The 239,590-nt window shown below is 43.3% G+C and overlaps 3 protein-coding genes across 5 annotated transcripts; 2 read left to right on the top strand and 1 right to left on the bottom strand.

Annotated features, from left to right (window-relative positions):
• The first annotated feature begins 11,148 nt into the window (after positions 1–11,148).
• Positions 11,149–73,492, top strand: ITK (IL2 inducible T cell kinase). Its single transcript, XM_027545826.1, has 17 exons — positions 11,149–11,414; positions 30,032–30,136; positions 31,563–31,644; positions 33,942–34,070; positions 38,720–38,760; positions 42,715–42,866; positions 46,774–46,839; positions 50,649–50,703; positions 59,698–59,780; positions 61,721–61,854; positions 62,901–62,975; positions 64,586–64,757; positions 65,124–65,340; positions 66,262–66,326; positions 66,417–66,535; positions 69,458–69,615; positions 70,925–73,492. Exons 1-17 carry the CDS (start codon positions 11,277–11,279, stop codon positions 70,994–70,996), a joined length of 1,863 nt encoding a protein of 620 aa, XP_027401627.1. The 5' UTR covers positions 11,149–11,276; the 3' UTR covers positions 70,997–73,492.
• Positions 73,493–82,630: 9,138 nt separating this feature from the next.
• Positions 82,631–216,731, top strand: CYFIP2 (cytoplasmic FMR1 interacting protein 2). Of its 3 annotated transcripts, XM_027545823.1 has the most exons (33): positions 82,646–82,741; positions 89,804–89,943; positions 103,750–103,889; positions 105,671–105,760; positions 112,327–112,404; positions 113,917–114,018; positions 116,269–116,450; positions 118,248–118,344; positions 119,325–119,453; positions 121,735–121,839; positions 124,400–124,491; positions 126,278–126,395; positions 129,582–129,701; positions 130,200–130,325; positions 136,006–136,172; positions 137,229–137,376; positions 139,578–139,652; positions 140,554–140,707; positions 142,145–142,301; positions 142,823–142,919; positions 145,978–146,054; positions 149,398–149,506; positions 151,565–151,684; positions 157,602–157,801; positions 159,054–159,141; positions 175,782–175,925; positions 177,654–177,744; positions 178,581–178,711; positions 201,665–201,737; positions 202,415–202,509; positions 209,050–209,288; positions 210,987–211,134; positions 213,584–216,731. In XM_027545823.1, exons 3-33 carry the CDS (start codon positions 103,773–103,775, stop codon positions 213,749–213,751), a joined length of 3,837 nt encoding a protein of 1,278 aa, XP_027401624.1. In that variant the 5' UTR covers positions 82,646–82,741; positions 89,804–89,943; positions 103,750–103,772; the 3' UTR covers positions 213,752–216,731. The 3 variants fall into 3 exon arrangements, with proteins under 3 accessions (XP_027401625.1, XP_027401623.1, XP_027401624.1); XM_027545822.1 differs by lacking the exon at positions 89,804–89,943 and having other exon boundaries at positions 82,639–82,741; XM_027545824.1 differs by lacking the exons at positions 89,804–89,943; positions 139,578–139,652 and having other exon boundaries at positions 82,631–82,741; positions 213,584–215,998.
• FNDC9 (fibronectin type III domain containing 9) lies at positions 159,274–165,434 on the bottom strand. The gene is made up of 2 exons (XM_027545825.1): positions 163,878–165,434; positions 159,274–161,843 (listed from the first exon to the last, which is right to left on the bottom strand). The coding sequence occupies exon 2, from the start codon at positions 161,834–161,836 to the stop codon at positions 161,153–161,155; it is 684 nt and encodes a 227-aa protein (XP_027401626.1). The 5' UTR covers positions 161,837–161,843; positions 163,878–165,434; the 3' UTR covers positions 159,274–161,152.
• Positions 216,732–239,590: the final 22,859 nt, after the last annotated feature.

The raw sequence follows: 239,590 nt of genomic DNA, 5'->3' as shown, positions 1-239,590 counted from the left end.
GAAGAACTATACAAAAAAGATCTGAATGTCCCAGATAACCACAATGGTGTGATCACTCACCTAAAGTTAGACATCCTGGAATGTGAAGTCAAATGGGCCTTAAGAAATATCACTATGAACAAAGCTAGTGGAGGTGATGGAATTTCAGCTTAGCTATTTCAAATCCTAAAAGATAATACTGTTACAGTGCTGCACTCCATATGCCAGCAAATTTGGAAAACTCAGCAATGGCCACAGGACTAGAGAATGTCAGTTTTTATTCTAATCCTAAAAAAGTTCAGTTCAGTTTAGTTGCTCAGTCGCACGTCAGGCTTCCCTGTCTATCACCAACTCCTGGAGCTTGCTCAAACTCATGTCCATTGAGTTGGTTGCCATCCAACCATCTGATCTGCTGTCACCTCATCTCCTCCTGCCTTCAATCTCCCCCAACATGAGAGTCTTTTCTAATTAGTCAGTTCTTCGTATCAGGTGATCAAAGTATTGGAGCTTCAGCTTCAGCATCAGTTCTTCCAAAGGATATTCAGGGTTGATTTCCATTAGGATTGACTGATTTGAACTCCTTGTAGTCTAAGGGATTCTAAAGAGTCTTCTCCAACACCACAGTTCAAGAGCCTCAATTCTGCTGCTCATCAATTTGGTGCTCAGCTTTCATTATGATCCAACTCTCACATCCATAACTACTAGAAAAAACATAGCTTTGACTAGACGGACCTTTATTGGTAATGTCTCATATTTAATATGCTGTCTAAGTTGGTCATAGCTTTTCTTCCAAGGAACAAGCATCTTTTAATTTCATAGCCATAGTCACAATCTGCAGTGATTTTGAAGCCCAAGAAAATAAAGCCTGTCCGTTTCCAGTATTTCCCCATCTATTTGCCATGAAGTGATGCAACCAGATGCCATAATCTTCATTTTTTGAATGTTGAGTTGTAAGCTAGCTTTTTCACTCTCCTATTTCACTTTTATCAAGAGACTTTTTCATTCCTCTTCACATTCAGCCATAAGGGTGGTGTCAACTGCATATCTGAGGTTATTGATATTTCTCCCAGCAATCTTGATTCCAGCTTAAGGTTTGTAAAGCCTGGCATTTCTGATGATGTACTCTGCATATAAGTTAAATAAACAAGTGACAATATACAGCCTTGACATACTCCTTTCCTGATTTGGAACCAGTCTGTTGTTCCATGTCCAGTTCCCAAAGAAGGACAATGCCAAAGAATGTTCAAACTACTTCACAATTGTACCCATTTCACATGCTAGGAAAGTAATGCTCAAAATCCTTCAACCTAGGCTTCAATAGCATGTAAACTGAGAATTTCCATATGTACAAGACGGATTTAGAAAAGGCAAAGGAACAAGAGATCAAATTGCAAACATCCATTGCATTTTGGATGTTTGCATCCAACAAACATAGATCATAGAAAATGCATGATCACAGAAAATGATCATAGAAATGCAACAGAATTCCAGAATCTGTTGATCTGGAATAGAAAATGCAACAGAATTCCAGAAAAACATCTACTTCTGCTTCATTGGCTACACTAGGACTGTGTGGATCACAACAAACTTTTCAAGAGAAAATTCTTCAAGAGATGGCAATACCAAACCACCTTACCTGGTTCCTGAGAAATCTGCATGCAGGTCAAGAAGCAACAGTAAGAACTGGACATGGAACAGCAGACTGGTTCCAAATAGGGAAGGAGTACGTGAAGGCTGTATATTGTCACCCTGCTTATTTAACTTATATGCAGAGTACATCATGAGAAATGCCAGGCTGGAAAAGCACAAGCTGGAATCAAGATTGATGGGATAGATATCAATAACCTCAGATATGCAGATGACACCTTCCTAATGGCAGAAAGCAAAGAGGAATTAAAGAGCCTCTTGATGAAGGTGAAAGAGAAGAGTGAAAAAGCTGGCTTAAAACTCAGCATTCAAAAAATGAAGATCATGGCATCTGGTCCCGTCACTTCATGGCAAATAGATGGGGCAACAATGGAAGCAGAGACAGGCTTTATTTTCTTCGGCTCCAAAATCACTGCAGATTGTAACTAAAGCCATGAAATTAAGACACTTAGTTCTTGGAAGAAAAGCTATGACCAACATAGATAGCATATTAAAAAGCAGGAACATTCCTTTGCCAACAAAGGTCCATCTAGTCAAAGCTATGGTTTTTCCAGTAGTGTATGGATGTGAGATTTGGACCATGAAGAAGGCTGAGCACCAAAGAATTGATGCCTTTGAACTGTAGTGTTGGAGAAGACTCTTGAGAGTCCCTTGGACAGCAAGAGATCCAACCAGTCAATACTAAAGGAAATCAACACTGACCATCCATTGGAAGGACTGATGCTGATGCTGAAGCTCCAATACTTTGCCCTGATGTGAAGAAGAGTTGACTAATTTGAAAAGACCCTGATGCTGGAAAAGATTGAAGGCAGGAAGACAAGGGGACAACAGAGGACGAGATGGTTGGATGGCATTACTGACTCAATGAACATGAATTTGAGCAAAGTCCAAGAGATTGTGGGGGACAAGGAAGCCTAGTGTGCTGCAGTCCATGGGGTCACAAACAGTCCAACACAACTGAGTGACTGAACAGCAACAACCACCAAAAATATAAATATTTAAATATAATTAAATATATATTTATATATATACACATATATATATTTCAAAATTTGTCTAAGCTCCACAGTTTAACTGTTCCCTATCTTCTATGAATCAAACCAATTATTTCTGATGAGGACATTTTTTTTTTTCAAGCTAACAATTTTATTATTATTTTTTTTTTTACTTTACAATATTGTATTGGTTTTGCCATACATTGACATGAATCAGCCATGGGTGTACATGTGTTCCCCATCCTGAACCCCCCTCCTTCCCCATACCATCCCTCTGGTCATCCCAGTGCAGCAGCCCCAAGCACCCTGTATCATGCATTGAACCTGGACTGGTGATCCGTTTCACATATGATAATATACATGTTTCAGTGCCATTCTTCCTAACCATCCCACCCTCACCCTCTGCCACAGAGTCCAAAAGATTGTTCTATACATCTGTGTCTCTTTTGCTGTCTCGCATATAGGGTTATTGTTACCATCTTTCTAAATTCCATATATATTCATTAGTATACTATATTGGTGTTTTTCTTTCTGGCTTACTTCACTCTGTATAATAGGCTCCAGTTTCATCCATCTCATTAGAACTGATTCAAATGTATTCTTTTTAATGGCTGAATAATATTCCATTGTATATATGTACCACAGCTTTCTTTTCCATTTGTCTGCTGATGGACATCTAGGTTGCTTCCATGTCCTGGCTATTATAAACAGTGCTGCAATGAATATTGGGGTTAAATTGGAAAGTAAAGGCAGAGTGAGCAAAAGAGGAATAAATGAAATTAGAGTAAAAGAAATAAATAAATTATAAATTAAAAAATTCTCCCACAATATTTTCTGTTTTAATTATAAATGAAAATCAAAATTCCAATTCCTTGCTAGATGTTTGATATGGAAGCTTTCTGACACTGCCCTAAACATAGACATATGTATTAATATAGACACAAAATACTTTTATGTAAAAATGGGATCATGCCATACATATTAGTCTGTACCTTTTCTATCTTAACAATGTATCTTGTGCTTTTTTCAGAGTGATAGCTTATATAAATTCTTCATCCATTTTCATGATCTCGTAGTGTTGCTTTGAATGGAGGCACCATAAATTAATCAGTTTCTCACTGATGCATATATAGATAGTTTCCATTATAGACACAAATACAGTGAATATTTAGTAGAAATGTTCTAAATGTGCTAATGTTATTTGTTTTCTCTAGGATTAATAGTTCTAGAAGGAATATTTTTTTCCAGAAGAAAGAGGTTATATAATTACTGAAATATTCTGGTAGTACTCTTAAATAGATACAAATAAATAAACCTGATCAAGTTTGGATGAGAATCACAGGGAAAATAAAGGCCATGGAAGCCACCCCCTAAAGCACAGTTGAAGGATCTCTTTGTCTTGGACACACGAGGGCTCTAGAGTTATGCAAGAAGCATCTTCCACACATCTAAAAGGCCATTCCCAGGAGCAGGGAAGAAAATTGGAATTTCAGGGCCTCAAGTGATACGACAATGAAGATGGGCTTTAGGTCAGGGTAAAGGTGAGATCACTAGTGATGAACTGACATCCATTCCACTTTCTCTAGTGGCAACACTCTGGTGTTTCTTTGGAGGAAAACCACTCTCTACTCTCGGCCCATGTGGTGGATAAGGCAGACTCTATCCCATCCTCAAATCCAGGAGAGGGTGCAGACCTGAAATAGACAACAGAATATTCTATTGCTTGGCTGTAATAACTGAGCTACATATTAGCACGTCATCCAAACCAGGGCAATGATTCACAGTTCTGAGACTTTTGCTGGAACTATTAGGAAAAAAGAGTCCAGTTCCAGGGATAAAATGTCAGTCTTTTCTTCCACAGAGGAAAGCCTGCCAAAGTGTGAAGCTGACATAAAACTAAGAAATGAAAATCAAAATTTCTAATGTCATTGACTAAGTAGCTAGATCCATAGTGCCAGGCTGAATTGGTTTTTTCTGTTAGAGAATGATAAACTTTTCCAATTCAGTTTCAGTTGAGGCCTCAAAGGCCTAAAATAATACAATTAAAGGAATCAAGTTCCTTTCTCTCCTAAAATAGAGTACTTCATCACCCATGCCTGATATTCTAGGAGGCAACACAAGTTCTGCCAGTAATAGTTTTGGCCACCTCCAGTCTTTAGAAAACAAAAGCTTGAAAGACAGTTTTTACTGCACTGTGCATTTCCTCTCACAGCCCACCCAGGGGTGTGGGCGGGGAGAGGAGGCAGGTGTTTGCATCCACCAGAAACCAAGTGACAGGACCTTTGAAGGGCTACTCACTAGCTTGACAGAATTCTCAAGGGTTTGTGAAGACTGTTGTCTAAATCCCATTTGGAGAAAGGTAATGGTGAAAGCCTGTGGAAGAGCTGCTTGTTGGGTGTCACGGGGAGAAGAGACTACACTTGGGGCAAATGGTCCATCCATTGGTGGATACCTGAGTCTTCCACTAGAACCATGGAGGGAATAGGTGGCATGTAGTTCATTTGCAAGGAACACTTGCCCAACAGGACAACCAAATGAGCAAGGGGATCCCAACAGAGTTGGGAACAGTAGGAGGCATGCTGAAGGTGGGCCAGCAGAAGTCTGCGAGCTGAAGGTTGGGCTCACTGGGAGTCAGACAGGCATCTCCAACACCGAGAGAACTGCTGTCAGAGCCTTCTGAGAATAATAACAACAAACATGACAAATCTTTGCACGAAAGAAAAAGCAACAAATGTGTATCCCCCACATTCAGAGCGCATCAAATCCCAGATTACACCTGTGACCTTGTTGAATTCAGTGCCTGTTTCCCTTCCTGTCCCCGAGCCTGAGCCTGAAGGCGAGAGTCAGACACAAGGCTATTATACAAGGAAGGAGGAGGAGTTAGGATGCAGCAGAAAAGGCAACATGCTTCAAACCCTGTACCAGACTTCTGCTTCAGTTGAAGAAAAGCATTAAATGGAATATATATTTGGAGTTTTGGTTATTAGACTGAACTGAAAAGGCCTTTTTCTTAACATTTTAATATGAAAAAATTCAATATATATAGCAATGTTAAGCAAATAAAACATTACCAACCTACCCATCACCCAGCTTCAATTATCAGCTCAGCCAAACATTTGTCATCTCTTGCCCTACCTATTTCTCCCCCTCCACTGGATTATAACAAAGCAAATCTTATCTTATCAATAATTATTTCAGTATGCTTCTGTGCAAAATAAAACTTTTATGATCACAATCATGCCATTATCACATGTTAAAATTAAAAATAATTAGTTATCAAATATGCAATCACTATTCTGATTTCCCAGTTGTCTCATAATGTCTTTAAACAATTGATTTGTTTGAATTTAAATCCAAACAAAATCAGCACATGCTTGATATGGCTCTTAAAGTCTCTTTTAATCTATGGGTTCTTCCTCTAACTTACTTGTTACAGACACGGGGTCATTCATCTTTAATGATTTGGGTACAGTGGTCCCAAGGTGTCCATGGTGGATAAGTTCCAGTTCAGTTCAGTTCAATTCAGTCTCTCAGTCATGTCCAATTCTTTGTGACCCCATGAATCGCCGCACGTCAGGCCTCCCTGTCCATCACCAACTCCCAGAGTTCACTCAGACTCAAATCCATCGAGTCAGTGATGCCATCCAGTCATCTCGTCCTCTGTCGTCCCCTTCTCCTCCTGTCCCCAATCCCTCCCAGCATCAGGGTCTTTTCCAATGAGTCAGCTCTTCGCATGAGGTGCCCAAAGTATTGGAGTTTCAGCTTTAGCATCATTCCTTCCAAAGAACACCCAGGGCTGATCCCCTTTAGAATGGACTGGTTGGATCTCCTTGCAGTCCAAGGGACTCTCAAGAGTCTTCTCCAACACCACAGTTCAAAAGCATCAATTCTTCAGTGCTCAGCTTTCTTCACAGTCCAACTCTCACATCCATACATGGCCACAGGAAAAACCATAGCCTTGACTAGATGGACGTTTGTTGGCAAAGTAATATCTCTGCTTTTTAATATGCTATCTAGGTTGGTCCTAACTTTCCTTCCAAGGAGTAAGCATCTTTTAATTTCATGGCTTCAATCACCATCTGCAGTGATTTTGGAGCCCAAAAAAAATCCAGGACCCCTTAAATACAAAAGATCCAAGGTGCTCAAGTCCCTAAATAAAATGGCATAGTATTTGCATATAATCTACACATTTCTCCTGTATACTTTAAATCATCTCTAGATTTCTCATGATACCTAATATAATATAAACGCTATATCAACTGAACTGAGCTGAACTGAGTTGTAAATATATTGTAATGCTATGTAAATAGTTGTTTATACACAGTAAATTCAAATTTACTTCTTGGAACTTTCTGGAATTTTTCTGGCCCACAGTTGGTTGAATCCACAAATTCAAAACATGCAGATATAGAGGGTCTGTTTTCTGAACCGGTCCAACTGCATCTCTATGCTTTTTTCACACAGCTTTATCTCTGTATTTCCTGCAAACTTGAATTTAGATCTAGAGGTTTGATGAGATTAGTGTTTGATTTTCTTTTTTAGCAAGACTTCTGTGTAAGTGGTTTTGTGTACTTCCTATTGCATCACATAAGGAAATACATAACGTCTAGTTGACTCTTTTCCTGCTGTTAAGATTGATCAGTGTGTTACAGTGTTATCAGTCTATAGACTTCATGTGATTTTAGCAGCCTTCGATGATCAATACATAGGTCCATTTTGTCATTAGGATTGCAAAATAATGCTATTTTATCACTCTTTAATTTATTCATTGTAATTCTTCTATAAAGAAGGACTTTTCCTTATTAAATATTTGACTACTAAACTGAAATACAGTTCTTCAAGAGAAACAGGAAATACATTTCATTTTTTCCCTTTGTTTTCCAGTTTACAGGATAATAAATTTGCCCTCCAGCACCCTCCAAAAGTGACTGATGGGTTGGAAGTTTTTTCAAGTATTTTATGAACTCATGATTTGGACATTTTGACTGTTCTTCAATTCATCATAAAAGACGAATTTGATTCCCAAATTGTTCCGTCTTTGGCAAGTGGGAGTTTCTTGAATTTGGGTCCTGAGAATTGGATTTTTCAAATCAAACAAAGGGATTATTTTTAGGTATGTTTTCCTGAGAATAATGGGGGAAATACTGAGCTTCTTAAGGTTATGTTTAGGTGAAGACAAAGACCAATCCCAGCAAGTGCCATTGAAGGTGCTATGGGAAAGAGGATAAAATTACTTATCATTACACTCCATGGAACCTAGGCAAAGGAAAAACTACAATTACAACAGCTATTGATGACATTTTGCTTTCCCACATGGCAATACTTTGTGAAGTCTGTAAATCTTTCAACCCAAACAAACTAGGTATAAATCTACCCTTCTCAAAGGACTTTGCAGTCTAGTTCAGAATTTGCTCTATATTAGTTAAAATTAGGTTTTAATGTTTAATTAATTAATTTTAATTTTAATTGTGACAATTAATAACTTTAATTGTGACAGAACCTCAAACTGACAAAGGCTTAGAAAACAACTTTTTTTTTTCTTTTTATGTTAAAAAAAAATTGCTCCCATGCTGCAAGGAGGACCCAAGATCATCAGGAACCCAGAATCTTTCTATTTTACATTCCACTGACCTCCTGGTGGCTAAGCAATTAAGAATTCACCTGCCAATGCAAGAGACTCGGGTTTGATTTCTGGGTCAGGAAAATCACCTGGAGAAGGGAATGGCGACCCACTCCAGTATTTTTGCCTGGAAAACCCCATAGACAAAGGAGCCTGGTGACTATAGTCCATGGGGTTGCAAAGAGTCAAACACGGCCTAGCTACTAAACAATAACAACAAAAAAATGACCTCAACATGCAATTTCTACTTCATGGTCTAAGATAGCTGCTACAGCTCCAACCATCACATTCACATTCTAGTTAGGGGGAAGGAAGAGAAAGAATGAAAAGGGTATGATGATTGCCATTAAGGACGTTTCCTTGAAGTTGTGCTCATAATTTCTGCTCTATTCAGTTAGCTATAAAACAGTTAACATAACTGAAAAATATAATCTTTATTGTGGTTGACTAGATGCCCAGATAATCTTCAGGGAGTCAGTTAGCTGGAAAATAGGGGAGAATAGATACTTGGAGAAAATAGCGATCCTTGTATGAAGCCCATATTCAGGAGAGAAAAGAAATGCTACTTCTTTTGGACAATGTATTTCCACATATATGTCTTAAAACCTCAGAACAAAGGAGTAGAAACCATTTAAAGTATCCCCTTTCCCAAATCTTATCTTGATTATGCTGGGGCAGTTCACAGGTTCTCAAAGAGTTGGACACAACCAAGCAATTAAACAACAACAAATCCAGTTATATGAGACAAAATTAAGCTGTAGTATGGTAATCTACATGGAAAATAATTCTTAGATCATTGCACTCCTCTATAGTAATAATGGTTGTTCTGTTTCATTATTCATTATTATTTGTCTGGTATATGCCATCTCTGCTTGCACTGAGATTTCTTGGTTATTTACAACTTGCTAGAAGTAGGAATCACTCGTAATACCTTATATCCTAATTCCAAACCCAGATACATGACTGGCACCCACCACTTACAGAATTTATGGGATTCAGTTCTCAAAGGGACCATCACAAAGAGACTAAAGATCAGTGAGGATAAGCCGATTTCCCAAAGAGAAACAGTTTAGTAAGTGACAGAGCTGGGATTTCAGCATAATTCTGTCTTTCTCCAGAGCCTGTGTATGCTTTGTTTAGTATGCCATTCTGGAGGATTTACTTATTTTCAGCATTTCCACTAAATTTTGCAGTGGAAAAGCAATCATTTCATTGTAGCATAGATAAACCACTATAAGCCTTCATTTAAATTTAACAAATTAATAAACTTTAATATTTCTCTTAAGTGTTTTATGCCCATTGTCTCTCATAATTGTCCAACGCAGTTTGCTGATTACTCATTCACCATTTTTCTAAACATCCTTTTAATATGCCAGGCACCACAATAGTTGCTAAATATATAATGGTGAGCAAAACCACACACCATCCTTACCATTAGGGAGCTTCTAGACTGATATTGAAGCTGGAACTCCAATACTTTGGCCACCTGATGCAAAGAGCTGACTCATTGGAAAAGACCCTGATGCTGGGAAACATTGGGGGCAGGAGGAGAAGGGGGCTACAGAGGATGAAATGGTTGGATGGCATCACCGATTCAATGGACATGAGCTTGGGTAAACTCTGGGAGCTGGTGATGGACAGGGAGGCCTGGCGTGCTGCAGTCCATGGGGTTGCAAACAGTTGGACACAACTGAGCGACTGAACTGAACTGACCTGAGACTAGTGGGGAAGACAAACACTAATCCAAAAATCACCCTCCAAAAAGTACAATGACAGCTGTCATAAAGGATATGTCATAAGGTGTCTTATGCATATAATTGGTGGAAATGACTTAGTAAAGCCAGGAAGGCTTCCCTGAGGAAGTGACAGGAAGTGTAGGCTGAAACTAGTAGTATAACTTAAAGCAGGCAAAACAGGGGAGAGGAGATGTTCTCAGGCAACGGGAGCAGATATTCAAAGCAGCCTGAGAAGCATGCATAAGGGCCAAAGTGAAAATATGTGAGCAAGGTATGAGATGAGACTGGCAAGGAAGCCAGAGAGCAGCCCCACATGTAGGAGCACCATTACTCCCCTTCACAGGTAAAAAAAAACTGAGGCTCAGAACCCTCAAGTAATTGCCTGTAGTCTCACAGTTAGTAAGCTGGTGGAGCCAGAAGTCAACCTCTGATAGGTAAAGATATCCCTAGAACCTGTGCCTATGTTAGTTTATATGACAAAGGGGGAATTAAGGTGCAATGTGGGATTAAGGTTACTAATAAACAGATCTTAAAATTGGGAGATTATTTTAGATTATCCACACAAACGCAATGTAATCTTAAAGATCCTTAAATATGCAAGAGGAAGGTAGAAGAAGAGGTTACAATTGTATGAAATTAGAGCAACTGACTGTTGTTATAGGCTTTGAAGATGGAGGAAGAGGGTAAAGGAATGTGGGTGGTTCTAAAGCTGGGAAAGGCAAGGAAACAGATTCTACCTGAGATCTTCCAGACAGGATCACACCCTGCTGACATCTTGATTTTAGCTCAGTGAGACCCATTTTGCATTTATGACCCACAGAACAATAAATTCACGAACCACTAAACTTGTTGTAATTTTAAAAGCCAACAGAAAACTAATATACAACCCATGTTCCTCGACTCCAAAGCACATGTTCCTACCCCTTGTGCTATGGAGCTTAACTGTTAGATGAGCTAAACCAGAAACTATAAAGATTCAACTCTAATCAGTCATATCATTTTGAGTCTAAGGTTTTTCAAACATTTTTAAACCATACAGCAAAAGGTATGCATAATTTTTACATATGCCTCATAGTTTTGTGAATTTCGAAAGGATGTGGTTATGGGCTTTGACATCAGAAGAGAAGCTCCGCAATGTTGACTGAACGTTGATAGAGAGATAATATTGGAGGCAAGTTGCCTTTGAACAGCTCTCTGAAGATCAACTGCCTCCCCATCGCATTCCTTGCCCTGAAGCTGTTTCCTCTGGTTGTGCTGAGGGGTGATGCGCAAGGTGCATCACTTTTCAAGAATTGGATCATGAACAACTTTATCCTCCTGGAAGAGCAGCTCATCAAGAAATCCCAACAAAAGAGAAGAACTTCTCCTTCAAACTTTAAAGTCCGATTCTTTGTTTTAACCAAAACCAGCCTGGCATACTTTGAAGATCGTCATGGGGTATGTGATCAGTCTATTTGTCTATTTTTAAAATAACATTTTATAGTTAGATTGGGCTGAATCATGAAGATATACATAGAATAAAATAAGAACATGGAAAATACAGATGTGCTTATTATAACAACCTAAAAAATATAGTAAGAGTAACTGGGAGAGAATGTGGAGAGTAGTCAAGAAAGGGTAATTATATTAGGTGATTTCAGTAAAAGAATAAGTTTATTGCTCATTAGCTTGTCTTTCCTCTATAAGGTTAAGTTTAACTTTTAAATTTTATTTTATTTGGCAAATGAAATGGTTAAGTGATGGGTCCCGTTCAACATTTTTATGGATTCAATTTTATTTGTCTCAATGTCATCACTCACCTAACATTTGGAATAATAGTCTCTGGGCATTTAATTGTCTAAAATTTACAAAGCCCAGTGGTAAACCTCTTCATCCCTTGGAGAACTTCCCAGGAGACTAGGGTTATCACACACAAAATATAATGCGGTACAGACCAGCAGTTCTTACCAGAAGATTACAGCTGCTTAGCTAAGTCAGTCTTTATATTTCTAAAGATATTCTTATATATCATAACATCAGTAATAATAAGAGCAACACAAATAACCATAACAATGCAGTTTGGTACAAAAAGCACTGGAAGAGGCATCAGGGGACCAAACTCCACTTTTCTCTAGGTGAGTTAGCCTCAGCAAATGTCTCTGCGTCAAGTTCTTTCTTGATAAAATGAAAGGACTGGAAACACCACCTACAACATTCCTTTCTTCTTTAAAATCCTTTGTTTCTATGAAGTAGCACTTGTACAGCCCACCTCAGCAATTTTTTGAAGCATGTTTGCCTTCTTGCTATATCACTGTATTATTTTTCTGTTATCAGGGAGGTAGCAAAAACAACATTAGGTGCTTGACGGTCACTTAGAGACAAAGGCACTCTGATTCTTGGCAGGACCGAACTTAGTAGGTGTAGGCATGAGTTTGGGTCTTTTGAGAGCCGGGATTTGAAGTGTTCAATGATATGGGGTCTTGAAAGAAGCCAGGCCAGGTATGGAGCCTACAAATGCCTTAACTTCTAAGCTGCTGGCGAAATAATACTGCCTGTTTTTTAGAAGTGAAAAGACATGCATGTCTTAAGTAGATTCTTACTGATAATAATCCACCAGTCAGGAAGAATATGGAATTACTTATGTGCAAGGCCTCTTTAGTAGGTATTCAATAGGTATTCTTTGACTAAATTAACAGAGGGCCAACAGCCAGGTTTTCAACCTGGAGGATTCATCATTTAGAGCTGATTAATCATATGACCTCGGTCAATTTTTTTCCAATTGTGAATGGGATATTGGAAGCTCTTGTTTCATGTTTAAAGAGTTTTCATTTACATTTAAATAGTTTTTCAAAGTTCATTTTGTAGTTTTTACCAATTTGTTTCCCCGATTCAACATTCAACACAGTATCATCTCATGTAGTTACTACTGATTGTTTCTGAGCATAATTATTGCTTGTGAACTGTTTGGTTGTGAGTTCTGTACAATGGTATTTGCAGTTAGTCCTACAAAAAATAATCTTGATTCAGAATTTTGTTGGTTAAAATTTGCATGTAGACAAGGTTGTAAAAATAACTCAGTCTCTTCATTTGAGCATTATGAAAATTCTAGGACAATTAATTCATCCTGGGGAGCCCTGAGCTATAGTTTTTAACATTTCCATGTAGGATACAGCAGATATATGTTTCACAAAGATCAAATTTCTTATTTTCTAATGCTTATGCTTTATATTCATAAATAACATTTTAAAAAGCATTTCTTTAAATATTATAGGAATTTACTAATTATAAAATTTTTCAAAGTTACTGAAAAAGACAAGATATATTAGTTATTATTATTTTTTCTCTATGTGACATTCCATTGCTTAGAGCCATCAATTTGCACACAGGAGTGCATTGTTCATTGCCCATAAATGATAATAGTATTACACCTGTGGGAAGAAATGGTTTTAAGCATTTTTTTAATTTATTTTTTAAAATGAAAACTCAGTTCTGCCATTTGTAAAATGGGTGTTATAATAATATTCACTTCATGGGGGGAAAATGGTAAAAATTAAGAGAGGATGTATTTAAATAGACCTATCTGAAAATTACCATTTTGGTAGATCCAAGAAAAAGGTCATATATTGGCAATTTCATATAGTTCAACTTAATATATAAAGAACTGAGCATAAGTCCTGTCACCTAGTAAACACTTAATAAAATTTAGCTACTATTTGTATCATCATTATATCTGTGAAGGAGAATGAAGGGTGGCATAACATAATCATTTCAAATCAAGGGAAGTATTAAGGATTCTTCAAAGTCAGGCTAATATCAGGGTTCTGGGTTTCCTCTCTTCCATGACTAAATACATGTGTGGGGCAAGATATACATGCATCATGAGATATATGATTTGGGGCCAACATTTCCCCTCTCTGGGTCTCAGCTTCTTTTTCTTTTTTCTTATTTATAAAATTCTGTTCACTGCAGCTCTAAAATTCTGTGGATTTATGACATATGAAAACAATTCTTCCACATATTCAGGAATGAATACTGTAGTTCTGCAAAATAAATATATTTTTTCCTAACTTCAAATTGCCATCCCATGGTCATTATACTACAGCCTGATTGAGCATTTTGTTTTAACATGGATTTAGATCTTTTATCATCTGCCTGTTTACCATATTGAGATGTGCAAGTGTTTTCAGTGGGGCCAGGAAGCCCCTTCGTCATGCTGGAGTAGGGGGCCAAAAAGAAGCAGAGAGTTGGCAGGTGGTGGCTTGCTGGCAGCCGTGATTTCAGACACTCCCCTGTGCCTGCCAATGTCTTAGCAAAGTGGTCCCTGTTGTTGGACACTCTTTAACAGAGGACAAGGAAAAATGAGGGTCCACCTGCTAAATGCCAAACATTCATTGTAATGGCAGCGGCAGTAGAGAATATGGGAGAGACTTTGTTTGTAGTGTTTGCCAATTTCTGTAGTGTAAATACTCCCATCAAGATCAATTTCAAACTACTAATGTAAAGTCTACCAGCTCACAGAATTCCTGAAAATTTAGCATTCGGCTCTCATAGGCCAACACAAGCAGGCTCCAGCACATCACAGGCAGGCTAAAATAAAAATAAACTCCTGGGAGGTAGCTACCTGAACAATGTGCTTAGTTGCACAGGGCTGATATCAGATCCTTTTTAAGGGTAAAAGAGAGAAATGGTGGGCTTCAGGCACTCTGAGTAAGCACAGGATAGGAGGGGTAACACAGATAGGAGACAAGTGTCACAGAATGGTGAGGCTAGAATAGTCAGCTAGTCGTGGGTTCAAATGGTGCTTCTTTCACTTTCTATATGTGGGATCTCAGGCAACACATTTAACCTCTTTAAGTCTCTGTTTCTTATTTATAAAGTAATGACCCCGGCACTACCTACTTCAACCAGTGTTGAGTATTTCATGAGAAAAGTATGCTGTAAGCTTGGTACAAATAGGACCATCTTGATATTCTGAAAGGCCCTTGGGAGGAAAGGAAAGGTTTCCCTATTTCAGTGACTCACTGTACCTTAGGAATCAAGTTTGCCGTGGTTACCGTGGCACAGGAGCCATTACCATTTACATAAGACAGGAAAAATAGTCAAAATCCCCATTCTAGTCAGTGTGTGGATAGGCTGACTACTCCTCAAGGATACTTCCCTTTAGCCTACTGATCTAGTGGCAAAAACATCTTTGTAACATGCATCCTTCCTAAATTAAAGATGGCAGGTGGGGAGAGTGTCCACTTTCCTTGCTTCTGGCAGCAGTATTGCACAGTGGTCAAAATCACGGCTCCTGGTGTCAGATTTGGGTCAAAGAGCAGCTTTACCACTTAAGAGCTGCGTGGCTTTGCAAAGGTTGCTTAATGCTGTGTGACCCCCTTTAATATTATTTACCTGTTATAAAATGATCACTCCTGAATTTTTTTAAGTGAGATGAGTCTCATAATTATTTTAATAATAACAGCAACTAATACTTACTATTTACTATTGTCAGTCACTATGCTAAATGAATTATTTAACCTAATCCTTATACCTACTTTGTAAGTTAGGAACTACCATTACCCCAATTAACAGAGCATATAACTGAGGCAAAGAGAATTTAAATAACTCCCTTATGTCTCCAGAGGCAACACAGCTTCCTGATGAACAGTTCTTATCACTATGAACAGTTGTTGCTCTTAGGCAATTGGGGTCACCACTGGGTTATTACAAAGTATGTAATGCCTTCTTGCTCTAGAGTCCTCCATGTAAAGGCAGTCTTGAAAATCAGCAACCATACCACGTACATCTTCTGCAATGAAATATGTGATGAGCTCTATCATTTCCACATTCAGTCCAGGAAAAATCTTTGTCTTCTTCCACTTCTGGGAGCTTCTACCATGTGTCCAAACTTTGGTGCTGAAAGTTCCTCTAGGATCTGTCCATTTCTTTCCATTTTCTAGAGTCACCTTCTTTATGGAAGCTGCCAGCATCTCTCACCTGGGATTGTTGCCACCTCCTAATGGTCTCCATGCACCCACTATACCTTCTCTCTGCACCCCTGTTCCCTATCCCTGAACCCATTATACCCTCCCCACCATCACTCCATTCCCCACAAGGAAGCTAGGGTAAGCTTTTCATGTGGTGACTGTGGACTGTGATCATGTCCTGATGATCCTCATCAGAAGATGGCATGTCCCTTCAGTGGTTCTCCCTTTACCCTGAGAGTGGACACGAGAATCTATCACACTGTCTCCTCCATCCCAGTTCAGGCTCCTTTGATCCTCTCTCACTGAGTGCCAACCACGTGAAATTTTCTTCAACTTTAAGACCTCCATTTTCAATGTCGCTTGCTTGAAGAAGCCTTCCTTCATTTCCCCAGCCTAGGTCATCTCTTCTTATGTTTTGCCACAACATCAAACACCTTTCTTTCAGTGCCAAAATTATACTTACCTATTTATTATTGTGATTATTGTGCTAATGTCATGTCCCTACCCTACCCTCCATTAGACTATAAGCTTTACAAGGGCTGGTGCCCAATTTGCTAAAGATGACATCACCAGTGTCTACCACAGTGCCTAGTACATATTATTCACTTGTTCAAAATTTGTGAAATAAAGAAAGGAAGGTGGGAACCAAGGAGGAAGGAAGGGTATGAGGTATAGACACAGTTGCAGAGGTTAAAGTTATACACACGGTCCCTTAACAGAACAAGGCTCAGCACCAAAAGAGTTGAGAACAAAACTAGCGATTCAAGATTTCAAACAGGTAATTCCTGGGTGCAGGGGTAAATAAACAGAACTCCCTGAAGGTAGCAGTTCATGACCTAGCCTTGAAAGATGAAGAGGAGGATTCAGGAGATTGGAGTTTTAAGATTTGGGTCAGAGACACAAGTAAAAACCAACAGGTGGGCCAGTAACCCCTCCCACCTCCTTTTAGGAAAATCAAGCAACACTGCTCTCTTTCAGCCTCCACCCTGTCTTACCCTTCCATCCTTCCCTTTTACAGCTAAACCTTTTGTAGATAATATTCTCAGAGCTACCCTATGATTTTTGCTTGAGACATTCACCACTCATGGTCTCTCTTCACTTCATTCCTATGTGACTGAGTTGCCTTCTGGCTCGGCTCCCACTGACACTCAAGACTCTGTACTATCCACACACCTAGAATAGACTTTTAAAATGAGAAATCAGGTACTGTGCCCTGCTTTAAATCCCGCTGTGACTGTTTAGATTATTTAAATTAATTCTCAACCATGGCCTACAAGACTCTTCATCCATGGCCCCTACCAGCCTCTGAGATTCATTTCTTCTGGTCCCTTCATCCGTCATGCTTCTATCATATCTGCCATCTTTCTACACCTTGAGCACCCAAGCCATGCCTCCTGATAGGGCCTTTGTACTGAGGCAGGACTAGGGTGAGATACACTCAAGGGGGTGCTCACTTTTAGGTCCTGAGGAGAGTGAAAAAGTTGGCTTAAAGCTCAACATTCAGAAAGCAAAGATCATGGCATCTGGTCCCATCACTCCATGCCAAATAGATGGGGAAACAGTGCAAACAGTGTCAGACTTTATCTTTTTGGGCTCCAAAATTACTGCAGATGGTGATTGCAGCCATGAAATTGAAAGATGCTTACTCCTTTGAAGGAAAGTTAGGACCAACCTAGATAGCATATTCAAAAGCAGAGACATTACTTTGCCAACAAAGGTCCATCTAGTCAAGGCTATGGTTTTTCCAGTCGTCATGTATGGATGTGAGAGTTGGACTGTGAAAAAAGCTGAGTGCTGAAGAATTGATGCTTTTGAACTGTGGTGTTGGAGAAGACTCTTGAGAGTCGCTTAGACTGCAAGGAGATCCAACCAGTCCATTCTAAAGGAGATCAGTCCTGGGTATTCATTGGAAGGAATGATGCTAAAGCTGAAACTCCAGTACTTTGGCCACGTCATCCGAAGAGTTGATTCATTGGAAAAGACTCTGATGCTGGGAGGGCTTGGGGGCAGGAGGAGAAGGGGATGACAGAGGATGAGATGGCTAGATGGCATCATCGACTCAATGGACATGAGTTTGGGTAAACTCCGGGAGTTGGTGATGAACAGGGAGGCCTGGCGTGCTGCAATTCATGGGGTGGCAAAGAGTCGGACACGACTGAGCAACTGAACTGAACTGAACTGAGGGCAGGGTCATTGCACTAGCTACTCTCACTGTCTGGAACACTCAAGATTTTTGTAGGATTGGTTCTTTATTATTTTTCATCTCTTCAAATATTTTCCCAGAATCTTGTTTCTTTTTTTCTTTTCTTTTACAATCCATGGATACTTTAATACCTCAGTATCTATACTTTTGATTGGGTTTATTGATGTGCTGTCTTGTTTATTTTCTGTCTCTACATCCACTGGAAGGTCACTTTCATGACTGACTGCCTCACTCATCCCTGTATCACCAGCATCTAGCAATGTGCTGAGCATGTAGTAGGTGCTCAATAAATATCCAGGGAATGAATGAAGGTCACATAACACAGTGATTTCAGAAGAGCATCTGGGAGCTAGAAATGTGGGCCTGGCCAAGTCAGGCAAAGAAAAGTTAAAATCCAAAGCAAAGTACTTTGCAATTCAGGCCACTCAAAGCGAAGGATGTGAGGTTTTGATGTATGCATTAACAGGGTTTCTTTGAGAATTGATTTTTGTGTGTGATGGGATGTTGATGTCTTATGGAGATAGCCACTGGATAGAGAATTCTTGTTTTAGAGGCAGATACTCACAGGTTAAAATAAAATTCTATTCTGACTGTTCAGAGACTGGTGCATCCATTAATCAGTTTCTGCAGTAAAAATAGGGCACAGGGCAAGACTGTACATGTGAGGGCTTTGTTCCTGACTCAGTCTGGAAGAAAGGTTTAGCTGGAAAGCCCAAGAGTTCTGTTTCCATGTAGTTATAATGCATGAAAATATTTATTCTTCCATTTTCTTCTTTTTCTATTATGCTTTTTAGATACATTTCCATTCGTGGACTCCAAAGTAATAATTTTTCTCAAATATGTGTTGTTTTTTTTTAATAATCAAGTTGTTCATGTCAGAGATATACTTATCTATTTTCTGTACTGAACACATTGACAAACTTATCTTTCATCTGCTATGTGACTTTCAGGTTGTTCTCAGATGCAGTAAAAATGCTTAAAAATAATAGTATACCTAATATAGAACAGTCTGATTTTTAAAATGCCTCCTTACAATAGAGCTATATGGGATGTATCACAGGATAGCTTTTTCTGATCTCTACCATTCATTGTTACATAATCTTCCAAAGAGACTGAAGCAATGCTTGGGACCACCAATCGTTACCAGTACCACTTGAGAAGATTATGTTTCTAAGAAGAAACTAATAAAAACCAAAGAATCCCACTGTTGTGATGATCTTCAAATATACTATTTTTATAGGTTTTGAATGTTATAGTGAGAGAGAGGGGGAAATATAATATTCTATGCATGGGTAACTTTATTTGATTTAAAGTAAGTCCATATGTAGATGAACCCACTCCCTACATAGTAGGAAGGAAGGAGTGGCCAAAACCTCCTACTGTGCAAGATATTAGTCTCCCTAGATGATGATCTTAGGGCGTCTGAAAGGTTTACATGAATGAGCTCTCGGTTAGATCATCAAGCGTCTATATTAAGAAGCAAATGATATACAGGGGCGTTTCACATAAGCCATTTTTGACTGCTCTGTAGAGGTCAACTCTAATTTTAGATAGGGCCTCAGGAACTGAAACTCTCAAGCAGACCATAATTCTGGAATTCTAGAAAAGTGGAATGAGGTAAGAAAGCAACAACACAGCAGCTTACTGGGGATCCGGTTCTGATTAACCTGGGTTACTTTGTTCAAGTGCTTCTTCTATCTGGGATTTGGTTACCTTGCCCATAGTGCCAAGGGATTGGACTAGATCAAAGTTTTAAAACTTTTCTAAGCATGGAGCCCCCTTTTAGTACAGAATTATATGTGCTATTCCCATTCATGTACATGAAGCAGAAGAGAAAGTATTCTAGTTGAAGCAAGAACAAGGTAGGCTGTCCCTACCCTCTTGGCCTTACCCTTGACCAGAAAATATCACCTAGGTGCTTCCAATTCTATGATTTCAGTCTCCTAAGGCTGTAAATTGAATAGTAGAAATGAAAAGATAAAAGCTAGTTGAGAAAGTCATTTCACCTTGAAGCCTCATCTCTAACATACAAAATTGGACTGAATGATCTCTAAAGACTCTTCCAGCTCAAAATAAGTGGAAACCATGTGATTGTATCTCACTGCCAGTGATATTAGGAATTCACAAATAGACATGGAGATTAGTTAAATATGGAAATCTTTCCAGGAAGTAATACATCTAAGAGATGATTAATAACTGTATGACTGATAAAAAGGCTTGTTATCAAAATCCAAACATGAACCCAAGAATGCATCCTAAAAAAGAAGGCCATCATTTTAAATGTAACCAATGTAAAATTCAGAACAATATGAGCCAATATTTAATGAGTCCTTGCTGAGTTGCCAGGGCACCAAATTAAGTGCTTTAAATGTATCATATTAGAAATATTCACAATAACCATGTGCAGTAGGTCCAATTTTTATCCCCATTGTATTGAAGATGAAACAAAGGCTTGAAGAAGCTAAGTATCTTTTCTTAGGTCAGACATCTGCGACAAATATTAAAATTAGATTAAGAGTTCCACAATGGGTATTCTTAGATGTAGACTTGTTTGGGTCTGAGAAGTCGTGTAATAGAAGCTATGGTGGCTGAGAAGGGAGAGTTGGGACAAGGACTCACTGGTGAGTTTCCAGCACTGTTTAATGGAGTTCCTGAGCAGGGACCAGTAGGACTGCTCCTGTTAGCCTGGCAGACCTGCATGAATGACACACAACAGCAGCAGCAACAGCAGCAGCCTGCAACAATAACCACAAGGAGAGGACTGAACTTGCTCCTCTGGATTTTTCTAGTTTATCTTCACAATTCTTTGAAGGAGATAAAAGCCAAGTTCTGTTTTAGAGAGGAAGCAATCAAGACACAGGGAAGTGAAGCCATTTGCCCAAGGTCACAATAGTGGCCATGAGAACAAAAGCAACAACTTCCCTTGGGATCAGTGATTTCTAGTAGTTTGATCCCACACTGCTTTCTTGCCTGAAAACAACCATCAGAATCAACTTATCAGTTCTTCCAATGATACTTTACTTTTGGCTGCACTGGGTCTTTATTGCTTTGTATGGGCTTTCTCTAGTTGTGGCGAGCAGTAGTTGCTCTCTAGATGCAGTGCACAGATTTCTCATTGAGGTGGCTTCTTGTGGGGGAGTCCAGGCTCTGGAGTGCAGGTTCCAGTAGAGTGGCGTGTGGTCTCCAGTAGTGTGGTGTGTGGGATTAGGTGGTCCACGGCATATGGAATCTTCCTGGACCAAGGATTGAACCCATGTCCCCTACGCTGGGAGGCAGATTCTTATCCACTGTGCCACCAGGGAAGTCCTACAATGATACTTTATGTATACATATGTAAATACAAATAAACTTTCTTTCCTCCCCCCCCACTTCTTATACAATGGTAGCATATTCTACCTGGACTTCCCTGGTGGCTCAGATGATAAAGAATTTGCCTGCAATGCAGGAGACCCAGATTTGATCCCTGGGTTGGGAAGATTCTCTGGAGAAGGGAATGGCTACCCAATTCAGTATTCTTGCCTGGAGAATTCCATGGACAGAGGAGCCTGGTGGGCTCTACATATGCCTCCTAGCTTTTCTTTTGGTTGATTAGCAATACTTCTTAAAGATCAATCTATACTATATGCAAGGGGCTTCTTTGTTCTTTTTTTCCCTTTGATTGCATAATATTTTTCTGTACAGATAAAAAAATCATCTTGATGGACTTTTAGTCCCTTTCCATTTGTTTTGTCATTACAAACAGTGAGGAATGAATAACCTCATAGGTATCTCACTCTCAACATGTATAAGTATGTCTACATAGGGGTTCTTAACCAGGGGCGATTTTGCCCATCATTGGCAATGTCTGGATAAAGTTTTGGTTGTCATACCTGGGGAAGGAAGTGCCACTGCTGGCTTTGGTGAGTGGAGCTAGGGATGCTAAGTATCCTACAAGACACAGAACAAACTCACAGAAAGAATAATCCAGCCCAAAATGTTATTAAATGATAATGCCAAGATTGAGTAGCCCTGGTCTATAGAAAACATTTATAAAAATGGGATTGCTGTGTCAAAAGATATTTGCATCTCTTATTTTGCTGAACATAACCAAATTAATCTCCAAGGAAGTTGTACTAGTCAACATTCTTCAGGGTCATGTGTGAAATGCTTGTTTTCTCAAAAACCTCACCAACAGTGTTATCATATATTTTGATCTTTGCAAGTCTTAAAAATGGTGTCTCAGTAAAATTTATTTGTACTTACATTACTGTAGTGAATGAGCATCTTTTCATATATTTAAGAGTAATTTATATCCCTTTTACCCATCTTTCTATAATTTTTTAGTGTCTTCCATAATAATTTGGAGGAGCTCTTTATTAGCTAAAACCTTTGGGCAGACTAGTTTTCACTTTCCTTTTCATTGTCAAGAAATTGTTATCCACTTGCCAATCATTCTAGATAACGTATTCAAATCATTTCTGTTAAGAGTTTGTCATAGGGTCCACAAATATTACTTTCTGCTGCACATTTAGTCTTACCTTCTGTTCCCTCCATCAACCAAGTAACAAATGTTAATTGAATATCACCTTTATAGATTTCCTAAAATCTAATGACATTGTTATCCATCTATATGCTTTTGTTACTAACTCTCCAGTGCTTGAAAAAGATATAGAAATATATTCGTTAAAGCTCTTTAAAAAGCTGACATACCCTATTCTGGAAAGAAAGAAGGCTTTGAAAGAGCATTCAAAGACCAGAGGTGCTGACAAACAAAATGTGCAGGACATCTTCAGGATCTACTCTGTACCACTAAGTTCTTGCTCTTAATTTCTACATTAAGTCCTTTTCTCTCTATCCACTTGTTTCAGGAAATTTAAACAAACCTGGTTTTTAAGGCTAACATCACTGCTATCATTGCTGAGAAGAATGAGGTTTAGGATTATTCTTGAATTATTCTAGAATTCTAGAATTCTCAAAGACAGATATCCCATATAAAAGCACACAGAGCTGCCTTATTAATTTATGAAGAAAGTGGCTATCACTCAAGAAGAACATGAGAGGAAATTTCATGATCTTGAACCTCTATAGATACAAATGAGCATGTGGCAGGTGCTGCCTGGATGCCGCTGACTGTTAATGGGGGCGTGAAGAGCTTCATCATTTTGCACACCCAGCATGTGATATGTATCTCTTGGCCTTCTCCTATAGTCATCTGCCAAAACTGTATTACAGTGTAGTGTTTGTAAAATCTGTGACTGCTTTAAAATAGTACTTTTATTTTCCTGCTTAATAAATTTATACACTCACTGCAAAAACTTGAAATATAGTAATATATAACTTATACTGCAAAAATCTGCCATGATGTCATCCACAAAGGAGAACCAGGATAGCAGCATTCTTACCTGTACTATTTTTTTGATTATTGGACATATTATTATATATTTTATTATCTCTTTTCCTAAAAATGAGATGCTGCTTCCATCTATTGCTCTAAACCAGCTTTTTACATTTTAATATATATATATATTCCCTTCTGTATAGACTAACTTTACTCTTTGTTGATGGCTACAGACTGGTCACAAGATAGACGAACCATGACTAACGTGACCATTTGTCTATTGTAGATATTTAGGTTTCTCTAGACTTTTCAGTGTGATAAATAATGCCACGAGGAACATCCTTTTTCCTGTGTCTTTATGTATCTTGAATAAATGTTTCCTTAGGATAGATCCTATAAGGCAAATGTATTCCTTTATTTTAGATAACTGCTTTAAAATACAATAAAAGAAATACATGTTTATGGTAAAACAGCGAAACTGTATAGAAGGACAAGAGGTGAAAAGAAAGGCTCTCTTTCTACTTTCTACTCTCAAACCCCAGAACCCCTCCCAGGAGTATCTGCTTTTAATAGTTTCTTGTGAGAAAATGCATTCATAATTTTAATAGAGGGTCTCAAAATGCATCTGGAAACTGTACGAGAGTGTAGTCCTGTTTCCTTTTTTTTTCTTTTTCTTCTTCTTTTTTTTAAATGGGGGGAGTGGGGGATGGGTAGGTAAAATCCTTTTATTTTCAGGTAGTCAGGGTGCTACTGCTAACCAGATGGAAGACTGTAAGGGAAGCTTGAGAATTTTCCCCACAGCAAAACCAGCCTCATCATAAACCACAGTGTGAAAAGCCGAGTTGAGGAAAGCCACGACTAAAAGGTCTTGTGGAAAAAAGGAAAGACAAGAGGGCAGGTGTGGGATGGATCATAGTTTCCTTTAAGTCAGTCCAGAAGCCTCAAAATCTGCTACCTAGCTCCAGACCCTCCCAGAACTTTGAAGGTTAGTGGGAGTAAAGAGGTAGGTCCAAGGGAAGATAAACTGGGCGAGAAGAACCAGCAGCAGCTAGTTATAAATTACACTGGTATTCTAGAAGATGCTGCTGTATACCTGAGTTGCAATTGTCAGCATCTCCGTGACTACCCGAGAACTAAATGATTAACAAGACCTAAGAGAACTAAGCCCAGAGAACTGAGACAACTTGCCCAATATTACTTGTTCTTACAGGGATTCAAACCATGACTTTTCCAAGTTCTGAATCTCTTCTTTTCTTTCCTGCAATGTGAGGGTTCCCTTTGTTGTAAAAGACCAAAAGCTGCATTGGGAGACTGGGAGTGAACGCATGGGTTACCTCCAGCGTGCTTTGCAGAGATGAAACTAGAATCCAGGAAAGCCCCTAAAACCAATCTTAGAACTGATAGCCTGCATTCTGGTTGGGGTAGGGGACAGCAACCCCCAAGTTTCACCTCACATGACATAAGTTTCCATTTCAATTGCATCATTGTGCCATTTCAGATAGAGGCAATGGTTGTACCACACCCCAGAAGAAGCAATGAGTGAAAATTTAAAGTGCCTGATTAACATCATCATCAGAAAGACTTCCTCATTTCAAAGTGTGTTAGTCGCTCAGTCTTGTCCAACTTTTTGTGACCCCATGGACTCTTGCGCGCCAGGCTCTTCTGTCCATAGAATTCTCCAGGCAAGAATACTGGAGTGGATTGCTATTTCCTTCTCCGAGGTCATTTCAAGGAAGTTCTAATAAAGGTAGCATGTGGCTTCTTTTACAGTGTGATCCAAGAAAGTCTTAACCATCCCTCCCCTTTGAAAAACAGTTGGTTCCTTTTGAACAACACTTTCTCAGATGATGCCTGAAATATGATTGTCAAAATCTCCCTCTGGGCTTAAGTCTCTAATATCTGTCCTAATCCAAATTTCTGTGAAACAAGCCACGTCTTAAACTATCAGGAAGTTAAAGATTAGGTGAATGACTATCTGGGGAAGGTTTTGACAGCCCAGGGAAAGGGTAAGAAGAGAACTAATGTCATCACATTTGCTAACACGTGAGCAAATGGGACACAGTGGGGAGGACCAAGCAACAGGCCCCTTTTAAAGTTTTGTCCCGATTTTACAAATAATTGGCAAACAAATAACTCCAGAATGTCAAAATCACCAGGATCATCAGTTAAATATTAATGTCATTCTCCCAAATGGTGGTTCCCATTATATATTTGCCTGAAAGAAAATCCCCAAAGAAAAGGTGAACACATAGCGAGAAGAGGGTGAAATCTTGTTCTATGGGCACCATTTGGGGAAGGAAAGGATAGAAAGTAACACTTTAGTGGTTGATTTATCTTTTGAATGTAGGCTTACGTAGTTCTTTCAAATCCTCTAGTTTAACCCAATGATTCAAGGACTGTTATTATTACCACTTAAAAAAAAAAAGAAAGGCAACCAAAAAATTGAGACACTTGCCTGAGGGTTGCACAGATAATCTGGCAGAAAGGGTCTGCCTGATGTGAAAGTTCTGTTTCTGTCCCACTCAGCCTCATCAGAGGAGAAAGTTGAAGTTCTGCTGTTTTCAGAAGGGTAGAGATATCCTTTCATGGATAATAGATACATAGCTTCTTACTGATGTATCTGCTGGACTAGCTGAGCAGCTAAGGAGCCAATATTACACCAGCAAAGAGGGAGTTCTGTGCTCCCACTTTGAAACCCAACATAAGCACTACACAACCAAACAGGGCAGAAACAAATCTGCTGGGTCACAGCTTGGAGGAATCAACCACACAACTGATTGTTCAGCATTAGGTTCAGGGAATAAAAGTCTCCTACATTAAATCAGGGCAGGTACAACGCCATGAAGCAGTCATTAAGCACTCAGGTTCTTCAGTCATAGAATTGAGTTTGTATGCTCACTTATAAAAAGACTTGGCCCCTCTGAACCTCAATGTCCTCACCTAAAAAATGGGGAAATAATATTTCATAGGATCATGACCAAATAAGATGCCCTTTGAGTGCCTGAAGTATAGGAAATGCTCCCAAAATCTTTTGTTTTTCCTCCCTCTCTTTGAAAGAAAGTCACAATCCAAAATTCCATTTCATATATTAATATAAAAAAGAAAGGAGATATCAAAGACATTTGCACCAGCTCGACTTTGTACAACTATGTGGGCATCAAGCATCTTCTTGGATAGTGTTTGATACATGTCAGATGTCTGGGGTGAAACTCTGGAATAGGAGGACAACTTTGAATGTGGCCAGGAAAAGAGACAAGGTCAAGTGAAGTTCTGTGATCTTTCAACCAGAGGGGTGCCTGTTTTACTTGGTGTCTCTCTTTCTCTGGTGGCTTTTGTGTGGTTTCCTTGGAAGGTTTTAGGCTGGCATTTTTCAGAAATAGCACAGTTGTTTCAGATGATTACAGGCCATCACCATTTCCCAGAGATGAAGTCGTGTTTAGCTTGCTGACTGGCTGTCCCCTGTGCCCGGCTCAGGGAAGGCACAGATTACCCTGCTGTTTACAACTTAACAGATCTGAAGAGGCCTCAGGAATTGGAGAGACTGACCAAGCAGGAGAGACTGTGAGGGGGGAGCCTGATCATTCCTTTGAGAATGAGACTGAGCTTTGATGATGGAACATGACATCCATTTCAACAGAAGGCTCACCTGACAGTCTCTAAATATCTATGTTGGAACTCAAACATTAAGAAGTCAAAGGAGATCATCTGAGTTTGGAGAAATCTTCCTTGGAAATCTTGAAGCCACACTGCCCAATAAGGTAGCTTCCAGGCATGTGTGGCAACTGATCGCTTGTTGTGTGGAGAAGCCAAATTGAAATGTCTTGTGAAATATATGATTTCAAAGACTTAGTCCTTAAATGTAATAGGTCTCAATTTTTTATGTCAATGATGTGTAGAAATGATAATACTTAGAAACACGGGGTTAAACAAAGTACTGTGTTCTTAAAATTAATTATACTTTTTCTTTTTGCTATTTTTAGAGTGGCTAATAGAAAATTTTAAGTTCCCTATGTAGCTCTCACTATGTTTCTGTGGGTTAATGCTGCTTTAGAACTTCACATAGAATTTGGATCCCAATTTATCACTTCAGTTACTATTTATGTCTACTTGATGCCTTGACTATGATGATCCCAGGCTATTAACAACTCAAACTTATCCAGAAGGTTTCTACCCCAGGGCTTTTTGCTCTTGCTGTTTATTCTACTTTGTGCTCAGTCTCCTATATCTTCTCACATCTGGCCCCTTTTTCGATTTTCTGGTCTCTTTTCAAATGCCCTCTTTCCGGTAAGGCCTGTGTGACTACCAACTGATCATATCAACCTATCCTATTCTCCATAGAGCACTTTATATTGTCTACCTTTCTGACTAGAGCTCCATGAGAAAGTCTACTCTTTTCGTCTCTCTGCTTCCTGCACTAAGAATAGCCCTGGTTCAGAGCTGGCAAGAAATATTCCTGAATAGCTAAATGCACGAGCCTTAAGTCTGACTGAGACTATTTAAGCTGGGTTCCAACATGGCGCCCTTTGTTCATATCATCCTAATTGTGCACCTGTTGTGGACTAGCCACTGTGACAGACTTGAGGGACACTGTAACTGATGTCTTGGTCTCTGCCCTCAGAAATGCAGGACTCGGTAGGTTCCAGGGAGCAAAATGTCTGTAGACAGAGTTGTCATGTTACGGCCACGAGCCTTCTGTTGCATTTCGCTATGTACACTACTAAGGAAATAACCCAAAAGGGGTTAAAAACCAAGATAACCTCAAAGCTCAGACTCCCTGTTTACCACCTGTAGCTGCAGATGGTTGTTGAAAAGGCAGCTTTCTTGTGCTCTTCTGCTTTTGAAAACAGATTAACCATTCTGAAGACTATAATTATGGGCAGGATCAGGACATGTATTTAGCTGTGGAAGACTCTAAAGTTTGGGAGTTTGAGAAGATAGCTTGGCTCCAAAGGGCATATGTTTTAAGAGGTTTTTAAGGGAAGACTGATCTCTTAATACATCCTGAGATTACTAAAGCACGTTGAAGACCACTATGTAGAGGAGATGTCATTTTTGTTTATTTATATTCCATAAGTATCTGTGGGAAAGACATATACATTCCAAATGGTTAACCTTGGCTACCTCAGAGCTGTGGAGAAGGGTAGAATGCTAAGATACTAGAAATAATTTTATCACATGCCTCCATATTGCTTTATTTGTTACAATGAACATGGGTAGATTTTCTACTTTCAAAACTAAAGTTTCCAGAAAGAAAAATTTTTAGAAAGAAATTCCATAAAACTTCCCTGTATTTGATAGGGGGTACTTCTCACACCTTGACTTTTTTCATCTCAGTTCTGGGTCTCAGCTACTAAAGCAAAGGCCAGTCACCAAGCTTGGTACCAAAAAGTGGTAAGTAAAGTCTGAGCTCATTTCTGGAGAATCTAATGGTATCTTAGTTCCCCAAATACCCAGCAAGTGCCCTCATATATCACTGCTCTTTTGCCATAGTTAGGACTTCTTTAGCCTCTTTCCCTGGGAGGGTATCCTTTATTGAGAGCATCCATCATAAGCCAGGTAATTAGTTTACCTGTTCCTATTTTAGTCTGCAATCATTACTTCTAGGGTAGGTATAATTATCTTCACTTCTCAGATGTGGAAACTGAAGTTCAGGAAAGTTTGATGTATGTCCCAAGGTCACAGAGATGGTTGGAGGCAGAGCCTAACTTTGTCCCTAGCCCTTTCCAATCTTGTGCCCAATTAACCACCATTTGTGCTACCTCTTAAGCTATAATGAAGTGTTTTGCAACTTGTTCCATAACTGAACTAAACTCTATTCTCAACAGAAGCCTAATTCCAGGCACCTGTGAAGGGCTCCTGCTCTCCAGGAGCTTTCCCCTGACTAGCCTTCCATGGAGCCTGCTGGTCTACCAATCTAACATCTCCTGGGATCCAAGGACAAGGACCTTTAGAAATCGGTAACATGTAACATCGTTACAAGCCACAAAGACCATTATATGAATTAGTTATCAAGGAATACCTCCAGTAAGCTTCCAAGGAGATGAAACCTGGGGCCAGTATAACTGGATGAGATAGTAACAGAGCAGAGTCAGGAATATCCTACAGGGGTGCCATTGTGGGACCGTGGATAACCAAGGGACACAGAGAAGGCAGATGTAGAAAAGAAAGGTGCCACTAAAAGTATTTGTCACCAAGCAGGTAAGGCCTGAGCTCACTTGCTATGCTAGTAAGGCCAGGGATAGGCACAAAACAGAAAAAACTGGCACGTGTGGGGTCTGCACTACCCATTCTAGCCAAAAGTTCTGCAAATGCTGCTATTTGTCACAAGTTCACTGAGATATAAGACCCAGCAGCTCAATGAACGGAGGTCCGTCACTTCGTCAAGAAGATAATTCAAATAACATGTTCTCCCAGGAGTCTGCTTCAGAGTGTCCTTCTAAGGCACCAAGGGCCAAGAAGGAGCTTCTGGATATTTGCAGGGTTGGTTTACGATGGATCTTATCTAGTAATGGATTTCTAGAAGCCACCTGGACAAAAATATTGTCTTCCTTCTTCCTCAAATGGAATATGTTTTTCCTCCCCACAGAAAAAGCGCACTTTGAAGGGCTCCATCGAACTCTCCCGAATCAAATGTGTCGAGATTGTGAAAAGTGACATTATCATCCCATGTCACTATAAATATCCATTTCAGGTAAGTCCATCAGGCCAGGGGTCTAGTTCTTCATTCCTTGGATGGTGGTTGAAATGCTCAGTCACTGAATGAGAAGGTGGCACAGAGATGACTTAGACCACGCCCAGAAGAAATCTGCTGTGTTCTTTCAATGACACATTCATTCAACAAAGATTAATTACAAAATTTTGAAAAAGTTGTCATCCCTCATTTCCCTTTCCCTCATGTCTTCCCTACCTCAAAGAAAGTCCTAATTACTCTATTCCTAGGGGAAGGAAAAAAAATAATCAAGAGCCCCAAGCCTAACATTCTGTAAGCACAGTTTACTTAGAATTTCGGACAATAGATTACACTCCTTGGTTATAAATTGATTGGAAGTTATAGAATAAAAAGACTCAGATTTTATAATCTGAGAATTATCTGGAGTTGTGCTGTCCAATACAGTAGCCACTAGCCACATGTGAATGCTTACATTTAAATGTAAATTAATTCAAATTGCACAACATTAATCAGCTCTGAGTCACACTAAACCACAGTGAATGAGTAAACATTTCACATCTTCAATAGCCACGGGCTAGTGGCTAATTTATTGGACAGCCAAGATTTTAAATTTCCATCACTGCAGAAAGTTCTATTGAGCAGAGCTGATGGAGAGTATCTTTAGTCTTTAGGTCATGACATTGTCTAAATCTTGTTACCACTCTTGATATTTATGGTTCTGAAAGAGTGGGTATCTTCTTACGCATCCTGGGGTTACCATTCATGTTTGTCAATCTGAGGAGTTAATATTTCATTTTCAATATGGCATAGGAACAAACTTTTTTCCTACTAGAAAAGTGACCTCCACAAGTTGGAATTTTTAGTACTGAAAGTAAAAGGAGTAACACGTATTTTTCCAATCATTGAAACTCCAATTACTAATGCATGCATGAAAAAACCACCTGGTGAAATCCAAAGATCTGTTATATAGTTAATAGTACTGCACCAATGTCAATTTCCTGGTTTTAAAGACGTATTTTGTTATGAAGATACTGTCATTGAAGAAATGTGGGTGAAAAGTATATAGGAACTCTGTACTATCTTTGGAAATTCCTGAATCACTTATTTCAAAATAAGTTAAAAAAGAAATCTAAGTTATATATTTATCATCTAATATCTTACTCTTTCATATGCCAGAATTTCTTAATCATTGAAAAATTAATGTGAGAAATACGCTGCCTAGTTAAGTGGGGAACTCTTTTCTCCAGCTGTTTTAATGTAGTGATGGTTTATCTGCACAGCATTCAAACATCTAGATAAAAAGGGCACTAGTCCCCAGATCACCCAGATGTTTGGCTTTTTGACAACAGCCTGAGACCCCACTCTCAGCCCAGTAACCCAGAGGGGCCTCTGTCAGTCATCCACCTCCGACTTCACTGCTCACCCTGAACTCTCTGTGCATCTCCAGGTTGTTCACGACAACTACCTCCTGTATGTGTTTGCTCCAGACCGGGAGAGCCGGCAGCGCTGGGTGCTGGCCCTCAAAGAAGGTAACTGACCTCCTGTGCGACTGAATCTCTGAGACCTCTAGATCCTCAAGAATGCTTGAGTTCTATGATCAAATAAAGAGCAGCTGATGGTCAAATATTTCTTCCTTTTGGTGTTGGTGGGGACTCCAAAAGTTTCAACTTGGGCAATAACCAGCACAGTGCAGGATCAGGCAAATCCTGCTAGGCACCTGTTTTTGTAAGGCTCTTAGATAAGGATGTTTTTAATATTTTTTAGCGGTTCTATTTTAAAGGGTTATGTAAGTACCTCCACAATGTATCCGTTGTGTCTCCTGGTAAGCAAAACCAAACTATTTACTATTAGGCCCTTTAAGAAAATGTCTACTGACTCCTTGTGTTGAATGAAGAAAAAGAGCATAGGCCCTCAAGCTAGAGGACCTGGGCTTGAATCCCGGCTCTGCCACTCACTAGCCATGTGTGTTCAAGCAACTCAACTGCTCTGTGCTTCAGTTTCCCCATCTATTTTTAACAAGGAGAGGAGGAGGGAATAATAATAATAGTATCTCCTTCCCTGTATTATGCAAAGTAAAATAAGTCAGACAGAGAAAGGAAAATCCTGTATGTTCTCATTTGCATGAGTAATCTAAAACATAAAACAAATGAATATCACAAAACAGAAACAGACTCACAGACACAGAGAGCAAACTAGCAGTTTCCAGAGGAGAGAGGGGTGGGAGGAGGGGCAAAATAGACCAAGGGGATGAAAAGGTACAAAATATCAGTCATAAAATAAGTCACAGGAATGTAATGTACAGCACAAGGAATACAGTCACTATTTTATAATAAGTTTGTATGTATGTAATCTGTACATACATGAGTCTGTACGATTCATAAAAATATTGAATCACTGTGTTGTGTATCTGAAACTAATATTGTAAGTCAGCTATGCTTTAATAAATATTTTTTTTAAAAAGTACCTGCCTCCAGAGCTGCTAAGAGTAAGTCTCTTGGAACTGACCAGGTCCATAGTCAGCATCCAACAAATATCAACTGGTCTTAAAGGTTTTCGGATCATTGTAAGTGTACTTCTTAGGGCTCACCTTCTCAACAGCATAATCAGAACCAGCACAATATTTACATACATGAGATGTGGAACCAGGCTGCTAAGGAAAAAGCTCTAGCTCTGCCAATAATTAGTGTGACCTTGGACAAATTCCTTGACTTTTCAGTATCTCCATTTCCTTACTTGACTAGCAACAGATAGTCATAGGGTTATTGTGAGAATTAAAAGAGTTTGTTGTTGTTGTCCAGTTGCTAAATTGTCTCCAACTCTTTGCAATCCCATGAACTGCACCTCGCCAGCTTCCTCTGTCCTCCACTATCTCCTGGAGTTTGCTCAAATTCATGTCCATTGAGTCAGTGATGCTAGGACATGGCAGACACTTGGAATCATACCCAAAGAGAGCATTTAGTCTGTATTACTATCACTGTCATTTAGCCTGAAGGCCCAGCTTTGCAGGAAAAATAGATTCAAATATTAATCTAAGCAGCTACAGAGACTGATGGTAGGCAAGCCATCTGAAATCATGGGACCCAAGATGCCCTTATCTGAAAAATGAGAATAAATATACAAGTCTTATCTTCTTTCAAGATTGTTGTGAGTCTCAAATGGAAAGTGACAGATAAACTGAGAAGTCCTCTCAAGTTTAACATTCACAGGCACAGAACAAACACTAACATACAAAGTAATCAAAAGGGCCCCAACTACTCTCACTGGCCGCTCTCCCTCAGTGAAGGGATTTTACTCACAGGATGTTAGAGCTGAAACAGGCATTTGAGATAACCTGTCAGTTTTTTATACTTTTTTTTCCCACCAGGAAAGCCTCTCTTCTCCTGTACCAAAATTTGACTTTACAGCCACAAATCTAGAAAGGATAAAAGCAAAGTTGCTATGGGTAGAGATGGGAGAGATGGAGTGATGAGAATCACACCCACTCAGTCTTCCCTGAGTTCCCTAAGGCATTTTCGTGGGGCCCAGAGACCCCATCTAACAATCCCATGGCACAGTGGGAACTGGGAATCAAATGAGGATTTTGCTCAACCCAAAGACACACAACTAACCAAAGGCACAGCTGGATAAGAATCCAGATCTGCTGATGCCTAAATTCAATATACATGCTTCTATGTGCCCAGGAAAAAAGGCCATTTTTTTCTGGCTACTCTAGGTAATACTCATGCAAGTTCACACAGCAGGGTCCAATCTCAAGGAATTGTAAAGTTGGTGGCTCTTGAGTGACTGACCTGGAAATAACTCTTCCGCTGGTGCCAACTCCTTTCAGAAACCAGGAATAACAACAGTTTGGTGCCCAAGTATCACCCTAATTTCTGGTTGGATGGGAGATGGCGGTGCTGTGCTCAGATGGAGAAGCTTGCAGTGGGCTGTGCCCAGTACGATCCCACCAAAAATGGTAAGTGATTATGAATTCCCTTTCTTCTTTGTATAATGACTGACCGCTTTGCTAGTAAGAAGTAAAGGTTCTTTGCTTCCCATCACCAGGGGTGTCCAGGATTGAATGCAAAATTGCACATTTTCAAAACTTACAGAAGATAGTCATCTGCCTTTAACACCAGTCTGTTGGTGTTTTTTCATCTCCAATGTGTGTGTATGTGTGTGTGTGCACTCAGACATGTCCAACTCTTCACAACCCCAAGAACTATAGCCCATCAGGCTCCTCTGTCCATGGGAATTTTCAGGCAAGAATACTGGAAGGGGTTGCCATTTCCTTTTCCAGGGGATCTTCCTGACCCAGGGATCAAACCTGTGTCTCCTACTAACCTGCATTGGCAGGCAGATATTTTATCACTGAGCCACTGGGGAAGCCTACATCTTGAGGCTGATGTCTTTATAACTCCTTGTTACTCAAAGTGTGGTTCTTAGACCAGCGGCATCATCAGCACCTGGAAGCTGGTTAGAGTGCAAATCTAGGGCCCTTCGTAGGTCTGTTGGATCAGAATTTGTATTTTAACAATATCTGGATGCACGATTAAGTTTGAGAAGCATTGCTATACCCTCAAGTTAGGAAATTTGAAAGGCATAGTCTATTAAATCTGAAGTTGTAGAGACAGACTTATAGATATATAGAGATACACAATATTATCTATTAGCGTGGCATCGTATCACACGTGTTTATAACACAAGTTGAATTCTACACACTTGGAGGGATAAGAAAGTAAAACCAAAAATCTGCTTATTTTACAATGTGGTTTCTTCCCACCTCTACTTATTTGCCCTTGAACTCCACAGTCTCAGAGAGAAAGAGGCCTCAGCCTAAATGCAAAGTGGAAACAAAAGATGCTGTTCTTTGGCCTTTGAAGTCAAAGACCTAGGTCCTAGGGATTGGCGTTTGAATCATTTTTAATTTATGTATTGAATTTGGAAGGGGCGCATCCCAGATAGCTCAGTGGTAAAGAATCTGCTTGCCAATGCAGGAGATGCGGGTTCAGTCCCTGGGTCGGGAAGATCCCATGAAGATGGGAATAGCAACCCACTCCAGTATTCCTGCCTAGAAGATCCCACGGATAGAGGAGCCTGGCGGGTCACAAAGAGCTGGACATGACTGAGTGACTAAGCATGCATGCACGATGACTTTGGGCCCAGAATCCCTGATGAAGGGCAACTCCACTCTGATGCACACTTACATACAAAACACTCCCACTTATCACCACCATCTAGGGTAGATGGTGTGATGTAGAAGAAAGAGGAGGCTTGAGCACTCCAGTACCCTCGAGGTTACACAGTGAGGAAGCGTGCTGCAGAGACATGGTTGACTAGGAACGACGGATCATATGGATTGTTTTCTTCCATCGCCCTTTCCTCTCAGCCTCTCTTACCCTACTTAACTTTTCTCATCTGTCAGTTTCTTTTTTGCACTAAAACCCAGTACCTCAGATTGACAGCCCAAGGCGGATGTGCTAAATGTAACACGTGGCTGGGTTTTCTGCGGCTTCCTGAGTTGTAGCCCCTCTTAGTGCCACTTTAAAAACCACTACTTCTCACCCTCCACCTTGGGAGAGAAAGTTCAGAGTTACCAGTCCCTTGGCCCAGAAAAGCATTTGCCTAGTTTTAGAAGTCAATGATTCCCTACATTAGCTCTATGGACCATACAAAAGCCAATATCTAATGAAAAAGAAATAGGTTTTATGTGGGTGGAATCAACCACAAGGACAGGATGGCATGGGCTTGCCAGTGACTGAAAGCTCTTTCCAAAGTCAAAGTTGTCTCCAAATTCCTGCCAGAACCTTGCTGTAGGCCCTTGGATGGGTCACTTGGCTAACAAGGACCGTGATGTCCTCATCACTAAAATGGAATGGGAAATTTTAGGGGTCTTAAGGTGAAATATTCTCTAAACCCCTTTCCAATTCTGAAATCCTTTGAATCTGTTTCCATTTTGCAATTTTCTCCATGCGTGTAGTGGCTATTCCTAGGGACACAGTATTCCCCTCCACTGCGTGGTACACACACGATAGAGGTGCACGGAACATCGGAATGGCTCACCAGGACAGGGTTGGTCATGCTGAGCTCCTCCCCAAATGAAGCCAGGGTCTAACCGCTGCACAGTCACTCTGCTGATGGTCCTGCTTTTGCAGGACCTCCTGCCATCTCCTCATCTGAGTCTGTTCTTATTCTCCCTTCTTCTGGTTTGGTTTAAGTAATCTCATGCACCATAGTTTTGACAGACTTAAGAGCAGTTTTCAAAAAGCAAGGCTTGTAGAATTCCCAGTGTTGGGCACAAATACAATGAGGGTCTAAGAGGACAGGGCTTTGGGATGAAAGAAAAAAAAAAAAAACATCTGGTGTGAGTTCCAGCCCCTCAGTATCCTTGCTCTGTGACTTCATATTTGTTACTTAACTTTCTGAGTCTCTTAGCCAGTTTTCTCATCTGTAAAGTGGGAATGATGATAATAAATAGTTACTTTCTGGAGTTGTTGGGAGGTTCAGTGGGGTTGGAAAAAGTTCTTAGCACAGCTGCTGGCACTTCGTGGGCTCTCTGTAAATGGTAACCGTGTCTGCTAGTCATTCTTTTTGTGGAAAGAAGAATCTGAAGCTGAGATAGTATGCGTGTGTCTGACTGGGAAGTAACAGAGGTCACTGCATTTAAAATAGGCTCTGTTATATCAAACCTCAGGCTTCCCAGGTGGCTCAGTGGGTAAAGAATCTGCCTGCAATGAAAGAGATGAAAGAGATGCAGGTTTGATTGCTGGGTCAGGAAAATCCCCTGGAGGAGGGAATGGCTACTCAGTCCAGTATTCTTCTGGAGAATCCCATGGACAGAGGGGCCTGGCGGGCTATAGTCCATGGGGTCACAACAGAGTAAGACATGATCGAAGTGACTTAGCAAATATTCGACCAACAGCAGCACCCACGTATGCAGCCAGAACTAACCCCACATACAAGTTTTACCACATACAAACTTCACACAGAGGGGAAGGAAGAAAGGTAAGAGCAAGGCCAGAGGAAGAAGAGATCAGGCACCGAACACTCAGGGCTGGAAAGTGCCCAAGACCACCCAGCTTGTATGTGGTGGAGTTGAGGTTAAGGTAACTGGCTCTTGGCACCAAGTTGAGTGCTGTAATGGAACCATGTTTCCCACTATGTATGTATGTTTCCTTTGTCTAAGTTAATTGCACACCTAATACCCCAGTCTGCCCTTGATTATGGAGAAGGCAATGGCAACCCACTCCAGTACTCTTGCCTGGTGAATCCCATGGATGGAGGAACCTGGTAGGCTGCAGTCCACGGGGTCGCTAAGGGTTGGACACGACTGGGCGATTTCACTTTCACTTTTCACTTTCATGCATTGGAGAAGGAAATGGCAACCCACTCCAGTGTTCTTGCCTGGAGAATCCCAGGGACGGGGGAGCCTGGTGGGCTGCCGTCTATGGGGTCGCACAGAGTCGGACACAACTGAAGCAACTTAGCAGCAGCAGCAGCAGCAGCCCTTGATTAAGGTGTCAGCACAGGGTCTGGGCTCCAGTGTCAATGTATGAATCTCTTCTCACCACATCCCAGACACAGCTGCCCAGTTCCAAGTCAACCCCCTGCAGAGATACAGTGCTCACCACCTGTTGATGCCACCCACCCCCTGCTTTTCTGTAAGTGTTCAAGAAGTCTTTGAACCGAGCAGAAGCCTAGGCACTGCATCCCCGTACCACACAGACACACAGCTTCAGTCCACTGATTCCACACTGGGCCTTTTTAGTGCCTTAAACCAGGAGTTCCTAACCTCTGAGATCTAATGCCTGATGATCTGAGGTGGAGCTGATGTAATAATAATAGAAATACAATGCAAAATAAATATAATGCACTTGAATCATCTGCAAGCCACCCCTTCCCCCACCCCACCCCCTGGATTCCTGGAAAAATTGTCTTCCACGAAACGAATCTCTGGTGCCAAAAAGGCTGGGGACTTCTGCCTTAAAGGAGAAATCCTAAAAGACACAGATGAAGAGATAAAGGAAAGAGAGAGGGAAAGGGAGAGAAAGAAAAAAGGAGAAAGGAGGAAAGAAGGAAGAGACTGCAGAGAAAGCGAGACATGGAGACACAAAGACATAAACACAGAGAGGTGTTGGGGTGTTGTCTGGAGGAATCGGCAAGAACAAATACTCAGAGCCTTAAGATAACAGCCTTCTCACAAAGCAACACGATGACCTCTCACCTCATCCACCCTCTCTCCAAGCCCACAGGGGCATCAGGAAGCCAGTGAGTCACGGTCCCCCTGAGTTACCAATTCCAGGTCCTGGTTCAGCAGGTGGAAGTGCCTTTGTGGAGGCTCCATGCCTCTGGGGAAGGACATACACTGAGACCCGGGGAACCCCTCTGCACTAGGCTTTTCCTGGGGTACAGGAAGAGGGGCTTCTGGAAGTCTCTGGTGTCTCCTGGAAAACTAAATCAGGAACACGCAGGCTGAAAGAGATAAAACCCAGGCCCTGTGTCTCATCCTTTCCTCCTGCTGTTCTCTTTGGGGTCTCTTTTCTCTGAAAAGCCCCCAGCCGTTCATCTCCAGCTGGGCACATTCGGTTTCATGCTCATTTTCTTTTTCTGTTTTTCTTGTTTCAGCTTCAAAGAAGCCTCTTCCTCCTACTCCTGAAGACAATAGGGTGAGTGAAAGCACAGGTCTGGGCGCGGGGAGGCGGGGGCCCAGGGCACCTCGAGCTGCTGCTCTGGTGTCGTCCCGCTTGGGTTTCCCATCTGCTCAGGTTTCTCAACCGTGACCTCGTTGTGATGCAGCTGAACTCAACACTGTGGGTTTCCTGGGCCCAGCTTGTCTCCTGGGTGGGTCCAAGTAAAATGACCACTCAGCTGCCAAAATCTTCACTCCACCGCCTTCACTCAACAAACACTTCTCGGTATCATACTGTGCATCCAAGTACCTTGACTAGGCTGGGGCCTAATAACAGCTCACAGCCACATAAAATGATGTATTTACTCCACCCTTTGACAGACAAGCATTTTGGAAGCATACACCTGAGAACACCTCAAATTCTTCAAAGCAGGTCCACACTTTTACTAGTTATTTCAAAACTCACCCTCTGTTCTGGCCACTTCAGAGGGTTATAGTTTTATTCTCATGTGAAAGCTTGGGAAAGCAAGTCCCACGAGAAGTTATCCCAAGGCCATTCGGTAACTTAGTAGTCAAGTTAGTAGGCTAGAGGGTTCCTGGTGTGGTGGTCTTTAACTCGAGTGGTCGTTCCCAAAAGTGTGGTCCCTGGACCAGCAGCATCAGCATCACTGGGGAGCTGGTTAGAAATGCAGATTCTCAGAACTCCTTCCCCCCCACCCCAAACCTCATCACCCCATCAGACCTTTGACACGCAAAACTTTAGGGAAAGGGACCAGTAATCTGCACTTTAATAAACCTCAAGGTGATTCTAAGGCATGCTGGAGTTTGAGAAACACTGGTCTAATATACTGACTTGCAAGATTTAAGTGATATCAAGTCAATTCTCGGGAAGCTATTTAGTCAAAAAGACAAAACAAAACAAACCAAAAAATAGGAGAAAAAGCAATCTTAGCCCTCACTTTATGGTAATACCAATAACAATATCCACATTTGAGTAACTGGTCTTTATTCTAGAATATACTGATTCTACTCCCTCATGCTTCTTCCTGAAGGGTGAGCCCTGCTTTTTTTCCAGCCAATATGGTAACATTTCAAACACTGGCAGCTTCCCCATAAGAGAAGTTTTACATCGCTCAAAACTGGGATGACTTTTAGATTTGTTGTCAGCCCTCTCTCACACAACAAGAAAGAAGTGTATTTAAATTGCAGCAGAAAATGGGCTCTTTTCCATTTTACTTCATTCATCTCCTAAAGACCATTTCACCATCACCCTTGAAAATATGGTTTGGAATCCCACTGCCCTGGCTTGTGGGTGGTTCCAATAGTCCCACCTAAACCCACATCTCTGCACCTTAGGCTGGCTTGCTCCTTCTGGTTTTTCACTATTAGTGAAGGTGAAAGTCAGAAAATAGGGCCTATCCACCGCCCCTTGGACACCACCACTTGGCTTCTCAGACTTCTTGGAGGAGCAGCTTTAGGACACCAACCACAGGGCTATTGGAATCACGGTTGCAGTTTCAATCACACATCTAAATCCACAGCAACATTTATCTTGAATTACTTGAAATCACTTCTCCCATCACCTTCATGTTCTGTTCTAGACTAAGTGATGGCATCTTGAGTTGGCATCTATAGAGGCTATACTTTTAATCTGATCTGAGCAACAGGCCTGATGCTTAGTGTGAGAGAGACTATGGACTGGGGACAGTTCTCGAGGGTGGAGGGTGGCTATTATTGGTCAGGATAGAAACCATCCATGATCAGAGTAGAGAACTCCAGGCCTCTCTAGCCTGTGGGTGCAAATGAGGTTATGTTTCACTCTTGGTCTCCCCACGTACACAAGAACTCAGCCCTTCTTCGAGGCCCATCCCCATCAACCCAGAAGGACTTCCTGAGGGGCCACCCAGGCACATGTCTGCCTATGCCCTGGCTTCCTTGTTAAGTCACACTACCCGTGCCACTCCCACCTGGGAGGGCCCAGTCTCAGCTGGGTGGAGCTCTCCCCAGCTGGGGTCAGGAGCTCTCAGAAGTCAGGACCATTCTGAGACCAGCAGTGGAGTGGCCAGGAGACAGGACCATTCTCCCATTCCATGACTCACCTCATCTCCTGGGCTCCCAAATAGCCCTTCTGGAGCCCAGAGTCTCAGTTTCTCCAAATGCCATCCCTTCATTTTCTCAGTATAATCTCATGGTTCTCAATCCTATCAGACCCAGTACTCCCTTTTTCTGACAAATATTTTATAAAGCCCCCTTTATTATAACAAAAAGAAAGTAAATAGGTAATACCACTTATGTAAACACATACTTTCTAAAAGAACCAATAAATGTTCTAACCATAATGTTTAAAAAAGAAAATGAAATAACTTATACAAACCCATACATATTTCTATATATAAATATTGGGCATGACTATACTGGACAACATAATAAAACACACCTGTATTTGAATCCTGTTAAATTTGGCAGCTCAAATGCAACTGTTCTAGTAATGTAGTATCAGTGACTCAAAGACAGTACTACCATCTGTGATACACTTTCCAAAAGAGCAAACAACTCTTGGTCAAGTTCTGAACTAAACAAAGTGTAATCCACCCTCCACGTAAAGGGTGGCTGCCTCCTAGGAAACTAAGTGCTTTATATAAGGTGGAGGTAGGATCTAGGTCAGAGTGTTATTGTACATTATTACTGCAAGCGGCCTTCTCTGGAATATCGAACAGGACGTTCAAAAGTTGTGGGATGCTGCATGTGGGATGCTGCAGGGTGTTTTGCATCCTTGACCCTCTCCCATTCAATGCTAGTAGCCACCTCAACCTTTGCGACATTCAAAACACCGCCACAGATGTCCAAAGTACTCCCTATGGAAAGGTTTCACATTGTTTGAGAAACCTGCTCTGATCTTTGTCTTAAAAATAATTAATCAACCAGTTGGATCTATAATGAGATGAATACCTTACTATATTTTTCCTTTATCCTCCTGCCCTTGAACACAATTCCTTCCTCCATTAGCTGTTAGGATGACAGCCTCAAGCTCAACAACTCTTATCTGTAGTACTCAGTATATCATCTCACAAGCTCCACAAATAATCTAGGCTTCAAATCCAAACTGTATCAGTATGACAAAAATTTTTTAATCCCCGATATTTTTATGCCACCAAATACTTCAGTGCACTCAGAGAACTTCTGATTTCCCATCACTGACTCTCACTCTAGCCAGTGATCTCAGTCTCTTCCCACATTTGCTATCTCACAAAGCCTGCTAACCTCTAGCAGGTGTGCCCACCCTGAACACTTGTGACTCCTTTACATGAGGACCTCTTCAGTCTTTAATATCTCATCCTAAGAAAGATACTGAAAAACAGTGATACAAGCAAGAGAGCCCACCAGAGGAACAAGAGATCCCATGGGATATAGTAGAGAAAGCAAAAGAATAATTCAATTGCTAAACTTGTCCCATCTGGGCCTCAGTTTCCCTATTCTAAAAAAAAGAGTGGACTAAATGATCTCTCAGAGGCATTCCAGCTCCAACAGTCTGTAATTCTATGGATCTGGACAAACCCAAAAATAAAACTAGGAAAGCAGGAACTAAATGATATAGTGTTGACTTCATCACCTTTGCCAAGAATGTGATGCTTCTAGCAGAGAGTCTGTGAATTATGACATGGCTTAAGTAGAGAAACAAGCAGATTTCTGTGACGAGCATGGCTGCCTGGAGCTCACTGAGAGTCCGAGTTTACCACTTGGAATGGGAGAGGCAGCGAATTCCAGGTATTGCGTGTCTTTGTGTCCTATTCCGTATCGTGAGCCTGACAATGAGAAACCCAACTAGAGGAAGGTGAATGGACTCAGTGAGTATCCCCAGTGGATCTGAGGAACCGGTGTCTGACTGGCATAGGTCCAAGAGCAAGTTACAGCTCAGGGACTTGCTGACCTTGTTCCCCAGGTTACCTCCTTTCTCACATCTTTGCTTGATTTTGTCGTCTCGCTCCTCCAGCGGTCACTTCGGGAACTTGAAGAAACTGTGGTCATTGCCCTGTATGACTACCAAACGAATGATCCACAGGAACTCATGCTACAGCGCAATGAGGAGTACTACCTGCTCGACAGCTCTGAGATTCACTGGTGGAGGGTTCAGGACAGGAACGGGTAAGGCGCCTGGGTGGCTGCTGTCCCAGCTTTCAAGGGGAGGTGGGAACAAAGACAGTCCTGCCTCTCTCAGAGCGACCATGGCACTGAGTTAGGAGAGGAGAGCAGAGACAGAGGAGGAGAAGGAAGAAGTTGCTGAAAAGGGTCTTCCCCTTCTCAGAAGAGCCTGGGAGGCAGTCACTCACCATACTTACTCCCTGGACCTTATCAAGCCCTCCCAACCTCCAAACTCATCTAAAAATCTTCTGGGTTTTTCCACTGATATCCACAGTTTGGGAGAACAGCAACTTGTTCCACAAAGCACCATTGTTTTTGAGTGCTTAAATGAGGCTGAAGGTGTATATGCCATTGTGAGGGTCTTATTGTTGGTGGAAGCAAAAGGCATGTACAGATGGTGCAGACTGGTGGTTACATTAAGAATAATCAGGGAAAAAATACTAAAGATTTAGTTAAGCCAAGAGCTGTGAACTAGCCATCCATATGATTCACAGAGAAAATAAAGTTGTACAAATACAATTTACCCTCAATGGGACTTTTGAATGAAAAAAAATCTTATGACCCCTTATCTGAACTGAACTATAAGAAATTACTGTTACTGACCTTTAGAATGCTCTGGGATGTATATGAGTTTCATACCAGTGGTTAGTTTAAAGTTATCAGATTTACACTGCTTAATAAGGCTGTATATTTTCCTTTAAAGATCAGAGATATTTACCTATGTCCCAGAATATTCTCCAGAAGATGATTTCAATAACTGCATAAATCCAACATAAAAATGTACCATAATTTAGCAAATTTCCTTCTTGGGTGCTTAGGCTGTTTCTAATAATTTGAAAATATTAACAATGCTACAATAAACATCTTTATATATTAAGGGTTTAAACATTTTCAAAGTATAAGATTATTATTAATTTTAACATAGTTTTTAAAAGATAATGAAAACACTCCATTAGTGCAATATCTGGATAGCCAATGTCGATGTTTTATATTACAAAAACTAACAACGAGAGAAATATACATAAAAAGAAGCCACCCTCCATTTGTCTGCACATCAGTTCTAAAAGTATTCATTGTTAAGTTACTTGTGCATCCTAGGCAAAAGAGTTATACATATAGAAATGCATCCTAATTTTCATTTGCATTAAGGTGATTCATTTTGATCTTCACCTTGCTTTTAACTTTTAATGATATATCTTAAAGATATTTTCATATCAGTGCATACAAATCTACCTTATTTTTTAGGTAAACATATAGTTCTAGAATGTATGATTGTATTATAAATATTTAAATAATATTTTATAGTGGGACATTTAGTTTCCAGGTTGCTTTCTTTGTTGTTTCACACAAGGCTGCAATGAAGATCTTGCATTGTGCATGCTCATGTAACTTAGAAATCTTTTGAAATACATATACTTTTGAAAACATATTTTTTCTTTGAGAAAAAATACATAACTCACATTTCTAACTATGGAACTGGTGAGTCAGACTATGTGACATCTTAATTTTAGAAGATAAATCCCTCAAAAAACTTGCCAAATTTTACATTCCCCACCAACAGGGTATTGGAGTGCCAACACCGAAGTGAAAGTGTTAGTTGCTCAATTGTGTCCAACTCTTTGTGACCCCATGGACTGTAGCCCACCAGGCTTCTCTGTCCATAGAATTCTTGAGGCAAGAATACTGGATGGGGTAGCCATTGCCTTCTCCAGGGGATCTTCTGGATCCAGGGATCAAACCTGGGTCTCCTGCATTGCAGGCGGATTCTTTTCCATCTAAACCACCAGCGAAGCCCAACATTGGGTATCATTAAACTTTAAAAAGAGGGGCCAACCTGATGAGTAGAAAAAGCAGTACAAACATTTTTAGGGTAAAGACTTTACTTTTTACATATATCATAACTTACATTCTCAAGGCACCTTCTCTTTAAGTACCCTTATCAATTCCATTGCAAGGGAAGTAAAGGAGGGTTAGATCAAAAACTGTGGTCTCAGAGGCAGTGTCACTTGCTTGCTGAGAACAGACCCAAAAGCCCCCTCACCTGGAACCTCCCTGTCTAGTTAACTTGGGGAAACAAACAAGACCAGTCACATCACCTTTTCTTTGCCTATTATGGGGAGGCTCATTTCAGAAACAGGTTCAAGATTGCCTGGCTCCACAAACACCAGAGGAACTTACTAAGAAATTCATCCCTTCAACCAACTGACATTTCTTTAGTACACCTTATGTGCCAGGAAATTTCTTCTCCTAGGTTTCACTTCCCCAAATGACAGTTTACACTTTGTTCAATGGCCCGCAGAAAGGCTCAGCTCTGTACTTCAAAGGGCATCGCAGAAGACACCCCAGAGGCCAATCAGGGTGTCTGGGAATTTCCCTAGTGTGCTTTGTAATAGTGTGGTACAGCGGAAAGTACACAAGATGCAGAGACAGAAGACTCGGACTTGAATATCAGCTGCTTTTGTTATACAGGACCTTTGGAAAAGTCACTTAACTTTTCTGAATCTATTTCCTTACCTGTAAAATGCAGATGATAATATCAGCTTTCCATCTCAGAGTGTTGAGAAAATCACTGAGATAAAGAAAGTGAAAGGGATTTGTAAATTCTATATCCACACACAAGAGAATTATCATCATTTTGTAGATAATCCAGTTTTGGTTGGGATATTAAAACTGTTATTTTATATGAAAGCAAAATAGTATTTGACCTAGTAATATAATTGTAAACATATGGTGTGGCAAAAACAGACATAATTAAAAGGAAATCCAAAAGAAAGACATAAAAGACAGCATATCTGAGAACAAGTTGACTCCTATCAGTTGGAATTGACTACCTTGAGTGCTGGCTTAAGAAGGATTCTGAGGCTGGATGTTCAGTTCTCCAAAGAAAGCATAATACCATGACTGACTAACTGTGGGTATAAGATACAAGATATCAGGTATTTGGTATTACCATTCTTCATTTCTTCACTCCTCCAAACAATTCTGTGAAATAGATTACACATTTCCCATTAAACAGAAATCACTAGATTGAAAAAAATTCAAACACTTAATGGAGTAAAGAGCAAGAAGTTAGGAGACATCTTTTCACAGAATGCACAGTCTGGGGGGATTTTATGTGTAAACTAGTTTAGGTCCTTCATTTTACAAGTACAGAATCAGAGGCCTAGAAAGTGGAGGAGACACTGCTCTCACCTTGTAGTATTAAATGTGACAGTGAATGTGATAGTGTTTTGAAAAATATCTACACAAGTGTAAAGTATTTTGATGTTCTTACCAGTCTCTTGATCCATATGTCTTTGTTTATACACAATTTATTCCTGCTCAAAAGAAACTCCTAAACCCAAATCCAACATAGTTTTATTTTGTTTTTATCATGTTTTATCATTTATGTTTGAAGGAGCACAAATAACAAAAAACATTAGGGAGGCCTTGAATTAAAAGTTTACATGGTTGACTGACAGTATCTTTTGTGACCTGTGGTTGGAAATAATTCTTTATATTTTAATTATTTTGGTTTCCTAACTATAAAATGCTAGCACTAAAGTGGAAAAATACTGATTATAACACACACACAGAGATGTTTCCTATTAGAAAATAAAGACTTAACATTGATATTTTTTCCAATAGAGGAAATTTTCACAATGAAGAGATTAGCAAGCAAAGCTAATAAAGTAAAGTGACTATTTCTTATTTATTATGGCTCAAATTTTAGTAATAAGATCTATATAGCCTTTAACAATAGCAGGTTGTTATTTTTAGTAATTTTTATTTGAAAATTTTAAAATGTCTTATCCTGAAAGCTAAACAAGAATTCTTCATCTTTAAATGACATTTAGTTGATTAAATCTATGAAATGGAGATGTAAAAATTAGCTTTGTATTAATATAAACACTCATTTCCCTCTAAACAGGCATGAAGGATATGTTCCAAGCAGTTATCTGGTGGAAAAGTCTCCAAATAACCTGGAAACCTATGAGTAAGATTTTTTTTTTTTTTTTTCAAAAATTGGTGCTAATTGGTCTTCTTAGATTAGGAGTGTCATTGGTTAATTATTAAAATACCAGTCATTTTCTTGACTTGCTTCCATACTCAGAACCCTAAATAAACAGCTGGGGGTCACTTTAAATAGGAGAAGGGGAAGGATATGTGTTCTCATCTCCCCTTTTACCAAACTAATGTTTTCAGATGCCTGCACACGTTGTAGTCAAAGAAAAAGTTTCTCCTGGAAATTCCAGGAATATTGATCTTACACTATGAACATTGGATCTAATATAGACTGATTTAAAACATGGTTTAATGCAATACTTCCAATACCAGCAGACAAACAGATAGGTATTAAATATCTGCTTAGTTTGTGTCATTTGTTTCAGACTGTTATTTAAAAGGAGAGTTCACAAGCAGTTTTAGTGGAATTATTCAATGTTTAATAAAATCCAAATGTGGAGAACAACATACTTACCATGCGCATGTATTTACCAGCTCAGTTGCTAGAAGGCCCAGAAGCAATAATACTAGAGTTGCAACATGCACACTCAGGTTCTGGTTTTTAAATAACACTTCCCACTAGAAACAACTGGGACTTCCTGGAGAAATGGCTTGGAGACTCGGAGTCAGGGCAAGGAAAGAACAAAGATGAAATTGGAACATTTTGATGCACCAAAATATTAAAGAAGTACCCTCTAATTTTTTGTTGTTAAGTAAAGTGAACACATTGAGTGAGCACAGAAGTCAGATTAAAAATGCCTCTTCTGACAAAATCTGGATAATCTGAGTATCAAAATAAATAATGACAGTAATGAACTACAATCACTGGGTAAAACAAGAATCTATCATAAATAAATACTTTGATAACTAAATAAATAACGGGACAAGAAGAAAAAAACTCCTTCTCACCGTGAAATGCCAAGGAATGAACGCAGAAGGAGTTTTAAAGTGAAAAACCATCTTTTTATAACTTGAAGTACCAACTGCTTTGGGCAAGAATCATCAATAAAAGTTACAAGTAGGTGGTAAAAGTTTGATATTCACATAGTTTCAAATTATCTTCCTACAAATCACTTATTAAAAAAAGGAAATACCTGGCAGACCCCATCTTAACTAAACAATCCAAGTTCACATCAATAAGGGGGCAAGCAGACATCGTGCAACTCCTGACATGATACACTGAGAAGGACACAGCATCACTTCAGTGATATTCCCACCCAAACATGCGTAACCTGAATTAGTCATGAGGAAACAACAGACAAATCCAAACTGAGGCCAACGTCTACAAAATAACTGCCCTGGGCTCTTCAGAAATGTTAATATCATGAAAGACATGAAAGACTAAGAAACTGGTTCACATTAAAGGAAACAGAAGAGATGTAGTAGCTAAATGCTCCAGTAATCCTGGGTCAATCTTGAACCATAAAAAAGCAAACCAAAAAAATAATGATATAAAGCATATTATTGGGACAACCAATGAAATCTGAATAAAGTCTAAAATTAGGTAACAGCATTGTGTCAGTGTTAAATTTCATGATTTTGGTAATTGTACTATGGTTATATAAGTGTATATTTTATTTCTTAGAAATACATGCTGAAGTACCTATTAAAATAATGTTCCAGTTTGGACACACTGCAGTTTGAAGAACTCTATTTTAGAAGATACAGGGAGTGAAAGTAGTTAAAGAATATTAATTATTTTGGTCCATTTCATTTCTCCTTCAAACTTATACATATTTCATTTTTTATATTAAAACATAGATAAGGAAAGAAGGAGCCATGTGAGAACATGCACATGACAAATAATGCCATGATTATGTTCCTTAGGAGTTAACAGATTGTAAGAACTGTATCTGGCAGGTGTAACTCCTGAAAGATGTGAAGTCGGGGGCTACAGCATAGCAAGCTAGGCTTTTCTCGGGGGAGACAGGGAGCCTTTAATGCTTTTCCTTAAGTCCTTGGTACATGACAGTTACAGGCTCTATATGGTGGTGATAAGAGCATGGGTTCTGGAGCCCCACTGCCTGGGTTCACATGCTGGCTACTCCAGACCAGCTTACTGACCTTGGGCAAGTCTCATAACCTGCTGATAACACTTCCTGACACTGATAGATGAGCTCTACATTAGCTAATTATTCTTTGCAGTCCTGAAGTTCTCACTAGGATATGGCTGGAGCTTTCCCCTAGCAAACTTTGATGGAGTCCACTCCAACTCGATTGGACATGAGTTTGAGCAAGCTCCAAGAGCTGGTGATGGACAGGGAGACCTGGCGTGCTGCAGTCCATGGGGTTGCAAACAGTCAGACACGACTGAGCAGCTGAACTGAACTGAACTGAACTAGTCAGAGATGTGATTGCAGCCTAGTTAACAGCCAATGCAAAAGAGAGTAATCAGGGCATACCCAGGAAGCCAACGTTCATACTGAGGCTGTTTTAAGGGAAACTTTATAAAAACTCAGTTAGTGTCCTTTTATAAACCTGCATAATACTAGCTTAGAGTCATCAGTCATGAAACTTCCAAAGATGATACCACATTGCATTTATCTGTTACATGTTATCTGTTGTTGCTTGCTTGAGTATAATGTTTCACACGTCCAAATTACTGGCCAGCCAGGCACAGAGCTGGGCTACTAGTTTCAAATGCTCTGAGATGTTTGAAGATGAGCTTTTAGCGCTATGTATGTTGATGAACCCAAACTATAAAAATGACATTGAATCCATAATATACTTAGATTTGCTTTTCCCCACTATCCAAATCATTTCATCACAGTGCATTGGTTCCTAAAACTGTCTGACATGAATTGTTTCATGGTAAGATCTATTCTTTGGTAGCAATAAATCTAGAAGTTATCTTTCTTTTCTTTTTTTTTTCCCATTTATATATTTAATCTATTATTCAAATTGCTCATAGAAAATTTGATTTTAAAACTTCTTCAGAGAAGAGATGAGCCACTTACCCTGAGAAAATTAGCCTGAAATCTTAAGAAATTAAAACAGTTGTGTGATAAAATCAGAAACACAAAATTAAACAATATTGTGTTATAACATGAACCCCGTGACACATTTTCCTTTTAAACTAAATTTGAAGTTCAATCTCAGGTCAGTTCACTTTGTAAAAGTAGAAAATATGTGAATATTTACCTTATTTTTAGCAGTATACATCCATTAAAAATTTTTAGTTTATTCAACAAATAAATTTGGCACTCATTTCACAAGGAATGTAGCAATACCTAAGGTTTTTCTACATTTGCAATTTTTACAAAGATAAACTAGCCTTATGGGACACTGTCAATGTTATTTGTACAGGAGCTTTTCTGCAGCTGGGAAAAATATAATTATTTTGCAGAAGATCTTGAAAACCAGTTTTACAGAAGAAAATGCTGCAATCATTTTAAAAGGGTATTTGCTACACTTTCAAATTTATATTCAACTTTTATAGCTGTCCTAGCGCCATTCTACTTATAACCATCCACTGACTTACAAAGCAGAGCAGAAGATAAATGTTTTCAAAATTTTGAATAAGGAAAATTTCCAACATGCACAGAAGTGGAGAGAAAAATATAATGAACCTCAAAGCCCCCCCAGCTTCAACAATTATCAACATTTTACCACTTCTGATTCATTTGTTCCCTTCCAATTAAACATTGTATTACCTGGAAATGGTTTGTACTTTTGCTTTTGAGTTTGAAAGTATTGGTAGAAACAGAAAGAACAAAAAATTCTCTAGTATTAATTATCTTTCATGAGTAAATAATACAATTTTTTAAATCTCATTTTTCTATGACTTTTTCCTGCTTTCAGGTGGTACAATAAGAACATCAGCCGAGACAAAGCTGAAAAACTTCTTTTGGACACAGTAAGTCTCTTTAACCTATCTTTTGGCTTCAAATAAAATGAATTGTGCTACTCTTTTTCAGCCAGGCGGTGGTTTGCGCTAACGCAGTGAGTTGATGTGTTGGATTAAAGTGATGTTCATGTCTGGTACTAGTATAAAAGTATTTTGGGGTTTACAGGCTTAGCATACATCAGTCCTGGAGAGGAAACCTGGAGAGGATCAAAGGTCTTGGTATTAACATATGAACATGGCCACCGCTTCAGTGAGTAGTCTTTCCCGCCATGATGGCTGGCCCTGGAGAGCTTGGGGCTGGTCTTCCCTGCCTGCCTCTCTGGTTAGGTCAGGGGTGGCTGTGATTCAGATTCCTCCTGGCTGAGCTGTGTGTGGAACTAGAGGAAACACATCACTTGTTTTTAACTTAATTTTCAAACAACTGTTCTTCTCCAGAGCCATATAGTATGAGGACCAGGACTGATCTTACCCAGGGGTGTCAGGATTGAGGGAGAGAGGGAAGTGAAGAAAGAAGGCATGGTGTGGTGGGGAATGTCTTGGCCCCCGCTCTGGCTCCAACTCAGTGTGTTGACTTTGGGGACATCTCTTCTTCCTTCTGGACCTCAGTTTCTCAACGAGTTCAAGGGAGGCATTGGACTAAATCAGAGAAGACAACTACCTAGGCTCATACTGCCACTCTCTAGTCTTGGTTCTGTGGCCGACCCCGTTGATCAGAGTTCATGGCTTTGGGGTCCTTCTCAAAACAGCACTCAAGGAAGCTGCCATCAATTGACTGGCATGCAAGGGAACCCCTCTCTTCCTGGATCATTAGGTCATTTGTTACTCTAAAGCTGTGCCTCTCAAAGTATCTGAGTAATGGATTACTTTCTGTGGTTGGTTTTTAATTTCCATTTGTTACAGACTTAAGTAAATTCAATAAAAAATGAATTAATAGGGAAAAAAAAGAAAAAATAAGAAGCAAAGACATAAAAAATAATGCAAGTCTAATTTTTTATTAGTATTAGGTTGCTATAAAAAGATTCTAAATGATTCCTCTCAATTTCTTTTTTTGTCTGGTGGTGGAGCAGTAACAGTTTGCCAACTGGCACCCATCCACAGACCACACTTAAAGTAGCCCTGAAAATTGCACGTTGGGGCTCTTGCAGAGAAACCAAATGCATGGAGGTACTGAGAGAAAGCTTTCTATAGAGAAATCAATTTATCAGTGTATTTGCTTAGAGCAGTGGTTCACAAGCCTGTCTGCACATTAAAATCACCTGGGAAACATTTTAGAAATACCAATGACAAGGTCCCACCTCAGACTCATTAAATCATAATCTCTAGTGGATAGGGTACAGGTATTAGTAGTTCAGAGAAAAATATCTGAGTGAGTCTAAATTCAGATGATGTTAATAACCCAGGCTCAACACAGCCTCACCAGTGAGACCAGTAAACAGTAGGCATGGGCTGACGGAGGGATTAGTCTCCCTATGCTGAAATGTCAAACGTGTTCCTGACATTTCACCGTATATTATTTTCCAGTTACAGTTTGAAGGTATTTCATATCTTTAAGAATCTTAAACTGCAAACCTCTCTTGGATGGAATGAAGCTGGAGTGACCAATGTATCCTGGTTTGCTTGGAACAGTTCGTTTTAAAACTGAGAGTCCGATGGTCCCAGAACAACCCCCACCACCAACCTCAGTCCTGGACAAACCAGGACAGTTGATCACCCCAACAGGCAACCATTACCGGTTTGGACAGTGACTAGGGGTGAGCTTAGAGAAGGGGACCTGGGAAGATTTCAGGTAGAGAATGAAGGGCTGTGATGAGAAGGTGGAAGGATGATGAATACCGTCCAAAAATAATCTAAAGGTATAGAGTTGATTATTAATGTACTATTTACTTTTGCACAAGGGAAACTTTAAAGTGATAATAAATTCATTCTATCAAAGGTAAAAATAAAATTTCTATATGAGGAAATTGGGAAGGGAGGAGTCATATTTTGAAGTCATATTTTGAAGCAGTGAACTTCTCCCTTGATTAAGTTGCCAGTAAGCAGGCAAAGAGGACAAGTTCAGTTGTTTGTGTGTTTACCAGTGACAGGTATATAATAGGCAGTCTGTATGATGGTGGCCGTCTCAATTAGCACCTGTCATGATTATGACATGTCTGCGCCACTTCCTTTATTAGGATTTCCCAGTATAAACTCACATACCTTACCATTTTGCTGAGCACAGAACTAAGCACATAAAGATACTTGAGATAGGATCTTTGACCTCAATAGGGACTCTCATAGACACTATCAGGAAACAAGAAAAACTCTGAAGAAAGAGAGAAGAATCTAAGATAAACTGAGCATATACAGGAGGCTTTCAGTACTCTCAGAATTTTGAGAAGATTCTAGAAGGAATTAGAAAGAGTTCATGGAGTAAGAGGAATTAAGGTGAGTCACTACTAGACTCTGGTTTCCCCTTGGTTCCACCCTAACTCAGCACTTAATTATTCCTTGTAGTTCCCAATAGAGTACACATTAGAATCACTAGGGAATTTTTAAAAATAAAGATTCCCAGGCCCTGGCCCAGACCTACAGAATCAGACTCTCCAGGGTTAGCTTCTGGAAACCTGTATTTTTTCAAGTCACCTTGTGATATATATGCGGCCTACTCAGCACGTATGTTGTTGGATAATATAATAAATTGTTAAATTAACCAATAAGATCCTATAATAAGAGTTATACTGAATTTAAACAAGTACAGTTTTGTTATTTTTAATCACACACTGGTTAATGAAGTATGCCCATGGGGCACCTAAAAAAGCTCATAGTAATGATTAGCAAAAGATGATTTCTATTTTACAGCAGTTCTTTGGAGGCACTTAAATACATTCTGCTTGCTAGAGCAGTTGAAACATTCTTCCGTATTAATATTCTAAACTACTTCACCAAATCCTCTTAGCTTCCTTAGGTCATATACAGGCAAACTTCAGTGGGTCCCTGTATTGTATGATGTTTAAAATATCAACAGAACTTTTTCGGGGGTGTATTTAGTGTCTCCTTTTCTAACAATTATAGGACCCTTAAAAGATGGATTGGTTCACTTTTATTGACCAAAATTGGATTTATTTCATTTTTATTAACTAAATATCTCAAGGTACTCTCCCAAACATATTTCACCATTAGAATATAAATGCTTTATCTTGTTCCTGCTTTACACAGGACCCCAGAACTGTACCTATGACATAGTAGTTGCTTATTGAATATTTGTTGAGTGAATGAATACAGCAAATGCTTAAGAAATGTTTTTGAAATTAACAACTATATTTTGGGAGAAGCTGGCCAGTCATGAGCATTGTTTGGAGCTTTTAAAAAAATACAAATTCTAGGATGTCAGCCTTCACCAGTCAAAACCTTGGAAATTGGTACGCAGGTGATTCTGGGACTTAGCCAAATTTCAGAACCACAGAAAACAACTCTTAGCATGTATTATCAGTTCAGATAACACCTCCTCTAAGAACATCCTCAAGCTTTCCCTCTCACAAACTGTGGAATGTGGTTTTTCCCCACCTTTGAACTCTCATGTTGCAATGTCATGACATCTCCAGTAGCTCTCTTTTCACTCAGCCATGGACCTCAAAGTCTGTCTTCTGTGTAACCCGTTTAGGTAGAGGGTGAATTCCTTGCAAGCAGGTACTTGATACCTTATAGCATGGCACATATTGAGTGACCTGAATTTGGGGCAGGAGCCTTTTCTAAGACATTGTTAATGATATTTCCATGATTCTAAGGTGTTACTAGTTAAAGATGCAATCGATATTGAGTCCACAGAAGAATTGTTTTAAGGGAAGAAACGAACCACCTCCAAAACGAAAAGTAGTTATATGTCAGAGACACTCAAATTCTAATGCAGCAAAACAAAGATACAAGTTATCAGTCAATATTTTTCATAATAACCTACCCTGTGTGTCAAGATTATCTTCTGTAAGGTCCCCTTCAAATCATATGGACAGAAAGAAAGAAGGACGTTCCTAACACAGTCAACATATCTCAGAAGAAAGCAGACAATGGTATTAATACTTCTAATGGATGGCATACCATGGCATGTGATAATAATGGCTGATGATAGTCCTAATAGTCCTTGTTCTGGTATTATACTCCAGGAACTGTTCTATGCACTTTAACTCTCCCAACCATCTTGCAAAAGTCATTTTACAACTGAGAAAACTGAAGCTCATACATTGAATCTGGAAACATCTGTAATTCACAGAATTATAAATTGTTAGAGCTAAAATTCTTTTTAAAGAATATCTGATCCATCCCCTTTGTGCTACAGGGGAGTAAACGGGGCCAAATTTAGACAGTAAATTAGTGTCAGTCTGGACTAGGGCAGGGACGCTTCTTCATACACACATACACACACACACACACACATATACACACATACACACACATAGTTAATAAGGGAATATATGAGTTAAGGTCTATTTTCCCATCTGCACATTTCCCACCCTTGGCACATTTTTTTCTATTGTTGCATCTTTATTTTTCTAGATAAAATAGTAAAAGATGACCTGAGACCTTGACTATATCCCATAGGAACAAGCCCACTCCCCAACCCAATCTGGCTACACTGCACAGGCATGGCAGTGATAGGAGCAAAGACCCTTTAGACTTCCCTGTTCTTGGTGGTTGTAACTTCCTCTGAGCCCCTTACAGGAAGTAGGTGATAATGTACATACCGGATGCCTCATTTTCCCCACACCCTGGACTGCCTCAGCCCCAAACCAGAGTTTCCTGTTACCAGTGCTGAATGCCACCTAGAGCAACTACTATGGAGGAAGAGCTCTGCCCACCTTCTGTCCTCAGCAGAGCTGACTGCAAACCTTACTTCTCTTTTGTCTGATGTCTATGGATCAGTTTACTCTTAACAGTTAAACCCCTCTCTCATCACAAATTTATAAAAAATAATAATGGTTTCTTTTAAAGAATAACAATAACGAAAAAAATTCTTAATTAAATAGAAGAGATATTCCCACTCCTTTCTTCACAGATAGCTGATAAACTTCAGGCCTTTTTGGTCTTTGTTTCTTCCCTTAAAATACATTACAAATGCAGATAATGTCTGCTTTGGCTAAAGCTTGATTTCTTCCTGCCCTGAATTTAATCCATCACATTTCAATGAGGCAAGAGCAAAAGCTTCAGTATTTAGTGAAAGGGGAAAACTTTTGAAGACAAGTGACACTATATAATATATGGATGGATATCATAAACATGACGTTGAGTTGGAGAAGGAAATGGCAACCCACTTCAGTATTCTTGCCTGGAGAATCCTGTGGACAGAGAAGCCTGGTGGGCTGCTGTCCATGGGGTCGCACAGAGTCGGACACAACTGAAGTGACTTAGCACCCATGCATGCATTGGAGAAGGACATGGCAACCTACTCCAGTGTTCTTGCCTGGAGAATCCCAGGGATGGAGGAGCCTGGTGGGCTGCCATCTATGAGGTCGCACAGAGTTGGACACAACTGAAGCGACGCAGCAGCAGCAGCAGCAGCAGAAGCCAGACACAGATTCACTATTCACAATATCAAAGGTTAAAATAACCAAAATGCTCAGAAACTGATGCACAGATAAACAAAATGTGTTATCCATGCTAAGTTGCTTCAGTCGTGTCCGACTCTGTGCAACCCCATAGACGGCAGCCCACCAGGCTCCTCCGTCCCTGGGATTCTCCAGGCAACAACACTGGAGTGGGTTGCCATGTCCTTCTCCAATGCATGAAAGTGAAAAGTGAAAGGGAAGTCATTCAGTCGTGTCCGACTCTTCGCGACCCCATGGAGTGCAGCCCACCAGGCTCCTCCGTCCATGGGATTTGCCAAGCAAGAGTACCAGAGTGGGGTGCCATTGCCTTCTCCAGGTGTTATCCATACAAAAGAATATTGCTGCCGCTGATGCTAAGTAGCTTCAGTCATGTCCAACTCTGTGCGACCCCATGGACTGCAGCCTACCAGGCTCCTCCATCCATGCGATTTTCCAGGCAAGAGTACTGGAGTGGGTTGCCATTGCCTTCTCCGATGTTACAAGTTGATGAACCTTATAAACAGTATGCTAAGAGTAAGAATCCAGTCAAAAGAGACCACATATACAATTTCATTTATATGGAATTTCTAAACTAGGCAAATCTATAAAGAAGGCAAATTAAAGTGCAGGGGTGCAAATGATACTGAGGTGTCTTTTGGGAGAGATTAAAATATTCTAAAATTAGATCATGGTGATGGTCACATAACTCTTTGATTTTGATAAAAATCATTGAATTGTACACTTAAACAAGGATCATTTCATGGTATGTAAATTAGGCTTCAAAAACTATTTTAAAATCTAATGAACTAATCTGGGATTTTGTGTGTGTGTGTGTGTGTCATATAGCTCAGCTTTACTTCAGAAATTGAATTCACTACTGATCCCAATGCGGGGGAAATCAAGTTTTTTAAAAGAATAATTTGCAAGCAAGTTATAAGGGTCTTTCTTATTGCACTGGATAAACAGTTTACATTCATATCTGAGAAAAAGAAACTAAGAATCTGTTAGTTCTCCTCTGGCCTAACCATATCCAAGGTCACGCACACAGCACATTGCGGACGATGTGGAAGGCTACAAGGGGCGCATAAGGTTACTCTATTGGTCCAGAAAGATTTGCAACTCATTTTCTTACATCTTAAAAAAATTCATGAAGTACAGAATCATTAAAGTAAATTCTGTGTGTACAAAGAATACTAGTACTGTCCTCGAATACTATGACATCTCATAAGAAGAAATGTAGTAGCCTTCTATATTTTCATCAATTCTTCCCCTGCTTTTAGGTAACAGCTAGGGCAGCCCTACCTCACAACCTTGAGAAAGTAAGGTCAAGGGTAAAACAGAGACCTGAAGAGTCAGGTGTCAGCTTCAAATTTCTTTCTTTTTCTAGTTTTAGTGAGATAATAATTGACAAATGACATAAGTTGAAGGTATACAACTTAATGATCTGATTTATGTATATATTGCAAAATGATTAGTACAATAAGTGTAGTTAACATTAATCTCCACACATAGCTACATTTTTTTCTTGTGGTGAGAACGTTTAAGCTCTTAAACAACTTTAAAATATACAATGCAGTATTGTTAACTACATTCACCATATTGTACATGATGTCCCCCAAATTTCTATTATAACTAGAAGTTTGTAACTTTTGACCACTTTCATCCAACTCCCCTACCCTCCACCCCCCTCAAATTTCAAAATAGACTCTTGAAACTCCCAGCAGAGAGAAGAGTTTGGGGAAACTCAGAGAATTTATGGGGTAAAACTCTAGGTTTGAAGAATGCACAATGCTGTAAGGGCCAACTGTCCCCTACACATGCGCCTTTGCAGGTTTAGGGCCAAGTCAATGGAAGTAGGTTACATTTCTGTGTGAGGATGAGCTTTCCAACTATAAGTGCTCTTTCAAAAGACAGAGACGACTCATCAGGATGGTTAAAGTAAGAAATGCATATTTGGTTGAGTCAGTAGAAGACCAAATCTGAATGTCCATAAGCCTTTTAAAAGTTCAAGCCCCAGAGTCTCAGCCCTGGAGATTCCAAGTGTGCAGGTATCAAGGGGAGCATGGTCAACTGCTTTGTGGTCATTGTTTTTCTTGGTCTTGTTTTGTGCTTTAGATTCTTCACTTGATTTTGTGATCATCAGTAACGTTTGGGGCACACGGGGTTAGGCCAGATCAGTGATATTCAACCAAGGGTGACTTTGTCCCCAAGGGAACATGTGACAATGTCTGGCATCCAGTTGATAGAGGCCAGGGATGCTGCTAAACATCCTATAATGCACAGGATAGTCCCCTCAACAAAGAAATACTAGGTCCCAAATGTCCATAATACTGAGGTTGGGATAATTCTGGGGTAGAAAACCTTTCTGGGATCTTCTCTAACCCTGAGATTATAGGATTCAAATGATTAGTATAACCACCTATGTGTATTATGTTTATGTATAGATGACCCACCTTTGGGATTAGGGCCTTATGTTGATCTAAATTGTACATACTTCGCTCCATATATCTCAAGCGTACGCCTGCCTCACAAGGCTTCTGTCTCTCTCTGGCCTTCACTTACGGCCCTCACTACATCTAAGTTAAGTGAACCACAGAAATAAGTTTTGCAAATGTCACCAGCACAGATTTACAGCTGGATAGGAACAGAGCATCAGATGCAAAGTACTCAAAATCAGAGTTAAGATTTTTAAAGGTCCTACCAGGAATGAATAAACTGGTGTCTCCATTTGTTGGTACTTATTTCATCAGCACTGGCAAAATTGTCAGTGGGGTAGAGGGTATATTTTGGAGAATTCCCCCTTCTCTGCACTTCCCTCTTGCAACCAGCAGTTTCATGTTCTTTCTCCTTTTGCCCTGCAGCAAAATCAGCACTTGAAAAAGGGTCTACAGTATATATTCCCATTAAGGAACTGATGAATCTTCCTAGACAGAAATTTTGTGCCCTTGTGGGGAATGAACAAGTGGCTTCTAACATTTGTTGAATGGAGGCACCATGGACGAGTAGAATGAGCAAGGGTTTTGCTCACCTACCACATTCAAGGTTCAAACTCCAGGTCTGTCCTCTACATTTGTAGGTCATGAGAAAATCACTTCAGCTCTGCAGCACTCAGCATCTTCATCAGGAAATTGAGGATAACAACATCTAATTTGCAATGTTGTGGTCAGGGTTAGATAATATCTATAATGAGCCCCAGGAAGGCAGAATTTGTGTCTGTTTGCCTCTGTTTACTGTTTATGTCATCACTAGAATAGTCGGACCCACAGTAGGAGCTCAAAAAAATGTCTCTTGAATGAATGTGTGAAATGGTAGCCATTACTGCTGAGAGGCTGCTTTGTGCCAAGCTGGCCTATGGTATCTCCTCCTTTCAAGGGCAAGAAAGTGGAGCTAGATACATGAGCCTGATTTCCTGGGATCACTGATTTTTCATCCTTGTTAACCATTCCAGGGCAAAGAAGGAGCCTTTATGGTGCGAGATTCCAGGACTCCAGGGACATACACAGTGTCCGTTTTCACCAAGGCCATCGTAAGGTATGGTGCTAACTCAGCAAAGTGGGGAGAGATGGTACTGAGCTGGGTGATCAACAAGCCACACACAGCAATGTCAGACAGTGGATGAGGTAGAGGGGTCCTTAGAAATAGTGCATCGTCCCTGATCCCTCTGAGAAAACCAAGGCCAGGGAGATTAGCAACATAGCTGAACTCACCTAACTGGAAAATGACAGAGCTGGGCCTGGATGCCAGGTTCTTGCCCCAGTTAGCAACCTTGAGTGCAGCGCTCTAATGAAATAAAATATCTAGTCCTGTATTTAATATGTTTATAATTTAATCCAAAGAATAACAAAAACAATACTTTGAAAGCAAGAAAAAATGAATTCTAGTTCTGGCTCTGCTAATAAAACTACCCCCCATTTATTGAGTCCTTACTATGTGCAAGAACCTTATAGGTCATTTCCAACCATAATAAGCCCCAAAGGCAGGTACTACTATGCTCCTTTCACACATAGAGCTGATGGCCCCTTCTGAGGCAACACCAGAGGTAAATCTGCCCTCATGTTCCAGCTGGCTGACTGCAAGACCCTCACCGCTGGTCTATGCTCCTCAGACGCAGTCTCCTCTGTAAAACTGTCTAGAAGCTTAGCCAGGTCACAAATTCTTTTCTATCTAGAAAGTCAGTAAGAACTAAGCAGTGTGGCAATGACCAAAGTCCAGTAAGAGAAAAGTAATTTTTAAGGTGTCCTCAGGGAACAAACACTTTAGAGAAGGAAATGGCAATCCACTCCAATATTCTTGCCTGGGAAATCCTACCGACAGAGGAGCCTGCAGGCTATAGACCATGGGGTCGCAAAGAGTAGGACATGATTGAGCATCACGCATAGTGCAGGGAATACTTGCTGGAGGATGAAGGACTGCAGCAAGACTTGAAGCAAGAGCAGGGTGTAGCCAGGTGGTGAAGAGGAAGGGTCTGTCCAAGGTTGAGAAAGAAGGCAATGCCCATCTCCAAGGGGCCATGCCTCTGCCATAGCTGGGGGACCAGGGACTCCAAAAGGATGATGGGAAAAGAATGAGAAATAAAGTCTGTGTTGGGAGTCCCTCAGCCCAGCCCAGATTCAGCGGTTCATTAGGAAGGCTCAGGACTCAGGATATGATGGTACTCAAGGCTAAGACTTTTTACAGTGAAAGTATATAAAGCAAAAGCAGCACAAGGGAAAGGCACGTGGGGCAAAACCCAAAGAAAGCCAAATGCACGCTTCCAAGAGTCCTCTCCTAGTAGACCACACAGGATGTGCTTAATTCCTCCAGCAACAAGTGCCATAACAGGGTGAAATGGTGTCACCAGGGAAGCTCACGAGACACTCAGCACCCAAAGTTTTCACTGGTGGCTGGTCATGTAGGTACCCTCTGCGTGGCATGTAGCAAAATTCCAGACTCCCAGAAGAAAAGCAAACGCTGAGCATAAACCTCATTGTTTATGTTTAGGCACATCCTTACCAGTTAGAGAATGGTGGAAGCCCTTTTGAAACCCAAGTTCTCGGAAGCCAACCAAGTGGCAACCTGGCAAGCAGATCTTTTATGAATGGCTTAACTCTGCTATGCAAAGTCAAATACGTACAAATGGGCTGAGATGCTTTCTGAACGTATGCTGATGATTAGTTAAATCCACACAGCGGAGAAGGCAAACATACCCTCCCATGGGGGATGGATACAAGACCTTCCCCCATTTTGTGGCTTGGGGAGAAACATCACCAGTCCATCATGGGACCAATCATAACTGGGTCCAGGCGCACCCTCAGAATCTTCCTTCATACACCACTCAGGGCCAACCTGTCAAGACTGACATAAAAGTTAAAATATATCTGCCATGCTTGTGAGAGGGTAAAAAGCAAAGCTTCTAGGATACTGCTACCAGTAGATACTTCTGTGTCCAAACATTGCTTCTTAGTAATCACTGCATGTCTCATTTGTTTAAGTGAGAACAACCCCTGTATAAAGCATTATCACATCAAAGAAACAAATGACAACCCCAAGCGATATTACGTGGCTGAAAAGTATGTGTTTGATTCCATCCCTCTCCTCATCAATTATCACCAGCACAACGGAGGAGGTGAGTTCTCAGGACAAGGCCAGAGGGGGGCCCTTGCAGGGGTACATGGAGAAAAGTGACAAACACCCATCATTCCAGACAAACCAACTATAAAGAGTAATGATTTATACCAATACCAAAGGATGCCAAATATTTGTGCTGTTTTTTTAATTTTATTTTTTAACTTTACAATATTGTATTGGTTTTGCCATATATCAACATGAATCCACCACAGGTATACATGTGTTCCCCATCCTGAACCCTCCTCCCTCCTCCCTCCCCATACCATCCCTCTGGGTCATCCCAGTGCACCAGCCCCAAGCATCCAGTATCGTGCATCGAACCTGGACTGGCGACTTGTTTCATACATGATATTATACATGTTTCAATGCCATTCTCCCAAATCATCCCACCCTCTCCCTCTCCCACAGAGTCCAAAAGACTGTTCTATATATCAGTGTCTCTTTTGCTGTCTCGTATACAGGGTTTTTGTTACCATCTTTCTAAATTCCATATATATGCGTTAGTATTCTGTATTGGTGTTTTTCTTTCTGGCTTACTTCACTCTGTATAATAGGCTCCAGTTTCATCCACCTCATTAGAACTGATTGAAATGTATTCTTTTTAATGGCTGAGTAATACTCCATTGTGTATATGTACCACAGCTTTCTTATCCATTCATCTGCTGATGGACATATAGGTTGCTTCCATGTCCTGGCTATTATAAACAGTGCTGCGATGAACACTGGGGCACACGTGTCTCTTTCAATTCTGGTTTCCTCAGTGTGTATGCCCAGCAGTAGGATTGCTGGGTCATAAGGCAGTATACTTTCCATTAGCAAATTTTGCTGCTGGAACCATGAGATTTCACCAACCACCTACCCACTTGAGATATTACAGGTCCTCTCAGGGAAGGTGTAATATCAGTGATTGTGGCTTTGGAATTTGTTTTCCAGAATAAAAATAGCTCTTGCATTGAATTACACTTTTTTCTTCCTGGTGATTTGACTCAGATGGTTGCTTCAGTAAAGCTCTAACAACTGCCTTTCACTTTTTAATCAACCCAGGCCTGGTCACTAGACTCCGGTATCCAGTTTGCTCCTGGAGGCAGAAAGCCCCCGTCACCGCAGGGCTGAGATACGGTAAGAGTGCATTTGGGAATGGTATTCATTTGCACTAACTCACATAAAGGTCTGGGGCAAATTGTGAATGGACTTCCCCAGACTTAAAATGATCATTAAACAAGTATATCTGGAGATGTATCTCGAGATGGTATACACAAATGAACATTTACAATGTGTGTAAAATAAATAGATAGATAGACAGATGCACTTTTATCTAGGTCATATCAATGAAGTGTTTGCTGGCCACCTACTCTGTACAGAGCATTCCACTAATGCCGTGAGAAACCAATGGTATACCACTGTGTTCTGGCCTATCTTCTAGAACTTCTGTATCATCTAGTTTATTGGCTATCAGTCCATTGCAGGTGCTATAAGCTAGCAGCATCCAGAAGTGTGTGTCCGCATAGCAGTGTTAAAAATTTTTGAATGCTTTTAGGCAGGGTATACATCTCCAGGGCCATGGGCCTTACTTTTCCTTCCTTCCCTATGAAACCACTTCACCTCCTTGTACTTTCTGCCTGGAATCTGAAGGCATTTGGGGATGCCAACATACCCTGATCCAAACCGTGCTGGCTGAGGAGAAGGCTGATGTAACTTTCATGTTGTATCTTTTATGTTGCTGGTCCTCAAACTTCGGTGGGCATTCAAGTTACCTAGGATGCTTATGAAAAGTATTGACTCCCGGCCCCAACCCAGCACTTACCAAAACACAATCCCTGACAGTTGGGTCCTGGAGTTGCATTTTCAGCAAGTCCCCTGGGTGATTCTGACACCAGGGGCTAGAGGGTGATACTTTGAGAAATGTCGCCATGGGCTCCTCATCTGTAACCAGCACCATGTCTGCACACTGTGGGTGCTTGGTACTGTTTCCTGTTGAGTCTCTGCCTCAAAAAGGTAGAAAGTGAACTGTTTATGGTACTAGACCAAACGTCAGGAGAGGATAGTGTTCCTCAGCCTCCTGACAAAAATAAAGTAACTCTAATACCTGTAGAATCCTAATGTGTTCATGCTGGGTGGAAGCCCAGGGAGTATTTTATGAACCCATTCATTTCTGTCAGCATGGAAGTTGAGATTCAGATTCCTCTTATTCATTTATTGAGCATTTGTTGAGAGCCTACCTCGTGCTAGACCATGTGCTGGCCTGCACCTCTGTACCACTCCTCCTGGAATCTACTACCTTACCTCTGCCAAGGCCTAACAAGTGCTGTCCACAAAATGGATGCTCTTGATGGATAAATGAATGAATGAATGACCAATTCAAATAAAACTTGCTCTACATGAAAAATGACAATAACAATTTTCAATCGGGTACAGGAAATGATGGGGACCTTAGAACCCTTTCATTGACTTTAATATCTCGACGAATGCCATCCTCCTTCCTCTTTCCATGTAATCGTCCCCACACACATTTTTTCATGGTTTTCAGTGCATATTCTATGTTATTATTTGGGAAAGAAGACAATTTTACCTATCTATAGTTCTAAGTATGAGGGCTTATACCATTTGCCATCTTTGAGCTACATTAACAATAGTCTAACATTCTATATAGAGCAGTATAGTTCCCTGGTGGTCCTATACCTCGTATCTACTGCTTGCCAACTCTGGAAAACCCTCTCTTTCTCTTCCAGGGAAATGGGTGATTGATCCCTCGGAGCTCACTTTTGTGCAGGAGATTGGCAGTGGGCAGTTTGGGTTGGTGCACCTTGGCTACTGGCTCAACAAGGACAAGGTGGCCATCAAAACCATTCAAGAAGGGGCTATGTCAGAAGAGGACTTCATTGAGGAGGCTGAAGTCATGATGTGAGTGGCCAAAACAAGAGTACACAGAGAGCACTGTGATCTTTAAATGCCATTCTAATGTCGTCTTATGCCACCTCCCTGCCCAAGTCCAGCGATGGCTTCCTATGGCATGGAGAATAACACCAAGCTCCTCATTGTGGTCTAGAAGGCCTGCCATGGTCTGGCCCTGCCCACTCCTTAATTTCATCTCCTACCCATCTCTCCTCTGGTTCCATGCATGCCAGTCACACTGACCTTTGTTGTCCTCACACACACCAGCTGAGTCCGTGCCATTCTTCAGCTCAATGAGACATTTTTGTTTGAGGGAGGGAGTGTATTTTGGGAAACTGAATTTAGACCATCTCGACTCTTGCCATTTTTCTCCAGGAAACTCTCTCACCCCAAACTAGTCCAGCTCTATGGAGTATGCCTGGAACAGGCCCCCATCTGCCTGGTGTTTGAATTCATGGAACACGGCTGCCTGTCAGATTACCTGCGTAGCCAGAGGGGGCTCTTTGCTGCGGAGACCCTGCTGGGCATGTGTCTGGACGTATGTGAGGGCATGGCCTACCTGGAAGAGGCGTGTGTCATCCACAGAGACTTGGTAAGAGGATGCAGGGCAAAACCTTATAAGTTCAGGGTGAAGGGGCATGTGCCAATGAAATGCAGAACTACCAACACTGGGAACGCAAGAATCAATAAAAAGGCACAAGCTTTCTTCCTTCCCGTTGCAACTTCTTCTTTCCTCCACCCACTGTGGGAGGTCCTCATGGGACTCAGTTCTGGGCTCTATTCCCAGCCCCACCTCTAACTTTCACTCTCTGAGTTGGAGTTTACATTCTTCCAAAATGAAGCTAACAGCGGCTCCTTCTTAACCTCTCTATGCCTCCACATCCTCTTGGTAAAATGAGAGAAGCTGACAAGTACATGCTTTCTTAAAATGTTATCCAAGCATCTATCAGAATCACATTGGAGTGATCCTAGAACCAACCTCAGAATTTCTGGTGGTTGAGGCTCAGGAATATTCATTTTAACATGTCCACTCCATGGAATTTGCAGGCACATTAGAATTTAAGACTCACTGGATCTTTTATCAGTAAGGGATCTTCAAATCCAACACTCTGTGATGTGAATTAGGGACCATGTCATCTCCCTATTGAGGAATAGTTTTAAGAGAATTAGCAACCTCAATACATTCTCACTTTAGTCAAATGGATGACAGCTTCTTCATACCATCCCTAAGGTTAACATTGGGTTGCACTGGAGCTTATAATTGGTTACACAACACCATGGATTTCTTTTTGATTAGGATCCCAGGAATGAAGATGAAAGATGAGATTTACTCACCCAGATAAAAAGACCTTACGCATTCAGTTTCCATCATGCACTAGTGATGCTTAATTAACATTTGTGAAGCTCCTTATTGCTCCCATATAAGCAAAGCACTGTGATTATAGGAGACTCCATAATTACTGATTACTCACCAAGTTTTCTTTTTCCTTTTGTTTGCCTGTCTCTGCTCCAGGCTGCCCGGAATTGTTTAGTTGGGGAAAACCAAGTTATCAAGGTGTCCGACTTTGGGATGACAAGGTAATTTAGGGATATGGTAGCAGCAAAGTCTCAGGAATGGGACGCAGGCCCCCAGGACACTCGGACCATCTCTCTCCTCTCTCTTCCCAGGTTCGTCCTTGATGACCAATACACCAGTTCCACAGGCACCAAATTCCCAGTGAAGTGGGCATCTCCGGAAGTCTTCTCCTTCAGTCGCTACAGCAGCAAGTCAGATGTGTGGTCATTTGGTAAGTATCATTCTGGCCCCACACCCATATAACCTGGGACTGTATGCCAGCTGTTTTATTTGTCCAATTGCTGGGATGGTAAGGGCATCCCAGTGAGAGTCTACAGACTCATTATTGTATTTATTCTTGGTTATTTTTGAAATGGGGGTAAAAATTAAAAAACAGGATACTGATGACAGCTGCTGTGAGATCAAGAGATGGAGGAGTCAGAAGATTAGAATATGAGTTCCTGGAGGGCAGGGAGCATGTTTTTTTCCCAACATTATATTTATTCCCACATTTAACCCTCAGTAAGTATATTACCCATTCATTCAACAATGATTTTTTTGAGCATCTACTACATGCCAGGGGCTAATCTGGGTACTCACAAAGTATTGTTACATAGGATAGAAAAGACTCCGGGAGCCAAATTTTAAGGAGAGATAACAGTCATGTAAACAAGCTATGTGTGTAAAGTCAAGTCAGGGAGTAGTAAGCAAGTGCTATGAATAAAACAAAGCAGTAATGGGGCAAAGAGAGACTATAATGGAGGGAGGGTCTGTATTAAATAGCAGGATCCATCCAGGAAAGCCTCTTCAGAGAGGACTCTCAGTGACTGTTGAGCAGAGAGCTCAATGATGAGAGGAAGATGTCTCCATTTGAAGATCCAGGAAACAGGCTCTCTAACAAAGGCAGCAACAAGTGCCAAAGTTTGGTGTGTCCAAAGAAAAGGGAGTACTGACTTAGCAGGAGAAACATAGGCAATGAAATTGGCTGGCCATGGTAGGAATTCAATTTCTCATAAGTGCAAATGGGCATGAATGAAAGAATGAATGATGCCCGTGTGACAAAGAGCACTAAATGTTCTTGCTGGAAGTGTCATATCTTTGTAAATCATAGCCTGTGCATATTAAAGTGTGCACAAAACTATCCTGGACAACGTCTTTGATCTGGAGTGTAAGAAGGACTCTACTTTGGACAGGAATGGTTTGGAGTTTGATGTTGCCATTCTATATGAAGGGAAGATTTGCCAAGTATATTGACTAGTAGTAGAAACCAGGGAGAAGACTAATTAAATCCCTTAGGAAAAGAACTAATTAGTCTTCTTCAGTACTTTAGAATGTCCATTTCCAACAGCCAAGTGGTATGTTTATTTTGAGTCCTTCTAAATTGTTCCTTGGACTTCTCAAGTGGCTCAGTGGTAAAGAATACATCTGTCAATGCAGAAGACGGAGGTTTGAGCCCTGGGTCAGTAAGATCTCCTGGAGAAGGGAATGGCAACCCACTACAGTATTCTTGCCTGGGAAATCCCATGGACAGAGGAGCCTGGCAGGCTATAGTCCACAGGGTCACAAAAGAGACAGATACGACTTAGCTACTAAACCACAACAACAACAAAAATTGTTCCTTAAAGCAGTTCCTCTGTTCAACAGGCCTAGTTATGACTTTGATAATCAAACGAAGGTACAGAATGAACTCAGAAGAAATAAAACTGCACTAGAGCAACCTCAGATCCTCTTTTCCCAGTGCATACAACTAGGAAGGGTGTGGCCACTCCCCATGGGTACAGCTGGTCACGTTGCACCAAGCCAGCTGTTCCATAAAGAAACGTTTGCAGCCGTGGTCATTTCGTCACATTCACCCCCTGACTCGGAATGCTGTTTATCCTGCCACAGGTTGTCAGCCTAGGACTTTGCTGCTGCATCTTATAATTAGAGGACTGAGCTTAAAGTCTGTCCCTTCCTAGGATGTGTCATCTGAAGTGTCCAAAGATGAGACTAACTGATGGAAGCAGAATAGGAAGGGGGAGAAAACTAGGGTGACAGCCCTGAGAAACAGAAATGTGGATGGAGAAGAGCTCGCTGCCTGCCTCAAGGCCATTGGGCTTTGTCTTGCATTTTAAGGTTTTTGCCCTAATGAACTACTCTATTTTAAACAAGTCAACAAACCTCTTCGGGGCCTTACTCACTTCCTCACTGCATCACAAGGTTTGCATAAAAGCAATTGTTTTCCAGCCAGCTTTGAGCAGCAAACCCCCATTTTCCAAAGAAATCTCACTAGAAATCCTGGCATCTTGGGGTGTTAAATAGGCTTATTTACTGAATTTTCCCAAACTCCTGAGGCACCTCTGAGGCTCCCTCAGAAATTCTCTTCCAGTTGTCTGGACTGGGCCCCAGGATCTGCCATTGGAACAAATTTCTGAGATGATTTTTCAAGACTTCAGACGCTTGAGGGATCATATTTTGCAAAATTCTTCCCTTAAGTTCTCTGGATTCTGTTTTGAAAACTACTGGATTAGGTGACCTGCAAGCTCTGTTCCCACTCTGACATCCAATGACCAGATATAAAGTTGGGTGTAACATTCCTACTGAGGGCAGAAAAGAAAAAGTTATTAAATCAGAGGTCAAAAATAGACAACCTGAAGAGTTTTGCTCGGTTAACACAGTATTTTTTAATCAAATTGAGTTTATATTTTAAAACTACCAATTTATGATTTATCTTTTAAAATAAATCAGAAAAATGTGGCAATCCTGAGCCCTCATTCCCAACTGCCTTATTCTTGTTGGAGCTAAATCACAGCTGTCCCTTTGGGGACAGAACTTTGACTTCTGGTTTTCCACAGTCCTCACTAGTCCCTGTTACACAAACTTCATTTACTCCATCCACCTACATCATATGTAGACATTTGAGTTTACATCCCCTGAAACTTTAGTTGAAGCATTTGAGTTAGATATTACAAAGGGCTGAGCTTGAACTTTCTTTCTTCAGTTGGGAAATCTCAGAAATAGTACAGGCCTAATAAGCCTTAGGTGGTTTGACATTATACTTTCTGGTGGTAGAGACTTGAATTTTAACGTCAAAGAGTCTGTGATTTCTAGATGTGAGTTTGTTTGTTATTTATGAACTTTATCACTACCTGTTTTGATTCACTATTTCTCATAGGTGTGCTGATGTGGGAAGTCTTCAGTGAAGGCAAAATCCCATACGAAAACCGAAGCAACTCAGAGGTGGTAGAAGACATCACCACTGGATTTCGGTTATACAAGCCCCGACTGGCCTCCCAGCATATCTACCAGATCATGAATCATTGCTGGAAAGAGGTCAGTAAAGGAAGTGGTTCCCCCTTCTCCCTCCCCCACATTATAATCTGTAACTTCAGGGTCTGGCCCCATCCCCAAAGAAAGGAACCCTCTCAGAGGATGAGGCAGTAGAGATGACAAAACAGATTAGCAAGAAAATGACGTTGAGCACCTATTAACTGAAGGAGTTCCCTATCTCTAGAAGAGCTGGCAGAGATCTTAAATATTATTTGATTTGCAATGTAATGGTACAAGCCATCAACATACTGTCAGAGAGGAAGAGGCGGTAGATTTGATTACATTTATGTGGGCTTATTTCTGGGATCCTAACTATACTCCATTTATCTGTCTATTCTTTCACCAACATCACAGCCTCTTGATTACTAAAGCTTTATGGTGAGTCTTAAAGTCAAGGAGTGTCAGTCCTTTAACTTTGTTCATCTTGCTAGTATTGTGTTCACTATTTTGAGTCTTTTACCTTTCCATATAAACCTTAGGGGCTTCCCTGGTGGCTCAGACAGTAAAGAATCCACTTGCAATGCGGGAGACCTGGATTCAATCCCTGGCTTGGGAAGATCCTCTGGAGGAGGGCATGGCAACCCACTCCAGTATTCTTACCTGGAGAATCCCCATGGACAGAGGAGCCTAGTGGGCTACAGTCCATGGGGTCCCAAAGAATTGGACATGACTGAGTAACTAAGCACAGCACATAAACCTTAGAGTCATTTTGTCAGTATCTACAAAATAAGTTGCTCAGTTCTTACTGTGATTGTGTTGAATCTATAGATCAAGTTGAAAACAAATGTAATCTTAACAATATAAAGTCTTCCTATACACGAACATGGAATATTTCTCCATTTACTTAGATCTTCTTTGATATCTTGTTTTAGAATTTTATATTTTTCCTACTATAGATCCTGTACACATTTTACGAGATTTATACCCAAATATTTACTTTTTTGATGTTATTTAGCACTTATTTATGTTACATTTTATATATGACTTTATTTCATTCTCACAACAATCTTATGAGATAGATAACATTATTATTCTCATTTTACAGATAAAAAACTGAGGTTCAGAGACGTTAAGTAACCTGTTTTAGGTCACACAGCTAAGTAGAAAAGCTGAAATTCAAAAGCAGGCCATATTTTGATTCCAAAATGCCTGCTGTTAACAACTAAGACACAATGCCCTCAAATACAATCTATACTGAAGCATATTTAAAAATCAGTAAAAAGTATTGCAGTTTAATTCTGGTTTGCTTTAGAATTACCTATGACACACAAGTACAAGGAAATCACAGAGTAACCTTTCTTTCTCTTCCTAGAAACCAGAAGACCGGCCACCTTTCTCCAGACTCTTGAGTCAACTGGCTGAAATTGCAGAATTGGGGCTTTAAAAGAGACTCAGTGCTAGGCCATGGGCTACAGATCCTAAGTGGGGGAAGGAGGTCTTCCCTTCACAGAGCATTAAAAGCTGCCACCAGCCCAGGACTCCCCAGAGGCAACTGGCCTTTCGCACCAGTCCCTAAGCTGCCACGGAGGCAACAGCCTGCTAGAGGCTGGCACCAGGCCACAGGCAGAAGGCTCAGCCACTGCACTGGGAGCCGGGCCAAAGCAGCAGTGATGTCCCTACCCTTCCTCCAGCCTCTTCTGCGTAATGCACAAACCTCAATCAACAGCTTTAAGGCAACACTTCTTGCACTTCTTAGAGAAGGGAGAGATGGTGTAGGACCCTGGATTATTACCTTCATTATTATTTTAAACATGGACCTAAAGTTCATGGTCAAGGGATTCTTTATTTGACCCAGCAATACAGAATCCCAGAATATGGGGCAAGATGATCAAGGAGCATGAAAATTTCTCAAGGAGAACTAGTGAGTTAATTAAAGTCACAAAGAGTAAGCTCTGCCTCTGTGATGCTGTCAGCCACAGCTTCCTGCCTCAGAAGATGATGGAACAACTGCTTACCTCAGAGACCGGATATGCTGAGAAGTAGCTTTGTGAGGTTTTACTCATAGAGTACACTGCCACCTCTTGAGGAGAGCATGATGGACTGGGGTGAACAATTCTGATCCCACTGCTGGAGCATTGGGTATCTGGCGTCTGGGCAGAAAGAGGATGTCAGATGATGGAACCACCTGGTACAAGGAAAGGCCTTAGGTTGTTACCACTTGGATGCTCATCTTTAGTACCAAGTCAAGCAGGTGACTCTGCCTCCCCTTCCATGCTGAATGCTTCCGCAGGCATCCTGGGTTGGGGGGGGGGTGGGAACCATGGCTTCTGTAAACAATCAGACCCCTCTCTGCATTCTTCCATCCTCATCAACAGAGTACAGACTTGTCCCAAGCACTGTGGCCTGGCAGAGAAACTGAAGCTTGTTTCAGCCCTAGAGATTTGCAACTTCAAGGTTGAGACTTCAAGTCTCTCTAAATTCTAAGGGACGAACAAGAGGTCTGTGTTTGCTCAAACCATCTGTATGAAAACTGAGTCAGGTACTGAGTCGGGGGCTTCCAAGATGCACAAGGATGCCTTTTGTTATTGAGCACCTGAATATGCAAAGTGAAAATGTACAGAGCTAAGGACTTATCTGCAGAATCTCAGTTCACCCTGAGTTTACACCAACACTGTGAGGTATTGTTATAATTCCCATTTTACAGATAATGGAACGTTGGCTTTGAAAAGCTTGGACACCTGCCTGAAGTGACAGAGCTAGGAAGTATTAATATAGAGCCCACCTCTGTCTGACTCCAATGCAGTTTCTCTATTTTTATTCAATACTGCCTCCTACTGAGGGTCAAAGAGATTGCAGAAGAGATAAGTACAGCAGAGGGGAAGAACCAATAAAGCCCACACAGCACCATCAGCAAGTAAAGTTGATCCTGTATAGAGCAGTGTGGTTGTCGATGTAGCCCTCCAGCTTGGAATAGGATCTTTATTTCCTCATCTATATCCTCACCTTCATTAGAGTTAATGACTTTGGAGTTATTAAAGGAGTAATTAACCCTTTGATTCACTCAAACCACCAGAGTAATACTGCAAGAAGCTGTTTATAGATGGGCTTCAAAGTGGCTTTAAAAGATTCTCCTGCAGAAGTATAAATACTTCCTTTAATTATCACTTCAACTTTGAACTGGCTGCGGTCTTCTTGGACACTTTCTGGGAAAGGGTATTCCCTGATGTGAGAGAGATTTAATTTTCCTACCATGTTCAGATAAAACTCTCAGAGTGATTACTGGATGGTGTTGAAGTCAACTCTTTCTAAATCATGTGATATTTTGACTGCCTGGTGATGCAGATGCACAACTTTTAACTACAACTATTGTGACACTGGTAGCTTCGAAATAAAACTATCATTCAGAAGATGACATTCTTCAAACTTATCCAAAACCATCCCTGTTTACTTTTTTGGCATTTTGTACATTCTTTTTTGGAACCTTTAATTAGAGATGATTTCTGGAACATCAAGCCTAGAAGGAAAACATCAGAACTGACTGATTTTCTGTGGTATGGTTTAGAATGATTCTCCCCTGCATGGTATTATCTTGTTCAAGCTCAGATTCATTGAGGCTTTAACTCAACACGTGTCAAGAGTTTACCTCTCAGTGTTCTGAAAAATGGACTTCCTGCCTGTTTGGACTTTTTTCCCCTCTCACATTTTGAAAATGGTGCCGTGTGTTTACAGGGAATTACCCTATGCAAAGTTTTGGTTCTAGACGCATTTGATAGATTCTGCATTGTGTCCTTTTGAGACTATATATTTATATTTTACTAGAGTGAATATTTATTACTGTACAGTCATTCACAATTAAAATGTTACAAATATCTCCTATGCTTTGTAAAGCACACCAAGTTAAAGGCTGGGTCTAGCAAATAAAGTTGTGCATTTTAGTGAATATGGTATCTATAGCCTGGGTCCAGATTTAGCCAAATGTCAGACAACCAAAAGTTTTCCTTAAATAATAATGGTTACATAGTTTCACATTAAACAGACAAGTAAAGACTATATATCACTTAACATTTTTTTCATCAAGTAAGTATCAAATGCTTCCTATGTTCCTTTGATTGTTCCTTCCTATGTTTTGTCTTTGCAGAAACAAAATTGAGAAAGACACAGTCTTTACATTCCAGGTATGGTTGAGAAGGCAGACATATACACAGGCAAAATTATAATATGGGAATTAGAGCAACAACAGGAATAAGGTCAAAGTAGAAAAGAGCTCATAAAAAGTAATGGAATCTCTCAAAGGGCAATGTCAGTAGAAACTTTCTAGAATCTTGCTACTCAAATTGTGGTCCCCGGACCAGCAACAGCAGTATTACTAGCCTGTGAGAAACCCAAATTCTCTGCCTCCGCCCTGAGATACACTGAATGAGAATCTACATTTTAACATGATCTGATCATATGTACATTAAAATTTTGGAAGCACTACCACAGAAGACATCACATCTAACTCAGTTTTGAAGATGAATTACGGGAGTTTTAGGCAAGCCAATGGGCAGAAATAAGACAAGTATTTTCCAGGTAGAAGGATAGAGGAAACAAAACATATTGAGAAGCTATTATCTGTTTATCATTGCTGGAACATAAGGAGAGAGAGAGAGAGAGAGAGAGAGTGTGTGTGTGTGTGTGTGTGTGTGTTTGTCGTCTCAGCAAAGGTGAGGATAATAAAAAGAGTAGACAAATTGAAATTAAGGCTATAAATCTACAGACAAGGACCTAGATTTTAAAACACACACACACACCCAAAAAAAATACTGGAACTCTAGTTGTAGAGAAAAAAAAAGGTCTTTGAATAAGGACAGAAGGTCAAATTTGCACTTAAAAATATATTCTGGCACCAGTGTGGTGAGTGGATTTGAGAGAGGCAAAGCTGGTGCAAGAGAAACCAATCTGGAGAAGATGTCTGCCTTGTTCCTAGTACCAGATTATTGTTCATACTCATTCACTGTCATCTTCTGTGTGGGTGAAATGTGGAAATGTAATTTGGAGTCTTTAAGCCACAGTTCAACAGCAAGGCACATCTATTCTCCTTCTTAAAATCCCAGTGGAATAAAAGCTGGGTTATTATAATTCTGGTATATTGAGCTCTCCCTGTACCTTTCATTTCACCAAATGCCCACATCTACAGCAGGAACCAGCTTGTGCACCAGAGGACCATTAAGGACCAATGAGAAAGCCTTTGGCTTCCACACTGTCCTTTGTGGAATTCACCTCTGGGCTTGACTCCCACTGGCAAATGACCCAGAGAGGAAACTTATAGAGCAGGTTGGATGAGCAGATCTGCTTCTCAGAGAACATTTATCCTGCAGACTCTACTCTGCCTGGGATCTCCCAACACACAAGACCACCACACTCAGGAAAAGGCAGAATATATGCCATTCAGCAAGAGGGGCAGGGTGTGTGTGTGAGTGCAGAAGGAGCCGCAGATTTTTTTGAGGGGCTCAGAAAGGTGCTCTGATCAGGAAGAGGGGGATAGAGTTGAAGCTGCATTCAAACAGAGAGCACATATTTTCACTTAGAGTAGATATTTATTTGCAGTGACTTTGAGGAAAGTGCTAGAAATTTGGTGCACCAAACTCACTGCCCAGAACCACCCCTTGGTGGCAATACTGTGTGTGAGGGAGTGGGGGTGGTATCTTCTATGACTGTGATTCTTCTCAAGTTACCATGAGCAACTGGCTTCTGGGATAACAGAATCATACAGATACTGTTAGAAGGAGTTTTAGAGATCCTTTGTTACCATTCACCTGCTATTTCTTGGCACTATGTCAGGCATATATGATGAATAAGATACCTTATCAGTTGAGGACCAAACACACCGCAGTCAAATTAAGATAACTCAAGGAGGGCCTATTACAAAAGAACTACTTAACACAGTGTGGGTTTAGATGAACCGCAGGAAGTAGCAAGAAGGAAAAGAGCTGCCAAGGAGCAGTTACTATCCCCAGGCCCCCAAAAGATGAGGAACTGGAGCAGTCATTTGACTGCGGAAGCAGAGTCACCTGGAGAAAGTTGCCTTGAGAGGACAGGACCTTTAGTGAGGGACAGAGGAAGCCCAAGGCAACATCACAAGGAGGAAACTGCAGAATAAATATGCTGGCCCCACTCTCTTCCTTCCCCTATCAACTGCTGTGGCTGATTGTTGGCCAATCCCTCTGTCCTCTGGAAGTCAGAGGACAAGGAAATTCTAGTGCAGTTGTCTACAGGCCAGTCTCCAGGCAAGAAGGCATGGTGAGAAGAGTGAGAAATAGGATTAGAGGAGCAAGAGAAGATATCCAGTACAGAGGCCAACCTTCCTGTAAGAAGCCTCAGCTAGTAAAAGGAAAAAACGCATAAATAAATGCAGTTGATCCTCCTTATTTGCAGAGTCTATACTTACAAACTGCCTACTCACTAAGATTTATTTGTAACCCCAAATCAATTCTTGCAGCCTTTCCACACACGTCATTCATGACATGCCCATGCTCAGAATCATGAAAAATTTGAGTCACTCTACAAGCACATTCCCAGCTGAGGTTGAACAAGGCAAGGCCTCTGCCTTCTCATTTCAGCTCATACCATAAATTAGGGTCTTTTCTGAGGTCTGTTTAGTGTCACACTTTTTGCACTTGTGTACACTGTATTGGTCATTTTGCTGTTTAAAATGACCCTTAAGCATAGAACTGAGGTACTACCTCACGTAAGTAAAAGAACACTGTGATGTCTGTTACAAGGTAAACGTGGGTTAGGTGAATTTCACTCGGCATGATTTATGATGCTGTTGACTGTGAATTCAATGTTAATACATCCACAATACATACTAAACAAGGCATTTTTGAACAGAAATATGCATAAAACAAGATTATGTGTAAATCAGGTGACTTTATAAAACATAAACACAAAATAATGAAAATCAACTGTGATTGCAAAGGGCTGCTGGAGGTCATATGATGAAACAGAGGTCACAGTACAGTGAGTACAGAGAAAGAGTGAAAACATGCAAGGGACCAGGCAGGGCTTCACAGAGGAAGTGATATTTGAGCTGTGTCCTAAAGGGTGAATGGGAGTTCCTAAGAGAGGGAGGACCTAGAAGAACATGTCAGACCAGAGAAACTAACGTACATAAAAACACATCTTATTCCACCTTCTTCCCCAGCATTATTTCTATGTTAGCACTGGGAACCTTGGGGCCCAAAGCCAGCAGGTGCTGGAGAATCAGTTAAAGGAACTTAGTGGATTCTGGTTCCTCACCACCCAGATTCACATCTACTCATTCCCCTCTCCACCCATCTAGAGCTACCAAGGAGTTCCTGGTCCCTTTTCATTTTCTCAGGTTCACTTTGAGTACAAACGTCTATAAGCTGAGACAAGCTACACATTTATTTGCTTTTCTGGTGTGTATATCTCAAAGCACTTTCCCATCTAAGATGATGTTTGATCTCTCCAGCAGCATTGAGATGGAAGAGTGGGTGAAGAGGGGGTCTCACTTGATAGAAAAGGGAAGTGACACACAGCATGCGTGATGTTGTAGAGCTACTCAACACAAGCAAGATTAGAACTCAGATCTTATTCCAAATCACACATTCTTCCTAGAGATCATGTCAAAATTTGAACCATGATGATAATTAAAAAAACAAAAAAACAAAAGCTCCCATTTTTGAGCACATATGATGGCTCTGCTGAGTGTGACACTGATTGTTTCATTTAACCTTCCAAGAACCTAAGGGAGAGAAACAATTATGATCATCTCAATTTTATAGATGCAGAGTACGGGGCTCCCTGGTGGCTCAGACAGTAAAGACTCCACCTGCAATGTGGGAGACCTGGGTTCCATCCCTGGCTTGGGAAGATGCCCTGGAGGAAGCATGGCAACCCTCTCCATTCTTGCCTGGAGAATCCCCATGGGCAGAGGAGCCTGGTGGGCTTCAGCCCATGGGGTCACAAAGAGTCAGACACGACCAAGCAACCAAACACAGCACATGGGGCTCAGTAAACTAGGAAAACCATTCATGGTCCCCTAATTAGTAAGAGGCAGAATGCAGGCCTGAAGCCAGACCTGTCTGTTCCCAAATTCCATGCTCTCAACCATTTGGTGGGGTTGATTATAGGGCCACGATGCCAGCCCCTGAGAATACAGTGGCACCAAACTCACTGTACCTCAGCTACACTGTTGCATTCCAAATCTGGAATACACTTGAGGTCTCCTTATCAGTTCTTATCCAAAATTACGACTTAGCAGCAGCAGCAGCAGCAGTATTTGTTTAAATAACGATGAAAGTTTCTTTGCTGTCAAGTTATACATAAAATACGTGACCTTCAGGGGAGACCAGTTCTCTAGAAGTTGTGAGATGTGAGCAGTGAGAAAAAGAAAGCAAAGAAGAGAGGGGATGCCCCCAATATTTCACCTATAAATCAACAGGATTCTGAAGATTTTGTGAGGATAAAATTTGCCCATCCATACACAGTACTTGGCATAGAGACTGATTCCAAAAAAACATCCAATAACTGTTTAAAAAATCTGCTTTAACAAATTATTTCAGATTCAAAAATGGAAATAGGCAACCCAGTTTCCTATGAAAAGCCCTGGGTCTGGGTCCAGCTGACCTTGGGCAACCCTCCCCTCTCTGGGCCCCCATTCTTTCATGTGTAAAATGAGGCAATTTTAACCAAGTGGTCAGGCTTTATCTAATGGACAATGTAAATTGAGCAACTGACCATCAAGATTCTCTTTTCCTGCTAACTACATGAATGTTTGACTACATGAATCAAATCTGTAGCAAGCTCATTGCACATGGAGATATTTTTTTTGTATTTATTCACATTTTTTCTCCATCTCATATCCTTTTTCCTTTGTTAAAAACATTATTACTGATTTAGAAACATTTTAATACCATATGTCACTAAAACTTGTATTAAATATGTTTTTTGAATAAGATGACACAGTAATGAATACAAGGATTCTGTTTGGGAGGAGGGAAATAAGACTATATATAATTTGGTTAAAAGTTAAAAGCATGAGCTTTGGTCTCACTTTCTTGAGCAAGTTATCTAGCCTGCCTTAGTTACCTCAATTATAATATGGGACTAATGGTTACACTTTCCTCACAGGATAATTTTAAACATTAAATGAGAAAATGCACTTGATAAATGTTAGCCATTATTAACATTTATGTTTCCTCTCTTCAGAACCAATTCTGTTGTTGTTGTTGCTGGAATGTGTCTTTTTTATTTAAACTTTTTATTTTATACTGGAGTATAGTCAATCAGCAATGCTGTGATAATTTCAGGTGCACAAAAGAGCGACTCAGCCACCTATTTATGTGTATCCATTCTCTCCCAAACGCCCCTCCCACCCAGGCTGCCACATGACATTGGGCTCAGTTTCCTGTGCTATACAGTAGGTCTTTGTTGGTTTAGCCGCTGTAAATCTCACAATGTGTACATGTCTATCCCAAACTCCCTAACTATCCTTTCATGCCATTCTTTCCCCACCGGTAACCACAACCCAATTCTCTAGGTCTATGGGTCTGTCCTGTTTTCGTAACTAATTCTTATGCCCACTCCAGATGCTCCACTATTGGTTTCCATGAAGCAAGGTCTGCCAATGGATTTTAAACGGAGACCTAGGTGTCCTAATTGACTTAGGGCTTTTCTAAAAACAAGGCAACGTTGCCACACACAGAACCACAATACGTGGCCTATAGCTTTGCAAGCGGCAAAGCAATTCTCGCCTCATAGCTGTGGTCCTCTCACTGCTGATGGTGCAGCCTGGGTTGAATGCGAAGGATATCTGTCTGAAGGCAATAGAGAGAGAGCTACAAGTTTCAAGCAAGATGTAAGCTAAGATTTCCCTTTCAATTATTTATTCAATCCACTTTTACTATTATTTCTATTATTTTACGTAATAGAACACCTGTTATGTACTAGGCCCTGAAGATTCAATAGAGAGTAAGATACCATCTCTGCTCTCTTAGATTTTATGTTCAAATGGTGGTATACAGGCAAGTATATCAATAATTACAACACAGCATAATAAGTAGTAAGGTAGAGGAAGCCCAGGGAGTATGAACGCTGACCCTAATCCAATTCAAACAGGGAGGGGTCATGGAGGAAGTGACAGCTGAGCAGATATCAGAAGGATGACTTGAAGTTAGCCAGCATTGTGGGGGAAAGTATAGAAAGTGCAGGAAATAGAGAGATTGTGCCAAGCAAAAAAGCCCAGACTGTGCAAAGCCTAAATGCAAGAGAGAATACAGCAAATTTGGGAAGTGTAAAGATTCCTCTTAGCTGAAACAAAGCAAGCTTTTTCACAGCAGAAGAGACTGGAGAGGTATGGAGACAGACCATGCAGACACTTGCGGGCCCTGGGAAGGAGTTCTGGCTCCATCCTGAGAGCAGTGAGAGCTAGTGTACTTTAAGCCTGGCCTGGGCATGTCCTTTGTTTTAACTCACGCAGTATCCCACAAGCAGCGGGACCTTGGAGTACATCTAACCTACTTCATTGTGCAGATGAGGAGATAGGTGAAGTGACTTATCTCAGGTAAATTAGTTGCAAAATCAGGACCAAACGGCAAGCCTCCGTATTTCCAAAGCAGTGGTTTCAATAAGATCATGTTGCTTCTCCTCTTAAGCAAACAGAATTCAGGGGTCAGGAAATTATTTTTGCCCAAGATCTAACCAAATATAGACATAATCATCTTTTTTTGTTTGTTTTTAAGCAATGTGTTCCTGCAAGGTGAAAAGACAGGGAAGGAACCACAGGGAGAAATATGTTTTCCAGAAATTTACAGCATCTAAAATAATATGCCATTTAGAATGAAAATCGAGTCTCTCACTGTTACATATTTGTAATAACTGACACCCAAAATCCCAAGGATCACAGTAGGAAATTAAAAATTAAAAAAAAAGAAAAGGAAACTTCACTTCTGGTTTTCAAAGCCATCCTCCACAAACACCCCCACAGCCTTCTCACATGGCACCAGTGAGAATATATATTAATATATATGACATATATGTATATATATATATATGTCATCCTTTCTGAAATAGCAATCTAAATTAGAATGAGTGATGTAACATCAAACCACAAAGGATTATGAATGCTGTGTGCTAGGGAAATGATGTGAGATCAGTGAGGGCAAAGACTTTCACAAGTTCTTTGCTGAATGTTGAATAATGGGGCTCCTCTATAAATAGCCCTGATAGGAATAGCCGAGTGATTAACTAGAAATTTGTGAGCCCTTCAGAAATATTTCAGAAAGTTTCCCCTGTAGCAAAACTTTACCCCTTAACTTTAAAATGTCTCAAGTGTTTTCAAATTATTTACCTTGTGAAGTAGGAAAAGCAATTCATCTTCCCACATTGTAGACAGGGTGGCATCTGAGGCACAGAGTGGTGAAGTGACTTGTTCAGGGATCCCAAGGTTGGAATTCAGTGCTGCCTGACCTCCCCTGGCTTGAGGGCCCACTAGGAAGCTTAAAGAGACCTGTTTCTGTGGAGAGCACTAAATGAGGTAAGTCTTGAAGAGAAAGGTGCCTGTCTTCTCAGTTCTTTCTCAGGTTTTGCCAGAAAATACTTCCTGTTACTGTGTATTTGCCTTTCTGTCCGTTAGGCAATTAATTCTTCCTGAATGAACTAAAAGCCTCTTGATGAAAGTGAAAGAGGAGAGTGAAAAAGTTGGCTTAAAACTCAAAATTCAGAAAACTAAGATCATGGCATCCGATCCCATCACTTCATGGCAAATAGATGGGGAAACAATGGAAACAGTGACAGACTTTATTTTCTTGGGCTCCAAAATCACTGCAAATGGTGACTGCAGCAGTGAAATTAAAAGAAGCTTGCTCCTCAGAAGAAAAGCTATGACCAACCTAGACAACATATTAAAAAGCAGAGACATTACTTTTCCACCAAAGGTCTGTGTAGTAAAAGCTATGGTTTTTCCAGTAGTCATGTATGGATGTGAGTTGGGCTATAAAGAAAGCTGAGTGCCAAAGAATTGATGCTTTTAAACTGTGGTGTTGGAGAAGACTCTTGAGAGTCCCTTGGACTGCAAGGAGATCCAACTAGTCCATCCTAAAGGAAATCAGTCCTGAATATTCATTGGAAGGATTGATGCTGAAGCTGAAACTCCAATACTTTGGCCACCTAATGTGAAGAACTGACTCACTGGAAAAGATCCTGATGCTGGGAAAGATTGAAGGTGGGAGGAAAAGGGGATGACAGAGGATGAGATGGTTGGATGGCATCACTGACTTGATGGACATGAGTTTGCATAAGCTCCAGGAGCTGATGATGGACAGGGAAACCTCATGTGCTGCAGTCCATGGGTCCACAAAGAGTCGGACACGATTGAGGGACTGAACTGAACTGAATGAAGTTGAGGGAGGTCCCTGCTTAAGAGATGGCAGCTTTGGGGCGTTGCCCCCAAGGAAGTGAAAGGGAGGGTGAGAATGTATTTCTGAACAAGTGGAGCAGTATTTGGGATCAGATTCTGTTGGTGGAAACCCCTTCTCCCCAACCCTCAGGTTTATTTTCTGTCCCTTCACTCTGTTCTTTTTCTTCACAGAATGTCTCTCAGTCGAAACTGGACATTTGCTAGGTAAATTTATCTGGTCTCTCCTAAATAGACGATAAGCTCCAAAAGGACAGGGAGTCTGTCTTTTGTACACCAGTGCCTACTCTGCTCCTGGCACGGTACTTGGAGCAAAACAGGTGCTCGATAAATATTAGGGAGATAAATGAGCACTTGGAAATACTGCGAGGTCTATGAGATACCAAAGAAGCCCAAAGCTTCAGTCCTCCCACAGCTGCAGGTGTGGCTTCCAGGCCTGGGAGCTCCTGGGGAACAAGTCCACCCTAAGCGGCGCTGTTGGCTCTCCTTGCTGGGGTGAGTCCGAGATGCAGGCCAGGATGCACGGGCCGGCCTAAGGGGCGCACTTGGAGCCCCTGGCCGCAGCCATTTCCGGCTCTTTGTGTGACAGCCGCGGCGGCAAAGGGGCGGGATCTCGGGGACAGAGGCGGAGCCGCGGTGGGTGGAGGGGCGGGGCCGAGGGCGGGGCCCAGCGCGGCGGCCGCCAAGCGGAGCCGGGCAGAGCATCCTGCGCCCCGGCGCGGGGCCCCGCGGTAGCCTCCGGCCGCTCTCCTAGACCTGCCCCAGACCCAGGTAAGACCCAGGCTCGCAGGCCTTGGGGCCGGCGTGGGGACCGGGATGCTGCTGGGCATGGCGACGCGGCCGCAAGGATGCGCGAGGGGTCTACACCCCTTCTCCGAGCCCCGCGAGGGTGCTCGGCTCGGCGGCTGGACTAGCGCGGCCTGGGAACACCGAAACCCTCCGAAGGCTGGGCCTCAGGTCCGGAACAGCCCCGTACCCTCTCCGGCCCACTCTGGGCCCCGAAGTGCGTACCTCCTGCGGGGAGGCGCCGACGCACGGCGGAGCTGGGGCGCGGCGGTGGTGGCAGCAGCAGCAGGTGCGCGGCCTGGGCCGGAGCCACCGGCCCGGGAGGACGCGGCGCTCATCCCGAGCACCGGAGACACCTGCAGCGGCCGTGAGCCCGGCGGCGGCGGTGGTCTCCCCGCACCCAGGTACTGCAGAGCGCCGGCCGCCGCCTCTGCGGCCGCAGCCACCATCACCTCCTCCAGGGCCAGCGAGGGCCTCCTGGGCCCGCCTGGCAGCCTCCTTGGGCTCACAGCGCCCTGCAGTGAACGTGAGATGGGTGGGGCGAGGGGCGAAGAGGCGATGTTTAGGGGTGCGGGCTTTAATGAGAGAGGAGACACGCCTGACCCGCTTTGAAGCCTTCCGGCCTAGCATCGCTCTCCCTGCCGGCTGTCTGGGGGCGGGAGAGGAGGTGGGAGAAGCGGGGGATTGGGCTGACTCCTGGGGTAAAGGTTGGGTTTTCCTGAGCTCTGAAGACTCGGGAAGATGCCTACCTGTCTGTAGCGGCATCTGCTTTTCAGGACAGCCCTCCCCCTCCAAGGGTACACCGTGTGAAAAGGAAGAGAAGGGCATGCTCTTCGTGTGCAGTGGGGGCGGGGGTGGGAAGCATGGTCCGACAGGAGTATGGTTCTCTGTATGGAGAACCTGGCAGAGCAGGACCCTAGGACTGCCCAGGTGCCCTCCCCAGCCCAGGGAATTTGACTTTGACCTCTGCTTGCCTGGTTTCCGCAGCACAGCAGAAAGACTCGCCAAGGGTTGATAGGCCCTTACAGCCAGGCCAAGAAGAGGACAAGGATTTTTTCCTGCCGGCTGGCTTGTGCCTTCATGGCTAGACCGGGAGCATGGGGCAGTCCTGCCGGCTTGCGGAGAAAATCAGGAGAGTGCTGGTTCCCACACTCCCCCTTTCCACCTTCTGCCTGTGTCCCCAGCGCAGTGGGTGTCTTACCTTACTCCTGGGCACAGGCCCTGTTGCAAGCCGTGCTGGCAGGCATGGAGATCACAAATGCTGGAGAGCAAAACATCTTAGGTTTATCTTGCTGGCAGGATGGTGAAGGACCTAAAAGTTGTTTCCTCCACCATCAGACCCCTAAGACCGCCCACCTCCAGTTCCAGATACTGCCCTGCGGAACCACCATCCCCACTGGCTATTTGCCTATGTCAAAAATTGTTTTCAAGAAAGGAGCCAGTGAACACATTAATCCTCAAGAGCTAAATACACAAGAATCTCCCATTAGACACAGAGCAGGTGCTTCAGAAGTCATTTGACCAGAAAGGAAACAGAAACTTGGAGGTATTTTAATGGAAAATAAAGCTTTAAGTAAATAATATTTGATATCTCTAGTGGTGGAATTTCAGGCAGTGGGCTGGAGGTGGGGGTGGGGAACTGGGTAGCAGTTTGGGGGAACAGCTTGCTGAAATGACAACAGCTAGCAGCTGTCAGCTCTGTTTGCTTGCTGCAAGGGCAACTTTGGCCCTGAGGACAAAAATACCATAAGAGTTGTGTGTGTGTATATATTTGTGTGTAACTGGTCAGGGTTACTGTCACTCGAGGCTATTATTGAGCACCCAGTGACCACTTGGAGGAGGTGAGACTTTCCCATAGAGAGTTACTTGTTGGCACTGGCTGCCATCTGCCAGGGCAGCTCCGAGGCCACAAGGAGAGTGTGTTATTGCTCACAAAGCCAGTTCCTCTGGCTAGTTCTGCAGACTGAGCCTCTGGCTGGGGGCATTAGAGCTCTGCTCACTAAGCTGCTTTATTATATTTTCTGGCCAGTTCTGACTGGTTCCGTAAGCATCCAAGCCTACTTTGTTCAGTCCCTGCTGGAAATGGAAAGGGAAAAAGTCATTTTACACATTAGACCGGGAGGAGGGTGTAAAATCCACCAGGATCAGAGAGTTTTACTCCAATCAAATCAGAGGCTGGCCCACAGAAGACAGTAGACAAGAAAATTTAAAAAGTGGAAAAAGGTCTTGAGGGGATAGTGCATGTCCCCTCTGATATATTACGCCCTCTTGGGCATTCAGAGGGCCTCGGCTGCTGTCATTGACCAGAAAGCTGAATTAGGTGATGAATAAGCAACAAGCTGATTAACATTGGGAACAGCATTCCTGGAAAACAGTGCTGAGCTCCTCCAGCCTCCACATTTGATGATCAGCCTACCCTCTCAAAGAGGTTTCTTTTGGCTGCTGTTGGCCCCAGGGTTCCACCAAGGGCTGCACAAAATGGCCTTTTATAGCCTCCATGTGGCTACCATAACAATGAGTCTATTTCTTTACTGGCAAGTATTAATTATTCACTTGAAGTTGACGAAACCAGACATCAGTCATCTCATTGGAGCTTTTGTAAAAGGCCTTTGGTCTTATTGTTCTGAGGAGCATAGCTGAGTCTAGGGTCTAGAGGATGGACCCTGCATTAGTAGTGGAGGTGGGGCAAGAGGGTGGAGGATGCTGCCGCCCCTGGCAGTGACACAGTGTGCCAGCTGTGGTGGGCAAAGAGCTGGTACTTCATTGGATGCTCTCATTAGACAAGGGCTGCATGAAAATGCTATGTAAACTGTCTAACACATAGTAAATACTATTTTATGTGTGTGTCTATTGTTGTAATGTATTAATGACATAATCATTAAGAATGTGACTCATGCTACATTATATATTGTGTCAATTTAAGATGACAAATTTTTTTATTGTTGTCATGGTTGATTCTGCTAAAGAATTCCATGGCTTTAGAGGGCCTCCCACCAGGAAGGTTCCACCCTGGTCACCCAACGGACACTACATTGCTGGTGGCCATGTCCAAGAACAGCCCTTCTGTGAGTTGATCAGTTAAGTCTTCACTGCGTGGGGATGAGGAGCGACAGGAATTCCTTGACGTGCTAAGAGGAGTCCAGTTTGGGAGAAGGAGGTGTCGTCCACACAGAGTTCTTATCAACCCTTGTACCTCCAGAACGTTCCTGGATTTTGCTTTTCCCAGGGCAGTTGGTCTCTGTGACCATGAAACCCAGTCCCAGGTTGAGCTTCTAAAGGTAGCCAAAGGAAAGCCTGATAAGCAGGGATGTCAGTAAGGGCTTCAGCTGGGACACGTTCCTGAGTAACGCACTGAAGGTAGATGTAGCTGGAGTAGGCAGACAGAAGGGGGAAGGAATTTACTGAGCAGACACCCAGAGGTAGTTCTCACATTTCAACACATAGATCAGGAAGGACCTCTTCCTCTGTGTACATTCAGCATTTTGCAACCCCACCAAAAATGTTAAGGGCATGCAGGCAGAGAGAGAGCAGTATACTGTGGTCTTCAGACGCAGGATTTATCCCTGCCTTGCTGTGTGCCTTTCAATCAGCCACTACCTCTCTGACTTTGAAAACTGGGGAACTGAAAGCAGCCTGCCCAGCTCATTACCTACCTTTTGCCACGGGAGCCCACGGATGAGATAATGTCTGTAAACCCCAGTCTGAGAAGAAGAAAAGGCCCTGGAAACAGAGGAGAGAAGGAAGTTCCTGAGTGTGTGGCCCTTTTAGATGGCTGCCCTCCATTCCTAAAGGGACAATTTATTAATTATATATTGTGTGTCAATTGAAGAAGACAAATCTGTGGTCTCTCTGTACCCCTGAGCCAACTGAAAGGGAAACTGAAAGGCACTTTGTGATTCACGGATTCTATCAAGGCCCCTGGAAGGCCTTGTCTGTACAAAGACACTTCAGAATGTGGTCAGTGGCTGTGGGACGCCTCCCAGAATGCAAAGAGGTTGGGTACCGGCTACCGCGCCCTGGCCACTATGCTGAGGACTGTGTGCGATGTGCCTCAGAGGACCACCAATCAGGTCATACTTCTTGCACCCTGGCAGCAGAGGTGGAAACAATGTGGGCGCCAATTCTTGAAAGAAAGTGTTTTGAAAAGGCAGAGCTTGGGTTCAGGCAGAATTTCTTGCAGGGATCATTCTGGCTAAGTGGCATTTTGATAGACTTGCGGCAACTCAGCAACAGTATAAGGAGAGGAGAGAGTAAACATGACCTGGAGAGCTGCCCAAGAAAGACTCAATGATGACATCATCAATAGGTCTTTTGATTTCGTGTTTGCATCATCCTTAGGCCATTGTAGAGCAGTGGTTATCGGGCATTTATCTCTTTATGGAATAGGGAGATATTTAGTGTGTCCATGGTGTGTGGTCTCTGTCTTCTAAATAATGCAGGAGATGAGGTCCTCTGCAGAAAGTAAAGGTAGTGGACTGGTAAGGAGAGTGCGGGAGGTGTCCGGAGGTTTGGAACAGCTGCCTTTGTGGGTGGAATAAGAAATCAGATGGGAATGAATGAGAGCATTGTCTAACTGTACCAAAGGCCCAGTTGAGATCAAAGAGACTCTGCAGGGCTGACCCTCATAGAAGACACTCAGTAGCTCAGTGTTAAGTGAAGGGATACCTGAGAATGATATTCTGTTTGTGTTTTTCAGTTGTGGTGCTTTAAGACCACTTCAGGCAAGATATGAACGATGAGATAAGAATCCAAAACTCAGGGTCAGCCATCAACCTCCAAGAATGCTATACATTCATAGGGGAAAGAGAAATGAAGTTCTGCTTTTTATTTTTTTGAGGTGGAAACAATGACAGAAGAAACTTCTAAATATATCCCCTTACATTCTTATTACAATAAGACTGACTTAGATATGGTGCCTTAGGGGCCCATAATGATTTAAATTTTGTGGGTTTTTTTTTTTTTTAAAGAAGACTTTGATTGTTGACCATTGGCTCTTGCATTCAGCAAATTGTTCATGAAGTGTTAGTTAAGCAAGTAATACCTAGGATGTGCCCAGCTCTGTGCTAGTTGTTATGGGTCAGCCCCCGAAAAGATGACAGTTAATCCTTGTCTTGTCATTTTTGGTGATTCAAAGAATTAGTAAAATATAAAGCAGTTTATAATGCAATAGGAAATTATGGACTCCAGATTGTGAGGGCTTTGGAAATCCAAGAAGTGAAGCTTGTGATGGTTCAGTTGGTCAGACCTTCATGGAGGAGTCTGTCTTGAATTGGGTCTTGACACTGATCAAGGGTAGGATATGAGAAGGAGAGAAGACAGTTCACTAGGGAGTAGAGAGAGCTTGACAAAGGCATGAGGCAAGAATGTTCATGGGCCGGTTTATGGCACCCTGCATACTCAGACCACAGAGGATAGGCCCTGTTGGGAAGCGTGGTCTTGAAGGACTCCCTTTGGATGGAGTGTCCTATTTATAGTCACGGTCATTTGCTTTTGAGTTGGAATGACCCTGAGAGAGGTTCTGGTTCAGTGATTCCTATCTAGTTGTTTTGGGATTTGCTTTCATTTTTTCCTCAGTGCATTTGATGAACAGTGTCAACATACAGCACGTCACACCCAGCAGCCAGTCCCCCTCCCAGCTCTAGCACTATTTTCTTCCACTCAAGAAAAAAGATGAACATTTAAGCAATGATTCCGTGAGAGGACTTTGACCCCTCCCTTACATATCATAAAAAGCAGCTTGTTTGCCAGCCTCATTTCTTAAACTGTTATTAGGACAAGTTGCCGCAATAACCTTCACAACAGAGGTTTTGCCATCGTGGTTGAGAACCACTACAAGACCAACCTCCATATTTTACGGGCGGGGAAATTGCCCTTTTAGAGTGAGGCAAAGGTTCAGGGGCCGATGTCAGTCTTCAGGCTGAGCCACATTCAAGTTGCAACTTCACATCCACGAAACAGGTTTCCGTGCTCCAAGCCAGTGACTGAACAAAAGTCTCGCTCTTTGTTTCCACAGCAGATGTGGTGGCTTCCCTTTCTGCGTTTTAGCAGGTGCTTCTGAGAGGCAGCTCCCCTCTCCTCCGATACAAGTCACACTGGTGCCCCGCCTGCCCCCGCCATGGTGTCCTGTCCCAGCAGGAGCAAATCAGCAAGCTGCCTTTGGTGGCAAGACTGCCCCTCCCAAGAGGGTGAGATCTGCCTGGGTAGGTTGTCAACAGAAAGGCCTCCTCACCCCTGGCAACACAGGAAGAAGCTGAGTGAAACGGCAAATACAGCGATAAGCCCTGTAGCCTCACCAGCATGTTTTCCTTTGCTGTAAACAGAGAAGCGGGTAGGCCTTCTCCAGAGACCCAAGTCGGGGCTGACCTGGACTTCTCTGCTCTGAGCTCAGGTCCCCTGTGTGAGAGAAGCTGCAGGGGATGGGGCTTCTGAGCCCCGAAGTCCACAGGGAGGGACTTGCTTAGCAGAGGCTGCCTGAGACAGCGCTGTGGACTGGGCCAGCTGTCTGATTGCCAGCAAGGAAGCCTTGGGTTGTTGTCTTTTAAATAAATTTTTAAATTTTGATCAAAGCCATACATAGACATGCTTGAAAGAATCAAATAGTATTGAAAGACTCAGTGAAAAACAAGCATCCAGTGCCCATCTCCTGTAGAGGGCTGCTGCCTTTAACTCACCGTTTCTTCCAGTACTTGCCTCCAGATCTCTAAATGATATGCTTCTGCTGCCGTTTCTTAATTTATCTGTGCTATGCACCGTCTCTTCACTTCCTGCTGTGATGGATGAAGAGTTCACTTTCTGACACCATCCTCCTCCCTCTTCTGCCCGCATCTTACAATATAGTAAGAGCTCTGTTTTAACCTAAATTATGTTTAAAGCATCTGCATTATGAAGACTTGTAAATGATGACCCCTAGAGAGCCACGGTATGTCCTTTGATTGTATTTCCTTTCTTACATAGAGTTTTCTTTTATTGCAGAATTAGAATTCTTCCTCCCTGGTTCTCTCCCTCCCTTCCTTCCTTCTGTCTAATATTCCTCTTTTTCATTTATAGCACTGTCACATCAGGTTCCCCTCAGTCTCCCAGGAAGTTGCAACGTTGGCCCAGCTCAACCCCTAACTACACAAGGGACCCTGCCCAAGTCCTCTCATCTCTTGACCTCAGTGTCCTCATAGTAGAAAGAGAGAGCTCAGGTAGGAGACTTGTCCTCATTCTAAATCTCAAAGCCTGTCACCCCACCCACAGATTTTTGTGTCTGAGGAATCTCTCCTTGGCAGGACAGTCCCAGGCCCTGGCCACAGAAACAGGCAGAGGAGGGCCCGGTTTGGGCCCTGCCTCATGGTATTCTGCTCACCCCACAGTCCAGGGGCTCCCTCTGGGTCGGTGTGGCTGTGTCTCTTGCTGTCCTTTTCTCTCATGTTCATTTTCATTCATGCATGTAAGGTCAGCATACTCCCCAGACTCCCCAGGCTCCCACTCCTGCTCTCTTTGTCCCGCTCCTGCTTGTATTATATATACCCTAAGGTCTCCAAAAGTGGTCATACAAATTCTAACATTTTTTGGTAACAGCTTTATTGAGTTATGGTTCACATACTGTATAATTCACTCATTTAGAGCATACAGTTCAGTGGTTTTAGTAAATTCACAAAGTTGTGCAACCTTCGTCAGGATGAATTTTTATAACATTTTTATCACCCCAGAAAGAAACATCATACCCTTTTAGCAATGCCACCTATTTTCCCCAATATCTACCCCAAATCTAGGCAATTACTAATCTACCTTATTTCTCTGTGGATTTACCTATTCTGGATATTTCCTTTAAAAAGCATATTGCGCTTCTTTCAGTATAATATTTTCAAAGTTCATCTATGATGTAGCATGTATCCACAATTCATTACTTTTTGTGGCTGAATAATATTCCATAGTATGAATGTTCCATATTCTATTTATTCATTCATCATTTGATGGACATTTGAGTTGTTTCTACTTTTAAGCTATTATGAATAATGCTACTATGAACATTCATGTACAAGTTTTTTTGTGAGTATATATTTCCATTTCTTTTAGGAATATACCTAGAAGTGCAGCTGCTGGGTCTTATGGTAACTCTGCGTTTTAAACTGTGAGGAACTGCCTCACAGTTTTCCAAAGGGGCTGCACTCTTTTGCATTCCTACCAGCAATGACTGGGGGCTCCAATCTCACACCTTCACCAACACTTGTACTTACCAGTCTTTTTTATTATAGCTATTCTAATGGATATGAAGTGATATCTCATTATGATTTTGATTTGCATATCCCTGAGGACTAAGAATAATAATTATCTTTTTATGTGATTATTGCCCATTTGTATATCTTCTTTGGAGAAAAGTCTGTTCAGATCTTTTGCCCATTTAAAAATTGGATTGTCTTTTTATTTATTGAATTTTAAGAGTTCTTTATATATTCTACATGCCTAGAAGATATATGATTTCCAATTTTCTCCCATTCTGTGGATTGTCTTTTTACTTTCTTGATAATGTGATAATGTCCTCTGAAGTACAAGTTTTAATTTAATTTTGATGATGCATAGTTTTGCCTACTTTCTATTTCATTGCTTATGCTTTTGGTGTCATTACATATTTCATGGTTCCAAAGGTTTACTTCTTTTTTTCTGTAAGAGTTTTAGCTGTCACGTTCATGTCTTTGATCCATTTTGAATTAATCTGTTATATGGTGTGAGATAGAGGTTAAACTTCATTCTTTTGAATGTGGTGTCCAGCCATCCCAGAACCATTTGGTGAAAACAGAATATTTTCCCCATTGCATTACCTTGGAACCCTTGTCAAAAATCAATTGAATATAAATGTGATACTTTATCTTTGGATTCTCATTTCTTTCCATTGATCTATATGTCTGTCCTTATTCCCCACTGTTTGATTACTGTAGCTTTGTAGTAAGTTTTTAAATCAAGAAGTGTATATCCTCTAATTCTGTTCTCTTTTGAGATTGTTTTGGCTATTCTAAACAGTCCCTTGAATTTCCATGTGAATTTTAAGAACAACTTGTCAATTTCTGCACAGCAGCCAGCTGGGATTTCGGTAGAGATCGTGTTAGATCTGTATCAGTTTGGGAAGTATTGCCACTTTAACAGTAAGTCTTCCAGCCTATGAAAATGCACCTCATGTATGCGTGCGTGTGCCTTGTGCTCAGTCGTGTCTGACTCTTCGTGACCCCTGGACTGTAGCCCTCCAGGCCCCTCTGTCCATGGCATTCTCCAGGCAAGAATACTGGAGTGGGCTGCCATTTTCCTGCTCCAGGGATCCTCCCAAACCAGGGATTGAACCCATGTCTCTTGCATCTTCTGCACTGGCAGGCAGATTCTTTACACTGTGCCACATGGGAAGCCCCTCATTTATGTGACCTTTCTTTTGTTTTCCCACAGTGTTTTATAGTTTTCAGAGTATAGATTTTACAATTCTTTTTACTAAATTTATTCCTAAATGTCTTATTACTTTTGATACTATTGTAAATAGAGCTGTTTTCCTAATTTCATTTTTACATTGAGCATTGCTAATGTATAGAGATACAATTGATTTCCATACGTTAATCTCATATCCTGAAATCTTGCTGGACATGTTTATTCATTCTAGTAATTTTCTAGTGGGCTTTTAAAGGATTTTCTGCATACACAACCATGTCATAGAGATAGTTTTATGTCTTCCTTTCTAATGTGGATATCACTTATTTCATTGTCTTTCTTAATGGTTCTAATATCCAGGCTAGAACCTCCAGCACAATGTTGAATAGAAATGGAGAAAGCAAATCTCTTTGCCTTCTTTCTAATCCTAGGGAGAAAGCATTTAGTCTTTCACCATTAAGTCTGATGTTGGCTGTGGGTGTTTCTGTAGCTGCCCTTTATATGGCTGAAAAATTTCTCTTCTGTTTGTAGTTGGTTGAGTGTTTTTATCATGAAGCAGTGTGAATTTTGTGAAATGCTTTTTCTGCCTGTTGTTGACATGATCCTGTGGGATTTATCCTTTATTCCGTGGGGATAGCTTATCACATTCATTGATTTTTGGATGTTAATGGCAAACCAATCTTAGATTCTGCAGTAAATTTCATTTGGTTTTAGTGTATAATCCTTTTTATATGTTGCTAGATTTGGTTTTGTTGGGGGACTAACTTTTATGGTACACTTCCTACCTACCGAGCTGTTCGCATGGATTAACTTATTTAGTTTTCAAAGTATATGAAATAGGAACTACTCATATTATTCCTCATATCAAAAATGAGGCAAGTGAGGCTCAGAACGATTATGCCATTTTCCTAAGGCCACACAGTCAGGGAGTGATAGAGTCACGACTCTGGTTCACCACCACACTAAACCACCTCTAGTGATCATATCAACGGGGGTTCAGTTCAGTTCGTCACTCAGTCTTGTCTGACTCTTTGTGACCCAATGGACTAAAGCATGCCAGGCCTCCCTGTCCATCACCAACTCAAACTCAAACTCATGTCCATCAAGTCAGTGATGCCATCCAACCACCTCATCCTCTGTCGTCCGCTTCTCCTCCCGCCTTCAATCTTTCCCAGCATCAGGGTCTTTTCCAATGAGTAGGTTCTTCACATCAGGTGGCCAAAGTATTGAAGTTTCAGGTTCAACATCAGTCCTTCCAATGAATATTCAGGACTGATTTCCTTTAGGACAGAGTGGTTGGATCTCCTTGCTGTCCAAGGGACTCTCAAGACTCTTCTCCAACACCACAGTTTAAAAGCATCAATTCTTTGGCACTCAGCTTTCTTTGTAGTCCCGGTCTCACATCCATACATGACTACTGGAAAAACCATAGCTTTCAATACATGGACCTTTGTCAGGAATGTCTCTGCTTTTAAATATGCTGTCTAGGTTGGTCATAACTTTTCTTCCAAGAAACGTCTTTTAATGTCATGGCTGCAGTCACCATTTGCAATAATTTTGGAGCCCAGGAAAATAAAGTCTGTCATTGTATCCATTGTTTCCCCATCTATTTGCCATAAAGTGATGGGACCGGATACCATTACCTTAGTTTTGCTAATGTTGAATTTTAAGCCAATTTTTTCACTGTCCTCTTTCACTTTGATCAAGAGGCTCTTTAGTTCTCCACTTTCTGCCATAAGGGTGGTGTTATCTGCATATCTGAGGTGATTGATATTTCTCCCGGCAATCTTGATTCCAGCTTGTGCTTCTTCCAGCCCAGCGTTTCTCATGATGTACTCTGCATATAAGTTAAATAAGCAGGGTGACAATATACAGCCTTGATGTACTCCTTTCCCAATTTGGAACCAGTCTGTTGTTCCATGTCCGGTCTAACTGTTGCTTCTTGACCTGCATACAGACTTTTCAGGATGCAGGTCAGATGGTCTGGTATTCCCATCTCGTTAAGAGTTTTCCAGAGTTTGTTATGATCCACACAGTCAAAGACTTTGGCGTAGTCAATAAAGCAGAAATAGATGTTTTTTCTGGAACTCTCTTGTTTTTTCGATGATCCAGCGGATGTTGGCAATTTGATCTCTGGTTCCTCTGCCTTTTCTAAATCCAGCTTGAACATCTGAAGTTCACAGTTCACATACTGTTGAAGCCTGACTTGGAGAATTTTGAGCATTACTTTACTAGCGTGTGCTGCTGCTGCTGCTGCTAAGTCACTTCAGTCGTGTCCAACTCTGTGTGACCCCATAGATGGCAGCCCACCAGGGTCCCCCATCCCTGGAATTATCCAGGCAAGAACACTGGAGTCAGTTGCCATTTCCTTCTCCAGTGCATGAAAGTGAAAGGTGAAAGTGAAGTCACTCAGTTGTGTCGGACCCTCAGCGACCCCATGGACTGCAGCCTTCCAGGCTCCTCTGTCCATGGGATTTTCCAGGCAAGAGTACTGGAGTCGGGTGCCATTGCTTTCTCTGTACTAGTGTGTGCTGCTGCTGCTGCTAAGTCGCTTCAGTCGTGTCCGACTCTGTGCGACCCCATAGACGGCAGCCCACCAGGCTCCCCCATCCCTGGGATTCTCCAGGCAAGAACACTGGAGTGGGTTGCCGTTTCCTTCTCCAGTGCGTGAAAAGTGAAAGTGAAGTCGCTCAGTCGTGTCTGACTCTTAGCGACCCCATGAGCTGCAGCGCACCAGGCTCCTCCATCCATATGAGTGCAATTGTGCGGTAGTTTGAGCATTCTTTGGCATTGCCTTTTTTTGGGATTGGAATGAAAACTCTTCCAGTCCTATGGCCACTGCTGAGTTTTCCAAATTTGCTGGCATATGGAGTGCAGCACTTTCACAGCATCATCTTTCAGGATTTAAAATAGCTCAACTGGAATTCCATCGCCTCCACTAGCTTTGTTCATAGTGATGCTTCCTAAGGCCCATTTGACTTTGCATTCCAGGATGTCTGGCTCTAAGTGAGTGATCACACCATTATGATTATCTGGGTCGTGAAGATCTTTTTTATATAGTTCTTCTGTGTATTCTTGCCACCTCTTCCTAATATCTTCTGCTCTGTTAGGTCCATACCATTTCTGTCCTTTATTGTGCCCGTCTTTGCATGAAATATCCCCTTGGTATCTCAAATTTTCTTGAAGAGATCTCTAGTCTTTCCCATTCTGTTGTTTTCCTCTATTTCTTTGCATTGATCACTGAGGAAGCCTTTCTTATCTCTCCTAGCTATGTTGGAACTCTGCATTCAAATGGGTGTATCAATGGTGGGTGTGAGATGATTTTCATGTGATACTCAGACCTGTGTTTGTTTTCAGTGTTCTTTATTTTCTATTTTAATTTTGTTTGTTTTAAAATTTATTTAGTTTTAATTGGAGGATAATTACTTTACAATATTGTATTGTTTTCTGCAATACATCAACAGGAATCAGCCATAGGTATACATATGTCCCCTCCCTCTGTTTATGGCAGGTGATAGTAGTTCTCTATTAGTGATCATGATATAAAGTTTCCTTCTAAAATATAATTATAAAATTGAAACAAAAAGCCTATTTAGAAAAAAACTACTAAGCAAATAGGATATGATTGCATATTCCATGTTGATGTAAATTATGTTATTAATAGTGAAGGAGAAGGGACGGGAAAGCTAGAAATAAAGACAGGCTAAGCCACCACATTCCTCTTGTGTTGTTGGGGAATTCAGACGTGTTCATGCCTTCTTTCATCCAGTATGTCCTCTGTGCCTCCTATCCCCTTGCCATCCTGCTAAGGTCTCTGAGATTTTCAGTGATATGTGAGAAATGGTCTGTGGCCTCAGGGAGCTTGAACATGCAAGCGTCATTCTGCTCTGGGGTGGAGGGCACACGTGTTTTACTTCACAGACAAACTCAGATTGAGTGCTAGTTGTCACTTGGAGGTTTGTCTTTCATGAAAAGTATATGGAGGCTTCCTGTGAACTCATTGAGAAATAGAGCTGTAGTCAATGAGCAACATTTGCCCTGGCGTGGGAAGAGGAAGTACTAGTACTCGGAAACCTTCTGAGGCAGAAAGTGTGGGAAGAGAGGTAGGTACTGCTAATATACTTACCACTGGGTCATACGGTCACTCTGTATTTTAAAATTCCAGGAACTGCCAAAATGTATTCCAAGATGGCTGCACTATTTTATATTCCTACCAGCTATGTATGAGGGTTCCTTCCGATTTCATATCCTCCCCAACTTTGTGCTGATAAGCTTTGGGAGTTCCAGGGAAAAAGCAATCACGTCATAGAGGCGAGAGATCTTGAAGGATAAGTAAAATCAGAACCTGCGGTTATAGAGGAAGGAGATTTCAGTTCATAGATAACTGTTCACAGAATATTGCAAGTTATCACTTTACTTGCTCAGGTATTAAATATGTGAATAATTTCAATGACGTTCTTTTTGAAATATAAAGGACTTTCTTACTACTTATATTCCTTGTCACCTGCCCGGCTTTTAAAAACCTGGTATCTTGGACATCGTAATGCCTCTGTTGATGTTTTGGGACATCCATTCATTGAAAAAAATCTTGATTTCTAGCTGCATTTGTGTGCATGGCATTGTGCTAGTTCGTGGGTGTGAGACACAGCTCCTGTCCTCAAGGAGAACAGGATCATTTAGGGCAGGAGAGAACACATGGTAAGTTGTGAAATAGAACTTTAAATAAGGAGCACACTGGGACTTCCCTGGTGGTCCAGTGGCTAAGACTGTGTGCTCCCGATACAGGGTGCCCATGTTCGATCCCTGGTCAGGGAACTAGATCCCACATGCCACAACTAAAGAACCTGCATGCCGCAGCGAAGATTGACGATCCCACATGACGTAACTAAGACCCAGTACAGGCAAATAAATAAATAGATTTTTAATAATATCTTTTTTAATTTTAAAAAAATATAGAAGGAACACACTGGAGTCTGTAAGGACCACGAGAGAAAGTAGATTCAGGTAGCGTGGCCGGGGAGTCAGAAATTCTTCTTAAGGAGGTACCCATTTCCTTAGGTCTCTTCTAGCTCTAGGCTCATTCTGGCAGTGTGTAAGGTATTTGTTGAGTACTCTCGGGTACCGTGATATTGGTGGTACTCTTGCAGGCTGCTGAAATGTGTGGAGTTTTTCCCCTTACACTCCATGGCCCGGACCCCTGTGCCTGTGTGGTTCCTCTGTCCCCCCTGTATAGCTCCGTCTCTCCTCTCTACCCTCCACTGTGTGGCTGGCTCCTTACCTGTGGCTGCATGTTGTGGATTGGTTCAAGTCATGCTCTAAAGGTAGCACCGAGTGACATCTGTGGGGTTTGGAGCCACAAGCTCTGACCAATAAGTGGAGTGTTCCTGTAAAACTCTTCATTTCCAGTCCTCTCAGAATCAGCCCCCTGGTCCATGTGGGCACACCCGATGGAAGTCCTGTAAGATGTGCCCAAGTTACGTGTCCCTGCATGGTACCCACACCTGAAAAGAAGCTGCCTTTAATGTGTGAGAGGGTGTCAGCTGCTGGGAGAACCCTGTGACCTGTGCAGCCACGTCCTGTCACAGCAAATGTGCGTCCCTCACAATCTCCAGACATACTAGCACATACACATGATGGAAAAGCAGGTCACCTTCTGAATTACTTCTTTTGATTTTTTTTCCTTGATCAATCAATTGCTACTCAGCCTCAGCCTGCCTTTTATTTATTTTTATATGTTTATTTATGTATTTTTTATTTGCATAAAAAATATACATATGGATTTATTTTTTAACTTTTTTTTAATTTGTTTATTTTAGTTGCTTTCTAGCTGGGGAGATTTACACATAGAGAAAATATTTCTTGGCCTGTCATGAAACCCAAAAGTGACAGTTACCTAATCTTTCTAGTTTGGCAGAGTCTTGTTCTTCTTGAAGAAGGAAAAGGCAGTCAGATTAAAAAAAATAATAATAAAGTGCTTAGTACCTTTCAAAAAAAATTCAAAAGTAGGAGTGGTCTAGAAGAAAGGGCATAGAACAGGGGGCCAAGATATGCTGTTTCTGCCCTGACTCGGCCACTAGTGACCATGTGACCATGAATGAATGTTTTTACTTCTCAGCGACATTGTGTCCTCCCTAGAAAAACAGCAGAAATAACACCTGTCCCCTGGAACCTGCAGAGGAGTTGTGCCTGAGGAAGTCAACATGGAAGATCTAAGGAGTTGAGAATTAGTGATAATTATAATGCCTTTTTTTTTTTTTTGTAGGAGTGTTTTTGCAGTGCTTAATTCATCCATTTGCTCTCTTAAAAAGAAGCCATTCAACTAGCTAACATTTCTCCAGTGCTTGCTGTGTGCCTGCTGTTGGGCTGAGCATTCCACATGCTGTGATGTTATATAATGCTCACAATAAGTCACTGAGGACCAGGACTATTATTAATCATCACCTTTTTTCAGATAAGGAAAGGGAGGTTCGGAGAGGTTATGTAACATACTTAATGGTTATGCAGCTAGGAAGTGACAGATGACAGATTTTGAATCCAGAGCTTGAGCTTACCCACCATACTTAGCCTAGTTTTCCAGGTCATTAAAAATTATGACTTTTTTCCTTTTCCTTCTAGAAAGTCAGACGGAAAATGACAATGCAGATCTTTTGTTTAGAATGCATCAACCTGCAGTCCCAAAGCCAGGCTCTCCTAGTACCCATCCTGCATCTGTGGGGTGCGCCCCTTTTTGCTCAGAATCTATCAGTCATCTTGGCAACATGGGGGTGGGGGGCTGTAAACCCTTCTCAGAACCAGATTGCCTGGGAGTCCAATGTTATTACTTCTCAGTGAAACCAGGCTGCTGAGTTTAAGTTTATTATGAAGACACTGAATTTCAATCTGCCATGAATGCCCCACATTGCAGCTTGCAGCTGTGTCTGGTAAATGTTGCTCCCAGAACAGTGTTAATTTTTCAAAGTTTTATTAATTTCTTTTCCAAAGTGACAAAATGGCCACGTGGTCATGGACTGAATATTAAGAATTCTTCTCCTTTGGAAGATTGTGTAAAAGGTAGGACACTTGGGCTGGAAAAGAAGTACTTATATGTATACCTCAGTTAAAATTTCCACAATGTTTTTTCTTTCTGATTGATGTAGAGTTGGCAGTGACCTCCAGCACTTGGGTTAGAAATATCTGATTTCCTTCTCCCTTAGGCAGTGAATGATCTACAAACAAACAGAGAAATGCATTAGAGAAGCTGAATTTATGACGGAAATAAAGATTCCTAATTTACTGGCTCTGTAGGCCGTTCACTTATTGATTCTCTTTCAAGGGACGGATGGGCATTTTATTGTGTTAAAGGGGAAAATCTTAAGGGTTATTCTTGTAAATGAGTATTCTGGAATCTCAAAGCCTAGAAGAAACCCAGTTTATAGGAAGAAGAAGGCAGAGATCATGGCAAATAGGAGTCAGGGAAGATGCAGTAAGGGAAGATAGATCAGAACTGGGAGTGTATACACTGAGCTGGGAGTTTTAATGGAAATTTTCTAATGTATTTAAAATTGAATAGAAAAATTATCATAAATCCCTTTCTGTTAGCATCACACAGCATTGACAGTTAACTCATAGCTGTGTTTGTTTTATCTATTTCACTCATTCCCCATCTAGTATTATTTGGAAGCAAACCCCTGTATCCTTTTATCCATATTTTAGTAGGTACTTGTTAAAGACAAGGACTCTTTTAAAACATAGCTTCAATATTACTGTCATATCAAAAAATTAATAGCACTATTTCCTTAATATTGTCAAATAATCAAGTCAGTGACTACGAGAGAAATTTTCCCATTTTTGAATTTATGTTACAGTTTCATCTTTATGAAGGTTTGTTTGAAATAAGAACCAAATAAGGTAAACACATGTGATAGTCTAAGTCTTTTATCATCTGTAACGTCCACCTCCATCTTTTTTTCCCCTTGTACTTTTATTTGTTAAAGGTACTGAGTTATGTGTCCAGCAGACTTTCTCATAGATTGTCTTTTACTAATTGCATCGCTGTGGTGTTTTAACATGTTCTGTCCTCTGTATTTCCTGTCTGATGATATCCAAAGCTTGATTAGATTCAAGTGTTTTGGATTCAGCACTCTCCCTGAGGTGATAGTGTGTTTCTCCATCAGGAGACACAGAACGCCCGGTTGTCACTCATGTAGTGACGTAAGCAGTGGTTGATGATCAGAGCCTATGTCCATTTGTTCATTAGGTGTTGAAAACTAGAGATATTTTAATTCTGTGAATCTTTATGGGGAAAAAAGAAATACCTTTATAAATAGAGAAGCAGCCATCTCTTCTACAATTTAGTGATCCAGTGATGCAGTTGGTACAGGAAAGAATGGCTCAGTGTTTGCAAACTCTTTCCTTTTATTCATTGATTTTCAACATGAAAGTTCATTCACAGGCATCGTCCAACAGTAACAGAGGCACAAAACCAAGTTTTTATTATGTGTCTTTACAATCTTATGGATTCACATCTATTTGTATTGTTTCAAGTCCGTTGAGTTGTGCAAATTGGTCCTCAGATTGCCCCCTCTTTGGCCAGTGGAAGCTGCCTCAAGTTGGTCCTTTGACACAGCCTTGGCAGTCATAGATAAATAGCTGCTTCTAGGCCTTTCTTTGGGGTCACAGACAGTGGGACACAACTGAGCAACTGCACTGAACTGAACTGAGGCCTCTCTCTTTTTTTTTTAATTGAGATATGGTTGCTTTACAAATGTTGTGTTAGTTTCTGCTGTACAACGAAGCGAATCAGACATATATTTACATGTATCTTCTCCCTCTTCAACCTCCCTCTCACAACCCCCCATCCCACCCATCTAGGCTTTTCTTATGTAAGACAAACCTAGGTTCCAAGCCCAGCTCCACCACTTGTCAGCACTTGACCTTTTAATATTATCTAAATTCTGAGCTTCTGTTTGCTCATCCGTAAAATGGGAATAATCATAGTATTATACTTGCATTAACCCTTTATAGGGTTGATACAAGATTAAAATAGTCAAGTGCTTGGCAGAGTGACACAGAGAAGGGCTTAAAATGTTAGCTTTATTATTATTTGAATTAATGAAGAGAATTATTGGGGCTTTGAAGCTTATAGATCATTGCATGCTAAGCCGCTTCAGTTGTGTCTGACTCTTTGCGACCCTATGGACTGCAGCCTGCAAGGGATTCTCCAGGCAAGAATACTGGAGTGGGTTGCCATGTCCTCCTCCAGGGGAATCTTCTCAACCCAGAGATGAAACCCGCATCTCTTAAATCTCCTACATTGGGCAGGCGGGTTCTTTACCACTAGTGCTACCTGGGAAGATCATATAGATAAGAAGTCATATAGATCATTACGCCCTGAAAAATTCTGCAAAATGAACATCACATTAATGTAAGAAAGAACACAGTCTTTTCTGTGGACTGGCAGATGGTTGGTTTGGCTGTAGAACTGAAGACCGCAGTTAGAATTCAGGGCAGAGAGAGAGTGGAGGAAGAAGCATAGGTGTGGAGAGGGCCTGAGACCTCCCGCCCCCGTGAGGCCAGGCACCTGCTGAGGGCAGAGGGGAAGTCACTTCTGAGCTCCCTGCGCCCTCATTGGGTGGGGCCTTCGCTGTTGCCGGAGCGCGTGACAGGGAGGTGAGTTGAGAGCTCAGTGAGGCGTGAAGCGGTACTCAGCAGCTCAACCCCACCTGCCCTCCCGACCAGGCCTTAGGAAGACGCTGGGGCAGCCTGCGTGGGTGCACTGTGCAGCTGTGTCAGCCGGTCACAGCCTGGCCCAGCTCTGCTGTTGCTGGTCCTGTCCCGCCCTGGTCTCTCATTTCCTAATGAGCAAGGCGGATCCTCTGACACTGAGACTCCAGCCCTGATGCGGGTCTCAGGCTTCTCTGGGCTTGGGGATTGGGGGGGGGGGGGCACTCTCAGGAGCACAGTCTGCCTTCCCAGAATTTCTTTATTCAGATGTACTAAGGGATTGGAAATGACAACCCACTCCAGCACTCTTGCCTGGAGAATCCCATGGACAGAGGAGCCTGGCGGGCTACAATCCATGGGGGTTGCAAAGAGTCAGGACTGAAGTGACTTAGCTCACAAAGGATTAGCAGCAGCGGCTTCTTCATCATCTTTTTATAAAACTCAGTTTTTCGATTTTTGTTCACCTAGTCTACTGTTGCTTTTGTTTTCTTTGTTTTTTGCTTCATATAGTTCTGCTTTTGTAGTTAGTAATCCCTGCATTCTCATTTCTTCGAGTTGATTTTTATCCATTTTTAGGTTTTTGAGCAGAAAATTCACTTCATGCAATTCTGCTTTCTTAGTTTCTGTGAAATGCATCGAGACATTTATTCATGCTGTCTGTCTTTCGGTTCTAAATATTTTATAATTTCTATTTGAATTCCTCTTTAGCTATGAATAACCTGAGAGATACATTTTTACAAATTTTCACAGGCTTGGGTTTTTTTCTTTGCTATAAGTTGTGTTATCGATTTCTAGTTTTATGTCACGTAGTCAGTGAATATGACTTCTACAAGGTCATATTTGGGGGAACTTGTAAGAACTTGTTGTATGCCCTAAATCATGATCATGTTTTATTAATGTTTTGCATATGCTTTAAAAAATGAGTTTTCTGTTTGCTGAGTGCTGAGTTCTTAAAATAGCAGTTAGCTCCAGATAGGTAAGTGCTGTTTAGAACCTCTTCAACTTCAGTGTCTGGCAAAGTTCTCCTCAAAGCCACTGTACTCTGCCAGGGTTTGAGACACAAAAATGTCCATCTCGGGCTTATTTGCTTGGTGTAGCTCACAAAGAATACCATACTTCTAGGCCAAGGAAGACAATGGCTCTAATGTTTTTGCAAATCAGGTTAAATTCTCTGGAGTCTGAATTCTCTGATTCCCAGTTTAACTTCAAACTCTGGTTTCAATAATCTTTGGCACTCTTGATAATGGATATTTGTGTTATGCAAGAATTGAAGAGTAGAACTGATAAATATCTCCTTGAATAGCAAAAACTGGAGGTTGACTTTGACTCAAGTCTCAGCATCAGGCATGACTTGAGGTCCTTTGCTTCTGGTCTCTGTGGTCGCATAAGCATCATGTAACTTCCCTGAGCCTTGGTCTTCCATCGATTATGTGGATGTAATACGGCCTGCCATGAGAGGATTGTGGTGTGAGGTTCAGTCGAGGCAATAGACATAAAAAAGTACTTTGTAAATGTAAAGAGGGCTTCCCTGGTGGCTCAGACAGTAAAGAATCTGTCTGCAATGTGGGAGACCCGGGTTCGGTCCCTGGGTCAGGAAGATCCCCTGGAGAAGGGAATGGCCACCCATTCCAGTACTGTTGCCTGGAGAATTCCGTGGAAGTGGAGCTTGATGAGCTTCAGTCCATGGGGTCACAAAGAGCAACTAAGACACACACACACACACAAACTGTAAGGATATCCTTAGATATCCCACACAGATTGAGTAGCAAGTGGAAGTGGTCTCAACGCATGTTACTTACCTCCCTGGATGGTCTGGAAGAAGCCTGGACAGGGGTGGCCTGGGAGAAATGTTTGGAGGCCCCTGAAACTCTCCGTTTCCTTCTCTTGCATCCCCTCAGCGTGGACAACGGAAACTGCAGCCATGACCACCCACGTCACCCTGGAAGATGCCCTGTCCAACGTGGACCTGCTGGAAGAGCTGCCCCTCCCTGACCAGCAGCCATGCATCGAGCCCCCGCCTTCCTCCATAATGTACCAGGTAAGTCCTCCCAGAGCACCGGGACCAGGATGAGGGGCTCAGGAATTCTGGGGACCCCCGGAGAGGGTTTGCCCTGCGGGCAGAGGGAAGGGGGCTGCCTGAATCTAGAAGGTGAAAGGTCGTGAACTGATGGAGTCCCCGGTGCAGTGGTGGAGCTGAGTGTAAGAAATAGATTAGCTAGTAAACATATACCAGCGCCATTTCTCTTCCCAGGGAAAGGCTTGTTGGTCTGTTCTGACCCCAAATACCTTCCTGGCTATTCTTGCTGTGGCACCAACCAAGGTTTTGGCAGCTCTGACCTCATGAATTAAATATCACCATTAAAAAACCCCTAGAGCCTGCCTGGGTAATTACTTTTTCTTCGTGTATGTGAGAAGAGATCTTCAACTCCCCACAGCCCATAATGGCTCGGGGAAGCTGGTCACAGTTGTTTGCTTTTGCCCAAAAGAGGCAAGCTCGTGACAAACCGTGATCAGGTTGCTCAAAACCGTGATCCCACCGGGCATGGTGGGAAGGGTATTGGTGCAGCCGGAGTCAGCCTTGCAAATAGCCCCTTGTCTGAGTGTGCTGGGCAAGTACACCATGTTAAGGAAGAGTAAGTTAATTGTAAATTTTTAGCTTTCTTGCTGTATTTGACCTTTTGAAAGTTCTGGGACTGCTAAATGAGACTAAGAATAAATGCATAGTATATTTCTAATTTCATTCAATGGCTTGATTTATTAAGCACATGCCTGAAGGTTCAACTCATCAAGTTGGTTTATTCACATTGTCTAACCCACAGTAAATTTTTAATTATGTAGATATCTTTTTATTATAAGCCATACAGCAAAATATAACAAATAAAAATTTCCCTGAAACTATGTCTATATATACATGCATATATACATCCACTCATCTTTTTACCATTTAGATATATAACTTTTTTTTTTTACCAAAAGAGGATGGTAAAAGCCTCTATGATTTGACTTTTTTAATGTAAAATTTATCATGGGTATTTTTCCTGACAGTACTACAGTGCAACCATACTATTTTTAACCAGCACATAGTACCTATAAGCCCATTGTATGGATATGCTATTATTTATTTAGCCTTTTGCTGTTAATGGACATTTGGATGGTTTCCAGTTTTTTTATTACAAAAAATTACTGCAGTTATTATTCTTGTACAGAGGTATCTGCACCCTCTGGCAAATATTTTTGCAACAACGAGATGAAAACAGTGTATACCTTTCCTTTTCTTTAGTATCTTCACCTTTAAAAACATCTTTACATTTTTAATGCAGTTTTTAAAAGTTACTTTTCATTTACAGCTATTGCAAAATATTGGCTATATTCCCAGTGTTATACAATACAACCTTGAGCCTATCCTACACCCACTAAGTGTGTGCCTCCCACCCCACCATTTTGCTCTTCCCCTTCTAGAAAAAAACCACTAGTTTTTCTTCTATATCTGTGAGTCTGCTTCTCTTTAAAAAAAAAAAAAAAAACACACATCTCCACTTTTAACAGCTATTTAGGCTTGTATAGTTTAAGTTTTCACTTGTGAGGCTCTCTGGGTGAACCTGATTACCCATGGGAAGCAGATGCAGGCCCTGTCTGTGGCCAGCTTCTGCCCAGTGGAATGCAGGGTGGGATTTCTCGGTGGAAGATGAGAGGGCAGTGTGGAGATAGATTTCCCCAGAGAACGTGGGCATTGGCTGGCAGCAGTTTATTTCCTGGACACCCAGCCATCTTGAACCTGTTTTCCAGCCACTAAGTGTTCCTGTCCTTTAATCCCTGCAGGCTAACTTTGACACAAACTTCGAGGACAGGAATGCCTTTGTCACAGGCATCGCGAGGTACATCGAGCAGGCTACAGTGCACTCCAGCATGGTGAGTCTCCGTGGCCCTCAGGCGCAGACATAGCCCCTCCTTGAGGAGGCAGGGGCTCAGCTATTCCAAGAACCCACTGCCTCAGAAGGATCCACCTCCTCAAGCCCTTTTTCCCACCCCACCCATCCCCTCTCCATGCCTGGGGGTACACTGGTCCGTATCCTCCAGCCTTCCAAATCCTGCTCACCTTTGGGGCCCAACTCTATTCACACTGTTCGCTTTCCTGAGCTTCTCTCTAGCTTTGGGGTTAACAGTTGATTAGATCTTGCCTTGTTTTGTACTTTATAGATTACTGGCTGTGTGGAATTTGGGCTCTTGACCAAAGCACAAAGTTTCTCAAAGTTTTGCAGTAACACATTCTTGACTGGAGGAAGCTGGTGGCCTAAATCATTCACAGACAGGGGCCAGTGGTTTGATGGGACTGTGTCTGACCCACCTGTGTGGGTACCTTCTCCCTTTGGCTTTCATGATTTCACCCTCATGCATCACTGACATTTAAGGAATTCAGGGACTTCCCTGGCAGTCCAGTGGTTAAGACTCTGTGCTCCCAGTACAGGGGGCAGAAGTGCAGTTGCTGGTTGGGGAACTAAGATCTCACGTGCTGCGCACATCCTGATCTAAGACATAAAATAAAAAGTTTAGTTTCTTTAAAAAGAACAAAGAACAAAAAAATTCCAAGATTTCTCATTCACAGGCTCTGCCTACAGCTCAGTGGACCTTTCTCACTATATCATCGATAGCCTAAACCCTTGTCTCACCACACCCTGCCCATTCATTCAATAAATATTGTGTCCCTGGTACTTGGTCAGACCCTGCTAAATGCTGAAGGGCTGGGGGGCAGGGGGCACGGCGTGTATGCAAGGACAGATGGGGTCTTAGTTCTCAATGAATCAAGTGGGAAGTAGACAAACAGCATTCTTTGAACATTTTCTGTGCAGGTATTTCAAATGCGTTGTCAATTAATCATCACCTCAACCCTGGGAAGAATGTTTTATTACAATACCCATTTTATGGATGGGGAAAACGAAACTCCAGAAAAGTGAAGTAACTTACTCAGGGTCCTGCCATTGACAAATGACAGAGCTAAACCCGAATCTGTTTGACTATAAAACATGCTCTGGACAAGTCTTTGCAAACAAAAATGTACAAAGTTAAAGATAAAAGACATGGTGAAAGTTCAGAGTTTTTAAGTGGCCTTGAGGGGGTCAGAGAAAGCTTGTTGCAGGAAGTAGCTTTTGAGTATAGCTTTATGGCACCCCACTCCAGTACCCTTGCCTGGAAAATCCGATGGACAGAGAAGCCTGGTAGGCTACAGTCCATGGGGTCGCAAAGAGTCGGACATGACTGAGTGACTTCACTTCACTTCACTTTTTGTGTACTTTGCACACATACACACATTGTAACTATATGTGTGTGTGTGTATATATATATATATATATTGTACTTTAAACTGTGTAAAATTTTCCCATATGTAATATCATTGGAACCTTATTACAGCCTGTGATTTGCAAAGAGATCGTTATATACATTTTAGGGATGAGAAAACTGAGACCTAGAGAAGTTAATAAGCAGGTTGCTCATCATCACACAACTAGTAAATCACAAGGTTGAACCTAGAATCCTGGACTTAGGATTCCCAGCTCTGACCTCCGCTGACCCACCCAATTAGAATTTTATCTGTCAGAGAGGAGATGGAGAGGGCATACCAGCTGGTGGAAGCAGCATCAGGGGAGGCTCAGAGGCAAAAGTTTTCAGAGATTGCCTGGGTTGGAACTGTGAAGTACATGTAGGGAAATTCTTGGTGATATTCATAATGGATTGGGTGCATAGAGAGTGTCTTAGTTTGCTAGAGCTGCCATAACAAAATACCACAGACTGGGTGACTTAGATAACAAATTTATCTTCTCCTGTTTCTGGAGACAAGAAATCCAGTATCAAGATGTCAGCAGGGTTGGTTTCTTCTGAGGCCTGTCTTTGCCTTCTGGCTGTGTCCTCACGTTGTCTTTTGTCTGTGTAGACACATGTAAGGTGTCTCTCTGTGTGTCCAAATTCAGTCAGGTTGGACAATGGCCTCTTGTTAACTTAATCATCTCTCTAAAGGCCCTATCTCCAAATATACTCACATTCTGAGGTCCCAGGTCTAGGACTTCAACATGTGAATTTGGGGGTGGGGGGTGACACAAGTCAGCCCATAACAGAGGGCTTTCATTCATTTAATTAAAAAAAAAAAATCAGTAGCAATAGACAGTTTCCATTAGTGAGGAAAATGTGAACAGAACTACACTTGAGAAATAAATTTCGCTTGTTAGTTTTGTGCAGAACGAGTGGTAAGGAGGCATGAGAGAGCCAAATAGATCAGTTGAGATAAGGTTATCTACCCTGGAGGTGTCAAGGGCCGGATGAGGGCAGTGACCTAAGGAGCAGCTAAGGGGTCAGGGATGTAGGAGGCACTGGAGGGCGACTCTGCCTGGCTTCGCAGTCTGCTGGGGGCTGGGGCCGAGGGAAGCTGAAACAATGCTGACTGAGGTTTCCTGAAAAAACCAGGTCAGGGGCACCAGTAGCGCAGTCAGAGGAGGGGCCAGTCCGGAGAGGGATTGTATTCCTTTTCTGTTGCTGCTGTAACTGATTATCACAGATTTGGTGACCTAAAATAAAACAGATTCACTTGCTTACAGTTCTTTTGGTCAAAGTTTGACATGGGATCTTAAAGGGTTAAAATCCAGGTGTTGGCAGGGCTGCGTTCACTTCTGAAGGCGCTAGAGGAGAATCTGTGGCCTTGTTTTTCCAGGTTGTAGAGGCAGCCTGCTCTTTGGCTCAGCCCCCTTCCAGCCAGCAGTCACACCACTTCAGTCTCTGCTTCCATCCTCACATCTCCTGCCCTGACTCTCACCTCCCTCAGGACCCTTGCCATCACACTGGGTCCACCCAATAACCCAGGATAACCTCCCCATCTCAAGGTTCCTAGCTTCATTCATCCTTTTGCCATGTAAGGTATTGTTTCCATAGGTCCTACAGTTTAGGTTGCAGACATCTTTCTGGGGGCCACTATTCTACTGATGCAGGGATAGTGTTGATAAGGTTTTAGGCAAAGTCCAAAATAGGGTGCACTGCTGATGTTCATGGATAATACCCAAACCTCACTTCCTCAACAGTTTCATCCTTGTACCCTGCTCAGACTTTGTCTAGAGTAGCTTATCAGCAGCAAGAGGCTTCATTCGATGTTCATCTTCTTGTATTACTCCTGCCCACACTGGAGCAAGGTGAATCTCTCAAAGGGCAGGATAGCCAGAGAAAAGAAGAAGAGGAGGAGAAAGTGTGTAAACCATGTAATTGACCAGCTACAAGGAACAGTCAAGGGTTCTTTGCTGGGAGTAGGATGGGGGCCTAGTGTCCAAAGTTAAGTGCTGAGAGGTACAGTCTGCCAGAATCTGAAACTTGAACTGAATTCACATTGGGTTAATTATGGACCTACAGGATCTTACAAATATAAAGAACCTGAGAGATCCTTAGTCCTGCAGCTGTAAACCTAGCTGCACATTGAAATCACTTAGAAAGCATTTAAAAAAAAAAAAAAACACTCATGCCTGGACCCCTCCCCCAGAGATAAAGATTTCATTCCATTGGAGTCCATCCTGGGCATCAGGAGTTTTCAGAGTTACCCAGGTGACTAATGGGTAGCCAGGTTGAGAACTAGTGATTTAGGCCAGAGAGCTCCAACTTCTGGGTTCTAATGCCTGGAGATCTGAGGTGGAACTGATGTAATAATAGTAGAAAGAAAGAAAGAAAGAATAGAAATAAAGTGTACAATAAATGTAATGCACTTGAATCCTCCTGAAACCACCTTCATCCCCCACCTTGGTCCATGGAAAAGTTGTCTTCCCTGAAACCAGTTTCTGGTGCCAAAAAGGTTGGGGACTGCGGATTTAGGCCAATTCTCTGCCTCCAAATGATGAAACCATGACATTTTCCAGGTAAAAGGTGGGTCAAAGCAGAGCCAAGAACAGAACTCAAATTCCCTGAGGCTCTATCCACCACACCATCCTGACCTCTATATTCCAGGCATGATTATACAACAAACCTTACTGATGGTCAGCTGAGCTGTCCGTAGGGCAGAGTCCACAGTATTCTTTTTCACTGGCCTGTTCCTAGCATGGAGCACTGAAGGGGAATATGTGAGTGCTCAGTGAAATGTTCAGTGGGTGAATGAGTGGGATACTAACACCTGTCAGTGGGCAGCTTGATGCTAATAATTAGACACATGTTCCCTACACGTTACTGTCACTTCCCTTTTCTGACACATGTTCTGAAGCAAAGGCAGCAGAAGACCCACAGACTTGATCTTGGTTCTCTCTGGTCTCAAGGACAACATGTTACTGATTTAAAGAGTTCTCTAAATTAAGAATTGAAAGTGTGACTCGTCAGTGACATTTGCCGTTGAAAACAAAACTATAAAAAGGAATAAGCTCCAAATTGAATCTGATCTTGTGCTAGGAAGATATTATGAAATAGATATGATGTGTGGGATAAAAATTAAATGAGAAAAGGCTCGTTTTTGTATCAGTATGAACATTTACAAAAGAGACGGCCTAGTAATACAATTTTTTTAGTATATTTTTTGAGATGTCCTTCATATAACATAAGATTCACCATTTAAAGTGTATAGTTCACTATTTTTATGGTAGATTCACAATGTTATACATTGTAAATGTTAGACATTGCCCCTGTCTAACTTCTATCACCACAAAGAGAAACCCCAAACCCTGTAGCAGTCCTTCCCAATTCCGCTCTCCCACAACCACTAATCTGGTTTCTATTTCTGTAGATTTGGTTATTCTGAACAGTTCATCTAAATGGATCGCATAATAGTGGTCTTTTGTGTCTGCCTTCTTTCACTTAGCATAGTGTTTTCAAAGTTCGTCCATGTTGTAGCATGGATCAGTACTTCATTCCTTTTCACAGATGCATACTATTCCTCTGCACGGCTACATCACATTTTATTTATCCATTCATCCATCGATGGACACAGTCGGGTTGTTTCTGTTTTTTGACTGTTAGAATAATGTTGCTGTGAGCAAGTGTGGAGTTTCACTGTGGACATATGCTTTCATTTCTCTTGGGTATATACCTCAGAGTGAAATTGCTGGATCATATGGTAACTCTGTGATTTAACTTTTTGAGGAACTGCCAGACTATCTTTTCCCTAGTAATACTCCAAACTCTCTTTACAGATTGCCTAGTGTGTATGTATTTTTGTGGGCTTCCCTGGTGGCTCAGTAGCAAAGAATCCGCCTGCAATGCAGGAGAGGTGGGTTTGATCCCTGGGTCAGGAAGATCCCTTGGGGAAGGAAATGGCATCCCACTCCAGTATTCTTGCCTAGGAAATCCCTTGGACAGAGAAGCCTGGCGGGCTATAGTCCATGGGGTCACAAAGAGTCAGACACGACTAAACCACAACCGTGTGTTTGTATTCAATTCTCACAAAACTCTCTGAGGTTGTTGTCATCATCATTATACAGATGACTGGAGAATTTTAGGTTAAGTGACTTCCTGAAGGCCAAAGGGCTAAGAAGTGGTGAAGCTGGGACTTCAGCCCTGATATTTGGACCCTGAGTTTAGGGCTCTTTCCACTGAAGCAGTTACTAGGTGAAGCAGTTACTAGGTGAGGTGAGTAATCAGATTTATTTTTCATGCTGTTGTTAATTTTGCCATCTGCTCTGTATTATTTTTAAAAATCTTAATCTTGATCTTAACCATCTTCCTCCGTATGAAATAGCAACATGGGCTGTTATTAAAATGCAAACATTATAGCGCTGTGTGATACGAAAAGTGAAAGCTCCCATTTATCCAGCCCCACAGAGAGCTTGCTCCTCACAGTCTTGGTATATATTCCACCAAGATATTTTTCAATACACAGTAATATTGTGGTTAATCTTGAAATCATGTCCAACTCTTTGCAACCTCATGGACTGTAGCCCACCAGGTTCCTCTGTCCATGGGATTTCCCTGTCAAGACTACTGGAGTGGGATCTTCCCAAGCCAGGGATTGAACTCACATTGGCAGGCGTATTCTTTACCACTGGGCTACCAGGGAAGTCCACACAATAATATACTTCCATAATTTTTACTCTTTTTTTTTTCAACCTACCTGCTGTGCATACTCTTTGGCTGCTTGCTTGTTTTCTTGCTGTCTGGGACAGCTTTTGCAGTTGGAACTAGTGCGTCTGCCCCACCTTTCTGAGGTAGCTGTCTGTCTTTGAAAAGTGTGTCGGGCTGATAGAGCCCTGGGGTGACTGATGAGGATAATTTAGGCCAGTGCTTCTCAAACTTATTGTGCACCGGGGAATGAGAGTTCCTGGGGATTTTATTGAAATGCAGATTCAGATCCCAAAGGCCCAGGGAAGAGCCTGAGACTCTGCATTTCTAATAAGCAACCCCACCAGGCAATGCTGATGCTGCTGGTCCAGAGACCACACTGTGAATCCAAGGATGTGGAGGCAAGGGGAGCTGTTGAGAAGTCTCGTGGCCCTGGAGTGCTTTCTCCCTGCTGAGCGTGTTTTGCTTTTCAGAATGAAATGCTGGAGGAAGGGCACGAGTATGCAGTCATGCTGTACACCTGGCGCAGCTGTTCCCGGGCCATCCCCCAGGTGAGTCCTGCACCACAAGGGGTGGCTCCTCCCTCCATCCACCCCCGTCCAGGTAACTGACCTTGTCCAGGCGACAGGGCGTGAAGCAGAGTCTCCTACCCAAGGGGGCTCACTGAACACATGCAGAGAGCATCCCATAAAACTGACACCAACTTTAAACAATTTCTCATTATCCTTTCATTTTGAAAGCAGTATATGCTAACTGTACAATACCCAAACCACTGCAGAAAGGTGTAAAGTAGAAAGCAAGACAGCCTCACCCCCTCCCTCCACCACCCAAATCGCCACCTCCCACCAAAGCGTAATCACTGTGGACCCTTTGCCGCATGTTCATCTGACTCTCTTTCCTCCAACAACCTGAATATTTCTGATTATTATTTTGTAAATTATTGTCATTTACTAAAGCATGTTGTTTCTTATTTATATGGTTCCGCCACTTGCTTTTTTCACTTCATTCTTTATAGCTGACTTTTTTCATGTTAACACATACAGATAGTATTTTTATCATTATCATATTATATTCATGGGTCCCACCATCACGAAAGCAACAAACCCCAAGTGTGTAAACAGAAACCATTCCTCTCCCTTGCTCACAGTCCTAACCCCCAGAGGGAACTGTTTACTAGCAGCTTGGTTCACACCCTTTCAGAGTCTCTGTACCTGTATTATATATGGGCACACCAGCACACACACAGTTTTGTGTTTTATTCAATAAAAACAGGATTAAATTACCCTTACTTTCCTGCAGCTATTTCCACCCAGATTTATGGTAGCAGTCTTTCCACGTCAGGTCAGAGATCTGTCCCATCAGCCCTAACAGTTACATTAATGATACTGCCTCGTATTAATACTTTATCCATTTAATCATTGACCAGTGGATGTTTAGCTCGTGCTGACATTTCCACGATTTCTAAACAACAGTGTGAAGAATGTCCTTGTGTTTATTACCCTTTGCTGACTCTTCAGTGTCGATGACCTGTTAGCAGCCTTGTGTGCACATGCTGTGAACACACCTGCCACGTGCTTCTGATGTGCCGAAAACCCCTGGGCAGAGAAAATGGGCTCCTCGCTGGGCCCGGGTGTGCACAGGGGCTTTGCCCCGAGTGCACTCAGAGACATGGACAGAACATTCTTCCCTGCTTAGAATCTGGCAGAGGCCCCCTTGGGGTAGCACTGAGGGAAAGATGGAAGGAGGGAGACCCTGTAGATGAATGTAGACCTGCGTACAGCACATGGCGGGGGCCTAGAACAGACTGTGGGGGAGGAGGGCTCTGTTCCCGGACCAGCTGGTTTCCTTCCTGCAGCCGATGTCTAGGGAGCAGTCCTGCCTAGAAGCGCTCACTCTTCATCAGGGCTGCCCCAGCCTCCTCTCACTGTGTAGCCACCATATCACTTCTCATCCTAAATGAAGTGCATTCGAGAGTGAAAATGGGCCCTATTAATAAGACAGCAGGTGTGAACCAGGACTGCCTGGGCAAACCAGGGTGTGCGAAACCCCCTGTCTCCCTGCAGGTGAAATGCAATGAGCAGCCCAACCGAGTAGAGATCTATGAGAAGACGGTAGAAGTGCTGGAGCCCGAGGTCACCAAGCTCATGAAGTTCATGTACTTTCAGGTGAGGGGTCGGGGTGGGTCTGGGCCAGGACAACTGAGAAGGCCCCCACCTTCTAGACACAAGGGTCTGGATTTCTGTGCTGTGATCTTCATTCGTTCGTCAAAACACTGTCCAGTGCCCCTGACCCACCCCAGGGTGAGCAAGACAGACAAGCACCCTCCCTCCATACAATTCACATCCTAGTGGGCAAAGGAGAGTATTTTGGGTGGGAGGAGAGACTGACCATAAACAATACCCAACAGAACATGTGCTGTGAATAAAGTGCAATTAGCAAACCTCTGGCGTGGAGGGTGTTTGCGACATGGATGAACTTTAGGGCCAGCCTCAAGGGAGGTAGCGTTTGAACTGAGATCTGTATGATGCGAAAGAGGCGGGCAGGTGATGAACCAGGGGCAGATGACCCAGGCAGAAGGAACTGCAGAGGCAAAGGCCCTGCAAGCTCAAGAAGCAGGACGGGCTTAAGAAATGGAGCGAAGCCAAGGAGGCTGCATAGTGAGCTGAGTGAGTGAGAAAAAGTGAGGTTGGAGAGGTGAGCAGGGACTCACTCATATAGGCATTATAGCTGTGAAAAGAACACAGATTTTCTTCAAGCATTACAGGAAGCTGTTGGAGGTTTCCAGTGACATGATCTGATCAGACTGTTGAAACAACGTTCTTGCTGCCATGTGGCTAGTGGATGGGAGGTGAGGGGCAGGTGTCAAGGGAGAGGGAGTGGAGGTGAGGGGAGAAGAGTAACAGCAGGGAGACCAGCTGGGAGGCCAAGAAGAGCAAGTGTTTAAAGGAGGAAAAGAAAAAAGATGGCCAAAGATTCCTGTGAGTGACAGGTAAGAGGGCAAGCTGGTTATCGTGGTTTTGTTGGAAGCCATTCAGGAATGCAGGCTGAGCAGTTTAAGCCCACCCTGTGCCTGGGTGGGAGCCCTGCCATGCACCCTGTGCCCTCCATGTGTTCTGCATGTGTTTATGAGCCTTAGAAGTAGACTTGCAAGCACTGGCCCAGGCTCAGCCCTGCGCCCAGCTCTGTGCTGGCCTCCTGAAAGTGGTGGGGAAGATGCAGATAGAGCCTTGAAGGCAGAGCAAGCCAGGGTTCTGCCACCTTCTGGCTGGGACCTTAAGTCATTTCAGACCTCTGACACCTTCAATATTCTCACCCTCTGGAAAGAACGCCCATTTCACAGGTTTTCTCTAAGGATAAATAAGGTCCATTAGTAAAGAGCCCTATTTGTAGAGCCCTTGCTACAGAGCAGGTTTACTAACTCACAGATGCTGTTATTAGCATCATGGACCTGCCTTCAAGGGGCCTAAAAGCTCTTTGGGAAGACAGTTCCAAGAGAGCAAAACTACCCAAAATGAAGTAAGTACTAAACTGAGGGCCTTCTGACAAGATGTATTTAGAGAAGGGAGGCTATAGAGTAATCGAAAACTCCTCTGTCCAGTACAGTCGCCAGTAGCCATGTATGGCCGTCTACTTGAATTCAAATTAAATAAAATGTAAAATGCGTATCCTCCTTGGCACTTGCATTTCCAGTGCTCGGTGTGCATTTCCATCACTCACATGTGATGAGTGGCCATTGTGTTGGACAGTGCAGATACAGAACATTTCCATCATCCTGCAAAGTTTTGTTGGACTTACACTCTGGAAGGAGAAAGTGGCTTGATCTGGTCTTTGAAGGTCTCCCTATCTCCTTTCCTTGCTTTGTTTTTCTCCACAGCTCGTACCACATTCTGATATAGAGAATTTATTTGATATTTTGTTTTCTGTCACCCATCACTAGAATATAAGTTCCTTTGGGTAGAGACTTTTTTTTCTGTTTTATTCCCCACTTTACCCCAGGGCCAAGAATGATGCCTGGCACATAGGAGATCCTCAGTAAACAGCATCTATTGGATGAATGGAGCTCTTTCTCTGAGTGTCCCTCTCACTGTCCATTGCTACCCACTAATTGTCCGGTGCCTGCACTGTCCTAGGTGCTAGGAATCACACATGACAAGATAGCAGCTTTCTCAGCAAGGAGGGGGTGAATAAATTCATTGGTTTGGCTCACTTGGGGACAGGTTCTGGGCTTCCCTCTAGAAATCAGCTTAGGATTTCAGGACTCCTCTGAGAAAGACCTCTGGGCAGTTTTGCCTTTCTCTAAAAGTCCAGGCTCTGAGTAGAGCCCCCAGGGAGCCTTGACCAGCTCCCCACCAGGGAGCTCAGCGAGCTGCCCCACCAGGCTGCCCAGTCCTAACCCGCTGCCCCTCTGCCCACAGCGCAAAGCTATCGAGCGGTTCTGCAGTGAGGTGAAGCGACTATGCCATGCCGAGCGGAGGAAGGACTTTGTCTCCGAGGCCTACCTCCTGACCCTGGGCAAGTTCATCAACATGTTTGCAGTCTTGGACGAGCTGAAGAATATGAAGTGCAGTGTCAAGAATGACCACTCTGCCTACAAGAGGTCAGGGCTCCTCTCCCTCCCCCGCCCTATCTTCCTAGGCAGCCGGCCTGTGGGAGAGAGAAAACAGAGCCCTCCTAACAGGCTCAGAACCAAGCTAGCCACTCCACAGACACAGCAGGGTTGAGTCTGCCTCTGTTTTTGCAGCTTACAGAGTAAGATACAGAGCTGAGCTTTGCAGAACTGGGTCTTGGCAGGGTTTTCTATCTCGAGGTGGAATCAAATCCTCATTTACCCCACCAGTGGAGCAGCATTTTCTGTGTCTCATGCAGTCTGAGATTATATTATGATTAATATAATCCTAAAATGGTCACAGGAGTCATTCTCTGCAAGAATCAGAAAGCCAGTTCAAACTGCTCATGTGAAAGAAGAAACTGGGTTGGCTCCCAGAACAGAAAAGTCCTGGTCTACCTGATCCAGGTACTCAGGTGATGCTGTTGATCTGGTTCCTTCTGCCTCTCAGCTCAGCTTTCCCCAGTGACCGCTTCATTCTCAGGCTCATGCCCTGTATGGCCTCCAGCAGCGTCCCTCCAGTCAGCATAGCAACCCCAGTTCCTAAGGAAGGAAAGGATGCAGCTCCTTGCAAATATTTTGCAAAAGCCCCAAGAAGGATTGTCCTTGCCTCAGCCTGGGTCCTGTGCCGATCCCTCCATCAGATACTATGTACGAGTATGTTGGCGTGGTGCTGATGGGGGCGGTGCTCGCTCTTGGGGTCAGTTGAGGGTCAATGGCAGCTCACAAGAAAGGACTGAGAGTGGGAGGCGGTCATTCTTCTCCAGAAATGTGTATACAGCCACCCCAAAGTGGGGGAGAGCAGGTGAAAGTAGCAAATCCACCTGTGTTGCTTGAGGCTCAAATAAGCTCCAAGGTGACCATACATATGTCTTGGGAAGAGTTTGCCATGTCATGATGAAGAGGGCCCCTGTCCTTGAACCACCTCCTCCTGGGGCTCCGAGGTAACCGGAGAAAGCAGACAACAGACTGATCCTCACTGTTTTATCCTCCTTAGTGAACTGAAACCTGTCAGTACCCAGAAGACAGAGCCCCATTCAGAAATGGCAATTTCACAGAGATTCCATAGACAGCTCATGGTACAGTGTCTTCCCCCCAAACTCTCCCCAGATTTGGCCAACTCCTGCCATCATGGTCACAGCTGACATGCTCTGGGGACTGGCTGGGACCTTGCTGTGTCTTGTCCGTGTTCCACGGTCCCTGCACCAACTCCACCTCCAGGCCAGGCTGGAGAAGTCCCAGGGCAGTGGTTTCCCCCCTTCAAGGCCTGCTGTGTTCCCCACACCCATCATCCCCTCAGTCCCACCAGGTTAAGTAGACTTTTGCTTTCCCTACAATGTTTAGAAACATTGAGGTTTTCCTATAAGCAACATAATACCCAAAAAACAGAACATTCCGCTGCTTGTGATTCTTCCCCATGACTTACCGTGTAGTTTTGCTGGAGGTCACTGCAAGGCTCGGGATGCCCGTTTCACTAGGTCTTACCCCTTGGGCTGGTTGATGGCATGCTAGCTACCCTTAAACTTGCCTAGTCTTTGAGCTTCAGTGCATTCTTGCTTCTTAATTTCAGGTACCGTTATTACAGGGGTGCAAACAGCTCCAAGTGAAATGACTCCAGAACAGGCTCTCCTTCGATGTTAGAGTCACTTGTGCCATTCAGAGCCCTGCAACTTCGGGGATAGTGTATCTGGGTTAGCTGGGAGCAGGGCCCGGCTGGGTTAGGTGGGAGCTAAGGCCCGGCTTAGGCCGGCTATTCATGAGCATCCCTCTCTACACCACCCTGTCCAGGGCAGCGCAGTTCCTGAGGAAGATGGCTGACCCCCAGTCCATCCAGGAGTCGCAGAACCTGTCCATGTTCCTGGCCAACCACAACAGGATCACCCAGGTGATGGCAAACCTATGTCAGTCCTGACCCGGTGTCCTGGGACGCAAGCTGGGGCCTGGAGGTTGGGGGACCCACAGGCAGAGGAGCTCTGCCCAGATCATTCGTCCCCTTTGCTCTGCTCAAGCTTTAAGCTGCAGATTTAAGTGTCCCTTCCCAGCCACAGACGGCCCCTTCACCCTCTGCAGTTTGTCCTTAGAAAATTTTCTAGCCAGTGTTCTGCCCCGGTATAGGTTGGTATAGGTTGAGAGCTTGGGTTCTGGAGTTAGACTGCCTTGTTTTCTCATCTTGGACCCTCCATTGCCCTACTATGATGCCTTGGGCAAGGTCTCAGCCTCCGTTTCCTCATCTGTAAAATGGGACTGTTTAGGATTGCAGTGAGAAATAAATGAGATACTATAGCATGTAGAGCTTAACAGACAAGGACATAAGATGCGGTTATAGTTACTGCCATGGCTTTCCCAGGATATTCCCACTCAACGGTGTGTCCCTTTGGAGAGAAGGGGCCTGGGATGGAGACCTCAGGTCTTCTTGTACAGGAAATGTCTTTGTACTGCCGAGTCCTGTACTGGGAGATGCCTGCTGTCCCATTTCTCCTCCACTGAGCTGGGTCTTCCCACTATCATCCTTGGAGACATTTGGGGCTCAGTCCACACACACCCTCAAAACTAAGCTGAGATGACCACAGGCTGATTGCTATAAAGCTGAACTGCTTTTAGTTCAGCCAGATAAAGCATTTCTAACCATGAGAACTGCCAGGAAATACAACAGAAGCCCCTAAGGGGCAAGCCCCTGCCCTCGGTGATGTGCGGCAGCTCTGACCAACCACTGTAGACACTGAGGAGAGGTTGCAGGCTCCCCTCCACCTGATGTGGTCGGCAAGGCCGTGCACTGCCCCAGGGCCCAGCAGTGAGCCATCCTGGGTGCTGTAGGTGAGGAGGATGCAGGACAGGGGCTAACCAGAGGGGGGCGCTGCTGTTTAGTGTCTCCACCAGCAACTGGAAGTGATCCCAGGCTACGAGGAGCTGCTGGCCGACATTGTCAACATCTGCGTGGATTACTACGAGAACAAGATGTATCTGACCCCCAGTGAGAAGCACATGCTCCTCAAGGTACAGCTCCCTCTGTCATACCCCCTCACCTCCTTCTTATTTAAAATCATTTTAAAAGGTTGTTTCTTTCTTCTTGCTTAAGCATGAGTGCAGATCTTACTATACAAAAGGTTTTGTAACCAATTTTTTCCATTTGATATGCTGTGTACACCTTTCTAGACAGCATTAAGGCTATGTCTACAATGTGACTTTTAAAGGCTACCTAGTATTTCATTATATGGGGACATTATTATTTAACAAATCCCCTATCACTTGGTATTTGTTTGTTAAAGTGCATTGAAACTCTGTGGCGTTTTATGTCCATACTCTTGTTAAGTCAGACATCCTAGAGGAAAATTGCCAACCTAAAGGGGAAGGCAAAATCTTATAGCTTTTACTATATTTTGTCAAAACGGTCATGTTTGTCTCATCAGTTTACACATTTCATTTTTAAATTATCAAGTGATGTTTATCATTGTGGAAATTCTGAACAGAAAAGCATTAAAAAATCGAATCTCTTTTAATCTTTCCACCCAGAGATAACACTTTTAGCATTTTGATGTCTATCTTTCTCTTTTTTTCTGTGCTGATGTATTTTCAACATATGCGGTTTACATAAATTATGTATGTGTATTATTTATCCCATTTCATTAAGTGCATTTGGAATAACATGCAGCCCTTAAATAATGTTGTATGGATGAGTTCCCGTTTCTTTAGCCATTATTCTATCCTTAGCTGCTTAGGTTACTTCTAACTTCTCTCTGAAAACAATAGCACTGAAATGAATAACGTTCTCCATACTCTTTATACACACTGCATCACCTCTTTAATTTCTTTCTTCCCTTTCAGAGTTCCCCTGGTGATTTGACTTTTTCTTCCCCTCCATGTTGCCTCTTATTTCCAGAATACCAACCCTGTTGGTGTTCCCTTCTTTACATTTCCATAGCATCTCGAAGAAGGTTGCAGGAGAGTGTGGCTTTGTGACTCATTCACTCTGGCTTCCTCTGCACAGTCAGAAATTCAGAGAAGTCACCCAGAGTTCAGCAGCCTTTCTCACACCAGTGCTATGTCCAGGCAATTACCACAGCTCTGCCCAGAATTGTTGCTTCCACAAACTAGGTTACTAAACCCCACTTCACCAATCATCCTTACATGCTGCTATCAGATTCTCAGGCTCTTCATTTCTCTTGCCTGCTTTTAATCCTCCCACATCTCGGCTTCCCAGCCTTCTCCCTCTCAATTCTCAACCTGGCCTCTTGGAGTTTTGCAGTTTTTCTACAGTGTGTTAGTAAACTCAGATGCCAGCAGGGGGCGCCTTTCACCTTAAATGGAAAAGTCTGGCACACCCCCTGCAGAGCCATAAGTACCCATCCTCTAGCCCAGTCCCTTAGGTGTCAGTCATGACCAATCCCCCGTCACATAGCAACTGCGAGCCGAGGATGCTGCTTTCAGCCTAGTTGTTCAGGCTCCCTCGGGCTTGCTGTACATTTGACAAAAGGAGCAAAGTAAGCCAGCGTGCAGGAAACTATTGGGTTGGCCAGAATGTTCATGCTAGTTTTTCCGTTACATTGTATGGAAAAACCCAAATGAACTTTTTGACCACCCCAATATTATATGGACTGGAATGTTTAGAATCAGCCTGTCAACCTGCCTATAGGGCACTGTCAGCAAAAACGTGTTCTTTTTGTTAATGAAATCACCGATGAGATTCCTTGGGAATCTTTGTTGTAGTTTCCTTGGGGAAAGGGGTGAAGGGTTTCACATTCCTTTACCATCTAGTGAGTATGCATCAAGTGCCCGCAGTGTTTGCCAGGGCCTGGGGATGCAACAGCAGCACCACTCAGTCTTTCTCGAGGATCTAAGTGCATACATGCTGTTACATCCCAGTTCAGATCCTATCTCTGCAGCTGTGTCTAACCTCTCTGTGTCTCCAGCTCCTCATCTGTAGAATATGGTTATCATATAGAATTTGACTCATAAGATGGTGAGAATTAAGGATAATGTCTTCTAAATCCCTAAGCATAGACTCTGGCCCATGGACTATGGGCTTCATGAGGACTCAAGAAGTGGCCACCACAATAATAAACAAGAGTTCTCTGCATGTCTTCACAGAAATCACATTTCTGATTGAGATTAGTTCTACGTGTCCTTCTTTGTGACAACCCATGGGTTTTTGAAATAGAATATGTCACTACAGGGGGTGTGGGTGTGCACATATCCACATCTGCTTTTTTTTTTTTTTTTTTTTGGAACGTTTCCAATGGATGTGACTGGCTTCTGTCTCTGCCTCTTCTCATGCTAGGTAATGGGTTTTGGTCTGTACCTGATGGATGGGAATGTCAGTAACATTTACAAATTGGATGCCAAGAAGAGAATCAACCTCAGCAAAATTGATAAGTTCTTTAAGGTCAGCACCTGGGGCTGGGGCTGGGCAGTGGGCCAGGGGGTGGTCTCTCTGGGGAAAGGAATGAAATTAGGCAGCAAAGTGTGGTGCTTATTGATTAAACTATGGCTCGAAGGATCCCAAGAGGAGGAGGAGGATAGATACAGGGGCCCTAGCTGCCTTGGGTGGAGGAATCCACGCTATTGAAGGTGTGTGCCTCAGTCTCAGGACATAGCCAGAAGGCCTTGCAATGCTTTCCACACACTGCTTTTACACTTGTCTGAAACCCCTTGCCATCTAAAGAAAGACATGTGTCCCAGAAGACAGAGCCTGCTTTAATTTTCAGTATAAATCAAAGCTCACAATTACAGGATTCACGTTCACAAGCTCACAGACTCTCCTGGCCCACCAGAGGCCTACTCCGCTCCCTACCTCTGGGCAGAATGCCTTATGGGGTCCAGCCTGCTCTCAGTCCATTCCAGTGCCTCAGAGACTTCATCTTGTGGTCCAAAATCTTTAACAACAAACCTTGAGGTCTGCCTTTGAGGTTTTTGCAAAGGGATTTTCTACTTTGGAAGTCAGTTCCATATTGTCAGTGTGTCCTAGCATCAGGCACTTCAGGTATGGAGTAGAGCCTCTGAGATCAGACATGGGAAAACCAAGCTTAAATTAAAAGTGGATCCCTTTGAAGATGTGGCTGGGCCTGGGTCTCACTGACTCTTGGAGGTTAATGGGGAAGTAAGTCACCCAAGGGGCTTCACAGATGGTGTTAGTGGCAAAGAACTAGCCTGCCAATGCAGGAGACAAGAGACGCTGGTTTAATCCTTGGACAGGGAAGATCCCCTGGAGGAGGGCATAGCAACCCACTCCAGTATTGCTGCCTGGAGAATCCCATGGACAGAGAAGCCTGGTGAGCCACACTCCATGGGGTCACAAAGAGTCAGACACGACTAAGTGACTTAGCACGCATGCACAAGTCACCAAAAGCATCCTTAGGCTTGGCTTGGCTTCTTTTTGAAGCCAGAACTTTCACTTTTCTCTAGGACTGCCCCAAATGAAAACTGGGCTTCTCTGGGGGGAACTAGTAAAGTCCACCCCTGCTTAAATCCACATAAATGCGATGGGGGTGGAATTGAAGACCACAGTCTCACCTCACACAGACCTGGGTTTTAGTCTCTCTCTTCCACTACGTAACTGGGTGATGTTGGGAAAGTCACAGAGCTTCTCTGAAACTGAGCTCTCTAACCTGAAAAACAGGAATGCTAAGGGTGTCTACTTTATGGGGTTCCCTTGAGGATTCAATGAACGACATAGGTGTCAGAACCCTGGGTTATAATTCTGGCCCCTTGGCTTCTAGCTGGTCTGACTTTGTGAAAAAAATCACTCTAGCTGAGTTGTCAAAGCTTCCATTTGTCCATCTTGTTAAATGGGAATAATAGTAGTACTGATCTCACTCAGCTATTCTATGGAGTGAGATAACTGTTTTCTGTTTTGCTTAATAGACTATTTTTTAAGAGCAGTTTTAGGCTCATAGCAAAATTGAGCAGAATGAAGAGACATTTCCCATATAACTCCTATCCCTACTCATACCCAACCTCCCCCATTATCACAACTCACCAGCAGAGAGGGACATCTGTTTTAGTCCATAAATCTGCACTGTTGACACATCATTATCACCCAGATCCCAGAGGGTGCAGTAGGGATAACTCATGGCATTGTGCATCCTGTAAGTTTTGACAAACGCATAATGACTATATCTACCATTGTTGTACTTTGTTGCTCGGTTGTGTCTGACTCTTTGTGACCCCATGGACTATAGCCCACCCGGCTCCACTATCCTTGGGATTCTCCAGGCAGGAATACTGGAGTGGGTTGCCATGCCCTCCTCCAGGGGGTCTTCCCAACCCAGGGATGGAACCCAGGTCTCCTGTGTCTCCTGCATTGGCAGGCGGTTTCTTTACTGCTGAGCCACCAGGGAAGCCCCTCTATCTACCATTGTGGTCTCATACAGAATAGTTTCACTGCCCTAAAAGTCCTCTGCTTTTGAAGGACTTAGCACTGTAGTGCCTCATGAATCAGTGAATACCAGCCTCCCCACCATTAGTCCTCCTCTTTGGATGGGAGTCGTCTGCCCTCTGGTGTTGGGTGTTCAAGGTTTCAATTCACCTTGTGGAGTTTCTCAAAAAGGTCACTCCCAGCCAGTGGAATTCAGGCCCTCACATCTGGTCCAGAGTTTGAAACAGCGAGGAGCCTTTAATCCAAGGAAAATTAGAGCAGATAAGACCCTGCCCTGGGAGGCAGGCCATCTGGCTCTCGTTCTTCATCTGTTCTGCCTGCTGGGTAACCTTGGACAAGTCTCTTTGCCTCTCTGGGCTCAGATGCTGGAACATAGAGATGGTTGGAGGCAGAGGAGGACCTGTAGGCTGGCTAAGGCTCTTTGTGGTTCCAGGGTCACATGGTAGCAACATCAGAGTCAGAACTAGGGGTCAGCCCGGAGGCACACATGGAGGCCTGGCTCTCCCAGTGGAAGGCAATGCCGGTCCCTCCCTCCGTGTCTCACAAGCTGTGTTTGCTTCCTTTGCAGCAGCTGCAGGTGGTGCCCCTTTTCGGCGACATGCAGATAGAGCTGGCCAGATACATTAAGACCAGTGCTCACTATGAAGAGAACAAGTCCAAGTGAGTGCCTGCCGTAATGTCTCTCGGCTCCCGCAAGGACGCCCAGCCCGGGCAGGGGGCCGAGGGGCCATTTCAGCCCCTCCCCTCTCCCCAGACCCTGGGCAGGTGGAGTCTGTCCATCACTGGCTCCTGACAGAGGGGAGCAGTGGATGGTGATCTGAGCCCTTTTGCACTTGGCCTTTGCTGCCAGGGTTCAAAAGCGCTCAGAGCACAGCCCCGCCCCTTCTCTGTCCCCGTGGTGGCCCATGCCACCTGCAGGGGGACAGCAGGAGTCCTCCTGCCCCCCAGCAAGGGGAGGAGTGCTGGCCCTCAGTGGTCAGATGGAGCGAGGTGGCCTTCTTCTTCATCTCGCTGGTTCTCTCCTCAGGTCTTGTGTCCATGCAGTAAGTATGCCGTGCAGGGCATAGTACCAACCGTTCCAGCTGTGAAGTGGGTCGATGGCCTCCTCCAAGGTTGTTTTATAAACCACCCTCTAGGTCATCTGTGCTAAGATCTGGGGTATCAGCACCTCATGGAAGTTTGGGGAACACTGGGCTACAGGCTTGGCTACCCCTTTGATCTCTGGCCTTGTTAAGGAGGCTTCTTCTGCCTACATTTCCACCAGAGGGGGACAAACCATGTTTTCATCAAGGATGAGGGAATTAAGGCCTTAAAAATACATAAATGCAGAGTCCTTGAACTCCATCACCTTTGAGCCACTGCAGATGAGTCTCACCAGGGAGAGCTTCGTAACCCAGTGGCTGCTGGTATGTGAGGAGGTCTTCCAGGAAAAGCATGGAGTCCCAAATGCTGGACTTATTTCCTGTGTGAATTCTTAGCCACCTGAAGGTGGTTGGAGTGGTGATGTGCTCAGGGTTGGGGGCAGGGGCTTGAGTGATGTGTCCCCAACCCACACAGGGAACTCAGGATAAAGGTTGTGTCAAAGTATAGGCATGAGGAAGTGTCAGCATTCTCAGTATTCTCTAGAGCGCCCCTTTGGAGCTCCTTCTGAAATAGTAAATTCTCCCTAAATGTGTATCTGCCTTGCTTGGTGCCCATGCTTAGTCTGTCCACCTGGTCACCCGGCACCAGATGGCAGAAGACAGTGACCGGGGTTGTCTTTTGTTCTGTTGGCAAAGGAGAATGCAGACTCCCATTCATTGATTTCTTCCCCAATTTAAGATGTTTTCTCAAAGATCTCTTTTTTAAAAATTGAGGGAAGTGTTGAGGAGAAAGAAGAGAGAAAGAGGGAGAAGATGAGGGCAAGAGAGAGCAGTGCCTCTCAGGATGCCTGCGGCTTCCTCTTGGTGAAGAGCTTCCCTGTTCCCCGCTCGCTGTTGCGAAACAGATACAACCCCGTTAGGTTTTTCCAGTCCCGCCCATAGGCCTTTGTCAATGGCAGCTTCACCCACAGGACACAGTGCTGCCAGAGTCAGTTGACAGATCTGGGAGGTCACCCACCTTGCTTTTTCTTAGCTTGGATTCCAGCCCTTTGTAGCCCTAGAGAGGCTGCAAGTCCCTCCCCGCTCATGTGACTGGTAAGTACTGTGGACACCCGTTACCTGGGAAAGTGTGATTGGGCCTTAGAAGAGGCCAGCCCCAGGTAGGAGAAGGAAAGTCTTTTCCATGCAGCCTGCAGTCCCTACGGTGGAATTTAGCAGGCACTGTTGCTGGTGGGTAGGACACCTCTTGGTTGTTCCCAGTGGAGCCAGTCACGTTAGCTGAGCACCAAGACTAACTAGTGGATGGAAGGAGCCTGCCCCTCCCAGGGCCAGGACCCACTCCGACCCCCTGATTTTCTGCCCAGGTGGACATGCACCCAGAGCAGCATCAGCCCCCAGTACAATATCTGTGAGCAGATGGTTCAGATCCGTGATGACCACATCCGCTTCATCTCGGAACTCGCTCGTTACAGCAACAGTGAGGTGAGCTTGCTCTGGCTGGTGGGATGGAGGCACGTGTGGGACTAGGGTGAGAAGGGGTGAGGACCTCCAGAAAAGAAATGATCCTGGGGATCCTGGGGAGTGGATGAGTGAGGGAATACATTTGGATGCAGGAGGGCAGAATGGCCAAGAGCCAGACAGAGCTGGGACTGATTCTGGTTCTGCTTCTGACCTTCACAAGTTATTCCGCATCCCTGAGCCTCAGTTTCCTCATCTGCAAAATGGAGCTAATAGTATCCAGAAAGGTTCATTGAGAGGATTAAACACTATGATGTATGGAAAATGCATTGCACCTAGCAGGTAGTAACAGCCCAGTAATTGTTAGTCTTTACATGATCTAAACATCTCCACCCTAGGTGGCAAGAGAAACAAAGTTCTGTACAATCATGCTCATAGTACCATCTAAATATTTTAAAACAATTGTAAAAATCATTGTAATAAGCCAGTAAATACAATTAGGAACAGAAGAAGGTCATAAAAATCTCCTGTGATTGCTCTAATTACATTTTTACTGCCACTGGATTTTCCTTTTCTTCTTTGTTTAAATAGGGAGACACAATTAGTGCACAAACCTCAGAAAAAATACAGATAGACAAAAGAAGGGAAAATAAGTCATGTAAAATTCTACCATCCAGAAGCCACTATTATTAACATTTGGAGGTATATATATATTATCCTTTGTGGCTTCCCTGATAGCTCAGTTGGTAAAGAATCCTCCTGCAATGCAGGAGACCACGGTCCAATTCCTGGGTCAGAAAGATCTTCTGGAGAAGGGATAGGCTACCCACTCCAGTGTTCTTGGGCTTCCCTTGTGGCTCAGCTGGTAAAGAATCCACCTGCAATGTGAGAGACCTGGGTTCGATCCCTGGATTGGGAAGATCCCCTGGAGAAGGGAAAGGCTACCCACTCCAGTATTCTGGCTAGAGAATTCCATGGACTGTATAGTCCATGGGGTCGCAAAGAGTTGGACCTGACTGAGCAACTTTCACTTTCACTTTCATATATCCTTCTAGAGCTCTTTCTATTCAGACCTTGTAATGAATATATATGTTGATTTAATAAGCACAGGTCTCCTGATTTCAATCCCTATTTTACCTTTTGAAGTTCCAGGATGACTTTGCACTACTCCGTTTGTGCTCACTGCCTCCACCATGTGGCTAGGAGCTGTAATTAGTCTTTCCAAAACCCAAAGTAGGGAAATGTCTGATCAAAAGTGGGGAACACATCTGAAATGAGAGCAAATGCAAGCAGTATGGTCATTAGATGAGTGGCCCACATTCTTAGCAGGGCTCCTGGTGGACATGGATCAGGGTCAAGCCCAAACCTTTGGCTTTCTTAACTGTATATGCCAATGAATTGAGCATAAGCTAAGCTATGGGAATAATTTAAGTGCCAGGAAAGTGAAAGTGAAGTCGTTTAGTCGTGCCGACTCTTTGCGACCCCATGGACTGTAGCCTACCAGGCTCCTCTGTCCATGGGATTTTCCAGGCAAGAGTACTGAAGTGGATTGCCATTTCTTTCTCCAGGGGATCTTCCCGACCCAGGGATTGAACCTGGGTCTCCTGCATTGTAGACAGACGCTTTACCGTCTGAGCCACCAGGGAAGTAGGTGCCAGGGACCCCATTCAATTCTTGTCCAGTTTTGGTGTGATCTAAGAATGAGTCAGGCTCAGAGGTATTTTTAAAATTATACACATTATGCGTGTATATATACAGATAATTCTTGGTATTCACAACAGTTATGTTTTATAAAGTGGCCATCAACACTGAATCAGCAAATAATCGCTCCTCCAGAAAATACAGGGTTAGGTTTCTGTGAGCCTCTGGTCACAGTGTTTCTATCAGCTGACTTTTAATATATAGCCTTGTTTTACATGCGTTTCTGTTTAAAGTCACCGTACGTAATATATATTGCTGATTTGTTAACATTAAATCATACCCAACAGCACTATAATTCCTGCCTGAACAAAGTATATCTAAAACACCTATTTTCAGGACTTCCCTGGTGGTACAGTGGCTAAGACTCCACACTCTCAATGCAGGGGGCCTGAGTTCAATCCCTGACCAGGGAACTAGATCCCACATACCACAACTAAGAGTTTGCATGCCACAACCAAGACCTGGTGAAGCCAAACAATAAATATTTAAAAAATAAAATACATATTTTCTCCATAAAGCACATCACAGCCTCCTTTTTTATAGAGGTATAGACAGAGAGTCAGCACTGTGTTTAGGGACCATTTTAAATAGTGAAATCACCAGTAAAAAGTATAACAAAGTGGAAAACGGGGCATTAAGCAAATCAGGAAAGAGACACTTGTTTACAGTAAGAGCTGAAACAAGAGGGCAGAGAGCTGTGTTGTTCAGCCTCAGCTGGGAACGTGATTCAGATGTTTTTGCCACTCTGCACACATCTGCAAATGACCATGAAAGCACTGCAAGGATTGATCTTGAGGTTGTAAATAAATTTTAGTAAATAGGGAAATTCACAAATTCAGAACCCACAAATAATGAGGACTGGCTCAATATGTATATGTATACGCACACATATATACACATGTCTGTGCATATGCACATGCATACATGCATATTATATTTCGCTGTGGAATATATTACATGTTCAAATAGATGTTTGTCTTCACCAGTGCTTTTCAGTCAATGAGTCACTTGTAATTGGTTGTGAAGTCAACTAAGTGATCTCTAAGTGGCATTTTGGTATGAAACAATGGACAATCAGAGGAGGTCTCAAGTATTAAGCACAAAGTTTCTTTGTGGAAAATGTTATTTCATGTCTGTATATAGTATATATACTATATATATATATATATATATATATATATATATATATATATACAGTCAGTATATAGTATACAGTCAGTATATAGTATATACTTCCTGCTGTAAATCAGACCCAAAAGTCTGAAAAGCCACTGCTCTGCAATTGACCGGGGTCATTGTGAGTGGGGCTCTGGCATCATACCACCTGAGTTTGAACCCTCAGTCATTTGTGAGCCATGTGACCAACAAGGGACTTGTCTGAGCTTCAGTTTATCAGTCAAGAGGTATAATAATAGCACCTCCCTTGCAGTGTTCTTGGGGGGATTAGTGAAATACAATGGAAAAGTGCCAGGTTCATTGGCAGTGAAGGTGATTGTCGATGCTCCTTAGGTGGTGACGGGCTCTGGGCTGGACAGCCAGAAGTCAGATGAGGAGTACCGCGAGCTCTTTGACCTGGCCCTGCGGGGCCTGCAGCTCTTATCCAAGTGGAGCGCCCACGTCATGGAGGTGGTAGGTGTCCCAGGAAAGAGGCTCTGCCCCTCCCCAGCCCCCTCCACTCTTACCTCTGGTCTCTTGGAATCTGTCTGCCCCTACCTCTCTCCAACACTTTTAAACAGGTTTATTAAGAGAGAATTCACACACCACACCATTCACCAATTTATAAATCCATTAATTTTTAGTATATTTCCAGTGCTATGCAGCTGCAGTCAAATTTAGAACAACCTAACCCTCACCTGGTACATTCACACCCTTTTCCCTGTCTCTACAGCCTTAAGCCATCTCCTTCTGTCTCTGTAGATTTCCCTATTTTTGTATGTTTCCTATAAATAGAATCCTATCATACATGATTATTTGTGTCAACTGCATGTTATCAAGGTCCATCCATTGTAGCACAGATAAATACTTCATTTCCTTTCTTGACTGAGTGCTGCTCTGTTGTGTGGACTCTCCTGGTTTAGTTGATCCGTTCACCCACTGATGGACGTGGGGTCTCTCCTCTCTCCCCAGTACTCCTGGAAGCTGGTTCACCCCACAGACAAGTTCTGCAACAAGGACTGCCCAGGCACGGCTGAGGAGTACGAGCGAGCCACACGCTACAACTACACCAGTGAAGAGAAGTTCGCCTTCGTCGAGGTGGGTGCTGACTCCCTGTGTCTCCTTGTCCCCCACTCGCTAGGTTGGTGCTCAGTGTCGGCCATGGGGCTTCCTGGAGGGGTGCTGGGCTGGGTGGCAGCCCTGGTCCTCATGTGCATGCACCTGCTCAACCCTCCTCCCACCCGAATTCATCTCTGTCCCACGTTGTTATTCAGAAATGGTGAGAAACTCATTGTGGTCTTAAAAAATCCCAAAGAAAGTGTCACTCCACTGGAAACAAAAGACAAGACAGACACATGGCCAAACCAAATAAGAGAAATGCCCAGACTGATGAGAGGTCAGAGAACTACAGATTAAAGCTAAGATACAGAGTGTTGATCAGTCAGGATGGTACAGATCTAGAAGACTGGCGATGTCCATTGCTGGTTAAAGTGGGGTATAGATCTTCTCAGATACTTTGAGTGGCCAGTATGCATTTTACAGGCTTTCTCTGAGGGCAGCCTGAGCATCTGTATTCAGATTTTTAATGTGCGTATCATTTGCCCAGAAGTTCTTCTGGGGAATATATCTCAGAAATAAGCCAACTGTTATCACCGTATTGTTTATAATGCCATAATATGTGAGACAACTGAAATGTCCTACAATATGGATCAGATAAAGTAAATGAAGGTGCAGCTGTGTCACTAAATATGATGCAGCCGCTAAAATGGATGTACTGATATGAAAAGATATGCACAGAATATTGTTAAGTTTTAAAAAAAAAAAGATTAAAGAGCAGCAGATAAAATGATGCCATTTCTGCTTAAATTAATATACTTTTGCACATTTGCTCAAAATGGAAGGACGTGAGTGTGTATTTATATATACCAAACCATCAACAGTCGTTTCTGGAGACAGGATTCTTGCTTCCTACCTTAGACTATATGATTTGTTTTTTTGTTTGATTACTGAAAGATATTCTATGGGAGTGAAAGGGCACATTCTTACTGAGTTGTGAGTGACAGCTACTGTTTTTGTTGTTTCAACTTTTTGACTATTATGAATAATGCTAATGTATACATTCATGTACAAGTACTTGTGTTGAAATATGTTTCATTTTCTTGGAACTATACCTAGAAGCAGAATTACTGGATCATGTGGTAACTCTTTGTTTAAAAATTTGAGAAAATGCCAAACTGTTTTCCAAAGCAGCTTGATCGTTTTACATTTTCACCAGCAGTATGTGGGAGTTGTAATTTATATTGGGTTTGATCCCTAGATATGTAAGTCATATCCTTGTCATCACTTACTGTCTTTATTTGTACTTTGAACCAAAGAACCTGAACTTTTAAAGAATTTTTTATAATTTTATTTATATATTTATTTTTGGCTGTGCTGAGTCTTCATCAAGGCTTCCCTGATAGCTCAGGTGGTTAAGAATCACCTGCAATGCCGAAGACCCCAGTTTGATTCCTGGGTCAGGAAGATCCCCTGGAGAAGGGACAGGCTATCTACTCCAGTGTTCTTGGGCTTCCCTGGTGGTTTCACCGCTGCGGGGGCTTTTCTCTAGTTGCAGCAAGTGAGGGCTGCACTAGTTGTGGTGCACTGACTTCTCATCGCGTTGGCTTCTCTGGCTGTGGAGCACGGGCTCTAGGGCAGGAGGGCTCCAGTAGTTGTGGCTCATAGGCTCAGAAGTTGCAGTTCTTAGACTCTCAAGCACAGGCTCAATAGTTAGGGGGCACAGGCTTAGTTGCTCCTCGGTATGTGGGATCTTCCCAGACCAGGGATCAAACCTGTGTCTCCTACATTGGCAGGCAGATTCTTTACAACTGAGTCACCAGGGGAGCCCCACTTACTGTCTTTTTTATTTTAGCTATCCTAATTGGTGTGAAGTCATGTCTCATTGTGGTTGTGATTTGCATGTCCCTAATAACTAATGATATTGAGCATCTTTCCGTGTGCTTATTGGCCATCTATATAGCTTCTTTGGAGAACTATTTGTTCAGATTCTTTGCCCATTTTTGTTTGGGTTATTTGTCTTTTTATTTTTGAGACATAGGAGTTTTTATATATTCTGTATCAGAAAAGCCTATTAATCCACCTTGATTTCCAGGAAAACAGAGTCTGTTTTCCAAATTGCAACCAAATATCTGAGCCAAAATGAAAAAGAGGAAAAATAAATTATGTTGCATCTTGTTTTTCAGAAATGATATATTTAAAATTATATCAATATTCAAGCATCAAAAAAAAAAAAAGAATTTTTATATATTCTGGATACAAGCCCCTTATCAGACATATAATTTGAAAAAAAATTTCCTCAACTCCATGGACTGCCTTTTTATTTTCTAGTTGGAATCCTTTGAAGTAAAAAAGTTTTCTATTTTGATGAAGTTCAATTTATTTTTTCTTTTGTCACTTATGCTTTTTGTGTCAGATTTAAGAAACCATTGCCTAATCCAAGATCTCAAAGATTTACTCCTGTTTTTCTTCTGAGATTTTTATAGGTTCAATTCTTACATTTAGGTCTCTGATTCATTTTGAGTTAACTTTTGTATATTGTGTGAGTAGGGGTCCAAGTTCATTCTTTGCATGTGGATGTCCACTTGTCCAAGCACCAGTTGCTGGAAAGAGTATTCTTTCTCCATTGGATTGTCTTGGTGCCCTTGTCAAAAGTCAATTGACTATAAATGTATGGGATAACTTCTGGGCTTTCAGTTCTCCTCCATTTATATATATGCCAATTGCTCAGTCATGTGTGACTCTTTTGTGACCCCCATGGACCGTAGCCTGCCAGGCTCCTCCATCCATGGGACGCTTCAGGCAAGAGTACTGAAGTGGGGTTGCCATTCCTTCTCCCAGGAATCTTCCCAATCCAGTAATTGAACCCAGGTCTCCTGATTGCAGGCAGATTCTTTCCCATCTGAGCTATCAGGGAAGCCCACATATGCCAATACCATACCATTTTGATTAGTATAGCTTTGTAGTAAGTTTTGAAATCAAGAATTGTGAGTCTAACTTTATTCTTACTTTTTCTCTGTAGAACTTTGTGGTCTCATCTCTTTATCACTATTTTTCTAAAGTTTCACTGTGAAGCATCGTGATGAGGGCCTTTTGTATTCATTGTTTGGGACAATGGCCTATTTAGAGCCATTGCTGTGTGGAAATACATGTTCTATAGATCTGGGAAATTTTCTTGAATTTTAATTTTGGTAATTTCCTCCTCTGTTTTCTCTGTCCTGTCTTTCTGGGGTTTCTATCTGGCAGATGTTGGACACCCAGGATTTAGTGTCTAGTTTTCTTAGCTTTTCTCTCTTATTGCACTTTATTTTTGTTCTGCTTTATGAGATATTTCCTTAAATTCAGTTTTCAACTCTGTTAGTATTTTTTATTTTGCCTATATTTTTAATGTTCAAAAGCTCCATCTTGATGTGTGAATGTTCCTTTTTTTTTTTTTACTGTATCCTACTCTTGTGTCATGAATGTGCTATCACTATGAGATCATTGTTTTTTTTAATCAGCTTTATTGAAATATAATTTACATTTAATAAACTGCATCCATTTAAAGTGTATAACTCAGAAAGTTTTGACAGCTGTTCACATACCTGTGAAACCACAAACACAGATACAGACTATTTCAATCTCGCTCTAAGACTTCTTATGCCATTTGCAATCCATCCTTCTCTCTGTCCTTGGCCCTAGTCATATTTTTTGTCATCATAGATTTGTTTGCATTTTCTAGAATTTTATATAACTGGAATTATACAGAATGCATTTTGTGTGTGTGGCTTTTATTTACTCAGAGTAATAATTTTGAGATTCATTCCCATTGTTTTGTGTATCAGTAGTTTGTGCCTTTTCATTGCTGAGTTTTTTCCATTGTGTGACTAGCCTATAATTTTTGTATCTATTCAACTATTGATAAACATTGGACCATTTTCAGCTTTGGGTCAATGTAACTAAAATTGCTTTAAATATTTGAGTATAAGTCTTTGTGTGGACATAGGTTTTCATTTCTCTTGAAATGGCCATATTGGAGGTATATGTTTTTAAGAAACTGCTGAACAGTTTCCTGAAGCAAGTGTACCATTTTATATAAAATTTATATAAAATGCAAATATTTTTTCTAATTGGTGACTTTGCATTTTCATTTTCTTAGGATTGCCTTTTAAAGAGCAACTGTCTTTAATTTTGACAAAGCCCAACTTACCTATCATTCCATGGTTTGTAATTTTTTTGTGTTCCAGCTAAGAAATCTCTGCCTAGCCCAGAGTTGCAAAGATTTTCCCTTGGCTCTAACAGATCTGCATACTCTTCTGTATTTGGAATTATTCTGAAACATCTTCATTATCTTGTCCTTCCTTTGCCTCTATTCTCTAGTTTCATTGCCAGTCAGAAGCCTAGATTCTTTTATGACCTCACAGTCCTTTAGAGCTTCTCTCTCATTATTTCTACACTATAAAGGTTCTCTTCAGCAAAACCATCGCTGTTGGTTCTAGTGTAACTCCTTCCCTTCTGAGCTCTGTTGTCACCATTTCTCCTGCTGCAAATATTCTGTTTCTTCCTTTACACCTTAAAGGAAGATAAAGTCTTAGCATCAAAGCTCATTCATTCATGTATTCATTACGTTTTCAACAGAACTCTCTTGAGGGCCACTAGGGGGATGGGGCTTACACTGTCTGTGGAGCCTCACCCCTGCAGTGCTTACTGTCTGGTGCAGAGGGAGGAAATCAAATACGTCAGGATGGTGTGGCGAGTGTGGCAGTCGTCAGGAGGCTTACTTGGCAAGGCTTTCCCCTTCTGAATTCCGAGCCAATCTAGAAGTTAGCACTTGAGGCTGATGGGGGCCGAAGGCTCAGGTTTGGTGAAGCTGGACTAGAGAACATGGCTTTACTCAAGGCCACACCAAGCTTCCTGTTCCTCCCCCATCCTGTGAAACTTCCCACTGAGAAACAGGCAGAGCAGCTGCATAAATATCCACATCCCTTCCTTGGGCTGGGACGGGGATGATTATTGCCAGGACAGGACAGGCACCCAGAGGGGAGGACATGCCCCACAGGCAGATAGACCCCAAGTGAGCGGCAAGGTCACACTGATGATATACACATTACAGTCACCTGACTCTCCACCTCTGCAGACAGATCACTGAGAAGGGGCTAGTGAGGAGGCATCTGGAAGGGTAGAGTACTTTGCCCACAAGATTTCTACAGGAATCCTACTTTATGGATTCAAGCAGCAACTGGCCAAATTATTTCAAAAGCAAAGGTTGTGGAAATTCCATAAGAAATGTTATGGTTTAAAGAAAAAAAGAGTTCTATTTGATATTGTCTGTGGATACATGGTATGTGGAGAGGCCTCTAAAAGTCAGAGTGCTGCTCAAAACATGGTCCACAGACTGGCTGCCGATTGTCACTAGTCAGCAGCGAGACCGGGAGCCGGTGCCAGGATAAAAATTCACTGATGGTGAAGCACACGCCATGGGGAAGAAAGAAGTATGGGGAAGAAATCAGCCGTGTGGCTGATGTCTTCGCTTTGTAGCAGGACTTCCTTGAGAGGGGAGCAGAGTGCTGACTTCTATTCTGGTACACATTTCCTCCCATCCGTGAGCTGGCACTCTCAGCATTGCTGGCTGGCTTCGTGCTTCTGGAAGTCTCCACCAGCACCCTCCCTGAGACATGCCGAGGGTACTGGGTGGACGGGTGTGCTGAGGCCAGTGAGCTCACCTTGATCTGTGCATGGCCAGGTGATCGCCATGATCAAAGGCCTGCAGGTGCTCATGGGCAGGATGGAGAGCGTCTTCAACCAGGCCATCAGGAACACCATCTACGCGGCCCTGCAGGACTTTGCCCAGGTCACCCTTCGCGAGCCCCTAAGGCAGGCGGTACGGAAGAAGAAGAACGTCCTCATCAGGTGGGTCTTCAGATGGCCTTTTTTAGGGCCATGTCCAAAATCAGGGGTGCTGGGTGCAGGCCACGGAGGATGTTCCCGGCTCAGTCAGCTTCCAGGGACGTGTCTGAACACACGGACCCTTCCAATGAGTTCCAGCAAGTTCTAGGAGGCTCTTTTAGGAGATTGGACATTTGGGATAATTTATGTCCCCATCTCTAAGTTTGAAGCCCATATCCACACTGTATAGCTGTGTGAACTTAGTTACTTACCTTCTCTGAACCTCTGGGAAAGGAAGGAAACCTCTGTTTCCTTCATTTGTAAAACATGGGTAAGAATGATACCTACTTGATAGGCTTTTGGGATAATGCAGTGAGAGAATTCATGTATAAACCTAAGCACACCACAGTTTGGAGCGAGTATGCAACACATATGCTGCTACTGCTAAGTCACTTCAGTCGTGTCCGACTGTGTGCCACCCCATAGACGGCAGCCCACCAGGCTCCCCCGTCCCTGGGATTCTCCAGGCAAGAACACTGGAGTGGGTTGCCATTTCCTTCTCCAATGCAGGAAAGTGAAAAGTGAAAGTGAAGGCGCTCAGTCGTGTCCGACTCTTAGCGACCCCATGGACTGTAGCCCACCAGGCTCCCCTGTCCATGGGATTTCCCAGGCAAGAGTACTGGAGTGGGGTGCCATTGCCTTCTCCATGCAACACATATAAGCTGTTATTAAAGTTTTAAATATGCAGAGAATGAAATGGGACTAATGAAACTGTTCTATAAGCAAAAAGAAGAATAGCCATCCTGCTTCACTCAGCTTCTCTCCCACTGTAGGGCTCTGAGCCGAGTTCTCAGGCAGCCGGTGGGCATCAGGATCGCTGGGGCGCTTGTGAAATACAGACTTCCGGACTGCACCTCTGATCTGTGAAGCCAGAATCCCTGGGGGAGGGGCCCTGGGACGAGCATGGTTCACAGGCACGTCAGGAGCTCTAAGGCACGTGATCCTGGATGCTGTGGACTCTAGATCCAGGCTTGCAGCACCTCCTTCTGATGGTCTGAATCCTGGTTCTTCCTTCCCCAGTGTTCTACAGGCAATTCGGAAAACCATCTGTGACTGGGAGGGGGGCCGTGAGCCCCCCAATGACCCGTGCTTGAAAGGGGAGAAGGACCCCAAGGGTGGATTTGACATCAAGGTGCCGCGGAGAGCCGTGGGTCCCTCCAGCACACAGGTAAGCGGCTCCAGGCACAGGCCAATCTGCTGACTCAAAGGCCAGCCAGGCTACGGTAGGTCATCCTGGCTGGACCGTGGGGCAGTGGGCTCGGGAGTCCTCAGGCAGAAGGGGCAGGGCCAAGCAGCTGTTCTCGTCTTTTTCTGTGTTGTTTTGATGTGAGAGGGAGGACCACTAGCGTAAGATTCAGGAGACCTGGATTCTAGTCCTACATCCCTGTGTGACCTCGGGCACGTTATACTGTCTCTTTGTGCCTCAGTTGTCTAATCTGGCAAAAGGGGTAATACCAAAACTGGCTCTCCTAGCCCAGTGACGTACAGCTTCCAAAGTATAGAGGTGTTTAACGTGGAACCTGTATGCATCTCTCTTGTCCCTTTTTAATGAACCCTGACCTCCCCACTTCCTTCCCCCATAGTGATGTCCTACTTTAGAAATTCCCAAGTTTCTGCCTCTGACTTGCTGTGTATTCTTGGGCAAGTGCCTTGACCTCTCTGAGCTCTGGTTATCTTCTCTGTTAGATGAAAACTTTGGATAAGATCATGTTACTGACTAAACATCCCTTTTGTTATTCTCTGAACACACCCAAAATCACAAATTGAAAGTCTTTGATCCCTTAGAGAAAATCTAATGATCAGAGATACTCAGAGTTGCTAACCAGAGCTTTTTGAACAAGAGGTTGTCTGTGGCTTATCCAAAGTAGTTGTAATATTATAGGGGGAAAAAAAAAGTAAAGAACCTAGACACCTTAGTTAAATCCTTGCCACTTACTTAAGGATAAATAATCTCTGGTAGGCTTTTTGAGGTACTGAAAGAAGGCTAATAGACCCATTACAGCTTTTAAAAGTCTTACAGGGCCCACAAGCCCCAGCCTGGGAGCTCTTGCTTCACACAACCCTTATGTCTTATCCCTAAAGTCCTGAGTCCTTGAATCACCTGAGATGAGCCATGTAAGGCCCGCCCTGACCCTTTTCGCTGTGTGTGTGTCCGTGTCTGGGTTCGGGGATGGGGCGGGGATGGGACCAGGGTGAGCTGGGATCGCAGCACCGTCATTGCAGCTTCCCTCAGCCAGCAGGCCCCTTGCACTTACCTTGCCTGCTTGAGAGATGTGACACTTCTCAAGGAAGCTTCTACAAACAGTTCTGTGTAAATGTCAGGGGCCAGAGACCTTTCCAGTCCAGAATGGCCTGGAGGGGCTAAGCAGGGCTTCTGGGTGTTTCTTCTGGGCAAGGCAAAAGAGAGAATGGAAAAGGAGGAGACAGAGGGCCAAGAGGCAGAGAATGAGAAAACAATGGGGGACAGGGAGGGAGAAAGGAGTGCTTGTGTAATGTGAGACGGAGTGTCACCAACAGGCCCTGCCAATGCTCCCAGGTTCTGGTAGGGTGGCGAGAACACACCTGATGGACTCCTGGATGCTCAGCTTGGAATAGCCTTTAGAAACACACTAGTCCCAAACTAGTTCCTCCCCCCATTTTGCAGATGGGGAAACTGAGGTCCAGAGAGGGAACGTGACTTGTCCAAGTCACAAGGTGAGTCTAGGTGGAGGTGGGACGAGAACCAGGTCTCCTGACTCCCACCCCAGGGCTCTGTCAGGGCCCTGGGAGCACAGTAGATGTGGCATCTAGCAGAGCTGGGAGGTGACTGTTCTGGTGAATTAAATGCTCTGCTGAATAAAAGTAGGCGGGGAAAGCGTTTCCCCCTCTTGGATTTCAGATAGTTAGAATCCAATACAAATCGGTCAGCATTTGCACAGATGGGATTAAAGAATCTTTTCTTGGAGGACTCCAAAGGCCATCATTAGAACAGGGCCTCTCGAGTCTTAGGGACAGTCAGCTGTGCCCACCGACAGGGTTGCAGAGGGTGGACTATCTGATGACCCGCAGCTCCGTAGTTCCTTTACCACAAAGGAGGGTGCTGTGCCAGGGGTGGCGTGCCGCTCCTCTCTGTGGCCACGCTGCCCAGCCCAGCCCAGGCCAGGCGCTCGGTGGGTGAGGTGCTAGAGAAGACCAGAGGATGGACGTGGTGGCAGAGGGAGGTTGGAGTGTCTCAGAGGTGGTCGGCAGGTGGCCTCTAGCAGTCGTGGCGGCTTTCCCACCGTATACAATACCTCTTGCTTTTCTCTCTCTCTCTCTCTCTTCTCTCTCCCTCCTCCCTGTCTCTCCTGCCCTCCCATTCCCTCCTCTTCTCTCCCATCTATGTCTTAGGCCTGCCAGTGGTCCCCGCGGGCTTTGTTTCACCCCACTGGTGGCACACAGGGCCGAAGAGGCTGCCGATCCTTGGTATAACACCGCCTGGCTGGGTTGGTTGGGTACACTTCTCCAGGAGGCAGCAGGAATGGACTAGCCTGGCTCCTCACGGCCCCTTCCAGCCCTAAGATTCAAAGACACATGGTGTGGAAAGATCTAGATTAGCGCTTGCGCCCTTTGCACTTAAGGCCCTCTGTAAGCAGGAGTTAATTGTCTAGTAGGCCTCCTGTAAGTACTGACCTTCACCTGCTTTCCACCCAGCGCTTCGGCCGTGCCAATGCTGCTGGCACCCCCAGAGGGCGCAGCGCCGCTGTCCCTCGGTAATGAAGATTGGAAACTTGAGGTGGTGGGGGGCTCGCTCTGACCCTACATCATTTCACAGTTCATCCGAATGTTAGAACTGAAAGGGACTGGTTGGAGAAAGCATCTGGTACAACCTCCTCATGTTGGCAGATAAGAAAACTGAGGCCCAGAGTGGGACTTTGTGCCCAAGGTCACACAGCAAGTCAGTGGCAGTGCGTTGCCCTGAACCTCCGGCTTTTGACTGTGAGTCCAGTGCTCTACCCCTGGTCCCACCATGGCTGTCCAGCAGAGCAGGGAGTGACTCCAGGGTGACGTGGAATGAGGTTCTCCTCTGATGCCCACTCCCTGGTCGAGCAGAGCAGGCAAGAACCTGGGCCTTGAAAGACCTAGTAACTACGGGAGGCCCCCGGCCCCAGGCAGAGCATCCTTCAGGGCTGGCCCGTCTCCTTCTTGAAGGTTATACATGCTAAGTTTACTTCTCCAACCCTAAACTGGTGCTTCCTTAAGACAGTTCTTATTAAGGGCAGATATCTACAGAAAAAAAAAAAGACTAGAAATACAACACAAAGCAACCTTTTCCCCTGGATGGAGGGCCAGCCCCTGACCTTCCCATCTTCCTTTCTTTTTCAAGCTGTACATGGTGCGGACCATGCTTGAATCACTCATCGCGGACAAAAGCGGTTCCAAGAAGACCCTGCGGAGCAGCCTGGACGGACCCATCGTCCTGGCCATCGAAGACTTCCACAAGCAGTCCTTCTTCTTCACGCACCTGCTCAACATCAGCGGTGAGCGTCCTGTTGGGGTGGGGAAGGGAAGGGCTCCCAGGAACCAGAGCAGCTCAGGCTGTCGGGCCAGAAGTTGCAGACATGGGATCATCAACCCAAAGGGGCATGTTTTTGCCACCAAAGATAAAAGGCATACTTTCCAGCAGAATCTGAGAAAGGCCAGGCTCAGTCCAGCTCTTGTGAGTCAGTTGAATTTAGGAGATATTTGTGGCCAATTTTTTGTAAGTCTTTAGTAAAGGGGGATCACAAACAGGTGACACACTCAGATGCACCTAAGGATCAGGTCAGCTTTTTGCTTTTAAGCAGCATTTCTGAGCTGATTAGTGCCCATTGCTCCTAGAAAAGGGGGCTCCCAAATTGCACCCCATCCCGTGTTCCCCCCCACCGCTCCAGTGTGTGGGATGCATGTACAGGTGGGATGAGGGGAAGGGAGAGTAGCATTCAAGGGTCCTGAGAGGGTGACCTGTCTGTTGGTATTGAAAAGGGTGAACTAGGTAGAGAGCAGTCTTTGCTGTTGTTCAGTCACTCAGTCATGTCCAACTTGTTACAACCCCATGAACTGCAGCATACCAGGCTTCCCTGTCCTTCATTATCTCCTGCAGTTTGTTCAAATCATGTCCATTGAGTCGTAGTGCCATCCAATCATCTTGTCCTCTGTCACCCCTTTCTCCTCCTGCCTTCAGCCTTTCCCTGTATCAGGATCTTTTCCAATGAATCAGTTTTTCGCATCAAGTGGCCAAAGTATTGGAGCTTCAGCTTCAGCATCAGTCCTTCCAGTGAATATTCAAGGTTGATTTCCTTTTGGATTGACTGGTTTGATCTCCTTGCAGTCCAAGGGACTCTCAAGAGAGTAGTCTAGGAAGGGACTTTGAGGCCTCTGAGCAGTAAGGAATCCAGAATTATCACTAGCAGGGATCATAGGGCCACAGTCCAGCCAGAAGCGGACACCTGTAGATCTGCCTTGACACAACAAAGACACTCTGACACTTAGATGTCATGTTTTCAGGATGGCTTTGTAAAGACATGATGGAAATTGTAGGGGCATCTAAATCTCAACCATCACTGCCCGCCCCCCAGCCTCCACACTGCTGGGTGAACAAATGCTGTCTCCTTTTTTTTCTTCTTGGCCACACCTCACAGTTTATGGGATTCTAGTTCCTCAGCCAGGGATTGAACCTGTGCCCTCAACAGTGAAAGTAAAAAATCCTAACCACTGGACCACCAAGGAATTCCCCAAACACTTTCTTTGCAATAGATGTTAGGCTGGCCTTCAGGTCCAGGAGAGCAAGGTCTACTAATGGAGTCATATTCTTGAGTACCTGCTCTGTACCTAGTACAATGAAAGAAGAGTAAAAGATATTTTTTTTTAAAAAGTCAGAACTAAGATCTTCTGGTGCTTCCAACGTATAACCCAAACTCTTTCCCTCATGCTTCTAGAAGCCCTGCAGCAGTGTTGTGACCTCTCCCAGCTCTGGTTTAGAGAATTCTTCCTGGAGTTGACCATGGGCCGGCGAATCCAGTTCCCCATCGAGATGTCCATGCCATGGATTCTAACAGACCATATCTTGGAAACCAAAGAACCTTCCATGATGGAGTAAGAGGCAGGGTTGGGCCAGCAAGGAGGTTCCCAAGGTGCTGGTGAAGGGCAGTTTGCTAGCCATAGAGCCCTGTTCTTTCTAGAACTTTCCAGATGAGGCAGTGTTTCCCACCCAGTGTCAGGTCACCACCACATGTGACTCAGCCTTGCAGAAAGGCTCAGAAGTCTACCAGCCTGACTGCCTTTCCCTGGCTTTGTCAGCCTCATCCCAACCGCGTTAGTAAAATGATCATCTCTAAAAATCAGGACACTGATGTCCTTAATGGATACCCAATTGCTTTTAGTCCCAGACTGATTTTTTCAGGCCTCGCATCATGAACTTTGATCTCTGTGGGCAGATTGTAAAATAAATCGTTTCCTAAGTAGAGCCTAGAAACATCATAGCATGCTGAAAGCGCCTCTTTTTCCTAACGCTGAATCTGTTCACCCACTTGTGCATGTTTCCTGAGCAAGTTTAAGTCTGCCAGCCTTGAGAGAGGTCATTAGTAAGCTACTGGCCGTTGTTTTTCCTTCCTCAGGTATGTCCTCTACCCTTTGGATCTGTACAACGACAGCGCCTACTATGCTTTAACCAAGTTTAAAAAGCAGTTCCTGTATGATGAGATCGAAGCCGAGGCAAGTGACTGCTTTTCCTTTTGTTCCCACAATCATGCTCCGAGAGTCTGGACTTCTCAGATCTCTAACCACGGGCCCAAAGTGCAGTGTCTGTCTGTTTGAGCTGTGATAACAAAATACCAGACTGTGGGGCTTAAAAAATTAAAAATGCCAGACTATGGGGCTTAAAAATTACAGAAATGTATTTCTCACAGTTCAGGAGGCTAGAAGTCTTAGGTCAGGGTAGCAGCAGAGTCAGGGAGGGCCCACTTCTGGGTCCCAGACTTCCCGCTGTATCCTCATGGGGTGGCCAGGGCCAGGGACCTCTCTGGGGTCTCTTTTGTAAGAGCACTGATGCCATTCATGAAGGTTCCATCCTCTTGACCTCACCACTCCTAATTCCATCACATTTGGGGGTTAAGATTTCAGCATACGAATTTAGGGGGACACAAACGTTCAGACTGTAGTATGGAATATCAATGACTTGCTTTGGAGACTGATCTTTATAAACATTGTGATAATCAAAAGGGACCTAGTGGAAGGGGAAGATGGTCTTTCTTTTTCAGATGACTAATAATGGCAAATGATAGATAGAACTACTTGGGTAAAATTAATTTTCTAATAAGTCTTTTACAGTTGGATTCATTGGTGATAACAACAACAACAGTAATACCAAGAATTCCCTGGTGGTCTAGTGGTTAAGACTGTATTCTTCCACTGCAGGGAGTGTGGGTTTGATTCCTGGTCACGAAAGTAATATCCTATATGCCATGTGGCACAGCCAAAAAAAAAAAAGAAAGAAAAACAGTAATTCTACCTATCAATTGCTATACTTATACCATTTGCCAGGTACAAAGCACTTTATGGACATTTTAGATAATCTTTACAATGATTTAAAGCAGTATGTTCTACTGTCTAGAGTATTCAAGTATCATTGCCCCAATATCACACAGCTTACGGTTTCATTCTAGTACTGGTGGGACTGAAATAGCCATCTTCTCACATGTGAAGCTGTTGAATTGTCATTTAATGGCTTTATTTTTGTAATGGTCAGCAAAGGCTAGGATACACTGCAGTAACAAACAATCACAAATTCTTAGTAGTTTAAGACCAAAGTTTCATTTCTCTTTTTTGGGTTGACTAGGAGCTCTGTTCCACGTAGTCTTTAATCTGGAACTCATCTGGGATATTCACCAGTTGCCATGGCAGGGAGATGTGTCAGGGTGAATTTACACTCTGATACTTAAAGCTTCCAGCTGGAAATGACACCTGTCATTGGTCAAAGCAAGTCACTTGGTTATGCTTGCTTTCAAAGAGGAGTGAGAAGGTGCAGTCCTACCACCGGCCAGCAAGGAGCAGAAACAGGAGATCAACAGCACTAAGGACTACAAAATATCTCAGTTTTGTCATCTGGAAATTGGAATGAGTCTCCACTCCACTTAAGTATGTGGAGTTATATAAACATAGAATGATACCAATTGTCATTATAAGATTTTCAACTATAAGGTACAAATATAAGATATTCTTATTTATAAAGGATAGATGTGAATATTTTAAGATAAACATTACTACCAAATTAGTTTGAAAGTTTATATATTTCAAATAAAAGCTAGTAGAGATGCTGCTTTTTTTCTGAATCTTTCAATTGCTGTGGGAGTTGAGAACCTTGGTGGAGCCCAATGCAAATCTGTCCTCTTTGTCTTCTGAGCAGTACGCAAACTTGGGAAGAAAGGTTCCAGTAGACAAGTTAATTGGTTGCATCTCAGCTTTAACAAGTCCATTTTCTGATAAGATTTTAGTTAATCATGTTCTCTAACAGGCCGAAAACAAAAAAAAATCTAGAGTGTCCTGTATACAAGTGACATTTAAAAACTAAATGGAAAGAAAGCATACAGCCCAGCCCTGGGTAACACAGGTGGCCATGAAGCAGAAGCATAAATTGTCCGCCTTTCTTTTCCCATCCTCAGACTCTGTTTTGAACCTAGAAAGGCCTATGCATGGATACCCAAGCTCTGTCTTCCACCCCTGCCCTCAAACAATGGCCATTTGGTCAACCCTGAGCCCTAGGGGTGTATACATCTGCAGTGCAGTCCACCCCCAGGGATGGACCCAGGGAAAAGAGCACACAGACCCTAGAAGGGGCTTGGGCTATTTGGGTAAGAATATTCAAAGCTGGTTCTAGAAGGGGAGCAGGAGTTGGACACCCCCACCTGGACCCTATGGATGCTTTGCCTGTACACCCCTGGACACCCTTGAAGCTCAAAGTCCAGGGCAGAGGGCTTGGTTACTCACATACGTTGTTTTTATGTTCAAAATTGTATTTATGGTATAAAATAAAAGATATGAAAGCTCTTCTGATAAAGAGCCTCATGGAGCTGGGAGTTTGGTGCTAAAAGGATGGAAGATTAATCACCTAAATACATTCTGTTGCCACAAAGTTATCCCATTATTACCCTGAAACTACCACAGCCCATCTCTTTAACATCCCACCTTTGGCCATTCCCTGCTCTTGCCATCATTGGAGAATTTGGCTTCAATCCTCTGTGTCTGGTGTGAACTTTCTTCTCACCTGAGCATCACATTCTGCCACCGACATGCTAAAACATTGAAAAGGCAAGATGGTCTCTTCCTCACCAAATATATTTAAGCAAACTTTTTAAAAAGGAGGTTTTTAAATTTTTAATAACCACCAACTTCTTTCTTTGCAAAGCAAGGTAAAATTAAAATGAAAGGAAAAGAAAAGAAAGTCTATTAGGAGATGGGGAGACTGATATGTTAATTACAGGATGCGGGCAGGTACCTTGTAACAGCCACGAGGTGGCCAGTGGGGAGGGCAATTCCTCAACAGCGTTTTGAATCTTGCCTTCTCTGTGCCTGGTTGAGGACCTTGAGAGCAAGGGACCAGACTTCCCAAACGCACTTGGCCACAGAATCTTCTTTTCTTTTTTCTTTCCTTCAGAGCATCTTGTTCCTTCTCACACTTTCAGGCAGTCCTACAGCACTGCCCTCTTCAGTTGCTGGAGTTTCTCTAATAAAGTGGGACAGACACCAGTGACATTTCCTGCTTCCTCTTCACCAGGTGAACCTGTGTTTTGATCAGTTTGTCTACAAGCTGGCGGACCAGATCTTTGCCTACTACAAAGCCATGGCTGGCAGGTATGAGAGCTCAGCACTGTGGCACCAAACCTTCCTAAGATTGCCACCTGGAAGGCAAGATCCTCTAGTACAAAACCTCCCTTCTTCTTTAGCACCTCAGGAAATCTGAATGATTCCATTAGCCTGGATTGGATGCTAGCAAGTAGAAGAAAGAGAAATAGGCAGATATGGGGCTAGACCTCACAGAGCTTACAATGTAGTGAGAAAAATAGACATTAATAAAAACTATTGAATGCACAGTGACAAGGGAAATTCCTGTGAAAGAAAATTTATCGGGAATATATAACAGTTAAACTTGAACCAGTCTTTAGGGTGGGTAACTGGAAGGGCTATCCTGAGAAGGTAACATTTGAGTTCACATCTGAAGTGAATAGGAGTTGGTTGAGTTAAACTAGGTAAAGAGTAGAATGGAAAACTGCAGGCAAAACAAACCACTGTGCAAAGTCCCTTTGGCGAAAGCATATTAATAGCATGCATACCTTTTGTTTTTTTTACCATAAAAAACAAAGGTTGTTGAAAGGTTTAATTAAAATTAGTACATGTAAATATCTCATTCACAGACCACAGAGGGGCGGGCTGTGTGGTAAAGCTGGGCAGGTAGGCAGGGCCCCGGCCCTGTGGTCTTATAGGCATTTATCCTAGGAGAAGTGGAGCACCATGGGATGATTTCCAAAGTGTGACAGTGACCTGATCTGATTTTTATTTTTAGAAGTTTGGTGTTTTAAAACATTAAAATGTAGGGAATGGATTGGAAGTGAGCAACTGTGGGAGTGTGAAGGTCAAACAGGAAACCAGGGAAGGAGTCCAGGTGTCAGGTCTCACAGGCTCATTGGTGCTGTCAGTATGGGCTGATTTAGACCCCTGAGATTTCCCGGGTTCAAGGAACCCATAATAGTGCTGGCAGCACAAACCTCTCTCTCTCTATATATAGTTACATACATATATGTATCTATATATAGGGTAGTTCTCTTTTTTATTGGAAATCCAAATGTACAAACCAGAAATTTCAAGGACTGTTACATTTTTCAACAGTTAAAGACTTGCTTCCTTTTGCTTTCAACAACTTGAGTTTCTCTGATGTATTTCAGTCAAGAGTTGGTGTGGTGATGGTTTAGTCACTAAGTCGAGTCTGACTCTTGCGACCCCATCGACTATAGCCCACCAGGCTCCTCTGTCCATGGGATTTCCCAGGCAAGAATACTGGAGTGGGTTGCCATTTCCTTCTCCAGGGGATCTTCCCAATCCAGGAATCAAACCCATGTTTCCTGCCTTGGCAGGTGGATTCTTTACTGCTGAGCCACCAGGGCTCCCCAAGAGTTGGTATACAGGTACATAGGTGTCTGTTAACACAGAGTGTGCATTAAATGAAATAATGACTCTTAATGATGGAAACTATAGAAAGCATATACTTAGGGTTTCAGGGAAGCATAGAGAATGCAGCCTTTCACAAAGGAATGATTTCACAAGGATCTGGATTGGATTGAATTGTATGTGGTCCTACCAGAGAGCTGGATTTCCAGTTTCTCCAAGATAATTCCAGTTATCTTCAAAATATGCTGGTCCATTGTCTGTGTAAACAAACTCAGACTTGTCAAATCCTGAGTCCTCTATATATTTAGTTTGCAAAATATCCTTATCTAAAAGAGGAATCTTGGTCTATATCCCTTCTTATAAGACCTGTGGTTTGTCAAAAATACAGGAAGTTGGCATTGAAACATGTAAAATATCATGTATGAAATGAGATGCCAGTCCAGGTTCGATACACAATACTGGATGCTTGGGGCTAGTGCACTGGGACGACCCAGAGGGATGGTATGGGGAGGGAGGAGGGAGGAGGGTTCAAGATGGGGAACACATGTATACCTGTGGCAGATTCATTTTGATATTTGGCAAAACTAATACAATTATGTAAAGTTTAAAAATAAAATAAAATTTTAAAAAAAATACAGGAAGTTGGGGGAGATTGTGAGAAGTTGGAAGAGTCAGAGAGAAAGCGCCAGAGGGACAAAATGATCTAGATCACTGCTGTCCATCAGAAATATAATGTAGGCACAAGTGTAATTTTAGCTGTCATATTTTTAAAATTAACAATACTACATTATATGACCTATGATATCTAAAATATTACAATTTCAACATGTAATAAGTGAAAATTATTAAAGAGATAGTTTTTGTTGTTTTTTCTTAAGTCTTCAACACCTCGTGTGTATTTTATTTTTTTTTAATTTTATTTTATTTTTAAACTTTACATAATTGTATTAGTTTTGCCAAATATCAAAATGAATCCACCACAGGTATACATGTGTTCCCCATCCTGAACCCTCCTCCCTCCTCCCTCCCCATACCATCCCTCTGGGTCGTCATACTAATAGCGCATCTCAGCTTGGACCCACCATGTTTCAGATTCTTGGGGGCTCACCTGGGGGGTGGCTGCTGTGTTAACAGTGTAGATTTAGATGATATCACTTTCCTGCTTAAAACCTTTCAGTGGCTTCAGTTACACTGAGAAAACCTTTACCCTCTTTACTGTGGCTTGTATCATCCCACAAGGATCTGGCCCCTAGACTAACATTGTAAATACATTTTTCCACTATGCTCTCCAACACACCCCCCCCTTGTCTACACCTTTCCTTTTTCTCAATGTACCAAGCTAATCATGCCTGAAAGATGCTTCCCCCAAATCTTTCCATTTTTAGCATTTAGGTTTCTGTCCAACAGGACCTCTTTAGAGAGACTTTCCATGATAACACCAAATGATCCTGTTTTGTTATTTTCAGAGCACTTATTGCTCTGCAATCCATGACTCAGTGTGAAAGATAATAATAGAATATCTAATTCATAGGGTTGTTGTGAGATTAAAAATGACTATGCGCATGTCTATATGCATGCCTGGTGAATAGTAAATACTATGCAGGTATTTACTATTGTCTAACATTATTTTATTCCTCTGCTTATTTATTTACTATCAGTCTCTTTTCACTAGAAACCAAGCTCCACAAGGATGGGAACTTTGAATCCTTGGTACCTAGACTGTTTCCTGGGCTATACTAAGCAGGCACTCAATTGCTTTTATGGTAAAAAAAACAAAAGGAAAAAAGCAGCTCAACTTCTGTGTTGCCTGTCTTTAACATAGAAATTTCATTTCGCCTATTGAGCTTTTCCAGCTGAAAAAATTTAAAGAACTTTTCTCTACAGCAGAAAAAAATAATAATATTTAAAATATATAACATAGTGCTTTATGAGTAGAACCTATGGTTTGAAATACATATGGCTGAGTGACTGAACTCCATTCACTGTCATGTTTACTGGTTTACTGGCCTTATTTCACTTTTATCCTTTCCAGCGTCCTGTTGGATAAACGTTTTAGGGCCGAATGTAAGAATTATGGAGTCATCATTCCATACCCACCATCCAACCGCTATGAAACACTGTTGAAACAGAGACACGTTCAGGTATGGAGCCAGGTGGAATGGGAGGGAGAGGGGGCTGTGATGTTAGCCTAGAGATCAGAAATCAGGACCACGTATCATCTGCCCTGAGTATTGCCCTGTGTGGGCTACTGAGCATAGGGATAATCCAGCTTCAGAATCTTACCAAGAGGCATTGGGCTTCCTTTGGGTCAAGTTCTAGGCTTCTCAGCCCATCTGCTGCTCACCTCAGTTGAATAGGGGCCACCAGAGCCTTTGAATGCCCATTTGAGCTGCATATCAACTCTGAATATTCCCTGGAACACAGATGCTGAAACTGAAGCTCCAAAACTTTGGCCATCTGATATGAAGAGCTGACTTGCTGGAAAAGACCCTGATGGGCTGGGAAAGATTTAAGGCAGAAGGAGAAGGGGTTGGCAGAGGATGAGATAGTTAGATGGCATCACAACTCAATGGACATGAATTTGAGCAAACCCCAGGAGACTGTGGAGGACAGAGAAGCCTGACATGCTATAGTCCATGGGGGTCATGAAGAGTCGAACACAGCTTAGCGACTGAACAACAACATGAACTTCAGCCCACCTCCTTCAGTCGGGACTGATGTTCAGAAATGGGAAAGTCTGTCCCTGACTTTCCCATTATGGTATAGGGTTAGTCTCTGTTACAATTTGACCCATGATATAGACGAAATGCTGCCAGGAGCTCAGAAACATATCCCTGCTTAACAATGTTCATGGGAGCCAGGCAGACAAAATAAGAGATGCTTTAGCAGATCTTAAATCCTACTACTAAGCCCTGTCAGTCACAGGCAGTGAAATGAACATCACGCTGTGATTTCTGTGTGCTTATCCTGTGGTTCACATATTCCTGGAGAAGACCTGGGTAAATGGGAGCAGGGCTGAGGCTGAGGAAATGCCCTGGATAGAGAGGAATTACCCTGAAAAACCTGGGAAGTCCCACTGCTTTGAAAAATCCATGCTCGAAGAATCGTAAGAGGAAAAAGCATTTACCCATCTGTCAACATTGAAGGCTCCATGAGAGCTTCTCCTTCAGCCTCTCAGAAGATTCCATTACCAGTGCAGCTAGAATTAGCCACAGGATGTTAATCCTGAGGGCTTTGTGCGTGCAGAAGATGGCTATAAGGAGCCTTAGTCAATTAGTAGAAAATCTCTCCCAAAAGGGAAGCAGAAAAAATAAAATAGTTGAGACGAATCCTTAGGCACATAGCAAAGTGCAGTGCACGCAGCAGGTACTCAATAAATGTTTATTGCTGTCTACATAGCATCTGTAGTCATGCCCACATGAACCCCAGTGGAAATTAGCCTGAGCCATATTTTCCATCCTGTAATCAGCCCTTCTCCTCGTGCTTTTAAATTTATCCTCATAAAGGTACACCGTAGGCCCTTGCTTGGGTTGGGCAGGCGGGGGCACCCTGGTGACTCTGAACTGCATGATAGGATGGATGCAGGAAGAACCTCAGGGTGAGATTCAGGATGTCAGCATTGCATGGGCTGCCAGAGCTTATCACAAGCCTCTTCCTGCAGTCTGAATGCACCATATTTTTCTTCAGCTTTTTATATTTTAAACCTACAGGATAGTTGAAACAATAAGACAGTGAATACACATGTGTACTTTATAGTCAGATTCATGATTATTCATGTTTAATCATATTTGCTTCACTTTATTTTTCTCATGTATATATTATTTCTCATACAGTAAATGTACTTTATGTATTTATAGAATATATAATTTATAAAAACATATTTATATGTAAGTAATGTATTAAAATATATATTTTAATATACATAATTTTTCTTAGCCATTTGAGAGGAAGTTGCAGACATCATAACACTTTACCCCTGATACCTCAGCTTGTATCTCCTAAGAACAAGGATATCCTCTTATCATCCAAATAGTACTATCATACTCAGGAAATTTAACAATACTGTTTTCTGCATAGATTCCCTATTTGTCTTGGTTATGTTCTTTATATTTTTAGGACAATTTACTAAATCAGTGCATTGCATTTAGTTGTCATGTGCCTGTGTAAAATTTAAGTAACTTTCTGTCTCTTCCATGCAGCTGTTGGGTAGATCCATTGACTTGAACAGACTCATTACCCAGCGCATCTCTGCTGCCATGTATAAATCCTTGGACCAGGCCATTAGCCGCTTTGAGAGTGAGGACCTGACCTCAATCGTGGTAAGAGATGGAGGCCGTTGGGAGTTCTGCTGTGGGACTCCTCAAACTAGAAGCCTTGTTGGGGAGTTGTTGGTAGCCTGGTACTGAGCTGGTTAAAAAGACGCGATGAGTCTCTTTCTCATCTGAATAAGCAGGACAAAAAGGAAGACTTAAAAGGAATGAGAAAAATTTTACCTTCCTGATTGCCTGGAGAGAGGGAGTAGAGGGAGGTCTTGAAATCTCTAGAGATGGCCTATCCCGGGACATAGCTTCTCATCCTTTAGGATTCTACAGATACAGCAAGTAGCTAGATGGTCCTGAGAAAGGAGGGAAGATTTCACAATGGGGTCGGCTTCATTGGTGTGCAGTAGGTTAGAGGCCAGAGAGGCTGTTGACTGGTTTAATGCTGCGTTGTCACCATCTTTGAATTTACAAGCATTTTCTGATGAAAGCCCCACCTTTTCATTTTGTGCTGGGACTTGGAAACTGTATAGTTGTTCCTGATGCACAAGTACGGAACAGGCGTGCACTCTTCTTTTATCAATCAGCTATTTGAACTACTCTCTGCTAATTCTCCTCAAGAGTTAGAATAAACTTGGTTGGTCAGTCTTTAGGTGATGAAAGGAAGATTTTAAAGCTTCAAGAGCAGATACATAGAAGGAATGAGAGAAATAGAAAATCACCATTAGAACACCAGAGTAATGATGGTCGCAGGCAAGATCCAGTAATAGACACTGAAATTAGTGGGCAGAGCTTTGAGAAGAATATTTTGATTCCCTTTATTCGGAAGTGTCCATAGTATTCAAATTTATAGAGACAGAAAGTGGAATGGTAGTTGCCAGGAAATAGGGAGTTAGTATCTAATGGGTACAGAGGTTCGGTTGAGGAAGACTGAAAAGTTCTGGAGGTGGACGTTGGTGATGGTTGCAAAACTACATGAATGTACTTAGCGCCACAGAACTGTACATAAAAAATGGTTAAAATGGTCAATTTTATGTTATGTGTATTTTACCAGAATTTTTTAATTAGTCACACAAAAAAAAAAACTTTGAGAAGAAACAGGATAATTGCCTAGTCTCAAACTATCTCCTTCAAGATACTTACTAATTCCAAAGGGAAGAATAATAACTTTACAGTGGGAAACCTGGGAGTCATCCTCTTAACCAAGCATGAAGGTTAGTATCACCAGTAAGAAAATATATTCATGTATCCCCTGAATTGGCTTCCCTGGTGGCTCAGACGGTAAAGAATCTGCCTGCAATGCAAGAGACCTGGGTTCAATCCCTGGATTGGCATGGAACCCACTCCACTGTTCTTGCCAGGAGAATCCCCACGGACAGAAGAGCCTGGCGGGCCACAGTCCATGGGGTCATAAAGAGTCGGACACAACTGAGTGACTAAGCATAGCACAGCACACAGCCCCTGAATATGTATGCATAATGAAAAATACATAATCTCAATCTAATTGTGATTATATATCTAAATCGAATGGCTTTCAAAAATGAACAATACTTTTCAAAAGCACCCAGAACATAAAAGACAAAGGGAAAACTGAAAACTATTAGAGATTTGAAAAGACAAGGAGACATGACCACTCAGAGAAATGTGGGATAAGACTTTCACGGAAAAACTGGTGAAATTTGAATAAGGTCTGTCATTTAGTTCATAGAATTGTATCAATGATAGTTTCCAACTTTAGGCAATTATACTATGATTATGTAAGAGGTTAACATTGGACAAACTAGATCAGGAATGTGCAGGAGGTCTACAGTAACAGCTTTTCTGTAAGTCTAAAGTTATTTCAAAATAAAAGGTATTTTTTAATGAACAAAGCAGTTTTTAAAAAAAGGATTAAGAACTAGGATTCTAGCATCAGAAAGACCTTGGGGTCCCAGTTCTGGCCTCGCCACTTACTAGCTGGGTGATCTTGGGTGAGTCACTTATCTTGTATAAAAACCTGTAGTACATGGAGGAAACATTAGAACCCACCTCATAGCCGTGTTCAAGGATGAAATGAGATACTGCCTGGAAAGAGCTTTGCATAGTCCCTTCCACTTGATGAAAATAGCTTATGAAGAAAGAGAGGAATATAGAAATTTTGAGCTGCCACAACTAAGACCCAGTGCAGCCAAATAAATAAAATGAATATTAAAAAAAAAAAAAAGAAAAGAAATTTTGAGCTGCAAATGAGGCACTCTCAGGGTCGATTCTCAGCAGCATTTCCTAAGAGGACTTGACCCAGCTGCCGCAGCTCTGTCCTGGGTCACGGACTTTGAGAGACTGTGATACAGCACAAGTTCTTCTAGGAGATCTACTTTAAGACATGGGGTGTTTTTTTCGCCAAATGTTAGCAGTGATTATGTCCAAGAGGTGGGATTTTTGCTTTTCTCTTCGTTGTTTATCTCTATCTTGTAGTTTTCCAGAAATGAATGAGCATACCCTATGGCAAAACTGGTTTTAGTGTGTGGCGGGGTGTCCACGGCCTCTTCCCAGTCCTTGAAAGGCACTGAATGTTCTTTTAGCTGGGAACAAAATCAAAACAAGCAGTGAAAGCCTGAGTTTATCAGGTGAGGGCCACAGCCGCCAAGAGAGTAGCCCCAGTCCCTGAAGCCCATGAAGAGGAGAGCCAGGGATGCTGTCTCCTGGGGCGTCAGGAGGCCCCCACTGCCTTGGCTGAGAAGCTTCTGCCTCTTCTGAGAAACAAAGAAAGGAATGTGTTCCCCTCAGCCCTTCCCTCCACCTTGATGCCCAGCTGGGAGGATTGTAGCGATTTCATCAGTTAGTCACCCTCCTCCTCTGCAGCTGAGCAAATAGATTCCCGAAGGGATCTGATGCCAGAGTTGAGAGCTGGCAGCCTGCAGTCTGTGTTTTGTTTAGGCTGCAGAGCATATTTGAAAATTTGAGCCAACATTTAACATTTGGTAGAATTCGAATAAAACTGCAGAAACCCCGGCAACGTCAGACCTGCCTTCACAGATGGCAACAATTGCCTAGACACCCCCATCAGCTGAGCTGTGCTGTCTTGGGCTTGCCACAGGCCTGGTGCACTTCCTTCATGGGATGACCTAGTGCCTGAGTTTGAGATCCCTTTTCTCTTGGCCCAGGCCACAGAGAAGGTGAAAGGCCAAGTGTGCGGACACCCGGGATTTCTGGTTCTCATGGAAAGCCCTTTCCTCTTCCTCACATAAGAAGCCTATCGGGTGTTCTGTTTCCCCAGTGCTGCTTCTCTGTGTTGCCCCCCAGTAAACCGGCTTTACTCTGCAGAGCTGACCTCCTCTCTGAAGGCACATAGACCGCCCTTGGGGCCTTCTAAACCTCTGTGCCTTGATGCACTGAGCCCTGCACCCCCAGCAGGCAAGTGCCCTCTTCGGACTGAAAGGCTGAAAGAAATGGCTCATGCAAAACACCATTTGTATTGCGTAATAAAAACTCCCGTGGCATGGCGGAGGAAGTGGGCCTGCATTTCGAGCATCCCCATGTCAGCAGTTGAGAGCTCTCTTCTTCAGTCTCTGATGTGCATTTTTGAGGCCATTGAAATCACAGAATGGAAACTGTTTCCCAGTTTCTCATCTGCATCTGTCTTCATGGTAACAGGGCACCCCCATGTGCTACGGATACTTAGTGATCTTAGAAATAAACTCATCCACATTCATCGCATTTATTTATTTACTTACTTACCCATCCTAAATGACTAGGAACAAAGATGCCATCTGGCTAGCCAGGCCCCGAAAGATGGAAGCAGACAGCTGCTGATTCTGTATTTCTGCCCTTCGTATGTTTCACAGTGCACAATCACTGGAAACTTATTCTTCCAACTACCGTTCCAGAACTGAAATCCAGACTTTGGCCTTTTCCAAGAGATCAGAGGCTCTGCCATCACTTACCCCATTCCAATGCAGTAACAAACAATTGGATGCCATGACATAGCTGCTCCACCTTTATCCGGCAATGGCTCTCCACTTTGCCATGGACAGCCCAGCCCAGGCTCCCTCCTGCCCCAGCTTGTCTCACTGCAGCCAGTTAAGTCTGCAAACTTTGATCTGGTATTTTGCCCCCAATTTAGAGCCACCGAATCTGAATTTAAGAGAGATGAAGCTCCAAGATTAGAAGTGTGGTCTGGTTCCACCACACTGTGGACCGCAACCAGAATCAGAGGGGTCCTGTGTCTGATGAGAATAAAACTGAATCCCTGATGCAAGGCTTCCTCCTGTGACTGTAAACAGTTGGGCTCCATGTCCCAGGTCTTACAGCTGGCCCTCTGACTGCCCCAGCTCCTGGCCACACTCTGGGGAACAGACACTGCCTATGTCCTTTTAGCTTTTATGTTGTAAAGCCATCTTTACTGTTCAAAGGACTTTCTCAGTAATTGCTTATTTATTCCAGGCAGCTGCATCCAAGGGCCAAATACACATGATTTGATTAGAAGACCTGGGAGCACATCCTAAACCCTGTTCTATATTCTCCTATGACCTTTATTGAGTGAGTTATTTCTCCCTCTGAGCTTCAGCCTACCCCTCCATGAAACAGGCAGTCATACCTATCACAAAAGATGGCTTAACCACTGCAATATAAGAGTGTTCCAGAGCATTATAGGGAGAAGGCAATGGCAACCCCCTACAGTACTCTTGCCTGGAAAATCCCATGGGTGGAGGAGCCTGGTAGGCTGCAGTCCATGGGGTCTTGAAGAGTCGGACACGGCTGAGCGACTTCACTTTCACTTTTCACTTTCATGCATTGGAGAAGGAAATGGCAACCCACTCCAGTGTTCTTGCCTGGAGAATCCCAGGGACAGGGGAGCCTGGTGGGCTGCCATCTATGGGGTCACACAGAGTTGGACACGACTGAAGCGACTTAGCAGCAGCAGCAGCAGAGCATTATAGAGGGAGTACTTTCTTTCTCTGCACAGGTTTGTGCTTTGATTCTCTTTGATAGCAATTCAGTGAAGAACTAAACCCAGCCCAAAGGATTTTACCTTCTTTTTACTTCCAAGCAAATGCAGTGACCTGCTATGTCTGGATATTATTATGGGACTCTGGTCCCATTCTCTGCCTGAAGGTGGCATTCCAGATGACCAGGGCCTATATACAGCTCATGCAAGTCCTTGGTCCATGGCTTGCAGCCAAACTTTTGCCAACATGTTTAACCAACCCCTGTTGTGACTGGGGGATGCAAGAGAAGTTGAGAGGAGGAAACACTGTGCCCGCAGCTGTTTTTTAAATTTCTATAGTATATAACAGTTAAGAATGTGAACATCAGAGCCCAGCTTCCTGGATTTGAAGCCGAGTTATGCACTTCTTAAAGCCCATTTTCTATATATATGTATAAAATAAGAACAGCCATCATGCTGACCTTATAAGGGGGTTTTGAGCATTAAGTGAGTTGACACATATTAAGTGCTTAGAATACTCCGTGGCATGTATTAGGTTGAACCGTAAGAAATTACTAACATTGTATGGTGTTTGACATAAGAAACTAGTAGTCTCACATGGACCAACCTAGTGTTAAGTACTTACCAGGTGGTAGCTCCCTTGCTTGCTTTCTGCAGGATGGAGGTAGACCCTCAGTCATAGATGGACGGTCACAATTTTCTTTTACTTTACTTGTGTCACTCAGGGACAGGCGTTTTCCTTACCAGCATAGAAACTGGAAAGCAAGGAGTTGTGCTTTTCTCCCCAAGGGAGTGCAGACAAGGGATCTGCACGTGATCTGTGGTCCCCTTCTGGGTACAGGCATGCATTCTCCCTTGGCATGGTCTGGCACTTCCTTCATTCAAGGGAATGTTGCCACATAGTACTGCAGGAGTCCTAGTCCCCGTACCAGCAGTTACGAGGTTGTCTGAGGGGCTCTTGCCTGCATGAAAGGCATCTGGCAGGTAGCAGTACTGGTGTGCAAGGCGTGTATGCAAGTCCTCAGCAGCCTCGGGCTCTCTCTCGGGCAGGAGCTGGAGTGGCTGCTGGAGATCAACCGGCTCACGCACCGGCTGCTGTGTAAACACATGACCCTGGACAGCTTCGACGCCATGTTTCGGGAGGCCAACCACAATGTGTCCGCCCCCTACGGCCGAATCACCCTGCATGTCTTCTGGGAGCTCAACTTCGACTTCCTCCCCAACTACTGCTATAATGGCTCCACTAACCGGTAAGGGAGTCTCAGTGCAAAGTGGCCTGGGGGTGCGGGGGTGCATGTGTGCTAAGTCACTTCCATCTTTGTGACCCTATGGACTGTAGCTCTCCGGGCTCCTCTGTCCATGGGTTTATCCAGGCAAGGATACTGGAGTGGGTTGCCATGCCTTCCTCCAGGGGATCTTCCTGACCCAGGGATCGAACCCTCATCTCTTATATCTCCTTAATTGGCAGGTGGCTTCTTTACCACTAGCACCACCTGGGGGCAGGGGCAGAAGCAGCCAACTCTCTCCTTCAGAGGAAGCTCTCTCAGTATCATCAGGGCCTGGCTCATAGCTAGCTTTGAATAAGTATGTGCCAGATGCAGGAAAGGGCCTGGGAAGAGTCCACGTTCTTAGCAAGATGGACTTCCAGTTCTCTAAAGATCTGGGACTTTCAATCCTCTTGAGCAGAGATCTGCCAACTCCAGCCCACAAGTCATCTCTAGTTGTCAACTGTTTTTGTTCAACCCATGAGCTAAAAATGGTATTGATATTTTTAAGTGGCTAGGGAAACCAAAATCCAAAGAAGAATTATAATTTGGTGACAAGTGGAAATTATTTGACATTCACAAAGTTTATTGGAATTCTGCCATCCGTGCTCATTCATTTACAGTTGTTTATGGGCGCTCTCATGCTACAGCAGAACTGAGTCGTTGCAACAGAGACCATCTGGCTTGCAAAGCTGAACATATTTGCTATCTGGGGCTTTATAGAAAGAGTTTGCAGCACCCTACTCTTGAGGAAACCAAACTGGGTGAAGGGCCCTGGAAAAGGCTGTGCTCAGGCTCAACCTATTCTCAGCTTTCTTGATCACTGTTCTCACCAGCTGTAAGCCCAGAGTCAAGCCTGTGAACCTGGACTACTGTGTTCCCTTCTGTTCTTTGCGACCCGTGGACTGTAGCCCACCAGGCTCCTCTGTCCTTGGGGATTCTCTAGGCAAGAATACTGGAGTGGGTAGCCATACCCTCCTCCAGGGGTCTTCCCAACCCAGGGATTGAACCCAGGTCTCCCGCATTGCAGGCAGATTCTTTAACCATCTGAGCCACCAGGGATGCCCTTATGAAAAGGAGACAGGGGTTAAATGGGAGTTTGTCACAAGAAGTGTATAGGCAACCACCTAAGAAACAGCGTGGTTGCCCCTGGTCAGAAAGGGCTCCCACTCTGTAATCCGTGAAGAATAATATTAGGACCCAATTAACTCCTTCCCCATCTCTTTTCTCCTACTAGTTTTGTCCGAACTGCCATTCCTTTCACCCAAGAACCGCAGAGAGATAAACCTGCCAACGTCCAGCCTTATTACCTCTATGGGTCCAAGGTGAGTGGTCTTGCCTGTGTCCTACTTCTGAGAGGACTAGTGAGCAAAAGCAAATAGGAAAGTATTCCCCGAATCAGAAAGGCAAGAAGTGTGGAGATAAAGAGGCAGCAGTGAGGTCCAGGAAGAAACAACTATGAATATATTCATCTTTATTTGTTCACAACTAGCAAGACTGGGGGTGAGCGCAGACCTGGCAGGGCTGGGTTCTGGGTGGGAATGGGGAAACAGGTGAGAGGGTCTCCTTGTCTTGGCATCACATCTCCTCCTGTTCTCGGTTGATTCACTGTCATATCGTCCTGCAATTCTGGGATTTTGTGCTCCATAACTATGAAGGATTTGCAGCCAGGAAGCAGTTGGGAAGGTGGAACTTTGAAGGAAATCCCAGATGGCCAAAACTACCTCTGAGAGGTCTCGTCCTGTCTCTTTGCTGCTTGGATCACAATGCCGATCCTGACACTAATGAAGCCTCCCAGGCAGTGTCTGTTCTGGACCTTCAGTCCTTTGCCAGTTGTTAAACAGACATTCCTTAAGCCCTAGAACATGCTGGGCAGGGTCTCCATGCTGGAGATTTAGCAGAGACTGAAGCAGACGCATCTCCACCCTCCTCCAGTTCTGTTTCCACCCTGGGGGTTGAACACAGGGGATCACCCTTCACACAGATTCACCAACACCTTGACCTATGTAGGAGATTAGCCTGCAGGCTAATCTTAGCCTGCAGGTTTGTGTAGGAGAACACCACGGAAAGAGTGCAGAAACAGCTAAAAAGCTTAGGTTCTTTTTTGTGATGGATGAAAAATGGCCACCTCTGACCCCATTTTTCACAACATAAGCACAGATGGACTTAGAAGAAGTAACTGGATAAGTGTAACCTGGTTAGACAAGGCGCTCCTCTAGGTATGGGAGCCCTAGTTTGGGAAGGTAAGGAACAAAGATGAGTGCCCATCACTCGGGCCTGAAGGTGGGAAGGTGGGGCTTAGAAAGTCTTAGGCTGATGCTGAGACAGAGCAGGTGTCTCCTCCAGAGCAGCCAGTCTGGTCAAGGCTGCTGTCTCAAGGCACCCTTCCAGACAGCCTTGTGGATAGTTCACAGGCATGGCATGAATCAACAATGGCTCACAAAGGGACTCCCTTTTCTATTCTCTTTTAAACCTTGATGATGATATCAAGGAGCAAGTCTTGAGTTGGTGTCAAAATGTCTTTAATAGCTCTCCAATAATTGCTAATCTCCCTTTTTATCAAAGAGAGCAGGCCCTAAGCTTAGAGTCCTTAGACAGTAATAGTATCCAAGTCAAATTTAATATGATTTTGTTTTCATTCTGCTTATTAGGTCTCTTTTCTTCTATTTATTATAGCAGAAGTGTGCTGGCTTTTCATTTGGGGAATAACATGGGCTTCCTTTTAAAATAAGTTTTTTAAATGACTCAATATAAAGAAAATGCATTGTTAATAATAGTAAGGTTAGTCTGTGGGTTCAAAAAAAGTGAAGACGGGGTACAGGTGGTGTGCAATTGGCTGAATTAGAGTATTTTGGTATGCAAAATACTCTAGAGCAAAGTTTCTCACATCTTTCCAAAATAATCCCCCCACTGCTGTAACAGCAAAGGAGCCTGGACATTTGCCTCAGCTGACTGAAAGTTTAACTGAAGAGCCTATCTTCAATTAACAATTTCCTTGAAGTGTGTTTTATTTCAGTCATGTCAGTTTCCATTTCTAACCCATAATATACTAATGGTTGTTTTAATTTTAAAATAATGCTTTTATTTTCTAACTGAGCCCTGCTGCTCTAGATGGACCCTCCTAAGAGATATCTTCCTCCCCTTGCCCACCATGGGGTATGTGTTTTCCAACTTGAAGGGCTTTGTCAAAGGGCACTCATCCAACCAAGTAGTTCACAAGAGCTCAGTCATTTGAGGGAAGATGAGTGGGTAGTCTACAGATGCATTTTTACAGGAGACCTATTGCATGGAGGCCTTTAAGCTACATGGTGTGGGCTGCCTCCTCCCCACCTCTCACTACCCAAAACGAGGCAATACAGCCTGACCATCTCCCTCCCTCTGCAAGGCACCCGCATCGGGGGCATGCTGGCCAGCTTCCACTGCTGCAGCTTCAGCTTCTGGTTCTGCATCTTCTCCAGAGTTTTTGTGTGGCAGCTCCACCAGGGGGAGCCCCTGCAGGCCTTCCTCCCCCTGACCTAGCCCCGGGGCCTCCTCTGGCCATCTCACCAGCCCATTGGCTTCCTCCATGTGGCCGGCTCTGTAAGACCATCGAGGTTCGTGGCACCGGATGCACCAGAACTGGAGGCAGATGAAGGCTAAGACTGCCGTGAAGCAGGCCAGCAGAATGGCCATCAGCACCCAGAGCGAGATCTGGGGGTCCACCAGGGAGCTTCCAGCGGCCAGTGGAGTCTTATCCAGGGTGTGGAACATGGTGCAGTAGTGCCTGTAGGGGAAGAGAATCTTCTTGCAGCTGATGCACAGGAAGTAGAGTGTGGAAGGGGTGAGGTGTTCCAGCACCACGGAGCTGATTGTTCGAGGCACCTTCTCCTCGTGGTGGAAGCTGTAGCGAAGATAGCCAGAGAAGATGCTGTTCCAATTGGGCCTATACATAATATGGTAATAGTCCTCCAGGCAGGGCTCCGAGGACGACCAGGAAATGATGGCTCCTGTATAAGAAACGTTCCCAACCTTGATGTTCATCACGATTCTGAAACCAGAATCAAAGTGAAGAGTGACATGTCCTCATTTAAGTGTTGATTTATGCTAATCACAGCCACCGTGCATTGAGTATTCAACATGAAGACTAATATTGCCCCCGTTTAACAGATGAGAGATGGAGGCCAAGAGGTGACAATACTCAGCTGGGCATAGCTGAGGAATGGCAGAACCGCAGATCAGATCAGGGCCATCTCATGCAAGCCGGGCTTGCAGGCTTAGGAAAGATGCACCCAGATCCCCCAGCCCCATGCTGCCCTGTCTCAGAATCCTTAAATAAATCCTTAAATGGTTCCCAAACCTTAAAAAAAAAGGAAGAGGGAGAAGAAAAAGGAATGAAGGAGAAGCAAGCACAGCCTCAGGGTCCCCATGTTAGTCACCATGGGCCTGTGACCTCCAAGCCAGATGATTGTTTCACCTAAAATTTCCCTGTAGACCTCCTGTTGCTGCCCCAAGTGCTGTGAGTTCATTCATCTAGAACATTCTGGCCACTGTGTTTTTAGCCTCGCAGTTCTGTTGCCCGTGGCGAGAGGCGCTTTGCGTCAGTCACTCAGGGACAGCTCATTTCTCCCCAAAGCCTCTGATCGTGTTTTGTCCATTTGTTTGCTTTTTTCAAAGCGGAATTACCCAGGAAATTAGTTTCGCAGGTCAAGATAATCAGCTCCAAATACCAGCAGAGCTGCTCCTATTTGATACTGCTGGTTCTGTGACTGTTAACAGTGGTAATCACCAGCCACAGTTAGCGAGCAGTTGCTATGTCACAGGTCATGCTAGAAGCTCAACATACTGTAACAAATATGCTTTATTCATCACAACCTTTGAACTAGATTCCCGTTTTACAGACGAACAATCTAAGAGAAGCCATTATCTAACAAGACCCAAAGCCACATAACCTCTGGATTTCCAGGTTTAGTAGTAGAATGTTATCAGAAAATGAAGTGCTGGTACTAAGACTGGGTTGCCGCTTTTTCCGACACATCAAATGATCCCTCTTCTGACTGCCTCCCTCTCACTTTGGTAAGAGTTCATCATCTTCAAGCTTTTTAGTTTCTTTTTAATTCTGTGTATTTGGGAGAATTCAGCTCTTCTCCGCTGAATTGCCCTTGAGCTAAAATTCTAGAGACAGCCATAGTCAACCTGTGTATGTTCATAGATAGGTATCACCCAGCCCAGTCCTCTGCCCCTACTCTCTCTTATGAAAGACAGAGGTTTCATTTCTGATTGCAGCAGCAGAGTTAAGAAAACAAAAAACAAAAAAAACCAGTTGATCAGATTTCAACCTGAATTGGATACTAAGCCAGACTGGTTCCTCATGAGCTGCTTTCTCTCCTCCCTGCCTCCCTCCAACCTCCTATTCTCATGCCCTTGCTCCTAGAGGAAGTAAGGTGCAGAAAGGTGCCCGGCAGTGAGTGATCTTCAGTGCTTGATTTTCTTATCTAAAGATGACAGTAAACTATAATGCTCAGGAAGAGGAATGAGTTCCTTGCCATTTGGCTGGAAATGTTTTCCCAGAAAAATGGGGAATTAAAGGGAGGAGGCAGGGGTGCGCAGATCCCTCCAGGAAGAGAGTCTTTTGCAGAGGAGACTGAGTACCTGTGCTCCCTCCGTGGGTCTCCTTCTCAAACACACCCGTCCACGCCGTCCCAATACCTGCCACGTCTCTACAAATATACTTCCGACCACAATGAAAAGAGCTTAATTCATTACTTGTGCTACAGAGGCAATAGCCCTCGTAAACCCTTCCATCAGGAGTGATTGGGAATCCTGTTTCTTGTCATGAATCTCTCACATCTGCACTGGCTGTCTTTGCAGGCTGAGTTTTCTACAGCAGACATTTTAAAAAGCTTTCTGTCAAGATGTGGCATTCACAGCTTTTAGGATTAGATGTCTCCCTGTATTTGTTCTTCTGTCTCTCAATCCCCCCTATTTTTAGCTACTCATATTACCATTGCCTGAATCTCCTCCAAGCAGAGTATGAAAAGAAAAGCCATTTCCATTCCGAAGAAGAGCCATGTATGTCCCTTACCTGATGCTTGCAGTGATCTGGTTATCAGGCACCCCTCAGAGGCAGAGTGGATCAGAGCCCAAGGATGCTGCCTTCTCCCCTCCTCTGCTCTGGGCTCTCTGGGCTCTCCTTGATGTCTCTCTCACCACTGTCTGAGTAATTGCACTGTCGCCCCCAATGCTCACATTATTCATTTCTTCAGATCAGCATCATTCACCATGGCAACCAGCAGGCATCTGTACGCACGATGTTTCAGTCTGGAAAGGCTTCTGCTCATTGAGAGGAGCTCTGATTCCTTCAGCCGAAAAAAAGGCAAACAGTCCTCTCCATGTTGATCCTCAGAATGAAACTAATTCCTCAAAGGCCCCTAAATTATCTCTCTAATAAGCTAGTTATCATTTTTATCCCTCATCCAGACCTTCTTTGGACAGTGGTTTCAAAGGCAAAGATGCCATTCTCTGTTTTCCCGCAAGTAAAGATATGATTACCTCCTCATCCCCTCCCAACCCAACCCACCGCCACTCCACCTCTGCGTCCTCTTATTTCTTTATTCTTGTCTCCTGAGGCTTTACCCAGTTACATGACATTGGTCAAGATGCTTTTATTCTCTGGGCCTCAGTTCATTATCTGTAAGACTAATGGCTTGGGCTGGATCCAGATATCAGATAGAAAACATGAGTACCATCCCTGCCCCAGTCCTGAGCCTACATGAGGCATGCTTGCTAAACCATCAGGACACTTGTCCTGAGTTGGTTTGAGTGTTCCCCATCCCCAACCCACCAAATTCAGGTCTGCCTAGAACCTCAGAATGTGACCTTTGTTGGAAGTTGAGACTTTGTGGTAATTAGTTAAGGACCTAGATGTGTTATCACCCTGGATTTAGGGTGATTCCAGTGATTGGTGTCTTTATAAGAGAAAGGAAAGCGGGAGTTATGCACAGAGAGAGGCAAAGGGCAGAAGCCCATTGAAGCAATGCTGCCAGAAGCCAGGAGGAACTGGAAGATGCAAGGAAGCCTTCTCCCCTGGAGCTTTCAGAGGGAGCATGGCCCTGTCGGCCCCTTGATTTCAGGCCTCCAGAACTGTGAGTGATTAAATTCCTAATGTTTGAAGCCATCATGTTTCTGGTAATTTCAGCAGCCCTTGCTCAGATGGATCTAGGCCTGAATCATATAAAACAATAATAAAACACAAGCTAGGTGTTTTTAAAAAGTCATCTTTTTTCTTCTTGGTTTTTGGCCAAAGTATCCAAGTGAACCCACGAAGGTCTCCTTTTGATTCACATCAGTGATAATCAAAAAGTTATAAAAGCTGCCCAGTGAGTCACAGACCCTGCCCAGGCCAAGGGTCTGAGACGTGGGGTGTCGGGATGCCGGGTGTCCATCAATTAGACACTTGCTCTGTGCTTCCTGTGGTATTCAGTCTTCCCAGGTGTCTGGCTGGAATCTGCTGTGATGCATGCTAACGGTGAGTCCCTGCAGAGCATCACAGCGTCCTCCCCAGATAGGCCAGTGCAGTAGTTTGCAGATGCCTTTTGAAAAGGTTATTTTGAGGAGAATAAAAATACCAGAGTTAGGGGACCTGTGGAGCGACAAGATGAAGCTCAAGCCTTTGCCACCAAAAACGAGAATTTATTTTTAATGCTCCTGGATGGCATTTTTCACACTGAGCTTTTTATTTGAGAAGCTGAGACACTGGGAGAATGTGAGGTCTAGATGTCCTCTTGGTTCACAGATCCCGAGAGAAGGAAAGGTTTCCCCAGGCCGGGGGACTGATGAGTGGCAGAGCCAAGTGGGGAGTCCGGGTCCAGGGAACCCTGACTCCAAGGCCAGGGCTCATCCTGCTCCCTTGGGTCGTCACCATTAACCAGCAGCACCCAGAGCACCCAGTGAGCCCTTGTGGGTAGACAGGTCACATGAGGACACTTAACTCAGGAGATCACACCCAGCCAAGCTCCTCACTGTCTCCACCTTCAGGGTAAAGTCACCCTTCTGCAGTCACCCGAATGGTGGCCTCTTCAGCTCTCAGGCCTGGGGGCCTCTGGCTGGTTTACACCAGCAGTAAGTCACTACAGAGGAAACCAGCCAAAAGCAGGGTCCCTGCTCCCTCCCTGAAGGTGGCAGTGAAGGGATAGTTGAGAGGGCATGCCCTGGCCCCAAAATTGATTGCCACCCAGAGGCTGAAGACCCCAGGCTGGGTTCAAATCCTGCCTGTATGGCCTTGGACAAATTTTCTGACTGTCCTAGGCCTTGGTTAACTCTTCTGTAAAAGGCAAATATTAATACGACCTGCTTGATGATGTTGGAGCAGTGAGATGAACCCATCTCTGTAGTGCTGGGCTTAGGAATAGTGAGTGAGTGAAGTCGCTCAGTCGTGTCTGACTCTTTGCGACCCCATGGCTCTTACTATTTAGAAGACAAGGTCCGTGGACACGAGCCATTGCCTAAGTTGGCTGTAGCTTCATCCAGAGGCTGTGATGGACAAGGTGTGCCATCTGCATGATGCTTCCTTCCCTCTTTCTCTCCTTAAAACAGCTATATTTTAAAAATGTGTTAAAAAGTATCAAAAAGTTCAAAGACAGTAGTCAAACACAAACTACTCAGAAATAACCACTGAGAACATTTTGGTGTGTTTTACATGTTTTTTCTCATTTTACCCAAGGGGAACTTTTTGAGGTAGGCCCTCTTACCATCATTGTATAAAGGGAGAAACTGAGGCTCAGAGGGATTAACTGACTTGACAAGTATCACAAAGCTAGGCGGTGGCAGAGCAGGTCCCTGCACCGAGGTCTGTTGGTCCAGACCCCAAGCTCCCAGCCGGCCTCTTTGATGCCGATCTACCCTTTGGGCCGACCTTCAGTCAGTAGTGGTCAACAGTAGCTCTTTGCCTTGTGGTTGACTTCTCTGAGAGCTGGGGACAGGACTTTGCAATTTGGTGGATTCCAGGGTGATGGGAACAGGCAAGGAACTAAAAGATCTCATAGGGAATATCCAGTCACCTGAAAGTAGCAGGTAGAAGCAGGGAGAAAATCAGCTACATTTGAGAAATACAGTCCAAAGGTGTTTCCTCTTCCGGAGTCTGGAGTCCAGGTTCCCCTGCTTAAGAGCTGTGTCACTTAGGGTTGGGTTCAGTTCAGTTCAATTCAGTGGCTCAGTCATGTCCGACTCGTTGCGACCCCATGAATTGCAGCACGCCAGGCTTCCCTGTCCATCACCAACTCCCGGAGTTCACTCAAACTCACATCCATCGAGTTGGTGATGCCATTCAGCCATCTCATCCTCTGTCGTCCCCTTCTCCTCCTGCCCCCAATCCCTCCCAGCATCAGAGTCTTTTCCAATGAGTCAGCTCTTCGCATGAGGTGGCCAAAGTACTGGTGTTTCAGCTTTAGCATCATTCCTTCCAAAGAAATCCCAGGACCGATCTCCTTTAGAATGGACTGGTTGGATATCCTTGCAGTCCAAGGGACTCTCAAGAGTCTTCTCCAACACCACAGTTCAAAAGCATCAATTCTTCAGCGCTCAGTCTTCTTCACAGTCCAACTCTCACATCCATACATGACCACTGGAAAAACCATAACCTTAACTAGACGGACCTTTGTTGGCAAAGTAATGTCTCTGCTTTTGAATATGCTATCTAGGTTAGTCTTGAAGAAAGTAGTGAAAACCACTAGACCATTCAGGTATGACCTAAGTCAAATTCCTCATGATTATACAGTGGAAGTGAGAAATAGATTTAAGAGACTAGATCTGATAGAGTACCTGATGAACTATGGACGGAGGTTCATGACACTTAGGGTTAGGGTTAATATTAAATGTAAAAAACCTTTAGCAACTGGTCACCAAAATTAGTATATGGGTCAAAACATTAAAAAAAATGTTATTCTCTAAGTGAATTGTAGAGTTCTATCATAAAACAGCCTCCCAAGTGATATAGATTGTGGCACAAATCATTTCTTAAATTATACCAATAACTTCTCAATTGTGTTTTGGTCTTTGGAGATTGGTGGTGTGATCTTTGTTTGATTTGGTTGTTGGTGTCTAAACAGTGCCCCAGTGTGAGCCTTGATTTGACCTCAGAGAAATTCATTTTACGCTTGCAGTGCCTCTCCATGAAGCCGTAGTCCTTGGGGTCTAGAAACCAGGGCTTTGCTGCAGCAGGCTGGGTGCATCTCAGCCTGCTCTATACCTGGGCGCCAGCACTTCACATGGGGCCCGAGCAGGGGAATCTGCCTTGGCCCCACAACACCATCAGCACCCAACTTCCTGCCCCTACCCTGCTATCTTATCTGTGTGGCACCTCTCCCAGGCTATACAACATTATTTATCCCCCAGTCCAGAAGAATATTGTTATTTTGGCAGTTGGTAGATATGGCAGAATATCATCTTGTATTTCACTGCAGGAGAGTCACTTCACTTCACTTGGGCTTTCTGACTTTCCTTAAGGTTTTTTTTTTTGGTTGCACTGAGTCTTCGTTGCTGTGCATGAGCTTTCTCTAGTTGCGGCGAGTGGGGACTACTCTTCATTGCAGTGCATGGGCTTCTCCTTGTAGTGGCTTCTCTTGTTGCAGAGCATGGGCTCTAGGGCATGCTGGCTTCAGTAGTTGTGGCTCATGAGCTTAGTTGACCTGAGGCATGAGGAATCTTCCCAGACCAGGAATTGAACTCGTGTCCCCTGCACTGGCAGGTGGATGCTTTTTTTCCTTTTTTTTAAATGACACACACATATTATTTATTGTAACATTATTGGACAGTATTTCTCAGAGAAAATCCAGTGATGATAACATAGATAATCAAGATAAATATCATTTGATAGATAATAAGCAAACATAGGTGATCATGTATATATACTCTAGGAAAAGGAAATTAGGGGAAATACTCTTAAAAGTGAATATGAAGTGTAAGATTTACTTTTTACTATTGTCTACTTTTTAGTTTATATTTATTTTTAATTGATTGATGATTGCTTTGCAATATTGGTTTGATTTCTGCCATACATCAATATGAATTAGCCATAGGTGTATATATGTCTCCTCCCTTTTGAACCTCCCTCACACCTCCCACCCATTCCCACCCCTTTAGGTTGTTACCAAGCCCCGGTTGAGTTCCCGGAGTCATACAGCAGATTCCCATTGGCTATCTATTTACATATGTTAGTGTATATGCTTCCATGCTACTCTCTCCATTCATCTCACCCTCTCCTTCTTCTCCCCGGCCCTTGTCCATAAGTCTGTTCTCTATGTCTGCATCTCCACTGCTGCCCTGCAAATAGGCTGATCAAAGCATCTTTCTAGATTCCATAGATATGCATTAATATACAATATTTGTTTCTCTCTTTCTGACTTACTTCACTCTGTATAATAGGCTCTAGGTTCATCTACCTCATTAGAACTGACTCAAATGTGTTCCTTTTATGGCTGAGTAATATTCCATTGTGTATATGTACCACAACTTCTTTATCCATTCATCTGTTGATGGACATCTAGGTTGCTTCCATGTCCTTGCTATTGTAAACAGTGCTGGCAGGCAGGTTCTTAACCACTGGACCACCAGGGAAGTCCTTCACTTGGGCTTTAATCCTCTGCTAAATGGGGATGATTGTGCCTGCATTACCTGGTCTCAAAGGCTGCTTATGGCCCCCAGAGATACCAGATCCTAATCCTAGACCTGGAAATGTTGCTTTATTTGGGAAAATGGCTTTGCAGATATGATCAAGTAAAGAATCTTGAGATGGGAGTATTATCCTGGTTTATCAGGACAAGTCCTAAAGGCCATCACTAGTGTCCTCATAATAGAGAGGCAGAGGAAGGCTACACACACAGAAGAGAAGGCCAGATCTCAGCAGAAGGATTTGAAGATTGCCATTAGTGATGCAGCCACCACCCAAGGAATGCTGACAGCCAGCAGAGCTGGAAGAGGCAACGAACGGATTCTTGCCTCAAGCATCTAAAGGGAGTGTGGCTGTGCTGATTTTGACATTGGCCCAGTGATACTGATTTTGGGTTATGACTTCCAGACCTATGAGAATAAACTTCTGTTGTTTTAAGCCATAAGATTTATGGTAATTTGTTACAGCAGCCATGGAGAAACAAATACAACTGGACAATTACAAGGGAATTATGTAAAAACATTCATGAACAGGGAATTATGATACACTTGTGTATCATCTTATGAGTACAGAATTTTTAAAAAGCAGCATCATTGGTTTCCTCCAAAAAACTTTTGGCAACTCTAGATATTGTCGTGTTGATAGGGTATCTCAGAACAGGAGGGTTTGGTTCCTGTTCTCCCTCTTGCCTTCTCCAAAAGACTTTATTCATGGGACAGAAAACAGGAGAAGACTTATTTCTTGAGGTTTCTACTTGGATCTTTCAAACTCTGAGCCAAGAAGACCAAAAGGACACCCTGATGTTGGAGAACCAGCCCTATGGCTCACCAGACATCAAAAAGTGACAGACAGACATGAGCACTTTTACTCATGCCCTCCAATGGATTTGAACCTGTAACTTAGGATTTATCAGTTCTTTCAATCATCTCATTCTGTGGTCTTCCCAACAAGGATGCCATTACTGTTTTACTCATTTACCTGAATCCTCATTTACCTGCATGTTTTAGAGTAAAGCTCCAGCTCTTTCCCTCTCTGAATTATAGAGCTATGTTTGTGTTGGTGGGCTGATGGCATTCAAATTGCTCAAGGGACATTAGAGAAATTGTAAGTAAAACAGGAAATTAGAAACAGTTTTAATTCCTCTTGGGATCTCTGAAAACAGCAATTGTGATTCCAGAAAGCAGAGATGCAAATTGCTTGCAAATTTGATTTGCCAAATAAACAAGCTTCCCTGTTTGAAGTGGTTGGTCTTGTTTATCATCTGGTGAAGATAGACACTTGATGACTAAAAGTCCATCTACAACACTTCTGGATGGTTAAAATGGTAGCTTTTATGTTATGAATATTTTACCACAATTTTTTTAAAAGTCCACTTATAGAGATATTACAGTTCCCAGAATCTGCCAGATCAACTCAGCTTTTTTTTCTCTCCTTAAAATGCTATTTCACTTTTGAACAAATATGCATATATATCACACATTGATATTATGGCTCCAATTCCTGAATCAGGCTTATTTCTTGAGATCTCATAAAGGTATCTATTGTGAGCAAGATGGTTTTAACCAAGCTTAATTTTAAGCAAGACATCCTAAACAAGGTACATAGTTTCTAAAGGTACGTAGTTTCTAAATGCAGGCATTGATTGTAGCCCAAGTCAGTTAGCAGGATTGGTTCTATATAAGAGATCTGTAGCAAGTTTCCAATGTCTCAAGTCATGTTGCATTCCTGTTTTTCCTTGCCAAACTTCAGAAAATGCCCCGGCTCCCATATTCCCACATTTTCTCAATAGGGCCCAGCCTCCTACTGAACCAGCAGGTCAGATGGGTGCCCTGTGGGTGTGTGTGTGCATGTACTTCCTAGCATGCGTGTGTGTGTTTCCTCCTGCATGGGTGTGGTGTGTTGGGGAAGGGGCCAGCGGTTGGGGAATGTGGGGACCTTGTTCACTTAGAAGGAGGATTTGAATTCTGCTCACTTCATGCTAGTCCTTCCTGAGCTTGGGCCATCAACTGAGGCCTGAATGGTCCAGACCAGAATCCAAGAGTAATAGAGGAATGTCAACAAGAGGCCTCCTGTGTGTGGGTTTGTAAGGGGGGGATTATTTTTTTGGCCCTGTGTGTGATTAAACAATTCCAAAATTATTCTTCTCTGCTTAGAACTCTGGAGAGAGCTGCTAAAGGGTTCCATCTACCCAACTACATTTTTATTTGTGCTTGCCAGGAAGTGCCAAGGGAAACTTGTGTTAAAAGCTCCTTGGGTGGGAGTGGCGGCTAAGGAGGCTGCTAAGAAGGATGAGCACAGGGAAGACCGCAGTGGAGCTTGCACCTGTGGGGGGAGTTAGCAGCACATCTATTCCCACCCTCTGTCCCAGGCAGAGCAACCTCCTGTGTCACATGTCTCAGTCTTTCCTTTCCAGTTACCAAAGGAAAGGAATATGAAGGGCTGTTATTTCAGCCAGTACTTCCAGCGTGCCTGGTACCATGCTAAGAGCTGTATGTATGTCACCTCATTTAAATCTTGTACAATCCTCCCAGAGTTGGTATTATCTTTACTTAGGGAGTGAAAAAACAGTGAACATGTTAGTCACTCAGTCATGTCTGACTCTTTGTGACCCCATGGACTGTAGCCCACCAGGCTCCTCCGTCCATGGGATTCTCCAGGCAAGAATACTGGAGTGGGTTGCCACATCCTCCTCCAGGGGATCTTCCTGACCCTGGGATCGAACCCAGGTCTTCTGCATTGCAGGAAGATTCTATACTGTCTGAGCTACCAAGGCTTAGAGAGTTTAAATAATTTGCTCAGGATCATCTAGCTAGTAAATTTATGGAACTGGAATTTGAACTCAGGTGTGCTCACCCCAGTAAATAACTCTGGACTCAGACAAAGGAAGAAAAGAAGTCGGAGAATCATACAGGGGAAGAAAGTAGCTGATTGCTTTCTGTCCCCTCTAGGAATATCCATTTGAAAGTTCCATGCTGTTCAAAAGTTCCCTTCACAGGATATTTGAAAAAGACTCTGAATATGCTCAGAGCTTCACTGGGTTCAGAGGAGAGGCCCAGCTCCCGGTGGGGAGGGTGAGGAGGAAGCTCCCCTGGGGATGAGTCCATGTGATAACCCTTGGACTGTGAGCGCAGCCCAGCCATCCCTCTCCCGTGCCCATGCGGGCTCAAGCTGCAGCCTCTTTGGGAGGAAACTCAAATCAGGTTTTTGTTTTTTAATCTTTGAAAGCAAATATTGGGAAGTGAATTGGACTATGATGTACCCCAGTGGGCTTTTTAATTTACTTTTGTTATTGAAGTATAATCATAAGCAATAAAATGCACTGTCTTTGTTTAGGCTGTTGTAACAAGAATACAGTAACTGGGTGGCTTAGACAGCAAAGATTTCTCACAATTCTAGAGGCTAGAGAGTCCAGGATCAAGGTGCCGGCAGATTCCGTGTCTGATGAGAGCCCACTTCCTGGTTTGCAGATAGCCTTCTTCTCCTAGTACATGTGGAGAAGAGAGGGGAGGTGCAGGTGGGGAGGGAAAAAGAGAGAGAGGAAGGGGAGGGGAAGAGGGAGAGGGAGAGAGCATTTTCATGTGTCTTCCTCCCAGGGCACTAATCTCATTGATGAGGACTCCACCCTCATGACTTAATTACCTCCCCAAAGTCCCACCTCCTAATACCATCACAATAGGGATTAAGATTTCAACAAAAAAATTGGGGGATGAGAGCACAACCATTTAGTCAATAACATGCACAGATCATGTGTGCATATAGTTTCATGAGTTTTGACAAGTGTATACATGTGTGTAGTCAAGAACCCAGTCAACGTGTGGGACATTTCCATCATCTAGACACCACCAGAGGGAAGCCATGGTGTGTCTACTGTTTGTTTTCCCCACTCTCATCCCTGGAGAGGGGGCAGGAAACTATGGAGTGGGCTTTGGTTACAGAGCCAGAGCTGAGATGCACTCACTTGGGAGCGGGATTACCTTCTGCCACGTGTGCCCTGGTGCCTCACTCCCCTCTCTTTGGTCCCTGCCTGTTTGGCAGGGTGGCCTGTTACAGAGACACTAAAATGGTTTGCTCCACACACAGAAAGTTATATGGCCTGGCTCCATGGTTGACTATATCAAACTCAACAATTCATATACTCCAGGATTTGCTGATCATCACCCTCTGTGAACATCATGCTTTTTAATCAGTTATATTTTCCCTCCCCACATAAACTCCTCCTGCCCTACCCCATTTAGAAATCTTTAGTAACTACCTACAAGGTGTCCCTCTTCCAGGCTCAGGCAGAGTTCAGAGCGCTATTTTTTCACACTCTGTGTGTGCATGCTCAGTCACTAAGTCATGTCTGACTCCACCAGACTCCTCTGTCCATGGGGTTTTCCAGGCAAGAATACTGAAGTGGGTTGCCATTTCCTTCTCCACTCTCAAACTCCAAGCCTCTCCATATATAGGCATTAACTTAGCAAGAGAACTGTTATTCAGCCTGTTGGATGAGTGGGCTTGTGATTCCTCATGAATTCTTGTTATTAGTGGACACTCTAATTGTGTTCCTCATGTATCCTTCTTATTAGAGGGTACCATGATTGTGATGCTTGTTTGTGAAGTTTAGAATATAGTAAAACATACTTGATGCAAAACCTAGGCTGAACATAATCGAATCTTCCCTGATGCATGAATCTTGCAGAGCTCCAGAAGCACCATCACAGTTCCTTTTTAATTCATGTAGGATTTCTAATCGGAGAAGGCAATGGCACCCCACTCCAGTACTCTTGCCTGGAAAATCCCATGGATGGAGGAGTCTGATAGGCTGCAGTCCATGGGGTCGCTAAGAGTTGGACATGACTGAGCGACTTCACTTTCACTTTTCACTTTCATGCAATGGAGAAGGAAATGGCAACCCACTCCAGTGTTCTTGCCTGGAGAATCCCAGGGACGGGGGAGCCTCGTGGGCTGCCATCTCTGGGGTCACACAGAGTCAGACACGACTGAAGCGACTTAGCAGTAGCAGCAGCAGGATTTCTAATTAGCCAGCTAATAGATTACAGATGTGGTCTTTACAAATTTGCATGCTCTGTATACAAGATTTTTACAATTCCAGATAGAACTGTACTCAAATCTAAGGTTAGAAGTGAAGTTTTTTCTTTAAAAAAAAAAAAAAAGTTTAGGGTTTATGTAATAATTCTGCTTCCAAAGTTCACCTTTGTAGGCAGAGGTTAAAAACTTGGGCTTTGGGATCATAACCACCTGGGTTCAGACAGGGCTCAGTTACCTATGAATCGTGTGATCTTGAGCAAGCTACTTACCACCCTGAGCCTCAGTTCCCTCATCTGTGAAATGGGGCCTAGAATTGTACAGATCACAGATCACATACATGGGTTGTGTGAATTAATTGAAAACGCACTTGGAGGGCTTCATGCAGCCTGGCATGAGGTGGTCCTTAAGTGGCAGCATTTCAAAACAAAGTCAATGATAACTTCAGTGTCTCACCTAGCTAAGGGAGACCAACTCAGAGCCCTTTATTTTGATCCTGTATTCTCAGACAGAAAGACCTTACAGAGATTCCACTAATTCAGCAACAACATCTCATGAGGTCCAGAGGACAGTGGAGGTGGCCCTTCAGTGGTCAGGGCTCTGGGCCCTCAACCAACACCCAATCAGAACATCTCAGCTTTTGTCTATTTCCTGTACTTATTTCTGACATCTTTTTTTTTTTTTTTGCTACTCAAAAAGCTTCAAAACCAGTATTCTAATCCAACCCACTCATTTCATAGATGAAGAAACTGAGGCTCAAAATTCCTGTATGGTTTTCCAACGTGGTCGGCAGAGGTCTCCTGCCCCCAAGGGCTCTTGGTTCTCAAGACCCCGCCCTGTGATAGATGAAGACACCTCAAAGTAGAAAGAAGGCAACGATGAATCAGCTATTGAGGTTTCACCACGGTTCTTCCAGCCAGTTCCTAGCATTGAAAATTCCCCTAGAGAAAGAAAAGCATTTGTTTTACCCTCGCTCTGTGGCTCAAGTGTGAAAGTCCTGGTTTGTGTGTGGACAGTCAAGTGTAGCATGAGTCCTATTTTATGAAAAGATATTTGCTTGGAGGCCCTTTCTCCTGTTCTGTTAGGGAACTGCTGCCCCATCAGATGCTCCATCCTGTGGTCAGTGACCACCACTCTCTAGTAGCATCTTGCAAAATGTATTCATAGGGGTTCCCCAGTGAGAGAACAAGGACATCAAGCTTCTGTCCTTCTATGATTGAAACACCTCCTGCCAGGACTCATGTAGTGTGCATTCAGTTCTCTGCCACTGACTTGGCCACATCCTCTGTTTTCCAGCCTCTCAACATCGCCTACAGCCACATCTACAGCTCCTACAGGAACTTTGTGGGGCCCCCGCATTTCAAGACCATCTGCAGACTCCTCGGTTACCAGGGCATTGCTGTGGTTATGGAGGAACTGCTGAAGATCGTCAAAAGCTTGGTGAGGAAGGGGCCCTGGGAGGGGCCCAGTGGGGAGCAATGAGGCCTGCTTTTACTTTTTACCTGGCCTGAAAAATCCAGTAACAGGCTCTTCAGCTCTGTCTGTAGGAATCACCCAGGGAATGCTTTGCCCTTGTCCCCTGATTCCTCTCACCTATCACCCTGTAACATTTCATGCATTTTCTGACCTGCGTTTTTTTGCCTCTTCTTTTCTGGTGCCCAGCTTACTCCTAGAACTTGCTAACTGAATTCAGCAATCTTGACTTTGACTTTAAGGCCTACTGGCGCTAGTGGTAAAGAATCTGCCCGCCAATGCAGGAGACATAAGAGATGCAGATTGGATCCCTGGGTAGGGAAGATCCCCTGGAGAAGGGCATGGCAACCCACTCCAGTATTCTTGCCTAGAGAATTCCATGGACAGAGGAGCCTGGTGGGCTACAGTCCATGGGGTCACAAAGAGTCTCACAAAGAGTGGGCAGGACTGAAGTGACTTAGCATGCATGCACACAATGACTGCTCATACCCACCTCCTGTGCTGCATTATCTAATTTGAGCATGACAAATCCATGACACATGTGCTGCCGTTTTTTTCCACCCACACCCTTGGCAGATATCACTAATCAGTCACCATGCTTCTTCCCCTTGGGATTTCTTGCTGAACACTGATACTGGCCTAGAATTGTGTATCCCTTTGCCATCATTCTATATCCACACCAAGTATGGTCATGTGAGCATTCATTTAACCAGGACACTGCTGCAGCAAGGCTTAAACATTTAAATAAGATTTTCTTGAAAGTTTGAGATGATGAAAGAGAAATAAAGCATATCTATGTCAGGAATAGCAAGCAGAATTCGTCTGCTAACTTTAGTCCTCTGGTAGCGACTATATATAATGAGGGGTTGTTCTAGGTTGTGAAGCTAAATTTAAAGAAGAAAATGTGGTAATTGATTAAAGGTGTCTATGACAGACACGGGAGGGATGAATGAACCATGAATTTTCTGTGCATAAATTAGATGATGTGTCAATCTTCATAGCTCCCTGGTCCCATTTCATCTTAGATCTTAGTTTAGCTCTCGTGTAAGTGCCCCAACCCCAGGAAGGACCCCATGCCTAGAAATTGCCCCCCCTTGAAGTCTGTGAGCCCAAGGGGATAATGAGAGCGTCCCCTTTTCTGTCTTATAATGGCCCACGTTCCCTTACAAAGGGCAATGGGGCCAGCCCACTCCCTTAGGAGAGATCCTGCCGGTCCTCTTAGGGAGCTTGGGACGCTGTGACACATACGTTGACACATACAGCATAGACTGGGTGGCTTCAGTGACAGATGTTCATTGCCCATGGTTCTGGAGATTGGAAGTCCAGAGCACAGAGCCAGCATGTAAGGACCATCCTCCTTCACAGACAGCTGCCTTCTCCCTGTGTCCTCACATGGCAGAGAGTGTCTTTCTCTTGCTCCCTCTCCTCTCTTCTTTTAAGGCATTAATCCCTTCGTGAGGGTTCCTCCCTCATGACCTAATTCCTTCCCAAGGCCCCATCTTCAAATACAACTGTCCTGGGGATCAGGGTTTCAACATATGTATTTGGGGGGAGAACAGATATTCAATCCATAGCACTTATCCACAGGTCTCAGCTGAACCCCTGTACAGCCCCACTGGCCCAGCATTCAGCCCTGAGACACTCATATGCAGCAGCCATGGATTACTCACTCATCTTGTACTCTTCCTTTGTCAGCTCCAAGGGACTATCCTCCAGTACGTGAAAACATTGATCGAGGTCATGCCCAAGATATGCCGTCTGCCCCGGCACGAGTATGGCTCCCCAGGTGGGTGATGGGGAACCAGGAGCGGGGTGTGGTGATAGGAAAATAATCCAGACCCATCCCACAGTAGAAGGGGGCTCTGGCAATCTACCTTAAAGTATTTGCTTCTCTGATGTGGCAGCAGACTGTCACAACACTGGGTTTGCACCCTCTCTCTGCCACTGAATTGCCCTGGACCACTTTTAATCCCCCTGATAAAAACAGTATCGTCTTCCTTCAGTGAACATAAGTGGTGCCCGCTGGGCCTGCCTCACAGCACTGCCCGGAGGCTGGAAGAGGTCCACAAATGTGAGAACCGTTAGGTTGTGAGCAGCGAGGTTTAGTTGTAAAGGTCTTCCTTAGCTCAGCACATCCACATTCCTTCCTCCATGTGCCTCTTTGGAGGAGACCGACACCCCAGGCGTGGCGTAACGTGGCATTTCTAAGGTAAGTCAGGAAATAAGAGTTTTCACCACTCAATCTCTGGGCAGAGAAGTCAGCCAGTCTTCCCTTCCCTGATAGTGACGGCACCTGGAATGAGTTTGGAGCCTGGGGGATGGGGAAGGGTGGAGACTATGAGTTTAGTACCAGGTGTTTTTCCTAACTACCAAGATGCCGGATGCTGGGTCAGTGTGAGCCAGAGCAGGAAAGGGCTGGGACCGATAGCCCTAGCTTTCATTCCCGGCTGCCCCACTTACTGGCTGTGTGACTGTGGAGATGCCACTTACCTTCTCTGAGCCTCGTCTGAAAAGAGGGGTCACAGTGCCTGGTCCAGGGTGTTTTTACAAGTATTACGTGAGCTATTGCAGATACAGTGCTTAGCATGACCCTCCCACTAACCCTCCCCCTGCACCTCCCAGGGATCCTGGAGTTCTTTCACCACCAGCTGAAGGACATCATCGAATACGCAGAGCTCAAGACTGACGTGTTCCAGAGCCTGAGGGAGGTGGGCAATGCCATCCTGTTCTGCTTGCTTATCGAGCAAGCTCTGGTGAGTTCTGAGCCCCAAGGAATTGGCGTGTCTCCAGGCTGGAAGGGTACCCCCACCCCAACAGATGCCCAAGGCCCCTCGAGCGCATCCCACCTGGGAGCCCTGCCGCTCAGCTGTGTGCTCTTCCAGGGCGGGCACGCGCTCCTCTCCATTCCACTCAGACCTCTCTGACACCCAGATACTGGGAGAAGCAGGTCCTGGAGTCAGAGGGGCCTGGCCTTCCCCCCCCAACTGCCCACCTTCCGCTAGCAGCAGGGCCCCGGCAGTCTGTCAGAGTCCGGGTTTCCATTCACCCGTCAGACACAAGATAACTCCTGGCAACCACAGGCCAGGCACTGCGCTGGGAGGTGCAGTGCAGTGTCCTGGGTGGTGGAGAGGAGACCTGTCCTGAAAAGTGTCTACACGGAAACGATGTGTTTACCGTCGGAGCAAGTGCTGTGAGGGACAATTGCCAGGTCTGGAGGGAACACCTGTGGTGTGGTCTTGAGGGTGGGGGAGGACCTCCCTGAGAAGGGGGCCTGAAAACTGATCAGGAACTGTCCTCATGGAGAATCAGGGACAGCTGTTCCGGGCTGAGGGGAGAGCACATAGTGCTTTCTTCATTTGTTGTCATGGAAGACAGGGATTCTCACCCTGCAAGGCAGTTTAGAGGCTGAAAGGAGGTAAGAGATGAAAGTGAAAGTTGCTCAGTCATGTCCGACTCTTTGCGACCCCATGGACTATACAGTCCATGAAATTCTCCAGACCAGAACACTGGAGTGGGTAGCCTTTCCCTTCTCCAGGGGATCTTCCCAACCCAGGGATCAAACCCAGGTCTCCTGCATTGCAGGCGGATTCTTTACCGGCTGAGCCACAAGGGAAGCCCCAAGACATGTAAAGTAAGAGCTAAATAATTGGTTTGAATTATGCTAATGGGCAAAAACATGAGTCCCTGTGCTTCTGCATCTTGGGACCACACAGAACTTGTTTGTGGCTTGCTCATGGAGTCAGCATTCTCCACACCCTCCCAGTGCTCTCCACTCGGCTCTGGTTCCATAAGGCGTCCGCAGGTGGGCCTGGCCGTCTAGGCACAGGGTAATGGGCAGCACTGTGGAAGGAAAGGCATGGTCTTCAGGACGCAGCAGGAACATCTTTCAGCATCCATTCCTGCCGTCCTCTGTCCACACACACATTCAGCAGAAGGGTATTGAGAACCTGCTCACTGCCGGGTGCATCCCTAAGTGGCAGGTCAGTGGCCATGAATAGGACAGACAAATAATTACCATTTTTATTCCGGAGAGGGTGACAGTGGAAGTGGTAAACAACCAGAGATGTGAGTGCAGAGGGTAGGGGCTGTGAAAGAATAAACAGGGAAACAGAATAGCTCAAGAGTCACAGGTGCTGGGAAGCATGTGCTGGTTTTGGAGAGGATGAGGTCTCTGAGAAATGCTGAGAACCCTGGAGTGAGCTGGGGCTGAGGTGGGAGAGGCCGGGGCCTCAGTCCTGGGCCAAGGGGGCGCCTCGGGAAGCCTTGGGATGCCGTAAGTGATTGGAGGGGGGCGGATTCTGATTTATTGTTTTAAAGGCCCTTTCACTGTTTGGAGAAGCAGCAGCCAGAAGGTGAGTGAAGGGCCAGGCTATTTGCAGTTGTCCAGTTTGGCAGGGTCATCTTAGAGGCACAGAAAGAGAGGGGCAGGAGGAGGAGGAATTTGGAAGGAGGTGAAGTGAAGGTAGAGGTGGCAAGGAAGCAGTGAGAGCACAAACTCAGAATGAGAGCCCGAGAGGGTTCGTCCTCTGGACCTGTGAGCTGTGGCGAGCCGGCCCGTCCACATCGGTGCCTCATCTCTGCAGCCAGGGATCTGGATCAGCTGTTCTCTTGGACCCTTCCCCCTGACAGTCCCCGAAACACAGTCTATTTTGTGGGGAGTAATAGCCTCTCTGTTCTCCTCAAAATGGACTAAGTGTTCCTCTTCATGGTAACAGGTTTTTAAACATGGTTCAGCGGGCCTGGTTGCTATGGCAACATAGCCATCAGAAGTCACAAGGACAAGACACACAGGAGAAACCACTCAAGGCCTCAGGAAGATGAGGAGACGTGCAGGTGGGCGGGGGGTGGGCAGGTCCCTGAAGCCCTAGTTCCCAGTGTCTCTCATGAGCACTGTTCTGCACAAGGAACATCAGTTAACTTCCCACGTACAGACCCCCAAGAGGCAGACGGTGGACGGGGCTACAAGGAAAGGAATCCTGTCTTAGGCATCCCTGCCTGCATGGTCGGTTGCAGGTACCACTGTGGTCAACAGAACACTCACATCAAAGGCCTTCAGAGCTAAGAGAGACCCCAACAGTTTGTATGGCCCAACCTCCTCTATGCATAAGTTAGGAAAGGAGAGTCAGAGAGGGTGCAACTCACCTGAAGTCACACAGCACATCAGTAGCAGAGGTGAAAGAACAAAAGCATGGGTTTCCAGTACTGACCGTCGGCCTTAGGGGAATGTGAGTGGGAGGAGACATAGCAACAGTCAGGGCTCGGGGCTTCCCTGGTGGTCCAGTGGTTAGGACCCTTCACGCTTCCACTTTGAGGACACAGATTCAACTCCTAGTGGGAACTAAGATCCCATGAGCCACATGGGAGGCTGTGAGCTCTGCTTTCTACTTAGACAGCTGGAGAAATCCCCAAGATAAGACAGTGCTTTCTGAGATTAGAATGAGGCAGGAGCTTTTGGGAACTTTTTAATTTATGAAGCCGGAATAAATATTTAAATGACATATTGATTATTCTTATTAAGTAGGAGGACTAATAACAAAAAAAAAAAGAAAGGAGGAGGAAGGGAGGAAGGAGATTATGTCCGTAGAGGAAAGGCATTTAAACTGGAATGTCCGTCCAGTGGAGGACTGTGTAACAGTCAAAAAGAATAAAGTATGATGGTGTCTTTGCACATACAACATAGAAAATGGTGAAAGACATAACAATGAATAGAAAGAAAGTGAGTTCCATGATAAGACACATTATGCCATACAAGCAAAATAAACAAACAAAGCCCACAAAATAACCCTGCATTGGGGGAAAAAAATCTGGGAAAATCATCCTATAATTCAGTCATTTTTCTCTAGGTATTACAGAGGGAGCTAGGATTAGAGGGCAACAGAGACATTTGCTGTATCTGAAATGTTGAATTTTTTTATAAGGAATATATATTCATGTATTATCATTGACTAAAAGTTAATTAAAAAGATACAAGTAGTATATCATTGGAGAAGGAAATGGCAACCCACTCCAGTGTTCTTTCCTGGAGAATCCCAGGGACGGCAGAGCCTGGTGAGCTGCCGTCTATGGGGTCGCACAGAGTCGGACACGACTGAAGCGACTTAGCAGCAGCAGCAGCAGCAGTATATCATAGTTTCAGGAAAATTGGAAGGATACAGAAAAGTATAAGATGAGAAGCCTTTTGCCCACTGGTCTCTTGTATTCTAATAGCTTTATAGAGTTTTGTCCTGTTGTGGGGTCTATATCTGTATATATGTACAAATACCTTCTCTTGCTCTGTGGCTTGTCTTTTTAAAACAGATTATTAATATATCATTAATTTGTAAATGGATGGAATATAAATTGAAAAGATTGATCTCCTGGACAAAGATATGTATTCTGTAAGTTCGGTGCTTACAAAAAAGTAAGGATGCAGTAGCAGAACAGAAATGCATACACCCGCGGGGTGGGTCCTTGTTTGCTCGGTGTTTTTAATGAAGGTCTAGTAAGCATGCCAGCTCAAACGGTAAATAATCTGCCTGCAATGCAGGAGACCTGAGTTCGATCCCTGGGTTAGGAAGATCCCCTGGAAGAGGGAATGGCACCCCACTCCAGTATTCTTGCCTGGAGAATTCCACGGACAGAGGAGCCTGGCAGGCTACAGTCCATGGGATCAAAAAGAGTCGGACGTGACTGAGCGATCTTCACAAGGCACAACAAGCATAGAGGAATTCAGTTGACCCTAGAACAGCACTGGGGCTAGAGGTGCCTACCCTCTCTGCAGCCAAAAAGTTATGTGTAACTTTGCAGTCAGCCCTTTGTATCTGCCATTCCATATCCATGGTTCCAATCTGTAGATTCAACCAACCATGAGTTATAATACTGTAGTATTTACAATTGAAAAGTATCTGAATAAGTGGACCCATGCTCTTCAAACCCATGTGTTCAAAGGCCATTTGTGTATGGAGTATGCAGTATTCTCACTGCACAGACTAGTTGGATCACCCATTTTACTGTGGATGGATGTTTTCATTGCTTACTGTTTGATAATGCCATGAATAAAGAAACCATGAATGTTCTTATATATTTCTTTTGGCAGAAATGCTCTCATTTTTTAATTATTAATTTTAAATCAATAATTATTAGTTTTATTAAATTGCTACTCTAGCATATACCTCTTTTTTTTCTTTTTATAAGGCCATTTTTTATTTTATTTAGTTTTCTATTTTTTTGACCATGCAGCGCAGTATGCCGGATCTCAGTTACCCAGCCAGGGATCAAACCTGTGCCCCCTGCATTGAAAGTGCAGAGTCTTGACCACTGGACCGCCAGGGAAGTCCCCTGTGTGGTCTCTCTTTTATTGGGTAGATACCTAGTAGCGGAATAGCTGGATTGATGTGAAGACATTATGTTTAGCTTCAGTGGATACTGCCAAAAAGCTATACAAGGTGGTTGTACCAGTGTATACTCCGTTCAGCAATGCGTGGGAGTTTTCATTTCTTCACATCCTCATGAACAGTTGGATCGTCTGTCTTTTCAGTTACAGCCGTTGGTGGATGTGTTGTGATATCTCACTATGGTTTTGATTTCCCTGATGACTAAGGATGCTGAACTCTTTCCATATGGTATTCCCATTTGGACAGAGACTCTTGTGAAATGTTGTTCAGTATTTTTGCCTATTTTATTACTGAGTTATCTTTTCCTGTTGATTTGTAGCAATGATTTATATACTGTCTGTGAGTGTGTTCGTTACTCAACCGTGTCCAACTCTTTGCAACCCCATGGACTGTAGCCTGCCAGGTTCCTTTGTCCATGGGATTCTCCAAGCAAGAATACTGGAGTGGATTGCCATTTCCTTCTCCAATATACGTAGATACATGTATTACAAATATATTTATGTGGCATGTCTTTCAATGAACAGAAGTTCTTAAGGTTTATTGTATTTCTCATCTACATTTTCCTGTGTGGTTGATGCTCTTGTGACTTGTTTAAAGAGATGTCCCCTATTCTTAAATCATGAAGATAAGTTATCTTCTGAGAGTTTTAGAGTTTAGCCTCTCCAGGCTCAATAGAACTTTAAGTCTATTATTCACCTGGAATGGATGTTTGTGTTGAATGGGAAGTAGAAAGCCAACTTCATTTCTTTCCCAAGTTGCCTCAGCACCACTAATTGAAAAGCCCTCTTCCTGGTCTGCAGACGTAGTTCTGTGTCTGTCATTTATCAAGTGTCCACAAAGGGCTGGTCATGGGAGGCTTTTAATGAATACTTGAATCAAATCTGAAATGAACCATATGTGTTAGGTATCTGTTTATAAACCTATTGTGTTTTTAAAGGAAATTCTATTACTAGTGACTAGTATCGCCTCTACTATCTTTTACTCTGAGAAATCATAAGGGAAATATTCCACAACGTAAAGTTTTGGTTCGAATGTTGTGTGGTTTTCAAGCCATCAGCCCATTGTTTGCTATGCCAGCGCACACCAGGAGAGGGCCCTATTCGTTCATGGGAGAAAGGGAGGCCGGCATCCCTGCAAAGGAGGCAGCCCTTCTGTCTGCCTTTTGCTGCCAGACCTCCCGTCCAGGACTTGAGAGTCACTTGAACACTTGAGAGTGTTCCCTGCCTTAGGCCCTGTTGTTTGTTTATTTTCTCATCCTAATAACTAAGTGAGCCATAGTCATACTGGTCAGTCAAGAGTGGTTCTTACCTTTATAGGAATTGAGGACAGTTCAGCCCCAAACTCATAGATCTGAAGGCTGCTCAGAGGTGCAAGAGTTGTCAGGGGCCATCCAGGGCAGGTGTCTTGACCTCAGCACCGCTGACATCGGGGGCCAGATAGTCCATAGTTGGGGGTACCTCCTGTGTGTGGCAAGTTGCTGAGCCGCATCCCTGGGCTGTGCCTGCTAGAACACAGGAGCACTTCCCCAGTTGTGACAACCAAAAATGTCTTCATCTACTGCTTAGTATTCCCTTGGAGGACAAACCCTCCCTCTTGCTGAGAACTACTGATCTGATGCAATCCTAGTTCCACAGTTTGCGGATAGGAAACTAAGGCCCTGAGAAGGAGATAACCTTCTCAGAGCTGCAGCTACTCAGCTAGTGCAGAAGTTAAGACAAGAACCCAAGACCCTCACAGTTCAAGTACGCAAGGCCAGAGAGCTGTTCTGCTGAGCTTTGCAAATTGCTCTGTTGGCTTTTGTTTTTATTTTCGTTTTAGTTCCAGCTCCATGTCTGACCCCTCTATTTCCTGCTTCCACTATGTAGTCCGTTTTCTTTAATTTTGCTTTTCTCATGGCATAACTGAAATCAATGCATTGCTAGACAACAGGTTCAGAAAGAATAAAACAGAAACCATAGTGCCACACCAAGATAACCACTGTTCACATTTCAATGTGTTCACGTTCCAGCATATTAATTTTCCATATATATATATATATATATATTTTTTTTTTTTTACTTTGTTTAGTTATAAAAGTAATAGTCACCAAGCTGAAAAGAGAGGTTACCTCTGCGGGGTGTGATGCAGGCAGGAACAGGTGATAGGGGTCCTCTATACTGTACATTTATTGTTTGAATTCAGTGCAATAAGATTTATTGTTTTTCTTCCTTTAAAGGAAATACACCCATGCTTAAAAAATATACATGGTCCCGATGCATGGGAAATCAGAAGCAACCCCCCCCCCACCACCACCCAACTCAGACTCTCACTCCATATTCCCACCTCTACTTGATCCACTTATTTTGCCCCTCACCCTGAAAAAAGACACCCCCAGCTACACAGGACATGGATTCTGTCCCTACATCCAGGCACCATCAAGTGGCTCCCCTCGGCCTGAGCGTATGAGAGTTTCTTCCAGCCCAGACCCTGAACCCAGTGGCTTTCTTGATTGGAAATGAGCTAGGATTTGTGGGAAGAAAAGCAGAATCTTTGCAAGTAGGCCCCTGGCTGAAAGCTCCACACGGGACTGTAATGTGCAGCCAGGGAGGAGAGCCCTGTTCTAGAGGTTGTCTTCTCAACTAGCATTGCCACAGAGTAGTCATTGACATGTTGTCACGATTCTTGCCGTATCTGCAGACCCCTGCTCCTGTTATTTATGTAATAATTGTATCTAAAATAACTTTTTACCTTCTTTTAAAAGGAAACTTCATATCATTTTCCATTTTAAAAAACCATTCTCTCTCGCTGTCATTAGAAAGCAACCAAAATAATAAATCCAATGAAAATAAAAGATGATGACATAATTCCAGTTGCTGCCTGCCTGGGCCCTGAGTGAGGCCTGCACATTTTCTCTGTTAAAAACAGACATTAGCAAATGTTACAGAAGTGGGAAGACCTACTGCTTCCAGATGGAGACCTCGTCGTTGACATTGTCAGAAAGATTAACAGGAAACTGAAAAGGAAAAAGACATTCTCACTGTGACTCTCTGTTATGAAATTCCACTGCCCTGGACCCCCTCGTTTCCCACCCTTTGGAAAATGCCAACCTTGGGAGACGCTGATATGCATTTGTGGGAAAGGAAAAGCTGCTTTCTGGGTCAGTTTCTTGGCCATAGATCTTTCCTAGTTGACCAGACATGATTCTAATCTAGAATAATAATAATTAATTTTCCCCTTGATGATTCATGGGCTAGGGGAAGAGGTGGAGGGTGAAACATAGTAATATAGAGTATTTTTATTATTCAAGTAAGGCATAGCCTGGTAGGGAAAGACCACCCCCACACGCACACACGCATAATCAGATAAAGCTAAGTTGCTGGTTTATTCAGCCAGGGCTACAGAGAGCTCCTGGAAATGATGGAGTGGGAGCAGATGTAACAAACCTCAGGTGAGTTCTCCACTGCCCCTGGAGTCCCCAGTGAGGGGCTGGAAGCTGCAGCTCATACTTTGCGTACAAAGGAGGGCTGTGGTGGATGTGGGAAGCCTCATTTCACGACTGTTCTACAGGCCCTGTATCCTTGGGGCTTAACATCAGTTCACAGGAAGTACTGACACTGACATCTACATGCATCCTTATAAGGCAGTGTTTAGACGGCTGGGCCCTCGGTCAGGCCCTGTCCTGCCACCCACAGCCCGCGGGAAAGCCAGAGCTGGGATTCCTGTGGGGTGCTCCACCTCAAGTTTTCCAGTTCATTTCCCCACACTCACTTGACAAAGACAAAACAAAAATGTATCCGTGTTATTGTCTGTGTTGTCTCGAGACTCAGAATGTTATTTAAGAAAATACTGTTTTGAGAATGGTTTGATGCTTCCCCTTAGGAAATCCGCTAAAACGGGTACATAGTTTTTCACCGAGAAGCAGAGCCTAAAGGTAGAATCTAATGCTGTTCTACATGAATCTGACACATGTAAGATCACACTTTTTAAAAAAAATACGTATCCTGAATCTTTATGATGTCCGTTAACCAAGAGATAACAAGTTCCCAGTTAGCCTCCTAGAGTGAGTGAGTTGGGAACATGAAGTTTTGTGGTATTTCATGGAAATCCCTCATAGTTCATCAGTTTTAAATTAAGTAAATAGAAAAGGAAAATATTAAAGACTGAAAGCAAAATGAAATACTTATCCCTTGAATTTTGATGTGGGTTTCTTTCAATAAAGTATTTTTGCATCCTGACTCCAGAAACCTCTTAATTTTTACTTTCTCTATTAACAGAGAGCACTTTTACAGTAGCTCTTGATTGTTACTAATCTAGAACTGTGATACGTTAGTGGCTGTCCTAAGCAATAGGAATAATAAGCATTGGTGTGGCACTTGGTAAGTGTAGCAGTTGTCACTCATTAGCTCCTCCCAGGGAGGACCCTGTGCAGAAGCGGGAGCACACATCAGTTCCCAAACGAGAGACTCATTAGGGTACTTTTTGATAAAGCAAGGCTTTCCCTGGTGGCTCAGATGGTAAAGAATCTGCCTGCAATGCAGGAGACGAGTTCAATCCCTGGGTTGGGAAGATCCCCTGGAGAAGGGCATACCCACTCCAGTATTCTTGCCTAGAGAATTCCATGGATGGAGGAGCCTGGCAGGCTACAGTCCATGAGGTCAGAAAGAGACAGACACAACTGAGCGACTTTCACTTTTCACTTGGTAGAGCAACTGCTTCATCTTTATACTTTAGAAAACTCATCATGATTGGATCCTGGATCCCCCAAAAAATGCTATAAAAAGACTCCTTAAGAACAGTCAGGAAATGTTAGTATGTTATATGATATCAAGAATTTTTGATGTAGGTGATCACAATACTGAGGTTACATGGGAGGATGTCCTTTTTAGGAATTGCATGCTGAACTATTTAAGAATAATTGATGCAGTGGCTTCAGCTCACTTTCAGATGATTCAGTAAATCAGAGAGTCAAAGCAGATACAGTAAAGTGTTCACTAGAACTCTACATCAAGAGTATAGGGATGTTCGTAGTTCTTTCAAATGTTTTGTATTTAATATGTCTGATGTTTTTCATAGCACAAACTTGAGGACTGTGTGAAGGAAACTGCATCATAGAATCTGGAAAGCTAAGAAAAAGGGTCATTGAGCAGACAAGGTCATGAGGTATAAGAAGGAAGAAAAGTTATAAGGGGTTTTTTGTTGTTGTTGTTGTTTAGCTACTTCTGCTAGTTGGTGAGATTTATTCTTGGTAACATAAGCCCCAGAGCTACTTCTGACCTCATTTCCTAAATTTATTGAGGCATCTGCTAGTGCCAAACTCAGCCACGACTCTCATGCTGCCCATCTGTTTGATTTGTGAGCAGGAAATAGCAGTTCAGGACCATAGAAAGCCAAAGCTGGGGAAGCTGGCCAGTGTGAATTAGGAGGCCACTAGGCTTGTGAGCGCCGCTGGGAGCACACCCAGAACAGTCAGCTGCCCTCCTCCCAGGATCCATGGGGGTGAGACCCTCCCTCTGCTTCTGGGTCTTTGAGAGAAAAGAAAACAGCAGTGCCTTTTCCCTATGCTCAACTTAAGAGACATGTTTCCGTGCAGCTTTTTTGATGGCCTCTCTGCCTTTCCATTCTTGCTCTGTGGGCAATGTGCTAGTAGGTAAAGCATTAGGGAGACAAAAAAGACAGAGCTGATTTGCCCATGTAGCAGCAGAAAGATTTTCATACCATTGTAAACCAGATCATGCTACTCTCCAGCTTCAAACTGACAGGTAGCTTCTCATTACTGAAAAATCTTTATTTTCAATTTATCAAGTATAGTTGATTTATAATGTTTTGTTGATCTCTGCTGTCATTGGTACTAAAAATTCGAAGTCCTGACTTTGGCCTTCAAAGTCCAAATAATGCCCCAGATTATTCAGCCGTACCTTTTCCTTCTAACCCATCTTTCATTGCCACTCTCTCCCTGGCTACCAACCTGACCCTTGAAGGTCAGCTTGCTGCTGCTGCTGCTGCTGCTGCTGCTGCTGCTAAGTCACTTCAGTCGTGTCCGACTCTTCGCGACCCCATGGATGGTGGCCTACCAGGCTCCTCCGTCCATGGGATTTTCCAGGCAAGAGTACTGGAGTGGGTTGCCATTGCCTTCTCCAGAAGGTCAGGCTAGAGATGAGAAGCCTGAGGTTCCCCAAAGACCTGGATCAGGACCAAGGCTGACTCTTACTATCCTTGGCTTCTACCCTAATGCTTGGTGACATTTACCCCCTTGGCATTTATAATTCAGGGGCAGCTAGAGCACCCCCAAAACAAAGCATCTCTTCTACTTTCTGTCACAGTGTTTGGAATTCTCCTATCAAGGGCTTACTTTGTTGATTTGAAATGTTCTTTGATCTTTAGAAGCTGGCTAAAATACCAAGTCCACTGAGACTGTTTGGGAGATAGATAATGCTGTGAAAGTCAGTTCTTCGACGGTTATTCACTTGCCAGGTAATTCTGAGGAGTAGGAAGATCACTCAAGAAAGGGTAGAGCGGAACAAAAAGACCTCCTCCAGGCATAAACAAAAACAAGCCAAAGAAAAACACTGAAGTAGAAACTCATAGAAACTCTGTACTGTGCTTGGTGAGATGTTGAGAGTATACACTAAGTGATAAAAAGAGTTTACAGAAGAGTGCTATTTTATATTCCATTCTTATTTTAAGATCTACGCTTAAATGTTTTATGCACGGTAAAAACTAGCTGGACAGACCCCAGAAGGTTATCAATGATGACCCCCTGCATGATGAGGTTATAAATTTTCCTTTTATAAAAAAAAAAGTGTATCTGCAATTTCTATTTTTTCAAAAATAGCCAAAAATAAAGGGGTAGAGTGACCATTTTAAAAACATAGCTCATGTTCTGCACAGTGACTGTATCTAACAGTACTGTATTGTATACTTGAAAGCTACTGAGAGAGTACATCTTAAATGTTCACAACAGTAAGAACAAAAGTGGTAATTGTGTGAGGTGAAGAAAGCGTCAACTAAGCTTATTGTGGTAATCATTTTGCAATATATATATATATCAATTATTGTGTCATACACCTTAAACTTACACAATGTAGTATGTCAATTATATCTGTGTATCTGAGGAAAAAAGCTGTGAATGCTAAATTAATAGTTTTTCAAAGGAAAACCTTTTCCTAGAGGCTGAATTAAATATTGGGTGCATTTCCAGAAGAAAATGACAAATGTCCAATCAAATAGCACATGGAAAGTGGTTAAAATGTCATTGCTGTTGATGGCTCTTGGAAATCAAGGATAACAAATCTGTAACCTAAGTGCCAGTGCCCTTATTCTAACCTAAGGCAGATATTCATGGGCCATCCTGCTGAGTCTGGTGTCAGAATCCTCTCCAGGAACACCCACTGCCTCTCAGCCATGGTCAGTACTTGAGATGACCCCGGGGCCATCACTAGCACACATGTTGCCTTCAGGCAAATCATGAAAAGATATCTTTCCTCGAGATCTTATGCCTTCTTCTTTTGCAATATTAATGTATTGATTTTTTTGGAGACCAAAATATATCTGTTGGAAAATCATTATAAACAGCCCATATCTGATGTCTACCATATATTTGAAACCCCCTAGGATTGGAGAAGGAAATGGCAACCCACTCCAGTGTTCTTGCCTGGAGAATCCCAGGGATGGCGGAGCCTGGTGGGCTGCCATCTATGGGGTCACACAGAGTTGGACATGACTGAAGCAACTTAGTAGCAGCAGCAGCAGGATGGGATATCCTTGGATAGTATACTGTCTTCATAAACCATTCACAGCAACCCTGGGTGATACTTTTTTTGTCATCTCTACTGGAGATCCACCCCCTCCCCTAAAATAAATCCTTCTCACTCTCCCCCAGAAAGAGTGGTCTGAGCCCCCTGGAAATGGCCCAGTTGTCCTGACATGCCAGCACTGGAGTTTGTCCTGCTTTGGTATCTATGAGGCAACTGAACTGCCCCCCTCCTCTTGGTCAGTTGTACGGTCCATAGAAGAAGGCAATATGGCAAGACATAGGATGCTAACTAGGTGTTATTAGCCAGTCAGCTATTTCCATTTCCAGGCAACACGATGGAAGGCAAACTATGGGTCTTTGTTCCAATTAAAACTCGGACTTCATTCCATTTTTTCCCAGTCCCTGAATTTGCTAATTTCACACTTCAGTGACTTGCAATGAATGCAGTTCCCTGGGGCCTCTGCTGTTGCGTTGCAGACTGTATTGCAGCCCAAGCCTCTCCCTCCCAACACCTAGCAGTTTGGGTGTGCAATCCAGCAGTTCTGAAGATGTGTCCTAGGTGGCACAGTCCACTGGGCTTCATGATGAGTTCGGAAAACTCAGAAGGTGAGGGCACTTTCCACCCAACAGATTCTAACTGGTCACTTAGAGTTTTGAAATCAGTATTTCCTACTTGAGATGTGCTATAGTTACATGGGAATCCTCATGCCTTGATGCCTCTCAGGAAAGACCTTTTTCCACTTTTTCCATCCAAGGCTGTAAAACTCATCAAGTGGAGTGCAGTGAAAGAGCAGGGTGAGGTTGGTTTTAGAGAAGGCCCAGTGACCATATTAAATAAGAAGTATTACCATATTTATTTATGCTCCGCCTATATCCAAAAGAATATGCAATACCTTTTAATTAAGAAATGGTTTCACTGAGTCTGGAGACCATTACACAGAATAAGACCAAAAAGCATTAAGAGGCAGAGGAGATGACCAGGGCATGTTATATAAGGCTCTCTCAGCCCAATTTCAGGTTGATTTCCCTGGTACTCTCCTGGACAGGGTGTATCTTTGGACTTAGAAATCTGGGATTCAGGTCACCTCTGTACTTGACAGCTGTGAGCCACTGGTTGTTTTTTGCTGCTGCTGTTCAATCGCTAAGTCATATCCAAGTCTTTGTAACCCCATGGACTGCAGCACGCCAGTCTTCACTGTCCTTCACTGTCTCCCGGAGTTTGCTCAGATTCACGTCCATTGAATCACTGATGCTAGCTAACCATCTCATCCTCTGTCCCCCTCTTCTCCTTTTGCCTTCAATCTTTACCAGCATCAGGGTTTTTTCCAATGAGTCACCTCTTTGCATAAGGTGGCCAGAGTATTAGAGCCTCAGTATTAGTCCTTCTAATGAATATTCAGGCTTGATTTCCTTTAAGATTGACTGGCTTGATCTCCTTGCAAGTCTTTCTCCCTCTCAAAGAGTGTTCTCCAGCACCACAATTTGAAAGCATCAATTCTTTAGTACTCAGCTTTCTTTTGGTCCAACTCTTGCATCCATACATGACTCCTGGAAAAACTTTAGCTTTGACTATATAGACAAAAGTGATATCTCTGTTTATCATAGCTTTCCTTCCAAGGAGCAAATGTCTTTTAGTTTCATGGCTCCAGTCACCATCTGCAGTGATTTGGAGCACAAGAAAATAAAGTCTGTCACTGCTTCCAGTTTTTCTCCTTTTATATGCCTTAAGTGATAAAACTGGGTGCCATGATCTTAGTTCTTTGAATGCCAAGTTTTAAGCCAGTTTTGTCTATCTTGGGTGGCCATGCATGGAATGGCTCATAGCTTTATTGAGTTACACAAGCCCCTTCGCCATGACAAGGCTATAATCCATGAAGGGGATGAGCCACTGGGGAAATGATTAAATCCCTCAAGGTGCTGGGGCTACGTCCATATTTCTCCAGAGCCTTTGTATGAAATGAGGTTACTAGAGCCCCTTCCCTCCTCTTCCCACAGCCCAGCAAGGAGCTTTGACTTGCCTTCCCTGGTAGTTCCCTAATACAGGGGGGTCTGACTGCCTGCAGCTCACCAACCCACCCCTCCCTCACTCACCCACCAAGCAAATGAGTCCTGCTCGGTATACACCAGCCGTCTCATCTCTGACCTCATCTTCCCTCTGTCTGTGATTGCGTCTTCCCCTGCCCGTCCTGCCAGGCCCATCATTACCTCATTCCCCGCAGGTCTCGTGTTCAGCACACACTTTATCAAACGCCTATTCTCTGCAAGGCACTTGGTGTTATTTCTCCCTCCTTTGAGTCTCCAGGGCCCTTGGTTGCCAATTTCTTTTGTACCTAGTGATTCTGTTTATTTCCCCAGTCACAAGTGTCCTTAACCCTCTTCCTCCATTAAATTACAAATTTTATTAAAATCTAGTTTTTCCAGTCTTAGCTGTCATCATGTCTCCTGCAGCATCCAGGCCCCACTCTGGTCAGAAAACAGTAAGCACGCCGTGAGTATCTGATGAACTGAAGGGAGGAAGGAAAGAGGTAACACTCAGTGCGTTCTGCCCCACCCCTGGCTGGAAAGGTGGCCTGCCGTCCCTGTTCGGGTTGTGTGCTGGTAGACGTGGACGTGCCCAAAATTTATCAGTCTCCCCTTCATCACAAGTGCCACTGTGCACTTTCTCTTTCTTTGGTCTCATAGAGTCAGAGAAATTGAAATATCTGGAAAAATCCAGTTCCCTGGAGAAGTGCCCACTCAGACCTTGCACTTGTGTATTCCTTTCCCCTGGAGTCCATCCCATCCTCATGTTGATGATTCCCAAGTTTGGGTCCACTTTGTGGACTCTGCGGGGCCCTAGGCCTTGTGTCGCTTGCCTTTTAGACATCTTCTCTTGGATGTACAGAGACTCGCCTCCTGGGTCTGCTCTCAGCTTCCTCCCGCCTGCAGTCTTGCTGTGTCTTCTGGCCTGTGAGTGGCCCAGTACACATGTCCTTTCTCTCTCTCTGCTGACACATCCAGTCTGCATTTGGCTGTCTGGCATCTGCTTCCCACTCTGTCTCCTTGGCCACTACTCCAGGCCTTGCTATCTCTTGCTTGACCTATTCCAGCACCCCTTTTGCTCCCCGACCCCACAACCTCGCACCATTGCTGTCTTTCTCTCTTGCAGCCAAAAAGTGTAAATGTACATGGGATCATGCCGCTTCCCTGATTAAAACCATCAGGATAGCATCCAAACATCTAAGCAAAGTTTACAAGATCCTGCTCAGCCCTCTTTCCTTATCTCATGCAACCTTCCCCCAGCACTGAAAGCATCAGTCTTATTCAACTGTCAGCCCCTGTCCCACTGCAGTCCCTCTTGCTTTGGGGCCTTTGGCAGGTGCTGTTCACTCTTACCTGTCCAACACTTAGCCTTGGTTCATGTCTCAGCATTTCCTTCTCCAGGAAGTCTTCCCCATCATCCTCCCCAGAAGTATGGATCGGTGGCCCCTATTACATATTCCCACAGCTCCCACATACCCCAATACAGCACTTACTAGAACTGCCCATGTGACTCACTTCCCTCCTCATCTTAGTAAGGACCATGCATTAGGTCTGCCTCACTTCCTGTTGTAGCTTCACCTCACAGAGCAAGTTGGTATAGCAGATGCCTACTATTTGCTGAATGATTGACTTAATTTCTGCTCAGGCTGCATCCTAGTCAGAATGAAAGTGTTGAGAGTTTGGCACCTCCTTGTTTGGTCTCTAGATAATATTATACCCATGTTCTCTGTAGTCCTGTGATGGCCTTTCAGAGCAAGTGAAATGCAGGTCCTACGTGTGGTTGGGCCCTGTAAGAAGACTCTTGATAGCTGTTTGCATGGGATATGAGATGCTGCTTGGATTCTCCCTCAGAAGTACCCTGGGCTGTGGCTGGACTAGAGAGCCCAGCCTACAAACAGCTTGGTGGGGACCTGGATGAATAAGCATGCTAATCAGTTTTAAAGAGAAAACTACTGGAGACTGAAGGGGTGTGGAAGACCCCTAGACGCTGAATCTTTGGATGGGACTTTGCAGGATGGACAAGAATAAGTAGAGTGTGGTTTGGGAGAGGGGCAGGCAAAAGGAATTTATAGGGATAGGTTGAGCACATGAGCAGCCCAGTTATTTACCTTGGAATCACACCAGCAGAACTTTAAAAATTATTTGCCTGCAAAGAAATCATTTACACAAATTCAGGATAGAAGTAACCTCTGGATTTTAGGAAACAACTGTCAGTTATCGCCTATTTTTTCAGCTAGAGGATGACATGAGACTTTCCATTCCTCTTCAAACTGCATATATATGTCAAAGTTTTTCTTTTTTTTAGTTGAAAGAATGTTAGTTGGTAGGACCAAAATCCCAGTAAATAAAGCAAAGAATGATGTGATCTTATCAGATATGAACATGTTAGTTGCTCAGTTGTGTCCAACTCTGCGACCCCATGGACTGTACTTCACCAGGCTCCTCTGTCCATGGGATTCTCCAGGCAAGAATATTGGAGTGGGTTGTCATTCCCTTCTCCAAGGGATCTTCCCAACCCAGGGAGCGAACCTAGGTTCCTTGCACGGTTGGTGGATTCTTTACTATCAGATATGAGTGCGGCTAAAAAGCTTCTCAAGAGTGAGATTTTATAGTAATTTCCTTCTGTCTCTATTTTGAATAATTGAATATGGTTTTCATAAAGTGTACGTATAATGCAGGGGGCAGTATTTCAGTCTTCCCAAGGCTTTGGCTGCACGAGTGGCTATGGAAAAGCAGTGGGTATGGAAGTGAGGTGGCCCTAGGTCCCAGTATCAGCCCTGCTGCTTCCTTATCACTGTGCGGACCTGGTTGGGACACTCCATCTCCCAAAAGTCTCAGCATCTTTGTGCATAGGATAGGGATTATTAGACCTGCATCACAGGATGCTTGGAGGGGTAAAGCAGAAAATGGGTACAAAGCACCTGGTGCCAAGCCTTGGAAAGGACCCTTATAGACCATTTAATCCAACCTCTTCATTTTGCTTCCTTTAAACTGTTCTTAATTGCACATGACAAATAGTATAAATGAGCTTATAATGAAAAGCTTTATTGTCTCCACTGCACCTCCCCCCACCTGCATCCCCATCCCCAAGGCAGCCTGCTTTAATCATTTCTGTTTCTAGTTCTTCTAGTTGTTATCTCCATAACGCTTGGTAATATGAGGTTAACCTCTATTTCTTCATGAGCAACTTTAAACAATGCTTATTGACTCCCTAATGGTAAAGATGAAAATTTAGGTCATTTACATCTGTTCCCTCTCTTCCTCTCAATATTTGATTATGTCACATTTTTTAATTTATATTGTCCTATCTTGCAATCAGAAATAGTATACTTACACTTCTTTCAGTAACATTATTTAGTATCTTGACTCTTTCCATGAAAGATGAGGAAATCAACAGACCTCACTTCCACTTCTAGACTTCTCTCCTACTTCCTGTCGGCTGCCCTTTTACTTTTATGTTGTCACAGCTGTATTTTCTGTAACATTTGTATTTTGCTCTTCATCTGTGATTTTTTTCTTTAACCATAGCCTAACAAAAGGAGAAAAAAACAAAAGCAAATACTTTTTACATTATTAATCCGATGCAAGTATTGTTCTGTGCTGGACCAAGTGCCATGCTAAGATTTTATTTCCTTATGTCTGATTCTAGCATCTAGACCCCAAAAGCTCCTTGTTGTAAAATTCAAAAGTACTTTCAGAGTTTCTTCCAGTTTAATTTTTTGAAGTAATATATGCATAGTAATAATTTAGTAAATACATACAAGTAGGAAAAAACAGGGAGGAAGAGAAAGAGGAATAGAAAATAAACTCCTGAAAATCCTGCCCTGTGGAGCATTTTTTAGAAGTGTTCACACGGAGTAATCAGTAACATTGAAGGAAAAATTCTTCCCATAGTGATAAGGGAAAACGTCTAGACCTGTTAAGAAAACCCAGAATAGGAGAGATTCTGTCCTAAGTCTAAATTCCCTTATGTGCCACAGACTTTCAACTTTTATTCTACATACTTATATATTAAGCATTTGCTATCTGCTAGTCACTGTGCTTGTTCCTGGTAATAAAGTATAGTCAAAAATAATCATTGTCCCTACCTTCATGAATGTTACATTCCAGTAGAAGGAGGTAGATATTAATCAAATAGTCACATATAGACATGTACAATACAGACTGAGTTCAAATGCTAGAAAGGAAAAGAGCTTGGTTCTTTGAGGACATATAACAAAGGAATCCCATGGGCAGAGAGGTATTGGAGGGATCCAAGAAGTCTCCCTGGAAGGAACGATGCTTAAATTGAGATCTGAAAGAAGAGGGGGGGTTTACTAAGCAAAGGGCAGGGAGATAGGTTAGTGGGCATTCCAGAGAGAAGGTAGAAATTCAGTGATGACTATGCAAATGGTGGATTCAAATAACAGAAAGCTGCTGTCACTGGTGCATAAAGAGCTGGTGGGGAGAGGAGTTGAGAAGAAACCCATTCTGGGTGGCCTTCATAGGCCAGGGGCCAGATGGTTTCCTAGTAGAGTGGAAAGCCAAATGTGATCCTTCAGAATAGAGATTGGACGAGAGTTGGTCAGTATTAGCATAGGTGCCTGCTGTGAAGCCTGTTCAGATCCCTGACACAGGCCCTGTGTGCTCTGAGCTGGACATTTTTATCAACTGTGATGGCCTCGGCTCATGAATGCCAAACAAATACCTTCCACCTTGCAGAGTATGTAGCCACCTCATCATGCAAATAACCAAATAGTTCATCCTTAGGAAACTTCCAGACAATGCTTTCCCACCTCTGTGAGGAAACCACACCCTTCTCTTTCCTCACCTTCATTAACAAATGACATTACAAGGTAGAGAACAGACAAGAAGCATGCTAACAGGAAGCACTCCCAAACAACCTCTGGTCCTGCAGGTTGCAAACCTGAGGCAGGGTACAGAGAAGGGCTACTGGAACGCTCCTGTCTTCCCTAAGGAAACTGAAATGGAAGCTCATCATGTGAAATTAAAGCAACAGCACTGGTCTTGTTGTAGAGGTCCCAGAGCCTTCTTCCCCTTTCTCTATCCCCTAAGGTGGCTCCTAAGGTCAATTTTATTGACTTTAACAAAACAGAAAATTGACAGTTCATGCAAGGGGTAACTTTTCTAGTAAGAAGGCACTTCAAGGAGCACAGACATTTATAGGAAGAAAATAAAGCAAGAAAGATATAACTTAGCAGAGAAAAAGAGAAAAAAAAAAAAACTTAGCAGGAGGGGTATGTATACCAGCCCTCTGCTTAAAATACTTGAGTATTTTATCTCTCATTGCACCTGAAATAAAATCCAGGCTTCATCCCATGCTGTGAGACCTCACATGATCTGATCCTTCCCTACCATTAGGAACTCAGACTGTGCTGATTACTTGTGTCTCTATGCTCTAGTTTACTTTCTGCCCCAGGGCCTTTGCGCTTCATATCTAATGGCTTGCTCCCTCTTTTTTAATTCTTTACTTCAATAACTCCCCCTCAAAAAGGTTTTCCCTAGCCTCCTCTCTGAAGTAGTCCCTTCCCCACTCCCAGTCACTCTAGCCTAGTACCCTATTGTGTCTTACCACTATCTGAAACTTTTTGGTTTATTTTCTTGTTTTTATCTTTCTCAACTACAGTAGAATTTACATGAGTGCATAGATCTACTCTAACTTGTTTAGCATCGTATCTGCAAAGCCTAGAACAATGTCTGGTACTCAATAAATATTTGTTGGATAAATGAATGTAATAGGTTTCTCATATTTGGAAAATAGCCACATGGGTAAATAAATTCATTTATCCATCTAAGAGATATAATATAACAAATATGCATTCATTTAATAATTATTGCAAGACTGTTATGTACTGGGCACTGGACATAAAAAGTAGAAATAGAGACACTCACATTCCTCCCTTTAAGGAGCTCATAGTACTGTGGTCAATGTGGAGAGAATTCAAGATATAAGGACTTACTGGTCATAGCAGGTGAGGAAGAGCGAGAAAATGAGCCCCAGGCCTTAGACATGGCAGATGAGGTTATTGTGCCATTCTAGGAGCAAAGGAACCTGAGATAAGAAAGGGAGGAGGTCAGCTTTAGAAATATGAAGCTTTGGAAATATCTAACAAGGAGGTAGATATCCAAATCTGGAGCTTCAAAGAGGCATCTGGCAGGAAATAGAGTTGACGGATCAAAGGCAGTGCTTATAGACTTGGGAATAGGTTAGACCAACTGGATAGAATAAAGCAAGAAGAAAAGGGGGACCTTGGAGAAAACCAACATGTAAAGAATGGTTAGAAGTCAAACCTGTAAGAGAATCTACAAAAGAGAAATTGAAATAGTGGACCCCAGCAGAACTCATTGTCACAGTGCCTAACACACCAGGAGGACTGAAAGTCGTCCACTGCACTTGGTGACAGAGCAGTAACCTCTACCCGAGCCCTTGCCGTGACATGGTACAGCAGGCCATGATAGTTTTGTTTGCTGTGGAGGGAAGTGAAGACTAGGAAATGGAGAGAGAGGTAAAAGGCTCCTATAAGCTGCTTGGCCCTGAAAGGAGTAACGAAATGGAAAGGTGACTGAAGATACAGGCTAGAAAAACACATTCAGTAATACTCTAAAGAGAAGAACAAGGATATTGAAAGGAAACTACTGGGAAGTTGCTTTGGTTTAAAACTCTAACCATTAGAGTTTTAAAATGGATTGGGCTACCTCCAGAAGGACTGAGATCTTGATTATCGGAGGTATCAAAGAAGACCCTGAATGTTATGTTAAGAAAGAGTAAGGTGTTCAATCAGTAGTCTAGGCTTCTACTGTAAGAAACTGGAGAAAGAAAAACAAACCCAAAACAAGCAGAAGGATGGGCATAATAAAGATATAACAGAAATCAGTAACATTGAATGCAGAAGAACTACAGGGAGATATACATGAAACTAAAAGCTGTCCCTGTTTCATTTCTGATACTGGTAATTTGTGTCCTCTCTTTTTTTTTTTCTGGTCTGGTCTGGCCAGAGGTTTAGCAATTTTATTGTTTCCAGCCCGCACCCCCCGCCCCCGCCCCCAGTGAATCAGCCTGAATAATCAATAGCCAGGTTTTCAGATTATATAATGAATCAAAGGATCTAAGCTTAGACATAGCAAGGAAGACCAAGTTGCTTAATTTACTGGTTTAGGAAGGAACAGATTAATTAAGAAAGGAAGGAAATTTCCCCCTCTGGCTAAGAAACTGAGAATTACACCTACATCAGGCAGATCCCTCTAAGTTCAATTGTCCTCCATCTGTTACCCTCACTTCAAAAACTGAAGGGAGTTTAGGAGTTTCTTTCTCGAGCAGCTAGTTGGACTGCTAGATTTCCAGGATGGCTGTGTTCCACCCATGCCTAGTGAAGAAAGCCAAAGGTACTCAGAATTCTGATTTTCTCAGGTGCTTAGAATCCAAGAGTATCAGAGTTGAATGAAGGCTGATTTTACCTAATTCAAATCCCCACAGTTTAAAGAAGAGAAACCAAGGCCCATGGAGGGTGGCTTGTCTAGGTCCCCTCCATACCCTCTGATCTGAAATCCAGTAATCATGAACTGGCCCTGGGACAGACAGTAAGCCCATAGGGACAGACAGTAAGTAGACCATATCTTCCAGGCCCCTGGAGAAGGAAATGGCAACCCACTCCTGTATCCTTGCTGGAAAATCCCACGGACAGAGGAACCTGGCAGGCTTACTCTCCATGGGGTCGCCAAGAGTCAGACACGACTGAGCAACTTCACTTCGCTTTCCAGGCCTGCTGCTGCTGCTGCTAAGTCGCTTCAGTCGTGTCCGACTCTGTGCGACCCCATAGATGGCAGCCCACCAGGCTCCCCTGTCCCTGGGATTCTCCAGGCAAGAACACTGGAGTGGGTTGCCATTTCCTTCTCCAGTGCATGAAAGTGAAAAGTGAAAGTGAAGTCACTCAGTCATGTCCGACTCTTAGCAACCCCATGGACTGCAGCCTACGTCTGCCCCTAATCGTCATAGTATATGTTTGCTTTTAAGCTTACTTTTATGCATAAAGAATCCCCGTGAGAACCTGTCTGTCTGGGCCCTAATCCCTCTACTTTCACCCACTGGAGTCAAGATGGAGAAAACCCACCAGACCCAGGCCTTCACACTGAGACATCCTGCCCAGTAGGATTGGCTACTGCCTTGAGCCCATGAGCCTGAGCTCACCACCTACGAGTTGAACATAATCTGGGTCCATCATCCCTATCTGATCCCACTGCTTTGAATTCTTCACCAAATTGAAATTCTTCACCAAACTTTGAATTCTTCACCAATTTCCTTGTAAGACTGTAATGAAAATGTACTATACACTCAGTATGTCCAGGGTCTGTGCTGTGAGGCTATACATTCTCTCAATCCTACTCATTAAAATAGGTACTGTTCTCATCCTCCTTTTTCAGATAAATAGGCTCAGAGAGGTTAAGCAATGTGCTTAAGATGCCACAGCTAGTTAAGTAGAGGACTCAGGGTTTGAACTCAGGTCTAACTGACTCCAGTGTTCAAACCTTTAGTGATGAAAATTCTTCCTGGTTTAAAATAAAAGCTCTCTCTCTCTTTGCAGTCTCAGGAGGAAGTCTGTGATTTGCTTCATGCTGCACCCTTCCAAAACATCTTGCCTAGAGTCTACATCAAAGGTAAGAAACCTCTGAAAGCAGCTAAATACTTATATTATCATATGTAAAATAGATTGCCAATGAGAATTTGCTGTGTGACTCAGGGGCTCTGTACCAACCTAGAAGGGTGGGGTGGGGAGGGAGATGGGAGAGAGGTTCAAGAGGGAGGGGACATATGTATACCTATGGCTAGTTCATGTTGGTGTCTGGCAGAAAACAACAAAATTCCCTAAAGCAATTATCCTTTAATTAAAGAATAAATTAATTTTAAAAACTAGCCATTTGAATTTGAATCTTATGCTCTCTTAATCTCAGTAAACTCAGATCTGCAGTCAGAAAAGAATAAGGTTAAAGCCTTGGGGAGCTGTTAATGCTGGAATTGTAAATGATGCTCCAGGCCTGTTCCTTGGCCTTCTAGAACATCCCTAGTATGTTGCTGTCTAGGTTAGTCTACATCCTTCAAGTGATGAGTAACTCACCACCCCATGAGGTAGATGATTCCACTGGACAAAGATAATAGAACATATTTCCTTGTAGTGAGTCCTGATCACACTTGCCAGAACTAAGGAAAACAGCTCTACACGCTCCTTCTAAGTGCTGGAATGCAAGTACATCACCAAGTCCTCTGAGAGCTCTTCTTTTCCCGTTTCCCCCCGTGTGCCCTGAATCTCATTTTCTGCCTACCATTCCTTTTGCAGAGGGCGAGCGTCTGGAGGTCCGGATGAAACGTCTGGAAGCCAAGTATGCCCCACTTCACCTGGTCCCTCTGATAGAGCGGTTGGGGACCCCTCAGGTACGATCCTCCTATTATGGACTCATAGAACTGAAAGGAACTTTAGAGATAGAGAGAGATCATTTGGTCCAATCTCCTCCTTACGGATGGGGAAACTGAGGCCCAGAGAGAGAAACAGAAAGTCACAGCACACAGCCTGGTAGTGGCAGGGGCAGGTCTGGAATGAGATTTGTTGACTCTCAGGCCTATACCCTCTATCATCTGTCCTGCCAAGAAAGAAGGAAGTCAGACAAGTATCTGTTACTCCCTGTTAAGTATTAAGAATTCTACTATTATCTCTCAGAATTAAAACCATCCATCCTGCAAGCCAGCAGTTCACCTTTGGGTGCTGTGCTGTGCTTAGTCTCTCAGTTGTGTCTGACTCTTTGCAACCCCACGGACTGTAGCCCACCAGGCTCCTCTGTCCATGGGGATTCTCTAGGCAAGAATACTGGAATGCGTTGCCATACCCTCCTCCAGGGATCTTCCCAACCCAGAGATCGAACCCAGGTCTCCCACATTGCAGGCGGATTCTTTGCCATCTGATCCACCAGGGAAGCCCTATCTTTGCTAAAGAAGGAAAAATAATAATAATACAGGAACACACGATGTTTACCACAGCATTGTTTGTTAAAGCAAAAACTGGAAGCAACCTAAATATCAATCAGTAGCATGTTGACTAAATAAAATGGGGTAAAATCATTTAAATGATGAATACCTGCCAAATCATAATGAAAAGGGGAAATCAGATCTAGATACATCAGTGTGGACAGATCATAAACACACGGTTAGGTGAATAAAGGAAGTTGCACAACAGGTCATGGAGTTTGATGCTATGTGGATTTTTTTAAACACATACCAAAAAACCATATAAAGTGAAACTTTTCCTAGGACATGAAAGTGTCCAGTTCATAATGGTGGCAACTTGTGAAGAGAGATGAAAGAGACAGAGATGGATAGGGAGATCAAACACAGGTTTATCTGTAATGTTCTTATACTTTCAAAGGTGAATGAGCTCAGGTGCTAATTCTGTAGTTAAAACTCATTTTTATAAGCCTGTATCTATATATGGAGATGAGTGAAAAAGGACCCCTGCCTTCAGAGAACTCACAGACTGTGTGGGTAGTCGGGAAAAAGACACCGGGAGAAAGGGAGGTAACAGGAAGCATATATTGTCTCCTTTCAAGTTGACTCAAGTTGAATCAGGCATTTAGGGGTGGGGGGCAGGGGTATTCAGGAAGAAGAGAAAACAGGGCACTGTAGTGAGACATACCATGACGGCTTGTTTTGTTCAACAAAACTGACTATTTCAAAGGTTTAGGATTCAGATCCACTCTTGGACTTACATCCCTAAGGTCCTCTCTCCCATCACAAAAGCTCATGAGTCAGAAAGCTTTGGTCCTCCTCAGAGAGCAAAAGGCAGTCTCTTCTCTCAAAAACCACGGCAAGTGTTAGAGCCCAGGGCGGAGCCCCATCTGCCCAGGTGTCAAGCTGATGAGCCTGACAGAGCCAGACCCCCTGTGGGCCACCCACCTCCTACAAAAACAGCGACTAAACGTTTAGTGGCATTTGGGTTCTTTAGTCACTACCGAGAGAATTTAGATACCGTGAAATATGAACATTTTCTTTTTTGGCTTTCTGGAGCTGAACACAGAAGATCCTCTAAAGATTGCCTTTTAGGGAGAAATCCCCCAAGCCAGTGACATATAAATGTGTCTGCTCCAGGGTTGGTGTCATCCTACAAGAATCTGGCCTCTCGCACCCAGGCTTTGGCATGTGTTTCCACTTAGAAGTATGTGAATTCCTTCCCTGTTCTGGTGAACGCTATTTCCCTGGGACTGGTGGAAATCTCAATTTGTCAAATGCTGATATTTAACAAACAAAAGCCTAGACATTCTGCCAGAAAGGAAATGCCAGTTGTATAAGTCTCCCAGCCCTTAAGGAATAGTCCAAAACTTAGTCCTCCTGTAGACAAAAGAAAAAAATTTTAAATATTAACTTCCAAGCTTGCTAGGGTTCAGGGAACTCACAAAACCTCTAGGTCAGTGATAGGGAAATTCTGGTACATATTTAATGGTGGAAGGGTTCGACTGTGCTACTTGCTTGTATTTGTTTCTAGAAAAAACTGAGGTGACCTGGTGTGTTGCCTAGTGCTATCATGAAAAGAATGTTCTGTCGGGGAGTTAGGACTCTTCTTCCCAGCTTTATCCCTGAACTGTTGTATAATCTAGTGCTAGAATTTAATATCTTTGATCTTTGTTTTTCCATCTGTAAAATGGGTAAATAGCTGAGCTGCCTTCACAATCATTATGACAAAAATAAGTAAAAAGCTCCCAAAAAACAGAAAGAGTGGGCATGGGATATTAATCTTCTCCAAAGTATCCTAAATGTAATCAAAGTACTCCATACAGAAATCTATTTCCACATGATTTCACAAATGCTTTCTCTATACCCTTATTAACAGAAAAGAATGGCAGAGGGAGAGAAGAAAATTCCCCACTGAGTGGGACTGAAAAGAAATGGCTTAAATTTATGTTAAACACACACATACACACATGGTATACATTAAAAACACAGTCACAAATTGGGGGTATATGTGATAATAATCTATAATGCACTTTTTCAGAGCAGAAAGAAAAATCGTATCAAAAGAAACAAGGTCATGAAAGAAAACTCAAAACATAAAAAATATAAAGGAAGCAGCAGACGTAAGAAACAAGCATAAGAAAAAGCATTCTGCCTTACCAGTAATCAGTGAAATGTGAGAGAGCGGGGTATAGCTATTCATCTCCCAAGTTTGCTAAGACCTTTTCTTCATGATAATGAAGTATCAGACTTGGCACAGATAGATGCAGCGGCTCAGCTTTTCTTGGGACTAGGTATGTTTCTTTGTCACTAGGTAGCAAAAGCCTTTTAAGACTCCTTGTATTCTATGAATAGTTCTAGGATTTTAGCCTAAGAAAATAATCAGAGATAAGCACAAAAAATGTATATAAGTGTGTGTGTGTGTGTGTGTGTGTGTATGGAAAACGGGGCTTCCCAGGTGGCACAGTGGTAAAGAATCCCCCTGCCAATGCAGAAGACGCAAAAAACACAGATTTGATCCCTGGGTCAGGAAGATCCCCTGGGGAAGGAAATGGCAACCCCTCCAGGATCCTTGCCTGGAGAAATCCATGGACAGAGGAGCTTGGTGAGCTACAGTCCATGAGGTCACAAAGAGTTGGACACAACTGAGCAACTGAGCACGCATGTACATAAGAATAATTACTTATGATCTGTTTATATTGTTGAAAACTTGTGAACAATTTAAAATAACCAACAAGAGTAGGACTAGAAGGAAGCTCAAGAGGGAGGAGACATATGTATATCTATGGCTGACTCATGTTGATGTGTGGCAGAAACCAATACAGTATTGCAAAGCAATTATCCTCCAATTAAAAATAAATAAATTAAAAAAAATTTTAAAGAGTAGGACTAAATAAATGAGGTATATCAATGGCTATTTTATTTAGCCATTAAAAAACCATGTTACTGAACATATTGAAGGAAATGGTTTTTTATAGTACTAATATCTTGAGAAAAAGACAATGCAGATAGTATGATACAAATTTTGTTAAAATAGATACCTATACATAATCATATACATACATACATACAAATCATACATAAGTATCTTAAGAAAGCTTGTCTCTGGGTGATGGGATTTATGGGAGGTTTTTTTTTTCAATTTTTTTAATAACATTTTTACAGGTTTTTTTCCAGATTTTACTTTTATAGATCATAGGAGGACCCGTAAAGGTAAACTCTTTTACAGGAAAGGGACAAAGCCCCTGACCATTTCAGTCAAGGCCCTTTGATTGGCTGTAGTTTGGGGTCACAAGAGTTCAAAGCCTGTCTGCAGATTTACTGGGTTGACCAAAAAAATCATTCGATTTTAAGTAAAAATAAAACACATTTTTAATTTTCACCAAGAACTGTATTGAACGACATGCTGCTGCTACTGCTGCTAAGTCACTTCAGTCGTGTCCGACTCTGTGCGACCCCATAGACGGCAGTCCACCAGGCTCCCCCATCCCTGGGATTCTCTAGGCAAGAATACTGGAGTGGGTTGCCATTTCCTTCTCCAATGCATGAAAGTGAAAAGCCAAAGTGAGGTCACTCAGTCGTGTCCGACTCTTCAAGACCCCATGGACTGCAGCCTACCAGGCTCCTCCGTCCATGGGATTTTCCAGGCAAGAGTACTGGAGTGGGGTGTCATTGCCTTCTCCATTGAACGATATAGTCATTAACCAAAAGAACATTTTGGCCAACCCAATATAAGCCCTGTTGCTAATTCTTTAGATCCTCCCACAATTGTCAGGCCCTGAGGACTGATTCAGATTAACTAAATGCACAGGAGATTTACCTGGTAAACCAGAGCTCTCTATGTTGTTTTCTGAAGGAGAATATCCATGACTCAAGAACAAGTGTGGGTTCTTTCCTTACAGAGCATCTTCACTGTACCAGGCACTCTCTTTCTAAATTAGGGAGCCCTGCCAGAGTCTAGGCACCACCACAGAGCGTTGCCTGGTGAGAACAGAGTAAAGCACGGGGGGTCAGGGTTTTTTAAAAGAGGTATTTCTGGTGAACTGTGGCAGCTGTCTGCTCTGGAGTGTTCTTTCTCTGCCCCGGAACCAAGATGAGTATTTGTGAATCAGGGAGAGCCTGTGAATTGGGGAAGAAGGATTTGACAACCTGTGTTTCAAATAGGAGTTCCTGTTTGAAACACAGGTTGTCAAATCCTTCTTCCCCAATTCACAGTGTTGTCTGAGACTTTTCAGTTTGTAGTTGTCATGACAACTATACTCCTGACCCACATTCCTGACGGGCTCCAGCATTGGTGTTTCCTGACTTATTTCCCTTGATGGATTAGTTTAATTGAGGCTGCCCTCTTTCTCTGGGGTAGAGGGTGGGAGCTGTACCGGGAGTAATCAGACGGGCTCCCCCCAGCCACTCTGAACTCTCTGGGGAGCTGATCCCACGAGTGCCCTGGGGACCTCTCAGTCTCAGAAGCCAGCCCTCTTTAGCTTTGTCCCTAGATCTGGAGATCTTACGTTGACCTTAGATGTTACTATATATTATCTTTGCATTTGGTTTTGTGATCTCTACTCCCAGATATTTTTTCTTCCTACAGATGGTAATGTGTTTTGATGTGCTAGTCTAGCCTGCTGATTATTAGAGATGCAATAACTAGAAGCCAGATGATAAGCCAGTTTAAATTCTTAATAGAAATTGTTGACAGTGATGAGAGGACTTCTAAATGAAGGAAATTATTCTGTAAAATCAGTGGTAAATTTTTAAGAGTGCATATGCTCATTGTAGCACATTAAACTGTACAGAGTATTTGTGGTAAAAAGTGAATACCCCACCTACTTCTCCAAGCCCATCTGTTTTCACAACTGACAATAATCCTTCTAGAATGTTTTACACTTTCACACAACCCCCACACACAGAGTTCTGTGTGTCTGTCTGTGGGATTGTGTTATTGATGTGTTTTAATAGGATTCTAGTGTATGCCCTTTTCTGCAACTTGCTCTATTCACTTAACAATTTAATTCGCATATCTAGACTACTGGGATTCAAATCCCAGCTTTTCCACTCACTCACTGCCTCTCTGAACCTCAGATTCTTCTTCAATAAAATGGGGATAATAATAACATCTACTGCATGGGGTTTATGTGAAGAGTAAACAAAGTCAGTACTTAGCAAATGCATAGAACAGGGCCTGGTGTATTACACACACAGTGCGTGTTCACTAGTGGTAGTAATAGTTCAGTGGTAACAATAATATTAGTAGTGGTATCATCTAAGTCTTTTCAAAGGCTCCCTAGCATTTAGGTAGGTTGCTGTTGTTCAGTCACTCAGTCACGTCTGACTCTCTGTTCAGTTCAGTTCAATCGCTCAGTCATGTCCATCTCTTTGTGACCCCATGGACTGCAGCACACCAGGCTTCCCTGACCATCACCAACTCCCAGAGCTTGCTCAAACTCATGTCCATCAAGTTGGTGATGCCATCCAACCATCTCATCCTCTGTCATCCCCTTCTCCTCCTGCTTTAATCTTTCCCAGAATCAGGGTCTTTTCTAAGGAGTCAGTTTTTCTCATCAGGTGGCCAAAGTATTGGAGGTCAGCTTCAGGATCAGTCCTTCTAATGAGTATTCAGGATTGATTTCCTTTAGGATTGACAGTTGATCTCCTTGCAGTCCAAGGGACTCGCAAGAGTCTTCTCTAACACCACAGACCACCTTACCTGACTCTTTGTAGATCTACCTGTATCACATAGGTAGATTTAAAAATTTTTAAACTGTTCCTCTATCGATGGCTCCTAGATTTTACTTACCCGAAGACTTCCCTGCAGTTGAACTAAGGTTTATAAATTATCTTGCCTGCTCTGGGCAAGACATCAGTTCTGGTGAACAAATTACAGATGCAGCCAGCTTCAGAGTTTGGGAGTCTTGGGTTAGGGGTGGAAAATGGGGTCTGAGATGTGACGGGAAGGTTCGTGTACTCTCCTCTTCCCAGCAAATCGCCATCGCTCGGGAGGGTGACCTGCTGACCAAGGAGCGACTATGCTGTGGACTGTCCATGTTCGAGGTCATCCTGACCCGCATCCGGAGCTACCTGCAGGACCCTGTCTGGCGGGGCCCGCCACCCACCAACGGCGTCATGCACGTGGACGAGTGCGTGGAATTCCACCGGCTCTGGAGTGCCATGCAGTTCGTCTACTGCATTCCCGTGGGGACTAATGAATTCACAGCTGAGTAAGTCGCCCCAGAAAGGTGGGGTCACCCCCCAACCTGTTCGTCCTCCTAAGAGCCATCATACAGCCAGAGCTCAGTCAGAAAGGAGGGCAGGGGTGGGATGGTCCAACGACATGGTTTATGTTGGTCAGAGTGCTAGGTGCTGCATGTAATCCCATGCCCAGTGAAAGCAGAGACGGTTCCTGGTGTGTGGGATTCACAGAGCCTAGAGGAGATGAGAGTATAGACATAAGGTGGATTGAATGAGGCCACCGGGCAGCAAGGACAGGAAGGACAACAGATTCCCACAAGGAGAGACAAGAGGATTCAGTTCAGTCTGACTCTGTGACCTCACGGACTGCAGCACCCAGGCCTCCCTGTCCTTCACCAGCTCCCGGAAGCTGCTCAAACTCATGTCCATCGAGTCGGTGATGCCATCCAACCATCTCATCCTCTGTCGTCCCCATCTCCTCCTGCCTTCAATCTTTCCCAGCATCAGGATCTTTTCCAATGAGTCAGTTCTTTGCATCAGTTGGACAAAGTATTGGACAAGAGGATTATTGGAATTTAATTCACAGACTACAACTGAGCTGGAACATTGCTTAGGATGCAGCTCTTAGAGGGGAAAAGGAGACCTCCCAGGAAAAGCTCCAGGTTGTTTGAGGCAGAGATGGAGTGTGCATATCAAGGCCTCAGACCTCTAAGGTTCTGTCTTCCCAAGACTGGAAGGTGGGCCAACAGAAGGGGCAGGACAGAGCCCAGGCAAGGGCTCGGCATCAAGACCTCATTGCACATTGCCATCTCCCACACAGAACCCCAAGGCTCATAGAACAGAGAAAGGCTCCACCAGCAGCAGTGGGGCCCCACCTTGCTCATGAGGCCTCTGCTCCTGAAAAACAGGGAGGGGAGCCTTTGAGAAGGGCCCAGTCCTGTCCTCAGAAAAAACAGAAGCAGAGCCCCATTCTCCCGTCACTTGCCCAGCTACACAGCAGAGCAGAGTTGAGGAGAGCAGACCAGGCCTGTCTCTGAAAGGTGCATGGGGGCCACAGAGATCCCCCTGGAGGAGTGGGATGGGAAGGCTGTTTTCCAGAGTGGCTGCACTTTCAGCGACAGCAGTGAGGAAGCTGGGAACATTTCCAGTGAGATTCAGCTGCTGATGAAGGACTAGAGATTCAGCCGAGAGATGCCCCACAGCCTCCCAAATCGCCTGCATTGCTGTTGAGAGTTGAGGTTGTGCAGGCTTAGTTTTACCAGACCCGAGAGGACTGGCAGCCCCCAACACCAGCAGCATCTGCTCATGGCCCCACCATGCCCCTCCATCCCTGTCCTCTCAGCCTACACTGGCCAGTTGGTCTGGTTCAAAACGACCCTTCACCTCACAGGTTTCCTCTGATTCTTGTCCAGAACCAAGACAGCATCTCATCAGAATTCTGATTGGTTGAATAAATCTCAAAGGCTGGTTGGATTTTTTTTTCTTGCAAATTTGTCTTCTTCAAAGCTGATTTTTCTTACATTAGTGGGGTGACAGACTGACACCTCTGTGGTTAGAAGGGCTTATATTGTAACCTCAGTCCTGGGAACAAATGAATCCATACTCGTAACTTCCCTTGTACCCATTTTACAGATTAAGAGAATTGGCCCAGAGATGGTCCAAGATGAGGGCTCCTCCCCCCACTCCCCCCCACCTCTCACTCCAGCTGCTTCCTCTCCTGCTCCCAGGCAGTGTTTCGGAGATGGCTTGAACTGGGCTGGCTGCTCCATCATCGTCCTGCTGGGCCAGCAGCGTCGCTTCGACCTGTTCGACTTCTGTTACCACCTGCTCAAAGTTCAGAGGCAAGACGGGAAAGATGAAATCATTAAGAATGTGGTAAGCAGCTCGTGGCTGGGGCTTGGGAGAGGGGGCCAGGCCTGACAAGCAGGCTTTCATCTGCCAAGGAGAGTGAGCTCCTTGTGGAGGCCAACTCCCTACACCGCAGGTAGGTGCGGAGACACTCAGCAGCTGGCGACCTTCTCATAGGAAGCCATGAGTCACTGGCTTGTAAGTCACTGGGATGAATCAGGTCACCCCGCAGGGCAGGGCCAGCCTCCAGAGCTGAAACACACCTTCCCTGTGCCAGTCAGAGTCTGCTCATGCCCTTTCATCATCTGCACAGACACTGTTGTGCAGGCATGGGGATGGGATGAGCACTGTGGTGGGATGAGCGGGGCTGCCGTGGGAGCATGAGGAAGGGCCAGCTAAACCAGGCTGAGGGGCTGGGGAGAGGCCTCAGAAGGCTCCCCATAGAGGTGATGCTTGGGCAAAGTCCTGAATGACCAACTGCAAATAGACAGGCAGAAAATGGGGTGCAGAATCGGGGAGATGTTCTAGACAAAGGGACTGGCTAGAGTAAAGGCACAGAGGCGTGAGGATGGATGGCTGGAAGATGGTCCTGGTGGGTCTCCAGGACCAGCCGAGAGGGAAAAAAGGCAGGTTCCACTTCATAAAGGTGACAATCTTCATGAAGTAGAATATACATAACATAAAATTGTTCTATTTTAACTATTTTTAAGTGTTCAGTTCAGTAGAGTTTAATCATTTTGAACTGTTTACTGCATTAAATTCACTCACCTTGTACAACCATCCCATTTTTTTTTTCTTGCTGTTATTTAATTGCAGGAGTTCTTTCTGTGTTCTGGGTATTAGTCCCTGATCAGATACATGATTCGAAAGTGTTTTCTTTCATTCCTTGAGTCGCCTTTTCACTCTGTTGATAGTGTCCTTTGATGCAAATGCACTTTTAATTTTGATAGATTCCAATTTATTATTTATTACACTCCATCTCCAGAACTTTTTGTCTTCCCCAAATGAAACTCTGTGCTTGGTTAACACTAACTCGCCATTCTGCCTCCCTCCAGCTTCTGGTAACTCTTCACTTTCTTTCTCTATGAATTTGACTGCTCTAGGTACTTCATATAAGTTGAATTCTTGGACTCAGAATAAGGTGTTCAGGGTGTACCATGTTGTATTAATAGCATGTGTCAGAATCATCTTCCTTTAAAGGCTGAATAGTATTCCATTGTATGTGTACATGACATTTTTTTTATCCATTGGTCAGTTGATGGACACTTGAGTTGCTCTCACATTTTGGCTGTTGTGAATAATGCTGCTGTGTCGTGAGTGTACAGATAACTGTTTCAGACCCTGCTTTCATTGCTTTGTGGTATATACCTAAAATTGGAATTGCTGGATCATGTGGTAATTCTATCGTCAATTTTTGAGGACCCCCATAATGTTTTCCACAGGCACAACACCATTTTACTTTCTCGCCAGCAATATATAAGAGTTCCAGTTTCTTTATATCCTCCCAGCACTTGTTATTTTCTGTATATTTTTGGAACTAGCCACCGTAATGTGTATGAAGTGGTATCTCATTGTGGTTTTGATTCACATTTCCTTAATGATTAGTGATATTACCATCTTTTTGTGTGCTTATTGGCTGTTTGTTTATCCTTCTTTGGAGAAATGTCTACCCAAGTGTTTTGCTCACTTTTTAATTGGGCTGGTTGTTTTTTTTCTTTGTTTGTTTGCTTGGTTTTTTGCTGTTATTTAATTGCACAAGTCCTTTCTGTATTCTGGGTATTAATCCCTAATCAGATACAAGATTTGAAAATGTTTTCTTTCATTCTTTGAATCACCTTTTCACTCTGCTGATAGTGTCCTTTGATGCAAATACTTTTTTAGTTTTGATGAATTCCAATTTATTATTTGTTACCTGTGCGTTGGTGCCATATTCCAAGAAGTCATTGCCAGGCTCAGTGTTATAAAGCTTTTTGTCTATGTTTTCTTCTAAAGGTTGTATAGTTTTTGCTCTTATGTTTAGGTCTTTAATCCATTTTGAGCTTATGTTTTGTGTATGGTATAAAATAAGAATCCAAATTCTTTCTTCTGTGTGCCAGTCTTCCCAGCACCATTTATGGAAAAGACCATTCTTTCTCCATTAAATGTTGCAGGCACCCTTGTCAAAAATCACTTGACCGTATATGCAAGTCTTTATTTCTGGGCTGTCTAATCCATTGGTCCATATGTCTGTCTTCACACTATTTTGATTACTGCAGCTTTGTGGTAAGTTTTGAAACTCATGTAAAGGGTTTTATGGTTAAGTTCACATTTCATTGTCAAGCTCTGGGCTCCCATAGGAGGCCTTTAAGCAAGAGAGTGGCATTACCATTGAAGCGTCAGGACTCTGGAACCCACCCTCAACTGTATTCTTCTGCTGCTCTTGATCTCTCTATCCCCTCCTTCCACTCCTAACCTACATGCCCTTGTCCTTCTCCAGCCCCTGAAGAAGATGGCAGACAGGATCAGGAAATACCAGATCTTGAACAATGAGGTTTTTGCCATCCTGAACAAGTACATGAAGTCCGTGGAGACGGACAGTTCCACCGTGGAGCATGTGCGCTGCTTCCAGCCGCCCATCCACCAGTCCCTGGCTACCACCTGCTAGGCAGAAGGTCCTGCAAACCCTCGAGCTGGAGGAGAAGAAGCAGGAGAGAGAAAGCCACGGCCAGCCTGCAACAGGGTCCGACTGGACAATGCGTGAGATGAACCTGGAAGCAAACAAGAACCTCCCCAAACACATGTGCACCTCCCGAGGGCTGGGCCTCTGCATGCTCTCCCGTGACATCTCCATGGTGGTGTTTCCATAGTGTAAATGAAAAAAAAGAAGAACAGAAACAGGGCAGTACTTGCTTTTTTCTCTTTTTCCCCTCAGCTATGTTAAGAGCCCTAGTTTCACCCTTTCTCCATCTCATGGTCCCCACATCCATGGTTGCTACACAGAACCTCCTCCCCGATTGTGACCTCCTGCCCAGTGCCCACATGCAACCCCAGGACTGAAGTCTTAGAGATGGAGAAAAGAGTGTGGCCATGCCCCAAGATGTCAGCCTGGCTTGACAGGCATGCTTCCACTTCCTAGCATCTTCGCCTCCTTTGGCTCCCTCCCCCCACTTCCCATGGTGTCATCTTGTCCTGCTCCAGATGCCAGGGATTCAACCACCAAGTGTACTCCTGGACCAAGCACTGAGAGCCATGGTGAATGGGCGACGAGCTTCCTGGTATCAGTACCATGGTAGATGGTGTTGAGATGTTGCCTTTGGCCTTCCATGGACTCTTAAAACCACATCCTGACTCCCCTCTCAGGGCACTCCTAGGGAGAACTCAGAAATGCATTCACAGCTGGAATGGGTGAGTGGAAATGGAGTAGGAAGATGGTCAGGCCTGCTGTGTAGAAGCAGTATTTATGAACACAGCCAGGAATTCCATAGTCCAAAACAGAAAGCTGTTAGAACACTGCATCGGCTTGATGGTGAGAGGGTCCTTTATTTATTGAACAAATACTTAGCACCAAGTCCCCCAGAGAGTGAGCACTGTACTACTGGCCAGACATGCACTGCCCACAGCATTAGCCAGCAACCAAATTAGGGGCCACTTCTTGGCACAGAATCTCTCATCAAGAAAAACCCTCACAAGAAAGAAAATATTAAAGGGTTATTTTAACAGAATCCAGAAACACCTTGGGGTCAAGGAGGTAAGGAGTGTAAATAATACTTGTCAATGAGCTTTTAATACCAACCAACCCAGGGATCAAACCCACGTCTCTTGCATCTCCCTCATGGGCAGGCAGATTCTTAACCACTAGCACCACCTGGGAAGCCTCTTTTAATACTAAAATACACCCAAAGAGGAACCCTGTTCTAATGAATCAGGACTTTTATTGTCCTAGAAGCTGAAAGATTCTGGAGACATTTGACCTTTGGCTTCTGTTCTTTGATGTTCCTTAACTTAGATTTTGAGATATGGGTCATATCTCACAGGGACATTGTTGTTCAGTTGCTCAGTCATGTCTGACTATTTGCGACCCCATGGACTGCAGCACGCTGGGCTTCCCTGTTCTTCATCATCTCCCAGAGTTTGCTCAAACTCATGTCTATTGAGTCAGCGATGCCATCCAACCAAGCCTACTTCCATTTCCCAGAATGAATCAAAATTCCTTGCAGAATCTCTTACTGAGCATGGGGAAGCTGTTCAGAAGGACAGAAGCCTTTGGGAAATGAATGTGCTTACAGAGCACCTTATCATCAAAGGGAATCTGTGAGCCTGAGCTTATAAGAACATATAAAATGAGACAATTTGGTATTTTTTCCCTGGCCCAGGAAGGAAAAGAGAGAAAATAAACCAATAATGATTGCCTCACTCAGGGCAGATGAATAGAAATTGTTTCCATTATCCAGATGACCCATTTCATCCCCAGGCAAGAGCAAAGAAGTGTCCATAGCGGGAGGTTTGTGTTATCCACTTCACCAAGGAGGACAGAGGTGGGGCTCGCCAAGTGTGATCCAAAGGCCACCTCCATCAGGACTTCTGAGATTAGCACGTTTGATGCAGATTCCTGGGCCTACCTCAAACCCACCAATCCTGCATCTCTGGGAGCAGAATTGAGAAATCTGCACTTGCCACAAGCTGGATTGTTCTGCTACATATCAGAGTCTGAGGACCACTGCTGCAGAGGACCCCTGCACTGCTAACCTTGGGCTTTGAGCTCCCTCTGAGCCATGAAAGAAAATAACTGTAGGGAAGGAAAGTGAGTCAGGGTACAAGCTGTCAGATCCTATTCTCATAGGAAAAGTATTTCTCTCTCTCTCTTATTTTTTCCTTCTTGAAGATCATACGTGTGTCCCAAAGGCAAGTGAGGGGTTACACCACATGGGAGAACTATATGGTAAAACTCACCTTCAAAACCTGCAAAAACTTCTAAGCTCCAGAGTCTTCTGAGTCTTCAGGCCTGTCTGGGTACAGTAGCTTGCTCACTTTCTCAGCTACTTGACTCTCTATTAAGTCCTGGAGATCATTCTAAATCCTTGACTATTGCTTTGTTGAGATTTGGATCACCCATTTGATGAGATTGATATTTCAACAACCTGCCCCTCCCATCCTATCATAGCCCTGACTTTGACCCTCTGGGTAGAATCCCATTGTCCTCAAGAGATTTTATCTCAGTAAATTGAGGTCTTCACCTTTAGGAGAGATGTTTCATTTCCCTGGCTCACCAGCAGCATTGATTCACAAATACAGAACGGGTTTAATATTCTTTCCTTCCTGGTGTTACTGCCCCTCTTTTGATTTTTTGTGTATCTAAGAACCAAGAAAAATAAAATCTTAGGTTTTAAAAGGTTTAAAAAAATTCTGTTTCACAAACTGTCAAATGTACCATATTTGTATTAAGAGTTGTCGGGGATTTTTGTACAATGAATTTACATTTATTTATGGTGACTTATATTTACGCTTGTGATCAAATAATGATGTTAAATTCTTAAATCATATTTGCTATGCAGCTGAAGATGATATTTTGCTTTGTATTTTGGGGTACCTGTGTTGAGTTGATAAACATTTCCATCTCCATTAAAACTGCTTCCAAACTCGTGAAATGAGTGTCTTGTCTTGATTCTGGTTCATATTCTAGTCCTAGTTAATCTGTGGAAGACCACGGGAAAATTGGTAACTAAGGAGACAACCCGAGAGAGAATGGAGGAACATAAAGAATATAAAGATGCTGCGCCCTAAACTAATGGCTTGTTTTGCTTTCTTACAGGGGGAATTATATCTTTATAAATTGACTTACTCTGGGCTTGATATTGGAGATGTTTCCTGAGCCTAGAGCTTTCATAGTCTCACAGTATAATTCTGCAGCCTAGATTCTTAGTGCTGTTTTTTGTTTGTTGTTTTTGTTTGTTTGGGGTTTTGGGTGTTTTTTTTTTTTTAATTGGAGTGTGGTTGATTTACAATGTTGTGTTAGTTTCAGATATACAGCAAAGTGATTCAGTTATATATATATCTACTCTTTTTCAGAAACTTTTCCATTATAGATTATTTTAAGATATTGAATATAGTTCTCTGTGCTATACAGTAGGTCTTTGTTATTTTTAAGTTTTATATATATATTAGTAGTAGTGTTTATCTGTTAATCCCAAACTCCTAATTTATCCCTTCCTACCTTTCCTCTTTGATAACCGTAAGTTTGCTTTCTGTGTCTGTAAGTCTATTTCTGTTTTGTAAATAAGTTCATTTGTATCATTTTTTAGATTTCACTTATAAGTGATATCATATGATAATTTGTCTGACTTAGTATGATAATAATTTGATCCATCCTTGTTGCTGCATATTGCATTGTTTTTTTCTTTTAATGGTTGAGTAATATTCCATTGTGGAATATTATGTGTACACACACACACACACACACCTTTCATCTGTTAATGAACATTTACATTCCTTTCATGTCTTGCTATTATAAGTAGTGCTGTTATGAACCTTGGGGTGCCTGTATCTTTTTGAATTCGAATTTTTGTCTTTTCTGGATATATGCCCAGGAGTGGATTGGTGGATCATATGGTAAGCATATTTTTAGTTTAAGTAACCTGCATGTTGTTTTTCATAGTGGCTGCACCAATGGCACCCCACTCCAGTACTCTTGCCTGGAAAATCTCATGGATGGAGGAGCCTGGTAGGCTGCAGTCCATGGGGTCGCTAAGAGTCAGACACGACTGAGCGACTTCACTTTCACTTTTCACTTTCATGCATCGGAGAAGGAAATGGCAACCCACTCCAGTGTTCTTGCCTGGAGAATCCCAGGGACGGGGGAGCCTGGTGGGCTGCTGTCTATGGGGTCGCACAGAGTCAGACACGACTGAAGCGACTTAGCAGCAGCGGCAGCACCAATATATGTTCCTACCAAAAGTGTAAGAGGGTTCCTTTCTTTTCACATCCTTGCTGACAGGTTGTCTGTATTCTTTTTGTTGATAACCATCCTGGCAAGTGTGAGGTGATATCCCACTGTAGGTTTGATTTGCATTTCCCTGATTATTGTCAATATTGAGCATCCTTTTATGTGCCTGTTGGCCATCTGCGTGTCCTCTTTGAGAAAATGTCTATATAGTTCTTCTGCCCATTTTCTGAATCAGGTAATTTATTTTGTTGATGTAGAATCATAAGAACTGTTTATATACATTGAATGTTAACCCCTTGTTAGTTATATCATTTGCAAATATCTTCTCCCACGCAGTAGGTTGTCTTTTCATTTTGTCAACAGTTTTCTTTGCTGTGCAAAAGCTTTTAAATTTAACTAGGTCTCATTTGTTTACTTTTGCTTTAGGAAAGGAATTTAAAAAAATATTGCTCTGATTTATGTCAAAGAGTGTTCTGCCTATGCTTTCCTCTAGCAGTTTTATCAGTCTTACATTTAGGTCCTTAGTCCATTTTGAGTTTGTTTGTATATGTTGTTAGGGAATGTTCTAAGTTTACTGTTTTACCTGTAGCTGTCCAGTTTTTCAGCACTACTTATTGAAGAGATTGTCTTTTTCTCCATTATATATTCTTGCCTCCTTTATTGTAAAAGAGTTTACCATGAGTACATGGGTTTATGTCTGGGCTTTCTATCCTATCTCATATATATCATTTATCAATACATCCCTAGTTCTAAGAGGAAGCATGAAACTAATATGTAATAAGGCCTGATGTGTGTGGGCATCATGCTAAATTCCATTCATCCATTCCTTTGAATCAACCACAGTCACTGTGCTAAATTCCACCTTTGACAGAGAGACTATGCAGCATATTTATTTTCACATGGTTATAAGTGACAGCTAGAATTTGAACCCTGTTCTAAAGGCTCGGCTTTTGTTGTTACACTATACTAAATCAATCATTCGGGCTGGACCTCAAGACTGGACTTAGGAGTTTGATTACTGGACTTTGGGGGGCTTTGGATAAGTGCAGTTCGGTTCAGTCGCTCAGTTGTGTCTGACTCTGCGACCCCATGAATCACAGCATGCCAGACCTCCCTGTCCATCACCAACTCCCGGAGTCCACCCAAACTCATGTCCATTGAGTCACTGATGCCATCCAGCCATCTCATCCTCTGTCGTCTGCTTCTCCTCCTGCCCCCAATCCCTCCCAGCATCAGGGTCTTTTCCAATGAGTCAACTCTTCGCATGAGGTGGCCAAAGTATTGGAGTTTCAGCTTTAGCATCAGTCCCTCCAACGAACACCCAGGACTGATCTCCTTTAGGATGGACTAGTTGAATCTCCTTGCAGTCCAAGGGACTCCCAAGAGTCTTCCCCAACACCACAGTTCAAAAGCATCAATTCTTTGGCGCTCAGCTTTCTTCACAGTCCAACTGTCACATCCATACATGACCACTGGAAAAACCATAGCCTTGACTAGACGGAGCTTTGTTGGCAAAGTAATGTCTCTGCCTTTGAATATGCTATCTAGGTTGGTCATAACTTTCCTTCCAAGGAGTAAGCGTCTTTTAATTTCATGGCTGCAGTCACCCTCTGCAGTGATTTTGGAGCCCCCCAAAATAAAGTCTGACACTGTTTCCACTGTTTCCCCATCTATTTCCCATGAAGTGATGGGACCAGATGCCATGTAAAATGGAGCAAAACCAGCTATAAGGAGAGGTCCAGCCTAGTGTAAGGGAAGTTCTCAGGCTGAAGGCACCTGGGGACTTCTTGCACTCATCAGAAAGGTTGGTCCTAGAAGATCACTAGAAAGATGTGTTTAAGACCAACACTGGTGCTGGGAGCATCACAGCTCCCAGATTTACACAGCACCAGGTTTCCTTGAGTCGGACACGACTGAGCAACTGAACTGAACTGAACTGAATGTTCACAGATTTCCTAAAGGCCAACCACTGAGATGAGTCCTAGAGAATTCATTAGTGACCCCCCTCATTGCTGCAGTCTGGGCTACCCTTGAATTTCTCAGGGCCTCAGTTTCCTTGTCTTCAAGGTTGACAAAATAACCCGAGGTTCCTTCCAGCTCTGCTATCCCCATACTAGGTCATTTCCTACTGGTGTACTTTGAGGGACCTGACAACTTCACAGACTCAAAATCTTTCTCAGCCATGTGATATCACCTCCAAGGGTTCTCATCTTTAGGGCTGGTATATTTGATCTAGCGTCAATGGGCTAGATCCAATGAAAAGAAGATTGCATGGTCAAATAAATTTGGGGAATGTGTCATGCTCTCTCCCCTCTTGAAGATGGGCAGTGGTCGGAGGAGTCTAGTAGAACATAATTAGCCTGGATTAACACCACGTCTCCCAGATGGCTGTGACCTTAGACACTCCTTTCTCTGCAACACTAATGATTCTCTCATGGAACATTCTTTTAAAACCACTGGGCTCAGGATGTGGATATCCATGTTAAGATAGTTTTCTAAATTCCCACTAGAGAAGAACCACTTATACATGGGCAACCATGACACCTGGGCAATGGGATCCAAGTGGGAAGAGAAGTAGGGACTTGACAAAGTATTGAAGGAATTCAGGTGGAAAAGGGAAGCATTTTCATGATGGAAGAACATAGGGTTGTTGTTGTTCAGTCGCTTAGCCGTGTCTGACTCTTTGCGACCTCGTGGACTGCAGCTCGCCAGGGTTCCCTGTCCTTCACTGTCTCCTGGAGCTTGCTCAAACTCATGTGCATTGAGCCAGTGATGCCATCCAACCATCTCATCCTCTGTCATCCCCTTCGCCTCCTGCCTTCATTCTTTCCCAGCATCAGGGTCTTTAAAAAGTCAGCTCTTTGCATTGGGTGGCCAAAGTATTGGAGCTTCAGCTTCAGCATTAGTCCTTCCAATGAATATTCAGGAGCGATTTCCTTTAGGGTTGACTGGTTGGATCTCCTTGCAGTCCAGGGGACTCTCAGAGTCTTCTCCAACACCACAGTTCAAAAGCATCATGTCTTCGGTGCTCAGCCTTCTTCTGAAAGGCAAGGGAGAAAAGGAAAGATATACCCATCTGAATGCAGAGTTCCAAAGAATAGCAAGGAATAATAAGAAAGCCTTCCTAAGTAAACAATGCAAAGAAATAGAGGAAAACGATAGAATGGATGAGCCTAGAGACCTCTTCAAGAAAATTAGAGATACCAAGGAAACATTTTATGCAAAGATAGGCACAACAAAGGACAGAATATAGCACAACTGTGTGTATTCACTTGCTGTGTGAATACAGAGTTACACAGGATTGCCATGACAAAATACCACAGCCCAGGTGGCTGAAACAACAGAAAAATGTGTTTTCTTAAAATTCTGGAGGCTAGAAGTCCAAGATCAAGGTGTCAGAAGAGTTGGTTTCTCCTAATATCTCTCTCCTTGAATACAGATGCCTATATTCTCCCTGTCTTCACATGGTCTTCCCTCTGTGTCTCTGTCAGAGTCTCCTAAGGACACCAGTCACATTGGATTAGGGCCCATTGGTTATGACCTCATTTTACCTTAGTTACCTCAATAGAAGCTCTGTCTCCTCTAGAACTCATTCTGAAGTACTGGGGACTAGGGCTTCAACACAGGAATTGAATGAAATTCGTATCAATTGAGGAACTCAGCCTGTAACAATGAAGAAGAAAATAAATCTGGGAAAGATGCTGATTCTGGGGCCCTGGACTGTTTGAGGCTGGCATGCACTGCTTTGAGAAATACTTCTTAAACACTTTTTTCAAGCCTTCAAACAGAGGTATGTATATAAGAGAAAAGAGGGCTAGCCTATGATGATGGCATTTTTAGCTGAAAACTCCTGAGTAATTTTTGGGCCATGGACAGCAAATAGTTTGAATTTATTGCTAGGAAACATGGTTACAAGTGTCCCTTTAATGTATAAAGATTATGTACAATATTTTATGGAGCTGTTAAAAAATAGAACATTTGGTGAAACATATCAGATTTCTTATTAAAACCTATTTCACACACTCAATGGAATTGCCAACAAAATTCTGTTAAAGTAATTAGACTTCATTTAGATAAGGTAAAAGAAACACTGGAAGAGTTTAGTCAAATCACAGAAGATCATAATAGAATGAGCTATCTTGGAGGGAAGCAAAAATTAACTTTGAATTTGTAGTCACTAACACTCACAACGGAGAAGGCAATGGCACCCCACTCCAGTACTTTTGCCTGGAAAATCCCATGGATGGAGGAGCCTGGTAGGCTGCAGTCCATGGGGTTGCTAGAGTCGGACACGACTGAGTGACTTCACTTTCACTTTTCACTTTCATGCATGGGAGAAGGAAATGGCAACCCACTCCAGTGTTCTTGCCTGGAGAATCCCAGGGACGGGGGGGCCTGGTGGGCTGCCGTCTATGGGGTTGCACAGAGTCGGACACGACTGAAGCGACTTAGCAGCAGCAGCAACACTCACTATGAACTATTTCCTGCTATTATTATTACAAAAAGTCAAAGGTATCTAAATTTGTCTAAGAGGATCAAAGAATATCTTTATAAATTTTAGAGAAAGGGTCTTCCAGTGAAATATAAAGACGTGCAAACAATGAACTAAGTATTTTGCATGACTGAGAAGACTCACATGTGGATAATCCCAAACTGATTTGTTTACAAACTATTTTTCAGCTGTTATAGGTCAAAATATAGTCTCATTCTTTAGCTTAAAAATATAGTTATGAATTAGTATTTATTTTATTTTTATGAGTTAGAATCACAAAAAAATAAACCTGATGTGAAGCGTATCTTCATTATTTTCTGTACCTATTGTCTCTTTCAGTATCATTTACTATTTTAAAACATTCTTCCAATTTTATTGAGATATAATTGACATACAGCACTGAATAAATTTAAGCTAAACAGCATAATGATTTGATTTACATAGATCATGAAATGTTAACATCATTTGTGAAATGTTAACATCATGAAATATTCACAAATTTAGTGAATATCAATCACCATATATATATATATATATATATATATATAAATAAGATGAATAGAAAAAATTTTCTTAGTGGTGAGAGTTCTTAGGATTTACTCCCAGTAACTATTGTATGTAACTTACAACAGTTAAACTGTATGTTGTATATTTCATGCCTAGTACTTACTTCTCTTGTAATAAGTTTTGGCCTGCTTCATTCTGTTCCCTCTCACTGCAAATGTGATCTCTTCTTCCACGAATGTGTTTGTTTTTGAAGTATAATTGAACTGCAACATTATGTTTGTTCCTGGTACACAACATGTACTTCTTGGTGTTATTTAGTTGCTAAATTGTGCCTGATTCTTTTGCGACCTCATGGACTGTAGCCTACCAGGCTCCTCTGTCTATGAGATTTCCCAGGCAAGAAAACTGGAGTGGGTTGCCATTTCCTCCTCCACAAAGTATACTCTTAGTTGAGGGAAATCACAACAGATTGAGTCACATATTGTGTTCAGGGAGGTTTCCTCATAATATTCCAGGATTGAAAGATTTAAAAGAACAATTCAAAAAATACTGTAGGCTCTAGATACTGCTTTATAAGACAATGAGAACTGTAATGTAAGGGATGTTTATGTAATAAATTTATATAATAAAATATGAGTGTATGATACTTTCTGTAATGACAATATTTATATGTGACCCCAAGAATAGTTGAATGTTATATATAAAATGCCTGATTCTTTTCTGAATCTAAGTATTGCTTTAAAAATCTTATTGATAACTTCAGGTATTTCTTCTATTGAAATTAATTTTAAAGCTCTCTGATTTACAGTGACTCAAGAAAAGTTGTCTCATTTGACATTATTGACAAGAGAATACAAATTAGATAAAAATCTTGATTATAAAGAATAGGTTTTGTATTCTCATCACACCAAAATAATTAAAAAGGTAACTGTGAGGTGATGGATGTTTAAATAACTAGATTGTAATAGTCATTTCACAATGTATTTGTATATCAAAGCATCATTTTGTACACCTTGAATATGTAACATTTTTATTTTCAGTTTTATCTTGATAAAGGTAGGGGCAGGGGGAATCTTGTTTTGTTTTTTTCCACCTGTGCAAATCCTGTATTAAAGCAACAACTAAAGTACAGGGTGGCTCACATGCTTTGTTTTGTTTTTGCTGCTGTATCAACTTAAATACTAATCACTTGTTTATGCATGTATATTATTTTTAAAAGGTGAACATTTATAGCTCAAAAATCAACAGAGTGACATTTCCACCCAGATACATTTTTCCATCTTATTTCCTGGTTTTAACAACAGACATTCAGAACAAGAGGGACGGCATATCAAATGTATGCCAGCACCTTCTGTGAGCACTGCTAGGGTGTCTGAGAGATACACTGAAGGTTTACATTCCTCAGTAAAGAAAAATAATTTATGCGGGTATATTCTTAGACCTATTTGGCTTCATTTTACATTTTCTATGAGCTTCAGATTCAGTGGTGATTTAGACCCCTTAAAATGACATCTCTGAAAAAGTCTTAATTAAAGGTCATTATCACTGACATATGATATTTTTATGTATAACAGACACTCAGTCCTTCAGAAAGCAAAATAAGTAATTCTGTTTTATTCGATTTTTCCCCCCACCACTGATCTGTTTAATCCAAATCTTGTTCATCACTGTAGAAACCCTATAAGTCATTAGGAAGATGAACTTTGTTATCTACTAAAGGATTTTAAAATGAACAGGTGAATGTAAAAATGACTAATACCTTGAAGATGGTGGTGGTTTAGTTGCTAATTGTGTCCAACTCTTTGCCGTCCCATGGACATAGCCTGTCAGACTCCTCTGTCCATGGGATTCTCTAGGTGGGAATACTGGAGTGGGTTGCCATTTCCTTCTCCAGGGGGATTCTTTTTTAATTGAATATAGTTGATTTGGGGGTTTCCCTGGTGGCTCAGTGTTAAAGAATCTACTTGCAATGCAGGAGACAGGGGGACATGTGTTTGATCCCTGGGTTGGATCAAGATCCCCTGGAGAAGGAAATGGCAACTCACTCCAGTATTCTTGCCTGGAAAATCACACGGAGAGAGGAGCCTGGTAGTCTGTAGTCTATGGGGTCGCAAGAAGAGTTGGACAGAACTCAGTGACTAAACAACAAAAAACATGGTTGATTTACAGTATTATATTAGTTTCAAGTGAATACCATAGTGATTCCGTATCTTTACATTATATTCCATTAAAGCTTTTTACAGGTTAGTAGCTGTAATTCACTGTGCTGTACCATGTGTCCTTATTACCTACGTATTTTACACCTAGTAGTTTCTCTCTCTTAATTCTATACTCTATTTTGCCCTTCTTTGCTTCCCTCTTCCATTGGAAACCACCAGTGTTTTTTTATTTTTGTTTTTTTTTTTTCTTTTTCTGTACCTGTGAGTCTGTTTTTTGTTTGGCTATATACAGTTGTTTGAACTTCCCACGTGGCTAAAGTGGTAAAGAATCCACCTGCCAATGCAGGAGATGAAAGAGAAGTGGGTTCAATCCCTGGGTGGGGAAGATTCTGTGGAGGAAGAAATGGCAACCCACTCCAGTATTCTTGCCTGGAGAAGCCCATGGACAGAGAAGCCTGGCGGGCTACAGTCCATGGGGTCACAAAGAGTCAGTCACGACTGAACACACACAGTTCTTTGTTTTCAGTTTTAGATTCTACATGTAAATGATATCATACAGTATTTGTCTTTTTCTGTCTGACTTCACTAAGCATAATGTTCTTTTGGTACATCCATGTTGCTGCAAATGGCAGGGTTTCGTCCTTTTTATGGCTGAGTAACATTCCATTATGTGTATGCGTGTGTGTGTTGTGTGCATGTGTGTGCACACCGTGCCTGTTTTATCCATCTGTTGATGGACACTTGGGTTGCTGGCATATCTTGGCTTTTTAAATAGTGCTGCTATGAACATTGGGGTGCATGTATCTTTTAAACTCAGACGTGGAACTGCTGGTAGTTCTATTTTCATTGTTTTTGAGGAACCTGCATACTGTTTTGTCTCGCGTCTGCACCAATTTACATTTCCACCTACAGTGTACAGGGTTCTCTTTTCTCCACATTCCCACCAACACTTGTTATTTTTAGACTTTTTAACGATAGCCATTCTGACAGGTGTAAGGTGATATCTCTGTGGTTTGGGTTTTCATTTCTTTAATAATTATTGATATTGAGCATCTTGTCATGTACCTGTTAAGTCATCTATGTGTCTTCTTTGGAGAAATGTCTATTCAAGTCTTCTGTTCATTTTTTGATTGAGTTGTTTATATTGAGTAGTTTGAGCTATTTATGTATTTTAGATATTAACCCCTACTGGTCATACTGTTTGTAAATATTTTCTTCCATTCCATAGGTTGTCTTTTCATTATGTCAATGGTTTCCTTTGCTGTACAAAAGCATTTAAGTTCAATTAGGCCCCATTTGTTTATTTTGCCTTCATTTCCTTTGTTTTTGGAGATGGATCAAAAAAAAATATTGCTTCGATTTATGTCACAGTGTTCTGCCTATGTTCTCTTCTAGGAGTTTTATGGTTTCAGGTATTATATTTAGCTCTTTAACCCATTGTATGTGGTGTGAGGAAATGTTCTAATCTCATGTCCAGTTTTTCCAGCACCACTTATTGAAGTGACATTGTGTATTCTTACCTCCTTTGTTTAGATTAATTGATTATAGGTGCATGAGTGTGGGAATCTTGACTATAAAAACATAACAATGTTAAAATGAAGGCAAGAAAAATAAATCTTATAGAATAAATGCATATTAATTTAAGAATATCATGTCTTTATTTTCACCAAGCAAACATCACTGTCCAACAACAAAATGCCCAGAAATATGCAGTGATAATTAAATTCAGTCATCTTTGGTATTTTTACCAACTTGCAGTCATATAAAACCCATGACTTTATATATACCTTATTTTGTGTTATAAAAGTTTGTTTTATCTTCAGGATGACAGAGCATATTTTATAACAGTTTAAGAATTCTTACTTATTTAAAGACATCTGGTATGTGGTATTTTTGCCCCTGACCCTCCAGGTCAGATTCTGCCTTCAGTTCCCCTACAGTGAATAAGCCAGAGGTGGGAAAAGGACAAAGACACACTTCCCTCTGGGTGAGGAGGAGAGCCAGTCTCCACCTCCCCATCTGGTTTGATTTACTCTGATTTTCTCAGTCTGCACTCCCCTCTCAGCCTTTTCTCCATATTCCCAGATGTGCTGTCTGGCTCGCCCAGAGCTTCCGGCAGAATGGGGAAAGCAGAGGGTTTCCCTGGGAAAGTATGTTGTGAGATGCTATCAGAGCTAAAAATATACGGTCCCTAGGCTCCACCCTCATTAGTTAGAATAAAGCCCAGGGATTTCTGCCTTCTGGAGTTTCAGACCAACATGAAAGGGGGATATCAAAGAGCCCCTGGTTGGGGCATTTCTGAAACACTTCTGGCAAGGAGCCCAGTCCTGAGCTGGAGGAAGATTGTGGGACTCACTGGGGCTGCAGTGGGGCAGGGGCTGATCGCCTGGATTCAGCCCATCCACAGCTGCCCTGTATTCTTTCATTCCCTCCCCCTGTCATCAACATCCCCTCCAATACTCAAAGATCCAGGCTCAGAAAGCAGTAGAAGCTAAACAACCAACCACACCAAGGGCTCTTTTCAGTTCACCCTGGAGTCCCAGGCTCCCCTTGTCCCTTTTGAGATGCTTACACCTGCCTTTGTCTGTCAAGAATGCACCCCTGCCTCACCCGCACCTCCTCCTCTTCACAGTCTCAGACCTTCCATCATCCTTCAAGCCTCACTTAAAATACCCTTCCTCTTGGAAACTTAGGTCCCATGTGCTCTGTTAAATACTCTCTGAGCATTCTGTACTTGACCTTGTTATTAATCAAAATTATATTTCTGTGTTGTGTGACCATCTCATGAATATAATTCATGAGTATAGAGGTTTTGTCTGTCTTGCTCAGCACCATAGAACCTGTGCCTTAAACAGCAGGTGATACATTTAAAGTGTTTCACCTGTCTGCTGATTGCATCAATTGCCCATCCCCTCAAAAAAATTTGCCATGTAATTGGTGTCAACAAGCTGGTTAGTTGGTTTAGTCGGCAAGTCATGTCCGACTCTTGCAACCCCATGGACTGCAGCCCACCAGGCTCCTCCGCCCATGGGATTCTCCAGGCAAGAATACTGGAGTGGGTTGCCATTTCCTTCTCCAATTAACAAGTTAGCCTGCCTTAAAACAGCAGCTGTTGTAAAAGAGAATAAAGGACTAATTATCTGGAATTGATCATGGGCCTGATGTTTGTACTATGGGGATGATGGTTGTACTGTATAGGGCAATAGGGAGGACTAGAGTTAGGATAGAGGCAGGGGGGCAGACTCTAGAAAGAAACAGCGTAAGGGATGGGCATGGAGTCTGGGGTCAGGCATGGGGACAGGGTCTGCTGAGAGCAGTTCATGGTGGTGATAATTTTCTCTTTCTTAGGATCCTCTTTAGTCAATAAAGCGGGCAAAAAGAAGTAAGTAGTTCAAAAGCTCGGTTCTTAAAAACCCAGCTCTGCTAAGAACTAGAGAATTCTTTTTTTTTAATTAATTTTTATTGGTGTATAGTTGCTTTACAGTGTGTTAGTTTCTACTGTACAGTAAAATGAATTGGCTATTGGCTTAAGAGCTCAACGTTCAGAAAACGAAGATCATGGCATCTGGTCCCATCACTTCATGGGAAATAGATGCGGAAACAGTGGAAACAGTGTCAGACTTTATTTTTTTGGGCTCCAAAATCACTGCAGAGGGTGACTGCAGCCATGAAATTAAAAAACACTTACTCCTTAGAAGAAAAGTTATGACCAACCTAGAGCCTGGTAGGCTGCAGTCCATGGGGTCGCGAAGAGTGGGACACGACTAAGCGACTTCACTTTCACTTTTCACTTTCATGCATTGGAGAAGGAAATGGCAACCCACTCCAGTGTTCTTGCCTGGAGAATCCCAGGGGCGGTGGAACCTGGTGGGCTGCCATCTATGGGGTTGCACAGAGTCGGACACGACTGAAGCGACTTAGCAGCAGCAGCAGCAGCAGTTAGCATATTGAAAAGCAGAGACATTACTTTGCCAACAAAGGTCCATCTAGTCAAGGCTATGGTTTTTCCAGTGGTCATGTATGGATGTGAGAGTTGGACTGTAAAGAAAGCTGAGCACCGAAGAATTGATGCTTTTGAACTGTGGTGTGGGAGAAGACTCTTGAGAGTCCCTTGGACTGCAAGGAGATCCAACCAGTCCATTCTGAAGGAGATCAGCCCTGGGATTTCTTTGGAAGGAATGATGCTAAAGCTGAAACTCCAGTACTTTGGCCACCTCATGCGAAGAGTTGACTCATTGGAAAAGACTCTGATGCTGGGAAGGATTGGGGGCAAGAGGAGAAGGGGACGACAGAGGATGAGATGGCTGGATGGCATCACCGACTCTATGGACATGAGTTTGGGTGAACTCCGGGAGTTGGTGATGGACAGGAAAGCCTGGCATGCTGCGATTCATGGGGTCGCAAAGAGTTGGACACGACTGAGCAGCTGAACTGAACCAAACTGATACATATATATATATATATATCCCCTCCCTTTTGGCTTTCCTTCCCACTCAGGTCTCCACAGGGCATTAAGTAGAGTTCCCTGTGCTACACAGTCTGTCCTCATTAGTTGTCTATTTTATACACAGCATCAATAGTGTATATGTGTCTCCCAATTCCTTCCACACCCCTCCTTTCACCCTTGGTATCTATATGTTTGTTCTGTGTCTCTTTTTATGCTTTGCAGATAAAATCATCTATACCATTTTTCTAGATTCCACTATATGGGTTAATATACAGTATTTGTTTATCTCTTTCTGACTTACTCTCTGAACGTCAAGTTCCTTATGGATAAGAATAGTAACAGTTATAATACCTATTTCTGCTGTTACTGCAGTAACCAAATGATAGTATGTGTGCATTATCTTAGCACAGTGTTTGGAAAGATTTGGGGAATCAAACACCTACCTAATCTCTTGGTGTAAATGACAGAGGCTGTAGCTCTGTATAATTACCGCTTTAAAAAATTATTATGAATTTAGTGGCTTACAGCAACACAAACTTATTATCTTACAATCATGGACATCAGAAGGTCAAAGTCTTCCAACTTAATCATTAGGCTAAAATCAAGGTGTCAGTATTTCCTTGGGGCTTTGCAAGGGCTGGAAATGTTCTGTATTCTTCTGAGGATGGCAGTTACAAGGGTATGTTCATATGTAAAAATACATTGATCTTCACACATTACTTTAATATTTGTGCACTATTTATGAGATGTCAGGGCTTCCCTGATAGCTCAGCTGGTAAAGAATCCGCCTGCAGTGGAGGATACCCCGGTTCAATTCCTGGGTCGGAAAAGTCTGCTGAAGAAGGGATAGGATACCCACTCCAGTATTCTTGGCTTCCTGGTGATTCAGATGGTAAAGAATCTGCCTGTAATGCAGGGGACCTCGGTTCGATTCTTGGATTGGGAAGATACCCTGGAGAAGGGATTGGATACCCACTCCAGTATTCTGGCCTAGAGAATCCTGTGGACTGTATAGTCCATGCGGTCGCAAAGAGCTGGACCCGACTGAGCGACTTTCACCTATGAGGTGTTGCTGCAATAAAAATGTACATTCAAAAATTTAGGATTTTTTTCCTATGGCCAAAAGCCAAGAGTTATTAACCTGATTGCCCCTGAAATTCAGTGCAAAGTGGTATGTGTAGGTTGGTGTGTGTGTCTTTTGGGGCCAAAATGTTCACAGTTTTTTTGTTGTTGTTGTTAGATTCCTAAAGGGATGTGGGGCCTTAAAAGGTAAAAAATTACCAGTGAGGTCCTTCTCTAAAAGAGGATCACTTGCTCCTGGTTCTGCTGGGGTTTACTCAAGGTCAGACCAGTTTGTGCAGACCAGGCATTCTGGAAATGCAAGATGGAGTTGAAGAGGCATAAATATATTTATCGGACCTGTCACAAAACAAACAATGACATTTTTCTTTGGGCAGCAAAATGTAGATAATTAACTCTAGTCAGTTTTTAGTTCAGTTTTTAAAAGGCATGGCTTTCCATTAGCCCAGTGACTTGGCCTGCAGGCAGTCCAGAGTCAGGCAGCTCTGTACCCCGACCCGACCCAACCCCTCCATCCCCATCAGGGCAGAGGGCCTCCAAGGTAGATGGGTGACTTAAGCCCTGCCCCACCTGACAAGCCATAAGGAAACCTTAACCCACGCTCTGGATTCTTTAGGAAACTCTCATCTAGGCCCAACTTCAAACCAGAATTTCCAGTGTGGCTGTGTTGGCAGTAAGTTAATTAGCAGTCTATGAGGACTGAGTGCTCTCACCACAGTGGCTCTATCCAAGAGCATAGGACAAGGCATTCGGTCCTCTTTCTCTCTCCTGGGTGAGAAGCAAATGGGAAGAATGCAGCTCAGAGACTGGAGGCCAGTATGGGAGGAAGAGCCCTTTGGGGAGGAATCCAGAATCTGAAACCCAACCCCAAATACATTTGTCACTTGCATATATTGAGTGCTTGGTGGGTGAATGCCAGCTCTGTGCTAAATAAAAGCTTTACATGGCAGAATGGACTCGATCCGGACAGCCTTGGTGTGATTCCCAGCTCCGTGGCTTTGTAGCTGTGTGGCCAGAGGGCCAGTTGCTTGCTCTCATTGGGTGCTTGGACCCTCCCCTGTAATATGGGTCTAACAGGAGTACCTGCCCTAAATTCTTCTGTGTCGCTTTGAAGCAGGCTCCTACCTAGTCCTCTGATTTCTTTTTTTTTTTTTTTTTGATTGAGATACAATCCATTTACTAAGGTTTATCCTTTCCAGTGTACGATTCAGTGATTTTCCGTATATTCAAAAAGTTGTACAACAATCACCTCTAATTTCAAAGCATTTACATCACCCTAAAAAGATACCTATACTGTACCCATTAGCAGTCACACCCGATTCCCTGTCCCCATCCCTGCAGCCCCGGAAGCCATTCATGTTTTGGTCTCTATTTCATTACCTCATTCTGAACCTTTCATAGAAATGGGATCATATAATATCTGGCCTTTAATATGTGACCTCTTTCACTTAGCATAATGTTCTCAAGATTCATGCACGTTGTACCAGGAGGTGTCGGGCCCTCATTCCTCTTTATGGCCAAATAATATTCCATTGAATGGATGTGCCATGTTTTGTTTACCCCTTTATCAGTTCATGAACAATTTAGAGTCTTTGTGCTTTGGAGCTCTTGTGAATAATGCTGATTTTTAATGTTGTGAATGTCTGTATACAAGTTTTTATGTGCACAATTGTTTTCTCTCCTCTTGGTTATGTGATAATTTTATCTTGTACCATTCTCCCACCCCTTGGCAAAAGGGCCTTCCTTCTGTCACTGTCAAAAACAAATCAAGCTTGCTTATACCTCAGGGCCTTTGCACTAGACATTCCTGTGTCTGGGAGGCTCTTTCCCCAGATATTCCCATGATTCACTCCTTGTCAGTCATAAGAGATACTTTCTTATAAGAAAAAGGTAATTTTTCTTAGATCAGACAGAATTCTCTTTCCTTCTTTTCACTTTCTGCAAAGAGAAGGACTTATAGACAGGCATGCACCCCTTCAGGTCTGTAGGGGATGGGGCATTTAGTGTGGAGACAGGAAAAGGAACCCATTTACTGCGCTGGATTTGTGCTTATGACCTGGGTTGTCTTTCATGATTCTCAACACATCCTGTTGAGGCAGGTTTAATTTTAAAAGGTGGTATATTGTAGGTGAAAATACTAGCTTTGGAGTCAGACAAAAATGAGTTTGGTTTGCCTCTTACTTAGCTTTGCCATTTAATAGCTGGAGCTTTGTGGACTTGTGCAAGCTACCTCGCTCCTCTGTGCCTCAGTTTCCATGTCTGCAAAATGGAGAATATGACACCTACTTCAAAAGGGTATTATAAGGGTTTGCTGATATAATACCTAAGAAGCCCTTGGATACAGCAAGTATTAAGTAAGGGGTAACTTTATTATTATCATTATCATTGTCTCTATTTTACGGAGAAGACAACTGAGGCCCAGGGAAGGTAATAACTTGCTTAAGGCCACGCAGCTCTCCTGTGTGGCCAGGTTGTTGCAGGGGCAGTGGGGGGGTGGGGGTGGGGGGGCAGGCTCCTTCCAGGGCCTGGGAGTGGGCTCTTGTCTAACATTCAGAAATAAATTGTCCAAGGAGACACAGGTGCTGACAGAGCAAGAGACTTTGTTGGGTAGGGGTACCCAGGTGGAGAGCAGTTGGGTAAGAGAACCCAAGAGGACTGCTCTGCCATCTGGCTTGCAGTCTTGGGTGATGGGGTCGGTTTCTGGGTTGTCTCTGTCCAATCAGTCTGACTCAAGGTCCTTCCTGGTGGTATGAGCATCACCAGGCTAAGATAGATTTCATAGAGGAGGATTCTAAAGGGAGGTTGGCAGGACATACGGACTGGCGTCTCCTCTCTCCTTCTGACCTTCCTTGAATTCTTCCAATTGGTGGTAACTTGTTAGTTCTGCATTCCTTATCAGGACCTCCTGTTGTAAGATAAGTCATGAAAGTGATTACTATCTTGCCTGGTCAGGGTGGATGGTTTTGGCCAGTGGTTCCCCTAATAAGCAGTCCCTGGTGGCTCAGACGGTAAAGCGTCTGCCTGCAATGCGGGAGACCCAGGTTCAATTCCTGGGTTGGGAAGATCCCCTGGAGAAGGAAATGACAATCCATTCCAGCACTCTTGCCTGGAAAATCCCATGAATGGAGGAGCCTGATAGGCTACAGTCCATGGGGTTGCAAAGAGTCGGACACAACTGAGCGACTTCACTTTCACTTTCTTTCCCCTAATAAGGCCAGATGCTTAATACCACCCCTAACCTGCTCTTCCTCCCCAGGATCCTTGAAGGAGGCTGAGCTAGTCCCCAGCTTGAAACCCCTCTCCCACCTCACACCTCCCATTCCTCACCACTTGGGAGTGCGTAGGAATTTCCCCTGAAACTCAGGTGGTACTACCCACTTGGAGCATTGTGCCTGTGTCCCCAGGCTCTGACCAGTGTCCCTAGAGACCTGAGATGACCCACGGGCATCCCTTCAAGAGTCTCACCAGCAGAGAGACAGCATGGAGGCCAAGGGACAAGTTTCCAGGCTCTTGCCCTGAATCAATAAGAGAAGCTCCTTTTTAAAGAGGTTTATTTGTTGTCCTTTCATGCAGCTTCGGAAAAATGGTTTTGATGCCGACCCCCCACCACCAAAAAAAAAAAAAAAAAACTAAAGATCTTTTATTTTCATAGCACATAATGAGGAACCTGAGACCTGCATATTAGGGATAGAATGGGGACCAGGACTCATATGGCCTGACTCTTTAATACCAGCCTCTCAGGCATCAGAGTCCAAGATGGGTGTATTTTTTTAAAATCCAAAAGGGGAAAACAGCTTAAATGTGTCTTTCATTTTCTAGTTGACTGTTCCCACTTTAGGATCTGTCTTCCCTCTGGCCACAAAGCTCGCTGCTCCCCTACCCTCCGTGTTCCCATGTGCCAGGTGCTACAGATCCCAGCAGGCACAGGGGACCAGTGTCACCACAGTCCCGCAGATCCCTCACCCTGAGGGATCAGGTCACTGCTGACCTGAGCAGTGACTCAGACCACCGAGAAGCAGGAATGAGGATGAGACCACAGCCAGTGCTCTGAGGACCCACTTGAACCCCAGCCTGGCCACTTCTTATCTGTGCGACCTTGAGCAAGTCCCCAGACCTCTCAGAGTCTCACTGTCATCAGGCGTAAACCTAAAAGAACTTCATGTACCTCGTGAGATTGCTGTAAGGATTACAGGGCAACGTATGCAAAGAACCTGCAGCACCGAAGCCGTGCAGCAAGTAAGAGTTTAAATCAGTATTATTTAACTCCAGTTGGTTAAACTTTGATAAGATCTGAAGTTCATTGCCATACATGAAGTGCATTAGGCTCTCTGCACACCCACACCAAGGCCAAGCAATGCTGCCCTTCCACATAGCATTCCTTGGAGTGAGCTCTGCCCTCTGTTGTAATGTGGAACTCCTTCCACCTGTAGGCAGATGCTCTGATGGAGGACCCCATAACTGGTGTGATCAGATTGAGAAGAGCGGTTGAGAAATAGCTCTAGGTTCAGGCTTCTGGGTTTCATCCTAGCCCCACTATTTAACTGCAGACTAGTTATTTAACCTTTCTAAGCCTCATTTTTCTCATCTCTAGAATAAGAACCATAGCAGTCAGTACCTAACTCAGGTTTACTGTGAGGAGTAAATGGGATAATGTGTATGAACGTCTCAGTGCACTGGCTCAGCCTTAAAAATTGGCCAGGAAGTAATACCTGATATTATTTGCCCTCAGGTCAGCCCTTTCAGCCCAGAAAGAAAGCTTAGTAGGAGATAAAAGTCACTGGATTGGGATTCCAGTGACTGTGGGTGAAGCATTGATTCTGCCACTAATTAACAGAGTGATGCTGGGCATGACCTTACCTCTCTCTGTGCCTCGGTTTCCCCATCTGCCAACCCAGAAGGTGGGATTCATTGAGCCCTTCCATCTCTAACTCTGAAGGATGGTTGATGAGAAGGTTGTATGGCTGCTCCATATAGTTTCTGGATGGTGCCAATCTTCCCAGCTATCCCATACAAAACAGCCAGGAAGAGGTCTGGGAAGAAGTCTCTGGGCTCCTTAAACCAGTGCCTGGGTTAAGAGCACTACTCTGGGGATGCCCAAGCCCAGCTTGAAATTTGGTCCCTACCTCTGTGTATGACTTTGGCAAAGTCCTCCCACCACTTCTCTGGACCTCAGTTCCTTCATCTATAAAATGGGACTTAAAATGGTACCCAGTACCCAGAGTCAGGAATTACGATGCCCAGTGCCTGCACAGTGCTTACCATAGAGAGGAAGGATTTGCTGTGCTGTTTTAATAATCATGATTGATGCCAGTTGCCTGTGGACCCCATCTCTGGGCACAGTGCTCATTCTTCGGGCCAGTCTGAGTGCACTGGTGTCCATTCTAAGCATTATTTCTTATGCACTTTATGAGTGTAAGACAGTAAAGCTCTCTTTGAGGCCAGCAACCATCACAGGGAACCACCCAGAGGAGAGTGGGCTGGCCTCTGCATACCTACCGTCGAGATTCCTATGATTCCAGGTCAGCCTGGAGGAGGTGACAGCACTCTGTCCATCCCCTCCCTGCCCTGAAGACCAGCTCTCCAGGACTGGAAAGGACCACAAGCTACATCTTTTCCAGCCCCTTTACCTGGTATAGGATGCCAGAAGGAAAAGTGGCCTACCCAAGTCTCATGGGATGGTACTAGACTTGGGACTGTAAGTAGTGTGTGTGGTATTGAAGAGAGTGTCTGCCTTTAATTCTTGGCTTCTCACATTACAGGCTGTGTCCTCACTGGACTGGAAAATAATAAACCTTTGCTTCCCACGGTTGTTGCAAAGATTAAATGAGCATAGACAAAATATATAGCAAGCCCTCTACAAATAACATTTCTATTACTCATGTCTGTACTCTATATTCTTCCTCCACTGCTTTGCAGCCACACCACACTGGAAACATCCCATATATCAATTTTGGGATATCCTTTCTGCTGTGAAACTGTGTGGGACTAGAAGCATTGGTCTGGGGTGCCAGTCTGGAAACCTGATTGGAACTCTGCCTCTGCCTCTGTGTTGCTCTGTAAACCACCACAGGTCATCTTTCCTCTCTGGCCCTCAGTCTCTTCCTCTGTAAGAGTACTGTCCGATAAGAAAAAGAATGTGAGCCACATTCTATATATATTGGGTGGGCCAAAAAGTTTGTTTGGGTTTTTCTGTAAGATCATACGGCAAAACTCAAATGAACTTTTTGGCCAACCCAATAATTGGAAATTGTTCAGTAGCCACTTTATGAAAAGTAAAAAGAAGTAGAGAAAAGTAGTTTTAGTAATTGATTGCTGTTCAGTCGCTAAGTTGTGTCCTACTCTTTGCAACTCCATGGACTGCAGCACACCAGGCTTCCCTGTCCTTCACTATCTCCTGCAGTTTGTTCAGACTCATGTCCATCGAGTCAGTGATACTATCTCACCATCTCATCCTCTGTCACCCCCTTCTCCTTCTGCCTTCAGTCTTTCCCAGCATTAGGATCTTTTCCAGTGAGTCAGTTCTTCACATCAGGTAGCCAAAGTATTGGAGTTTCATCTTCAGCATCAGTCGTTCCAGTGAATATTCAGGGTTGCTTTCCTTTAGGGCTGACTGGTTTGATCTCCTTGCTGTCCAAGGGACTCTCAAGAGTCTTCTCCAGCACCACACTTCCGTGTTGTACCTAATGTAGTACATCCAAGAAATAATCGTGTCAACGTGTAATCAATACTAGAAAATTATTGAATGAGATATTGTATACCTTTTCTTCTTATTAAGTTTCTGAAATCTGGATGATTCTTGATCTGGGGCGATTTTGGCAATTGTCTGGGATGTTTTTGGTTATCAGAACCAAGAGGGGTAGAGGATGGCAGGCTGAGGTATGTGTGTGCAACTGGCATCCAAAGGGCAGAGACTGGGGATGCTGCTAAACTCCCTACAGTACGTAGGACAGCCCCCCCACAACAGAGGGTTATCTGGCCCCAGATGGTAACAGTTCCCGTTTTACACATAAAGCACAGTTCAGGTTAGCTGCTTTCTAAGTTCTAAATAGCCACATGGAGCTGGTGGCTACCGTATTGGACAGTGCAGCTCTATAACATCAAATATTTGGACATGTACTTAAAAAGCCAAATTTTTAGGAATTCGGGTTTTAGTAAATTTGTTTTCCTGCTCCTCCCTGAATAAGTGGCCAAATGAGATGTAGCTGGTTCGCCCATCCCTGGCTGGCTAAGGACAGAGCCCATCTGTCTCTGACTGGTTAGACTCTTCCAAAGCTACCCGCCCTCCCCTGGGAGACTGAGCCTCAGATGGACAGTGAACCCTGTTGTTCTTTTCTGGGGAGACAATGCTGCAGGCCCTGCTACCTACCTGACAGGGCTATTGTGGCTCAGGGAGAAAAGGGCTTTGTCAGGACAGCAGCCGAGGAGCCTGCAGTTCAATGGGGCCCTTCATGTCTGCACTCCCGGGATGTTAGATGCCAGCCTGGGGAGGCTCCACCCCCTCCTAGAACAAACAGGGACCTGGAGGCCCAGAGAGGGTGTAGAAGGCCCTCCAATAGATCCCAGTTCCCTCCACCTCAGCCCTTTGCCCTAAAACATGAAATCCATCTAACTCTGAGAAGCCCTGCCTCAAACCACAGGGTGAACTCAGTATTGCCCTTAAACTGGGCAAGGGGGCCCCTAACCTATAGTCTGAAATTTAGCAGCTCCACAAATCACAAGCATGTATACAGTTAATGTATTAAAGAGCAGGCATGTATTTGTCTCCCACGATCTAAGCTCAGCTCTGGCATAAGGCAGTGATAACCCAAGATCTTCTCTTGTGACTTAAAAAGCCCAGGCTAAAGCGAAGCACTCCATCTCTCTTGTCCTGTGTCCTTGGAAAAATGCAGTGAGAGTTTGAGGGTTGTACCTTGGCCAGCCTCAGAGATGGACTCTGTTTTATAGCACAGGTGGGATCTGAGTGGCAGAAATGCTTAGCTAAGAGTGTGCGCATGCTCAGGCGTGTCCAACTCTTTGCGACCCCATGGACTGTGGCCCGCCAGGCTCCTCTGTTTTCCAGGATTTTCCATACAAGAATACTGGAGTGGGTTGCCATTTCCTTTTTCCAGGGCATCTTCCCAACCCAGGAATCGAACCTGTGTCTCTTGCATCTCCTACGTTGCTGGGTGTATCCTTTACCACTGCACCATCTGGGAAGCCCAGGTAAGAGCAAAGACAAACTAAATTCTCTTGTCATGTTCTCCCTCATGGTGGCATAGACTCATTCATTTTTCTGTAACGAAGTACCCAGGAGGGCCAATCTGAAGTTTCCCAGGAGGGCCAATCTGTTTCTGGCTGCTGTGCATTCCAATTCATGCTGGTCTTGAGAAGTACTCACCTCCGTTTGAACCCCAGTGCCACATTCCTCCAAGGTTAGGGACAAGCTTGGATGTTAGGGGTAAAGACATATGAACTTGGATCTGTTGCTTCCCTTTCCTTTCTAATCTCTGGACTTCTGCCCTACCTACCCTACCCTAGACCCCATGGTAAAGTTTACAGATAATGAATACACACAGACACACACACACAGACAGAAAGGAGCAGAAAGGGTTGTCTTATTTGACAGGTAAGGAAACAGAACCTTTTGGAGACGAGGTAACTTTTTCAAGTCATTCAGTAAGTTAAGGGAAGCCACATGCTGGAAGAACCCATCCTTTGAGGCCCAGCTAGAAGGCCACCATTAAAGGATGGAGGGTGGTGACTGGGGAGACAGCTCGGGGCACAGCAACTCTTTTACTCTTGACACCCTCACTTACTAGCTATGGGACCTTGTGGTGTTGGGAGGGGTGTGTTTCTCCGTATTTAAAATATGACTTTTTCTATTCCTATATAAGATGTTA

This window comes from Bos indicus x Bos taurus, chromosome 7, assembly GCF_003369695.1.
Source record: "Bos indicus x Bos taurus breed Angus x Brahman F1 hybrid chromosome 7, Bos_hybrid_MaternalHap_v2.0, whole genome shotgun sequence".
NCBI lineage: Eukaryota > Metazoa > Chordata > Mammalia > Artiodactyla > Bovidae > Bos > Bos indicus x Bos taurus.
The sequence above is the reverse complement of the archived record's forward strand: the minus strand, read 5'-3'. Positions and strand labels throughout refer to the sequence as shown.

What these genes read in the sequence shown, in the direction of transcription:
- ITK (XM_027545826.1), top strand. Translation starts at nt 11,277, where the DNA reads ATGAACAACTTTATCCTCCTGGAAGAGCAGCTCATCAAGAAATCCCAA. An exon ending in ACTTTGAAGATCGTCATGGG is followed by an intron (nt 11,415 to 30,031) that starts GTATGTGATCAG and finishes TCCTCCCCACAG; the next exon opens with AAAAAGCGCACTTTGAAGGG. An exon ending in TTCACCAAGGCCATCGTAAG is followed by an intron (nt 59,781 to 61,720) that starts GTATGGTGCTAA and finishes CATTTGTTTAAG; the next exon opens with TGAGAACAACCCCTGTATAA.
- CYFIP2 (XM_027545822.1), top strand. Translation starts at nt 103,773, where the DNA reads ATGACCACCCACGTCACCCTGGAAGATGCCCTGTCCAACGTGGACCTG. An exon ending in TGAAGTTCATGTACTTTCAG is followed by an intron (nt 114,019 to 116,268) that starts GTGAGGGGTCGG and finishes CTCTGCCCACAG; the next exon opens with CGCAAAGCTATCGAGCGGTT. An exon ending in ACCACAACAGGATCACCCAG is followed by an intron (nt 118,345 to 119,324) that starts GTGATGGCAAAC and finishes GCTGCTGTTTAG; the next exon opens with TGTCTCCACCAGCAACTGGA.
- FNDC9 (XM_027545825.1), bottom strand. Translation starts at nt 161,836, where the DNA reads ATGAACATCAAGGTTGGGAACGTTTCTTATACAGGAGCCATCATTTCC.